General features: G+C 38.6%; 3 protein-coding genes across 6 annotated transcripts in view; 1 reads left to right on the top strand and 2 right to left on the bottom strand.

Moving 5' to 3' along the window:
* The window catches only part of UVSSA (UV stimulated scaffold protein A), a 105,202-nt gene extending 65,165 nt beyond the window's left edge, over positions 1-40,037 (bottom strand). The window contains exons 1-9 of one of the 2 annotated variants that reach the window (XM_027836649.1): positions 39,964-40,037; positions 38,859-39,269; positions 36,661-36,913; positions 32,747-32,854; positions 29,894-30,224; positions 21,927-22,047; positions 18,184-18,702; positions 15,253-15,362; positions 14,322-14,450 (exon numbers count right to left, since the gene is read on the bottom strand). In XM_027836649.1, the coding sequence (XP_027692450.1) occupies positions 14,322-14,450; positions 15,253-15,362; positions 18,184-18,702; positions 21,927-22,047; positions 29,894-30,224; positions 32,747-32,844 (1,308 nt within the window). In that variant the 5' untranslated portion in view covers positions 32,845-32,854; positions 36,661-36,913; positions 38,859-39,269; positions 39,964-40,037. The remainder of the gene's footprint in view (positions 1-14,321; positions 14,451-15,252; positions 15,363-18,183; positions 18,703-21,926; positions 22,048-29,893; positions 30,225-32,746; positions 32,855-36,660; positions 36,914-38,858; positions 39,270-39,963) is intronic. The other variant, XM_027836648.1, reaches the window with a different exon arrangement.
* A 30,393-nt stretch (positions 40,038-70,430) lies between these two features.
* MAEA (macrophage erythroblast attacher) lies at positions 70,431-215,989 on the bottom strand. 2 transcript variants are annotated; one of them, XM_027836475.1, is made up of 10 exons: positions 215,859-215,989; positions 188,395-188,577; positions 183,271-183,474; positions 124,531-124,653; positions 123,655-123,768; positions 119,454-119,530; positions 87,640-87,748; positions 79,771-79,904; positions 71,956-72,151; positions 70,431-71,566 (listed from the first exon to the last, which is right to left on the bottom strand). In XM_027836475.1, exons 1-10 carry the CDS (start codon positions 215,925-215,927, stop codon positions 71,471-71,473), a joined length of 1,305 nt encoding a protein of 434 aa, XP_027692276.1. In that variant the 5' UTR covers positions 215,928-215,989; the 3' UTR covers positions 70,431-71,470. The 2 variants fall into 2 exon arrangements, with proteins under 2 accessions (XP_027692276.1, XP_027692277.1); XM_027836476.1 differs by lacking the exon at positions 123,655-123,768 and having other exon boundaries at positions 215,859-215,986.
* Positions 215,990-220,470: 4,481 nt separating this feature from the next.
* Positions 220,471-288,358, top strand: part of CTBP1 (C-terminal binding protein 1) — a 449,102-nt gene continuing 381,214 nt past the window's right edge. The window contains exon 1 of one of the 2 annotated variants that reach the window (XM_027836130.1): positions 220,471-220,533. The gene's annotated coding sequence lies outside the window, so the exon portion shown is untranslated. Of the gene's footprint in view, positions 220,534-261,270; positions 261,298-288,358 lie in introns of those variants that run through there. The other variant, XM_027836129.1, reaches the window with a different exon arrangement.

Here is a 288,358-nt window from a genome sequence, read left to right as displayed (position 1 = left end):
CTTCAGCCTCCATAGTCTAACAAGCCATTCCTGCAAAGACTACTATCCTTGTATTTCACTAGGATAATCAAAAGAAAGAAAACATTTCCTAAAGAAAATCTGAGAGATGGCTAGTAATAATCTAACACTAGTATTCATTAACTTTAAAATCACGTCAGAATATTCCTAATCTGGAAAACATATACAGGCATTCTCTGAGCTGTGCACACCTGACTTATTAATACTGTATATAGGACCAACTGATTATATGTTGCCTCTCCCTTCTCCTATGCATCCTGAACAATAACCAAGCCATTCTGGCACTTGGTAAATGACATATGGAACCGTATAAGGTAATATCTCTTCCCTACCACCACCTTTCTTCTCTCTTGTCGGCTATCTGAGCAGTAAAGCTCAGAGCAGAATTAAATGATTTCTTGTGCAACTTTTTTCCTGAAGAAAACATACCCCTTTGAACTCCCTTCCCCACCTTCCCACAACCCCACACTGATATCCTGCCTTCGGGAAAATCTCTCTCAGTACTCCATTTGTGAACAAAAACATTAACTTAATCATTATTGATATACATAAGAATAATGCTAGTGACACAAGGAAAAAGATATCACTAAGTTTTAAAGCTAAATAAAACAGGAGCAGCTAGGTGGCGCAGTGGATAGAGCACCAGCCCTGGAGTCAGGAGGACCTGAATTCAAATCTGGTCTCAGACCAGACACCTGACATAGACACTTACTAGCTGCGTGACCCTTGGCAAGTTACTTAACCCCAACTGCCTTGCCCTCTCCCGCAAAAAAAAAAAAAAGCTAAATAAAACAAAATCTAAAAAATAAGTTCCATCAATCCCTACAGCCTTTTAAGGTGCCCAGAATTAGGAATCCTACAGAAATCTCCCTCTCCTTCCTCTTCTTTCTCTAACTAAACCTGCTTATCCTCATATTATAGCATTCAATATAAATACTTTCTTATTCATTTCTATTATTTTCTTATTTTGTTGAATTATGGATATTCCAAATATTGTATTTATTCATTGCAAACATACAGTTTGCAAATGACTCAAAGGTCAATAGAAGGAAGTATGGTAGAAATATAAGTAGGCTGAAGCATATTAAGAGCTTAAGAAGAGATATAAAAGAAACCCCTGGAATATTTGTGACCAGAAAAGGAGGTGGGCAAATCATCTAGAGAAACTAAGGGATAACAAGCCTTGAACTTGTATACATAAATTTTTTCAAGAACAATGGGAAAACCTCTAGTGAATTAGGTAGATCTAGGTTCTTTCTTGCCATCCCTCCGTGGATTATCTCTCATTTCTGCTTTCTGTATCTGGTTTGTACAGAATTGTTTGCATGTCATCTTCCCTAGACTGTGAGCTCCTTGAGGGCAGGAACTGCCTTTTGCCTTTCTTTGTATCCCCAGTACCTAGCTCACTGTCTGACATATAGTAGGTCTTAATAAATGCTTGTTGACTTTCAGAAGAATTTATGAAGAATTTCTGCAAAGACAGATAAAAATTTCCGAGTTTAAGAAGGAACAGACAGTTGGTGATTTACACTGGTAGGAGAAATAACTCACGCTGGGGAGAGCACAGACCCATTAAAGTACTGAAGAATATAATATTCACATGTGTGCAGCACATTAAAGCCTGCAAAATGTTTTGCTCCCAATAACATTGTGAGGTAGGAAGTACAAGAAAAGAACAGGAAATGGGGATCAGAAAGGTTGACTTGCAGAGACTCACAGAGCTAATATATGGAAGACTGAGGATTCGAATCCAGGCCTCCTGTCTCAATCCAGCACTTCTTCCACCATGTCACATTTTAGCAACATCATGGGTTAAATAGCATTTTGTGGACTAGTCTGGGGCATTTTTAACATTTCCCATGGAAATATGTGTTTTCACCTCACAACTACTAACTGTCCAATGAACTTGTGGAAAACAGCCAGTCTGGAAGGGCTGCCTGCACTACACTGCTCACAAGGCATTCAGAAGCAGCATTAGCAGCAAAAGTAGTGATGAAAACAACATGTACTGTACAGCTATTTACATGCAAAATATAATCTGCTCTGATCAGTCTGGTTGACATCAGAGATGGGAATGTTCTGCTACTATCTGTAATTTTTTCTGGCCTCCAAATAGTGAAAACTGGAAGATGTTGGCAAAAGTGGAGATGTGTCCAAACAACTTTAGGCCATGTCACTGAAGTCAAATCATAATTTTGGCTTTGGAATCGATCTGGCAGCCCTAGGTAGACACAGTTCAAGATAAATGATGACATGGATACGTACTAACATCAATTCATTACCTAAGTAAGCTAAACTTACACATTATAAGCAAGTAAGGAGAAAAGTTGTAAGACTTTATTCCCAGAAATGGCTGGTTAAATGACAATGGAAATTTTTCTTTGTCATTAATATATTATAAAAAGATTTAATAATAGAAGAGGGAAACAAAGGATGGGAAGGGAACAAGCATTTATTAAGTACCTACTCTGTGCCAGGCACTAAGTGCTTTACAAACTTTATCTCAATTGAGCCTCCCAATAACCTTGAGAGGCAGGTGCTATTATCATTCCCATTTTATAGCTGAGGAAACTGAGGCAAACAGGAGATAAGTGACTTGCCCAGGGTCATACAGCTAGGGAGTATCTGAGGTTGAATTTGAACCCAGGTCTTCCACAGCACCACCAGCAGCCTCCACGGATAGAGGTGAACTCATGGGCAGGCTGTTTCTATAGAACGGCTGATGGGATGCCTACACAGCTGCCCTCTGATGAGCAGGCATGCCATCCCTGAAAGAAGAGAGCAATGGATAAAATACTGCCAGAGCTGAAGCTCAGGGTCAATAAGGGTGGCATCAAGTTGTAGGGCAGTGGGGAAAGGGCTAGATGTGAATACCCACTTTGCCACATGGGATCTCCAATAATGGGGCATTCACTACCTCAGGAGGCAGAGCATCCTTCTTTGGACAGCTGTGCTTTTCCTCATACTGAGCTGAAATCAGCCTAATAGTAACAGCTGGTCTTCACATAGCACTTTCCCATAGATAAAGTATAATCCATTAATTCATTTGGTCCTCAGAACAGCCCTGTGTCATAGGCAGGGTAGGGCTTATCTCCATTTTAAAAATGATTTAAATGAAGTTCAGAGAGGTTAAGCCACTTAACCATAGTGGCACAGCTAGGGTTAAAAATCAGGTCCTCTGAGTCCAAGCTTGGGGCACATTCATTCATTCAAGCATTTATGAAGCACCTACCATGTGTCAGGGGCTGTGGCTAGGTTCTGGGGACACAGACACAAAAGTAAAGCACTCTCTATGTACACATTACTTACATTCAGATAAATACAAAACAGATAAATACAAAACATATACTGTACAAAGTAAATACCAAATGATTTGGGAAAGGCAAGGTGCCAGCATGTGGGGGATCAGAAGAGGCCTCATGCAGGAGGCCAGCCTGGAGCTAAGCCCAGTAGGAAGCTGGTTATTATTCAAGCTGGTTATTATTCTAGGAGGCTGGGATGAGGAAGGGGCACATTGCTTGTATGGGCAGACAGGACAGCCTGCACAGAAGACATCACAGTGATGCGTGATGGGATGTCTTATAATAATGGGGAACCCAAGTAGGTCAATTTGACTGGGGCACAGAATATGTGAAAAGGAATAGTATGTATTAAGCTGGAGTGAGATTGTAAAGGACTTTAAATGCCAAATGGGGGAGTTTACATTTTATCCCCCGGGGAGCTTCTCTCAAGCACCATCATCTTGACATCCTTCATCTTGCTTAGCACAGGGCCCTGCACACAGCAGGTGCTAAATGCCAGTCTGCTCAAAACTAAGGCTGGTTTCCTAGAGGATTGCCCTGTGAAGTATCTGCGCTCAAAGGATCTTCTGGGTTACATGAGCTTCATCCACATTTCTCCAGCTCTGCCAGAGAAAGCAGGTCATCACCAATAAAGTATCCTTGCTGAGAAATCAAAATGATTGTTCTTATGACTGCTAGGACCTTCTAGAGAAGAGATCCATTCTCATCAGAAAAGTACATTTATTCCCCAAAAAACTTACGCCATTTTGAAAACTTTTTCAAAGGAACAAAACATTTTCTATTTGACTGACTTCTAAAGGCACATCAACTGGGAATTTATCATTGTTGATGGCAAAAGCTTTTTTCAGACTAGCCTCAGTCTTAACTTTCTGAAAGGACTGATGTAGCTGGCCCTCTGGGGTTATTTACAGTGTCATGAAATGGCTTCCAATATAGCCTTACTTCAAAAAACAATATAGAAATCTGAGTTTATTATTCTTATTCTAATTACTAATTATTACTACTACTCTGCCTCATTAGACTAATAGAACCATTCATAACATGTTAAAGCTGGAAGGAGCCTTAGAGTTAACTTAGCCTAGCCTCCTTACTGTACTTCACATATGGGGAAACTGAGGCAAAGAGTAGGTAAGTGATTTGACCAAGGTTACAAAGTTCATTAGCAGCAGAGCTGAGGCTAGAATTCAGGTCTCCTGAATCCCCTTCTATGGTTTCTTCAAGGTCCCCTTATTGAGTTTATAGGGGAACACTTTCAATTTTTAAATGGACCCAGAAGCATACCTTTTCCAACAACGGTAAACAGTGTGCTATCCTGAAATGCACAGTAAAATAACTAGATTTATACCATGTTCTGAAGGTTTGCAAAGCACTCAATACATGTTGGCTCATTTGATCCTCTCAACAATCCTATGAGACAAGTTTGATTGTTGTCCCTATTTTATGAGGGAACTGAAACAGAGAAGGTAAATAACCTGCTGAGGGTTGCACAGCTAATGTCCAAGGCAGGATTTGAAACCAGGCCTTCCTGTCACAAGGCCAGCATTCTATCTACCGTGCCACTGAGGTGTCTAGTAGAAAGAATACTGGATTCAGAGTCAAAGAACTTTCTTCTGAATGGAGGTTCTGCTGCTTACCACCTTTGTGACCTTGCAGTGTATAATTGGCAGCCACAACCTCTCTGGGCCTCGCTCTCCTGAGCTATCAAACAAAATGAAAAGGCTGGACTGGATGATTTCTAAGGTCTTTCTCAGCTTCTCTGGTTTTCCCAAAGTTCAACCCCAAGAGCATAATGGGATTCACAGGAAGAATTAGTAGGGACACGTGGCTAGCTTAAAATCAAGGGCACTTTCGATGGAACTCCCTTCTCATCCTGAAAGATACCTCCGCCCCTTTGGCCTTCTCAGCCCAGAAGGTTTTTCCAACCTCATAGTCCCCTCCTCTCAGAACCTCCATTTTGAGGAAGGGCCCAGGCCAGTCATCTTTCCCTCCTTTCTGCTTCAGATTCTCTGGAGGTCACTACCAGGGTCCACTGTGAGTAACTTCTCCTTCCCCTCTCTGCTTTTCACCTCCCTTTTTAATGTTATCTTCTCCCATTAGAATATAAGGTCCTTGAGGGCAGGCATTATCTTTCTTTTTCCCTGTATGTGTATTCTCAGCACTTAGCACAGTGCCTGGCACACAGTAATCACTTAATAAATGCTTCTTGACTTGGAAATGTTTTTACTTCTTTCAAATTCTTAGAAGAATGTGCAAAATTTAAAAAAAAAATTTTATTTTAAAGCTTTCTTCCAGGCTATCTAAGCATCTTTATCAGTTTATATTTTGTATGAAATTTACTGTTACAAAAATAAATGCACAGTCTCTATTACAAAAAGGCAAAAAGCAAAGGAAGAAAGGTAATAAGCCTAGTACTGCTATGTGCCAGGCACTGTGCTAAATACTTCATAAAAATTATCTCATTTGATCCTCACAACAACCATGAGAGGCAGGTGCTATTATTACCCCCATTTTATAGTTGAGGAAACTGAGGCTAAGTGACTTGTCCAGGGTCACATGGCTAATATCTGAGATAGGCAAAAGAAAAATATTCCACATGTGTCGAGAATAACATTTAACTTCCCAATCTTTAGATATAAAAATGCATCTCAGTCAAACATCACAAAAATATTTCTTCACTGAAAATGCTGAACTCACATTCCGCCATGAAATGGAGTCTTATGAAATTTTAATAAACCCTAGCAGATATATGCTTGTAATATTTTAAAATCATAATCATTAAACAGAGTCCTTAACCAGACTAATTTTTATACAGCAGTTGCAGTCTCAACATTAGGCTATAAATTTCCATGGAAACACTTAAAAAAGGTGTAGATTCCCAACATTTGGAGAAAGCCATGAAGAAAAGGGAACATGCAGTAAGTACTCCCTCTGCTGGCCCTGTTTGCTCATTTTACACACAAGGTAAAAATGATGGAACAGGTTAGAGTAAAACAAATGAAGAATTTAGCTGATTTTTAACATTTGCATCACAACAGAACTTTTTTCTATCAAGACATTTGGAGAAAGTGGAGAAACCCTGTCCCAGACATGAATGAATGACTTACCAGAATCAAATGGGAAATCTCAACTTTGTTGCTTTTATCCTATAAATACATGTGTATGTGTACATTTTTTCCCTTATCAAGCATGAAAAGCTCAAGTTACAACTAGAGGTTGAATTGGGCATTTTGGCAGCACAGTATGTGGAATGAAAGCAAACTTTTAATAAGGAGACCTGGGTTCAAGATTCTCTGTTCCCCCATGGTGCCACAATCAAGAACAAAGGAAGAAAATATTTGGCATTAAGAGCCGATAACAAACGGCACCCACAGCTGCTTCTCTGTCCTGTGACTGAGGTATTAGTTTGATCTCTGAACACTCGATGCCTATTTCTGCTGCTGCTGCTAAAGCTGTTTTGGTTGTCCCTTAAATAAAGGGAGCCTAATTAATTCTCCCATTCCTGAGAAAATCCCCAGGGCCTCCAGGCCTCTGGGCTGGAATCCGTGGACTAGAATATTGGGTTGATTGCTTTGCTTATCTTGAAAAGCCGTATGGCATACTAGTAAGCGTGCTGCCTGCAGAGGCAGAGGTGTGAGGTTTGAATCCCAGTTCTAGCATTTACTAACCCCATGACCCTGGCCAAATTACTTAACCTCTCCAAACCTCAGTTTCCTCATCTGTAAACACGGGGATAATAATAACTTACACCAACCCCCTCAGAGGGTTGTTGTGGTGAACAGGCTTCGAAAACCTGCAGGGTTGTAGCAACGTGAGCTGTCATTTTTCAAACAGCAGCATTCTGATCCTCAGAAATAACAAACTGGTATTTAAAAAATTATTTCCCTCTTTGAAAGATAATCTTTTTGTCTAAATTTAGGATTGAAAAATAGCAAAACTATGTTTGTGGTGAGCACAACATTTGTAAGTGTCCCACCGATTTCCTATCTAGGAATCTTAGAAGGTTAAATGCCACAGCTTTGATGGGGTCCTCCATTTCTTTATTTTGTCATCTTCCTGTTCCCCCTAAAGAAGCATGAAAACAAGGGCAGATTGTCCCCAAAGATCGACAAACTCTGTGTCCAAATGAGCTGAGTATAGGGGAATACAGCAAGCATCCCAAGGCCCTTTCATATACACACATTGAGCCTTCTCCAACAGTCTGGATCAATAGGAGGCAACAGAGTACAGTGGAAAGAGTATTGGCTCTGGAGACAGAGGACCTGAGTTCAAATCCTGTCTCTGAGGTTTATTATGTGTATAACCTTGGGCAAGTCACACTTTCCTTGGGACCTCAATTTCCTCATCCGTAAAAGGGGGGTGGGTTTGGACGGTCGAAGCAGCCTGAGAATCCCTTCCAGCTTGAGGCCTGTGAGCCTTTAAATCCATAATGTGACCCTGGTCACACGACTTCTCAGAGCCTCAGTTTTCTCATTCAGAAAACATGGGTAGTCCTTGTCCTTCTTACATACATATCAGGATCATTCTGAGACAAGTGCTTTACGAATTAGAAGGATTATTGTTTTTGCTATTACGAAATGTAATGGCCTTGTTGATATTACAAGACCTTTAAATACTGAGAAATCCAGCCTTTTCTGTTAGGGTTACTAGTATACCCGTGGTCATCGAAACTCCAAAATATAATGTTCAAAGGCTATATGTGCATTAATGTCATCTCAAGTGCAGTCATTTTCTAGTCTAGATTTAGGAGTATTTCATATTGGCTTTGAATTTGGATGATACATGCACACACACAGACATACACACATATAAATACACACACACACACACACACACACACATACACACACACACACACACACACATATATATCTGAATCCCAGGATTCAGATCTGAGAGGGACTTTAGAGGTCCCTAAATAGTCTAACCCCTTCACTTGACCACTGTGGAAACTTGAGCCCAGAAAGGAGAAATAATTACTACAAGGTTAGTGAGTGGCAGAGCTGAGACTTGAACCCAGGCCTTCTGACTTCAAACCCAATGTTCTTTCCACTGCATTGAGATGAAATGTTCTGTGCTGAGGATGTTCCCTGTAAAGTCCGCGGGCTCAATGCTACTCAGTGACTTGGACTAAGTCTTTCCCCTTTTTTCTCCCCTTTGCTCCCATTCCTCCTTCTGACCACTGGTTCGCATGCTCAGGACAGCTGGCTGGATCAGTTGCAGTGTGTACGGAATTGCCTCTCTCTATGTAAAGCAACACACTCCATTTAGGAATCAAACCCACAATAACATTCTGACTTAAAAAATGAGCCTCTAAGATCTTGGGAAGTGATTCCATACTGGTCAGAGATCTAGCTTGGAGACAGAAAGAAATGATGGGATAAATGGGTGGAAAACCGTAAACTGTGGGGTTCCCCTCCCCAAACAGGATCAGTCTTATTTCACATTTCTGAAAGTTACATAGAAGATAGAGTACACAGTGAAACTTATCTTCCAAGGGGGAGATGCAGTGTCAAGGACCAGAAAACCAGATCATGTAACCCAGTATGCCACTTGGCAAGACAAAAGATAGAATGTGGTACCAACACTGCTGCACACTAAATTGAAGTCTACAGAGAAATGATTGTATCTAACGTCCTAATAAGACAATTTTTAAAAAATGATATGATGACTCATTAGCTTTCCTCAGAAATGTGGCCCTCCTCCTGCCTTCCCTACTTCTCTTAATGATGGGCATCACCATCCCACCAACCACACTACTTGTGACCTCAGAGATCTCTTTGACTTCTCCGATTTCCTATACAAATAATCAATCATCAGGTCCTGTTGACTCTACCCCCCACATCCATTTCCCCTTCCTCCTCTCTACCCATACTGCCACTGCCCTACTTCAGCCTCTCAACACCTCTTACCTTAACAACCTCCTAACTAGTCTGCCTGCCTCTAGACTTTCTCTTCTCCAATTCCTCCTCCAAATTCATCTTTCTAACAAATTTCTCAGATCACGTCACTATCCTGTCCAATCTCTTCAAAGGCTCTCCCTGCCCACCAAAAAAGGCCAAACATCAAAGGTTAACACTGAAGGCCCTCTATAATCAAGCAACACTTTCAATCAATCAGTCAACATTTATTAAGAGTCTACTATGTGTCAGGCATTGTAGTAAGTGCGGGGTATATGAAAGAAAGCAAGAGATAGTTCCTGCTTTCAAGGAGTTCACAATCTAACTATCCTTCTAGTCTTATCTCATGCTACTCCCTTCTTATATAATCTCCTCTATCTCAGACTTTCTTGCCTTTGCACCTATACTGATGCCAGATCCCACTTATAACTCCTCAGCACCTCTAGTCTGCTGAAATCCCAAGGCTAAGAGATAGAAAGTAAACTTGCCCAAGGTCATACAGCCAGTTATGGGCAGCTGTGATGCACACCCAGGTTATCTGGCTCCAAGTATAGTGCTATTTATACTTGGGGTTCACTTTCCCCCAATAATGGGCTTTTTAACAAGTCTGCACATTTTGCCAGCAGGACCTATCAGGGGTAGAATGAATAACAACATTTTCTGCATCTCCTAAAGCTGAGTGAGTATTCGATGCACTTCAGGAATCCATGACTTCATCAACATGAGTCTTATACCATACTGGAGCAACTTCTTGTTATGAGGTGCTATGGCTGAGCCAGCCCGCTGGGGAAAAGCCTTGGCACACTAGCCTGGGCTGGCACTCGGGCACAGCAGGGCCCCTAGTCAAAGGCCTTCCATCTTGGGGGAGAGAGGGCCTAACAGGACCTGCACTCTCCCTGGCATACGAGGCCCATGGTCATCCCCATGACATGAGAAGACATCTGAGAAGTACTTTATTGAAGAGGTTTGACACAACTATCAAAATTACACCACTACACCATGCTGTCATCTTTGAATACAAGAAAATCTACATCTGAAGGCAAAGACTATTCATCTTTGTACCAGGAACAGAATCTCGTATGCTGAAGAGACCTAAAAAATGCCAATCATTGAATCTCTGAGGCCATCTTGTACCATCTTTGCCCGAACAACATCCCTTCCATGCCTATGTCTGAAGACCTTCAACTGAAGGAATCTGAGACCTTCTGAGGCAGCCCACTATACCCATGGCTCTAATTGCTAGGAAGATTTTTTTTTTCTGATATCAAATCTGAATTCGCATCTATGCACCTCCTAGCCCCTGCTTCTAGTTTTGCTCTCCTGGGCCAAGCAGGACAAATGCATCCCCTCTTCTTCATGACAGTCTTTCAGATATTCTCATGTTCATCCTTCTCTTTTCTGGGCTAACCATCCTCAGTTACATTAACCAGTCCTTATGTGGCATAGATTTAAGAGCCTTCATCTTCATCATTACCCTTACCCTGAACACTTTCCAACTTATCATTATCTTTCCCAAAATAGGTTGAGGACTGGGGGAAGGAAGACCTGATCACAATACCTCAAATATGGCAGGATGATCAATTCCTTAATCTTAGACACTACTTCTCTAATATAGCCTATTACAGCACTAGCTTTCCTGGTTGCCCTATCACACTGATGACTCATGTTGATCTGGCAGTTCAATAAGACACTGAGAACTTTTTAGATGAACTGATGTCTAGCCATGCCTCTCCCATCTTATGTGAGTAAAATTAATTATTTTTTTTTTTTAGTGAGGCAATTAGGGTTGGATGACTTGCCCAGAGTCACACAGCTAGTGAATGTTATGTGTCTGAGGCTGGATTTGAACTTAGGTCCTCCTGACTTCAGGGCCAATGCTCTATCCACTGTGCCACCTGGCTGCCCCTAAAATTAATTTTTTTTGAAGCTAGCTGGATAGAATGTTGGACTTGGAATGAGGAAGACCTGAGTTGAAATCCTGTCTCACACATTAACTTAGCTGTGTGACCCTGTGTAAATTACCCAGCCTCACTCAACCTCAGTCTCCTTATCTGCAAAATAAGGATATAAACAGCATCAACATCATAAGTTCTGTTGTGTGGATCAAACAACATAACACATGTAAAGTGCTTTGAGAACCTTCAAGCCCTCTAAAAACATTAGCATTTATTATTTTTATACTTCTCTCTCTTCGATTGCATCTTAGTTGTTTGGGCCTAGTGTTCTATCCTGTCTAGATCTTTTTTAATCATTATTGTTATTCAGTGTGGTGGCTATCCCTCCCAGCTTTGTGTCATCTTGAAATCTGATAAGCATGCCATTATGCCTTTATCCCAATTACTGTTAAAAATGTCAAGTAGTAGCACAAGGCCATCCAGAGATTCCTGAAGCACATAGCTAGAGATCTGGTCCAACTCAGCACTGCTCTTTGGTCCAGTCTCAACCAATTCCAAACCTACCCAAGTGGATTACCATCTGGTCCACATCCCCAAGAACTGCTTGAGGAATCTAAGTAAAGCAGGCACAGCATTCTCCTGGTCTCCCAAAGCCTAGTAACTCTGTCAACAAATTAAATGAAATTAGTCTGACAGGACTTATTATTGACAAAGCTATGCTGGTTCTTTGCAGTCATTGACCCCTTTTCTAGACATTCACCAGCTAACCCTTTGGTGCTGAACTCTATTTGCCAAGAATACAAGTTGAGCTCACCAGCCTAGAGACTGCAAGGACTCCCTTTGTTGGATAAGTCCCTTCCCCAGTCTGGGCTTCAGATTATCCTTCGGTAAAATTTAGAGGCAAGACTAGATGATCAATTCACGTCCCTTTCAGTGCTACTGTTCTCTAAGAAGGTGACGAAAGAGCATACACAAAGAGAATTCACGTCACATGTGTTAGGATAAAAACCAAACTTAAACTAAAGCCCAGAGCCGAAGCAGGGAATCCAGACATCAGGACAGCAGCATGCTCCCTCATTAGGTGAAGTCAGATCTTGTGGATTTGTCACAAGCATCAATTCAAAAAAATCTTGAGGCTGGGAGCGTGGAAATGCAAGAGTAATTCAAATCTACTTGTATAGCCCGTGACTGCTAAATGGATACACAGGTACAGACACAGATACATAGGACAGAGCATAATCCACAACCATCTCATAGTCAGATATATGTGATTAGAAAAGATAACACGCTCCCAAACATTCACATTTCCCATCCTTAAATTCTGTATGAGCTATTCTCACCCTCCCCACCCTTAAAACTGGATCACTGTTTAGACTCAGCCTTGAGCAGTGAAATGAAATTTCCTAAGTTCCTATTATTGTCTGACAAAAGTTACTAAGAGCAGGTCTTCTATTTCTATCTATGCACTCTGAGCAAGTTAGTAGGACTGTTGGCCAAAGGATCACTGGGCCTGTCCTCAAAGCTAAACCAGTTTGGCAGGAGGTACCAGGGTTTGTACTCCCCAGTACTGCTCTCAAAAGCCCAGGGTGCTCTCTATGGCACAACAAAACAACAGAGAAGGAATTCAGAGGAGGAAGGCCAGAAACAATTATTTAAAATGCAGCACCAAAAATATATCAGAATTAGGTATTTTTTAAAAAGAATCAACGAAACATTTTAAAACATACAGAAGCAAACAAAAAAGTTCAGAAAGGGGACAGCAACATTTTGCCACTACTTTGTAGTATATGCTTTTTAAAAAAAAAACTGTATATAATTGAAGTTTGCAGTTTCTTATATAAGTCCTTCTTTATATATTGAAACAGTGGTGTTCATTGATGATTATTAAGTTCCTGATGTAAAAAGAATTTTAAAAATACATCATCTATTTGCCTTGACCTGCAAAGGCAATTTACTCAAGTCAGAAAAGAAACCATGGCCTGACATTCATAAGAACAGCTCAATTTTGAAAGATGCCTAAAAAAAATGCTCGGCTTGTGCTTGAGGCTAAATTAAGGCCCCCAACACTCTAATGCCTGTCACCCTGGGCACAGGTTTCATGGAAGCTTCTTTCCTTTCAATTCAGTAAACATGTCCTGAGTGCCTGCTGAGAACAGGGGTCTGTGCTTGGTGCCTGGTTCCTGGGGGGCCATCAAGTTTACATAAAATGTGATGCCAGCCTATGAGAGGGATACACAAAAATATAACAATATCTACCATATCTGATACTATGTGATAAGTGGATCTGAGCAATATAAACAACAAATACACACTTGGTATAATGAACATAGTAGCTGCCTCATAAATGTTCCTTAAACTGAACTGAACCCCTATTCATCTGCTCCTCCTACTCAAGCACAAAAAATCTTGGAGCTTCTGAAATCAGATGGTTCTGCCCCCAGTGGAAACAAGGGAAAGAAGATTTGGAGTGCAAGTCCTGCGTGACCTTCTGGAGATCGCTTCAGTTTCCTCATCGGTCAAACAAGGGGGTTGGGCTCCTTGCCTGTTAAATCGTCTTCCAGTTCTCCACCTATGCTCCTATGCTCCCATGATAAGGACAGTAAGACAAATGGACACCTCAGTGAAGCAATCTGAGAGTCACAGAATCGAAGGATGCCAGAGACAGAGAGAACCTTAGAGACCATGTAGGCCAACCTACTTTCTTTCATCAGTAAGGAAAGCAGGGAGGAGAAGGAAGAGGAGCTCCCAGGGTCCTCTAGGGAATACTGGAAGCAGAGCTCCTTCACCCACCCCCCCAGTGTTCCGACTGTACAGTCTTCTCTAAATGTAGCCTCATTTGACAAGACCTTAAGGAGGCCTGGGTTCACCACCAAAGCAACAAGTACCTCTTCTCTCTTGGACTGGCCAAACGGGTTACATGTAAAGTCATCGCACTAAAGGCATCAGGTAAAGAGGAAGGCTGAAAGGGAAGTGCCTTGATTCATCAGAACATTATATATTTGTAAGTCTAAATGTCTCCTTGTGTTATCCAAAAAGGAAGAAAAGATGTAAAGTCCTGGTGAAGCATGAGAGAAGGACTTGGAAGGGTTTTCCAGACCTCTTCCAGGGCTGTAATCCTAAAACAATTGTACCTTGAATTAACAAAACAGATGTTCTCCACAGGTCTCAGAACACTTCCCACTTTAGCCACTAAGAACTCGAATACTCACCATTTTCCTTTTTCGTCCTTCAGGTTCAATGTTCATTTCCTTATATTTTCCAACAGCAATTTCTAATTTCTTCTTAAGATCAATGGCACGTTTCAAACGTTCATCATGAATCCCTGCTCGAGTAAACAGCTGTAAGTCAAGAAACACCAATTACTGGGGTTTTAAATCAGCACCAGGCCAAAGCATTTCCAAATGCACTTGCTGCTTCTTCCTTATTGTCTATTTTTCTTTTCTACTGTCTATTTTTCTATCATCTGGTTTGCCACAAAGAAAAGTCCTGATAGAAACAGTTACAGATGGCAGCTTTAGGACCATGCAAACTTCCAGCAGTCTTTTTCTGTCCCAGTAGGTGTTCAAGGATAAGGAAGAAGGAATAATATTTACATTTATGTAATGAATTAAGGTTTATAAAACCCTTTCTTCAATGACCCTGTAAAGTGAGCAGAACAAGTTTTATTACCTTCTCTTTACAGACAGTGGAAACTGAGGCTCTGAAAGGTTTAGTGACATGCCCATAGTCACAGAATGAGTAAGTGAGGCAGAATTCAAATGAGGGTCTTTCAACTTCAAGGCCAGTGCTCAGATCATTGGGCCATACTTTCTTATAACATTCGTTCCATATTTCTATATCATCTTTCAAGTTTCATCATGTTTTCCATTTAGTAATTTTATAGCTTCATTTGAATCTCACAAAACCTCTGTTACTGCCAATGTCTGGACTGCCTTTAGGCCATGGCTATGTAACAACTGACAATCCATGACGCCGTCTGATAAGGCTAAGATTTTATGTCAACCAAGGTTCAAAGTGATTTAAAATACAAGGAAGAAGAGTAATGCACCAGGATGTGGTGTCACCCAGCCCTTATAGCCAGTCAATAAACAGTTAAGAGCCTTACTATGTGCCAGGCTCTGTACTAAACATTATTCCTACCTGAATCCACGAATGAACAGAGGGGAGGAACTTATTCTTAATGAGCTTAAGTCCGTCCATGGCACTGTTGACCACAGCTCTGTTATCTTCATTCTCATGTACTTGCAAATCTGTCAAAAACAAAACATATCAAGAGCAGTAAGCAAGAGTACACAGGCGGCTCTTTAAAATCCTGAAATGGAAGATGGCTGGAGGCATGATTATTTATGCATTAGAGGTAGTTATGGAAGTCCGAGATTTACTCAAAGTAAGGCTGGCTCACCTGAGAAGCACTAGGGAACTCAGAACTAAGCTGGAACTCTCCTAAAGTCCTCTGATAAACAAAATGCACTCATTTGACAGTAACTTTGTAGTGAAAGTGTGAGAGCTGGGGGAAACTCCCAGGCTGGAACTCCACAATTCCTGGCATTTCTCCATGTAAGTCAGAGGACAAAGATGGACAAGCACAAAGGTCAGTTCCCAAAGTAAAAATCCTGGTCATTTTAATCATAACTTGCTGTATTTCTCTTTGAAAAATCCTCTCCACACACTATTCATTTGAACAGTTGTTTTGCTCATGACTGTTGTGGTTTAACTTACAAAAATAATGTTGACCAAGACACACCCCAGTTTATCTAGAATCCCAACAAGAAGAAAGAGGCTCCATAAAGGGAAACTTTCCTTTGAGGCTAAACAATACATACTAATTGATACTCACAATGATGACTGCAAGGCACTACAAGATCCCAGTCAAATAAAAAAAGACTAAGTCATGTCCAGTACAGTTTTAGGGCAAAGTGAATTTTTGGGTATGCCAGTTCTTTGATAACTGATAATTATAGTGTCCCAGCTCTGCTATTTATTAGCTGTGTGACATTGGAGGAGTCATCTGCTTTCCTGGGTATTCAGTTCCCTCCTCTGAAAATTAGAGGCTCAAAAGAACTGGAAACAAAATAGGTGCCCAAAATGAGGGAGAAGATCTTGGTTCAAATCCCACTTCTGAAACTAACAATCTGTATGACCTGATCAAGTCACTTAACTTTTCTGGACCTCAGTTTCCTCATCTGTAAAATACAGGGCTTGGGCTTAATGGCCTCTGTGGCCCCTTCTACCTCCAGATCTACGATCCGAGGAAACTGCAGCATACGACTAAAACGGATTATTTTGCAGTGAGAAACAAGAACTATCAGGAATTCAGAGAAACATGGGAAGACCCGAATAAACTGATGCAGAGTAAAATAAGAACCAGCCTTCCAGAGTTACAGGAAGGATCTGAAGAGATGCCATGGAAGTGCTTTACAAGGATTGGCTTATTATTACTAGGAATGTTGCATTACTGATTGCAGGGAGAAGGCCATTATCAAACCAAAGAAGTTTTAATGGTAGACTTCTGGGCACTGTGCCACCTCAGCAGGGGACAGAGCTGCAGGCAGAGAAGCTCTCCTGCTTCCAGGCATTCATGAAAGTTCTTCTGCTTCTATGATGTGGTAGGAAAGTAATCTCTGTTCTCCTCTCTTTGGGACTTATCAGAAGAGATACACCTTGAACTCTCCCATTGGCCTTGCTGTTCCAGGAGGTCAAAGGCTTTGTAAATGTTTTCTGGATAGCCTTGCAGTCTTATTGTGAGACATGTATGAGATCAGGAATCATCCCAACTTGGTAGATGCAGTGACTTATTCAAGGTGATACAGGCCATTAAAAGGTCCTGCTTGCAGTGAACCCAGATACCCTGGTTTCCAGGCCAGGGCCCTTTCTCTCACCCTATGTGACCTCACAGCGACTGTGGGATACAGGGATGGCTGGGAGTGTTTCCTCTTTTGTTGTGTTTACCATTGCCTCTCATTCCACATGACATTGACAGAGGCCATGTACGGTGGCTCTGCTTTGAGCAATGCTGATGTGTCACAAAGACTCTAGCGAGCATGATGAAATATTAGGCAGAGTGAGTCCTTACACCCTCTGTAGTACGGTAGGTGCATGACAAGAGAACAAGTGATATGGATGACAAGCAGTCCAGAGGACAAATAAAAAGTTTAAAGGAAAACTTGATTGCATCCTACAAATCTTAGCCACAGCATAAATATTAAAGGGAGGTAGGTCTTCAATAGTGAAGGCCCTGAAGCCTGACTTTGACTCATGGTTAACAAAAAATGTAAAGGAGATAATAGGAAACCAAAGGACAGGAATTCAAGGAGAAGCCTGGGCGAGCAAGCTTATAGCCACTGTGAGATAGGAATATCCATTTTCAATAAAGATCATGCTACTCCAGAGCAAAAAAAAATTTATTAAAAAAATTCACAAGCGGTCTCTCCAATAGACTTCAAAGTACAATAAACAACTCATGTTATGGTGGAAAGAAAACTAAACTTGAAATTAGGAAACCCTGCTTCAAATTCTCCCTCTGATACTTAACTAGTCACAGGATCACCAGTAAATTATTTAACCTCCCTGAGCCTCAGTTCAATAAAATTAACAGTGAACATTTATCAAGTGCCTACTATGTGCAAGGTGTTATACTAGGGCCTGAGGAGACAAAGGTAAAAATAAACAGTTGCAGCCTTCTGGCAGCTTAATTTCTACTAAGACAATAAAACATAGACAAAGACAAGGAAACAAAAGGTAATCTGAGGGAAAGGAGAACACTAACAAGTTGGGGGAAGGAGGGGTTTGGGGAGGATTCCTGGACACTTTGCAGGCAGATAAGGATTATGAGAGGCAGAGATGAGGAGGGGCACTTCAGCATGAGGGACAGCTTGTACAAATATACAGAGGCAGGTGATGTAATGCCAAATCTACAGAAAAGCTAATAATAGTCCAGTTTGGCTGGGATGTCATGTATTACAGAATAAACTAAAGATGAACAAGAAATATTCACACTAGCTACTTTGTAAGATTGTTGTTAGGAAAGCACACCATATGCCATAAAGTTGCAGAAATGAGGGCTGTTTTTACCTGTGGGGATTTCCAAGTTCAGAGAGTATTTATGTGAGCCAAGACCATGGCTTCTTATAAAGTCTTCCCGAACCCCATCATCATCAGAGTCATCGTCGTCGTCATCGTCATCATCATTGTAGTCGTCATCGTCATCGTCGTCCTCCTCCTCCTCCTCCTCCTCCTCCTCCTCCTCATCAGAATCATCTTCATCTGCACATTCCCTGTGATCTACCTCCTTTGGCTCTGGAGGTCTCGACCACATTGGCCAATCTCTGTTTCCAACCTCTTTCAGGCAGAGAGCTGGAGGAAGTAAGTCTTTGCTGCAACAAGGCTGCTCCTGGTCATCAGGCCTCAAGCCAGATGCTGGGTATGTGATTGCACCATTCAAGGCCCCCGCCAAGGCTTCTCTGTCTGCCCTAAAAGCCCCAGCTGCCGCCGCTCCTTCCACCATATCTCTCATGGTAAAATCAAAGGGCATTAACAGTCTGAAGCAATTCTCCATCTCTGTTAGGCACATTTCAATTTCTTCAGACATTTCTGCCAAAAGACAGGGGAGGTATTTTTAGTGCTGCTGGATGGGTTAGTAAACACCAAAACCTCAAAAGCAAATCCATACATACAGCCTCAGCCTCCTCCCTTAGGAGGGAGATGGCAAACTCTTCTATATCTGACAAACAATGCTCCTATATCCGCCAGAGGAAAGGTTTACTTTTCAGCACCAAATAAGCTGGGCTGTGATGGGCTGTAAAAGTGTTCTATGTTCACAATCATATTCACATATTCTCTTCTCTCCCTCTGTCTCTACCTCTCTCCCTCTCCCTCTCCCTTAAACAAACACACACACACACACACACACACACACACACACACTCTAAAAACAACCTCTCCCACAGTGTATTCTACTCAAACCCTCAGTGTGTTTATCAATGATGGCTTTTTAATTGCTTAATAAACCATAAAGAACAACAGATGGATCTGCAAGGTTATCCTCAGAGATGACACTGGGTAATGATGCTGCAGTTCCTAAAATGTATGTTGTTCTGGCAGGCCATTGGTCGATCTATGAATACCAAGTGAGATGTCACGGCAGAAATAGCTTTGGTAAAGTTCGCTGTCGGCTTAGAATTATTAAGGGACACTGAATTCCCAATCCCAAGTTGACTTTTTACTTACCTGAGAAAAGAATAAAGGTCCTATGAATTATTCAACACTCTCATCTGCTTCGTTACTAGTTCTCCTTCCTGCCACTTTTCTTTCTGTAATTGGCCAGTTACTTCAAGTGAAGAAATCACTCCCTGGGGGGAAGGGAGAGAGGGAGGGACGCTCTCTGATGCTGTGGGGTTATTAGAACTTTTATCTAGTGCATTGGTTTCTAATTGGCTAAATGATCCTTGGGTCAGTGTTTCTCAAAGTGGGGCCTCTGGGCCACAAGACGCCCCCCCCCCAGGGGTTCTCCAGTTAACTTTCAGACAATCAAAATGCAAGGGCAGATCACACTATTGTCTAGGTGAGGATCTCAAAGAGCATGGAACAAATAGCTCTATTTAGGAAACTCACCAACCAAGCCCATGGTCAACTCAAATAAAATGCTATCTCCAAGTCTTAATTCCGAACCCAAGTCAAAAAAGGAAGAGGACAGTGTGAAAAGGGAGGTCTCACAGAATTGCAGAATTACAAAGGTCTTTAGAGGGCCTCTAAGTCCAAACTCTACCGGAGTAGGTATCCCCTCCACAAATTCCCCAAATGAGTCCTCACTCAGCCTTCACTTGGAGGCCCCTAATGATACAGAATTCACAATCTCCTAAGACAGATCACTCCACTTTTGGACAGTTCTAATTCTTATAAAGTTCATCAGACTGAGCCTAAATCTGCCACCCTGTCCTTTGAAATAAAGAATAACAAGGTCTAGTCCTCATTCAAATACCTAAAAAGTGTTAACAGTTAACTTCTTACACCCAAGTTTTCTCTTCCCTAGTTCCTTCATCCCCAATTCTTCCAACTTATCCCCTCAGTCCATGGTTTCCTGTCCCTTCACTATCTTAGTCATCCTCCTCTTGACCTGCTCCAGGTTTTCAATGCCTTTCCAAAAACACATTACCCAGAGCCAAACACAAGAGTCCAGGTGTGGTCTGATCAGGACAACGGAACAACAGGACTACCATCCCTAACCCCAGTTCTGGGCACTACAGAACACTTTCTTAAAGGAGACAATTGTGATAGTTCCGTCTTGTTCCCTCTCCCTCTTCTCCCCCAGACTCCATTTGCCAACCTCTCAGCACCTGCCTGACATTTTCACGTGAAATGTAAACTCTGTACTGGCCAACAATAAAGCAGACCAAAGGATATTGACCTAGAAGAAAGTCTTTGACAAATAAGAGTGGATGGGATAGATAGCTCAGAAAATCTGGCCATCAATGATACAAAGACCACAATCCAAGGAGCTTAAAGGCTTTTTACTAGAGCAGGGCTTCTTAACCACGGAACCACAGCCCCTACCCCCCACCACCACCCCTTCAAGGTCCATGGATAGATTTCAAGGGTTTCAGGAACTTGAATTGGGAAAAAAAATTACATTTTTATTTTCACTAACCTCTATCTGAAATTTAGCACCTCCTTCAATTACGAATTTTTTTTTTAAATCTTCTGAGAAGGGGCTCATAGGTTTCACTAGCTTGCCAGAGGTGTCTATTACACACGAAAAGATCAAGAACCCCTATCTTAGGACATCTTTCCTTAGGAGCAAGGAAAGGACAAGGGCATGCTAATCTGGCCAAGTCTGAGCAAGGCCACTAGATGGCGGAGGAGAAAAGCATTAAACTATCTTGATACCATTGCTTTCCAAATTTGCTGAACCATCAGCACACAATCTGGCTTTCTTTTAGACTTCATTACAGAATAGTAAATATAAGCACAATAATGTATTTATTATCATTAGTATCATTAAATAATGTATATTTGCAACTCTCAAAGATTTGTTCTGAAAAGCAATGCAAATGTGATTATCAGAAGGGAAGGGAATAAGCATTACTCCAGCACCTACTATGTGCCAGGTACTGTGCCTTATAAGTCCTTTACAAATATTATTTCACTGGATCCTCACAACAACCCCAGGAGAAAGGGCCTGTTATTATTTCTGTTTTACAGTTGAGGAAAATGAAGTAAACAGGAGTGACTTGGCCAAGGTCACACAGCTAGTATCTGAGGCTGAATTTGAAGTCAGGTCTTCCTGCCCCAAGGGCCCATGCTCCATTGACTAAGCCACCTAGCTGCCTCTATCAGGAGCAACCTCTCCCTCTCAGAACTCCCAGAAACACACTTTCCCTTACCTATCCTAGGCCAGGTCCAATATCCTGCCTTTGGTTGAAATTAGTGCTATTTATATCAGGAACCAGCTTGGAGTCCTCAAAGCAAAGACCCAAGCTCTACAAGGGTAAACAGTGGCACTGGGGGGAATACCACACTCTGTGCTAATATCATCAGTTAACTTCACTTACACTTGAAGGAGCCAACCACTAGATAACCCAGCTAATGCACATCCAGTGCCTCACTCGATGACCCAATAAAGAAGCCAAGCTTAAGAACTGATCTCCTTATCTAACAGACAAGGAAACCGAGGGTCAGAGATGATCAGAGACAAGCCCGAGGTCACACAGTCAGTGAGGGACTTCATTCCATGCTGTAATAGGCACATCATGGGCACTTTATAAATAGACACTTTTTGGACATTTTTCTCTTAATGAACATGGCTTTCAGCAACTTGCCTTGCATTTCTTTTTCTGTTCTTTTGGCCCTTTCCTTATAAATGCTTTCTAATCGTTTTTGCTTCTCCTCGTCCCTTTTTCTTTCAGCCAAAGTCCTGGCGCTAACATCTTGGAAATCCACCTAGAGAAATTAAAAATAAGTATTAGGCTTGTCTGTGAGAAATGTCAAAGAGTTTCAAATATAAAAAAAAAAGTTATTTGCTGAAAAGAAGCTTAGATATCAAAAACAAAAATGTGCATTTAGATACAGCCCTTTATGTTAGCTATCTAGTAGCACGTCCACACTCATTGCCTTTCGATCTTCACAACAGCCCTGGGAGGTGGAGTACTACTCAAGTACTATTCATCCCATTACACAGATGGGAAAAATGAGGCTTTGATTTGCCTGGGCTGACATGACTAACAAGTAGCAGAGACAACCATTAAACTTAGGATTCTTTCCCCTCTCCCACACTGTCTCGAATGTCTGTAGTTTCGAATTTAAGATCAATACATTATAAATCTATTAGAAATATACAATAATTCTAGGGCTTTACTACTGATAACAAAGTGTGCAGCTACTTTAAAAAAGAAAAAATTAAAAGGTTCCAAGCACCAAAAATGAGAAAGCTAATGGCACTGGGATAGGCATAGTCTCCTCGACAACGATTTGGGAAATAAGAGGTTGCCTAAGAGGACAGAAAGGGTTGAAGAATGTAGGCTGGCATGGCTCAGATGAGAGGCTCTTCCCCCCGAAGAAGAATCAAAGGTGCCGCTCTTAAAGGAGGCAAGCACCTTATGAAGGGAAGAGCACCAGATCTGGACTCCAAAGCCCCAAGTTCAAGTTTGTGCTTGGGTCACATAACCAGATCTGTGGCCTAGACCTCAAACATCAAGGCCTGAAACACGAGATTTTTCCCATGGACACACAAAACTAAGAGAAGCAGACAGAGAAAGCCACCTGGTTTGAGGGTAAAGTCCCTTCCCTAAGCTTCATGGCTTAGCCTAGCTGAGGCTTTGCATGGCTCTCCTACCTGCCCTCCTTCCAACACAGCCCCTTCTACAGTTACAATGTCAGGACCAGCTTCAGAAGCACCAGGCCAGAGGTATAGGCTGGTATATATGGTGGATACAGAGGGGGGAAACCGGTTGGTACCCTCACTAGAATACCTGGGGCTGTGGCTGCTGCCTTCCTACTCACACAATTCAACTTTCTACTTTCTTCACACGGTAGTAATGCATGCCACAGCATGATTTAAAATAGATCAAGGAATTTTTGATTGAGACTAAAGAAAAGACTCCCATAGAATGTCAGCCTTCCGATTACTTTGTTTTAGAATTACCTTCACATAGTATACAAGACTAGGGGCTCCCCATGTCTTCTCATGGATCCCAAAGAGTTGACTATCTGCTGTACCCTAAGGAGTACTGGGCCTTTCTAACTCACCTATAGCTGAAACTTCCTCTCCCCCAGTGTCTCCGCCTACCAGAGTATGAGCTCCCTGAGGTCAGGGGCTGTCTTGAGTTTCTATTTTTAATCAAGAGCTTAGCCCAGTGTTTTACACAGAGTTACCACTTAATAAACGCTTTTTCATTCAGTCAGTCATTAAGACTGTTTTTTAATCCAAGCTTTGACCAGAAGGAGCCATTTAACTTAATTTCACTAACAAATACAAGAAGTTCCAGGTGGGTGGTAGGAGCTGCCACTGATCTATGATGCCATAAACTGCTTTCTGTGGTTCCCCCCTAGAGAATTATCCCACAATAAGCTTGTGGTTCCTTCAGGCCACAAAAGTGACTTCAGCTTACACAATAAGCTAGTCAAACCCCTAACCTTCAAGAGGCCAATGTCACTGTAAGAATGGCAAAGAGAGCACATGATCCAAAGCACATTCTCTCAGCAGTAAGTGCCCAGAACACTCAATCCAACAGTGAAAAATATTTACTAACATCATGGTGACTTCATGGTACAGTGGACTGAATGGAGGACTTAGAGTAGGGAAGGCATGTCTGTTTTTTTTTTCATGAATTCAGATTATTATTAACAATAATAATAATTAGCATTTATGCAGTGCAAACTATGTGCTGTGCACTGTGCTAAACATTTTTTTACAAATATCATTTCACTTGTTCCTCACAACAACCCTGAGGGGCAGGTGCTATTATTATCCCCATTTTATAGATGAGAAAACTGAGGCAAAAAAAACCCCATTAAGTCACTTGCCCAGGGTCACACAGCTACTAAGTATCTAAAGCTGGATTTGAACTCAGGACTTCCTGATTCCAGGCCCAGTCTCAGTTTGGGTTAAATTCGAGCTTTGTTTCTGAAAGGCTGTCAAGCAGCATGCTAGAAGGAAAATGGTATTTTAGGACAACTAGGGTTTTTGTTAAGCCCAGATGCTTTGAACATTATAATTATGTTGCTTAAGCTACAATAACAATCTTCCATTCCTCCCTAAGATGGAAAGTTCCTGGTTTTTTCATGTTATAAAATTCAACAAACCCGCCTAACCTATTATCTTCTTTTCCCTTCCTTAATGGGATCTAGCATAGAAGATCGAGGTCTCTAACTACTTCTGAAAGCTGAGGATGATCGACTTAAATGCTGATAAATGTTTAATGGCTCCATTACATTTTTCACAATAACTTGGATGAAAGGATAGGTGTCACAAGTACATCAAATCTGCGGATGACACAAAGCTGGGGGGGATAGCAAACACATCAGATAGCAGAATCAGGGTCCAAAAAGATCTTGACAGGCTAGTTATAAAGAAAAATTCCTCTGGATTAGAGTTATCCAAAGAGGTATGGACTGTCTCAATAGGTAATGAGTTCCATGTCACTCAAGGTATTTGAGAGCAAGATGGATGACTACTCTCCAGGGGTCTTGTAAAGAGATTCCCATTTAACTACAGGCTGTACTAGATTGCCTTCTGGGATCCCTTCCAGCTCTAAGATTCTAGATTATAAGAAGCAGCTTGCTGCAGCAGAAACAACTTGGAGTCAGGAGATCTGGGTGCCAGTCTTGCCTCTGTCACCTAACAGCACAAGTGACCAAGGGACAAATCACTTCATCTGACTGCAACCCCTAACTGGTCTCTATGCCTCCAAGCAGACCTGAAAGTGATTGTTCCCTCCTGAAATCTTCCTAAGATTATTTTGTCTGGCCCTCTCCTCTATCCTATCTCACAGGACAGAAGTGAGGCTCACTGAGCTATTGTTTGTTTGAAAGTACTATGTAAATGTCAATTATTACTATTATTAAGCTCAGTTCTTATGTACATGTGCCAACCAGGTTTCATGTTGTTTAAGGGTAGGGAATATTTAATTTTCCATCTTTGTCTCCCCAGGGCTTTGCCCATGGTAGATGCTCATTAATAAGTATTTGTTGAATTAAATTGAACAAAAATATTCCCAGACAACAAGCAGTCTACAAAACTCAAGATGGCACGTGCTAGGAGAAAACAGCATTGATTCAATTTAGCTTGTCTGGAAACAAGTCAAATGCCTCCCCCTCCCCCACTCTTGCCTACATTCCAAGTTCTCTTAGTAAATCAAATAGTAACATTTTCTAATTCACAACACTTGGAAATGAATAACTGCCCTGGTGGTACAAAAAAGAGTCCAGTCATTGGTCAAGTGCTGACCCAGCCATGAAGGTTCCAGGGTGTGAATAATTCTAAGAGCACAGGCACAAGGTGTTACTGCATATTATTGAATAAGTCCCTTTTATAATGTTTTCAGTTCAGATTATTCATCTCTATTTACCTGTAAAATGGGCTAATAATGTTTCCCTACTACCCAGAAGTATAGTAAAACTTGAATAATTGAGCCTTGTAAAATATGTGATGAAGTATGTGATTCTCCTGGTGAGAGTAGTAAAGAATTGCAAATATGTCACCTCTCTTAAATCATCAGGTGATAAAAATACTTGTTGCTTTGTCGGGAGAAAATCAAACAGGAAAGGCTATGGCCTCAACCTCAAAATCACACTTCTCTGCTTAATAACATATGTGGTCATTTAAGCCAATAGAAGGCGTCTCTTCCAGACTCACTCAAGGTGTGTTTGGGTAAAAATTTTATTCCAACCTCTTACAAACACCAAACTGAAAACTGCTTCATTTATCATCTAGACAGTGGACTCTGTCATCGTTTGTTTAAGTGGTTCACTACAGGCTTTAAAAGAGACTGATCTGAAGTTTGAAGTTAAACAATAACAACAACAACAAAGAAAATTAAATGGAGATTTTAAAAATGTTCATTCAAAAGACAGGAGAAAGAGAAGTGCTCATTGGGATATGACCTTCAGGATTCATTATAAAATATTTATAACGTACATATGGCCCCCAGGTGCCATAAGGGTCATGGAAAAAGATTCATTTATTCAAGCTATCCCATCCTCTTACGATGATAATCATCTTATTTCTTGTTATCCTTGCTCATGTCTAGCCTAATATAAGGAATGGAGAATTCATATGAAGCTGCCTGATCCTGGGATTTAGACTTGGAAGAGAACCCAGAGATTATCTAGTCTAATCTCTCCATTTTACAGATGAGTAAACAGGTCCAGAGACACATAGTCACAAAGGTTCAGAGACAGGACAAGAGTACATGTCCTGGGCCTCCAAATTCAGTGCTTTTTCCAGCACGAAACAATTTCATACGCACCATTCTACTACCTGAAATTTTGAGAGGTTCCAAAAGGTATGCCAAGCAACTATCTTCACTATAAACCACATCATAGGAATAAATCCCATGCTTTAAAGAAAATATTCTATTACGCCACACTCTAGCATGGCCAATAAGTAACAATAGAAACATCCACTAAATGGCAAAGAATTGGACATTGAGGGGATGCCCATCAACTGGGGAATAGTTAAACAAGTTGTGGTATATGATTGCGATGGAATACTATTGGACTGTAAGAAATGACAAGCAGGATGCTTTCAGAAAAACCTGGAAAGACTTACATGAACTGATGCAAAGTGAAGTGAGCAGAACCAGGAGAACACTGTACACTGTAACAGCAATACTGTACGATGATCAACTGTGAATGACTTAGCTATTCTCAGCAATACAATGATCTAAGACAATTCCAAAGGACTTATGATGAAAAATGCTATCCACCTCCAGAGAAAGAAATGGTGGAGTCTGAATGCAGATCGAAGCACACTTTTTTTAAAACTTTCTTTATTTTTCTTGTGGTTTTTTAATCTGTGTTTTCTTTCACAACATGACTAATAAGGAAATATGTTTTGCATGACTGCACATGAATAACCTAAAAAAGAAAGAAAGAAAAGAATATATTGTACAGGAGTGATGCTTAAGAATATTTTATGAGTGCTTGGTTTCATATTTCTTGATTATAAATCAGATTTCCCAGCATAAAAAAAAAAAAGAAATATCCACTAAAGTCCTCCTCTGATGTCTCATCATGACGTGGAAGTAATCTGGAGCTAGAGGAGACTATCAATGAAGCACATCTACCAAATGGGTCTGGAAACACATAGAAGCTCCTGCAAGGGCTAGCCTTGCTAAGTGTAGAAAGACTCATCATTGGACAGATGGATAGGGGATAGATTTTGAGGATCACAGGAAATCATTAAAACCCACACTAAGGCACGAAGGGGCAATAACCGAGAAGCGGTATCAACACTGATGACATCATAAGCATTTGAAATATTGAAGTATAAATGGCCACAAATGCTATATGGCTTGGTGGCAAAAATGGACCCTCATTTCTTTGTGATTTTATGTTTCGTTTTCATCTCTGCTCTGAGACTCTGATCTCAAATTAAATACTGAATCTTGTTAGAGTCAATGTGATGATAGCTACTATAGCAAATCGCTGGTTTGCTCATTCTTTAAATTCTGAGTACTGCTTGTATGAATTACAACATATATATTCTGACTCTCACTGACATAAAGTCTTCCAGAGTTTCAAATGTTTAACGTTCTACAGTTCCAGCCAAAGTCTTTGATGGAGGAGATTGCACCTTTCTGCCTCTACTCATTCTCATTGGTCTTGAATGGATTTTGGTCACCATCTACTTAAATCTGTCTCTCCATTTCATTTTAGGTGCCACTTTCTCTCCCTTCATCCAATTTTCTTCAAATTTTCTTACAGCCTTGTGTATGTCTCCACTTTGCATCAAATTTGTGGACATACTATAATCCTTCTATTAGACTATAAGCTCTAGGAGGGCAGGCAGTATGTCATTTTTCATCTTGGCATCCCCAAACCAAGAACCATGCTTTGCACCTATCAGACTCTTAAAAGTTGTTGAATTGAAGTAACTTTCCACTCTATTTTGTCTTTCAGATTAAAAAAAAAACTACCTAGGAAATTAAGAGCAAAATAACCCTACCGTACTCATCTTTCTCTACCCTCCTTAGTATTTTTATGCCTGGCTGGAGGAGAGCATGCCAGGGAGATAAGAGTTAAATGACCATCTTTTACTGTAAGATGCACAACCTGAAAAAAATTCTAAAGTAACCAGCTTGAAGAGAGAAAACAATAAACAGGAAGCACCACAGCAATTATCTTACTCCATTAGACATCCGAGTAGTTTGCTATCAACAGACCTCTGTCTTGTGGGACACAGGCTAAGGACCATCCCTGGAGTTTCCAAGAAAGAAAAATCATACTGTGTCTTCCATCCCAAACCCCTCTGTTTTATACAGGTGAAATAATGTTAAAACCAACAGCCCAGGTAGCCGGGAAGGGGGAAAGTAACAGAAGTGGAGCACGAGATTGGGGAGGAGTTGAAGGTCAAGGGGACTGCAGGGTTTCCAAGGTGGCTGTATGTGGACCGTGGGGCTTTTCTGTTCCCTCTGCCCCTTTCCAGCTACCTCCCTGAGTCACTGCCTAACTGTCAGTTAGATGAGGTTCAAGTGGGGTGCAAGACCATACTGGCTGTGACTAGGAAATACCCTTTCTGAACCCTTCAGAGTAAATCAAATAACAAGAATTCCTACCCAAAACTACAGAATCCAAGATTATGTGGAAAGGCTAGTTAACTATATTTTTCTACTACATTCACAGGCAGCTCCATTACACATAGAACATTTACACAACAGATATATCTGCAAGCAAGCCCTGCCGCCTCGCCAGAGACCTGCCCCGGGGGCTGCTGTGTGGCTTCCACAGGCTCCAGAAGCAAACCTGGAGGGGAGAAGGAAGGAGGCACATCCTCCTTCTCTACCTCACAGAAGAGTACTCTAACAGTTCTTCCAGCTGCTCTATGTTATTAATTGTGACAACACCTCGGTGCAGAAAAGGCAGAAAACATCGTTCTCTTTTTATAACTGAGGAAATTTAAGGTAAGTCATGAACTGCCCCTATATTTTGCATATTTCCATGGTAGGAAACATTACAGCAACAGAATACACAATTGACAGTGTTATCTCTATGATTTTATTGAAAATTTCTTTAGATTTATACTCTAATAATTATGAGCTATAAATGATAAAATAAGTTGATCACATTTTCAGCCTACTGATGTTATAATGCTCTACACATAGATTTAAAATAAGTTACAAAAAAGTTAATAAAACATACATGACTGCTAGGAAGAAACCTACTCTCTACTACATCCCACTGCCTTTCCAAACAAGAAATGGGTCCAGAACGGGGGTACCACTGCCCCAGGGCTAATGTAAACCCTGCAGAATTCAGGAACTGACTACTCTTCTGCAGAAACCTTTTTGGGATACACTGATGTTTACAAATGAGGCCAAAAAGCATTTGTTGAAAATAAACAGTAATTCCACGGAACAGAGAACAATCTCCTCAGGCATGGGAAAGTGCAATGAATACTTGCAAATAATGAAAATTATTGAAAATTTCATCACAATATCAAGTTTTTTGCTTATAAAGGAAAAAACTGAAGAAGTTCTAGTTCAGAGTTGTGAAACAAACTATTTTGTAAATCACAAAACATTAGAGAAACATGAAATGCTATGATGACAAAGATGATGCAAAATACCTTTTTGTTATGTTTTAAGAAATGATATCCAAGAGAAAGCTTCTTGTAGGCATCTCCATATTTCTCATTCCATTCTGTAACAGATTTGAGGGCAGCTTTCTTCAGTTTCTGGGCTACTTCTTTTGGGGGTGGGAGAGGCTGCTCACAGTCTGTTTCCACTGTGAGTTCCAGGAATTCTTGGAAGTTGGAAATAATTAATGTCCGAAATTGATGTGACCTGGTAAAGAGCTCATCCACAATCTGAAAAGCTGAGAAACGTATCTCAGCATGTTCTTGATTCAATTGAGTCATGAGTAAATGGTAAGCATGACTGATATGCTCCTCTGAAGATCTGTTGAAATATTAACAATCCTTAGCCAACAACACAAAGCCTGAGAAACAAATTGATTTAGCATTTTCCCCTAATTTTAAGTAAGCCTTCTTTATATATAAATAGTATATAACTTTAAGCTAAACAACTCAAGATAAGTACCCACATCAATCAATAAGTTTTTAGCTCTTAGATGTTTTTAACGAGATTCCTAGGCTGAAAACTGTGTTTTCTTCACACATTCCTAATATTTCTAAGGAAAGTAATTTTCTTTAAATTATGAGAAAATTATCATTCTTTGAAACCTCAGGCGTGGAGCAGGAAGGGACTCCACAGTTACATATTAGACATATTAACCACAATGCCAGAGAAAGTAGGGTAACCAATCCTTTTAAAGGGTGATCCAACAGGTACTTAAATTCATCTGGAAATAAAGATCTTAAAGAAAAAAGAACAGCAAAATCTCAGAAGAAACAAAATTTCAAGTAACCCAAAGGTTAATGGAAGCATGCACAGAGGGTATAAGTAAGCCACAGCATATTACCAAGAACATGCATGTGAGAAATGAAGTCAAAGCAAACAAGAACATGTATGTCTGGGGAAAGATGAATTAACCGTGCATTATGAATGACAGCCAACAGACAGAGGACACTGGGTACGCTCCATATGTTAAAAGAACCAGAGGAATGCCTTCAGCATCCTGGGTGATTCTTCTGTGAAAGATTTACAGAAACATATGGTTAAGTATCACCCAATATGCAAAGGATTGGAAAAATTGTGATCAGTGGAAGGAAAACTAAGTAAGTAAAGAAGTTCCCCATAAAGAGAAAGTCCAAAAGAAACCCAGCATTTTATTAACAACATTAGGACACTAATACCTCACAAAAAGAATTTGGTTTCACTTCCCACCCCACCTTCTTTCTTTCTTCCTAATTTTTGGCCCAGCAGTGAGATGAAGATCAGAAGTGGCTATGTGGAAAAAAGAAGAGAAGACAGATGGAGATATGTGTGGTTGGAAGTAGGGCATAAATGGAATGGGAGATGGCTGTCTAAGGGTGCAGCCACGGATGACAGATTTTCTCATTGCTGCACAAATGACCCCATTCCTTCCTGTCTTCTCTGGCACATTGTCCCCTCTATCATTCCTACTCTTTCACTTATCTTCAGTCTCTCCCTGTCTATTGTTTTATCTACTACTGCCTACAAACATGCCCATGTCTCCCCCATCCTCAAAAATCCCTCACTTGATCCATCCATCCCTGCTAACTATTGTCACACATCTCTCCTCCCCTTTGAGGCTAAAGTCCTTGAAAAGGCTTCCACTTCTTTTCCTCTCACCTTCTTCTTAACTCCTTGCTGTTTGGCTTCCAACTTCATCATTCCACTGAAACCGCTCTTTCTAAAGTTACTGGTGATCTCTTACTGTCAAATCCAAAGGTCTTTTCTCAGTCCTCATTCTCCCTGACCTCTCTGCAGCCTCTGACACTGTTGATCACCCTCTTCTCCCTAGGTTTTTGTCACAGTGCTCTCTCCCGGTCCTCCTCCTACCTGTCTGACTCCCTCCCCCCCGCCCCAGTCTCCTTGCTGGATCCAAGGCATGCCTGCTAATGGTAGGGAGTCCCCAGGGCTCTGTGCTGGGCCCTCTTCTCTTCTTCCTCTATACTATTTTGCTTGGTGATCTTGTCAATTCCCATGGATTCAATGATCATCTCTATGCTAATGATTCTCAGACCTATTTATACAACCCTAACCTTTTTCCTAATCCTCAGACTAGCATCTCCAACTGCCTACTGGCTAGGCTGATCTAGATGTCCTCTAGAAATCTTGAACTCAACATGTCCAAAACTGAGCTTATTATCTTTCCTCCCAAACTTGCCTATTACTATTGAGGGCACCACCATCTTCCCAGTCACCCAGGTTCACAACCTATATTTCACTCTCAGATCTTCAATCTCTCACCACCACCCCCCACCACCACCACCCCCATACCAATTTGTTACCAGGCCTGTTGATTTTACATTTCTAACATCTCTCTTTCATGCCTCCACTTCAGGGGCTCCCTATAACCTACAGGATCAAATATAAAAAACTTCGTTTGGCATTCTAACGTCTTCACGCCTTGGCCCCCTTCTGCCTTTCCAGTCTTCCCACATACTGTGAGATCCAGTAACGTTGGCCTCCTTGCTGTTCCATGCACAAGACACTCTACTCCCTACTCCAGGTATTTTCAATGACTGTCTCCCGTACCTAGAACACTCTCTTTCTTTATCTCTACCTCCTGGATTCTCTGACTCATTCAAGTTTCAGCTAAAATTCAACCTTCTCTAAGAAGCCTTTCTTGATCTCCCTCAATGCTGTTGATTGTTTCCAATCAATCCTGTCTAAGTCTTATTCGTTACATAGCTATTTTCATGTTGTCTCCCCATTAGACTGGGAGTCCCTCAATAGCAGCGACTGTCTCTTATCTCTCTTTGTATCCTTAGTGCTTAGCACAGTGCCTGGCCATCCCATCCATCCCATAACTCCCTAACCATAGGACATACTTGCAGATTTTCTTCACTTCCTTCAATTTTTCAGGATCCAGCTGTGGTTCTCCTGAAGTGGTGAGGTCCTCTACTAACTGAGAAAGCTTTTGATCCATATCTGGAAAGCTGCAACAGGAGACACTAAATCGTGACATGGTTCTTTTAAAAACAATTTAAAATTCTTCTGGGAGTCTGCTCTGTGGAAAAGTATGAAAGTCCAGGGTTTTCAGTGGTTAGAGACTCATCTGAAGTATTTACCCTTTTCAGAACAATTGATGGAAGCCCAGAGTTTGAGAACAGGAAAAACTAGATTTCAATTTTGACTTGGAGACTGCCTCTGATTTAAGCTATTTGCCCAGTTCTATATGTGACTCTTAAATCCCTCCAGCTGTGAAACAAAGCTGTACCCAAATCCCAAGGGTGCTATAAGTATTAATGCTTGCAAAGAATTCTGAAGGTACAAAGTACTTAACTATTATTCTGTTCTCAGAACACCCATTTTATCTGTTCGGAAAACAAGCACATACTGGAAAAACCTATAAAGGAAAAAATAATAAAAAACCCCTAACAAACAGGTTTTTATTAGCTGCTAGTGATATCCTATATTCCCCGAGGCATAGTGCAAGATGGTCCACATACAACTGGAGAAGCAATTTTAGAAAGGAATATACAACACCGTACATCTCTCTAGACACCCCTTAGGAGATGGCGGACCATTTCTGATAAACAGTGATATCCCATTGCCTTCTACAGTTTTTGTCTCGTGCCAGTTACATTATGAACTGGTAACACCGAATTTAACAATGACTTTGAGCTGCTGGGTAGGTGCAAAAAAAGTCATGTTAACAAAAAAAAAAATGGAAACAGCCTACATGACTAATGACTGGGAAATGACTAAATGAACTGTGGCATATCAATGCAAAGGATTATTATTGCGCCATAAAAGGACAAATATGAAGACTATAAATGAATATGGAAAGACATCTGAAGTGATACAGAGAGAAGAAAGCATTCAGAACAAACATACTGTCTATATAAAAAGTAACAGCAACAAAATCTGAAAAGTACACACACACTAAAGAGACTAGAAGCAAATAAGATGAAGGGAATTGTTATTATTGTGATCATTTTTCCCAGATGAGATTCTTAATGGGAACAAGAGCCAATACAAGTTATTACTGTGAATCAGCGCCCACCCCTCCCTGCCAAAAAAGAAAAAGAAGAAGAATCCAGTCTGACTGCCTAGAATAAAAGGGGTTAGGAGTCTCCAATGGAAGCTCACGATAGGTTACTAGGGTTGTGGAGGGACAGGAAGCACAATCCTGAGCTGCCAGCATGTATGCAGCATACATTTAGGTCTTTTTTTCCTACAACAAAGCAGATTTGAACCAAAGGAGTTATTTATAATTTTATATTGAGTTTGATTTACTGAAGAACTGGTATCTGATTTTGTGTATAGATTCTCAACCAGGGCTGCTGTTTTGGGAAGTGCCTATGAATTGTTATGAGGGTACCACTGAAAAGATTTTAAACAATGCTACAGATTCTTAGGAGTTAAATGGCTTGTGAAGCAATAGGATTAAGGTATTCAGAAAGGAAGATGATGTCACTGATGTCTTTTACTGCCTGATATCTTGTAGTCTTCCCAGATCCTCAAAGAGGTACCTGGAAAGGCAGCTGCTTGAGTATTAGCCATTAAACATTTTCTAAGCAGGATTTATAGACTAACATAATGTCCTTCATAGAGAAAGCAGGGTGAAGAGTAGATCACATGTGAAAAATATTGGACAGTATCCCAACGCCAGAGAGGCAGGAGTTCAACCCAGGGAAGAGACTGTCCTTCAAATGTCCTAAGGAGGCCACTAGATAATAATGTCATTTTCAGGAGGACATGACCATGAACTGGTTAGAACATGTGACAGTATATAGTAGTAGTGAGGGACTACAGCTAAGAACAGCCTGATATACACTCTGATGATATAGTGTCTTGAAGTTATGGTGCTTAAGTGTTGGCTAATTCTGTTTAGCCAATTTAGTGGCACTGAGAGTGCAGACAACTCAAATGTGACATTATTAACTGCCTTGCAAAAGGAGGGATAGAAACCGTCCAACTCCGTCATAAGTTTGGAAAACTATCACAGAACCCATGATCACAAAGTGTACTGATCCACCTAGCAGAATGGCCAACATGACAAAAAAGGAAAATGATAAATGTTGGAGAAGATGTGGGAAAACTGAAACACTGATGCATTGGTGATGGAGTTGTGAAATGATTCAACCATTTTGGAGAGCAATTTGGAACTATGCCCAAAGGGCTATTAAAATGTGCATAGCCTTTGACCCCGCAATAGTACTTCTAGGGCTACATCCTAAAGAGATAACACAAACAGGAAAAGGACTGACATGTACAAAAATATTCATAGCAGCTCTTTTTGTGGTGGCAAAGAATTGGAAATGGAGAGGATGCCCATCAATTGGGGAATGGCTGAGCAAGTTGTAGTATATGAATGTGATGGAATACTATTGTGCTATAAGAAATGATAAACAGGCGGACTTCAGAAAAACCTGGAAAGACTTGTATGGTCTGATGCTGAGTGAAGTGAGCAGAACCAAGAGAACGTTGTACACAATAACAGCCACGTTGTGTGATGACTAATATTGAAACTTAACCCTTCCTGGCAATACAAGGACCTAAGACATCTCCAAAGCCTTGTGATGGAAAATGCTATCCACATCCAAAGAAAGAACTATGGAAGTTGAATTGCTATTTTTTTTTCTCTTCTGTTGAGTTTTGTTTCCTTTTTCCAATGGTTCCTCCTATTGGTTTTAATTTTTACTTACAACCTCACCAATGTGAAAATATGTTTAATATGATTGTAAATGTATAGCCTATATCAGATAGTGTGCCGTCTTGGGGAGGGTGGTTGGGAGGAAGGGGGAGAAAAATTTTAAACTCAAAAGTATATGGAGGTGATTATTGATAAATCAAAATAAATTAATAAAAAAAATAAATAAAAAACAAAAAAAAGTGTAGTGATCCCCAGAAAGTAGGTGAACTACAAAAGGATTAACTCAAGTGCCCAAGGGGCATTAAAACTCAAAAATAAACATTAGACTTGACCTGCTCCCTGCCGCCCAGGCTCCTGTGTGCAGCCCTTTCTTGTAGCTAGTCATGACACATCAGAACTTTATCAAAAAAATGTTTGGACTCCACCGAAGCCCTACTGTACTCAGGTTTCCAGGAGATATGGATAGGATGGGTAGATAGAGGTACAATGTTTACAAAATCAGAAACAAACAAAAAAAAAGGTTCAGGTTCAGCTACTTATGCTTGCAAGCATCATTAATTAGCTTTACCTCTGGTTATACAGAAAATGAAACATCAGTCTGGTTGTAAACTGGGGTATTTGACAATAGAATACATGGATTTCCCATGTTAACTTTTAGACATTTACCATACTATGAAATAAAGTAGTATGTAAAATGTAATTATTAATGTGTTCCAATTCAATTGAAATACCTTGTTTTTGTGTTTTTCAGGTTCTCACAACTTTGATCTATGTGGCAAATCCAGCATTTGCTTTATAATGCATCTGGTGGATTAACTGTAATTACCTCTAATATAAAATGCTCAAAAATTTATGGAACTATCAAATATTTGTAAGTCTAGGGGAACTGAGTGGTATCAATAAATATCTTGACTTGCTTAAAAACATTAACAGGAGGCTCTTGAATGGAGGGGATACTGTAAATAAACTGCTATTGGTGCACCGACAGTTACATGAGTGCTTTCAGCTGCGAAGAAATTATCCAGTTGACCAAAGTAGAGGCAGACCATAAGGCAAAGTACTCAGCAGTGATGAAAACAGGCCTTTTATGAATCAAAACTACCCAATCAGGTGCAGATCACCGAGATTAGAGCTAGGTCTCACCAAAATGCTTCAGCCAATTCTGCTGGAAACTGGACTGATACACAATCTCAGAGATGAGGAGGTTCAGGACGAGGAGACAAGGCTGCACACTTCAGGGATGGCACCTAAAGAATCTGACCAATGAACTATTCTGCTACAGCCTTGAACAAGATGGGCACAGGGAAGGTGAGTGCTCTCGAGAAGAAAATCTGGCTGTGGTCATCCAGAAACTGAAGTCCACCAGACTGACATCAGGAAATAGAGATGGGGGCTGCTGTAAGTCATAAAAAAAAAAAAAAGATTAATCCCTGCTCCACTAGCTTTGTCCAGATTCTTTGTTAAATTTTATATATTTATATAAACTTTACACACACATATATAGTTAAACTACAAATAATCTGGCATTTATATATTTATGCATTTATTCCTTATTTTGCTTGTTTTGTTGCAATTGTTAAGTTTATCATAAAAATTAAAAAGTCATGCCAATACTCACATTCTTAGACACAAAGTAATCAAACAATATTTTTTCAACTCACAAGTTATGTAGTACGGCTTTAACTGAGTATCAACAAAATACCAGACCTTAAAAGTCTCAACTTTTTCACCAGAAGAATGAGATTGGTCTAGACCTCTGAGGTCATTTCTAGCTCTAAAGTTCTCTGAATCTATGATTCGATGAAATTAGGCAAGTCCTTTCCCTTCCCTGGGCCCAAGTATCACCAACTGGAAGAGAAGGTAACTGAACTAAATTATCTGGTCCCTCCCAACTCTGACAATCTATGATTAGATGAGATACAACATTCCCATACATAAGAATGGCTGTCAACACAAGAAATCCTTTCTCATTATAGTAAGGTGATGTATTCTCAGAGTCTCCAGCGGCAACTCAAAACCCAGGTTTACAAAGAAACAATATTACTAATGGTGGTTACTTAAGTTCCCAAGCTATGTTCTATGTTTGCAATAGTATCACTGTTCTAGTTCTGTGTGTGTATGTATATACATATACACACGTGTACATATGTAAAACATGTTATACATACATACATATGCATATGTGTATGTGTATACACACACACACTCTGCACATATACTGGCTCTGGCATATGTTGGCTTTGCAATCCTAAGCAAGTCACTTAATTTCTAGGCAACTTTCTAAGTTAGTATGTATTAAGCCTCTCCTATCTGTCAAGTGGGGGCAGCTAAGTGGCACATTAGATAGAGCATGGGGCTTGCAGTCAGGAAAGCTTATCTTCCCAAGTTCATATTTGACTTTAGATACTGACTAGCTGTGTGCCTGGGCAAGCTACTTAATCCTTTTTGCCTCAGTTTCCTCTTCTGTAAAATGAGCTGGAGAAGGAAATTGAAAACCACTTCAGTATCTTTGCCAAGAAAACCCCAAATGGGGTCACGAAGAGTTGGATACAACTGAAATGACTGAACAACAACTATGCCAAGCACTGTGCCTTTAAGCAAAACACTAGGATACAAGAATTGCAAAAAGGCAGTCCCTTCCCTCAAGGAAGTCAGTCAATAAGTATTTTTTAATCACCTACTACGTGCAAGGCACTATGCTAAGAACTAGGGATACAAAAAAGAGGCAAAAGCAGTCCCTCTCAAGGAGCTCACAATCCCACGGGAGAGACAACAGGCAAACAAATGTGTACAAACATAAGGCTCTAAGTTGCAGAGAAGGTGCCCAACTTTCATTGGTAGAGGGAGTTTCCTCACTGGCAATTTTCTATAGCAATTAAAACACAGGTCTAAACCCCAACCTTATCCCCATCTCCTTCTTGTAACCCATATTATCCAGAGTTCGGAACCCCAGGACGTTATAAGAAGAGTGTGATATATTTCAAGAGGTTGGAAGATATAAGAATGTCACACAAAGGACAAATAGGAAAAAAAATTAGAACTGAAAACAAAACATGAAGCTTTTCTAAAACAAGAGGGAGCTGGAGAGTTTGAAAATATGGTTACTTGTGCAGCAAAGAATGATAATAGGTATACACAGTCATCCACAGCTGGAATTGAAGAGAGAAGGCATGAAGGGTGCTAGAAAGTGCCCAGAGGAGTGCAAACAGGATGGTGAGGGGGCTTGAGTCCACATCATATGAGGACTGGAGTTAGGGATAGTTAGCTTTTCAAAAGAGAAACCTGTGATAGCTAGGCCATGGAGAAAGAACCAGGTAGAAGTTGGAAAGAGGCAAATTTACCCTTTGGGTCAGGAAAAACTTCCTAACAATTTGAGCTGTCCAGAAATGGAACTGAGCTGCCACAAAAGGGAATGGTTTCGCTTTCTTTAAAGGGCTTCAAGAAGAGACAGGATGTGATCGCTTGCCGAGTATGTTACAGTAGACATTCATTCTAGTATGAGTGGGACTAGATGGCTGCTGGACCCTAGACTGATGTGCAGCTTTCTCACACACAAGGAGGTTCAGGATTAGCAGACAAGGCTGCCCACTTTAGGGATGGCACCTAAAGACTCTGACCGATGATAAAACGATAAAAACCAATGTTCAAAGTCCTCTGCAGCTTTAAAACTTTACGAGTGTGTGATGTGTCAGTGGGAAGATTCAAACTCGGGTCTGCCCGGCTCCCCTTTCAACGGTGTTTCCACGTATGTGCTGACAAAGAGACAGAAAGATAAATAGCAAACAGTTTCTGCTCTAAGAGAGAGGTGACATAACATTACACGAAGCAGAATTAGAAAAGCAGCTAGGAAGGTTTTCTGTGGTCTCACAGAAAGCATTGTCCCTCCTTATATTTCCTTTAATTATACTTATTCAAGACAGCCACCACAGAGGACGCTCTATGGACAGTGAATTCTGGGGGTCCCGGGGCTGCGCCCCCTGGGGATGGGGCAAAGAGGGGTCCTGTGATAACGAGCTCCCCGGGAGGGATCCTCAAAAAGGGGCGAGGCGCTCCTCTGGGGTCACCAGGTTAGCCCACTCTGATCTCCGGGAGAGGTCCCCTCCAGGGTCTCCTGGCGACCCCCAGCCCGGGGTCCTGGGCGCTCTCTGAGTCCGCGTCCCAGACGCTTCGGGGTTGATGGATCCCTTAGAGGCCAGCCCTGCCCCATAGTACAGAGGAGGAAACTGAGGTCAGGAGGCTGGAGGGGGATGGGCCGAGGACAGAGAGAGAGTCTGAGGCTGAGCAAAGTCTGCCCCCGGAGCTCGAGACCCTCAGGCCGCCCGCCTCCTTCCCCGCCCCACCTCTCTACCTACTCTACCCCGGTCAAACGTCAAGGCCAATGGCGCCCCCGCCTCCTCCTCCCGAGAGGCAGCCCAGGCCCGTCACCCCGGCAACTGCAGCACCTACCGGCCGCCAGAAGGGCCGCGAGACCGGCCTCAGGACTACTTCTGCCGCCGCCACTGCCGCCGCCACCAACGCCGCGCCCCCTACTTGGCCACGCCCCCCGGAAGTCGCGTCTATCCGGCCCGCCCCACCCCCTCGAGGGCGCGACCCAGAGCCTGAGCAACCCTTACGTCATGGTTCCCTTCAGGCCTGACCATTGGCTGAGCCCGGGCAGAAGGGGTGGGGTCAGGGTGTAGGAGGGGATGGGCCTGTCTTGGATGGAAGGGGGCAGGAAGGAGGAGACCAGAGAGCGGTGCAGTGACGTAGGCACGCTCTTTGCGTGCTGCGTGGGAGGAGACGCGAGGCGATCAACTAGAAGGTCTGGACAGAATTAAAAAAAAAAACCAGTACGGGCGGACCCACCAAGATCTTAAAGGAACAGTACAATAAACCCTGAACTACAGCCCTGCTTCCTTTCTCCATAGGTTCCCTCCAGTCAAGTCAAGTCAAGTCTATCCAACAAGCGTTAATTCAGCATGTCAAGCATTGTGCTAAGCGCTGGGAATAAAAATACATCTCGCAGGACCTTATTCTAGGGATTTTCCCCAAGAAGAAGAGAAGAGTTATCATAAAGCCTTAATAGCTGCTTGGGAAAACTGAGAGTTTTCTGTGACTTATCAGGGTCACCCAGCCAGAAGGTGTCACAGAATCAGGGCTTGAACCCAGTTCTCCCTGATTCCAAGGTCAGCTTTCTATTTACTATGCCAAGCTGCCTCTACATTCCCACTTTACGGACGAGGAAACTGAGACCTAGAGAGGGGCACTAGCCTGTGATCACACAAATAGTGTCAAGAGTTGGGACTGAAACTCAGGGTTCTGTCTCCCTACTGGAAGGGCGGGGGGGGGGGAGGAGGAAAAGGGGGAGAGAGGAGGAGAAAGAGGAGGAGGAGGAGGAGAAGAAGAAGAAGAAATAAAGAGATACAGAGAAACATACAAAGCAATAGAGAGATACATATACTTAAAAAGAAACAAAGAGATAAAGAAAGATACATATAGAGAGAGAAACAGAGAGGGCAGGAGGGATATCTGTGTGTGCACGTGTGTAGTTTTGCAAACCTTAAATAGCTATTTAATACCAGTTATTTATTACCATTGATGTCAACAAATAACTGCTGTATCCGATATCACTAATAGAAAAGAGAAAAGCCAAGTGCTCTACATGACGACTGATAGGGAGCAAAGGGGCTGGTTTTCTGTAAGAGGTGACTTTTGAGTTGAGCTTTAAAGGATGGTTAAAAAAAAAAAGTGCATTCCAAACATAAGGAACAGTGTGAGCAAGGGAAGGGGAGAGTGTGTTCCAAGGGCAGTAAGTAAGTTTAGTAAGTAATGGAGATTAATGTGAGGTAAGGCTAGACAGGTTATGTGCCACGTGCCTGCAGGGGGCTTTGAATACTAGGCAAAGTTGATGAAAGAGTACTCGGGAGGTAATAGGGAACTTGTGACAGGCCCAAGTCTTCTGACCACACAACCAGTGTACTAAAAATTCAAGCATTTATTCAGATTAAATGGGGCAAAATAGGTATTCCTGAACTAACTAGGTAATTAAGACAAGATTATTTTTGTTCCATTTATCCAGATTTTAGAGGCACGGTGAAGTCTTTATCATTCTTGCTGACTGAAATTACATGCCTTGGGAAAAGAAAAAAGTATAAATTTGGAAAGTGAAAAGCTGATGTAGAATTTGGTATATGAGAAAAGAGCTTAGATTTCTGTACCTTAATTTAAAATGTAGAAATGACGGACTCCTAGCCAGGGGTGGAGAACAACTAATTTAGGGAAGGTAAAAATCACTTTGCCCTGGAAATAGCATCAGACCCCAAACTATGTCATAGAGCAGTCATTGTCAAACTATTTGATACTAATTAAAAGACAGAAAAACAGATCAATGGAGCAGCCTACTAAGTAAGAACAGAAAATAATCAAAAAGAGTAGCCCAGTATTTATTTGATGAACCAAATATTCCTAGGGAAATTCTTGGGGGAGGGTGGGTAAGGTCTCTATTTGACAAGAACTGCTGGGGAAAACTAAAAAGCAGATTGATAGAGATTAGATTTAGAACAAGGTATTATGTAATATTTCAAAATAAATTTAAATTTGATTAAAGATCATATAAGAATTAGAAGAAAAAAAGATCATGCACACTTTATAGTTATGCCTAAGAGGTAAATTCTTAACTAAACAAGGGATAGACATTATTTAAAAAAAGATTTTAAGGTAATTTTGATTAAATGAAATTATCTTTTTAGTCTTTTGTAATATATTTGATGCTAAGATTTTTTATCCCAGTTTCTGCTTCCTTTTTATAGCATTAACTTTGTTCATGAAATTGAAAAACTTTTTCATGAACAAAATTAATACAACAAGAAGTAAAACAGTAACTGTGGGAAAAAAATCTTTGTATCAAATAAATATCTCTGATAAGAGCCTGATATAGACAAGAAAAATATATGACTAAAAACCATTCCCCTTACTAGATAAGTAGACAAAGGATAAAACAAACAGTTGTCAAAAGAAACATTGCAAACTATTAACGATCTTATGAAAAAATACTCTAGTCATTAACAAGCAATTTCACCTCACACCCAGCAAATTGGCAAAGATGGCAAAAGAGGAGAATGCTTTATGTTGGAGAAGTAAAAATACAGGCACACTAATGTATTATTGGTGGAGCTGTAAATTGGTCCAGCCATTCTAGAAAGCAATTTAGAATTGTACAAAGAGAGTGATTAAAAGGCCAATACCCTTTGACCCAGAAATTCTATTACCATACATGTACTACAAGAAGATGAGGGACCCTATATGTATCAAAATATTTATGGCATTATTTTGTGTAGTAGCAAAGAATAAACTGGAAAAAAAAAACAGTTTCCCGTCAATTGGGGAATAGCTAAAAAAAAAAAAAGAAAAAATGAAATGCAATGGAATATTACTGAGCTGCAGAAAATGATGAATACGAAGAAACACATGAAGGCCTTAAGACCTGATTCAGTGACAAATAAGCAGAACCAGAAAACTATATTCACAAGGACTACAATAATATAAATTTAAACAACAGAAACAAAAAATGTTGAAACTGGCTGCTGTGCAATTACAATGAACAATTTATAATGAACCCAAGGAAAAGCTATGAGAAGATACCTCTCTCCTGCTTCTCTGTAGAGATTGGAGGACAATGGATATGGAACACTCCATATGATGCCAGACTGTTTGTTATGTTAGTTAGCTTTATTGAAGTTCCTCACTTCCTTTCCCACCCCCACTAATTTTATATAAAGGATGGCTCTCTGGCAGGAGGGAAATGCATTGGGAAATGCAGGTCATTCAATAAGGAGATCAGTGTTACTGGATCACAAAGCACATTAGAAGGGAGTAAGGTATAAGAAGACTGGAAAAGTACTAAGAGAACAGGTTATAAAGGGCCTTGAATGCCAAAAGATTTTAATTTCATCCTGGAGGTAACAATGAGCCTCAGAATTTTATTGAATGGAAGGGTGATTATCTGATTATCTGGTCTGCATTTTAGGAAGATCAGTTTGACAGCTGAGATGTGGATGGAGTGAAGTAGGTAAAGACTTGAGTCACAGAGACCAAGCAGCAAACTGTTGAAATTGACCAAGCATGAGGCAGGGTCAGGGGAGAAAAGCTAGGGGGAGGGAACATATGAGAAATGTTATAAAGATACAAATAATAGGACTTGACAACTAAATGGATATGGAGGATGAGAGTGAGGTGTTGAGGATAATACCTAGGTGTTGATCCTGGGGGCCTGAGAGAATGATAGCACTCCTTTTTTTTTTCTTCATGGTATTTCATTTTTTCCCAATTATATGTAAAGATAGTTTTCAACATTCATTTTTGTTAAATTTTGAGTTCCAAATTTTTCTCCCTCCCTCTATTCCCTCACCACTCCCCAACATAGCAAGCAACATGATATATGTTATTCATGTACAATCATGCTAAATATATTTCCACATTAGTCATGTTGTGAAAGAAGAATCAGAAGAAAAGGGAAAAAGCACAGGAAGGAAAAAAACAAAAAACAAAAAAAGTGAAAATAGTCTATTTCAATCTGCATTCATACTCCACAGTTCTTTCTCTGGATGTGGTTAGCATTTTCCATCACAAATCTTTTGGAATTGTGTTGGATGAAAATGATAGTATTCTTAACAGTAATAGGGAAGTTGGGGAGGGGGTATTGGAGGCAAAAATATTAAGTTCAGTTTTGGATATGTGGAATTTAAGATGTCTGTGGGGCATTTTAAGTCTCAATAAATCTTAATTACATCTTAATAACAGTTAATTGACTGACATGGCAGTTGGAGATTCAAGACCAGAGGTCAGGAATGAAGTTTGGCCTGGACAAGTAGATCTGAGAGTCATCAGCAAAGAAGATAATTGAATCCTTGTGAGCTGATGACATTCCCAAGCAAAACAGTATAGAGGGAGAAAAGGGCCTATGGCAGAGACTTGGGGGACACCTACAGTTAGTGTGTGTGAGCTGGACAAAGATCCAGCAAAGGAGATACACAAAGATGGGTAGAAAGAGAACAAAAAGAAAGTTTGTCACAAGAACTCAGAGAGAAGAGAGCATCAAGAAGAAGGTGTTTGGTAGTGTCAAAGACTGCAGAGAGGTCAAGAAGGATGAAGTAATGAAAAAACAAAAGATAGCAATTTTATTTTTTTTAATCATGTTTAAAAAAATGGACAAGTATCAGATTATGTACCTTTCACAACTACAGTTAATGGGAGAGTTCTTAACCAAACAAGTAATAGAGGCAATCATAAACAGCAAAATAAATCATTTTAATTGCATAAACTTTTTAGAATCTTTTTCACAAATGAAATCAATTAAGATTTAATAAGAAAAGAAATTGACAAGAGCAAAAATATTTGCATTAAATGTCACTTATAAAAGTCTAACACAAAAAATATATTGGAACTGACACGTATACATAAGACCAAGAGCCAATAACAGAGTACCTAGCATCTAAATGCTTAATAAATGCTTGTTGCCTTGCCTACTAGTCAGCCTTTGCCTAATAAATGAAAAAGAATATGAGCAGTTTTCTTTTTTTCTTTTTTTGAGTTGAGAGGAAGGGTTTGGGTTTTTTAACTGAATTTATTTTTTTGTTACATTTTAAGTTGTGAACTGTCTCCCTCCTTCCCTATCCCACTCTAGAAAAGGCTGCCATTTGATGTACACATATTCACACACACATTTGTAAAATCATACTATGCTTACTTCAATTTATCAGTTCTTTCCTTGGAGATGAATTGCATTTTCTTCCATAGTCCTTTGTAGCTGACCTGAGTATTTATAATACTCAGAATAACTTAGTCATTCACAGTTATTCTTCAAACATTATTTCTGTTACCATATACAACATTCTCTTGGTTCTGCTCATTTCACTCGTCATTATTTCATGTAAGTTTTCCCATTTTTTCTAAAATCAACCTGCTCATTATTTCTTACAGTGCAGTAGTATTCTATCACAGGGAACTATCCCCAGTCATCCTGATCTATATCTGGCCGTTGGACCCACATGGCTCTGGAGGAGAAAGTGAAGCTGGTGCCTTTGCACAGCCCTCCCTCACTTAAATCCAATTCACTTGCAAGTCATGGCATCACCCTCCTCATGTCATGGTCCTCTTCGAGAACAAGGACAAACAATAACAACAACAATTCCATCACAATCATATACCACAACTTGTTTAACCATTCCCCAATAGATGGATATCCCTCAATTTCCAGATCTTTGCCACCACAAAGAGAGCTGCTATAATGAACATAGAAGTTCTTATCCTTTTTCCCTGATCACCTTAGGAAACATACCTAATAGTGGTATTGCTGGGTCAAAGGATATACAAAGTTTTTATAACATTTGGGCATAATTCCAGATTGCTCTCCAAAATGGTTGGATAAGTCCACAGTTCCACCAAAGGTGTACTAGGGTCCCAATTGTTCCACATCTCAGTCAATATTTGTCATTTTTCCCTCCTATTATTTTAGTCAATATGATAGGTATGAGATTATGAGCAGTTTTCAAAAGAAGAATTAAAAATATAAATGACTGTCTGAAAATATGCTCCAAATCAAAGAAAAATGCAAACGAAATCAAACTCACAGTCAATAGATATGTCAGGAAATAGGAAGTTAATATTGAAAGGACTACAGGAAAACAGACACACTAATACACTGTTCGTGGATCTTTGAAATGTTCTAACCATTCTAGAAAACAATTTGTATTTGTGCAAGAAAAATGGTTATTCATGCCCTTTGATATAGTGATCCTAATACTGAGCATTAGTTAAACAAGAAGCAGAGGTTTGCAATATTAATAAACTTAACCCTTCCTGGCAATACAAGGATCTAAGACACCTCCAGAGGCCTTGTGATGGAAAATGCTATCCACACCCGAAGAAAGAACTATGGAAGCCGAATTGTTATTTTTTTTCTCTTCTGTTGAATTTTGTTTCCTCTTTCTGATGGTTCCTCCTATTGGTTTTAATTTCCACTTACAACATCACTAATGTGAAAATATGTTTAATATGAATGTAAATGTATAGCCTATATCAGATTGTTCGCCATCTTGGGGAGGGTGGTGGGGAGGAAGGGGGAGAAAAATTTTAAACTCAAAAGCATAGGGAAGTGATTATTGATAAATCAAAATAAATTAATAAAAAAAGAAAAAAAGAAACAGAGGTTTGATACACAGGATGTCCCAAAAGTGTTAATGAAGAGGGAGAGGGAGAGGGAGAGAGGAAAGAGAGAAAGAGAGAAAGAGAGAAAGAAAGAAAGAAAGAAAGGAAGGAAGGAAGGAAGGAAGGAAGGAAGGAAGGAAGGAAGGAAGGAAGGAAGGAAGCAAGGAAGGAAGGAAGGAAGGAAGGAAGAAGGAAAGAAAGGAAGAAAAAAAGAAAAGAAAAAGAAAGAATTTAAGAAAGCTAAGATTTTGGGGGCCCTTTGTAAATTAGATATTCACAGCAGTTCTTTGTGGTATCAAAAAACTGGAAACAAAGTGGGTGCCTTCATTTCTAAATATATCTTACCCCTCTCCCAGCCAGCTTGTCATCCCTTGTTAACAACAACAACAAAACAGAAATTAAAGAAAAGGAGGAAAATGCAGTTTAGCAAAACCTTCCAACATATCAAAAATGTCTGACAATCTGTGTAATATTACACATTCATAGTCCCCAACTCTACAAAGAATGGAAGGGGATTCATTTTTCCAACTCTTCTCCAGGGTCATGCTTGGTCATTATAATTATACAGTGCTCGATTTAATTTCTTTGTCCTTTTCTCATTTACATGATTACAGTAATTGCATATTGTATTTGGTTCTGCTTACTCTCTGTATCAGTTCATATAAGTCTTCTATTCTTCTCTAAAGAATTCTCTAAATTTTTCCCATTTATCTTTCCTTACAGTACAGCTGGGGTAATATTTTGTTACAATTCATGGACCACAATTTGTTTACCTATTGCCTACTGGATAGGTCAAGAGCATCTGGTTTTTTCATTAGTTCATGAGTACCAGTGCAGCACTCAGGCAATCCACCTGATTTTCCTTACTCTGGCTACATGACCAGTCTACTACCTCCATTTCTACTCAGACATGCGCAGAGCATGGTATGTAATAGGGGCTTAATCTATGCTAGTCGATCGATGAACTGACTCAGACATATCTTCAAAAATATAGGGAGACAAACCTAGTACATAAAAAGAGTGCTGGCTTTTGAGTCAGAAGAACCTGGATTCAAAGCCTGGTTCTGCCACTTATTATCTAAGAAACCTTGGACAAGTCTCTTTACCCCTCATCTGTAAAATGAAGGGGTTTAGAGTAGACAACTTGTAAGATCCCTTCCAGCTCTAAATCTCTGATGTTGTGGGTTTTTTAAAGCCACTTCTCACACATAAATGACAGCTTGTGTACACCCACCATGTGTCTTCTCATTCTTCTTTAAGTGCGGTGTTTCAAGTCACAGCTGCTGCTTCCATTTCTAACAGTATGATGCCAGCAACAGAGGAAAGAAGCCTGTCTCAGAAAGAACATTCATCAAGGCCGTCACCATCCCTCATTAGGAGATGCCTTGTCCCAATCTCCCGATATCAACCTGAAGTGGCAGAGATAAATGCTGCCTCCCAGACAAAACCATGCTGGAACATCACAGTTTTATCGCACATGATAGCAACAAACTTTGGGAACACATTTTTGATTGGATTTGTCAAAGACAGCAGGGGAGAGTCTAATTTTTCAAAGTTTACAGGGCATCATGTGGAAGACCTAGCTGGAGGAGGGCAAATTCCCATGACTTCCAAGATTTGGGGGAGTTATTAAGGAGAAGATTGTGCAGCTGCTTAGTTTGTCTGGCTTTGAATTACCAGCAAAGAATCATGTCATCTAAAGTGCAGATTAAAGCTGACATTGTAGGCTATACAGAAGAAAGCAAATGAAATCTTAACAATGTCCTACAGCATATGTAGCTTTTCCCCCCACGTGGCACAAGAGAACCATTGCTCTTTTAGCACAAGAAGCTACAGGTTAATAATACCATTCCAATTTTCTCTAGTTAGAAGAGAAGAAAAGGAATTAAGCATTTATATAGTGCCTGCTCTGTGCCAGGCACTATACTAAGCACTTTTTTTCAAATGTAATATTTTATTTTTAATTAAATTTTGTCTTTATATCCAGTCAACAAAAATCATTTTTAAAAAATACTCAGAAAAACTAAACAACAAGCTGAATCTGATAATATACACAATCTCCCATGTTATAGTCCCCCACTTCTGAAATGATAGGAGGGAGAAGAAATTTATTATTTTTCTTTGGAGTTAAGATTAGTTATTATAATAACTGATAGTTAGTTTCACTTTTTGTTGATCTTTCAGTTTGTTTTTTATATTGTGAACATTCCTTTTCTGATTATGCTTGTTTCACTTAGTATCAGTTCCCTACCCAGATCGCTACACAGAACCAAATAATAGATAACAGAGTTACCAGATGGCCCTCATTCCTACACCCAGTGCTAGTTCATCTTCCCCTGGCATCTCTTTCTGCACTGTTGTTTCCTGCCCTGGAACTCTATCTGGATTCTCTTTCTTTCCCAGGGCTAAGCACTTTTTACATATGTTATCTCAACAACAACCCTGCAAAGTAGGGTTTTATTTTACATTTAGAATTGAGGAAATTTTATAGTCTTACAGTTGAAGAAACTGAGGCAAACAGAGGTTAAGGGACTTGCCCAGAGTCACTAGGTTAGTAACTGTCTGAGGGCAGATTTGAACTCAGGTCTTCCTGACTCTAGGTCCAGAGCTTGGGCCACTGTGCTCTTTCTTCAAAGCAACCACATGAGGTAGGTAGTAAAAATGTGACCTGTCCATGTTTCTACATCTCACATGCCATTCTGCTGCAGGAAAAATCTGTGACACCAGGGTAGAGGCCTGTTTGGAATCTACACACATGGTAGGAAAAGCAGCCTCAACAGCAGCAGCAGCAGTTTCAGGAGCTCTCAGCCCAGAGACTGTGAGGGGGTCAGACAACTGGTCAGAAACAGATTACAGGGCACCCTTTGCTGGCTAAAGTTTGTCTAAAGCTAAAGCTGCTACTTTACTTACTATATACTGTTACTAAAGTAACTGAAGTGCTAAAGCTGGTGCTGCTTGGCAACTCTATTGCCAATATGCAGTTCTGGGGCAGAAAGGAACACTTGTGATCAGTCAGAAGAAAGCAGGGACCCTGGTCACAGGTTCAAAGCATAGAAGAACACTAGCACTTACAGCTGCGGGAAGCAGGGACCCTTCCTGGGTAAAGACCAGAGTGCAAACCAGGAGAGCAATGACCACACCTCTCCCAGGATCACACCACCTTGGAAGCGCCAAAAACTTACAGACTCCCAAAACTACCTCTGAAAATATCAGCACAAAAAAAATCTGAAGCTTGGGACAGTGCTTCCTCACCCCCAGGTGAGCAGAGCCCACCTTGAACACAAAGTTCAAAGTCAAGAAATAGATTGGAAAAATGTGCAAACAACAGAAAAAGAGTTTGACCATGATGGTGGCAGTGAAGACCAGGACATAAATTTAGAAGAAGACAATAATGTGGAAAGAGCTACAACCAAAGCCTCAGAAATGACTAATTGGACCCAAACCCAGAACGAGTTCCTAGAAGAGCAAAAGAAAGAGATGAGTGGTAGAGGAAATTGGGGAAAGAAATGAGAGTGATACAAGAAAATTATGAAAAAAGAACTAACAACTTGTCAAAAGAGGTACAAAAATTTTCCAAAGAAAACGATACCTGAAAAAAGAGAATTGTTCAAATGGTAAAAGAGACACAAAAATCCACTGGAGAGAACTTCTAAAAAAGCAGAACTGGTCAAGTTGAAAAAGACATATAAAATCTCACTGAAGAAAATAATTTCTTAAAAATTGAAATTGGGCAAGTGGAAGCTAATAACTACATAAGACACCAAGAAACAAGAAAACAATCAAAAGAATGAAAAAATAGAAGAAAAATGTGAAATTTCATTGGAAAAACAACAGACCTTGAAAATAGATTGAGGAGAGATAATTTAAGAGTTATTGGACTACCTGAAAGTCATAATCAAAGAATGAGACTAGATATCATCTTTCAAGAAATTATCAAGGAAAATTGCCCTGATATTCTAGAACCAGAGGGTAAGATAGAAATGGAAAGAATCTACTGATCACCTATTGAAAGAGATCCCAAAATTAAAACTACCAGGAATATTATAGCCAAATTCCAAGGTCAAAGAGAAAATACTTCAAGCAGCCAGAAAGAAAAACTTAAAATATTGTGGAGCCACAATCAGTATCACACATGGCTTCCACATTATAGAAATGGAGGGCTTAGAATGTGATATTCTGGAAGGCAAAGGAGCTATGATTACAACCAGGAATAACCTACCCAGAAAAACTTATTGTAATCCTTCAGGGGGGAAATGGATATTTAATGAAAAAGAGGACTTTTCAAGCATTCCTCATGAAAAGACCAGAGCTAAAAAGAAAATTGGCATTCAGCCACAAGACTCGAGAGAAGCATAGAAAGGTAAACATGAAAGAGTAGTCATAAGGGACTCAATAAAGTTAAACTGTTTACATGCCTATATGGGAAGATGATACATGTAACTCCTATGAACTTTATCTTTATTAGGGCAGATTGAAAAAAAAAGTTTACATAGAGGTATGGGTGTGAGATGATTATGTTGGAATGATCTCCAAAAAAAAAAAAAAAAATGAAAGTGAGAGAAAGAGGAATGTACTGAGAGAAGGGGGAAGGGAGAGGTAGAATGGGGGAAATTTTCTCATATAAAAGAGGCTGCAAGGAAGAGTTTTTATAATAGAGGGGAAAATGGGGGTGGGGTGGTGGGCAATGCTTGAACCTCACTCTCATCAGAATTGGCTCAAAGAGGGAGGAATATGTATGTATGTATGTATGTATATGTATACATATATATGTGTATGTATATACACAGACACACACACTCAGTTGTATACAGAAATGTAACTTACCCAATAGGGAAACAGAATTGGAGAAGGAAAAGGATGAGGGAGATGAAAAGGGGAAGACAGATTAAGGGAAGCAGTGCTTAAAAGTAAAATAGAGTTTTGAGGAGGAATGAGAGAGAGACAGACACACACACACACACACACAAAGACAGAGCAGAATAAACAGAAGAAGATGGAATGTAGGGAAATACACAGTTAATAATCATAACTGTTAATGTGAATGGGATGAGCTCACTCATAAAACATAAGTGGATAGCAGAATGGATTAGAAACCAGAATCTAACAATATGCTGTTTACAAAAGATACTCTTGAGAAAGACACACACACACACACACACACACACACACACAGAGTTAAAATAAAGGGCTGGAGCAGAATCTAATATGAATGAAAGAAGGTAGGAGTAGCAATCATAATCTCAAACAAAGCAAAAGCAAAAATAGACCTAATTAAAAGAAATAATCAGGATAACTATATTATGCTACAATAGATAATGAAATAATATCAAAAAAATTTACAGCAAGTTTCTCTGATAAAAGCATCATTTCTCAAATATATACTGAGGATAGAACTGAGTCAAATTTATAAAAATAAGAACCATTCCCCAGTTGATAAATGGTCAAAGGATAGAAACACGCAGTTTTCAGAAGAAGAAATCAAAGCTCTCTATAGTCATATGAAAAAATGCTCAAAATCACTATTGATAAAAAGAAATGTAAATTGAAACAACTCTGAGGTACCACCTCACACCTATAAGAAATGACAAATGCTGTAGGAGATGAGAGAAAACAGGTACACTAATGAACTGCTGGTGGAGTAGTGAAGGGGTCCAACCATTCTGGAGAAATATCAAGGGAACTAATGAAAAGAAATGCAGGGGGAGGTGGCCTAGCCATTCCAGATCTTAAATTGTATTATGAAGCAGCAATCATCAAAACTGCTTGGTACTGGCTAAGAAATAGAGTGGTGGATCAGTGGAATAGGTTAGGTATGCAAGACACAGTAATCAATGACTATAGTAATCTACTGTTTGATAAACCCAAAGACCCCAGCTTCTGGGATAAGAACTCACTATTTAACAAAAACTGCTGGGAAAATTGGAAAAGAATATGGCAGAAATTAGGCATAGACCAAAATCTCACACCATATACCAAAATAAAGTCAAAATAGGTTCACAATTTAGAAATAAAGGCTGATACTAAAAACAAACTGGGAGACCAACCATTCTGGAGAACAATTTAGAACTAGGCCCAAAGAGCTATAAAACTGTGCGTATCCTTTAACCCAACAATACCACTACTAGGTCTGTATCTCAAAGAGATCAAAGAAAAAGGAAAAGAACCTATACTAAAAACGTATTTATAGCAGCTCCTTTTGTGGTGGCAAATAACTAGACATCAAGGGGAGGTCATTAATTAAGGAATGGCTCAACAAGTTGTGGCATATGATTGTGATGGGGTACTATTGTGCTGTGGGAAATGATGGCGGGGGAGGGGGTTCAGAAAAACATGGCAAGACCTATATGAACTGATGCAAAGTGAAGTGAGAAGAACCAGGAGATCGTTGTACACATTGTGTTGTAATGATGATGAATTGTAAAAGACTTGACTACTCTGATCAATACAATGATCCAAGACAATTCCAAAGTACTCATGATGAAAAAATTCTATCTACCTCCAGAGAGAGAACTGATGAATTCTGAGCACAATTTGAAGTATACTTTTCTTACTTTCATTATTCTTTTCCTTTTTTGAAATATGGCTAATGTGGAAATGTGCTTTGCATGATTTCACATACATAATTGATATCATATTACTTGCCTTCCCTCAGTGGGAAGGAGGGAGAGAATTTGGAACTTGAACTTTAAAAAAAAAAAAGGAATGTTAAAAATAAATGTGTAATAAATTTTTTAATCTAAAAAAAGAAAATTTGTAGTGGAGAGTTACATAAATTGGATTTGATTGCAGCAGATAAAGAAATGTGTTCAGAGAGAACACAGAGAGATTTAAGACTATTAGCTTTTCAGCTCAATTAAAATCAGTTTACAACTCCACTAACAATTCATTAGTGTCCCAATTTTCCCATATCCCCTTCAACATTTATCATTTTTTTCTGTCATATTAACTATTCTGATAGGTGTGAGATGGTACCTCAGAGTTGTTTTAATTTGCATTTCTCTAATCAAGTGATTTAGAGCATTTTTTTACATGACTATGGATAAGTTTGATTTCTTTGTCTAAAAACTGCCTGTTCATATCTTTTGACCATTTATCAATTGGGCAAAACATCTATTTTTAAATGACAAAATTAAATATCCCTAGAATTGTAAGGAAACAACATATGAGAATGTACAATGTAAGAAAAGGACCAGAAAGGTACACAGAAACAAACAGGAATCCAGGGTCACACAGCTAGTAAGTATCTGAGAGAGGTTTTGAACTGAAGTCTAACCACTATAATGCCTAGCTGCCTCTTGTGACTAATGTTATTTTAAAGTCTTTGAAGAATCCCTCTACCTCCTGCTCCCTCCTCCCTCCATATATCATCCTGGACAACAATCATTCAGATTAAACAAACCAACAAACCGCACCAAATTGTGAACCAAGAAGTTAAAGCAAAAGGGCAATGTTTCTAAAATATTATTACAAAAGATTTAATTACATTAAAAGAATCTGGGTACTTCTATTTATTGAACAAACTGAAACTGAAGAACATCTTTAAATGAATAATTCTGCTTTCCATCTGGCTTGCTGGATGTGAAATTTCTTCTATATTCATTGATTTTACCAAATGAAAAACGAGTTACCTATAGGCTATCACAAATGTCAGGTTACAGGTCATGGTGAGAGGGGAGAGAGAGAGAGAGAGGCAGAGAGAGAGAGAGAGAGAGAGAGGGAGAGAGAGAGAGAGAGAGAGAGAGGGAGAGAGAGAGAGAGAGAGAGAGAGAGAGAGAGAGAGTGAAGAAGAGAGGAGAGGAGAGGAGAGGGAGAGAGAGAAGAACTGGTGTTCGGGTAAAGGTAGAGGTGACAGGGAGGCATTAGATGTGAGTAAGGGGAGGAGGAGGAGGAGAAGGAGGAGGAGGAGGAGGAGGGCTGTTTTTTTTTTAATTTTCAGAACTGATTTTATTTGGGTAGGTAACTGACTGAGGGAGTCTCATTCGTAACCAAGATGAAATTCGCAGTATGATGTTACATTCACACTTTAAAAATATATCTGTATGTACAGGAATTTGTAAATAGATGTAAACGTACATTACTTCCCAAGGTCCGATTTTCATTCCCTTGTCTCCCCCCACCAAAAAACAAAGAAACAAACAAACAAAAACAGCCCCAAATTCAGCAAGGCCAACCTGTCCAAAACAATTTTAAAATTAAAGAACTGATAATACCAGTTAAACCAAGAAACTTGACAACAGCATCATGTATCACTGAAGAAAAACAGAGTTTTGGCTTCAGATGATATTGGCTTATTTAAAACTTATTTTTCAGTAAAAGTAGGCACTGATTTTTAAAAGGAAATTTACTCCTTACAGATAACTATTGAGCCAATATGGCTGGTTAACATGTTCACTAATATAAAGTAATCCAGTGCAGTAACAACTGATTTTAAATTAATGAAGTGTATAAAGTTAGATTATAATTGGCTTTGCAATAGCTATACTGTAGAAGGCCCACTAGAGTTCAAGTGCGCCATTCCATTCCCTTTCTGTACTGCAGCTGTGTAACAATATATAAGGTACCCTGCTGTTCAACTATTTTGCCATTTAAATTATATTTCAAAGGTAATAAAAAAATGAAAAAAATTGGTTTTTGACTTAAAAAAAAAAAGGGATGAGGGGAAGAAGAGGAGGAATAAGAGGAGGAGGAGGATGGTGGAGGGGAGGTTCCTGGAAAGGAAAGCAGGGATGCCATGCCTCACTTCTTGGTGGGTTAGGAACCGGTAAGATAAGGAGGGTGGCATGTTGAAACCTTCCTGCAGGTGGCAGTATGGTTTTGTTTACTACATGCTAGCTGAGAAATACTCTGCTAAATATGAAGATCTTCAGTTGGTTTCTCTTCCAGATTCTCCACTGTACAGAATACAGGACGGGGCACATTCTATTGCTTCGGTGCCCCCCAAATGCCCCTGCATGAATGGCAGATTCTATGTCCTAGATTCCTACTTTCTGGCTCTGCATAGCTCAGGTATCTTTAACTGCTGTGGCTTTTGAACATCAGTTATGAATTTCACGTATATAAAGTCTTCATCGTTGGCTGGGATACAGTAGCAATAGAGCATGCAAATGAATGAATTTTATGTACTCAGAGTTAGGAGCTCATGAATTCATATGGTAAAATTATGCCAAATAAGATGGAAAGGAACATTGAACCAAGACCCCAACAGGATTTTTCTTGGTTAGCTGGGGGCAGGGAGGGAGAATGTGTGTGTGGGGTGGCAGGGGAGGATAGGAAAAAACACCAATGTCAGGAGACCTTGTTTCAGGTCCTAGATCTGTCACTAACTAATGTATGGCTCTGGGCGAGTCCCTCTCCCCTCTCTAGGCCTGTTTCCTTATTATTATTATTATTTTTTTAAAATTGAACCATAGGTCAAGTCACCAGTCAATCAATGGACAGCATTTCTTCAATACCTACTCTGTGACAGGTACTGTGCTAGATACTGGGGACACAAATACAAGGAATGAAATAAACCCTATTCTCTCTCTTTTTTTTAAATGATTAATTTACTCATTTATTTTTAATATTCATTTAAAAAATTTTTTTGAGTTCCAAATTCTCTCTCCCTCCAGCCCCTCCCCCCACCCATTGAGAAGGCAAGCAATGTGATACTCTCACTTAAATCAGATCCACTTGCGAGTCATGGCATCACCTTCCTGCTGTCATGATCCTCTTTGAGAACAGAGGACAAATAATAACAACAATATGATACCTATTATACAGGTGAAGTCAAGCAAAACATATACTCTTAATAAGCTTACATTTTAATGGGGAGGCAACAGATAAATACAAATATATAGCATAAGTTAGTAAACACATATGGTTATGTGTGTATCTACATACATGCATATATATACAAAATAGTTAAGTAGTTTGGGACAGTGGGTGGCAGTTGGGGTGGGGATCAAGAAAGAAAGGTTTCATACAGGTGATGCCTGAGCTGTATCTTAAAGGAATCAGAAACAGAGGTAAAGAAGGAAGTCATTCCAGGCATAGGAGACGACCAATGCAGAAGCTTCTTGTTTGAATGAGGAGCATGTGTCTTGGCTCTTTGCTTTGACTCACTTTCTCTATGTGTTTATATTTGTTTGGAGAATGTGTGTGTCCCTCAACCAACTAGATGACACAGGTAGCAGGACCCAAAATTCCAACTTCTGTCTGTTGAGAAGACTAGCCTAAGAGGTTAAGAACAAGTATTTGCTTCTTTCAAAGGAGGGTGCTCTACTTAACTCTTGAATTTGGCATTTAAATCAGGCAGACAGGCACTACTAGATCTCCATCTGCTAGGGTCAGAGTATGGACATAGGGATTCAAAAACTGTGGACATGAGAGAAAGTGGGGCCATTTAATGTAATGTCCTCTGGCTTTATTTAATGTCTTTTACAGATATATTTATATATCAGACTGGCTTGGTATATGAGAGAATACACTGGATGGGGTCTCAAGTCGAAGACATGGATACCTGTTGACTCAAATCAATATCCCCAAACCTGGGAAACAGTGAGGATTCTGAGAGTTAGTAGTGAGGTATGGTGGGGCGGAGGGGAATATTGCTAAGGGGCCTTGCACAACATGTAAAATGTAAAAATGTAAAAAAAAAAATAAACTCATACAGGAGATAGAAGAAAAACACTCTATAGTCAGACATTGCCTCATAGAGGCAATGAGTTAAAGCAGAGAGCAAAACGGATACAGACACAGAGGCAGCAAGAAAGAAGCTTCACGGAGCTTGATCCTGGCAGTGGAGAAGACAGCTGATCATGAATTCAAGGGAGAGCTAGCTCTGGTACATGAGAATATGGGAAAAGGAACAGAAGCCATTAAGCCCATTTGAGGACCCTGCCTGGCAGAGACAATGCACCCAAGGGGGAGCTTTGTGAGAGCTCCATGAGGAAAGGACATTTTGACCTTGCTATACCAGGGGAATGAGTTGCCTTTGCCTCATGCATTCCCTACATGTGTGCTTCACTACCATTATAGTCTTAATTTGTGCCTGCTCTTGCCACGGATGTTGTATAGATTTGTGGGTGAGTGTGTCCCAGGTGGTTGGCAACAATATTTTCTAGCTCTGAGTCTTGCTATGCCTTCTCAGTAAATGCCTTTGCTTTTAGCTAGTTGTGTTTATTGGCTGACTGATATGGAAGAAACTCACTGGTAGGGACTTGTCAGTACTTGTAGTTTTAGGAGTACTGACACACAGATACACCATAGGATCTGGGAGTAGAAGCTGCCTTTTAGGGCAGTCTGTGAGTGCAAGTTAGAGGGAGGTAGGCCCCAAAGGGAATGCCACATATACTTGTGCATATATGTATGTGTATTCTATCCCCTTAATGGGGTATCACATGATATAGTAGTCTAGAGTTAGGTTGGAGTTAAAAGACTCAGATTAAACTACAACTTCAGATACTTACTAGCTGTGTGACATTGGGCACATCACTTTTTTTTTTTGTAAACTTTATTTCTGGGTCTCAGTTTCCTCATCTAATAATGGGAGTGATAATAATACTTGCACTACCTAACTCAAAGGACTATTGTGAGGGAAATGTTTTGTAAGCCTTAGAGCAGGATATGTGTGAATTATAATTATTTGCTCCATATTAAAGCAAAAGTCTGATCAAGGCAGGATGTCTATCCAAACTCTTGATCTTGCCCAGTCCCAAGCACAGTGCTAATAAAGATTTGTTGAACTGAATTGAATGGATGCTCTCTTCTCAACGTGCCTGGATTTTTGTCAAGTGATACAGCACCATGTTCCCACCTCCTCACAAACTCCCCCTCATATTGAACCACAAGCTGCCCAAGGGCCAGCTACGAAAGACCCAATTTAATATCTGTGCTACAATTTGAAACCACCCCCAAAGGCCTATAAAATTGTGCATACCCTTTGACCCAGCAATATCACTTCTAGGTAGGGCTGTATCCCAAAGAGATCATAAAAATGGGAAAAGGACCCACATGTACAAAAATATTTATAGCAGCTCTTTTTGTGGTGGCAAAGAATTGGAAATTGAGAGGATGCCCATCAATTGGGGAATGGCTGAACAAGTTGTAATATATGAATGTAATGGAATACTATTGTACTATAAGAAATGATGAGCAAGCAGACTTCAGAAAAACCTGGAAAGACTTGTATGAACTGATGCTGAGTGAAGTGAGCAGAGCCAGAAGAATATTGCACAGTAACAGCAACATTGTGCGATGATCAACTATGATTGACTTATCTCTTCTCAGCAATACAATGATCCAAGACAATTCCAGAAGACTCATGATGGAGAATGCTATCCACATCCAGAAAAAGAACTATGGAATCTGAATGCAGATCAAAGCATACTATTTTCACTTTTTTTTGTTTTTTATTTTTTTATTTCTCATGGTTTTCCCCTTTGTTTTGAGTCTTCTTTCACATGACTAATGTGGAAATGTGTTTAGCATGATTGTACGCGTATAACCTATATCAAATTGCTTGCTGTCTTGGGGAGGGGGGACAGAAGGGAAGGAGGAAGAAAAATTTGGAACTCAAAATCTTACAAAGATGAATGTAGAAAATTATCTTTACATGTAGTTGGAAAAAATACTATTAAGTAAAAAAAAATCTGTGCTGCAGACTTAAGGGGCTCCCCAAAGGAGCTTCATGGGCGTAGGAGGCTCAACAGTAAATACATGTCCACTTGAGCTGCAGTTTTCTGGTGCATTCCATTCCCAGCACCACTCTCTCTACTACCCACTCTTTGCATAGGAAATAAATCTGCAGAAGGAGCTTCTAGCAGGGATTGCCACAGCTCCCCCATTTGGGTGACCCTGAAGAAAGACTTCTGCTGTCTAGAGCTCGTATCTTCCCTTCCACTCTCTACATCCTGCTCCCCATCTCACAATTTGTTCTCCTCCCAGGACTATGAATACTGAATATAGGCATTCTCATTTGCTTGCTAATGATCATTTGCTATTTAATGTTCTCCTCAAAACCCCGACCTAGAGTTAAAGAGGTTTCTGACATTTATTTATCCCCTGGGCCCTTTGAGAGGAAGGTGGGACCAGAATCTAAGTGCTGTGTGGAGACCTTTAAATGGGTGACATTTAGCATTCTTAATAACAAAAACAAGAGAAGCCAGAGAAAGGGTAAAAGGGAAGGGTGGAGAGAGTAAGGAAGATTATTTCAACACCTCATGAGATCCATGGTTTCAATAGTGTGAGTGTCCTCCACTGATGCTCGCCATGCCTTAGTAGAGGATTTGTTTTTAGAGTAGAAAGAGGAATGGCGGTAGGACCCAGAAGTCCTGAGTTCAAATCCTTTCTCTGTCACTTACTATTCTACCTGTATGACCTCAGTTTTATCATCTGTAAAAAAAAGGTGTTGGACTAGATGGCTTCTGAAGTCTCTTCCAACTTTAAATCTACGAGCCTGTGATATTTTTTGTTTTGACTCAAAGGACACTTTCCTGAAAAGGCCCAAAGAAGCACCCCTACAAAGTACATTACCTGAAAAGTTCAAGAAAGCCACCTAATAGTGTGATTGGGTTGCAGGCCCATCACTTTTCACTATTTTGGTTTATCAATTATTAACAGAAAGGAAGGATGTATATCCCTCTATATGTACATTTTCTCTCCCATTTAGACAACCTTCAGGGTAGGGACTGTTTTCACTTTGGTCTTCATATCCCCGCTGGGTCACACCACACCTGGGATATTGCAGCAAGCAAGATCTGAATGCTGCATTTTAGGAAGAATAAAGATAAGCAAGTGGTAGAAGAAGACAACCAGGATGGTAAGAGGACTGGAGAATGTGCCGCACTGGGACTGGCTGAAAGAACTGGGAATTTTCTCCTGGAGAAGACTTGAGTGGAGAGTGAGGGGTGCAGGAGGAGAGAAGGAGAGCTGTCTTTATGTATTTGAACAGCTTATGGAAGAAAGATAGATTCGTGCTGAAGCTGAACATTTGAAACTTTTCAACCCAAAGAGCACACCTTCCTTCCAGACAGCTTCTAGACCTCAACTTGTCTTTCCTCAGGAATTTGTCTGTTTCTTCTCTGCTAGTGAGCTATTTTGGCTTGGGTTGAGAAGAAAACATAGATCTAACTCAGCTAAGGGACATAAGTTATGGCTGTTAAGGAGAGAGGCCCAGCTAGCAATAAGTGCCCGGTCCTTTATAGCTTGTTGGAAATCGATGAGGGGAAAATCCTATTAGAGCTGAGCAATTATTTGCATAGAAATTATCAAAGGTCATTCAACCAGAGAGAAGTAAAAATAAAGGTGAGTTAACAAGCTGTGTCCTCTCCTCGGGAAGGCCTACATAAACGTTTCCTTGTGCTGAATGTAATTTGGCAAAATGAGAATTTGGGGTTAAAAGAAAATGTGTATGTGACAGGGTCAAGCTTTAGCTAAGGCTCACAGATGGCAGACAATGAGTAGGTCTCTGCAGTGCAGTCATGACATCTCAAACTTAAGAGAATTCTATGGACTATTCTATAGTAAAGAACAAACATTTGTTAGTTTAAATAAGACGCTTGATTTCAGGTGTTAGGATTAGATGGAGGCTGGATCTTGATAGTGACATTCAGCACTTGTGAGATTAAAAACACATTCTACTTACCAGTAGGGGCCACCTCCACTGAATTCCTCTGATGCCCCAGTATGATATGGAGCTGACCCTGAACTCTCAAAGGCTAAGTTAGCAGCTAGCACTAGCAGGTTCTACCAACCTGGAAAGGCTGCAGGTGGCTGGTGGGGCCTGGCAACAAACAGACTGTGTATTTGTCTAGTGGAGTGCCCATCTAGGTGTCAGCAAAAAAATGTGCCAAAGCTTCTTGTGCTATCTTTTGGACCATACGTTGACTTCTGAGTACACGATGGTATGGTTAGGCAGGTTCAGAACTGGCTGAATGGCTAAATCCAAAGAATGGTCATCAATGTGTAAACATCAACTTGGGAGAAGGTCTCTAGTGGAGATCCCCAGGGATCTGTCTTTGGTAGTGTGATTGCTGAGATTTTTATTGATGATTTGTATGGGGCTTTAGGAGATATACCTGCTAAACTTTCAGGTGACACATACCTGGGAAGGCTAGCTGAAACTTTGGGTGGTTCAGTTAGGATCCAGAAAGATCTCAACAGGCTAAAATGATGAATTTTAAAGGGAAAAAATAAAGTTCTACATGTGACTTTAAAAAAAAAATCAGTTGCACAAATATAATGGTACCTGTGGAAAAGATATAGAGGTATCAGTGAAACACAAACTGAACATGAGTAAAAGAAAAGTGATAGAGCAATCAAAGGAGAAAAAAAAGCCACATTATCACAGGTTGCATCAAAAATATGCACACCATCCAGAGAGATAGAGAGGAGATAGCCTCACCGTACTCTGCCTTGGTGACACCACACCTAGGATACTGTATTCAGATGTGAATGCCACGTTTTTGAAAAGATAAAAATAAGCAAGTGGCAGAAGAACACAACCAGGATGGAAAGAGGACTGGAGAATGTACCACAGGGAGACTGGCTGAAAGAACTGGGGATTTTCTCCTGGAGAAGACTGGTGGAGAGCGAGGGGTGGGAAGGAGAGGAGGAGAGCTGTCTTTACGTATTTGAACAGTTTATGGAAGAAAGACAGATTTGTGCTGAGAAGAGAATTGCAGGCCTAACTCAGCTAAGAAACGCATTGAGAAGTGAACAGGCAGTAAGTGCCCGGCTGTGGGTACTCTCTCTCCACCGAAGGTTAGAAGGAGGAGCAGTAATGGGATTTGCAGAGGCTTGACGGAAGAAACAACTTGCTATCAATTAGTATGGTCCAAAAGAGGGAATGGGATGCCTTGGGAAGCAATGGATTGCATCTCACTGGAGGCCTTGAAGAGGAAGCCCAAGGACTACTTGTATGTTGTAGAGGGGATTCTTTGTCACTTATGGGTTGGACTAGATGATCGCTGGGGTCCGTTTCAATTCCTGAATTCTGTGCCTTGCACCTACCCTTTAGAGTTCAAATACCATCTCCTCTAGGAAGCCTCCTGGATTTCTCCATTCCGTAATGACTTTTCCCTCTTTAGACCTCATATAGCTCTTTGCACTTTTACGCACAAGAAACACCTTGATGGAAGGGAATCCAGGAGTCAAAACATGTAAGAGTCAGACCCAGTTCTGCTACTGGCTTGCTTTGTGACTCTAGGCAAGAAATCTAATCTCTCTGTATCTGTTTCCCTGTTTGTACAATAGGAATCACACTCCTTACTTCACAGGGTTTGTAAGTCTTCAAGTACTATAGAAATGTGAGTCATTAGTACAGTATAGGATCACATGTTAAAATAACATGTGTGCATGTATTTTCCTCCTACTAGACTTGTCTTATCTAAGCTGTGCATCTCCCCAGGGCAGGGCTCTGGGCCTGGTAGGTGTTTACTAAAATGTCTTCAGGAAATGGCCAAATAAAACAGGTGAGTTTCTGCCTCTCTCTCCCTCCTTCTTGCCCCATTCAAGTCTTTGGTGATTGTGTTCCCTGAGAAGGCGCTGGCTTAGGAGGCACTAGGTTCAGGACAATTAATCCTTAGACACTCGAGCATGAGCACATTCCTCATCTGTTAGCTGTGGCCCTCCGAACCAGGAAAGCTTCATTATACTCTCTCCTGGGTAGATAGCCTGTGGGTGGAAGCTGAGACAGTGGGAAGAGAGAGGGGGAACTAATGGATCATAGCTTTAGAGCCTCAGGAACCATTTTACAGATGAGAAAACTGAGGTCTGGGAAAGTGAATTGATAACTTCAAAGTCATGGAGTTAATAAGCAACATAATAATACACATACATCCTATATATAATCATGTATTATTATCTATTAATACATAATAATTAACAATAAGGATAACAACATAACAATTAATAAGTGGGGGATTTGAACCAAGTTTGCTCCTGGACCAGCGTTCTTTCTACTATACCATGTTGTTGTTGAGTCATTTCACTTGTGTCTGACCCCATTTGGGGTTTCTTGGCAAAGACGTTGGAGTAGTTTGCCATTTCTTCTCCAGCTCATCTTACAGAAGAGGAAACTGAGGCAGAGTTAAGTGACTTACCCAGGGTCACATAGCTAGTAAGTGTCTGAGGCCAGATCTGAACTTGAGTCTTCCTGACTCCAGGCCTAGAGCTCTTCCCATTGCACCACTAGTTGCCCATGTTTCCCAAATACTTCCACAAAGTAGAAATCACAAAACATCTTTTCTTGTTTTCCACAGACAGGAAATTCTTCAACTTCTGAGAATGTCCTTGGGTGGAGGTGAAGCAGGGAGCAGGGGAGGAAAAGAAGGGCATGTGTAGGGATATGTGACCTGACCCCAAGATAAGAGCACTCGATTAAGGCAGAAAAGCCCACTTAGTCCAACCCTCCCATTTTCCAGATAAGGAATCTGAGGTCCAGGAGGGAAAAGTGATTTGTCTAAGGTCACAGATACAGTGTTAGTGCCAGGATTTGAACCCAGAATCTTAGTGCTCTTATATATTGGTGTTTCATCTCTTCTTACATGATTGTAAACTCAGTGGAGGCAGGGATCAGGTCTTACCTAAACTTTGTGTCTCTCCCTAACCCTAAATCTGTGCTCGGAATACATACTTATAAAATATTTGTTGACTGAAAGATTTACATGAACTGATGCGAAATGAAGTGAGTAGAACCAGGAGGACACTGTACACAGTAATAGCAATACTGTGTGATGATCAACTATGAATGACTTAGCTATTCTCACCAATACAGAGATCTAAGACAATTCTGAAGGATTCATAAGAATGCTATCCACCTCCAGAGAAAGAACTGATAGAATCTGAATGCAGATTGAAGCAGTTTTTTAAAACTTTGTTTTTCTTGTATTTTTTTTGTCTGTTTTCTTTCACAACATGATTAATACAGAAATACATTTTGCATGACTGCACATGTACAACCTATATCAAAGTGCTTGGCTTCTCAATGGGGGGAGGGAGGGAATTTGAAACTCAAAAATTATTTAAAAAATGAGTGTTAAAAATGTTTTTACATGTAATTGAGAAAAAAATAAAAGAAACATTTTAAATAATTTTGTTGAATAGAGTTGGTTACTCAGGACTCTAAGTCCTTCAAGTCCTGGAGGTCAGCGAGGCCAGAACCCTGGCTAAAGACTGAATGGAGATATCTTTGTCAATGCGGATCTGTTTTCTCTGTGCATGGCCCCGTGGTAGAGAGAATGCTCTTGTTACAAAGTTTGAGTAACAAAGCTTCTAGTGCTGTAAGACCCCAGGCAGAGGGGAAGGCTACCTCGAGCTAATGAAGGTGGAGGGTTTCCACATGGACCTTCATGGGGATGACAGTCACAGAGAGAAACTCTAAAGGACCCCCCTGGACCTTTGCCCAGAGTCACCACGGTCACCAGTCAAACAACTGCTGCCCCACACATCAGGGGAAGAACTCCCTGAAAGCTGGATTCACTCAGTGACAGTGAGGGACTCTTAGAGGGGATTAGGGAGTTTCAACATACAATTGGCTGGTTTCTGAGATGCCTAATTATAGCCTTCCATCACTCCCATGTCCTTATTGAGCCAAAGGCAGCTTTGTCTTACTCCTAAGACATGGCAGGGTGATGGTGGGCTCCTGGCAAAACATAAATTTAGAACTACAAATTGTTTCAGAATCACACCTGGAAGGGACAGTATGCAAAGTGTCGGTGTTGGAAGGGACCTTAGAATATAGGATGTCAGAGCTGGCAGGAAGCTTTGAAGTAGAATATCAGAGCTAAGAAGGATCTCAGAATGTAGAATGTCAGAGTAAGAAGAGACCTCAGAATACAGAACACAGCATGTTCAAGCTGCAAGAGACCCGAGAGACTAAATCTATAATCCATCCCACTTTCCCATTTTACAGAGGGGCAAGTTGAGGCCCAGAAAGGGGTATCGACCAAGATTACACAGCAAGCTACTGGCAGAGTCAAGGTTCAAAGACAAATATTTTTATTTGACTCCAAGTTCAGTGCTCTTTTTCACTAACGTTGAAAGTTGGATTGGAGCATTAAGGGGCTCTAGGCTGTGACTTCCTTCCAAATATTTCAGATATTGGTGGGGTGGATGGAGGTCATAGACCATTCTCCTTGGCTAGTTGACATGTGCGCCCATTCCCACCCTGCTTGGAGCGTAGAGGAAAGTACACCACCAAAACCAGGTAGAGGTCCTCCAAGAAATATGCTAGCCTCTGCCTGCATTCACCACCTTGATTGTGTACAAACTGCTTCCATTTCCCGGACTTGTTTCCTCATCTGAAAAATGGGGATGAATATACCTATACTACCTATAGTGTGTACATATATATGTATACACACACACTATACAGTAATGCTGCTTAGAAAATGTTTTGTAAAACTTTAAATGTTATAAAAATGTGTATTTTTATTATTTCCAACCATCTACTCTTTCCTCCCCTCTTGGTTCTCCATCCAATCACAAAGTAAGGAAAAATGATGGTGCACAACATGTGTTTATTTCATCATCTTTTAAACAGATTTAAAGGACGAGGAATTTATTTTGAGGTTGGATTTGAACCCAATTATCTTTAGGGACAAGTCTACCTTGGTATATCAGCTGAGTCTATGATCTGGTCGACTTGTTGATCTTGGGCAGTGGAGGAAGTATTTGATCTGATGGGGGCTCCTGGTGATAGTGGGGTCGGCACTGTGAGAGGTGAGCTCATCACATCTCTCCTGTAATCCGTCTTAGTAGGAGCAAGGATAAGGGTGGCAAATGGGTCAATAGGAATTTGAGGAATCACAGAATGTGAGTGCTGGAAGGAACTTCTGAGGTCATTTAGTTAGTTTATGGGAGACATCTAAGCTTCAACGTGCTAGGAATTTCAATTTCAACAAGCATTCATTACCTGTGTACTGGGCTCAGAGCCAGGGATTCAAAGACACATGCACAGGCTGAGAGAAAAACACAAATAACTATGACACAAAGGAAAATGAGATAAATACAAAGGATAGGTCCAGACAAAGCGTTAAGAGAAATTTGAGGAGGGAGATCACCTTTATCTGGGGGGGTGGGTCTTAGAGGGGAGGGTTTCATGGAAAGAGGCAGCAATTAAATTGGACTTTGAAGCTCAGGGCCCCTGAATTAACATGAATCTGGCAATATTATTCCTGGGTACAATGACCATGCTAACAACACAAATCCGACTTCTTTGCCTGCCACGGGCATTTCTGTGACAGACATATTATCTGGAAGATTTTAATGCTATGTCCAAAACCACATTTCCCTGTGCACACAGATCAGTTATAAGTATGTTCAATCAGGTATAGATTAGGTTAGAAGCCTACCATTTCCAAAAAGGTACCATTCAAAATCCTTTTACTTTTATGACAATCATGCTTTAGAAACTACAAAGCCCACTAATTAACCCCTCTTCCTTTGTTTAATTCCATCCATTCCTGAAAGCTACTTCCTCTAAAAATGGCTAACATTTACACTACAAATCACTCAATATGCATGATCTCATTTGGGCCTCAAACCCACATATAATACTATATAGTATAGATACTCTAAGTGTTGTTACTCCCATTTTACAGATGAGAAAATTAAGTGACATGCCCACGAAGTCCAGTCGTACTATGCCATACTGCCTCTCTAGAAAGCTTCCCTTTTGTTTCTAACAACTTTCCCCTAAGACTTCATACAACATTTTCAACTTCTCTGATGCACTCATTATGTGACTGTGCATGACTCAAAAAGCATTTTTTTTTGAGTACCTACTACGTGCCAGGCACTGTGACAAGTCCTGGGAATACAAAGAAAGGCAAAAAACAAAACAAAACCAAAAAAGCCCTTTCTGCTTTCAAGGATGTCAGTCTGATGGGGGAAGATGACATACAAATAATTATGTACAAGCAAAATAATAGGAAAAATTGGAGATAATGGAAGCAGTAAAGGCTTCTTACAGAAGGTAGCATTTTAGCTGGCACTTGAAGGAAGCCAGGGAAATCAGATGGCAGAGATGAAGAGGAAGAGAGCTCTAGGCCCAAGATCACAGTTACAGGTATTTTGCACCTCATTTCCCCAACCAGGCTGTGAGTTCCTTGTAGGCAGGGACCGAGTTTTGATCTCTCCCAGGGCTCAGTACAGGTTCTGTGCTCACACACAGAAGTTGCCTCACACTTGTTGAATTGGAATTGGTTCTAAGGCAGCAAAGCTGTTTCCGAAGGGCTGAAATTGTAGTTCATTATATCAGCCAGGAGATGGTACTCTAGGAGAAGCTCTCCATTATCTCCAGGCCAGATGAAATGGATGTTGTGTCCTTAGAGAATCACAACAGGATCTCTCATTAGCGTTCATGGGCATCCTTCATTAGGACAAAAGCCCTGACTGCGTTCTCGAGCTCCTTTTGACCGCTCTGGTGCTAATTCTTGGCATAGTAGAGGAAAAAAATCATTAATTGGGACCCTGTGGATTTAGATTAAGTGTTAGTTCAAACAGGCCTTTTGCTGAAGTTCACCTTTGTTTAGCAAACCTCTTCTTTATAGAGTGCAAATTAACAGTATGAACAAGAATGCTAGGGCAAGATGTGAAATTCTTTAGGGAGCTTAAAATACTTTTCATGTACCTCCTCTTGTCCTCTGACCCCAATGTGTAGTCATGTATTCTCAGAGCTGGAAGGCTACTCAAAGGGCCAGCTCAACCCTCATCCAAAAAGCATTAATCTTATCCACAACATTGCCCACAGTCATTGATCTTCTGGTTAAGTTCTTCCAGGGACAGTGAGGCCGTATTGAGGCAGTCTGCTCCATCTTTGGCACCTCCAGAGGTGAGTTCCAACCCTCTTCTTCCCAATGTACTAGGCTTAGTCCTATTTTCTAAGACCCAAGTGGAACATATCTAATCTTTCTTTTACAAAAATACTTAGACTCTTCGGAAGACAAGCAATTAGAATTTGATGTGAAGACCACAGGAATTGGAAGTCCACAGTTGAGACCTGGATCTGCCACTTCCTGGATGACCTTAGACAGATTATGTTCTGTCTCTGGGCCCCCTTTTCCTCAAGGGGGGGTGGACTAAGATGAGTTGTGATACCTCTATAGTCACTTCTCTTTACGGCTAAAATAGCCTACTAATCTAAATATCCTATGGTTGTGTCCTTACTTGTATCCTCAATGCTTACTGCCGTACTTGGCACATATCAAGTGCATGCTTCTCGATTGGACATGATCCAGGTTGTCAATGTCCTTTCCAAAGTTGCTCTCAGAATAAAACATGTTACTAAAAATGAGATCTGATAAGGGCGGTGGGGAGCAGGAATACCACCTCCTCTCCAGCTCTGGACACCAGATTTCAGAGTAGTGTTTAGAATTCTCAAACTCACCCCCCTCATCTCCCGGTACTATTAGCAAAGTCTAGAGTGTGGGGTCCTGACCATTGTTCCTTATAGAATGGGGAAGGGAACGGTACTCACCACTGTACTTCTTTACCTATGAGGAACACCAGGAAACCTTGGTGGAGGTAGTTGGAACAGAGGGAGCAGAGAAGAAAGGGGCATGGTTGGGACAACCAGATTGGAGGCCCACAAGCACATGTAGTTTTCCTTAATCCTAGGATAATCTTCTCTTGACCCTTTCATACCACCCAATTGTTTTCCACATATCTCCAACCTTCCATGACCTAACTTCTTGAAACAAAAGTTATTCCCTCCACATCAATCTTTTACAAAGTCTTCCACTCTCACCATTCAGAAATAGCTTTCAGTTACCAAGGACCTCCTTATTAAATGGCCCTTTTTTTCAGTCATCTTTCCTCCTCTCATGATGATGCACTTCACAGAGCTGACCACTACTCTCCTCCTTGATATTATCTTCTTTTGTTTCCATGACACCATTCCTCCTGAGAAGCAGCCTGGTGGAGGTGAAAGAGTGCTAGGTATGGAGTCCAAGGAGAAGGGGCCCATCTTCCTTATCACCACTAGCAACAACTGCTGACCAACAGCCAGCAACAGGGGGTTAAGCACAGAAGTCGTGACAGTAGGAGTGTCCCCTTGACTGGTAAGGCTGCTTCTAGCCCAGCCCTCAGAGCCTCCAACAGGGGAAGCAACTTGTGAAGAAGGGGCCAGCCATCCCCAACAGCTGCCAACCAATGACCATGCACAGTGCAGGTAAGTCACCAAGATGAGGCAGGAGGAAGCAAGTCAAACCACCATCACTATATTAACCACCCGCTTCCTTCAGACCCTGCTGGGGACAGCCCAGGCCCCCGAAACCAAGAGCACTGGGTATGACAACATTCCATAATGACGTTAAGGAAAAGACATCAACATCAGCCACTGCACCGTAAGAAACATTGGTCTTTTCCATTTGACTTGCAGCTAAAACACCCCATGTGTGTTATCTCCCCATTATAACTGTGGAACATGCTTACGTCTGCATGTATAAGAAGCAGATAAATGGGGGAAGACAACATTGATGGGAAAAACATGAGCTCTTTGAAAGTAGGGACTCCCTTACTTGTATCCTCAATGCTTAGCGCAGTACTTGGCACATATCAGGTGCACGCTTTATTCACTCATTCATTTTACTCAATATTCTGAGCAAAAGAAAAATGGTCAAAAAATGGCTGTTGAAAGCAGAGGATTGTAGTGGAGGGATAGCATAGGAAGATGAATCATGTGGACTGAATCTATATGGGGTCAGAAATACAATGCTTTTGTATAAGTAAGAAATGGAAAACAATTTTTATTAACATGTTTTACATTTACAATTTTTTTATTAGCTAATCAACAACAACATGCAAAAATAAGCGCTAAATACAAACCTCTACAATACGGTTTTGTTTAAGCTACAATGGTTGGTTGGTTTGGAAAAGTCATCAGTAATTGTTGAAGCTGAACTATTAGTTTCTGCAATGAATATATTTAGACCCTAGACTTATGTCACCATCCTGCAAGGCCTCTTCAGAAACTGTCCAACACTAGCTGATTTTCATGTGAATACATTCTCAAAGCAAGAAATAAGGCAGTAGCACTAATGATTTGATATTAACCCCTATGCATATAACTAAGAACTTTAGAAAGACTTTCACACGAGGAGGGCAAACTGGAAGAGTCTCTAAAAACAAGCAATTTGGTTTGCTTGCCATGCTATGTTTTCCTGGTATCCTGGCAGCATCTTTAAGCTTCTGTTTGGAACAAACAACTTCTGCTTGATTCTAGGCTGAAGTCACCATCTCATGATCATCACATCCCTGGAAGTGCAATCTCTTAAACTCAGCACTATTATTGCTTCCCTACAGGATCCACAGCAGAGAACGCAAAAAGCTCTCATGGAGAAACCCCCTTGTTTTTCCATGTATGATCATTAGCAAAAAGGGAGAATAACTGGAAAAACAAATGGGGAAAAGGATTGAGTCACATTTTTAAGTGGGTCTGAAGGTCCCTCAGTGTTTAAGTCATCCTTAAAAGAAAATTATTTTTGAAAGATTAAAGTACTTTTCAGAAGCATCAAATTTGTGACTTATGTTACAAAATCCTACCAATCAAAATGTTGTTTTCAAGTACAAACTTATTAAGTCATACTCCTCTCTTTCTAAGAGTAGTTATTGTTGCTCATTGATCTTTGGTCGCAAGAAACAACATTGCCACCGACAGGTCTGATCCTCAAGATGGCACATTATGCTTCTTCGCCATCAAGGCCGTGCCTAAGGAGGCAGGCCACCCCCTACGCTGTGTCCCATTCCAGCTGGCACTGGCACTCCATCCTGGGGCCATGGGGATCTACATGATGTACACTTTCTCAGCTTGTGAGAAGTTGAAAACTTCTTTGGTTCTTGGGCACACGACTTTGTCATCTTGACGAATGGAAAGCAAGGACTGAAAAACAAGATTAAGACTGAATGAATGCAAGCAAATCAAAATAAGACAGCACTCCACAATTCAGAAATCAGGCTATTAAGGATCAAAATGAACCTGTTTTGTAAAAGTTCTGTAGAAAAGACAAACCTTTCAATGAGAACTCTTATACATTCTTCTCTCTCCCCTCTGAATCTGCCACAAACCATTTACTTCTCTCACCTCAGTGGAACTGAATGTCTAGAATTATTCTTCATAATTTGGTTGAGATATAACTCCAAAAATAAGATTAATGGAAAAACAAAGGAAACCAGAAATCCTGAACTGTATAAACTCTCTTACTGCAGACACAGTGATGCTCCACAGTTTGAAGCAAGAGAACATTGGAAAAGAGCAGAGAACAAACTTACGTTGTAGCCATAGACATATCCATTTGGTAGCATCATGGGTGGATTGTTTTCATTCATGACATCTCCAGAAATCTTGCAGACTAGCCGGGAGTTGGCACAATGGGCCATGGGAAGAGGCTGGGCCAGCTTGTTCAGTGACTTGCTACACACAGGGCAGTCTGGGTTCTTTGAACTTCCGTCTTCTTTGTAACACTGTCTGTTTCACAATGTGTCAAGGAGTCATGGCTTAACAAGGATTGCTATTATTAGAAAAAACAAAGCAACAACATGGTACGGAGGAAAGAGGGTCAGTTTTGGAATTAGGAAGCCTAGGCTTAAAATGCAGGTTCTTTACTTATTACCTGTAAAACCTTAGGCAACTCCGCTGTCCCCATCTGTACAATGAAGGCACTGTACCAGCTGACCTCTAAGTCCTTTATGGTTCTAAATCTCATACTCTTTTACTCTGGGGAAAGGGAACATTTTTTGATGAACTATTTATTGCAATATATAAACCAACTAAACAGTAATTAACTTAAAATTTTTACATTTCTGGTATTCCCTGTCAAGTAGGTCTAACAAGAAAATGTAGTGTACTTTTACTGGAATTGAGACAAAAAAGACACTCCTCCCTCTCCACATACACACTCTCTGATCCAGTGACACTGGCCTCCTGGCTGTTCTGTGAACAAGACACTGAAGCACTCTGATCCAGGCACTGATACTAACTGTCCCCCATGGCAGCAGTGCTTTCCCTCTGCATCTCTGCCTCCTGGCTTCCTCCAAATCCCTGCTAAAATCCCACCTTCTACAGGAAGCTTTCTCAACCCTCCTTCATTCTAGTGCCTTCTCTCCAATTTATCCTGTACATTGCTTGTTATGTACACAGTTGTTTGCATGTCATCTCCCTCATTATACTGAGCTCCTTGAGAGGAAGGAAGGTCTTTTGCCTTTCTTGGAGGCACTAAATAAACATTTATCTGCTGACTGACACTGGTGTGAACAGGTAAAACAAAATTAATTCAAAGCACCTGAAGAAAAAACAACTCTGCTTTTCCCTTTGCCACCTCCTCCCCTTCCCTGCACCCAACTGAAAGCAACATAAATGACTGGCGGTGTGATGATCTGCAAAGGGCTTGACCTGGATTTAGGGATCTGGGTTTGAATTCTGCCTTCAGCATTGATTACCTTTGTGAACTTGGGACAAATAACTTGACCTAAGGTTCAGTCTGCTCCTTTATAAAATGGGGACATTGGTAATCTCTTTTGTTTATAAGGACTGCATGCCCATAAAGCCCTCTACAAACCTAAGAGCACTATAGAAATGTCAGGTGCGATGATGAGGATGACAGAGCCATTTCCCAGAGCCAGATCATGAGGTACTTAAAGGTGACGATGATTAACCATCTCTGGTTATGGAAGTGGCCTTCCATGCCAGTGGAGGCTCAGGCAGGTCCCACCAGGGTGGAAAGTTTTGGAGTACTGACCCAGGGATGCATTTTGTGTATGCCATGTAAGAATCAAGTTAACTGAGCTTGAAAAGTCTCATAACCAGGATGGCTGCAGGACAATGAGTATTTGGGTCAAAGAAATTCTTGAAGATCATCAATTATATCACACTGTAAAACAATTTAACAAGTCCTTTATAAAACTGCATAATAGCTCTGGGAGATAGATGCTATTATCAGCAGGCAGTACAAGTAATATTATCACAGGTCCTACATTATGATTCAGAGCTAGAAGGGTCTTCAGAGGTCATCTGGCCAAACTCCCCCACTTTACGAGGCCCAGCAAGTTAACTCACTTGCCCAAGGTTACAGAGAGAACAGGTCAGAAGCAGAATTAGAACCCATGTATTCTGACTGCACTATGCTGCCTCTTTTATATATGAGAGAAGCTGAGCCTCAGATGGGTTGATAAAGGCCCTGCCCATGGTCATACCCTTCAGAAGTGTGAGTCTTATGAGTTTATGACTTGGGTGTGATCTACAAACAAAAATGGAAGATAGCAAGAGTAAATTACATGGATAATTAAAATGAAAGGAATTTTGTTTCAATTTACCTGGCTATTTTAGGAAAATCTATTTTGGCCTGTATTATCTGAGTGAATGCTTAAAGTCTTAAAGAATTGGCTTTGCAGTCAGAAGACCTGGCCTGACACTTATACTCTGAGGACTATGGGCAAATCATAACCTCTCTGTGTCTGTTTCCTTGTCTTTAAAATGAGGACAGAAACATTATCACTATATCTCACACAGTGACTGTGAAGAAGGTTCTTGGTAAACCGAGTTATAGAAAATGGGCACTAATCATTATTAATTTATATAGTAATAACAATAGTAGCTAGTATTTATGTAGCACTTTAAAGTGCTTTAAAACATTATCTCATTTTATCCTCACACACAATCCCTGTGACGTAGGTGCTATTATTATCCCTACTTATATTTGAGGAAACTGAGGCAGACAGAGGTTCACTGACTTACCACTAGTGAGTGTCTGAGGCAGGATCTGAATTCAGGTTTTACTGACTCCAAGCCTGGTAGTCTCTCCACTCTGCCACCAGCTGCCTCTTAACATATGAAACCTTTTGCCTTTAGGATTCCTTCATCTCTGCTAAATGTAAGGTACATTTCATCATCTGTTCTCTATTTCTCACTTCATCTTTAAAAAGGCCATTTTCACTTCCAATTGTAGTGCATTATGGATAGGAGAAGAATTTATGAATAAACAAGAGATACAGAGCACTGTAGGATGTAAACTGGATAACTGATTACATGTAATTAAAAAGTTTCTGTACAAAAAAACCCAATGGAGATAAGATTAAAAGGAAAGCAGAAAATTGGGAAAAAAATTTTTTTATAGAGTTTCTCAGATAAAGGCCTTATGTCTCAACTATACAGTAAACTGAGTCAAATTTGTAAGAATTTAAGTCATTCTCTTGTTGATAAATGGTCAAAGGATATGAACAAAAGTTTTTGGAAGAAGAACTCAAATTAAAAAATGGTCTAAATCATTATTGATTAGAAAAATGCAAATTAAAATAACTTTGAATACCATATCAAACCTATCAGATTAGCTAAAATGACAGAAAGGGAAAATGACAAATGTTGGTGGGGACGTGGAAAAACTGGGACATTATAACACTGCTGATGGAACTGTGAAATGATCCAACCATTTGGGAGAGCAATTTGGAATTATGTCCAAAGAGTTATAAAACTGTGTATACTCTTTGACCCAGCAATAGCACTCTTAGGTTTGCTTCCCAAAGTTATCAGAGAAAAAGGAGAAGAACCTATATGTTCTAAAATATTTACAGCGGCTCTCTTTGCAGTGGCAAAGAACTGGAAATTGAGGGGAATGGATGGATAAGTTGTGGTAAAGACTGTGATGGAATACTACTGTGCTGTAAGAAATGATGAGTTTGCTGACTTTAGAAAACATGCAAAGACATGCATGAAATAATGAGTACAATGAGCAGAAACAAGAGAACACTGTATATAGTAATGGCAATATTGTTTGAAGAGTAAATGTGAATGACTAGGCTATTGAGTAATATAAATATTCAGATCAACTAAAAAGGACCTGCAAAGGTAGATGCTATCCACCGCCAGAGAAAGAACTGATACTTGGAAATATGTATTATATGGTGCCACATACGTATCTATATCACGGACTTCTCTAATGTGGGGTTGGGAGGGAGGGAGACAACTCGGAACTCAAAATGTAACAAAAGAATAAGTAAAAGAAAATTTAAAAAAAGAAAAAAAATAGAGAGTATTAGTTGTTAAAATGTTATGGTTCCAAATGTGGTGGTTGCAATGTCACTGGCAATGAGAACATGTTGATTGTGCACACTGGCCAATTTTACATTTTTTTTGTCTACTGTACTATTTCTTGTTTTATCTTTAAATGCTGTTGGAATGATTTAGCTTAGTTTGTGTTTCATGACCAGCTTTCCCCCTACATTGCGTTTCGTGTGTAATTTTCCATCATTTTCCTCTGCACTGTTTTCAAAATGAGTTTGCATGTTAAAACTGTGGTTGCTATTATCTGACAAGTTCTTGCCTGGCCACTTCTGGTTTTCCTGCTGTGGCAAATGCTTTAGATCAATTAATTTTTTTTTAAAGAAGTGTCCTTATCTTTATCCATTTCCTATTTTTCAACACCAACAGCTTGCCTGAATAGTTCATGCTGAAGTTGTTACAGCTGCAGTGTTCTTTTCACCTTTATCCGTATAATTTGGTGTTTACTTAATTAACCTTTTATCTAACCTAGCTGGTGTTCTGACCACACATAAACCAGTGATTTGGAGATTATTCTGTTTGTTAAAATTCCCCATTCCCCAATATTCTTGTGGTATATTTTCAGGCATATTTATATGTCTGAAAATCAGGAAATACTCCAAACACTAAAGAATCAAGACTAAGGGTCCACCCAGTGGTACTGGAGATATGTACGGAAGCGCAGTGTGCTAGACTTAGAATCTGGAAGACCTGGATTTGAATCTTGCCTCTGACACTTAGTTGCTGTCTGACTATGGGTCTCTCTTCATCTCTCTGGGCCTCAATTTCCTCATATATAAAATGGGGGTTTTGTTCTAGATGACCTGAGGTCCCTTCCATCTTTAGATCTATGACCTATGGCCTTTACAGTGGGAGCTACAGAAGAATCCAAAAGGTGGTAGGATTACTGTTCAGGAAGGAAGGGATTAAAATAACACATGATGGTTGAGAAGGCTAAACTACTCAACTCTTAATTTTGTTTCTGTTTTTTTATTTAAGGAAAATGTTCTTTAATGCTAGAAAGGATGCACAAAAAAAGTTAGCAGGGAGAAGAAATTCAAGAACGATGGTGAAGACAAATAGCCTCTAGCCATTTTCAGTAAGTTTAAGTCACCAGTTTAGGATGAACTACATCAAAGAATAATAATAATGTTGCTATCATTCAGTGTGTGTGACCCCATCTGGGGTTTTCTTGGCAAAGATACTAGAGTGGTTTATCATTTCCTTCTCCAATTCATTTTAGAGATGAGAAAACTGAGGCAGAGTCACACAACTGGTAAGTATCTGAGGCCTGATTTTAACTTAAGAAGAGGATGCTTCCTAACTCTATCTACTGTACAACTTAGCTATCCTCCATCATCATCGTCATCATCGCAAATTATCATCTCAGTGTTCTTCCTTTTTGACCTCTCTGCAGTATCTGACAATGCTGAACATCCTGCCTCTTTCTGGATGGTATCTTTTCTTCAGGTCTTTGTGATGTTTTCTTTTCCTACCTGTCTAAACATTTCCACAGTCTCCTTTGCTGATTGATTGTCTCTGTTATGTTTCCTAACTATGGGAGATCCTCTAAGGACCTGTCCTGGTCCTTCCTCTCTCTACCGTGGCTCACTTGGTGATATCAATAACTCCCATGGGCTTAATTATCATTGAAATTCAGATAATCCCCAAATCCATCTTCAACTATCTAATGGATGTTTCAAACTGGATGTTCCGTAGGTATCTCAAGCTCAATGTATCCAAAGTAGAACTTATCATCTTTCTCCTCAAAACCACCTCTCCTTCAAAGCTTCCCAATTTTTGTCTAGAGCACCATCATCCCAAGTCTCCCAAGTTTGAAATTTTAGCATCATTCCTGATTGCTCACAAAGTAAATAGAAACAAGGTTTGAACTCAGTTCCTTCGGATCCAAATCCAGAACTCTCATGGCAATAGCTGAGCAGCAGCTCACATGTCTATGACACTTGATGGTTTACAAAGCATTTTCTTCATAAACCTGTGAGGTTCAGATTGCTCCTATCCCTATCACCATTTTAAAGAGGAGGAAATCAAAGCCAGAGAAGGTAAAGTGATTAGTGAGTAAGCAACAGAAGGCAGGATACTTGGCCTTGGGGCACCAAGCTAAGTGTTCTTTCCACTTCATTATCTTGCTGTTCATTGAAAGAGCGCTCTTCCCTATACTAGAGGCTTTTTGTTCAGGGAAGGGTATCTAGATGAACCATACTCGGCCTTCTAACTCTGAGATTTGTTGAGTTTGTGGCTACTCTCACAACATATGAAGGACAACTCAGCGGGAATAACGGTTCAACTGAACAATTAGTTTCATTGTCTAGCTAAAACCTAAAGCAAGGAGTGGTCTAAATCAAACCAGCCAATCTTTCTGAACACAGATGGTACATCGACAGTCGCCTGACTGTACATCCTTAGCATCACTATTTAGGTCTTCCTTGTTTCTTTCTTTTTAGGCAATTGGGGTTAAGTGACTTGCCCAGGGTCACACAGCTAGTAAGTGTCAAGTGTTTGGTCTGAGGCTGGATTTGAACTCAGGTCCTCCTGACTTCAGGGCCAGTGCTCTCTCCACTGTGCCACCTAGCTGCCCCCCTTGTTTCTTTAGATTATAAACAGAACAAACTCGTTGCTAATAAAGGAGCAGCTGCTGGAGAGTGGACACTGGACCAGGAATGAGTGGGCTCCGTCCAGTTAAGAGGCACCCTGGCAAAGTCTCTCCCTTCTCTGCACATCAGTCTTCATCTGTAAAATGAGGGATAAGACTAGAGAATTTCTAGAATTTCTCTAGAGCTAACATTCTATTATTCCAGGCCTGGAGAAGGGTACAACTGCTTTAAAGTCTACTTAGAAAAAAAATCAAGTCATTAAGTCCTTGAGGATATAAGTTCAGTGGGAAAATATCTTTCTACATGAATAATTGGACAACTTTTGGTGTTCACATAAAATCTAAGAGAATTTTCTGATTAATCATTTCTTACATCATTCCTTTAGAAATATGGCCATGAAATACTACCAAATTGGTATGTTCACTGGTTAAATCAAAACTAAGGAGCATCTCTGAAGGGTTTCTTCTTTTAAAGATCACAGATTTAGAGTGGGAAGAGACCTCAGGAGTCCATCTAGTTTCATTTTCTCATCTTGTGCATGAGATACTGAGGCTCAGAAAGGTTTTGTGACTTGCCCTCAGTTACACAGACTTGGTATGCTGGTACTAGGAAGAGCACTCTGGTCCTGTGACTAATTCCAGTGCTCTTTCTACTTTATTACAAAAGACTTAGAGCAGAGGGACATCAGAAACCATCTAGTTCTAACCCATTTTATAGATGGAGAAACTGAGGATGAGAGAGGGGAATGGTCCCCTGAATTTGAGTAGGTTGCACACTATGGTAGGAATATATTCCTCCTGCCCCTTCCTTACCTCTTTTTGTCAAAATCCTTTGTGGAACCTCCCTTGATATTCTCAAGAGGAAAGTGTCATCTTTGCTCATATTTTCCTAGAGCGCTTCAGGTATCTTCTCTGCCCTCATCCCATTCTACCTAGTAGCACACTTACCTGTGCACATGTTTCCTCCTCCTTAGCAGACTGTAAATTCCTTACAGAAGGGACTTAGACAACAACCTAGTGGTTGTTGGCAATCTCTGTATCCTCAGCTCTGAGCACAAGGCCCTGGCCCCGTTTTTTAAACCTTTGTCCAAGATCACGTAACTATCAGGTGCTGGGGCTGGGATTCAGAACCAGGTCTTCTGACTTGAAGGCCCATTGACTCTTTATATCATATAGAACTACCTAATGTGTCCCTCTCAACACACTGACACAAATAATCATAAACCTGTGTTTCTTTAAAAATCAGGCCAGGTTCATCATTCACTTCATCTCTTCTGTCATATAGAAAACCTGCTTATTTACCCAATGACATTCAGGAATTACATGAAAAAATTTTATTCTTGTAAAATAAAATTCACTTTGTTGTTATTTTGGTGTGAACCAAATAAAAACAGGTTTAAGTTTCACATTACGCTCACAATTTGTAGCCAGGAAAGGATACGGTGTTTTTATGGCAGAAAGGCCTGCCTGGAGTGTGATGGTGAAGACTGAGTTATTTCCCAGCTGATGTAGCCTGTAATTATCATACCTAAACTGCTGAATCAGCATCCTCCATCGGGCAGGGTCCAAAAGATCCTGTAATGAAATAAAAGGAAAAAGACTAGAAACGAGATCCCTTTCTAGCTCCAAGATCCTAGATGAGAACTATTTATCCTCTAAGCAAAATTTCACAGAATGCTCCATAATAATTTCTACCCAGACACTCCAATGCCATCAGATAATTAAATAACCTGATCATCATAAAAAGGATTTGTTTTAATAAAAAGGGGTGAGGAGGGGGGCACCAGGAAAAAAAAAATCACCAGATGGCAATTATAAGCATTTCATTGGGAGACAGGAGGAAATGAATTTTAAAATGAAAAATTTTTTTTTCAATGTAGGCATTTACAGTATTGAAGGTCATTATTGAAACTTTGTTATTTGTATGCTTTGATTTAAAACCCACTGATGTGACCTTAATATTCTGTATTTAATTTTCTGGAATGTTGGCTTGGTTATGAAGCGAAATTAATACTTTGGAATGTCAGAGTTTTTCAAGCTACTGGGAATTAAAACACATGACTGAGCAAACTTCTGTCAAAGAAATATAAATGTTTTAAGTCCAGTCAGCTCTGTTGCATTAAGTACCCAACAGGACTCAAGCAACAGAAACAAACAACACCTAACAAAGCCAAACCTCCAAATCTAGTATTGCTAGAGACTTAGGTTCAAGAAGACAGAGGATAGAAGAAGGCTTCATTTTAGAAAAAGGCCTCTGTTATTTCAAAACTGTAACTCAACCTCAGGCTAAGAAAACAGGTTTAATCTAAATTGCATTTAAATCTATGGGATTTTAAGTAGAGGAAAATCCTATTTAAATTAACCCTGTCCTATAGCAAAAATTGGTCTTCTTGGTTGGTTGAGATAGAACAGAGCAAATTTGACCCCCTAATCCTTGGCTGTCCTGGAAGCAGAAATCAGAGTAAGACTGTGGCTCCTATAAACAGTTGGTTAGTTGTTTAAATCTAAATGGGTGCCATAGACATTCTGGTATTTGGGAGGCATGTCTATAAAATCCACACACAACCCAAAGATTTTTTTTTTAATTAATTCTAGTAATGTTTTCTTTCATTTCTCATAAAATGTTTTGTAGGGCACAGTGCAAATGAAATACTAAACATGGCATGTGAGCAGCCTACAGATTCTGGGCCACCACCAAGAGAACTATCTTGATTATGAAAAGGCTCGAGCCTGTGTCTTGGAATGGTATGAATTAATTCACAATATACAAAATGCACATATATAGACTTAATTAAATGCCTGCACTCAACAAAGAGTTCACAGACTTAACAATGTTTGCTCTGAAAAACTGCTTTCTATGCACTCTCTGACATGTGGCTTCTGTAAAGCTAAATATTTTGTGTTTTTAATTGCCTCTGGGAGTTGGTATGTACCCAAATCCCGATTCTACCTCACTGTGGAGCATGGTGAGGAATTTTTTTCTAAAGGTATTTTTTATTTTATTTTTTAATTTAATTTAATTTTTTGGGTTACATTTTAAGTTCTGAACTGTCTCCCTCCCTTCCCCCACCCACTAGAGAAGGCCACTATTTGACACAGATTTATAAACATATTTAAAACTAAACTATGCATACTTCTCTTTATCATCTACAAGTATTCCCAAGAGATGCCTAAACACTGCGGTGCCTTGCCCTAGGGTTTAAGCTTCTCTTGGTTAATGCTGGATAGTGTTCCTGCTGCCTCCACCCTACCATGGGTACTCTCTCTCTGTTGTAAACATTTTCCCAGTACATATGCAAACAACTAGTTCTATTTCATACTTATTGGGGAGGGGGAGGGGACATGAATGGCCTAGAGTTTTCTGGGCTACTCAGGTGCTTTACAGTTAGAAACAAATGGCAACTAGGGAATTGTTATTTAACAACTTAATGGCAATAACACTCAAAGATCTTCATTAAGTTTTCTAAGGGTAATGGGGTGTACACCTACCAATGAAGTAGGTACTAAACCAGACCATCCTCGTGAAGGGATCAGAAGCAAATATGTGCTATGTTATCTTAAAGGGGTGTGTGCTCTTCGCTCTAGCTTATAACATGCTAGGCAATGTTTATGCAAACACCAATAAATACATGTATGTAGAGGTAAGCTTGGAGAGAAAGCTGAGAAAGGTGGTTTAGTGGATCTCATAATTGAGTGAGACAGTGCTATCTCCTACAACAATGAGAAAAGATGCATAGGGGTAGGATTTGGAAGAAGATAAATTCAAAGGCACAAACATCACTTTGTTGGGGGATAATTTTCACATTGATGAATGAATAAAAAAGCATTTATCAAGTACTTACTATGTACTTGACACTGTGCTAAGTGTTTAGGCAAGACAAAAAGCACAATTCCTCCCTTCAAGGAGCTTGCACTTTAATAGGGGAAAACAATACAAATAGAACAGTGGAGGATAGGGAAAGAGTTTTGCTATGGGAAGTTACTGGGATGATGATGAACGGCATCACGGGACAATTTATTAACTTAGTCTTTACAGTGTTGCTTTAATTACTGTTCCTAGAGCTAGACATGAAAAGTAGGACGTGCAGGGTAGTGAATCAGAAGGAAAACATCAGGATTAGGTCAGAGAGAAATGTTGTAATTAGAGGGACTTGGGAGTTAGTCATAGAATGATTTCAACAGAAGCTATAGGAATAGCTGAAGGAGCTTACTGGCAAGAAGGACAGCTCTGTTCTAGAAAAGGCTGCTCTATCATAATTAGAATGATTTTTTTGAATTGGACTGCCAAAGACCAACATTTTTAATCTAGCTTAATTCAAGGAATTAGAAATGTGAAAAATAAATGAAAAATTGTATAAAAGTCCCACCAGTGAGACCTTTAGCTTAATAAAACTAAAGAGAGATGAAAGAACTGACCTAAATATTTATGGCTTTCAAGTAAAATTCCATCTTTGAAAGTTAAAGAATTTTTTCTTATGCAACAGTGAGGCATTAATAAAACAGGGGAAAAAAGAGCTATTTTCCTAACTAGGTTAAAAAAAAAACCCAACCCTGTCAAATAAAATTAACCATCAAACTTGGACTTCTTTATTGGTCTTCATAAGAAAGGGATTTCTCCAGACTGATAAAAATTACAGCCATCTCTCATTTCATAAAAAGCTGATCTGTTAACCATTTTACTCTAGTCTTTTAAAAATCTTGTTGAATGTTTTAAAACTGGTGCCTCTGACACAAGGAAACCATCATCAAAGAATACTTTTATTTTCTTTTACCATGCGAAGTCTCTTCCTAATGAGTTGTTGGAATAATTACATGAGAATGAATTCACCACATATATGCCATGTAACCTACCACAGTTTGTAGTACCTTTGATTGAGAAAACTCACATTCAGCTTAAGACTGTAGCAAAATCATGACATTTAAGCAATCATACATCAATTTTGCACCTATCATGCCATAATAGGCTTGCGTTCACTTGACGTCACATGTCAAATTTCATGTCAAAGTCAGAAATATTTACAATGGGGTGTGGACTGTGTAGTTCCATGTTCTTTCATCCCTATGAACAGGTTAAATAAGACAAGTATATAATTTTTCCCTGTCCAATATTACCCTACCCCCAGACAAAAACCCTATTTAGACAATAAAAGACTCAAAATGCTCAAAAATTTAAAATGAGCAAGATTCATTTTCAAATAAAAACAACTTTATTTTCTTGTTGTTATCATAGGTTTAGAAGGAAGATGATTCGATTATCTTCTAAGTATGATTTTGTGTTTTAGACTGTATTTCACAAGGAGTTACCACCTGCTGGGAGTTTTATCTGACAATCTGTTGGATCCTTTAGTTTTCCTGGATAACTTTCTCAGTTTCTTACCTATTTTGAAAATTTCGAGTTGTGATTGTTTTTTTCTGTCTAAAATACTATTAAATTGCTAACCCGGAAAATTTTATTCCATGTTTAGAATTTCAATGATTAGCCTGATATTTATATGGGAGACTGAATAGTAGGACTTCAACTGTCAAAAAAGTATAACCAAAAAAGTGACTATTCTGAAGAATTTGCTTTGATAAGCATGTATTACTAGGCAAAGCCAAACCCTGAATTGTGACCATCAAGGGAAGAACCATTTAGGTCACATGAACACACTATTAAAACCAAACATTGGTCTCCTTAGGTTACTAAAATCCTTATTGCATAGTAGTAAGATAGTGAAATTCTTTTAGTAGGATCCCAAACTTACAAAACATTCTCACATAATGAAGAAAGTAATCAAAGCTTGAGGTCTTACTTCCACTTCCTGTTTTAGGAAAAATTTTGGTTATTTGAAAATGATTACCTGATTAACTGGAATCCCTAATAACATGACTCAAAGCCTCTGGACTTCCTGCAATATTTGAATTGAAGAGAAAGAAATCTACTAAGTTCTGGCTGACCTTTTACATGATGTGGTCAAATAGAGGCCAGAGAATCATTAAAGGAACGTGCTCATTTCTGGATCCCTCTCTATCTTGTTGTTTCACCTTTGGGTGGGGAGACACCAGGATAATTTTTACATCAGTTTTGTTTCGGAAAGTCCATTTGATTTCTGCTGAGTTAATAATGGCCACTAGGTGACCTCCTGGAGCTCTATGCTAGGAACTAGTACCACATAAAATCAAAACTGTACATACATCTGATTTGGTTTAATTAGAATGCAACCTTAGAAAAACCTTATGACTTAGGGTTTTTTCCCCCCCTATTAGAACTAAAACTTATTTTTTATCCTTTGGTGTCCTGATTGCATGGTACTCTTCCTATTTTTTTTTCCTGGTGCTTCTGTATTTGATTTATATAGTACTATCCATAGATGGGGATTTTAAGCTCCCCCATTTCAAAATCTACAAGTTTTTAGGCTTTAAAAACCCTTATGCTGCTACTTATTTACTACCCACCAAAGGGCTTCATTTAGTTACTTCACAATGTAGTATTGAATATTTTCTAGATTCACTATACTTCTTTATTGCATCGAGGTATGCAATTTTGGATGGCTTTAACAGGCTAGCTGCTAACTATAAACCTGGCTGGGGTATATTTTAGAAGATACAAGGATGCCTGTGCCATAGTTTCCAAGGGCTATTCTGCAGCTTGTTGGTCCAAACTGCACAGGAAATTTCCAATCAAATTTGGAAACTCATTCACACTTCTCATTAGTTCCTTCTTTGACATGTCCTTCCAAAAGTAAAGTTTCTCCCTATCTTGTAAAAACTTTTAATAAATCCTGTTACTTCTTACTACTAGACTATGTCTTTTCCCTTTAAAACCAAGTTTTTCAAAGGACTGTCTTCATTTCCTCACCTCTCATGTCTCCTTTTTCCACTTCAGTTTGCTTCCACATGACTATAACTACACTGAATATTCACCAGTGATCTAATCATCAAATCCAGTGGCCTTCTCTTACTCCTCTCCTTGACTTCTCTGCTATCTTTGGCCCTGCTGAGAGACATCTTGTATCACAATATCGCCATGAAATCTTTCCTTACAACACTGCAGCTAGTGATCTCTTCTAGTCCTGAGCTTCTATGGTTCTTTGTACCTGTGCCCCTCAAGTGGTGGTCAGAATACACCATCTTATGCTGTAGTGTCTGGACAACAAACGGTCACAGCAAGATCTCAGCTATTCGGGCTCAGAACCAGTCACCTTTGAGTCTGCCTCTCCTCTAAACTCCCACGTGGAGCCAGTGACTAAGGCTCATCAATTCCACTCTGTATCTGTTATACTGGTTGCCTTGTTTCTTCCTCCAGGTGCCACCATATTTGAAGCTCTCATTGCCGCTTGCATGGCCGATGACAGTAATCTTCTGCTTGCTCTCCACGCCTTCACTTTAGGCTCACTCCTCTCTAGCCCATCCTGCACAGCGGCCAAAACCATGTTCCTGAAGCCCACACCTGAGCATTTCACTCCCTGCTCAAAAGGCTTCAGAGGCTCACTGCTGCCTCGAGGGAAAAGAAAATCTCCCTAACCCGGCATTTAAGGTCCTCTACAATCTGGCCTTAATCCATCTTCTCCAGCCATATTTCATGTCACTCCCTTTTATACACTATCTTCCAGCCAAGCTGGACAGGATTCTTTCAACCTGATAATTAGTCTCCAGGTTGTGTACTCATGTGATGTCAGGACTGGAATGAGCTCCTTGCACAAAATATTTGCTTAATTAAAGTTTGTTCACCAAGTCTTCCATTCTGCCTGTAAGAATCCTTCTCTTCAGGGCAGGTAGGTAGCGCAGTGGATAGAGCACTGGCCCTGGAGTCAGGAGGACCTGAGTTCAAACCCGGTCTCAGATACTTGACACTTACTAGCTGCGTATCCCTGGGCAAGTCACTTAACCCCATTCCTTCCTACTCGAGCATTTTGTCCAGATATCTGCTTTGTCTTTGTCACTTCCTACTTAATATCAGCATATTCCTAACAGAATGCAACCATCCTGAAAGCAGGGATCACACCATTTTAAATCTACAAATCCCCAATGGCTAGCACAGTTCCATACCTACAACAGGGGTTTAACTGTCTCGTTGTTAATCGCTAAACCTTCACAATGTTTAGCAGACATATGGACTACTAATAACAGCCAATATTTATATATGTCTTTTAGGTTTGCAGAGGATTTAACATATCTTCTCTGATTTGATCCTCATAATCTACTGAGGAAGTACAAAAGGCAAATTTTATAATTAAGTAAACAGATTCAGAGAAGTGATTTTCTCATAATCATAAAACAAGTTACTGTGAAAGGACAGATGGGAAATAGGTCCCTCCTCACTCTAAGTACAGGGTTTTTTGTTTTGCTTTTTGCATTCTATTCCACAGTCTCCCAAGAAGGCTGTCCAATAAACATTTGTGCAAAGACTAACGGAATGAACCTCTCCTGGCACTCAGTGTGTTCCTCACTGTACACTCTTTCATATGGTATCAACAACACCTACATTCATTCTTCTTTTACTAGGCTCTAAGATCCATGAGATCTCCATGTCATTTATTTTCATGATCCTCACAGTAAAGGCCCTTGAAAGAAGTAGAGGGCACCAAGGCCTAGGGAAGAGCTAACCACTAGGAATGTAATAGAAGTATGATGGCACCATAAGAAAAGAGAAGAGGTACTATGGTAGAATGGATCAAAAGCTGTTTTCTGAGTGAGGATGACCTGGGGCCAAATTTCACCTCTGAACCATACTGGCTATGACCCTGGGCAAGTCACTGAACTTCTTGATGCTCTGGGCCAATCTCTAAGATGGCAAGCTGTTGAATGGTGGTCTATCTTGACCTAGCAGAGGGGATTTCCTTACTGGGAATTACCTACATCAATGAAATCAAAAGTTTGGACTTGGAAAAAATAAAGAATCAACTGTTGCAGAGTTAAAAATGCAGAACCAGAAGAAGGCAATGATTTTTTAAAAAGCAGCTATAAGCAGATCAAATGCAGCGACCATATTACTTATTCTCGAGCAGACAGGATGAAACAGAACTCCCTTTAAGTGGTAGTAACTATGGTGAATAAATACTGTCTACTCAGATGGAGGCTGTCTCTTGGTTGACTTTTCTGTGTTACATCAGAGTTTGGGGTTGAGAGTGGATACTGGAAAGTAACTGTGGTATAAAGAATAAAACTTTAAAAAAACACAATAAAAAGTATGATGACACATATAAATAGTGGCACTAAATATATGTCAAAAGAAAACATTTTGTAGTCGTTAGAAAACTACGGATAGCCACAATCCCATGGCATAATGGTTATCTCAGTTATTTGACTATCACACAATTATAAAAGTTACCTTATAAGGAGAGATATGAGTGTCTGAAGGAAAGGCTAACATTCCCATCACTTGTCGAACCTCATCCAACTGACTTCCTTCAGCTTGACTGAAGTGCTTTCTTGCATGTCTAAAAAACAATTTGGAATATTTCAATCTATATTATTCATCTTAATGAATCTGAGATGAAAAATAAAAGCATATGTACAATCTGTATAAAAATGATTAGGAAAAGGAAGACTTAGCTGCAAACTCTTAGAGATTCTAGACACAAAATCACCAGCATAACACGCATACACTAGACATGAAGAGATAAATTATTTTAGTATTAAGAGAATTTATCACATATCTGAAGCTCCAAGCTCAAAAACAGTTAACATCATATTCAATTTATTTTCTCATTTCCATCTATCATAGTAATTCCTATCATTTGATAGAAAACTGATAAAGCAATCAAGAAATCAGATCTCTGTCTATTCTGTTAGACATAACAGTGGACCTTTTCATGCAAGTCCAAAGGTGGCAAAAGTTGTCATTAACTAAATCATTTCATTTACCAAAAAGCAAACCAAGAATGAAATGAAGCAGGTATGTAACACTTCACAGGATATATTAGAGACCAAATTAATCATTAGATACGAACTTGCTCACTCACATTTTACTTTCCAATCATCTGTTTTAAAAATTTTTTTTTATCATGGATTTATATAGCACTTTTATAAAACTATAAGATCCTTCAGTTGCCAAATAGAAACAAAACTTAAAATACACAAATACACTTCAAGACTAGCTATTCTTCACTTGTCCAAATTTTTAGATACAGAAAATGGCAATAGGATGTAGTTGACGGTTTATTAAATTTCTGTCATTTTTTTAAACATTATGATAATTTTCCCCAGTACCCTTCCCCCTCCTTCTCTGAAAGTAATCTTGTATACAAAATAATATTTTAAAAGTTAAAAAAAAAGATGGAAAAAATCAACATAACTGCTCAGAACTTCAACAAAGTCTGAAAATGCATGCAATGGACAATATACTTGTGGGATTCCCACCTCTGCAAAGGGGTGAGGGTAGACATCTTCTCACATTTGTTCTTTCAAGTAATTTTTGTACTTTGAAATTCTGCAGCATTCATTCATTCAATTGTTCTTTCTATTTACTTTCTATTTTCTATTCATTCTATTGTTCTTTCTTCAGTTACTGTGCATACTGTTTCCTTAGCTTTGCTTATTTCGAGATGTATCAAGTTCATGGAGATCTTTCTGTGGTTCTCTATTCATCACACTCATCAATTTTTAGAGCATTACATTCATGTACCAGTTTGTTGTCTGTCATTCCCTAATTGATGGATATCTACTGTTTCTAATTTTTTGTTATCACAAAAAAGCTGCTATAAATTTTTAGTGTACATGGGGACTTTCTTCCAAATAATGTTACCTTTGAGGTTTTATATAATAGTGGAATCTCTGGGTCAAAATGTAGGGACATTTTAGTCACTGTATTTGTATAATACTAAACTACTTTTTAAAATGGTTGTACTGATTGACAGCTCTGCCAATAATGCACTACTGTGCCTCATCTTCCCACAATTCCTCCAACACTGAATACTCCCATTTTTTGGTCATGTTTACCAATTTGTAGGATGTGAGGTGAAACCTCAAGGTTGTTTTGATTTGCATTTCTCTTATTATTAGTCATTTGGAGACTTTTTTTGCATAGGGTTGTTAATAGTTTGTAATTCTTCTTTTGTGAATTGTTGAGTCAAATTCTTTGTATGATCTATTTTGGAAGCTACTACAATTACGTCATTGGAGTGCAAAGTCTAGGAGGTTCCACAAAGCTGGAAAGGTCTCACGTATAGTTCCAGTGGTAGCTTGTGCCTGCTGTCAGAGAACCAGTCTTTTGAAGACAACACGAGTAGCTGGCTCCTAGGTGAGAAATCCTTGGCCAGGGCAAGCCCTGAAACAAGGGAAAATATGAAATGTTTCTCTGACCTGGGCAGTGCTCTTCCACTCCTACAGTGGCAAACTGGTAACAAAACGGGCAGAGGCTACCAAGAATCAATATTTTTATGTGATAAACAGTAATTTAATTGTTGGCACTCTAAATATATGATACTTGTTCAATAACCAACAAGTCTATACACTACTCATGGAGAAATTAAATCACATCCATATTGACATTGTTATATAAATAAAAGCATTACTGAAAAGAAAGTTGCAGATAGATGGGAGGACAATTTACAGGTTCTCTTTGCAGAGGCATATAAAGGAGTGGTGGAGATGATTCTATTGGGCATCCAAAAGCAACAAAAACATCATTTCATGGAATACTTTGTCATTCTACCTCGTGATGCTCAGAATGAGTACAAGGAAAAAGCTACTGTGAAGATAACAGTGCTTTAGATATAGACATCAGCATCAGAGGAAGAAGGTGGAGAAATTCTATGAAGAATCTGGTAAAGTTCTTCAAGTTAAATCAACATACACTTCAAGCTAATGAAAGGTGTATTGAAAAAAAAATATGACTTAAGATCAGGAAACAAAAGAGGCCAAAGTTTTTCAGACAAAACAGATACCTCACATTCATAACTGTGATTACTGTCTTCAAGAAGAGAGTGGAACACCGTCCTTTCTGTTAAAATGGTAAGTAAACTACAAGAGGGCAAAGGATATGGGCTATTAGTTTCAGTTACTCTTTTGAGAGGTCTTGTTTAACTCTTCTTAAAGAGTTACTCTGTGGAGGATTTGTTTCTTTTTTGGGAAGTCTCTGGACGTCAAAACAAAATGAAACTTTTTTTTTTAAAGGCTGAGAAACACTGGCACTGAATGACATCCAAAATATGAAATTGAATACATTGAAAATATCTGTTTACAGATGTGGAAGTCATTTCTAAATCATCTCGTTGTTTACTGTAGAACTAGGGATTTGTTAAAGCAGAGTGAAAAATTGCCAGCAGATAAAAATAAAGGAAAAAGATGAGAAGATATGGCAGGCAAACAAAATATGACCTAAACTCCAATCTGGCATGCTGAAATAAGCCATTAATGTTGAAAAATAAGAAATGGATAAAGGAAGAAACAGCACCACACACTACAACCATTTCATACACACACACACACACACACACACACACACACACACACATTTAACAAATACAAAGCAACTAGTATAATAAAGGGTTCAAAGATCCAAGAACCACTTCAGCTAGTAAACACTTGATCTCCTGGCCAAGCAGAAGGATGTGACAGCCAGTGCACCATCAAGTTAGAACATAAAGTCATTTTGAAAACTTCAAGAAGAGACTGGAGAAAAATTATTAACAGTTTGCTCATAAAACAATGGAGAACAATGGAAAAGGAAAGTAAGGTTGCCAAAAGATGGCCCAATTAAATCAGATCATTCTAAGAGCATTTAAAGATAAAATTGGAAGGAGATGGACAAAAACTGGAAATAATCTGTTGACATTTTTATAACAAACTATTTTCTTTTGCAAATATCATTGGAGTCACCAAATTTGGCTCCTAACAACCCAGCCCATGACATGCTACAATAAGTAATAAAAAGAGAACTAAAGAGGACAAAGTTGGAATAACAGCTGGATCTAAACATACACAGAGATGCGTGTTGAAACTAAAGCAATTTTGGGGGCCTTTAAAAAAGCAATATTAAAGAATATTATTCCTTCCCAAAAAGATTATATGAGATGATATCAATAACTGCTAACCTGCAGGTCTACTACCTTGTTTCTATGATATTTTATACATGTGTCAAGGGTATCCTTGATGAAAAAAAATCAAAAGGGACCATGTAGGCTTTTCCAAATAACATTCTCCAGTGAACCACAACTATAAACTCAGGACTGACAGAAAAGTACAGAGAATACAAAAGCTCAGTGTTTGTTGACTGTATAAAAAGCGCTTAATTCAGTAAGCTCTCCTCCAACAAAATAGCTCCCACATGTCAAAACTATACAAAATTCCTTGATAGATGCACTAACTGAGAGACCTTCATTGACGACTCTTTGATAAATACCATCATGAGGTGTGAAACGGAGGAAATGTATGCATGAGAGATGATATTATGCTTACTACATCAAGTTTTAGAACACTAGAGAGCTTCCTAAAAGAGATTCACTATCACTGAAAAGTTCAGCTAAGTCATACACAGAGGGAAAACCAAATGGATAACAAATAAATACTTTCTAGATTATGGCATATGGTTGAAAGGGCAGTCACTTGAATGTATCTATCAGTACATCTATCTTGGACAGATATGACAGATGGCTTGAGAAATGAATAGGAAGAAGACAGTAGGCTGGACTGCATTTGGGTACTGCAATCAATGATGCTGACAAGCATCCTGAAACAAGTACTCATCATTTTTAACACTAACATATTCTCAATGATAGGGACAAATAACAAAGAATCAAAATTGTGGGTCACTAAAAGACTAATGAAGAGATGCAAGATGGGTATGAAGTGGGTGCTGCCTATCTCTAATGATAAATTTGGTGTAAAAAGTGGGGTAAAAGATATCACAGAGATCTGCAAGTAGTTTTTTTGTTGAAAAAGTAATTGGGTTAGCAAAAGTAAGGAATAAGAAACAGATTGTCCACAATGACGTAATCACATATCAACTGAAGAAGGGGCAAATAAATACATTGTACTTACAGTTTCAGTGTTTAGGGGAGACTCAGGAGCTGTAAGGATAAGCTAGAAGCTTGTTAGATTGAGTTGATACAATGGTGAATTAGGTGCCAATCATCAGGAAAATCCAATAACCCATTTTCCAGTATCTCTTCTGCTCCTCATTATTGAACGATGCATCTATGACCACATTTGCAAGCTCCTTTACTACTCTATAAGGCAAACTGTCTAGGCCTGAAGACTTGAATATTTCAATTAGCTCTTATTTACTATTCTCTAGAGGCAGCTAGGTGGTACAGGGGATAAAACATTGGATCTGGAATCAGGACACCAAGCTGAAAAATGGCGTCAGACATTTACTGTGTGTCCCTGAGCAAGTCACTTAACTGCTGTCTACCAGTTTCCCCATCTGTAAAATGCAGATAATAATAGCACCTACCTGCCCCCAGAGTTCTGGTGAGCATAAAATGAGGTATCTGTAAAGCACTTTGGAAACCTGTGCTACACAGTTTGCTACACAGATGTGATTATGATTATTGTTATGATTATTCTCTTTTCTTGAATTAATTCGATTTTCTCTTAAGGATGTCAATCCTCCTCTTCACATTTTAAAGCTTGTTCTACTTGACTGAGAAGACAGGAAAAAAATAGGAATGGAATTATTTTGCTTTCTGACTTCATTGAACATGCTACATTCCTCAAACTGAAAACTTTTCTTCTTTGTACATATTCTTATTCAGAATTTATCTGGAAAAAAAAATCTCACCTCATTCTGAGTTTTGGCCTTCTTGACATTACTTATTGCTATTTCTTTGTATACACACACATATTTTCTTGGTTCTAAGTTCCTTTTGTACATGGTCTTTTAAAATGGAAGGATTATATATCAAAATCATATCAGATGCAAGAATGCATTTAAATAGGAATATAAAATCTTTCTCTAATCCAAGGAGCTATGTTAAACTGAATGAGAAATTATGCAATTTCAAATGTCAGATGGCCTTTGTAAAGAGACTGATATGACTTGATAAGAGGCCTGAGGCTGACATCCAGGGGAAGAGAATATTCTAAAGCTTAGGGGCTCTGGAATGAGAAAGCCCTCACTCTTGAGCCAGCCAAGATTTGGAAGTCTTTTTTTGAATTAAATTGATCATAATTAAGAGAAGAAGAACCGAATGTTAGGTGTCCTTGATCTTTTCAAGAATAAATTCTTCCAAAGTCTTTGAAGATAAGGATCAAAGTTTTTGAAATGTTTGTCATTTTAACTGTCAAAGTTTTCTATGTTAATGTTACGCCAGCATTTCATAACACATTTCTATAAAAGGCAGACTGATATTTGTTGATAAATTTTGTAAAGGACATACTTCTTTTATATAATAATTCACCCATTTATGCCCAATAATTCAATCATAGGTCTGTCATTTGACTCAGAAAAGTTAATTCACAAGGAATTTGACCCATATTGACTAAACTTAGGTCAAATACTACCAAAAACTCCAGGAAGTTAATACTAGATAGGCCAAAGGAACAACTTGTAATCTCAAAGTTTGTACCAAGGATACTGGCCAAGCCTGGATCACTGGAAGGCCTGGGGGAAATTAATTTTGATCCTCACAGTTCAGAAGACTACCAGGCACATAGATAAGCTGTGAAGCTCCTCTGCTATGCGAATCTGTCTCTGTGTGTTTGTAGGGAGGGAGTCATTAAAGCTAGACTGTCAGGATTCTCCTTCTCTGCAGGCCTTTCTGGCTTCCTTCATTCTTCTTATACTTTATTCTTCCAGAATTATTTCACTTCTCCATGGGATGAATCTGGAGTCAACATTGTTCTCTGAAGGACTGCCATGACAGTAATAATAGTTCATATTTTTATAATACTTTATGGTTTACAAGACATTTTCTTTACAACAATGTGGTAGGGAGGCAGGTAATACAAGGATTATCTTCATTTTAAGTACAAATAAATCAGGACACAAAGAGCTAGGGAGTAACTGAGCTAGAAGCTGGACCATTCCAGTGCTCTTGCCACTATGCCAGGCTGCCTTTCTACAGGCTCCCACTAAGTGCTTCAGTTCCAATACCCAATACCCAATGGGAGACATTCCCGAGGGTCAGGCTGCTTAACTTCTTCTCACTGACTAGAAACACAGTGGCCTTTATATTGGCTGTGAAGAGATACACGAATGACTCATCAGCCGGGTCCCATATTGCTGCTGAGAAAAGAGGATCATCAAGTAACCTCAAAGAGATGCCAAAAGGTCAGTTCTTCAAGTTTGCAGCAGTTTTATACCCCCAAAGTAAACCCAAACTAGCAACTTCACCAAGAGTTATCGATTTTAGTCCTTGCTTAACCTAATTTCAAAACCTAGAAAGAGCCACGCCAAGAATATGAAAATCCCTGTAACAGAAAGGAAGATTCCTAAAGAAGTAGGGTAACTGGATAACACAAGACCTGGCAGACTCTACTAAAAAGAGGAGATCTTGGAATATAATTTTCTCAGTAGTCAAAGAGGCCTAAAACCAAGAACACCATCTCCGACAAAGCCGTGTATAATTCTACAGGTACAAAATTGGATCTTCAATGGAACAGAGGACTTTGAAAAGCATTCTTGATGAAAAGATCAGAGTGGAATAAGAATCCTGAAATACGAACACAAGACAAGAGAAACTTAGAGAAATTTATATGAGAAACTGAAGGGGTTGTATAATTTAAAGGGCTAACACTCTAGTAAGAAAAGAAACAAGTGTTGCTTTAAAACCATAATGTATTCAAAGGATACTAAGAGAGTTAATTAAGAAAAACAGAGAACCTGAGGGTCTCTATTTTGAGTGTTTTTTAAATGGGGAAAGGAAAGAGGTGAAAGGAACACATTAACTTAGTAAGGAGAAAGAAAGGGGTTAGAACTTACTATTTCTCATGACTGGGGTGCGTAAAAAGGGCATATAAGCACAGAGAATGCGGTGGGGGAAATGGGCATCAAACGAGCCTCATTCCTCTCTGAATGAGACAAAAGAGGATTAAACATCACTTATACACAGAAATATAACCATCTAAATGGGGACACAGGCAGGGATAGGAAGTGAGGGTTTAGGGGGAGGATAATACAGGGGACAGAATAGTTTCAATCAAAACAAACTTCCTGACCCCAAAGGGGTAACTTAAAGGGGAGAAGAAGGAAAAAACTGGAAACTAAAGGGTACTCATCAACTGAGGAAGATCAAATAAATTGAAGTATTTTAATATAATGGAATATTATTGTATATATTGGAAATGTATTATAAGAAATAATGAAAGAGACAATCCTAGAGAATTATACTGTGTGGGAAGTATGAGCAGAATTAAGTTAGCAGAAATAACACTAAAAGAAAAACAAAAGACTTAAGATCTCTGATCAAAGCAATTTCCAACTATATCCCTAAAGGATCTATGGTGAAGCATATTAGTCACCTGCTAAAAGGTGCACTTAAGGTGAAGAAAACATACATTTTGGATATGGGACTAAATGGATTGGTTTTTCTCGGTGATACTTACTACCAGGTTTTTTTCTTCTTCTTCTTTTAAATGGGGGAAAGAAGTGTGTTAATAATGATAGCAAAAAAAAGAAAAGAAAAAAGAGGTTTATTGAAACACTTAAATGAGTGCATAGGATTCCAGGAAGAAGACCAATCAGAATAGTTCTGAAACTACAAGTTGTTATAAACATCTTAAAAGCAAATACTATGTAGTACAGATTCAAGGTTTCATATGTAATTCTCTTTTGAGGACTAGTTTGCATATGGAAATACTAATTTTTTAATATCACTAAATTTTTAGTATTTCCACATATATCAGAACATCACTCTCCCTTGTTCTCCAATCAGATTGCTCCTTCTTAGTCTCCTTTGCTGAATCCTCATCTAGGTCCCTTCTTCTCACTATAGATGTCCCTCAGAGTTCAGTCCTGGGTCTTCTTCTCTTCTCCCTGTATCCTACTCCACTTGGTGATCTCATCGGCTCCCATGGATTTAATTACCATCTTAATGGTATGACTCTCAAATATACCTACTTAGGCCTAACTTCTTTGCTGATTTCCAATCTCAAATCTCCAGCTGCCTTTCAGACATCTCAAACTGGATGCCCAAGCAGGCATCTTAAACTCAACATGTCCAAAACTGAACTCATTATCTCTCCCCTCAAATCCTCCCTTCTTCTAAACTTCCCTAGATGATCGAGGGCAATGCCATCCTTCCAGTCCCTCCAACTTGCAGCTGGGTGTCACCCATAACTCCTCGCTATCTTTCACCTTCTACATCCAATTTTTGTCAGGGCCTACTGATTTCACCTTTGAAACATCTCGACTCTGCCCTCTTCTCTTCTTTGATACTGCCCCTACTCTAACGCAGGCCCTCGTCACAAGTACTGCAACAATCTGCCTGCCTCAAGTCTCCTAAGTGATTTTCCTAAGCTTCAGGTCTTACCATATCAATCTACCCTCGGTTCAATGAACAGCAGTGACCAGTGGCTCCATACTGCCTCCCGGATCAAATACAAAATGTCCCATTTGACACTCAAAGCCCTTCATAACCTAGTCCCCTTTAATGTTTCAGTCTTCTTATACCTTACTCCTTACCATGTACTTTTTGATCCAGTGACACTGGCCTCCTTACTGTTCCTTGAACTAGACAATCCATCTCTTAAGCTCTGGGCATTTTCTCTGGCTGTACTCCGTACCTGGAATGCTCTCCCTCCTCATCTCCACCCACCTCTCTACCCCGGCTTACTTGAAGTCCCAACTAAAATCCTATTTTCTACTGGAAGCATCTCCCAACTTCTCTTAATTCTAGTGTCTTCCCTCTCCTAATTACTTCCTATTTATCCTGTACATAGCTTCTTTGTATATAATTCTCTTCTTTGTTGTCTCTCCCATTAGATTGTGAGCTCACTGAAGGCAGGGATGTCTTTAGCCTCTTTTTGGTATCTCCAGCATTTAACACAGTTCTTGGCACATAGCAGACACTTAAATGTTATTCTGGCTATTTTTGTTAACTTTAGAATATATGTAAAATTAACGCAGGCTCTCCTCCCCCCATTCTATTTCAGTTGCCCTCTCTAGACTTCCCTCCCTCCCTATTCCAGTCACACTGGCCTCCTTGCTTTCTCCTCCCTCTGGGCCTTTGCACAGGCTGGAAGGCAACACTTTTCATCTCTGTCTCTTAAAACCCCTAGCTTCCATTAAGGCTCAGCTCAAGTGCTAAGTCCTACAGAAAGTCTTTTTTTGGGTACCCACATTCACTAGTGCCTTCTCAACCCAAAATTACTTCATATTTATTTAGTGGCGTAAATGTTGTTTTCTCCCAGTGGAATATAAGTCCCTTGAGGATAGGGGCTGTTATTATTATTATTTTTTTTGTCTCTAAGTTTTTTCTTTCTTTTTTATTGTTTTTTTTGGGGGGGGTAATTGGGGTTAAGTGACTTGCCCAGGGTCACACAGCTAGTAAGTGTCAAGTGTTTGGTTTGAGGTCGGATTTGAACTCAGGTACTCCTGACTTCAGGGCTGGTGCTCTATCTACTTTCTTTTTTATTGTTATACTAAGGCAACAAATACTGTGTTTATTAGTTCTTTAAATTTATAGAGTATTCCAATATATTAACTCATAATGAACTAAATAAAACCAATTACAGAATACAGTAATATTGGTCACCAAAAATGAGGAAGGATTTTTAAAAAACAATTATGAGAACAATGCTCTCATCAAGGCAATACTGACATCACCAATTTTGATATCTTTTTAAGTGCCTTTGTGGAACTCTGGAATGCTCACTGTGGAAAAATACGTACTAAATCTTTACTGATTGATTGCTATGGAGAAGACTGGCATACTTGGGGTTGAAGATGATGGTTAATTCAGCATGATAAGAGTTGAAGACAGACTAAAGTGGAGAATCAGTGAAGAAGAAGCTGTAGTAGTGTAGGTGCCACATTATTAAATATAAATCGTAGCTGGAGTGATAAAAAGTTGTAAAAAGGAAAAAAGTAGTAAGATTTTGCATCAAAGCAAAATGAATGAGAGTGTGCTTACTTTGGAGAGTTATCCTTTTACTTTTAAACCAGTAATATGGATTTAGGTAGGGGGTGTGAAGATGAACAGTTTGACTGTCATATTTAAGGAGCAAGTCTGTTTTTTCATATTTAAATCTGAGCTGATGAAAGATTAGGTTTAAACTATCTTATAGTTATGTTGGAACCAGTTAGTTTGCCTGATTAGAGAATGGTACTAAAGAAGGCAAGACTACATTCTTAATCTCCACATAGGCCAACTGCTTCATAAAATAAAAACAAAGCTGTTATATGAACACAGACTGCAACCCAAAGCCTAACTAGCTATCACAAACGTATGCTGTTAGTCATAATGGGAAGGAGGAAGTTATCAGCTACCTTTAGTAAAAACAGCCCATCATCTGCAGACAGATGGAAAGGGAACTCAATGACCAGAAACAAACTTAGGCATTATGTCTATAGGGACTGAGACGCATGAGACCGGCAGGGGACTTGGTGCACCTCAAGAAGAGTGGGAGAGAGGGCTCCTGGGACATTCACTGCCAGGAGGATCTAGGCTGTGGGAGGAAACATAAATTACAGATTAGACAGTCATAAAATTTAACGCTGAAAGAGTGCTCTCGTTTTATAGAGAAGGAAACTAGTGCCTAGATAGGACGAGTGACTTACTTATTAGTAAGTAGCTGGACTGAGATTTGAACCGCAGCATAACCAAGAGCAGTGGGTGAAAGTGCAAAGGAGAAAATTTTGGCTGGATGCAAAGAAGATTTTCCTAACAATCAGAGATGACCAAAAGTAGGAGATGCTTAGAGAGGTGGTTAGTTCCCTTTCACTGAAGGCCTTTAAGCAGAGGCTGGATAATCACCTGTCTTGGGTAGAGGAGATTCTGCAAAGATCCCTTACAAGTCTAAATCCTGTGAATCCATGTCTTCTGACTCAAAGTCCAAGGTCCTTTCCATTACACCACATGGCAGTGGTGAATCTAGATGGGACCACATTATGAAAGGCAAGGTCAGAGGGGGTTGCAAGGAGTGAGGCAGTGTTTAAGATTCTCTGTAGAATGGTTAAAAAAAGAGAAATATTCTTCAATTTTGGCACAAGCTCAAAAGGATGAAGGGAGCTGAAGGTTATCACTATTGATTTGTTTCTAAAACTTTGAGGACTTGGTTTAAATCTAACTAAGAAATAGCATAAACAAAAGAAATACCACCACAGATTTAAGGCATGGATCACAGTGTTATACTGATTTTTTTTTCCTAGAGCAGTCATAGGAAGAAAATGATGCAAAATAAATTTAAATCCCACCCCTAACATATCTCCTTGCTTAAGCCATCTAAAACTAAGCACTCTCTACTGTTAACAAGTTTCTCTGACCTCCCACTTTGCTTGCTAAGAAGGCAATCAACCAAAGAGAACTCCTTAAAAATCAAAATTGACCAAATGGAAAAAGAGGCACAAAAATTCGCTGAAGAAAAGAACTCCTTAAAAAAATAGAATTGCCCAAATGGAAAAGGAGGTACAAAAGCTCACTGAAGAAAATAATTCCTTAAAAATTAGAATTGAGCAAGAAGAAGTTAAACACTTTATGACAAAACCAAAAGAATGAAAAAACAGAAGAAAATGTGAAATACCTCATTGGAAAAACAACTGACCTGGAAATAGATCCAAGAGAGATAATTTAAAAATTACTCGACCACCTGAAAACTATGATCAAAAAAAGAACCTAGGCATCATCCTTCAAGAAATTATCATGGAAAACTACCCTGATATTCTGGAACTAGAATGGAAATATAATTTTAGAAACTAAAATAAAAATTGAAAGAATCCACTGATCACCTCCTGAAAGAGATCTCCAAATGAAAACTCCCAGGAATATTACAGCCAAATTCCAGAGCTCCCAGTTCAAGGAGAAAATATTGCAGGCAGCCAGAAAGAAGCAAGTCAAGTATCACGGAGCCACGGTCAGGATAACACAAGATTTAGCAGCTTCCACATTAAAGGATCAGAGGCCTTGGAATGTGATATTCTAGAAGGCAAAGGAGCGAGGGTTACAACCTAGAATCACCTACCCAGCAAAACTGAGTATAATCCCTCAGGGGGAAAAAATGGATACTCAATGAAATAGAGGACTTTCAAACTTTCCTGATAAAAACACCAGAGTTGAATAACAAATATGACTTTCAACTACAAGACTCAAGAGAAGCATAAAAAGGTAAACAGGAAAGGGAAATCATAAAGGGCTTCATAAGATTAAACTGTTTACATAGCCACATGGGAAAATGATACTTATAATTCATAAGAACTTTCTCATTATTAGGTCAGTGAGAAGGAGTATATATAGGTAGAGGGCACAGGTATGAGTTGAGTATGTTATCTAAAAAATTAAATTAAATTAAAGGGCGGGAAAGAGGAATGCACTGGGAAAAAGGGAAAGGGAAAGGCAGAAAGGGGTTTAAAAAAAAGAGGCAAGAAAAAGCTTTTACAGTGGAAGGGAAGATGAAGGAGGTGAATATTTCTTTATACTCATAGACCATAATCTGTTCAGCCATTCCCTAATTGATGGGCACTGATAGTTTCCAGTTCTTTGCCAAATTTAAAAAAATAGTAATAAAAGTGCTATAAACAGTTTGGCATATGTAGGTCCCTTTCTTTTTAATTCGATCTTTTTGCTCGATAGTGTCACTGAACCAAAAGGCACATACTGGTTAGTAATGTGTGGCATGGTTTCATATTACTCTCCAGAATGGCTAGGCCCTCTTACAGCTTCTTTATGAAGCTGCCTCTCTTTCCTAACACCCTCTAAAATATTTTACTTTCCTCTTTACACATCTGATGGATATGAGGGGAACCTAAGAGCTGCTTTATCTTCAAAACTGCAAAGTGCTGTCAGCTTATTATTACTACCATTATATAATTCTTTTCTACTCTGGCTTTCATTCCTACTACTTGACTGAAACTGCTCTCTTTAATTCACCAAGATCTTTCTTCCTAAATCCAGTGATTCTCTTCCTACCTGACTGACCCACCTTTTTAGTCTCCTTTGAAGGTTAATCATTCATTTCAGTCTCTGCATAGGGGTGTCGCCCACGGCTCTGTCCCAGGTCCTTTCCTTTTCTCTCCCTATACTCCTCAGTGAGCTCATCAATTCTCATGGATTCAACTCTCATTTCTATGCAGATAACTTCCAATTCTATTATTTCCAACCCAAGTTTGCCAAATTTATATGTTCATCTCCAACTGACTGTCTGTCATCTCCAATGGGATGTCCCACAGTATCTCAAAGTTAGCATATCCAAAACAGAATCCATTCTCATTCTCCACCCTTTTTACCCTTTGCCCAAACGTCTCTATTTCTTGCAAGGATACCACCTTCCAGTCTCTCAAGTCCATAACCTCGGAGTTATCCTTCAATCCTCATTCTCCCATATCCCACATAACCAATCAATTGCTAAACCATAGATTTCTTCCTCTACAACATTTCTCACCTTTGTCTGTCCTCTTCCTTCTTACTTAGGCTCTTCTCACCTCTCACATGGGCTATTAAAACAGCTTTCTAATTTGTCTTCCTGCACCCACCTTCTCAATTGTCCTAAAGCACAAATCTGCCCATCTAAGCCCCCTGCTCAAGAAGCAGCAGTGACCTCCCTATTCCCTCTAGGATGAAACACAAACCCCTCTACTTATTTAAACTGCCTCACGCTCTGGCTCAAACATCTCTTTTCCAGGCTGATTGCTTGTACTCTACATTACAGCCAATTGATCTCCTTGCTGTTTTCCGTACACAACAAATAATTTCTTATCTTCAAGCTCCTGGGCTTAGGCAGCTCTCCTTCCTCATCCTGGTTTCTCAGAACCTGTAACTCCCTTTAAAGCACAGCTTAAGCTCCATCTCATCCCACCCCCAGGTTATTATGCAGACTCCATTCTCTGAAATTGTGTTGTGTTTGGTTCTTTGTATATATTTTATTTTTATTTATTTGTGAAGGCAAGCTTCTTTAGGGCAGGGACTATTTTCTTTTTGTCATTGTATCTGTAGCACCAGACAGTGCTTGACACATAATGAACATTTAGCTAATGCTTGTTGAATTGCATTATTATTATCAACACAACCGTGTCTAGGATGGTTATCACCGCATGCCTGGGTTTTCTGTCCCTTATTTCTTCTCTTGCAAGTTTATACTATAGATAGCCTCAAGAGAATTCTAAATACAGTTTGCACCATCTGTCACTCTTTTCAACAATCTTGGTGGTTTGTTATCGAATATGTCAAGTCCAAACCTATTAGTTCAGCTTTCAATAACCTCCAGAACCAGGTACCTCTTATCTTATTTGTCTCTTCCCCATTTCCTCCCTGTATAGACAAGCATTCCCTCTGTGCTTCTCCAAAGGCTACAAATGTTAAGTCTTTATTTCTTTACCCAGAGGTAGATTTAGATCTTCCTTGATTATAAAAATTATACACCAATATGCTTTCTTTTCATGACCAGTTTCTGTCCCTAACCTCCTTCAAAAAGGTTCAAACAAGTTGTGATATATGATTATACTGGAATATTACTGTGCTATAAGAAACATTAATTAAGTAGGATGATTTCAGAAAAACCTGGAAACACTTACATGGACCAATATGAAGTAAAGTGAGCAAAACCAGGAGAACATTGTACACAGAAACAGCAATATTGTATAATGAACAACTATGAATGACTTAGCTATTCTCAGCAATACAATATAATGATCCAATATAAATCCAACTCATGATGAAAAATGCTCTCTGTCTCCAGAGAAAGAACTGATGTTGTCTGAATACAGACTGAAGCCCTTTCTTTCTTTCTTCTTGCACAAAATGACTAATATGGGAATGTTTTACATGACTGCACATGTAACATCTGATTGCTTACAGTCTCAGGGAGGGAAGAGAAAGGAGGAAGGGATAGAGCTTGGAATGTAAAACTTAAAAAAAACCCACAACAAATGTTAAAAATCATTTTTATATGTAATTGGAGGAAAAATATAATATTATTTTAAAAAACAAGTTAAAAATTCTGTTTCTTTAAGAAGACTATGGTACCTTATTTTCCCCCAGTAACTTTTCTGCTTATTAGTGTCTAATACCACATATTGTATACTTTCATATTCTCTCAGAAAATGAGAACTTAAATAGAACAAAACTCTGCAAGATCATTTAGCCCAACCCCCCATTTTATAAAAGATGCCAGGGACAACATAACTTCAGAAAAGCTGTCCTACTGATAACTGGAGTTTTTCTAAAGATGGAAAAGTATCCCTGTCAGTTATGCAAATTTGGTCATGATATAGGTGGACTTCAGAAAGTAAAGACAGTTAATAACTACTATAGGATTGCCAGACTACCTCTCAGAGAGATCCTTGATATCAAGAAGAAACATATCACTAGCTGCATGAAATGACCTGAAAGTACTCTGACAAAGATTGTAATGGGCTGTGGTGTTACTTGATGTAAATGTCAGGTAAGCTGAACTGCACAAGTGAGAGTCTGCTAGTGGGCAGCAGATGAACGTCTCTGCCTAAAGAAAAGGATCGTTGGGTGAAGTTTGAGTGACTTGGCCTCGAGGTCTAGTAGGGAGAAAGTGAGCTACTGCAGAGAAAGAGCCATGTATCCTATCATTTCCCATTTTGGGAGGCAGTCTTTCTGGAGGTGGCACTGAAGGCAGTCAGAAAGATCCCGAGGGCAGAGGCAGACTGATATCTGTTTTGGCCTTTTTGTGATGATTCACCAGGAGGGTCCTGAGGTCTTACCCTATTTATCTCTTTGGGTAAGAAGGTAGGATGGTTCCTGAATTCAGGGAGGAGGGAAAGACATACCTCATAGAAAGTACATGGATTGCTGAGGCCTGGAAAGTGCTGCACGATCACTTTCCACAAAAGGCAGCATGATATAGTGGAAAGAACAATGCAACTGGAATCACATGACCTAGATCCAAATTCCAGATAAACCATTTCTAGCTCTGTGACTGAAGGCAAATCATTTAACCTCTTTGAGTCTCTGTTTCTTCATCTATAACATGGTGTTTCTATAACAAACTAACTACACGTTTCTGGGCTGCTAGGACTAAAATGTTTTGTAAACTTTTAAGTGTTATATAAATGTGAATTCTTTCACTAAAATCCTATCTCCAAACCTTATTCTGGGGTGGAGATAACTCTGGAGTAATGACGCTCTATATAAAATATAAAGGCTTTGAGTATATGTTGGATGATAAAAGGTGGTCCAAGGAGCAGACTGGCTAAGTTTGGGGAGGCTTGTCATCTTGAGGTTGGCCACACAAATGAAAGGTGATGGATGTTTTAGCAGTAACACTGAAAGATCACGTATAGAAAAAAGAATTGCAATCTGGGCCAGTGAAGAGAACACTCAAATCCAAAAAAATTATAGATCTTTGGTGAAGAAGAGTGAGAAGCTATTATTGAAAAGGGCATCTTAACCAGAATTAGGGTAGCTTATAGTAGTTGTGTAACTGGGAAAGCTGATCTTTGCTGTTCCTCATTTCTGGGAGATGATGGCTCTCAGATATTTGGGGGATGCACACTAATCTGTAGGAATTCATAAGTTAGGTGGCTCTAGAAATCTGCCAGCCTCTTCTATGCCTATTCGTTGTTACTTCAATGTATCAATCTAAGAAACATTGCTCTGTACTCAAAATCAGACATCAATGGCCTTGGGGGCAGGGGAGGAGGAAAAGTGAATGTTCCCTTTCTTCTTAATGTAATGGGAGGCCACCTGATTGTCTGATACACTGAGACTCTTTCAATCTGTCTAATTCTGAGGGCCCTTAGGGACAGTGTGAAGGCTCTACTTTTAATATGTAAACATGGTCAGGCTTTTTCTTGACAAGATCAAGTAATCTGGGTCTCCAAATAACTGGTATATCTGTTTGTAAATGTGTCTCTAAGCAATGCAACAACCGTTGGTAGGCTGGTGAGGGAGGCCTCTTTCTGAGGTACACTTAGATCATTAAAACATAGTTAATTACACCTGAAAGTTAAGGAGAAGTGGGGTGGGGTGAGAAATGGTATTAGAAGGCATGAAAAGATTTTGTTGCCTATTTCAGGATATGTCAGTGAGTCTTGACAGAAGAGGGAATGAATTGCCTAGAAAAAACAAAACAGAAATCTGATAAAGTTGAAAAAGCCCTAGACTTGGGAATTAGAGACCCTGAGTTCCAAATCCAGGTCTCTTATGCATTCCCTAGAGGGCCTTGGGCAAGAAACTTTATCTCCAAGGCTCAGTTTCTCTGACTGTAAAATTAGGTGGTTAGATGCTATGATCCTGTAAATCTTCTCATCAAATATTTGTTTAAAATGGATAGGGGCTGGAGAAAGGGACCCTACCAAGTGCGAATCTTTCCTCGTTATACTGCTCCACTTTGATCAATGAATTAATAAGCATTTATTAAATGCCTACTATATACCAGGCACTGCACAAAGTGCTGGGGATAAAGTACAAAGAATGAAACAATCTCTAATTGGAAGAGGATCTATGGGGGAGACAAAGACACATAAAACTATATAAAGCATAAATATAAATTTAATAAATACAAATACATACAAAGAAGTTTGGGAGGGAGGACGCTGGCTTGTGGGGAGATCAGGAAAGGCTTCCTTAGAAGATGGTGCCTGAGCTGCCATCTTAAAGGAAGAGAGGGCTTCTATGAAGTAGAGATAAGGAGGGAGTGAATCCCAGGCATGGGGAAATGTGCAAAGGCACAGAGATGAGAGTGTCACAAGTGAGTGTGGCTGGATTGTAGAGTGTGGAGGAGGAAATAATGTCCAATGAGGCTGGAAAGACAGGCTGGGACCAGGGAAGGTGAGATATATATCATATAGATTGTGTACCTGGATGATTTGCTTTGGTTTGGGAAGTTACAAGGAGAAATAGTTATTGAGAAATGACAGTCACCTTAGGTGATCTTGGGCAAATTACTGTCTCTTGCTGTAAAATGGGGGGGGGGGGGGGGGTTGGAGTAGACAGGCTTTAGGGCCCTTTCTACATCTAAGATTCCAACTTTGATTCTGTGAGAGTGTCTTTGCTCTCCCCACCCTTTTGTCTCAGGCAATTTGGGTACTCTCAGTTATCCGAGAAATAAAGGCCAAGAGTAGGTAGACACCCTACCTACCCTACTCTCCAGTGACTCCAAGTGACTGGGAATGGCCAGAAAGGTTAAAACCTTCTAAAGATTCTCATCAGCATGGCTGTGGTCAACTAACGGAAGAGCTGACCTTTCTATGTCTTAAAAAAGAAACTTCTTCAATGACAAAATAAGTTGTTGATGGTACATCATATGAATGTTACAGACTTCTACACACATATGTTTAATAAATGAAAAAGCCCTCAATGTTCTTTTTATATTTTTATTTCTTAAACTTTGACAACTATTTTATTCAAGGAAGATATAACAATCTACCTACGGGGGAAAAAAAAGATATACATATTAAAGACATCATTGCCAAGAAAAGTCCAAAATATAGGAAACATTACCTAGTTATTCCATACACATAAAATTGAGTTATCCAGGATTCAATAACTTGGTAAAGTCCAGATGACTTGTTAGAAATAGGTTAAAAGTTCTTTCCTTTACTTTATATAGAATGCTGGCTATTTGTCCAAGGCAAAATGATGAATATAAATTACTTTGGCCATGATGACTTGGTCAATGTCCTATCTTTGAGCATTATTAGTTACATACAATACTCAGAAAACTACAAAGGAGAGGTGTTTAATACTAATGAAAGTTTAAAAGCATGGTGATGGTGGGGAAAGACAGACTACTAACCTGACAAAAATGAAATATCAACAATGACATTCTGTCGAGTTCAGTTAAACTGGTCAAATATTATTTATTAAATGACTACTTTGTGCAAGGTACTATACTGGGTACTAGGGATACAAAGACAAAATTTAGATTCTTACCTTCAAATAGCTTATACTCTATTTGGGAAAAGGCAGAAAATATGTACACAGAAAAAGAGATAAAAATAATTATTGGAAAGAGAGACTACCAACTATTTTGGGGGATGGGGGTTGGACAAGTGGAGATTAGGAAAGGCTTCACCTAGAAGAGACATCCGAGCTGAGCATCAAGGAAGGTGAGCATTCTAAGAGGGAGAGAAGAAGAGGGAGTACATTCTGGGCACAGGGGGACAGTCTGCACAAAGGCAAAAGAAAGGGCCAGAGATGGAATGTTGAGTTTTAGGAATGGTGAGTAGGTCAATCTGGCTAGGTCGTAAAGTCTAAAAAGGAGAATAGGAAATCAGGCTGGAAAGGTATTTAGGTGGAAGTCTACTGTGGGGGGCTTTAAATACCACAATGAGGAATTCGAGGCAATAAAGAGTCACTGAGAATTTATGACTAGAGAAGTGACATGTTTGGAACTGGGTTTTAAGAATAGCAATTTGGCAGCTGTGTGAAAGTAGAAAGGGAAGAGACCAGAAGCAGGAAGACCACTTAGGAAGGAACTGCAATAGTTCAGGTAAGAGATGAGGAGCCTAAACTAGGGTAGAAGGGTGTGAGTGGAGAGAGCAGGAGACAGACAGCACTGATATGTTGCTTTAAAACAGGCAAATGCTTCACATATACTGTCTCACTGGAGAGGTTGTTGAGATAGAATTGACAACTGGTAAATGACTGTATGCTGGAGGTTGGGGTGGGGACAGGTAGAAAAGAAGACGGAGTCAAGTAGGACTTCAAGGGCTTGAACCTGGGTGCTTAAACACATGGTTCTATCTTCAACTAGTTGAATTTGAGTTGCTGATGGGGGAAACCAAGGTGGAATATCAATCACACAGTTGGTAATGTGGGAGCTCAGTAGAAAAACTAGGGTTGCACAGAGCTTTTAGAGTCACCTGGGTAAATATAATTGAACCCCAGAAGCAAATGAACTTACCACGAGAAAGAATACAAGAAAGAAGAGATCCCAGAACAGAACCACAGGAAATGAAATGCTTACTGGGAAGGAGAGGGATGATGATCCAGCAAAAAGACTTACTATTTTGCCACTGTTTCCTCCTTTTAAAATGACTGAATGTCAAGGATCTGTGATTCACTGCTGTGTTCATACTCTCCAATGATGGAGGTTTAATCCCTTTATAATCTAAGTAAACTTTCTTTATGAGTTGCTGTGCCCCAAATCATTCATATCCCAGGGACCAACCTTTTGGCAATGGATCTTTGTGGATTCAACTGGGTGAATACTCAGACACAAGATGCACAGTCTATTGCCAATTCTATACCTGAAGTCTTTCCACTTTGGTAGGACCTTCCAGAGCCTAAGCTATATTGACATATCCTGGAAGTCTCCTCCAGACCATAAGGAGACAATTAAAGAGGAGTTGGCTAGAGGTGAATGAATTTGAGGGGAAAGGGGGACATCAGTTTCAACTGAGTTTTCATGTATTTTTTGTTTGTGTCCCAACTTTAACATTAAACACACAATTTCTGTAAACTCTTAAAGCTTGTACTTTCAAAGCTGCCCTTGGAAACTAGTGAGGAGACACTCAATGAGCATACATCACGCTTTTAAAAGCGTCAGGTATTCAAACACTGTTATTAAGTAAGATATATATTTGTAAAGCTCACATCAGTTATAGCCTAAAAGCAGCATGGCACTTTGGAGGTTCTCGGTAGGCAGTAAGCAAAGCTTCAAACTTATTTAAATACCAGCTGCGTTGCCACAAAATGTCAGCTCTCCCAGTTCCACTCATACAGGAAACTACTTGGTAAACAGCCTTTTTCTCTGCTTCCTAATGGATGCCTGACCTATTTACTGCACCATGGACACAGTTCTGAAAGAATCCTGCTTCAGGCACTCAACACAAGCAAGCTAATAAAAACAGAAGAGGAGATCTGGACTGGCTAACAGCACTGGGAAATTTACACACCTAGCCAAAAGACCAAACAACACTCCTTCCTCTTCTCTCTCAGACCTTGATAAACCACAAGCTAATTTTTCAAGCCCTGTGTGGTCATGAAAATATTTTTTAAATATGTAAAATGAGAATATGCTGTTTAACTATGACATGAATCACTGCATTTCTGAAAAGTTATTTCTTTTAGGACAATAAGACTAGTGAAGAAATACTGAAAATAGGCTGTACTTATACAATTAGTGAATCGCTTCTGTCAAAAGCACAAGGTTAGGCAGAAAAAAAAGGGTAGCTTTCAATTTCTTTCAATTTGTGGAAGTAAATGAATTAAGTGTAATATCAATATAGTTAGCACTTGAGGAAATAGAAAGATTTTAATTTTTAGATACTTCTATGAAAACTCCCAGCCACCTACTCAGTTTGGAGACTTTTTAGAAAAGCACACAATGGACGATGGTATCACCAGATTCAACATTCCATTTCAAATCTCCCTTTTAATCAGCCACTGAATGCCCGAAACCAACCCAGACCTGGCTCACCTGTTCTCTTTCCTTCCTGAAATGGTACTGCTCAAGTAATTCTTTGTTTTTGTAACTGGGCCCATATCAGCACTATGTTTCTATCTTTTCCGTTAATATCCCCTTAACAGTACCAACTAATTCAAATCAGGAATTCTGCTCTTCTAATTTGAAACACTTTTATGAATCTCACTCCCATTTACTCAATAGCATCTCTGCTTTCAAAAACTCATGGAATGTCAGAGCTGGAAGGGACCTGAAAGTAACATAACTGAGTTGTGATCAGGAAATTAAGGCACTGGGACATGAAGTGACTTAGCAACAGTTACAGAGAAGAAGTACAAAAGCTGAGGTTTTACTGTTCTCTTTGCTTTTGTTCCATTACTTGGAACTTTCTGATGCTGCTACCATAAATATTATGAAATCATCTCCTTTTTCACAATATCTCTGACTTTATTTGAGAAACTATTACTACAATCTATTTGTGAACATTACTCAGTTTGGGAAAAATCTCTTCCCAAAATTCTGGCACCAATTCACCTGGGATACATCACCTGAAAACCGATATACAGACCAAAACTGAAAGCTACAATGTAGACAAGGGGGGCTGCCTACCTTTCCCTTGTTGTACAGCCCAGTGTAAACTGCCATTCAAATGATAACTTATACATACGATGGAGGGAGATAATGAAAAGCAATGCAGAAAGCTTGAGCACAGGACCTCTTCTTCCTCCCTACCCTCAGAAAAGGCCCTAAGGCCAACGACACCTTCTTTTTGCCCACTATCTGAAAGTAGCACTCTATGAGGCAGGGCCAACTTCAGTCCAGCTCAAGTTATGTTCTTGATGGAAAGCTGGCACTTGGACAACAGTTCCACTTTTCTTTCCTCTTTGGCCTTTCCCACGCTCCTGCTTGTTTCATTCATCACTGGCTTACAGTTCAATCAGGACATAGTAAAACTAGGTTCCTTATTTGTGGCTCCCTTCATATATGTTATCAACAGCACTATGGATGTTCTATCCATGGGCAAAAGTCAGTTACAGCCAGACCTCACTTGTACAGCCACAGAGCTAGAACAAAGCAGAGTGATTCATTGACATGTTCCCCTATTATCCTCCCTGAACTTCCCCTACGATTTCATCTAGCACCCTTAACTGAGGGTATACCTGTCATACTCAAGGCAGTGCAGTGTGGGGAAAAGAACAATGAATTTGGAAGCTAAAGACCTTAATATTATAATAATCTTGGCCTCACTACTTAAACTTGTTATGGTCTTAGTCTTCTGGGACTCAAGTTTTTCCCTTAACACTGAAATAAGGGTGTTGATCTAGCCCTAGATGATTTCAAGTTCCTTTGTACTCTCCCTATAATCTCATGAATTATCTTAATAAAGATCAATTTCAATTTCATGCATTTATTATGTTTATGTATATGTCTGTGTATAGAAATACATTATTTTTGTTCAACAACCTAGTGTATAATGAGGTTAAACTCTTTGATATTAAATAGAATTTAATTTTACAAAATTTTCCTTTGAACATACATTTTTTAAACTTAGGAACTTAAAGACAGAAACTATTCAATTGTATAATGTGCACATATATGTTTACATATAAACACCCACAAATACATTCCTATACTACACATATGTAAACATTCACAGGCACATAACATTCACAGATACTTTGCTCACTGCAAAGGATATATTTTAGCCCTTTGAAGCACTTTTTCTACATTACTTAAAATCTCTTCCCCCACCCTCACTCCCTGCCTAACTCTTCTTTCGTCTTACAGTCCTCTTTCCTAAGCATGGCCTCATACTGCCTTGAGAGAACAGCTAAAGAGAACACACTTATCTTCAGAAGCCAAAAGGAGCAAGGCATTAGAAGACAATGAATCTACACAGCAAAAGAGCATCACTGTCCTCAAAAGATGTTTACAGCATATCCAGAGAACTAAGTACTAAACAGATAAAGATGAAAAGCTTTTTTCATAATATCTGAGAAGCATAGAGCATTTTTTAAGGCATGAGCATGTTACAACTCCTCCCACCCCCAATTCAAGCCAAATGTCACAACAAAAAACCCACTTGGATTCTCTCCTTCCTTTATAAAGACAGTTAAAATCCAAATAGGAACGGCTCTAATATTAAAGACAAAGGTATTATGGATCACATAAAGGTGGTATCTGATGTGTTGATGCAAAATAATGCTGAAAGAGCACAATGAATTAGAGCACATGTTCTGTGAGCTGAAGATGGTGTAAGTGCACTGTTGTCTGAGAAGGAACTCAGAGATGTCATTCTCACCTTTAAGCACCCTTTCAGTCCCAAGATCTTGGAAGCTTCAGAAAACATTTCAGCTAGAATTCTGCTCAAAAGGTAGTGTTTCCTTTAATAGGACTCTCCATTATGATTTCAAACCTACTACTGCACTAAATTTTTCTGATTTCCCACTTTGAGGTATCCGTTTGTAAACACCTCGTACTGGTCAATCCTTATGCCCTTCTCCTCACCACTCTCTAATCCAGTTTCTGCTCTAGTCATTCACTCTTATATTAACTGAGTTAAAGTTCTTATTCAGACTAGATAATAATGTGTTGTGCTCACTTACTGGCCAAGAATTCTCTCTCCTTTACATCAAAAGTGAATACTTTTACATAAGTAGTTTTCAACTACGTGAAAGCCTAATCTTCAGGGTTCTTCACCACTGCAGTTTTCATTTGCTCTCATCTTCTTCTGTCTACCTTCTAGCACTTAGCACAGAGGCTGGCACACAGTAGGTGTCCAATAAGTGTTAACTGAGGAGCAGCTAGGTGGCACAGTGGATAGAGCATCAGCCCTGGATTCAAGACGACCTGAGTTCAAATCTGGCCTCAGACACATAAAACTTACTAGCTGTGTGACCCTGGGCAAGTCACTTAACCCCTTAACCCTACTGCCTAGCCAAAAAAAAAAAAAAAAAAGGGAAGAAAGAAAAAGTATTAACTGATTGTTCTGTTCAGCTTTGCTTCCTTCTCTAGCTCCAGTGAAAGTTTGGCTCAGGTCCTGCCATCTTCAAGAAGCCTTTCCTGTTCTTCTTCCTCATCAATGATTTTTTTCCTCAAGTATCATTTAGCCAGCATTCTAGTGGAGCCTGACTTAGCAGAAATGAAGGAAACACCAATGTTAAATTAAAGGTCTTACAACAACCCAATATCTTCATTTTTCAGAGGAAATTAAGGCCCAAAGAGTGGAAACAACTCACCCAAGATCACAGACAAGAACAGCTAGAATTTCTCTGCCTCTACTTCCACTGGTCTGTGCAGCTAATGCCTGAAATATGATTGCTTTTTGGTGCAAAGAGATCTCTCGTTCTCAAAAGTTACTAAAATTCCTTAAAGCCACTCCCCCCCAACCCCCTCCACAAAGCACCCTCTAATACATCACTAAAACAAGTAAGGCCATGAATACTAACAATTAAAGGGATATGAATTGTAGAAAAATGGAAAAGCTATAATGCATTCATTTGTGCATTATATCCGTTTTTGTGAGCTGATAAGGAGGATGGGCTTGGTATTGTAGGAGGGAGTGATATGATCAAATACCACACTTAATATTATGTAATCAGAATTTAAATGGGTACTAATATCCCTTTATATTGGATTATAATACATTATAGCCCAAATTGTTGGACTGAGGTATTATAGCTGCTAAGCTGCCTACTAATTATCCAAGGCTCCCAACAGTGATACCTAAGATTTTTAGATTTTCCTTTAACTCTTACAGAAAAGAAAATAAAATCTTGAGGGGGGAAAAAAGCACAAAGCATTGTGCCCTTGTCTCTTTCCTTCAACTTGGTCTTTGAACAATTTAGAATAGCACCCTGCTCTGTTTAAGCCTTGGGACAAAGCCTGTCCACTGCTTATAATGACACTGAGGGATGTCTCTTTCCTCTTCAAGCCTCTTTTGCTTGTCCTCAGTATCCAATACAATGCTCCATTTTAAATTTTATTTTCAGCCCCAGAGTCTCTTTCTCTGCCCACTCCTCTCCCATCTGTCTTCAATGCACTCATGTGACACTGTGGGTTACACACCTGCCCTGTCTGTGCACCATCCTGAAGGATGCTCTGCAGAATGTGCAAATGGAACATTCCCTATCCCTGGTGAGATTCTCTAGGAGCCGTTCAAATGGGACACTGTAATGATGGCATCAATATTGGCTGATAACAATGAAAACAAAAATTATTTGATTTGATTGAAGTAAAAAGCATCTCTGAAGGGGCTCCAAAGGCATTTGCATAAGCTGAGATCATCTGGCACCTGGCACAACGCCAGGCCCAAGAAGGCCCCACCAAGGCCTTGTTTGAGGCCAGAGGTCCTTGCCAACTCAGTACAGCAGAAGAAAATGGGCTCTTCAAATCTCAGTGCTCACCAGACATGTCTCCTTCCCTTCTAAGTCAGGAATGAGTGTGGTAGCTAAAATGACACCTAAGAACAAAGTCTTTTTTGATGAGGGGGATCAGAAAAGGCCTCTTGAAGATGGCAGCACCTGAGCTGAACTTCCAATGGAGTTAGAGGTACCAAGAGGAAGTGGTGAAGAGGTACAGTGATAAACCAAGTGGAGGTCTGCATGACTATGGGCATTAATTCCATGGCACTGGACTGCTAGCAAAAAAGGAAGGAAAATATAAGTGGCTTTCCCAAGGGCCATTATCCTAGAAAAATGTTTTAACAGTCTTTCTGAAGTCTTATGCCCCAAATTTGGGCTTGTTAAGTTACATGTGGAGCAGGGACTCTTAGGTCAAGTATGGAAAGGTTAAACAATAAGCCTAAGTGGTAGGTAACAGGAGGGCAAATGGACTTTGAATTCTACTAGTTAACACCTAGAAATATTTGAGTAAGACACATAGGAGTGACTCCTTGGGTCCTTAGTGTTTAACACTGCCTTGGCTCTTCTCTAGGACTTAGGTAAATAACTAGGATCAGATGAAGATGGAGATTAAAAAAAATTTTATTTTCTCCATCCTATCCAATTATGGGATCAGCTTACTGTTCATTTGCTCAAATATTCAATGAAGTCTACGCTGTCACCAATTTGGGAGTCCCAACAATACAGAGTGCAACCCATGCAGGCTCACTTTCTCTCAAAAGTTCTTGAAGATGTCCCACACAGAGGGAATCTTTCCTTGACCCCGATTCTGTGCTGACTCCCTCCATTATACTGGCAAATAGTTCCTGTGAGCATATATTGCTCTCTTTCATGCCTCACTTGGTATTTATTAAGGGCCACTGAATGGATAACATCTTCCGAGAAACCTTGAATGATCTTAATGTATGGACGAGAGACAGCTGGTTGTAAAAGAGTTGGTAAGATGACCTTTCATTCAATCGAATTTTTTTTGTGACCAAACAATAATCGTAATGGGACAATACAGTCTCTAAATTTCACTTAATTGTGAGATGCTAAGGACATTGTCCATTGTTGACTATTGCTTACAAAAGTCTACTTGTCAAGGATGCCTTCATGTATAGATGACTCTCAAAAAACTTTGTATAGCTGGGAAAGCAGGTCTAGTAGGTACTTGTGGATGTTTTCTCGGTCACATTTTTTGGGGGAGGGAGTGGTAGTTAAAAAGGTCTGGGATTTTTCCATGCCTTTGGCAACTTAGCCTAGTTCAAATACCTTGTACCACTGGTCCCTTAGTACCCTAACAGCTACAACATTTCCAGAAAGGATTACATATCTACATACCTATATGTATGTGTATATATGTAAAAAAACAAAGACTAGGCCCCATCTGGTGGCTTTTCCTGTCTTTGTTCTCTCTACTGTAATTTCTACTTCTTCCACAGGCATCCCAGAGCCTGTGCTGTTATGGTCTTAGTGTGATGGTGCCAGTATCCTTAATAGAGGAAAGTTTGTTGAAACTGTTTTTGCAAATCTTTTCCATTTTTCTTTTGTTTCTAGCCTTCCTTCCACTTTCTAGATATTTCAAAATTTATATTCCAGCCATCCTTCCCAACCCTCTCCCACCAGAACGAATTGGCTTTTGCTCTTCAGTCTTTGGGACTGACAGGTGAGCACTGGCCTTATATCTCGCATGAAGCCAGGTCTGTGCATAATTTCCCAGCCATATCCGAAACATAACTCTCCCTCATTTTTTAGCTCTCCATTACACAATGACTTTTTCCTTTAGAATGTAAGCTACTTGAGGACAGGGACTATCTTGCTTGCTTGTGTGCATATCCTCAGAGCTTGGACCACTGCCTGGCACATAGTAAGAGCTTAATAAATGATTAGTTATCATCCTTTTCATTCTCGAATGAATGTCCTTGTTATAATTGTGTTTAGCTGGATATCTTTCCAAGCTTTCTTTCTTTTCCTTCCAATGCTATTCTCTGCTTTCTGACACAAACAATACTGCTCATAATCATCCATTATCCTTTGTAAGATTTTACAGATTATGTTCTAAGCTGGTGTTGTGTTTGGCAATCACCTCTTTCCACGTGGTCAATCAGATGTTTACTGACTAAGATGATTTCTGGGCTTTTTTGATCTCCTTGTAGCATTTAATTTACATTAGTTTAATTTCTTTTATGCCATAAAACCAACATAAATTAAAAAAAAAGTATTCTGAGTCCTGTGTGTGACACAGAAGACAGGCTTATTGAACATGAATCCAAAATGGTAGGAAGTTGGGCAAGTAACTTTCTTATTATGTAGATGGTGCAGTGGATAGAGTGCCAGTCCTGGAGTCAGGAGGAGCCCTGAGTTAAAATCCAGCCTCAGACTGACTAGTTGTGTGATCCTGGGCAAATAGGGTTTTCCTCAGTTTCCTCATCTATAAAATGAACTAGAGAAGGAAATGGCAAACCACTGTAGTATCTTTGCCAAGAAAACCCCAAATAGGGTCATGGAGAGTCAGACCTGACTGAAACAAGTCAATAACAAAAATTCTTCTTGGTAAAAAAAGTATTAGATTCTTAAAACAGATACCAAAAATCAGCAAAATTGGGGAAACATGGCCCAGGTCTTTAAAGAGAAGCTCATGCCATTTAATCTTTGTGAACTTGAGTTTCCTCTTCTGCAAAATGAGGATAAACATATTTGCACTAACTGTTAGGCTTACTGTGAGGAAAATACATTGTAAATCTTAAAGCATCACCAAAATGGAAAATCTGGTGATAGCTGTGATCAGTGCCTTAACATAATTTAGTATTAGACATTAAAATGAAGTTTTCCAAATATTTTACTTTAGGTAGTATGTCTTTAATTTCAGTTTTAATCAGATCCAAAGGTCAGCAATGCAACATGCAACCAAAAGAGCTAAAAACATGATCTTGGGTTACATTAATAAAGGCATGGTCCTGAAAGACGAGGGGGCTAGATCCACTAACCTCTTCTTTGGTTAGATAACACCTGGAGTTCTGCGTTCTGTTGCTGGCACTGCATTTGGGGAAGGACATATCCAGAGAAAGCATCTAGGATGCTAAGAGGACAAATGTTAAGAGGACCATACCGTATGAGGAACTGGAGATGTTCAGTCTTGGGAGGATCAAACTGGGGCTCAAGGGGAAGCAATTAGAAAGAAATTATAGTAAAAATTTTAAGAACTGCCACATCAAAGAGCAATTAGACTCATCGTGATTAATGAGAGGACAGAACTGGGTACAATAGACAAGAGTTGTTGAAAGGCATTTTCAGCTCCATAGGAAAAATATGCTAATGACTGGTTGCAAAAAGCAGAATGGGATATTTTGGAAAGTAGCAAGTTCCATATTACTGGAGGTTTTTAAAAAAGGCTGGATGACTACTTGTTGGGGATGTTACATAAGGGATTCCCTGTTCAGGTACGGTTTAGATTAGATGTCGGCTGAAATTACTTCCAAATCTTAGATGCTGTGAATTTATTTTTGTACAATTATAAGAAAATAAATATGTAAACTTTATGTTATTCTTTCGTTTCGCAGCTATACCTAAGTCAGCATGGAAAAAGATGGCAATTACACACCTAAGCATTCTTTACTCTAGAGTTATTTGGCTCATCTGCCAGGGGACTGGGTACTTAGGTGAACAGGGCTCACATTCTCTCATACAGTGGTCTTCAAATTTCTCTGATCATGCACCCCTATCAGTAAAAAATTGAGTACATATAACTAATATATATGTATACAAATAGGTATAAATGTATCATTATGCATTACTGTCCCAATATGTATTTTAAAATACATTGACTTTTTTTTTCAAAAAGAGATAAAGATGAAGCAAAAAAAAAAATTAAAGATATTTTTGTATTTTATATTATTTGTTGAGAGGTACAAAAACCCCTGGGCTAGAAGATGGCCAAGGCATGCTCCGTTGCTGTGGGGGATTTATGGGTTGGGGAATTACTGCTGCCTGCCTATACAGCAGGTACTTAAAATCTGGCTGACTGATTGCTGCTGCTGCAGTGGGGGTGAGGGAAGGGAGGACAGGGGTGCTGACTTGCAAAGCTGGGCTCAGGACCACTAGGGTATGGCTGCCAACCCACCTGATGAGGAATGGAGGGGGTAGGTCAGACAGCACAGAGCGCAGGCACGAGGAAGAGAGCAGCAGAGGTAGGTGGTTGCTGCAAGGAGCTGAACAGCTGTCCTACCCTCTCCTCAGTTCTAACAGTCCATGTATTTTACTCCCTGGTCCCCCTCCCCGGGGGATGTGCACACCCACCTTTGGAGATCACTCCTGTAAGGCTCCAAATGCCTCCAATTTTCCTTGTCTTTCACAGTTCCTGACAACTGCTACCTGTTATCTAAACCACTGTGGCACCTGGCGAAGGATCCTTGCTATGCCAAGGCATCACTACTGACAATTATTGAGTATATTGCTAAAAAGATGGACATGCAACCAAGAGTCTTCTACACAGTGTGTATATCAACTTCTTATATATATCTTTTATGATAACTGAGATAAACACTATTTAACACTTATAAAGCACTAACTTCATAATAGGAACTGATGAAATAACTCTCCCAAGTACAAGCCAAGTACAAGTATTTTTCCAATACACAAAATGACTTAGAGTATATTAGATTAGTTAATTTGCTTTTATGGGTGAGTTCTATCATAAAAGAATAGTTCACAATAACATGCCTCAAAAAATAGCTTAGCATGTCATTTTTGTACACAATCCATAGTTAACACTTCGGACATTAAGGTTGCATACAGAATTTGCAAGGTCCCAACATTCATCTGAAAGACAGGATCAAACCAGACCATGACCCTATTCTATCTAAAAGAAATTAGCCATTCCTTATCTTTTTTTTTTTCCTATATCTGTAATTATTACTGTTGCTCTTAAAATACTGGCCACATTAAAACTGGCCTTATCACTAAATAGTCTTCTAAGTCTGAAGAAGAGCCTGGTCATCTAGAGACCCTGTCTCTCTACTTTCATAGGACTCAAGATGCTTACACGAGACAACAGGAGGTAGGGGGAGATAAGAGAAGAGACATTAAGGAAAGCAACCATCTTCCTTAGGTCCTCCATAACCCTGGATATCAACAGGACATAAGTGAGGAAAGAAGGGAAGGGCAGCAGTGTCAACGCCATTCTTCGCGCTGCTAAGCATCTCACACAGGGGCTACAGATCGTCAGGAACTTTATTACAGTAAAGAAGCCAGGGAGAATTTTTTTTTTTACAAGTCCCGGCAACAACAATAGTTAAGGATCACAATCTTATTAAGAAAGGTTCTTTTAAGTATCTTAATTCCATACCTCACAGCATCCAGTCTCTTATTCTGTCGAATGAGTTCAATGAACTCCTGAATCCTGAGGCTGAACTCCAGACAGCTCTGAGATTAAAGATAAGACAAGAGCTTACATACTGCATATCATGTGCTTTGATGACAGCCAAACCCCAAATCCACATAAAAGAACACATATATACATCTCCCACAGACATTCACACACTGTCAGCTAAATCTTCTGTATGCAGGAAAGGAAGGCCACTTGTTACCTGAGAATATGAGCTTTTAGAATTCTGGCCAGAAATTCAAGCAAAAATGTCTACTTACTTGTCCTAAAAGTAAGGAATATAGCCTAATGCGGATTAACTATTTGGAGAAATGAATGACTCCATCCTTACAGCAGTAAGAAAGCAGGGTAAGGGTGGGGTGTAGGGAGTGGGTAGAGACAGCTCTGGGTTACAGACGTTCCATTTGTGTAGAAAGGCAATTTATTAATGAGGCCATTAAAGCAGAGGAGCAGGATTCCTTGATGTCTTGAAATGAGAATTGGAGGGAGCAGCTCTAGCTGCTCAGCTATGCTTAGCATGTTCACATGGTCATGTTATCATTAATATGACTAGGAAGTCAAAACAGTGTTTGAATCTGGAGATTTGGATTATTTAACAAGGAATTTTTTTCTCAACTCCAGAAAATGAAAAATAACAGGAAAATTCTCTTCTAACTCCTACAAAAAATAAATTCTAGGAAGCAAACTAAAAATAATAAGGCTTTAATAGATACCCATCCAACCCTCCATAAGAAACCCCCAAGCCTTTTCAGCTTTTAAAGGATTCCCTTTGAGGCTTATATAAACAGGTGTTTCTTTAAAGAAATCCATCATTAGGTCACAAAATGTATGAAATATAACTGGCTGAAAACAAATACCCACGGCAGCAATTTTATATTATAATCCACTATTTTAAAAAAGTCTTGAGAAAATAAAAATAATCTTTGAAGGTTTTCACCACTCATTTAAACATTTTTCTTCTTTCACTTCTTTTCGCTTCACTTCTTTATCTGCATGCTACTTTTGAAGTACCGCAGATGACATCAATAGGAATTTCCAAGAACTTGTGCATTTAAAAAAAGTAATTAAAAACAAGTAAAAACCCTTAACTGTTTGGTTTTAGTAAATCAAGTGACTTAAGTATTACAATGAAAGAATCAAGGCTTATGGACTTGGAAAATAATACATTGATAGGTCATATTCTGTAAAGTCAGGGTAATCTGCCCTTCAACTAATTTGACTTTTGGAGTTCAAATGAGTTAAAATCACAACACAAGAATGTAAAACGGAATTTTTTTCTCAAACCATGTTACTTCTCTAAAGGACTGGGATGCTTAAATTCAATATTCATTAAAAAGTGAGACATCATCCAAAAATTAAAAATAAAGTTTGAACTTGCAGTTGAATATCTTAAAATATTTATCAATAGCATATTATCAATAAGCATACCAATCTTACTCTTTTGAAAAACAGCATATAAATCCCATATTGCAGTTTCAAAAGCCATCGTAAACTGAAAATTTGCTTCTAAATATGACCAGAATTAAGATAGATTCTCTTTGATGCCTTACCATGTCCCTAATAAGTTACCATTAGAATTTTTAGTATTTGAGGAGGGGAGAGGGAAAGGAGTTGGTCATAACAAAATAAAGGCAAATCCTTTATTCTGCATGCCCAAGTTAGAGAAAGTTGATGCTTCAACATTATTTATAAGTTAAATGAATAAAGTTTGCATAAAATTAGGTATTTATTTATTGAATGATTTAATATAGGGGTCTCCAACAGCTTTACTTGAAGCCTCTGGCCCCATACCTGGGACCTTGATAGCGATCTGATCAGTAACTTCTCTATTGGCCCCTATTTGGCCACCAGTCCACTCCTAAGGCTTCAAACCACAAACAGGCTGGGGCTTGGGGAGGAGGGGGGCATGAGTGAACGTGAAATATTCTACATCTCAAGTGTGCGTTGCTGGCCCAGCTACTACAGGCTATGTCAAGCCTGACTACATCTCTGTCTCATATGCTTTTGCACACTGTGACATACAGAATGGCCTACTTTTCTTCAGTGTAATGATTTTAGAATTTCAAGATGCTCAAGGCATTCTATGTCACTCTATGTAGAGTTGGGGTGCTCAGATCAACCGGACCATTTGATTGCTTTTCCACTTTGGCTTTGTGTGCCTATTTCCTGACCTTCTCTGGATCCTACTAGTTTCAATTTTATTTCCAGGGGAAAAAAAGCAGTAAAAACACATATCCATTTTCAAACTATATAAGCCATCAGTATTATTTGTATAGACGGATTTCACCTCAATTTTCCCAAGGTGAGTTCTATCAGTCAGCAGCATTTATAGAGCGCCCACTCTGTACTGAGCACTGGACACCATTCATGGCCTTCAAAAGGAACAATGGAGAAAGCCAAAGGGCCCTCCCTCTTAGGAAAAGAAAAAAATTACGGTCTCTGCTCCACGTCTTTGGGGATCCAAGAGGCCCTGCTACACTTGGGATGTCTCTCTGCTGATACAAACCGCGCCCCCTTCCCCAGACAATGGACTAGGTGCTCATGAAATGATTCCAAGAACAGAATTCTTCTTGTTGTGAGTGATGAGGATCCTCCTCCTTAGAGCTGATTACAAGAGATAATCTTTTCAGTAAAACACAAGCTCACTCCCTCTTCCACCCCAAACCCAGGATAACAGAAGGTGCTGAAAGGTGAGACATTTATTTCAACAAAGGTACAGTCACATTGCTCAATGTGCTCACTCTCATAGGAAGAAGCCTCCATATGTGATTTATACTCTGGCAAGGGAAGGGTCATTTTCATGTTTGGGAAAGGGGAGGTATCTTGTATGTTAGCAGCAGGACTGGGTGGAACTCTCTGCCTGCCTCCTATAAGCACCATGTTCTCTGCTCTGTGTTCCCTTCTATTCTCTCTGGATGTCTCTAGTCACACATACCTAGATTTCCTCGGTGAAGTATGGTGCTACAGCTAATATCTAAAGCTAAAACTGGCACAGGATTGAGCATTATAAAAAAAATGAGAAAGGACAAAAGTTGTGAGGTTTAATAAGACTCATATTTCAAATGATGAACAGGAAATTGCCTTAACTGTAGTTATGATTTTTATCAAAATTTATATGTCAGGGTGTAAATAATTGTTGCCTATTTAAATGCTAACAACTTACCTAATCCTTAAATGAACTAACTTCCACATACGCCCAAAATGCATATGCACTCCTGGGTGTAGAGGGGCCATCGTCTATGGTCACATGACTGAACATGCCAACCTTCTAGTTCTAAAATTCTATGATTATAAGTTCTGCGCAAGGCATTTCTTCACCTACCATCTCATCTGATTCTTCATGAAGCATAACCTTTGCTTCTATGTTTTTCCAGAATTCATATTCAGGTCCAGAAATCATTGGATTAAAGATTTAGAGCTGGAGGGACTGCAGAGGCTGTGTAGTCCAATGCTCCCATTTTACAGATGAGGAAACTGAGGCTCAGGGAGGGGGAGTACTCTGTCCAAAGTCGACCACAGGCAGGATTTGAATGCAAATCCTTTGACTGCAGAACCAGGCTCTACCCATTTTGTTATGCTGTTTTTAAGTATCTTATTAAATTAAAATTACTTTTAAAGTGCAGTTTAGGGCTTTATGAGGTTTCCTTTTACATTAAAAAATTCTATAAATAAAAAATAATTATGTTTTAGAAGAGGTACAAATTTGCAAACCAAAAATTTAGCTTTAACTTGATTTCCATGTTGGCTTACAATTTCCCTGCAGTTTCAAGTACAACTATCTATGTTGGGCATTCATGGAGCTCCTTGGGGTTTTAAAAGCTCAGTTTGAATGAAAAGGGCACAGGTAAATTCTCACAAGCTAAGTAAGCTAAAATTTGCCCAAAGCAGTCAAGTAAGATTCCTCTTCTCCCAACTCTGCTCTTTCAGAGCTTTACTTAATAGATAATTAGGGCTTGCAGAAATAACTTATTTGAGGGAGGGACATTTTCTTTTCTCTTCCAGGTTTTTATATTATAAATTGGAGATGGGAAATGAAAGCCTTGAAAAGTCAGGTTCTTCAGGTATCTGCCATTTCTTATTGTTTGTATATGTTCTAACATGACACAAGGGTTTCTTTTTTCTTTTCTTTAAGCTGTAGAAGGATGCGATAGTATTTACATACCAATTCTGGTTTTCCTTTTAGGGTTTCCATAACAAGATCATCATTCTCTCTAGGGGAATCACTGGCCGATTTACTTTTGCGTCCCGTCTTCGTTTCGCTCTCGTTTTGACGGCCCTGAGTGACAGAGAATGTCACTCTTTCCTTGTCATAAGTGCATTCAGACAATGCTCAGACAATATTGGGGGGAGGAGGGGAGGTTAAAGAAGCACTTAGTTTAAAAAATAAAGAACAAAACCTTTCCAAGGGAGGCAGGGATTTTGGTTAATGTCAGTTAAAAACAGATTTCTGCAAGCCCTAGAATGACAACGTATTTTAAAAAGCAAGTTTAAATATTAGAGTTTAATTGTAAAATGACAAGTGTATCACAGATCTTTATCTTCAGCTATTGGTCTGGAGAAAGTGTAATTTCACTACTACCAGGCTATAGAATTGGTATTCTTGCTTGACAATTATATTTTAAGTCCATTTTCTAATATTTAAGACTACTCAAAAGTCATAGAAAGATGCTATGTATAGCTTGCGTGCTCAGAATACCATTTTTCCACATGTGTTTTGAAAGTCTGCCTTATTTACACACCATACAGCATGTTTGCAACATAATAATAAACACTGTAGACAATGCCTCATGCTCCTAGAAGAAACAGTGCTCTTGAGATTTAGTTAAGCTTTGGTAAAGGGAGGGATAAGATTTTCATGTCATTTGATTATCTGCCAAAAAAAGAAAAAAAAAAAAACTGAACCAAAAGGATATAAACATATTTGGTCCACGTAAATATTGTAACCCTCCTTCTCTAAGTTCAGATGGTATTAGCCACAACATATAGGAGCTAAGGGTATTATTGAAGCCAACAGAAGATATGTAAGGGATCATCATACCTTCATTTTCCTGAGTCTTGATTTGTTATCATGACACCAAGCCAAACAAGTCATGGTCTCCTGTCTTTCCAAAGATTCTTCCACTTCTTTGGCTGTCAAGAACATCTCAATGTTCACCAAGTCCTTAACAGAAAGAAAGAAAGGATTTTCATTAAAATAGTAAGGGGAAAAAAAAAACCAAACACCCAGAAGTAAGAAGAAAACCAAGGTGAAGTTGAGAACATTAAATGGAGTCCATTAATGTACAGTTAGATCTCCTAATAAGCAGTCTTCCCTAGGTAGTAACAAACATCTTTCTTTCAGAATGAACTGAATAGTCTGATGCGGAAAATTATTTTTAGAGTCATGAATCTGTTACATTAATGTTTTAAACACATTTAAGATAGTGTATTGTCTTCTGTTAAAAAAAAAAACAGGTAGCGGGTAAGTATATTTGCGCTTGACAATGAATCAATTTTTTTTCACTTCATTGTTTCACAATAAAACAGAGGTGGGAGGGGCCTTAGATATCACTTCCTTCAATGCCTTCACTTTCCTCACATTTACCCTGTGAAGTGAATAGTGCAAGTATGAACTTTGATAGAAGAGGAACCTGTAAGGAAAGGATAAAGTGACCGACCCATAATGACAAAGAGCAAACTTCTGAGAAGTTGTTTAATCCAGAGTCTTTGGCCTCAGAACTCAGTGCACTCTTCAAGGCACCATTTATTTCCTCTAGACTTGGCAGCTCTTAACTCCCTGTCCAATGCTTTGCTGTATTAATTTAACCTCTGATTATGAAATTTTGTCATGGCCTGAATAATCCTCTTTCTCAGTAGGTCGGATAACTGATGACTTCTGTTTCTGAATAAATAAAAATTTAAGGAATATTGATTAAGTACCTACTACATACCATCTTTGGCACTGTAGCTACAAAGACAATAAATGGGAACCCTTAGCTCAAAGAATTATATTCATGAATTTCTCATTTTGATGAGTCAGCAGATGCTCAATAAATGCTTTTTAATAGCCTAGAATGCAAATATTTTCTTTGGGAATAATGACACATATAACAAATCCAATACATTAGTCTTTTGTTTTTCAGAAAGGAACACATAGAAATAGCAGTTTTTAAGAATTTCAGCCTTTGGGCACTGAAATGTTTCCACTGGATCCTTCTTGCCCAAAGGGCAAACAAGGCCAGTAAATGTAAGCCATGTTTCCATGAGAGAGAGAAACTTTCATGTGGAAAACAGCATGAAAGTTTCTTAAAATGGAGAATAGAGATCTTCTGGGAGACAGCAGCCATAGTCTTCCTAACATGGCATTGGATTGTGTAAAGAATACAGGATTTCTAACCAGAGGACAGGAATTCAAATCCTAGCTCATTTGCTACTTGTCTGATTGAGGCACTCACAAATATCTCTGGGCTTTAATTTCCTCACTTGCAAAATAAGGGTTAGACTAAATAATACTAACTCTAATTTAGTCTAGAGTTAGACTAGCTCTAAATCTGAAGCTCCTATGATCCCAGGTATTACCTGACCCCCAGTCTCCACTCTGCCAGTCTTTCCCAATCATCATTTCTCCTTCTCTCTGACTAGATCCAATTTAGAGATTAAAAGACATGCTGTTGAAGACCAATTCAATTTATGAAAAGAGTGAAATAGGTAAATAAAGTTATAGTAAACCTTATTTGGAGAGGTGGGGCATAGAGGGAGTAGAACTTGGAGGGAACAGGGAAGGATCTGGTTATAGAATAAAAAGACCGAGACCATAATTTTTGGCTGAGACTTTTGCTCTGCATTTTTGTCATTATTGAGATGTAGTTTTCTTTGACTTCAATGTCACAGTTTAAAATCCTGCCAGACATTTGTAATACGTCACATTGCTGGCTAGGATTCATGATAAAGGATGGGAGAAAACGTGCTGGTGTTTTATTTGTAAGGCCATGGTTGGGATACCAAGCAAGATGGCTTCCCTGACATGGCTATTATTCTTATAGCTGTCTATCCAATTAGACACAGGTACCATGCATTAGAGCCAGGATTCTTAATCTGGGGCCTGTGAACTAATTTCAAAAATATTTTGGTAACTGTATTTTAATGTAATTGGTTTTCCTTGTAATCTTATGCATTTTGTTGTATGCATTTAAAAACATTATTTTGAGAAAGAGTACATAGGCTTCTGACTGCCAAAGGTGCCATGACACAAAAAAAGTCAAGAATGCCCAGTATTAAAGAAAACATATTTACAAAAAATTATTTGCAACGCCAACCTGGCTGCTGAACTCTACCAACCAAGGTAAAATTAGAAATGTATTACTGTTACTTAGTTAAAAGCTTGCTAAGGACAAAGTTAAGAAAATGGCTGGTCTTAGGACAGGCTGGGCCATTACTGTTATGTGGGGTTATAATTCTTCCAAGTTTGGTACTACTTAAATGTTGTCTTGTATTGTTATCCACAAATCCACTGTTCACTTCCTCTCTAGTCATTCATACTACAAAATGTATTATTTTTCTACATACATCCACACAATTATGAATTTACATTGTTTTCATTAATGTCCAATAGCTATAATTCATACAGCCCACTTGCCAAGCTTGTTCCCTTGCAAAGCTTGGCCTGTTGATTTTACCTTTGCCATATCCCTAGAACACGCCCCCCCCCGCCCCCTTCTTATACTGAGACCACTCTAATGCTAGCCCTTGTCGCTCGATGCCTGGATTATTGCAACAGCCTGCGGGTGGGTCTGCCTGCCTCAAGTCTCTTCCCCTTCCAATCCATCCTCCATTCAACCAGCAAAAGAATTTTCCTAAAGTGCAGGTCCAACCAAGCCAATTTCTACTCTCCCCCCCCCCCCCCCGACTCAATAAACTCCAGTGGCTCCCTATCACCTCCAAGATCAAATACAAAATACTATTTGACATTCAAAGTTCTTCATAACTTAACCTCCTCTTACCTTTCCAATTTTCTTATACTTACACCGCACCACAACCATCCAGTGGCAATGGGCTCCTAGCTACTCCACAAAGAAGACACTCCATCTCTTGGCTACCAACATTTTCTCTGGCTGACCCCCATGCTTGGAATGCTCTCTCCACTCCATCTACTGACTTCCTTGGCTTCCTTTAAGTCCCAACTAAAATCTCACCATCTACAGGAAGTTTTCCCCAACCCCTCTTACTTATAGTGCTTCTCCTCTGATAATTAGTTCCTATTTATTTTGCATAAAGCTTGTTTGTACATATTTGTTATCTCCCCCACTAGATTGTGAGCTCCTTGAGGGCAGGGACTGTCTTTTCTTCCTTTTGTATCCCCAGTGGGATTTTCTTGAAAAAGATACTGGAATGGTTTGCCATTTCCTGCTCCAACTCATTTTACAGATGAGGAAATGGAGGCAAACAGGATTAAGTGATTTCCCTGGGGTCCATATAGTCAGTAAGTGTCTTGAGGCTAGATTTGAACTTAGGTCTTTCTGACTCCAGGCCTGGCATTCTAACCACTGTGCCACCTAGCTGTCCTTAGGAAACGTTTACTTGATTGACTGACTAATTATAGACAGGGACCATGTGTCTTATGCTTTTGTATAACATTTACTACTCTTAGTCACACATTAAATATGTGTACTCTACAAACACCGAGATTGAATTCTTATTACTCAAGACCTTGTTCAATACCTGGTTTGATGATCCCCAACGCTTGTCTCTCTGCATCCTTCCTCCTAAGTCTTCACTTTGAGCCTATGCCTAGTCCATAAAGCTTCTTCTAAAAAATCTTACGCATTACTAGTTGTGAAATTTTTTTTTTTGGTGAGGCAATTGAGGTTAAGTGACTTGCCCAGAGTCACACAGCTAGTGAGTGTTACTTGTGTGAGGCTGGATTTGAACTCAGGTCTTCTTGACTCCAGGGCCAGTGCTCTATCCTCTGAGCCACCTAGCAGCCCCTTACTTGTGAATTTTTAATAGCAGTAGGATGCAATAATTATGCTTTGCCAGTGAGTATCAATATCTACTATTACTTACAGGTCTGAACATTCTTTCACTCAGAGTTCATATATTCTACAAAACTGTATACAATTTGATACCATTCTATCAATTTCAAAGTTTAAAATCCTTCAACTGTATGCTGGATCATTTCACTTATATGCAACACTGTCAGGTGAAAACTTCAAATTTTCTCATTTCCCCTTAAAGAGTTGCCTATTTCTATTTGAAATGAATAGTACCAACTTCTCTCTTTTATGCTGTCTACATCCAAAAGGTTACCAAACCAACTCAATTCTACAAACACTTGGTGAAATTTATTTATTAAGCATCTACTATATTCAAGGTACCACGCTAAGCGGTAGAGACACAAAGAAAGCAAAAAACAGGTCCTGCTCTCAAGGAACTCACAGTCTAATGGAGGAAAAACATGAAAACAACTATGTACATGCAAGATGTAGAGAGGATAAATTCAAAATAATCTCAGAGGAAAGGCACTAGCATGAAGGGGGATTGGACAAGGCTTTTTGGAGAAGGTGGGATTTTAGCTGCAATTCTCTATGCTGCACTCTGGACTTCTTTGACAATATCCCAACTCTTCACCCTCACTCCAGCAAGCCCTAGAATTCACACACTGTAAGTACAGTCTGCCTCTATGGCTTCTCCTTCTGACTGGATGGCTCCTTCTATAACCTCCATTTAAGGAAGGCATCCAGGACAACTATGTCTCATTCTTTTTAAGGCTGCACTCTGCACTTTCTCAACCATGTCCTTCCCCCATTAGGATAGAAGCTCTTTGAGGGCAGGCACCATCTTTCTTTCTACTTGTATCTGTATTCTGCTAAAAGGTTCCCCAAACGTGTCTTCTGGAGTTGCCATATTTTCTAGAAACACTGGACCCAGAGTATGCAAAAGGCCCTGAATATGTCAATCCCACCCCCACTCCCCATAGCTGACATAGTGTGTTATTTGCATCCCAAACTGGACTCCCAGTGTGTCTGCCTGGGAATCAAGACAGATGCCAGTCAGTCTGCACTAGGCTGAGAAATTGCTTGTGCAGCCGGGACCCTTAGAGATAAGTACACTAACTTATATTCATAGTTTAGCAGTTCCCAAGGGAAAAGAATGTGGCTTTTTTGGCTCTTGCCATCATCTTGCTCCTTCTCTTTGGGAAGGGCTTTGTCCTTTTCCCATTTTTACTGAACCTCCTTTCATGCCACACCTTTTTAGGTGGAGATTTCTATTTTCTCCTCCTTCCTTCCTTTGTCCTTCTGTAGTAAATCTGCAAACTTCTGTACTGATTGTGAACTCTGTGGGTTCCACATGCATGTTCATTTCTCAAACCTAGTTTTCACCTGAGTTTTATGGAGCTATGCTTGCCTGTTGACAATTCCAAGTGCCTGGAACAAAGCAAATATTTAATAAATGCTTGCTGACTCACTGAAGGAAGTGAGGGAGGCCAGAAGTTGGAGACGAAAGAGAATTAGAGGCATGGGGGACAGCCGATGAAAATGCACAGTCAGGAGATGGAATGTCTTGCATAAGGAATAGCAAGGAGGCTGGTATCCATGAATGGCCAGGTATGCAGAGAGGAGTAAGGTGTAAGACGAATGGATGTCAAACAGAAGACTTTATCTTTGATCCTGGAGGGGATAGGGAGCCACTGGAATTCACTGAGTAGGGTGGTGACATAGCCAGACCTATGGTTTAGGAAGATATATTGACAGCAGTGTGGAGGATGGATTGGATTGAGGAAAACTTGAGGAAGAGAGACCAATAGTCTAAGAGTGTGGTGATGGGGGCCTGCACCAGGGCGGTGGCAGTGTCAGAGGGGAGGAGGGGGCATAGAAGAGAAATGTTAGAAAGGCAGAACTGACAAGACTTTGCAACAGACTGAATGTGGAGGATGAGAGAGTGAGGAATTGAGGGTGATGCCGAGTTGTCTTTCGTCATATCTTTTGTATGTTTTTTTTCATTCTTACTGCTACAAATCTTGTCCAGGGCTTTGTCCTCTCACTTCCAGATTGTTACAATGGTCTTCTAACTAGTATCTTTACCGCTAGTTGTTCCCCCTTAAATCCATCCTGCTCATTATCACCAAATTTATCTTCCTAAAATGCTGCTTTGATCATGTCATTCCCTCACTCAAAAATGTTCAAGGACTCCCCACTGACTACAGATGGAAAAAAAGTCCAAAATCTTTTGTCTGATGTTGAACATTCTCTACTCTGTGGCCCTAATTGCCTTTCTAGCCTAAATTCCCCTATGTTCCTACAACACGCTCTGGGCTACCCCCACCCGTTTTGCTCACGTCATCATCCCTCGAAAATTCCCACCTCTCATTTCCATTTCTCTCAGTCCACCCATCTTTAGGAGCCTGTATTTCACACAGGCTTCTGGGAGGGCTTTCCTCAACATCCCAGCCCCATGACCACTGCCTCTGCTGGATGACTTGGCTTGGTCACTGTTGATATCAAACATTTGGTACTCAGAATCATTAATAATTCAGGGCAAAGTATGGTTTTGTTCATTTTGTCCCCATCAAGAGGGTAAACTCTATAAAAGTGTGACATTCCTTGGTATCTCTCACATCACTGAACACAGTCCCTTGTATTAAGGGGATGCTCAAAAAACTGATAAAATTGATATAATGATTACATGTATGGTGGAGAATGAAATTTCTGTATAACGAGGGATCCCTGGACTAGGTTTCAGTATCTGAAAAGTCTTGATCGGCTATGTGCTATTCATCCATCCATTCAATAAATACTCACTGAATACCTACTATTGTGCTTGGTACTGTTCTAGGCACCACGGGGTATATACAAAAAAAATTTAAAGCAATCTTTGACATAGGATCATAGGTTTAGAGCTGGAAGAAGCTTTAGAGGTCACTGAATCTAGTGCCTCTGTTATACATTTGGACATATTGAAGCCTGGAGTGGTTAAGTGACTTGCCCATGGTCACACCAGGGAGGTGAAGGGACTTAACCAAGGTTACACAGGTTTACATAGCAAAGGTGGGCTTGGATTCCAGAGCCAGAGTTCTTTTCCCTGGAACCATCAATAGATGTCACCTCCTTTAAAAACGTACTCTTCGAGGGTGAAGGCCAGTACTTTTTATATCGCTTGCACAACATTTACTTCCCATTTTCTCTAGAAGGGAAGGCTACCACGCAGCCTGAATGTGTCAATACGATGAATAGCTCTGACACCAAATGAGAACTAGCTTTAGCTTAACCAAAGGGAGACAAGGAAAAGCAAGGTGACTATTCCAATAATTTGGCAATAACAGACGAACCCCAGTGACTTTCCTCTTCATTCTTCAGCACATTCAGAAACTGCCCACCGGGAAGCAGGAGGACACTAGGGCCCCAACGAGGCTGTCATCAGCCATATCCTACTCAGTCGTCTCTAGAGAAGGATCCAGTGACAGAACATTAAAATTCTATTGCCGTGAGTGACAATATACACCCCACTGGAAGTGGGAAAGCCTCCCACAAATCCAACCTAACATTGGCTTGCCTGGGGGCAAACATTTAACAGAGCTTATATAGCTTCATATGGTAATTCACTGTGAGCTTTCCATATTCAGAGACAAAGTCAAAATGTGACTGAATATACAACTTTTCAAGACACACAGGAGCAGGTTATTAAAGGATTTCTTCATATACTTGTAGTGAAAAGACTCAGAGAGGTGTTTTCAAACTAAGATGAACTGAATCCATTTTGAACTGGCATCCTCAGAGATTATTCTGAGCTACACAAATGTGTCATGCTGTGACAACTCATACTTAGAAGGGGAAAAACACTCGGTGGGGCACTGCACAATTCAATGTACTGCAAACACAATAATCCAGTGCTAAGAATGTTTGTATTAACATAAAAATGAACTTGTTCCACCAAATTTAAAGTGTATGTATTTTCTAAAGCAGGGTACTGTAAGCCATACAGTTGAAATATGCTGAATATGACAGATATTCAGAATAGCTCCAGAACGAACAAAGATGCTGTCAGAGCAAAAGATGGTATTTCAGCTGTTTAAAGAGAACAGCTGAAAATACCAGGACAATTGAAATCCTAATTTCTGTTGCCTCAAGTGCTATCTAGAGATTTTCTTTTTTCCTTTGGATGGAAAGGAGGGCTGATGAGTAGTGGTCTCAATTTCATTATTATTAATAATGCCCATATAAATGCCAGTTTAATGGCTTGTGAAGTGCTTTATATACATTATATTTATTTGAGCCTAATGCCGACCTGTGAATCAAGTACTCTAGACATTATCCCCACCTTGCAGATGAGGAAATGGGCTTGAAGAGTCTAAGCAACTTCCATGGTTGGTCATACAGTTACTGTCAAAGTTAGGATTTGGACCTAGGTTTTCTGACTTTAATTCCAGTATTCCTTTGACTCCACCACATCATGCTACCTAATTTCATTTAATATACTTAAAAAAAAATTACCACATCAGGTAAAAATTACCATACCAGGTTTTAGGCAAGTAGTGCTAAACTAAAATTGGCTGTTGATACAAGGATTCAAAATAGCAGGGAACTATTTCTTTCTAAGGTATTCTGACTTGTTTTACCACATATACAAGTTTTTCAGGACAGTTTCTTAAGGATATTGGAAGACTATCCTTTTCTGTAGGAAGAGACAGGTTTTTCCTGCAAATAATTCCTTATGGGCTACCTTCTTTTCTCTTGCTTCAAAAGAATAGTGAACTCTATGAAGAGATGGCTTCACCAAGGGCAGACACTGTTACCTAAAAACACAACCAATCACCAGTGCTGTTTGCTGCTCTTTTTTTTTCCTTGATGAAAGAAGTTCATTAATATCCAGGTAACCCAAATGCTTTTCTGGACCACTCAGCATTTTGTAAATCAAATAATTTTATTCCCTGATATCACCAATTATTTCATTAAATAAGACTCCTATTTATTGGTTTAAATATACAGTGTAAATTAATAGGATGATTTAATTTGTACGTTGGGTTGGCTAATTCTACATTTTTTATTTTTGGCATGATAAAGTATGATGATTTCATTATGTACTAATAAAAAAGATGCAGGTTTGTGGTTATTGCATTATGATTTCAAGGTTATTTGATCAAAAATGTCACTAATATCCAGATATTATCAATGTCACTTTTTTTTTCCCTTAGAGAATGCATATTTAACAAGTGAACACTGAAAAATTATATAGAATTCACTAGGTAGCAAGTAGAAATCCATGGAAGAATAAACAAAGTGGTTTACAAGGCCTGGTAAGATACTAGGTGAGTGGCCACCTTTGTAACAACAGCCAAATCCCATTGGAAGGATCATCTAAAACCACTGTGCCTTAAACCTCCAAACTGAGCCAGCTGCAGCAAAAGAGAAAAATGGCCTTGATGGCATAGGGGGACCAAGCAAAAAAGAAGGAAAAGCTGCTGGTTCATCTCTCCCTGTAGCATTTTTTATAGCTAGTAATTAATTAAACCTGACCACAAACGGAGGCTCTATTTCCTTCAAGGAGCACGAGATTACTATTAGAGATTTTAAATTGCCTCGAATTTTCTTAGGTTTCGATTAAAGGCGTCAAAATACAGAGCAAATCCTATTATATGAAATCCAGTAGAAAAAAATGTTGTATAACAAAAAAAGTACCAGAAAAAAAAATTTTCTTAAACAATAAGAGCTATAAGAAAACTCAGTACCACTAGAGAACCTGAGCAATCTCCTGCATTTGTGTGCTTAACTTTATTAAATTCAGGTATTCTGAAAGTCAGTGAGATTTTTTTTTTTGTTTTCTCAAAAATTTTTAATGCTCTGAATCACTACTGTTTAGAGAAATGCAAATCAAAATGACTCTGAAGTACCACATCACACCTATCAGATTGGCCAACATGACAAAACAGGACAATGATCAATGTTGGAGAAAATGTGGGAAAACTGGAACACTAATGAATTGTTGGTGGAGTTGTGAACTGATCCAACCATTCTGGAGAGCAAGTGGGAACTATGTCCAAAGGGCTAAAAAATTATGCATACCCTTTGACCCAGCAATATCACTACTAGGACTGTATCCCAAAGAGATCATAAAAACAGGAAAAGGACCCACATGTACAAAAATATTTATAGCAGCTCTTTTTGTGGTGGCAAAGAATTGGAAATTGAGAGGATGCCCATCAACTGGGGAACGGCTGAACAAGTTGTGGTATATGGATGTAATGGAATATTATTATGCTATAAGAAATGATGAGCAGGTGGACTTCAGAAAAACCTGGAAAGACTTACATGAACTGATGCTGAGTGAAATGAGTAGAACCAGGAGAACGTTGTACACAGTAACAGCCACACTGTGTGATGACTGACTTTGACAGACGTGGCTCTTCTCAGCCATGCAAGGATCTAATACAATTGCAAAAGATTCACGATGGAAAATGCTATCCACATTCAGAGAAAGAACTATTGAGTCTGAATGCAGATAGAAGCATACCGTTTCCTCTCCTTTTCTTTTGATGTTCTGTTTTATTGCTTTATTCTTGTGGGTCTTCCCATCAGTTCTAATTCTTCTTTATATCATGATTAATATGCTTAATATGAATGTATGAGTACAGTCTATGTCAGATTGCACACCATCTTGGGGAGGAGGGAGGAGAGGGAGGGACAGAAAATTTAAAACTCAAAATCTTATGGAAGTGAATGTTGAAAACTAAAAATAAGTAATTTTTTAAAAAAATATTCCATACCCAAAGTTCGCGGTGGGGAGTGGGGCAGGGAGAAGGAAAGGACAAAAGAGGAAGTAGAAATACTATTAACCATTCAGTGAACCTTTGTTAAACCATTATTTTAAAAACTTTCCAGTCAAGTGCAAGGGAAGAGGGGAAGGAGGATACAGTCCAGGGGAGAGTTCAGTTTAGGTAGATCAGCTGTGCTGTTGAGGAGTTCATATTCTACAGAAATACAACTATAATATACAGGATTAGTTGATAAATCCATTTCCTCCCAGATGTGGAGAGGTTTGAAGAAAATGTGAAGCTGCTACCAACTAGGGGATGAGGGATAGACTGGTGGATGAGGTAGCCTTTGAGCTGCTTTTCAAAGAATAGGGAGAATAGAAGAATACAACATTCCAAGCCAAGCCTTAGCTGTACGGAGGAAGGAGAGTGCAGGGCATGTTCAGGGAGCAGAGTTAGTTCCAATATTGGATCCAATATCCAATTATTTCCCAGTCACCCAGGCTTGCAATGTGGGTGCCATCCTTGACTCTTCACTCACTCTAGCCCTTCATTTTCAATCTGTTGCCAAGTCTTTTTTTTTTTAATTAATTTATCAACAATCACTTCCATAAGCTTTTGAGTTTTAAATTTTTCTCCCCCTCCCCCCCAAGATGGAGTGCAATCTGATATACATATACATTCCTTCTAAACATATTTTCACATTAGTGATGTTGTAAGTAAGAATTAGAACCAATAGAAGAAACCACAATAAAGAGAAAACAGAAGAAAACAGAAGAAAAAGTAGCAAATAGAATGCTTCGATCTGCATTCAAACTCCATAGTTCTTTCTTTGGATGCGGATAGCATTTTCCATCATGAGACCTTTGGCAAAGTCTTAGAACCTTGCATTGCTGAGAAGGGCTAAGTCTATCAAAGTCAGTCATTGCACAATGTGGCTGTTACTGTCTGTGTACAATGATCTCCTGGTTCTGCTCATTTCACTCAACATCAGTTCATGTAAGTCTTTCCAGGTTTTTCTGAAGTCCACCTGCTCATCATTTCTTATAATACAATAGTATTCCATTACATTCATATACCACAACTTGTTCAGCCATTCCCCAATTGATGGGCATTCCCTCATTTTCCAATTCTTTGCCACCACAAAAAGAGCTGCTATAAATACTTTTGTACATTTGGGCCCTTTTCTCATTTTTATTCTCTCTTTGGACTACAGTCCTAGTAGTGGTATTGCTGGGTCAAAGGATATGTACATGTTTATAGCCCTCTGGGCTATAAACTGCTCTCCAAAATGGTTGGATCATTTCACAACTCCACCAACAATGCATTAGTGTTCCAATTTTCCCACATCTCCGAGATTTATCATTTTCCTGTTGGCAATCTGATAGGTGTTGTTTTGATTTGCATTTCTCTAATCAATAGTGATTTAGAGCATTTTTTCATCTGACTATAGATGGCTTTAATTTCTTCATCTGAGAACTGCCTGTTCATATCCTTTGACCATTTATCAAGTGGGAAATGAGTTGTATTCTTATAAATTTGACTTAATTCTCTATATAGTTTAGAAATTAGGCCCTTATCAGAGACACTGGTTGTAAAAATTCTTTCCCAATTTTCTACTTTCCTTCTAATCTTGGTTGCATTGGCTTTGTTTGTGCAAAAACTTTTCATTTTAATGTAATCAAAATTATCCATTTTGCATTTCATAATGTTCTCTATCTCCTGTTTGGTCATGAATTCTTCTGGTCTCCATAAATCTGGTAAGTGAACCATTCCTTGCTCTCCCAGTTTGCTTATAGTATCAGCCTTTATATCTAAATCACGAACCCATTTTGACTTTATTTTGGTATACGGTGTGAGATTTTGGTCTATGGATAGTTTCTGTCATACTCTTTTCTAGTTTTCCCAGCAGTTTGTGTCAAATAGTGAGTTCTTATCCCAGAAGCTGGGGTCTTTGGATTTATCAAATAGTAGATTACTATAGTCACTGCCTACTGTTTCTTGCATAGCTAACCTGTTCCACTGATCCACCACTCTATTTCTTAGCCAGTTTCAAGTAGTTTTGATGATTACTGCTTTATAATACAATTTAAGATCTGGAACAGCTAGGCCATCTTCTGCCGCATTTCTTTTCATTAGTTCCTGTGATATTCTGGATCTTTTGTTATTCCAAATGAATCTTGTTATTATTTTTTTCTAGCTCTATAAGATAATTTTTTTGGTAATTTAATTGGTATGGCACTGATTAAGTAAATTAGTTTAGGTAGAATTGTCATTTTTATTATATTACTCGGCCTACCCATGAGCAAATGATGTTTTTCCTATAATTTGGATCTTGTCAATTCTGTCTTTGTGATATCTCTTATCCACCCCCTTCTGTTCTCTGACTCTGCCATCACCCTGGTTCTGGCCCTCATCACTTCATGCCTGGACTGTTACAGTAGCCTTCTGGTAGGTGTCTTTATATCAAGCCTTTTCCCTTAAAAAGTGGTCTGTCTTCCACTATCTGACCATGCCACATCCCCATTCAAATTCCAGTGGCTCCCTATCACCTCTAGGATCAAATATAAAATCCTGTCATTCAAAGCCCTTCATACACAATCTGTCCTCACCTCCCTTCAGTCTTTATACCTTACATCAAACCCCTTCCCCACCACATGTTCTTCTATGACAATAGCTTTCTTGCTGTTCTTCCAACAAGACATTCCATCTTCCAGCTCTGGGCATCTTCTCTGGCTGTCCCCCATGCATGGAATACTTCTCCCTCCTCATTCCTGACTCCTGGCTTCCTTCAAATCCCAGCTAAAATCTCACCTTCTACAGGAAGACCTTTGTGATCCCTTTTAATTCTAGCGCCTTCCCCCTGTTGACTACTTCAAACATCCTACACATAGCTTGTTCTTACAATTATCTACATGTTGATTCCTCAGTAGATCACAAATTACTTGAGAGCAAGGACTTTTACCTTATGCTTAGCACAATGCCTGGCACGTAGATAAATGCTTAATAATGTTTACTGACTGATTAGACTGTCCAGAATGGATGGGCATCACTGAAACAGGGTCAAACTGACCCTTTACAATTTGCTTAAAACAAACAAAGCATAACCAAACCACAAGCTGTAACAGAAATGGCCAGAGTTACAATAGCAAATACAACTAGTTTTCAAAAGAGGAGTAGAATGATTTCCCTGAGTTTGAGGGGTGGAAGGGACTTCAGTGGCTGCTGAGTCCAACTCAAATACCAGGAGGATTCCCTCTATTATGAAACCAACAAGTGGTTGTCTGATATCTGTTTGAGGCTCTCCAAAGGAAAGGAAACATGCATCTCTCCTGGCAGCCCATTCCACTTGAGCACAGCCTGAATTAACGTCTCTGACTTCCACCCACTCCTCCTGGTTCTACTCTCAGGGACTACTTGCAACCTGGCTCTCCAGAATGCACCTCACCTCCTACTCACTCACCACCATGGCCACATTTGAGAGTCTCATTCTCCTGACTAGTTACCCTGTCTACCCGGACCATTATTTTAGGGAGGCCCCAGTACTACTTCACTCTTCTCACTCTTCAGATTTTATCATAAACTTCTGAAATCATCAAGATGGCCAGACTTGGAGTCAGGAAGACTTGAATTCAAATCATGCCTCAAGTCACTTACTAACTGGGTGACCTTGGGCAGGTTCCTTTACCATTCTCAACTTCAGTATCTTCATTTGTAAAACAAGGGTAACAATATCCCCTGCTTATCTGAGCTATATTTAGAATATACAAAAGCTGGATTTAAAATAAGCACAATTCAGAAAGCATTATTTTCTACTTTTATATGCTGAAGAACGTTAAATAACCTGAAACCAAATATCCAAGACCCCCAAATTCACTAAAACAGATGATCGCCCCCAAAGACTTTAAAAAGATTTCCTCCTTTAATATTCACATGAGACTGTCCGTCAGAGAACCCCAAGGGAATGCATGTATTATATTTTTGTCTTATCTATATATTAGACAACTCCATGAGGACAGGTACAGTGACTTATCTAAAACGTGTTATTTTCACAGGACTAACCGAGCCCTGCACTCTGTACACACAGGAGACACTTTACATATGTCTGATGAATTCTAAAGTTTCCCTCTCTTACAAATGCATTTTGAAAAGAAGGTGGGGCCAGGATAAATTAAGCCCAATTTTCTAAATGGCTGGTGAGGAGCAACTTTTTAATTGCAATTATCCCAAGAGCCATGAAAGTTTTATGTCACTGTGGGTCTGACAGGCCCATTAGTCCAAGTTGAGAAAGGCAGTGAAATGTATGAGATTTCTGAGGCAGTCAAGGAGGGAAGTCCCTGGGGACTCCAGTTATAAATGACTGGAATTTATTCATCCTAGATAAACAAAGATTGGATTGCCCCAAATAATACACAAGGAAATACGACAACCAAAACTAGGTATTCTAAGTGCAAAAGACTTTATGGTTAATGCAGTGCAATTTAATTCAACTTAATAAATATTTAGTAAGCTCCTATTACAGGGAGATCTCTGTGCTTAAAAATTGTACAAAGATGAAAAAAATAACACTCTTCTATCCAGAAGGAATTAACAGTCTAGTAAAGGAGGTAAACATGTAATCGTGATACAAAGCAGAATGTGACAGGGAAAAAGAAGAGACTGAAGAAAAAAAATGCTCCAGGATAATCTGATGGCGCCTGAGTTGAAACTTAAAGACAGGAGAAGATTCCAAAAGGTAGGGATTGTGTACATTCCATGCATGGAAGCAATATATTTTGTAGAAAGAATCAAATTATCATAATAATTCAGTTATTTTTCAACCCCAGCTACCTGGAAATCAGACAAAAACCCAGAAAGGAAACAATAGAGGCTCCATAAGAGCCAATATAGACGTCACATAATCTTACAGCAGCACCTGCTCCTATTCTTAAGTAGCACAGGCTTCACTTAGAATTTACTTACTTCTACTTCACACACAATTATAACTGATTTGTACATTCTTCATTCTAAATTCAGAATAGATTAGAGGCAAATTAAAAAGGGAGAGGGGGACAAGGACAATACAGGCAGATACACTGAAAACAGTAAAGAACTGGGAACTGAGTAGTGGAAAAACAATTCTAAAAGCAGACAAAGAAATTCCAAAGAAATAGCTGGGACCATTTAGCGTAGAGATAAATGGCACTACATAACCCTGAGGGTATCATGCTATAATATCACAGTAGAACACAGTTAACTGAAAGTTTTAATAATTTAATTTTAAAGATCAGGGTTCATCATGTTTTAGGTATTTTACTTAGAAAGGCAGAAGACTGTGCAATACTTTAATTTTTTTTCATACTAAATGGTTAAAATAAAGTTTTGGTGATTAAAGGCTCTCTTTGCTCAAACGGATTACTTATATGTTTAGAATTCTTTAATCCTTGATATTGGATAAATGAACCACATTCATTGTAGTTAATTTAAAAAAAAAAGGTTGAACACAGAACCAGATAAAGAAGATAACCTGTTAAGAGTTAAATGGGAGGTATAACTAGAATATCCCTCTGCACCTGTGAAAATCTACAAATTTTTTTCTGCTTCAGAACATGTTTGCCTCTAAAAGAAATGTTGCTTTTTAAAAATTATTTTCTCTTGTAAAACTGCTGCTAATTCTCTGTACTAAGCCCAACAGCTGCAAGAGAGAAAGGGTATTTGAATTAAGAGGACTGTCTTTCAACACAATTAAGCAATGAGACACTCATTTAAATGACATTACTAAAAGACAAATCTATTTTCCATGGTGACTGGACTAGACTTCTAAGAGAGTAATAAAAACATATCAATGAAGGTCAGTTTTTTAAGAGATGAATAAGGTAGATATTGCATTAAACATTACTTACATTTAACTATGAAATTGGGTAATACCTAAAAAACAAGTTAGAAATACAAAGAATAAAAAAAAGTCTTCAATTTAATTTGAAGTGAATTCCTATGGTTTTTGAATAGGCTTCAACTAGCTGCAAAGAAAGGTTTAATAAACCTCTCCAATTCATACTAGGAGACTTTAATAAACATGTTGATGTCCCCTCAAACAAAATGGCCTCCCAATCAATCCATCAACCTCAACTCCCATGATCAATACCATCACTCCTCCTCAACCACACACAGGTACTGGCACATATTCCTTCTCAGCATCACTCAAACATTTGGCCTCCATTTAGAATTCTTCAATCATAACAATCAATGAGCATTTATTAAGTGTCCACTATATGTCTGGTATTTTTCTAAGTGTTAGAGATAAAAAGATAAAAAATAAAACAGTTCCTGCCTTTGGGGTGCCTACATTCTGCAAGGGAGAGAAAATACATACACACAAAGGTATATTTAAAATAAATAGAAGGTGGTGGTGGGGAAACTAGCAGCAAAGGGCAGAGAATGAAGAAAGGCCTCATGTAGGAGGTGGCACACTGAGTTGAGTTTTGAGAAAACAAGGGTCTGGAAGAGGCAGAACTAAGCAAGTCTAACATTCCAGACTTGGGGGCAATCTGGAAAGGCCTCTTCCAGAAAGTGCTGAACCACGAGGCAGAGACGATGAGGAAGGGAATTCCAGACATGGAGAGCATACTCTATTAAAGCACAGAGATGGGAAGGAAAAAAAAAAGTTTGGCTGCATCACAGAGTGGGAAATGAGGAGTAATACATAATAATCTTGGAAAGGTAGGCTGGAGTCATCTCGTGAAGGGCTTTAAATGGCAGAAGAGTTCATATTTTATCACAGTTGTTTTTCATCCTTTGTACTAGAAGAAGACGAGTGACATATTGACTACGGCTTATCAGTCCAAGATGAGCTCAGAAGGTTGTACCACAGGTTAGGCACAAATAATCCATTTGAGCATTTGGGATGGAGATGACTCTAGATTTGTACATCTCACGTCTCCTTTCTGCTATGGCAATCCTGCTTTGCTCACAGAGCAAGGCATCTTCTTTGATACAGCCATGCGGGTGGTCCTGTGCCAGTGTCTCCCCATGTCTCACAACCGATAATAAAATTCTTCAGAGAAACCTTGAGAGTGTCCTTGTGCCACTTCTTCTGACTTCCATGTGAGTGGCTGCCTTGTGGGGGTTTTCTTTTAGGTAAACATATGTTTGGCATTTGGGCTCCATAGCCAGCCCATCAGAGTTGCACTCTCTGCAGCAGACTTTGAATGCCTGGCAGTTCAGCTCCAGAGAGAATCTCAGCGTCTAGTACCTTAATGTGGCAGATAATCTTCAGAATCTTCCTAAGCCAATTCAAATGGAAGCAGTTCAATTTTCTGGTACGGTTCTGGTAGACTGTCCAGGTTTTAGAGGCACAGAACAACGAAGTCAGCACAACGGCTGTGCAGATCTTCAGTTTGATATGCAGGCTGATACTTCTCTCCCACACTTTCTTTTGGAGCCTTCCCAATGCTGAGCTAGCTCTGGTAATGCGTGCAGCAACCTCATCATCTATGTGAAAATGCCTGGAAAGGGAACTTATGCACAGCATTCAAAATTTCTCCATTTGTTGCTGTTGTTGATGGTTCCACGTACGGATGGTGTGGTGCTGGCTGGTAGAGAACCTCTATTCTTTTGGTGTTAATTGTTAGGCCAAAATTAGCACAAGTCGCAGAAAACTGATCCATAATCCGCGCATTTCAGCCTAAAAGGCTGCTTTGAGTGCACAGTCATCTTTGAACAAAAAAGTCAAGCAATTCTCCCTTCAATTTCGTTGTGGCTTGTGGTAGCAGACCAGTATTGGTTTGGCAAAAATGATAGGGGAATTCAGAAGCTGCTAAAGAAAAACAAGAACTACACAGGATGTACCAGCAGGACAGTTTGTCTGTCTCTGAGAAGGCAATGTTTAACTCCATCAAAAGTAAAGAGCAAATGAAGCTTAGAGAGATGCAGGATTCTTGGCTCAGTAAGAAGGCAGATGAGATTCCATTTTATGCCGATAGCAACAATCCAACAAACTTCTATGATGCTCTGAAAACTATGGGTCAGAGACCTCTGCTGCACCTCAACTACTACGCACTGATGGAGTCACACTGATCAGTGATAAGGACATGATCCTCGAGAGATAGGCTGACCACTTTCAAAGTGTTTTTTTAACAGATGTCATCAACAATGCTGAAGCCACTGACTGTATACATCAGGTTGAAGTCAATCCCTCTCAAGCTGAACTTCCAACTGAAAAAGAGGTATTGAATGCCATTAGACTCCTCTTGTGTGGCAAAGTGCCTGGCACTGATTCAATCTCAGCAGAGATCTACAAGGCAAGGCAGGGGATCTACTGCTCATACAAAAGCTGACTGAAACCTCCTGGGTTATATGGCAAGAGGGTATCCCCCAGGAGATCAAGGATGCCTCCACTGTCCATCTCTATAAAGGAAAAGAAAACAGGTTGTCCTGCGACAATCACAGGGGGTTGGTTGGTTGTCTCTCTCTTAAGTCACTGCCAGCAAGATTTTTGCCACAGTCTTCCTTAATTAGTTGATCCTTCACCTAGAAGATGGTTATCTACCTGAGAGCCAAAGCTTCAGAAAGGGTTGAGGAATGGTCAACATCATATCCGCAGCTGGACAACTCCAGGAGAAATGTCAGGAGCAGAAGAAAGCTCTGTATATAACATTCATCAACCTGACCAAGGTCCTTGATACCGTCAGTCACGAGGGCTTGTGAAGGATCATGGTGAAATCTGGCTGCCTGGAAAAGTTCATCAGGATTATACGTCAGTTCCACGATGGCACATTTGCATGGCTTCTGGATGATGGATGATGCCCTTGCAGTTTCCCAGTCACCAATGGAGTGAAGCAGGACTGTGTGCTTACTCTCATACCACCGTTAGCACGATGTTTTCTGAGATGTTGACAGACGACTTCAATGAGGACCCATCGCAGCTTTTTGAGTGAGGAAGACACTTGAATGCTCCTGTTGTGCTTTAGGAATATCACTTTGGCAGCTAACAGAAAAGAAGGATTTGAGAGGGGAGAGACCGGAGGCCAAGATGCCAATTGGGAGTCTACTACAATAACCCAGCCTGAGGTGATAAGGGCCTGAACTAGGGTGGTTGTAAAGTGAGTAGAGAGAAGGGAATGGGTGTGAGTGATGTGAAAGTACAATTCAAAAGACTTGACAGCTGATTCTATGGCTTGCGTTGAGGATTTTGAGATACCTTTAGGACATCTGGTTGGGGAAGAATAAATGTAATCAGACATGGAGGACTGGCGCTCAGAAGATATATACATTTGGAAGTCTTATGCATACAGATGATAGCTGAATCCAAGGGAAGTGATGAGCTGAGAAAGAATGGAGAAAAAAAGAGGAGAAAGAGCCCACAACAAAGCCCTGGGACAACACACACCCTTGAGTTGGCACTTGGATGATAATCCTGTAAAGGAGACAGAAGGAAGGGACCAACAGGCAGGAAGAGAACCATGTAATGGAATTTAGCTACGAAGAGATGGCTAGTTCCTCAGAGAGGTGGTTTCAGTTGAATGCCAGGAATGGAAGTCAGATTTCACAGGACTGTGAAGTCAGAGCAAGATGAGAAAGTGGAAATGAGGAATGGAGATACTCCTCCCCTCCCCTTTTTTAAAAAAGGAACTTGGCTTTGAAAGGGAAGAGTTATAGGATGATAGTTTGAGGGGATGGTATGGAGTTGGGGGGGGTGATTACAATCGATTCTTTTAAGGAAGGGAGAGATTTGGTCATATTTTTAGAGAGCAAGAAAGGAACGGTGGATAAGAGGGGGCAGTGGCAGCTGCTGGTGACAGAGAGCAGATGATCGAAGGGACAAACTCTTAGAGGAGAAAGGAGGGGACTGATTGCAGGGTACAAGTAGAGGGGTTGGCCTTGACAAGGTGATGGGTCACTTTTTTCCCCCAGAGACTGTAGCAAAGGAGAGAATGGGGCATGATGTTGAGGTGATTTCAAGTGTGGAAAAATATAGGGGAGCTCATGATGGATGGATTAATTTTTTTTGGTGAAAAATGAGGCAAAATCCTCTGGAGAGCATGAGGGGGTAAGATGTGGGGTAATTAGTTTGAGGAAAGAAGAAAGACTTTGGAATAGCTATTGTGAAGAGCTGGATAGAAAGTAAATCAGAAAAGAGTAAAAGAACTGGCATGGTAGCACTGAGGGCTCAGGTGAGATTGGTTAAAAAAAATTTAGGTGGACAAAGTCATACAGCTGTATGACTTCCTCTAGAAAGCTCGCTACAGTAGGGTAGGAATAAATATATAGCTGTTTGGAGCCATTTAGTTTTGGGGATACACAGATTCCCTCAATGGGCCCTAAGGACATTTTTGTATTAATGACATGTTACAACCACTGATATTTGAAGTGATGACCCTGATCATCAATTATGTTCATTAATTCAATAATTATGTTCAATATATCCAACTTAAGGAGGTTGCTTGCTCTTATAGAGTAATACTTAGAAATATTTCCATTCATCCGAATAGTTAACATTTTAAAAGTTTTAGGTGCTTAAAATATTCAAGTATTTAGAAAGCTTGATTATTTACTGTGACATATCCCCCAGGAATTCCAGTTAGCCTAACCTTTATGGAACAACAGCTAGCTTTGTATTTCTTTCAATTCCAAATTTATTTATCACATATCAAATACGTATAGGGGATTGTACAAAACATTTCAAGATTTGTGGGGCCTTTGGAAAATCCTTAACCTTTCTGGGTCAGGCTCCTAATTGATGAAATGAAAGGGTTGGACTGTAAGGGATCTCTAAGGTCCCTTACAGATCTATATCTATGATTTTTATTGAGAAAAATGAATATTAAAAAATGGCCCTAAAACCAACATTGTAAAATGCTGGGTAAAAATGTAATAAGAAGGGACTTATGGAAGCTATAGAGCTAAAAAAAAAAGGCAAAAGGAAATTGAATGGATAAGTAAACTCAACTGAAAAAAAATCACCAATCCTTAGGGAAACAAAAAAATTAAATTTCAACCAAAGGTAGTATTTAATAACACTAATCATATTTCTATAGCATCTTTGGGTCTTATACTCTTGAAACCCCATGAAATAGGCAATATAAATATTCTGTGGGTCTGTGAGTTAAGTGACTTAACCATAGTCTCCCAGTCAATCACTGAAGGAAGACAAGCTGCAAAACGGTACAAAGATTCTAAGACAGAAAGGGGCCCAGACAAGTCACAAAATGAACAAATCAAAGTTGACGACACTCAGTTCCTAGCTTGCTAAAATGAAGTTTTACAATTGGCTTTAGCTTTCTAGTGGCAGGTAGTTAGTTTAAAGAATTTGGTTTTGTTAGTTTGTTTCCCATAAGCTCACAGTGATTTAAAAATCATAGTTGGCTGAATCTTTCAATATACAGAATATTTTCAAATCTCTCACTCCACTCTAGGCACAAATGACCATAACTGACAAACCAAAATAAAACAAAACAAAAAAAGCAGCGACCAGGGGAATTTAAAGTTGTAGGGTTGCCAGTATTAAGCTACTAACTGAAATACTGTTTGAATTGGCAACAAACGCAAACTCACTGAAACTGCAAACCAAATTTATCAAAAACCACCTTTCGTCAGCTTGAAAGATCCCTCGAGCTCTAAACTTATGATCCACCTCCCTCCACTGCCTAAACACATCTTTGACTAAGCAGTTGTGTATGTGGGAACATAAGTGGGAGAGCAGGCTTACTTTAGATGAACAGACTTTACTCCCCTTTCTCTGATATCCACTTGTTTGATAAGGAAAAGGACTGGTGGTGGATGGGTATGGGTGTAACAGACATCAAGAGAGAAGTACTTAGAAAAAATTCTAAACCCAGAGCAGCCTCTAGGAGTTAGGAAAACAAATTCCCCAGTTCTATATGAAAATAGAGGCCAAAGAATAGTAGATTCAAAGCTTGAGGGGCTTCAGAAATTATTCTAGTCTAATCTCCTTATTTTACAGATGAGGAAACTGAGGCTTCTGCAAAGTCACATCATCAGTAAGTTTGTACTGTACCACACTGCCTGGATTTAGATATTTGCTTCCACTTGGAAAACACTATTTTAGCTCTGCCATATTAATCCTTGTGTGGTTCTGTACAAAATCATTTCCCCCACGTTGGGCTTTATTTTCCCTATCTATAAAGAGAGGATCAATTAACATAGTTAGTATACAATTTTTAAATATCAGAAAACAAACATCAGCAACCTATTCAAACACGAAATCTTGAAAAGTAGAGAATAAAATTGAAAATAAAAGGACTAGAACTGATAAAGACAAAATAAAAATAAAAACTGTAAAAAGTAATAAAATTTTTAGAAAATCAGCTAATTTGATTAAAAAAAGAATGGAAAATATAATTATCTAGATAAAAAATGAGGAAGGTGAGTTTATAACAAATTGGAAGGAAATACAGCAGTGCCCAACAATTCTTTTCGGTATTACTACAATGGCTACTTAAACGCTTTCTGCTTTCGGTCTCCTTTCTCCACAAACTGATACATTAATTTCTAAAATAAAATTCACTCTACTATAGAATACAATGCTTTTAGTGATTCCCTGATGTCTTTAGGAAAAAATCCAAAATCTCTGCACTACATTGAAAAGGCTCCACAATAAGGCTGAGTGTACCTTTCAGTCATTTCCTGCAGCTCCTCCTCATGGATTCTGTCTCAGCCACACTGATCTGCTGGCAGGTTCCAGTGTCTAGCATTCCATCTCTTGCCTTTTCATGTGAACTCCCAGTCTGAAGTGCACGCCATTCCTCACCTCTCTGCCTTGGAGGATATCTCTAGCTTCTTTCAAAGCAAACCGCAGGTGCTACTTCTACACGAGGCTCTGACTACTGATCTTCCTTGCTGTTAATGCTTTCTCCATATTGAAATGACTTTGTATAATTTTTATACAGCTTTGCATACATTTATCTGTCTACATCTTATTCCTTTTTGCATGAGAGTCAGGGCTGATGTTTTTGTCTCTATATCCCTCCAAAGTGTCTCTCACAGAGTATTCTGTATAAAGTATGCACTTAAGAAATGTTTGTTAACTGAACTGTTGCATCACTGAATCAAAAATTTCTCTCTATATGCCAACAAAAATGAAACTTTGAAGGAGGATGGTTACCAAAATAGAAAATATGCCATTTAATAAAGTAAGAAATGGAGATCTCAAACAATCCTAATCTCAGGGCCATCAAGCAAGTGATAAATGAACAACTAGAGTGGGGAAACAAAGTCATGGTCCAGATGGATGTACAAGTGAATTCCGTTAAATGCTGAGGGAACGATTAATATCTGGGCCACATAAATTGTCCTCAACAACAGAAAAAGAAGGCATTCTATCAAGTGATTTTGAGACAAAAGAATGGTCTTGATACTTCAAGTAGGAGGGGATAAAGCAGAGACTTAAAGATCAATTTCATCAATAAAGATGGATGTAGACATTAAAAAAGAAAGAGCACAGAGAAGGGAAATGCAATACTAAATACAGGTAACAATTTTACTACGAAGGAGTCCATGAGGGCTATTAACAGGGAATATCTGAAAGTGGTCAAAGAAATGAAAACTTTAGTGTTTTAAAATTGGCAATTACACTTTGCTTAATACAAACGTAAAATAGCAATATCTAACAGAACCAATTATTTTTTGAGACATTAAAGTAAGATTCTGGCACACCATGGACCTGTACCTATAAGCTTCAGCTAATTATTGATATTCAAAATAAATCCACAAAATTCACCACCATTGCCATACCATACTAACAAGAAAGTGAAAATCCATAAGAAATAACTCTAGGATACAAAGTATCTGAGAGTTAACCTGCCAAGAGACCTTCGGTACGTATATTAAAATAACTACAAAACACTATAGAAATAAAGAAAAACCTAAAGAGTTGGAAAGATATTGCTTGTGGTGGGATCACAATAATACAATACAATTGACAATACTATCTAAAACAATCTACAGATTTACCAAACTGCCAAAGAATTACTTTAGAGAACCTGGCAAAATAATAAAACAATTAATGTGGAGGAACAAATGGGTAAGACTCTCAAAGGAAATAATGAAAAAAAGTAAGAATGAAGGGGTACTAGAATTATTAGATCTTAAACTACAACATAAAGGAGTAATTATCAAACTATTTGGTACTGGTTCAAAATCAAAAAGTAGACCAGAGGAATAGGACAAGCAAGCAAGATCCAGAAGCAAACTACTCAATAAAACAAATAAAATTTAAATAAACTCAAGAACATAAATTGCTGGGTGAAAAACTCATTATTCAATAAAAACTGGTAGAAAAAACTGAAAAGTAATTTGCCAGGAAGTATGTCTAAACACGAATCTCATACTAGATACCCTCCAAAGCTGCAAATAGATGTTACCCAAAAGTAAAAGAACACACCATAAAATGCCAGAAGAAAATGGAAAAAGTTACTCCTTTTTATAACTAGGGATATGGGCTTAATTTAAAACCCCATAAGGGATAGAGGAAATCACAAAATACACAACACAAAACCTTAATTATGCTTTTGTACAAACATAATAAATGTGATCAGCATAAATGATCAAGTATGAAAACACTACCTCAACCTTTGATAAAATCCATTTAAATTTGTCAATTCCCTCTAAGATCAAGAGCCATTCCCCAATAGGTCAAAGGATATATAAAGTTTTCAAAAGAAAAAAATGCAAACTATTGATAGTCATAGGAAGAAGTGTCAATAAAAAATAACTTTTGAAGTTTCTTTTTTATTAACATTATGGATGTGAGATGATAAAAGAAGGAAACAGTTAATGTTCAAAGTATATTTTGGGAAGACCCACAATGTTGGTGAAGCAGTGAACTTGTCCAACAATTTTAAAAATAACTTTGGATTATGGGAGAAAAGTCAACAAACTACACATATACTTGGAGAAAGCATATACCCAAAGGAGATCAGAGGAGGAAAGAAATTTTGGTCTAGTACATGCCAAAATATTCAGAGCAATGCTTTCTGTAGCAATCAAAAAGTAGACAGAGTGCACATACCCAACAATTGGAGAATATATAGACAAATTGTCTATTAATCTATAAAACAAGCATTCCTCAAGTACCTACTCTGTTACCTGCCAGGTCCTAGGTACTGGGGATACAGAAAGGAAATAGCTCCTGTCCTCAAGGAGCTTACATTCTAATGAGAGAAACAACATGTATAAATGTATACAAAACATGTATATAGGTATATACAAAACAGACATAAATCAGTTATAAAGTTATCTTCTAGAATACATGAGCAGCTGGGGGAACTCACAAAAGCCTCAACTAGATACAGCCACTTGAGCGGAGGCTTCAAGAAAACTAAGAGATGCAAAGGGTGGCGATGAGGCGGAAAGGAGCACATTTCAAGTCTGGAGGGCAGTCAGTGGGAAAGGTAGAAAACAGAATGGAGTATTACCACAAAAAATGATGAAGGGCAACATGGCCCAGTGGCCTGAGAAGAGGCCCTGGAAATGAGGATGACTTGAGCTCATTTTCCACTTGTGACATGCACTGGAAAATCCCTACTTCTCAATGCACCAGGCAACACTCAGATGAAAACCAGAACAACTGCTGAGCTGCATTTGTAGAGGGCATTTCTTACTTCACTGAGAGGACCGTAGATCAACGAAATCACAAGTCTGGACTAGTGCTCCTCCACCAAACAAAACAAAACAAAACAAAACCAAATACGAAAAATATATGGGAACGGTGAAAATCTTGTTTTAAATGATGTAGGACGAAGTGATCAGGGTCATGAGAACAGAAAACAACCCAAGAAGGTGGCTGAACTCAAAATAAATGCAGTGATCCATTCTGGTTCCAGAAGAGAGCTGAAATATACTTCTCTCTTCTTGGTAGGGTGGTGAGACTGTGGAAGGCACACTGGTAAGGACTGCGGTGTACACTGTGGTGTTACTGCTATGTCAAATTGGCTTTGCTGAACACTTTTGGGGAGTGTAAATGAGGACTGTGGGTAGAGGAACGTATTGAGAAGAGACCAAGTATAAAAAATAAAAGACTTCAATAAACCTTCAAAAACCAATAATAAAAGAAAAGTAAAAAATAAATAAAATGAGTGTGTGCGTGTGTGTATGTGCGCATGCCACTTCCAGTTCTAATGTCTTCCCCATGTTAGAAGCAACAGAAAACTAGAAATCAGTGTTTGTCAAGGCAAATGGCAGCCAGGACAAGAGTGAACAAGCCACAGGTATGTCCAAAAATGACAAGATGCTCCCAGTACTTGCCTTGAGGAATATCACAGATTTGTGGAGCTGCTCCCTAAGAGTGAACACCTTCTGGGAGGCCTGTATGAATAAGCTTTATAAACATTTCTTTGAATGTTAAGTAAACCTACTAAATCTGTTCTATGCTTTTAACAAAGTGAACAGGATTTTAACAAATGTCAAATAAAAAGGATCACATTTGTGAGTGGAAAATGCTGATTAAAAGAGGCAAAGGAAGCTATATATTAAAAAAATTGTAAAACGTATGAATATAAAGATTTCAAACTAAGAAATTTCAGCAACTCGTAACATCAAGGGATCTGAAGACCACATCCTGAAAGATTAACTACAACCAGATGTTTAAAAAGAATCTGGTCAAAGGCTTTTTGAAAAATTGAGAAACAAAAGAAAAAACACACGAGATTGGAAAAATTCTAAATAAGCATGTTTTTATTGCTGAAAGACAAATGTAGTAGTGACTTACTATATACAGATATTTAGGACTGAAAAAATTTGTCACTTATTACATTCACTTCAGGTCTTCAGGAAAAGAATGGAAAAGATAGTGACCAATTAACAACACACAACCATCATTTATTAAGTGCCTACTACATATAAAAGTGTTTAATAACATATGGTCAACTCTTAATTTGCTGTAATGAGGGTTGGGACTACATAGATCATAGGATTTGGAATTGGAAGGCACCTCACAGACCATCCATATTTAGATGCATCTAGGGAATCACAGATAGAGGGCTGCAAGGTGCCTCACAGGCTAACCAGGCCAACTGCCTCATTTTACAGATGAGGAAACTGAGGACCAAGAAAGCTTAATTAATAATAATTACTTCCCAGGACTGCTATAAAGAAAAATGTAAGATATTTGCAAAGAGTTTTGCAAAGCTCAAAGTGTTACATACATGCTATCATTATTACTGCAGCAAGAATCCAGCTGAAGGTGGATCACATGAACTTTTAATAAACCTAAGCAGCACTGTTATGTGACTTCCTCTAGCTCTAATTCAGCAGTATTTGAGCAGGCTCAGGAAGGTGGAAAAACCCAGGGCTGGGGTGTTACAAGGAACGAGAGGAGATATGATTAAACATTAAAAAAGATTTGGGAGTTGGTGACGGAATAGAGCTGAATTAGTAAACTATGGGGTCAAGATTGGGAAGGAAGGAAAGTGAAGACAGGAGTAGGAGCAATGGCCTAACAAAGTCTTCCAAGAAGCCATGCTGGCTGTAGACACTGAGTTAAACTTTATGAAACAGGGCCCTGAGTGATGGGCAGATAGTTGCTTGGTGGCTGGAAAGATTAAGTGCCTTGCTCACAACTAATTGTGGTAGAAATGGGACAGGAACACATTTGACTTCTTATTAACCATTTGACTTAGCAAGTCAAATAAATTCTTCAAAACTATCTTTGGACTTGTCCTTTCCTTTCTGTTCCCACTACCCATCACCATAATCCATATTTGGACCGGCCTTTACTGGGCCAAATGCAAAGTCCACCTTCCTTTTGTGAGTACTACCCAGAAGGTACCATACCTTTGCAGGAGGTTGTCAGTGAAATCCTGAGAAACGGAATTGAAGAACAAAAGACTCTGAAACTAAAGAGTACCAAGATGTAGAAGACTAAGTTACAAATAACAAAAACAAATATTCCCAGCCTTTGCTATTTTCTAGATAGAAATCTTCAGGTAAAAAGCTAAAATTTCTATTATTCATATTTAGTAGTGAACTGTAGAGTGTGACATTACACACTTTGACTCCACTACAAGCAAACCTTGTATTAAATACTGAGAGAGAAGAACAGAAGTAGTCAATGTGCTTCTTGTTCTCCAGCTGATCTGTCTAATTAAGGAGGCATGAAAAAACGCCAGAAATGCTTAAAGATGATAAGCAAGTTACAGCTGACATAGACACTCCTAGTTTCCTGACAGATCATTCAATCGCTACTCTCCTCCCATTCAATATGTCCTTCACAGCTGTCAGAATCATCTCATGATGACCTCTGGGCTGATCATGTCACTTTTTTGCTTACAAATCTTCAGCATCTTCTTAGATTTGTTTTGTTTAGGTCTGAACCTGTGACTTCATGGGTGTTGGGGAACTGTGGTGAGAAAAGTCCCTCTACCAACACAGATAATTAACTATTCTGCACCTTATAGTCTTAGAATTGCCTGGAGCACACAGAGGTTAAGGGTTCCTCTTGCCCAAGGTCCTACACAGACAGTACATACCAAGGAGGGAAGGGAGAGTGGTGTTTGGAGCTAGGTCTTTCTAACTATGAGGCCAGGTCAGCTCACTATCCACTATGCTTTGCTGGTTCCTTATTTTCCATAGAATAAAGTCCAAACTCATATGCTGGGCATTTAAGGTTCTCCACAATCTAACTTCAACACTACTTTCTAGGCTTATCTCATTACTCTCCTCCATCTACTACACTTCATCTAAACTGAAGTCCCTAAAAGTATCCTGGATTCTCTTGATGCCACACTTTTATTCTAGGAATGGGATGTTTGCCTTTCTCTCCATTCATCTGCTAACTTCATAACCATTCTATAAAGCCTAAGTAAAAGGCTTCCATGAAGGTTGTGCCAATAGGCAGTAATCAAGGGCCCCCTTGACTCAACATCTTGGCTCTTTAAGGACAGGATTCTTTCTTATCTTCATTTGGTTATCTTCCTGAGCACTGGGCTCTGCACAAAGCAGGTGCTTAATAAATGTCTGGTGGAGGAAGGAAAATGACCTTTAGTGCTATGAACAGAAATCACAGATCCAGAAGGGGTTGGAGGAGCTCAGCATATAGGAGTAAGTGGGTTTAGTGGAAAGAACTCTTTATTTGGCATCAGGAAACTTGAGTTCAAATCCTAGCTCTGCCACTTACCAACTATGTGATTTTGAGTAAGTCACTTTGTAAAAGTCACTTAAAGCCACAGTAGATTAAACTATATAAGCTCTAATTCTTTTTCTCTGCTCTAAATCATATAGGTCTCGAAATGAACAAAACCATTTTTTCACACAAAATAATTCATTTGTAATTTAATCTCCAAGTATTTCTATCTAGGTCTGGGGAATAAAAATATTTTAATTTCCAGGTCCTCTCAATCTTTTTGGATAAGTGGCTTCTATCATTAAAATGCACCTCAAAGAACTGGTTGTTTAAAAAAATGTTTTAAGTATTTTTAATATAATACCTTTGTTAACCTATTATTGTAAAAGGGATGCATAAAGAACTAGGAATAAAGATGGCAAGTTTAATTTTCTTAGGATCCTATTATCCTGGGCTGGAACACCCTTAGTAGTCTTCTAGCTTAGCACTACAATTTTATAGATGAGGAAACTGAGGTCCAGAGAGTGGTACTGCTTTGGCCACAGTTACAAACTCTAGGCACTTAGATTCCGGATCCCAGGATCTCCCTTCTGTGCTGTTCTGTTTTAATGGCTCCAATTTAAGAGAAGCTGCTTAGTTAAAGCCCCACTGTCTACAGAAGTCCTTTCCTGTTCTTTTTCCTCCTAACACTGGCACCGTTTTACTGGATAGGGGGATGGCCTTGGAGGCACAAAGACTTGAGGTCAAGGCCTGATTAAAATTTATCACATACTAGCTGGGGGGCCCTAAGCAAGTCACTTAACCTCTCAGGGCTTTAAGCAACTCTCTAAGACTTGCAGGTGCAGAGAAAGGCCAACCTGCATCAGCAGAAGTCGTTTCCCCATCTAGGAGCTTCCTTACCAATGAAAACCCAGGCCCAGTCCCAATCCCAGCCCAAGATCTGTACAATCACACACATTTTCTGATAGAACAAAGGCTCTTTGAGGGTAGGGTAGAGTCTATCATTTTTGTCTTTGCTGTCCCAGCAGCTAACATAGTAAAGCTAGTATTCTGCAGAATGTGTGTTGATTTACAAACATGCCCTGAACCTGCAGTTCAGGTTTTAGATTGCTCACTTTCATTTAGCTAATTGTATTAAATAATGAAAATCTGGTTCTTCCATTATTGCAATTTCAAGAACACTGCTGATGAAAGGAAAAAGTAGGTTTACATTTTCTGAAGTTAGAAACTACTTGAAAAACAGGTTAAACTGGTAAAGTAACATATTCAACATATTTTCCAGCCCATCAATTGTTGAATTTGTGCATGCTGTTTATTTTCCAATCAAAAATACGACTAAGGGGTTCCCAAGTTTCTACTTTCCCTACGTCAATAATTTACCTACTCAAGAACAAATAAGGACAAAGTTATCTGAATCCTGGGGTAACTGAAAAATTTAAAGAGGTAGTTTAAAAAAAAACCCCACATGAAGGAATAAAGCTTATCTTAATATAAGCACTCCCAAATCACCCAAGATAGGAGACCTACAAGCGGCTCATCAATATCAGGCTAGAAATAACCCTGAGCATTCAAACCTTTCCTCTTGAAACATACTTCATTTCTTATCAGTATGACGTCTATGCATTCAGAAAGAGTTAAAAGGGCATCGACAAGGTTGAATTATGGGTATTGTACTGTATTTAGCTTATTTACTGTTGGTGATACATCCTGCTATTGCTGCGTGTCCTCTTCAGAGTAGGTAGATCAAAGCTAGTACATGGCAAAGTGGCAAGAACCATGGATTTGAAGTTGGAGGACCTGGATTCAAGGCCCAGCTCTGTAAATTACTACCTGACTTTTGGCAAGTCACTTAGCTTCTAAATCCCAACCAGCAGGATGCCCAACAGTGCAGCAAAAGCAGGTGATGATGGGAGCCACACCCACATGCATGCTGACTGCCTCTCCCTCTTAACCCAAAGCCATGCTTCATACTGACTCCCTCTTCCCAACAGTTACTGGTTGAAGATATGGCTGCTTTCACTCCTTAGAAAAGTAGAGTCACCAACTACATTCCTTTTGGTAAAATAGTGGGCCACTGGGCCTTCCTGTCGGTCCTGCCATTACTCCCACTGTGTCGTGCTATCTGCCTTATCAACATGCCCTTTGGATTCCTCCTCCTCCCCTCAAATGCCATATGATCTCCTGTTGTCCTTTATGGATTACTATCTTCCTTGCTGCTGGGGACAAACCAGGGACAACTGGGCCTTTCTATCTACCTGCAGTTTAACCCTCCAATTTGTGTTATCTTCCCTAATGAGAATGGGAGCTCCTTGGGAAAAATGACTGACTTGTTTTTCTTTTTGTTATCTCCAGCACTTGGCTTAATAAGAGCTTAAATCAATGTTTTTTCATTACATTCTCTGCCTCAGTTTCCTCGTCTTTAAAATCAGTTAGACGGGGTGAGGCGAAATTAGCATTTACACAAGCCAGTGTCTACTGAGGGCCAGCACTGTCCAAGCACTTTTATTTTTTCATTTGATCCTCACAACAACCTTGTGAGGGAGGTGTTATTATTCTCCTCATTGAAGAAACTGAGGCAACAGAGATGAAGGGACTTGCCCAGGGCCACATACCTAAGTGTTTAAGGTCAAATTTGAACTCAGGTCTTCCCAACTCTAGGTCCAGCGCTCTATCCACTGCACCACCAGCTGCCTCCAAAGATAAGAGGACTTAGAATGTTCTTTTCATTTCTAAAGCTGCCCTTCTATGCTCCTAATCATTATCCAACCTTGAATGAAGCTGAAAGCCTGGATTGGAATTAAGATAGCATTTTCCCATAAAATTAATGTCAGTTTGGTAACAGGGCCATCAATAGTACCCGGAATAAATTATGGATAAAACTAAATTTTCTAAAGCTGGCCTGGTAACTTAATCACCATTTCTAACATAATTTCTGTGAAAAAAAAAAATTAGTTCCAAATTGTAAAAAACTTCATAGAGTTGGGGATGGCCTATACTGGCAAGACTAACCTGCAAAGGCATCCTAGACAAGATCAGGAAGGCCAAGTAGCAACAATAAGCTGTATCAAGTAAGAGCTGGATGTGAAAATGACTGGGAGAAAATATTCAAGATTACAAAATACTGGTACAGAATTATCATTTTGTTCAAAGGTATGTAAATAGTGTGGAAGGTTTTCTGAAAAATTATTCAGTTCCTGACACTCTCAAAGCAAACTCTGAGCAAGTGGGATGTCTTCATTTCAGAATCAATTACACGTGGAAGTTATTTAAAATTTAAAAATAAGTATACAAGTCTGCTGACAATCTAGCCAAAATACACAAGACAATCATATACACAGGGTGAGACTGGTAAAGCAGAAAGCCTTACTCGGGGAATCAGGAACCCCAAACTAGTTCCAATTCTTCAATTTAACTAGTTATATTATTGTTCTAGGGCAGCCAGATGGCACCATGGATAGAGCCCTGGGCCCAGAGTCAGGAAGACCTGAGTTCAAATGCTGCTCATAATATTGACAGCCACATGATCCTGGGCAAGTCACTTAACCCTGTTTGCCTCAGTTTCCTCATTTGTAAAATGAGCTGGAGAAGGAAATGACAGAGTACTCCAATATCTTTATCAAGAAAACCCCAAATAGGGTCACAAAGAGTTGGACAGGACTGAAAATGACTGAACACCACAACAAGGACTGTTCTGGGTCCACTGAAATTAAAGTCTCGCTCAGATGCCATCTCTTCCATGAAGTAACGCTTGAATCATTTTTCTTTTTCCCTCTCCCATGCTCTTCAAAGCTCAAAGAGACTTTTTCCTTCTTAAATTTCTCACAACCTTTTGTCTAAACTTTTCTTCAAAGTGATGCTATTCTGTCCTTTATCACAGTTATTTCTGTCCATGTCTCATCTCCTTTCCTCCACCCCAACATTCCGAAGTCTAAGACTTGCAGAGAAGGCGTCAAGCTGCATTGGTAGAAGGAGTTTCCTTATGTGGGAGTTCCCTATACCAACTCAATCACCATTCTGCATCTCAATCCTTGAGGTCTGAGGAGGATGGATTTCATTTTTGCTTTCCCAGTACAAGCTGACTGAGACAGGGCCTTACACATAGAAAAGTGCTTCAAAGTTTGGGGAATTTACTTGTAATTGCATTCCATATTATGAAGCTACTTAAATGTTACAACAGATAAAAAAGTTCAGTCCAAGTCATGCTCCTGGTTCCTTTTAAAGATTCAAATGAAAAATTAAAACACATACAAACACACACACACACACACACACACACACACACACCCCTTATTTCTGCATCATCTTCTAATAACAATATGAAGTCCAAACTAAGTAACAATAGAAAAGAAAAACCTGGATTGCTGCCAAAATGCTCTTATTCTCAGAGATAAACAAGAAAATTAGGAAAGCCCAATAGTAAATGTTTTTATTTCATACCATTGCAGAAATGAAAAAATAAACAAAAACACAAGCCCATACACAACTGCCTGTCTTCTCCAAAGCATTTTTATCTTAAGGTAATACGTTACAGGGAAACTAAAATTCAATTGTAATAATTTTTCCAAAGTAACTGACTTCAAAATTTTGAATACTTTAATACAATTTCACTTGTATGAATACTTCCTGCACACTGATAAACTTCACTACCTGCAAGAATGAGCAGACGCTGCAGCCACATGTGGGGAGGGGGTGGAGCATCCTCAAAAGTGACTAGATAGATGCTTGGACCACAGGTACAAAGGCCACAGCTGGGCTTATTAGACTCTAAGTTTGTCTGGCTTTGAGATCTACTGGAGCTCAGACCCCACAGGTAGAGTCATCAAGAGACCAGGGTCATTGCCATACCACAAAGAGGTGAAGAAAGACAAAGTAATTTTTTTTTAAGGCAATTGGGGTTAAGTGACTTGCCCAGGGTCACACAGCTAGTAAGCGTCAAGTGTTTGGTCTGAGGCCGAATTTGAACTCAGGTCCTCCTGACTTCAGGACCGGTGCTCTATCCACTGCGACACCTAGCTGCCCCTACTTCAGTGATTTTACCGGGCACCAATTCATCAGTACGGGGCTCTGTGGTTGCCATGAGCTCTAATGGCACACCTGAGGTCTAGAATGTGAGGCCAAACTGAAGATGGATCAGCTGTTGTGTTTTCTGCTCCCAAAATAACATGCTTCAAAACAGATTAAACATTCACAAGTAAATACAACTTGGATTTGATTATCCTAGTAGCTTCCCCAAGTGATCTGACATAGGACAGTTCTCCAGTTCACTCCTGCAACTCCATAGACACAAATGGACTAAAGAATGTGCCTTTGAACTCTTCTATCCCTCTCCCAATTCCCCCCCCCCCAAAAAGACAAGACTAACTGTGCAGTTGATTCCCACAGAAGGTACCATAGAAAAATTCTCCTGAACTCCAGTCCCACAAGACTAACTGCCACCTAGATACCTCTGCCTGGAAGTCCCATTGGCATTCAACAAATCCAAAACATTCCTCATTATATTATCCCCCAAACTTATCTTACCTTCAAGTTTCCCTGCTGCTATTGAGGGACCCATCGTCCTTCCCACTCATACACATCTATACCTTCAGTCTTCCTCAGCCTCCCAAACTCCTTAGTTACCAAGGCTTGTCATCACTGCCACCACCATTATCTCTCCACTCACAGCTCCTAGGCTCAGGCTCTCATCACTTTTGTACTACAGCAGTTTCCTAATTTGTCTTCGTGCTTCCAGTCTCTCCCCTCTCCAAGAGAGCTGTCATATTGAGACCTCTAAAATAAAGAGGTGAACATATTTCCTTATTCAAAAACTTCAATGGTTTCCCATAGCCTTGAGGATAAAATATAAAATTTTCACACTGTCCCCAAAATCTGCCTCCTGACTCCCTTTTCACTCTGATTTCCTATTACCTACATGTTGTCTGTTTCAGTTTAATTGGCCTAATTAGCTATTCTCTGCACCTGATTTATCTCCCATCGCCATGCCTTTGCAAAGGCTGCCCTTTGTCAGGGCCCCTTCACCCCTGCAGCTCAGAATGAGATGGCAGCATGGTTCTGTCGAAAGGCTGCTAGATTTGGAGTCTGAGGATCTGGGTTCAAATCCCAATTCTAGGTTGATCAGTTGAACAGATTAGGCATATGACATATGAAGTACATGAACCTAGTAACCTAGTATTTGATAAACACAAAGACCTTCAGCTATTGAAGTAAAGAATTACTATTTGACAAAAACTCCTGGGAAAATTAGAAAGCAATCTGGCAGAAATAAGATGCAAAATTAGACCAAAATTTCACACCATATGCTAAGATAAGCTCTAAATGGATGCACAAATTAGATATAAAGGTGATGTCACAGACAAATTAGACAAGCAAGGAATAAATTACCCTTTCAAATCTAGGAAGAGGGGAAGCCAAGGACATAAAAAAAAAATCTCAAAATAAAAAGGACAGCTTTGATTAAATAGCATTTAAAAGTTTTTGTAAAAATAAAAACAATGCAGCTAAGATTACAAGGCAAAGTGTTAACTGGGGAAGAAAAACCTTTCTTGCAAGTTTCTCTGATAAAAGTTATTTCCAGGATACATAAGGAACTGATTCAAATTTATAATAAGAGACATTCCCCTCAATTGACAAATGGTCAAAGGATATGAACAGGCATCTTTCAATAGTCATACAAAAAAAAAAGTATTCCAAATTACTAATAATTTTTAAAAGGCAAATTAAAGCATTTCTAGGGTTCTACTCACAAGCCATTAGGTTGGCAAAGTTGACAAAAATGGTAAATGACAAATGTTGAAGGGGCTAAAAGAAAACAGGAACATTAATTCACTGTTGGTAGACCTGTGGTCTAGCCATTCTAGAAAGCAATTTGGAACTATTCCCCAAAAGTTACTAAATTGTGCGCATTCTTTGACCCAAGGATAACCTTACTAGGTTCAAATGCCAAGGGGAACAAAGAAAACAGAAAAAATACCCATATGTACAAAAATATTCACATTAGCTTTTTTCTGTAGTGGCAAAGAACTGGAAACTAAGGGAGCACCCCTCAGGAGGATGGCTGAACAAATTATTGTACATGAATGTAAAGGAATGCTATTGTACTGTAAAAAATAAATGAGAAGGGATGATTTCAGGGAAACCTGGAGTACTTTTTTGAACTGATGTCGAATGAAAGGAGCAGAACCAGAATGACTTATACTACAGAAATAACATTGGAAAAAACAAACAGCTTTGAAAGACTTAAAAGCTCTGATCAATGTCAACCAACCATAACTCCAGAGGACCAATGATGAAGAGCCCTGAAAGAGAGACAATGGAGTCAAGATGTAAAATGAGATATACACTTGGGCCCAGCCAATGTGGGAAGCGGTTCTGCTTCACTTTGTATATTTGTTGCAACAGCTTTGTTTTTCTTTTCACTTTCTACTTGAAATGGGTGAAGGACAGAGAAAATACATGCTTGTTAATTGAAAAAATGCTAATTTAAAAAATCTATGTGACCTTGGAGAAATCATTCCACTTTTCTAATCCTCTGGTAGTTCATCTGTGAAAAGAAAGGGTTGAGTAGGTAATCTCTGTGACCTTTTTCAGTTCTATTCTATGATTCTATGAGAATTTCTAGCTTCCTCCAAATCTTAGCTCGGATTTTACTTCCTCTGTAAAAACTTTTTTGATCCCCTGCTCTCATCCTCCAGCAATTATTTTGGATTTAATTAAATGTGCACATGCACATGTATACATATATGAGGAGAATGATTTATACTACAGGAACAACATTGTAAAAAACAAGCAACTTTAAAAGACTTAAGAGCTCTGATCAATGTAATGACCAACCACAATCCCACAGGATCAAAGATAAAGTACCCCAAGAGATGATGGATTCAAGATACAACATGAGGTATACGTGTGTGTGCGTGTGCGTGTGCGTGTGTGTGTGTATGCACATCCTCCTTCTAACAGACTGCAAGCTCCTTGACAGCAAGGCCTGTTTTGTTTGTATTTTAGTCTCCAGCACTTCATACACAAAAGGGCTTAATGTTTAACTGCATTAAATATTATTTTAAAAATTATTGTACAAAAATTATAAAAACATGTAGAAGCAGCATACTTGTAAAATAAGATGTAATTCATAATCTAGGAGTACTACGTCTCAAATTACAAAAAGAAAATACACTTCAGACATTTATTAAACCAGGATTCACATCTATCATTGTATGTCATACAAGTATTTACAATTATTATGGGGTGGTGAAAAGAACACAAGATTTGAAATCAAGAGACCTGGATTTAGAATCCGAACCCTCATATTTACTATTTATCTACATGTCACAGGGTGTTTACAAGGATCAAATGAGTGGTAGTTTATTTTAAGCCTCCAAGCATGAAATAAATAAGCCATTTTTACGGCAAGCACGGTGCCTCTCCCAGAGTTGTTACTTAATGTTTGTTGATTTGTCACGGAATTGTTCTATAAAGTAACGTGCTCATGCAGCAAAATAATTCTTCCCTTGTTAAGCACTGGTTTTAATGTAATGAAGGCAGAGATGGCTAAAACTACCAACAGGTTGATCTTACTTCATTTTAAAAATCAATTCCCAAAGTAAGTACAACAGCATATGCAGAAAAATTAATACTTCTATAGTACAGGACAAAACTATAAATCATTTGGATAGCTTTTCACCCTCTAATACTTGCATGTGATGCACGTGCATTTTTTTTTTTTTGGTGTTCCTAAATATAAATAATCTGTTACGTACAGCAACTATTCTCATTCATAAGGAAGCTTACCAATTTCTAAGGCTAATTATACTAGGCATTGCTTTGGACCAATCCCACTTCTTGCCCTGTCCTCCCAACACACACACACACACACACACACACACACACACACACACACATCTATGTGGAGGGGGAGAGAGAGAGAGAGAGAGAGAGAGAGAGAGAGAGAGAGATTAAAAAACCCAAACCCAAAGTCATTATAGGAATTGATCAAAAAGAAACAATTACTTTTCTATAAGAACTGAAAGCTAAACCTTTCAGCAAAAAGAAAAGTCAACAAATATCTTTAAAGAGAATTCTATTATCTACTTGTATGCATGATTATGAACAAAATTAAACACTTATTGATGATCAAAGAGGCTAAGAATTTAACACAACTAAGAGACTAGTGTATTTCTTCTTCAGTTCAAAAGGTGATTCTCTTCGCTCGCCTGAACTAGTAGATGTCTGACACTTTAGTTCTCAAGCCAAGGTAAATCATTTTACTAATGCTTACTGACTCAGTTTCACCATTTATAGTATTACAAATGCTCTTCAATTGTTCTGAGTTTCTGCGGAAAGTCATCTCTGAAACAACCTACTTTTGTTGGCTAAGGAGCCAACTTTAAAACATAATAAGGGGTAGGAAATCTAATTCAAGTTTGGACAAGTTATGTTAACTCCACACCTGTTTCCTTACCTTAAAAAAAAATAGGTATTAGCATTTACATGGAGAGAAGAATGATGAACTGCAAGTATAAAAAAGACATAAAATAAAATAAAGATGTATTTCTTTTCCAGCCAAATCTAACACACTGCCCAAAGAGGCAAGTCTGAGTTAAAGAAATAGTTCTGAGGATAACTGAAGAGTAAATTCTGCTAAGTTAAAAGGCAAATATTGGAGGTGATGAACTAAACTTTCTGGGGATTTCTTTGATAAATGATACTTTTCATTAAATAACTGGAGACTTATAAATGTTTTTTTGTATGAGAGCTAACAATATGTGAAAAAGCATGGCTCAGCAAACTGAACAATGGCCTAGGAATCAGAAAGCACTAAGACCTAATGTCAACTCTGATCCTAACTATGAGGTGAACATGAATAAATCATTATCTTGTCAGGGTTTCAGTTTCTTCGCTTGTAACACAGAGGAAAATACTATATCCCACCTGCTGATGCAGGGGAGGTTGTGGTGACTGAAGGAATCTACATATCAAAGTTCTTTTAATTCAGCATGAAAGACTAGTCCAGTAATTTGGTCCAAAAGCACCAAATAAAGTAAATATCATATATTTATGCTAATAATTCATGAGCAATACAAAGCTGGAGGTATGCTTTAAAATTTAAGTTAAAATGCAATATGATTTTGAATGTGAAAAAGGCTGGAATCAGTAAAATACACAATAATGACAAATAAATGGTTCATGGAGGGATGCTTAATTCAATGCATGAATACAGAGTGGAGGAAATGAAGGTCTAGCAGTAGTATTATAAAAAAGGATGAGACTGTGGTGACTGAAGAATGGAATAACCTTCCAGAGGGGAAGGGGAGATACAATAAATAATAGGACGTAGAATTAGGTTTTTTGGTTCTTATATGAAAACATGACCAATGCTCTGAAGTAGTTATTTTTGCTTGGAACCATCATTATAGATGAAAGGATATTAGCAACATTTAGGCAAAGTAAGGTTTTTTGACTTGTGAAGTATATAAACTGTTTCATCTTTAATATCCAACAATCAACTTGATGATTTGTGTATCCTCTAATACGAAGTACTCTTGGTTTTGAGGGTCATTGTGAAATGCCATCTATTGGGTAATGGAGGGCTTTGGGAACAAGTTTCTGTTGGAATGAAAACAGGTATCGTGGCTGCTCATTACAGACTTCTAGCTGCCCAAGAAGGTTGAATAACTACTGTATAAAACAGGAGGGGATCTAATATTACAGACCTCAACCTTAAAATTTTATGTCAGTTTATTCCTTTGCACAGGGTAGAAAGCAACTACCATTTTCTTTATTCAACAAAAGAAGTTAAAGAACTAAAGTTAACTTGCAGAAGAGTAGGAAAAATGTGGTTGCCCTCTCTACATGGCTCAGACTCCGAGTATGCCAAGTAGCTTGAAGTCCAGAGAAACCACAATGAATAAACACAGAAACAAAATTCGCTTTAAGTCAAATACCAATCTTTCATTAGAGCTTTAATTAAGTATTGAGGGGATGATATCTTTACTGAAAAAAAAAAAAAAAAAAAAAAGACTAAGATAATACATGTATTTTATGTCTACAAACCACAAGGGCAATATGTGTTTCTTTCTGCAGAAATGCCTGCCAGTGATGAGAGATTTTTGATTCAATTGATTCTTTCCTAAATACTTTCACCAAATGGATTTTACTATTGATGAATGACATAAAAATATTATAATATGTAATATAGCAGAACATAGAAATATCAAGTATAAATTAACGGACACCTCTGCCAGCAAGTTGGAGTTGTATATAAATTTGCAAATAAAATGATGAATTTATGATGTGAATTTTGCAGCCCAAGGTCATAACAGAATCAGATAAGATCATTACTCAGTCTAACAAGCTAATGCTGATGAGCTTCATTTATATACCATTACACCAAAATTATTTCTTGAAATCCTACTCATCCCTCCACCTAAACTATGCTTATCACTACCTCATTAGGAAGCCAAAAATATTAACAAATTATCTAAATGAACAACTATAAGTAGTATAGATCACTCACAAGCTATAATGACATATCAGTCCTTGATTATTTTCAGGACATACTTTTCCTATTAACCATCCTTCAGGTTAATCAAAGTAATGAAACTGAACAAAAAGACTTTTAAAAAATGTTATCTGTTACATTTAAACTATCTGAGGCATTGAAAAGAAAATACTAGACTATTCACAACTATTTTAAAGAACAAAAGAGGTCAGTATAGACTAATAAAACAACAAAGGACTTGAACCATTAACTACTGAAAAGACAGAGCTCACTAAAGGAATTCAAATGGCTTCATAGGTTTCTAAACATTATACTAAATCCAGCAAAATTTGTTTTATGTCTCTTTGTAAGAAACTATAACCAAATTCCCAAGCCCCTGAGGTTCAATTCATTTTAGTTTCTCCAAAACGTTTCCAAGTAAACAAAGCCTAAAAAAAGATGAAAGGGAAAGGGGAAGATACACCATGCGATTTCTTCATGGTAAGGTAAAACTTACAGGAGAATCAACAAGAGTATTTGTGAATGAATGTATGTGCAAATAGAGAGTAGGATAGAACCAGAAGGCAAGGAGTAAAGAAAACCTAAAATGATCTTTTGCCTTCTTTGGCCTCCACAGTGTTTCTGTATTCAAATGGGCAGCTTTGGCAGCCAGGTTGCTATGGTGATTCTACACCGCATGCAGAAACTGTCAGAGCATTCTCTGCTAAGACTTTAGTTGCAACTACGCAGGTCAAAACAATCCTGTTGGCTATGTAGAAGCCAAAGAAGAGCTATGAGTTTCCCCCAAAACCATGAGCAAGTGGATAGATGGAAGCTGTTTGCTCTTCCACCTGTAGGCAGCCACAGAGCTGCATAGTCCTTCAGAGGTGAAGGCAACATCAGTTTTGTCAATTTGGAAACTATCCAATTAAGTGGAACAGTTTTTTAAAAGTTATTTATAACATTAGTTTTATTTCAAAGAATCCAGTAAAATGTCTTTTAAAACATCTTCACAATGTTCTATGTTTTGGCACAATTACATAAAACTCTATTCGTTGCAGGATTCACAGTCATAAGACTCAGCCACAAATCCAGAAAAAGCCAGAGTTTCTGACTCCAGTGATGACAATGGATTATTAGAGTAGAGATTTTTAGGGAAAAAATGAATTCATCATGAAGCCATTTACAAACCTAATGTAATATCAAAGTGACAATTTTTAATCGGGTTTGTGCTTGAAATTCTGTTAAAAAACAATATTAACATCAGCTTTAAAAAACCCTTCTGACTTATCAATATGTTTTCCAAAGTAATTTGTGCCGATTAAAATTTTCATAGTGTCTTAACTTTAAAGGTCATTTAGTTCAACTCCCAATTTTGCAAATGAGAAAACTAAGGCCTAGGGAAGTATACTAACAAGTCTAAGGTCATCACATACAGTAAATCCCACAGTAGTATTTGCATACGAGTCCTCAAACTACCCTTCAGGAGCTCTAGCAGCTGCACCGGGGTGTAAATGTGTCTGTAAGGGCACCTTCAAATGAAATATTCTAAACTTCTAAATGGGGGAGGGGCACACCCTCCAAATCTGGAAAGACCAAGCAAAAAGAAGATGACAAGGAGGAAAGGAGGGGTACATGGTGTTCATTGACAATACAAAGGCCATAGAAAATGGAAAGGGAAGACCGACTACGAGTAAGAGGGTGATAAAGCCCAACTTGAGCCTGAGAATCAATAATAAATTCTTTGGGAAAGTAGTGAGTTTATCTTGTCTAGGAGGTCAAGCACCAATGTATCCTTTAATGGAAAGGAACATGTAAACCCAAAGCAAAGTGACAGACATTCTCTAAGAGACCAAGTTGTAAAGTCCCTCCCCCGTTCTTCCCGTCAGTATCCACACTACCCTACATTATGACTGCAGTATCTCCAATTCAGTCCTTCATGTCATAGCAGCTACATCATTATCAACTAGCTTCTGGTAGAAAACCCAAACCCAAAACCAAACCCCAAACCATCCACAATTTAGAATTTTTGTAATGCAGGGAGATAGTGTGGTACGGTGAAAAGAACACTAGAGAGATTCCAAAAGCCTGGACACCTTTCTTTGTATCCCCACTCACACAACCAACAGCCTAAGTCAGGCCCTCTCTACCTTCTCCCCTGGTTACTGAAATAGCTTGGTAATTCACAATGAAAAGAACACCTCCCTCCTTAAGAGCCAGAGGATTTTTTGTGTAGTGCTAAATGTTTTAAGGACTTTCTTCAGACATTTAGCCCAAATGGATTCTTTGCAATTTTTATACTTTACTCCAGGCTCTGTTCATGTGGGTCAAACAGAACACATCTAACCCTGCCTCCACATCATAGTTGTTCAAATACTTGAAGACAACTAGTGTATCCAAATTCCCAACAAATTAAACTTCAGAATTTGGGAATAAGAAATTAGAATTTCTAGGAATTCTCAAAACCATATTTACATGCTTTTAAATAATAAGTGACTAAAATAAAAAGTGAACCATTTTTCTGTGATACGGTTACATTAAAAATTTCAGAGGATGTTTATAAAAAATAGACGTAATAATAAATGCATGGTTTATTAATATAAACCAGTATATTGTGACAGTGATTTAAAACATCTAGCAATGAACTGATTTCCTTTATCTTTTTTTTTGGCTAGGCAATGGGGTTAAGTGACTTGCCCAGGGTCACACAGCTAGTCCTTTATCTTTTAAAAATACTTTCAATATTCCTTATACTCCTTACTTATTATAATGGCTAAGAATTTTGTTTAATAAACAAGAAATATTAAGTTTAATAGTATTTACAGAGAATTGTATTCTATAGAGAATACTTAAAAATCAGAGAACACCATTGAACTTTATTGGGTAGAATTAAAATAAGATAATGCTCAGATCTCCTAGTAAATTTAATAATGCTACACAGAACCACGTGCTGAAATGGCCACTCTAAGGACTTATTTTGCTACCAAAACTTCTTGTTTCTTGGAACACCATTCACAGTTTGTATAAAAAAGTACACTAAATTTATAAACTTATTAATACTTATTTTATTTGCAAGAATGACAACATTCACAACCAACAAACCAATAAACACACTTATAACATGGCAACAATTACAAGCTAGACTGATTAGATCGTGATTGCTTTTCTCTGACATGCTCTAGTCCTGCCTGGAAACGTCGACTTTAACCTTTGACTCTGCAAGTCAGTGCTTCTGCTCCTGCTTTCAGCTTGATATTAGTGGATTTCTTCAAGTTAGCAATATCTCTATGTTAACTACATGTTAGCCTTTAATTCTTATAGGAGAAGCATAATATTCTTTCCCAATTTCTCAACTGATTTTTCTCAGGATTTGGAAAAATATAAATTTCCAGAGAAATGCTAGGAAGAAATTTCCACATGGAAACACCAAAGACAACAATTATGTCTCCCTCTGAATCTTTTCTTCTCTAAGCTTAAACACATCCAGTTCTTTCAACTGGTCTTCCATGAATTCAAGACTTTTCACTATCCTACCTACCCTGCTCTGGGCACTCTCCATCTTATCAATGTCATTCTTAAACTGTGGCTCCCATGACAGTACTCTATGTTTGATGAATACAGAATTTTCATTTTCCTATTCCTGGAAGATATGCCTCTCAATAAAGCCCAAGAAAGAAAGGATTGGCTTTTTTTGGCTGCCTCATTACATTGCTTACTCATGAAGTTGGTGGTCCACTAAAATCCCCAGATCTTTTTCAGAATAATTGCTATCTATGTATCTTCTATCTTAAAGTCGTTGGATTTTTTTTTTTTTTGGTATTCAAGTATAAAACTTGACATTTGTTTCTCCTGAATCCCCTTCTATCTCCAAATCATGTGCTTTCTGCTTTTGCAATGTCTTATTTGAGCTTTCGTCTGTGTTTCTCCCACCATTCTATTCTAGATCCTCACATCACTTTGTTCCTTGATTTCTTCCCCTCTCCTATCTACTTTGTCAGATTAACTTTCAAAAACAAACAAAACCACCTACTCAAGAAAATGCAATAGCTATCCCTCCATGATGTCACCATCTCACCTGTGTGACATTTCTTCCTCCCTCTCAACATTTACTTGTCCATTTGATAAAATTCCTTATTCACTGCTCTTTGCACTACTTTGTAGTATAATTCTATTTCCATTATCTTAGCCTACTTCTCTTTCTGACTTCTAAGATTATTAATCTTTACATTCATTCTTTTGTAATGCATTCAATTATTCATTTAATTATTTGGTATTTGAGAGGCAGTGTAAGATTAGTGGCTAAAGAACCAGCCATGAAGCCAAGGAGATCCTGGATCAAGTCCTGCTTTTGACACATACTAGTCATGTGACCCTGAGCAAGTCACTTACTCTCAATGCTCTAGGTAAGTCTCTAAGATCAAAATGCAGAGAAGTTGCTGACCTACATTAGTAGAGAGAGTTTCCCCACCCAGGACATCCTCATCCTAGTGAAATCACAGATCCAATCCATACCCCTATCTGATACAGGTACATCATCTACTCTCCTAGACAGTAAGGGACTAAGGATTGTATTTTTGAATGCTCCATAGCACTTAGGACAAAGATAGAATAAAAGCAATAAATATTTAGTGAATTCAGATGTAGGCCAATGAAGGAAGAAGAGAATAAGCATTTATGTACGGTGTTTACTCTATGTCACGCACTATATTAAATGCTTTACAAATATTATTTCAATTGACAGTAGATATAGAAATAGGGGTCCTGAAATCCTGGTCTCTGATGTTCTAACATAATTGGTGTAAACCTATTTATGAATAGAATTAACCAATCAAGTGCTATTTCATTTAAAAACAATAAGTTGAAATATACTTCTGCTACAGCTCTCTTCTAATATACATCACTTTCTTCATATTTTTTGAAGCAACAAGATTTCAAATAAATCAATGGAGGTTTTAAAGGACAGACCTAATGAGTCTTGTGCCTGTGTTTCTTCCATTCCCAAACCTCCGTTTTGATACATCCCCAGTTCTGATTTCCACAATTTCCTTCCCATCATTGATCAACTATGGTTGAGATAGGTCTTTGAACACGTTTTAGCGGCTCAGGGAGTTAGAAGTGTTGGAGAAGTCTGTGCCAACTTCCTTCTTCTACCTCTTCCCACACTTACCCTTTCTCTCTCATACCAGTTATAGTGATGTACCAGACATAACACAGTTCTTTTTCTTTATGTATTTTCCCCATCTTTTATTCCCTTTTTTAAAATTCTTAGTTAAGTTTGAAAATCTTCCCATTCTTCCTCCCCTCTAACTTCTTATACGTTTTCTCTTACTGCATCATCTAAGAAGTTTTCTTTTTTTTTTTCCGCATTGTCTTCTTCATTATTTCTCTTGACTTCCAATCTATTCTGAAATTTTATTTTCTGATGTGGACTATGCTCTTATTTAATCTGTGTTCCTCATAGTGGTTAAAACTGCTAAAGGACTGGGTTTGAGCTTGCTCTTCTAACCAATTTCCATATAATTTCTTTTAAAGAATTTGTCCCCTCTTCTCCCCTCCCCCTTTATCTGTGTCCCACTCATAAAAACAGCAATTTGTGAAGGAAATATTTTTGGACAGAAGCTGTGTCTAATGGTCAAAATTACCCCATCCAAAATTAAGGCCCAGTCATACCCCTTGACTGTGAACCCCTTCTTCCTCCAACTATTCTGGGTGACCGCTGATCGTTTACAAATCCTTTCTCTTTGGCCAAGACGTTACCCTATAGAGGCACAACACTCTTTCAGAGAAGGTGGACTCTCAATGAATTAACATTCCCCAGACTAAATCCACCATGGGATTCCCTTCCATTGCAAGGGAATGTAGGATTCCTTTGCTTTATATTTGAAGATCTTTCTTTTGGCCACTTACATTTTTTTGGGGGGGGGGAAATTCCACTTCAAATTATTAATTTTAGCCAGTATGTCTTGGTTTGAAGCAAGGATTCTCTTCAAGCCACTCCCCCACCTCCATCCACCAAGACAATATGTAGATTCTCTCAACTCATGCTTTGTTGTCTATATTCAAAAGTTGTGGGAAGCTTTGCTAAATTATTTCCTGCATTATTCCTGAGTTTTTCAATTCTATAATAAAAACTCTAAGTTCTGACTTATATTCACTAATAACTTCATTTTTCTTTGAACCATTCTAGAGTTTATCACAGTTGCTCCACACTCTCTTGGGAATCTACAGGATTCAGAATTTCCTTAAATATTAGTTTAATTTTTTTTTGTATTATAAAATTTAAGAGAGCTTAGCAGTCTATGAAGATGTCCTAGTCATCCTTTCTTCTGGTTTTGGGATCCTCTTTTTTTTTATGTTTGTGCTCTGGGCTCATTTTATCTGTTTGTGCTCTAGGCTATCAATGAGTCTTGTTTCTTCCCCCTTGAAATCTTCAGGATTTCAGCCTTGTTTCAAATTTTCCTATCATTTACTTTGGGTCCTTCTCCCTTTGTGGTGGGTACTCTCCTCAGGCTGGGCTTCAATACTGCCCAATACTTCAACACATTCTTGTATTAGGAAATAGAGAGTTCACTGGCCTTAATCTCTACTATGAGTAGTGAGGGTAAGGAAGACTAGGACCAGTTGGGATTCAGGCCCCTTTCCTTCAGAGCTGGTGCAAAGTCACCTGCACGGGCATATCTCTTGTGATTTCTCCCTCTGCTCTCTTTCTTTCCTTCTTGCCTGGGCATCTGCCACTTGTTGTAGGATACTGGAAAGATGGAGAAAGGACAACAAAGCAGGTGACCTCCAAGCAGAAGCCTTTCCATTTGCTTGCAATCCTGCTGTGAGCATGCACATAGGCTGGTGGTAGAAAGATTCTCAGTGAGCTCTTTAAGGGACAGAATTCTCTGGTGTTAGTTCATTATGGTTTTTACTTTGGGTTTTGTTTTCTTTCTCTTGTATATTTGGCTGTAATTACTCTATATTTGGCACAATTCCTTTTTTGCAGAGGGTTGCTCGTTGAAGTAGTTCATAGAAAGTAACAAATTTGCAATTCTTTGGTCATGTGATTAGGATATACTATATTACACATGACAATCACATTGAAAAATATGCGTGTGTCTGAATCAATTATATGACTCACAGAATAACCAAAAAATCGGGATTAGATCTCTAAATCTCTGAATTTTTGGAGTTCTAATTTTCCAATGTCACTTCACCTCAAAAAGAAAGGCAATATATTAGTAAGGATTTTCTAACAGCAAACCAAATTAATAAGACAAAAAGAAAACTCTATTTTTCTTCCCTTTATTCATTTACTGCATTTTCTTCCCAAGACACTCTCTTCAGACCCTTTACCAACTCTTCTCTGATTTTTTGTAGGGTGAGCAACTTTCTTGCACCGGACAGTGCCAGTTCCAATGCCTAGGGCAGGGGGCTGTGCCCAGTTAAGAAAGGAAGATCAGTGAGACTGAGATTTCATGAAACTTTTTCTATCTTATAAAGTATACGTGGCAGCAGTAGGCCTTCGATCAAATATTTTATGCCAAAGAGCACTGTGCTAGGATAGATACAAAAACAAATAAGACATGCCCTATGTCCTCAAGGAGTTTAGAGTCTAGACACAAAACAGATAAAATACATCTAAAGATACATAACAACAATTAAAATATGCTGAGTGCATAATGGTGATAAGAAAAAAATACTTCCTTCTTTATGAGGATAAAGTATGAAGTACAAGGGTAACGGGCCTCTTCTGCTATCGTCTTCCCATTGGCTTGTCTTATCTTTTCTCCGTCAGGGCCTCCTGCTGGATAATCTGGAGCTGCCCCCAGTCAGTGACTGTTCTATGTGACACAGTATGTCTGGTCACACTGGGCAGTCTTGTGTTGACCGATAGGCTTCCCATGGAAAGTAGATAAGCCAAGAAAGTGAGTACAACAGAGAAGGAAGGAAAGCCAGTCATTTGAAAACTGCCACAAAATGTTACTGCTATCATGGACATCAAACACATTCATCAAAGTGCTGGCTGATGTCCTGTGAACTCATATAGCCTTTCTCTGAAGTTGTCACTCTGGTATTTCATCACACACTGCCTTGCACAATCACTTACTTGTTGCATTTGTATCAATGAATTTTATCTTACCAACTAGATCATAAGTTTCTGAAAGCAGGTACTTATTTATATAACTGTGATATCATACAAGATGAGATGTAAACAAAGGAAATTAAATATAGCTAGTGTTTTTTAGAACTTGTTATTTTAAAAAACAGAAAGAGAAAGCCTTAAAATAGGACAAGCTAAGACTATGGATTTTTTTTCAATGGTGATTATGATGGAAGTTAGCAAACATATTAGGGGTATATGAAAATAATTTGGTCATTTCTAAAGACATATCTATTAATAAAAGGCTAGTGCCTCACTAATCTAAAAAGGGGCATTCAGCATGTGCTCAGGTGGAGGAGAAGCAGAATATGAAAAGGTATATGGCATTTACACCCCATGCTAAGTCTGTGAGGCAAATGTATTTTTATATAATAAAAACAGACGCTCTAAGTGCCAAGCAGTGATCTGAACATAGTATGTGCTCAACACTTGATTCACTGTTAACAAAATAATTAATAATTGGCAAAAGTATATCTTACTCATTGTACTTCATGTTGCTTAATTATTAGATCACTTAACTAAAGACCTGAATGCCTGCTCCATGATTTAGTCACAACATTTTAGCCTTCAGGTTCCCCATCTGAAAAATGAGAACAATATCTATAGTACGTACCCAATAGTACAGCTATGATGAAAACATTAAAAGAAACACAGGCATCATCTGCTATTTAGATGAACTTATTCCCTTTTATTCAGTTACCTCGATCTGTGAACTTGGCATAATTTGTATTTCCTGCTTGTTTGTTCCAAAGTTTAGGCAATTACAAAAATTATAAAAAAATGTACTAGAGGTACTTTAAAATGTTAGATATGTTCTGATTAGAAATTGTAGTATAATCTGTACATGAAATATCTCCATAAAGTAATATATGGTACGGGCCATATAGAGAAACAACATCTTCCACTCCTTTGCCATCTGAAATAGAAACTTCTTTATACTTAATCAGATTTTTCCTGACACAGCAAAAAACGCAGGGTGTGGCCACACTCGACTATTATAGATTTAAAGCTAAACCTATCTCAGAAACCTAAGTAGCGGTAACTAGAAGTTAACTACAAGAAATGATATATTGAACATAAGTGTTCAAAAAGATTCTCTGGATATTAAAATCACTTCCCAAAAAGAGTTGCAGAGTTATTTTCTGAAGATGGCAATGTTCTGATTAGAATGTAAGCTCCTTGTGGGTAGGGATGGTTTCATTTTTACCTGCTTCCCCTGTGCCTTAGCCCAGAGTCTGGCACACAGGAGGTGCTTAATTAATGCTTGTTGATTGGCTAATATAATAAGATGGAAGCTAAAAAAAATACTGACTTCTTCAGTGGAGGGAAAACAACCATAGACTTAGAGTCTGAGGAAATGAGTTCCATGAAACCCAGCACTAAAGTGATTTAGCTATGGTCACAAAATAACAGTAGTCACAAAAGCCAATGCTGTCTGTTATGAAGGAATCCTGAATAGAGCGCCTTTTCTTCCAAGTCGATATTTATAAAATAACTACTAATCACACATTTTATAATTAAATTCACATGAAACAGGCAAAAGGACTAGTTTCTTCTTCAATTTGTGGTGCTGTCATACTTTTAGCAGTAGATTTCTGATCTTTCATATATATACTTTACAGAAATGAAATGAACCGGGGCAGCTTGGTGGCGAAGTAGATAGAGGACTGCCGCTGGAGTCAGGGGGACCTGAGTTTAAATGTGGCCTCACTAGCTGTGTAACTTTGGGCAAGTCACTTAACCCCAATTGCGTCACCAACAAAAAAAAATGAAATGAAATGAACCTAGGTCCTTCATGGCTATACACATGAAGCCCCAAACTCTAGCAGCTTCTTCCAAAATGGAAGTATAAACTTCAGAGCGATGGCTGAACTACAGGTGGTTAGGCTTGCCCTCAAAGGGCAAAGTCCTGTAGCCAGGTTGTGACCATAGCAACTACTAAAATCTTCTTCCAAGGCTTACAGTTTACACAGATGAAAAGGCGGTAATCTCCCCAGCAGCAGGGCATAGCCCCACCTGTGTAGTCACAGATCTTTTTAAGCACAGGAAAAAATACACAGAGCTAAAAGGTTCAATTCTATTGATGAAATGCTACACACTTCATTAAAAAAGAACATTGGGGGGGTGGATAACATGGAAATTTTGTTGTGTATTTGTAAGGAATAGCAAGTTATGCATAGTAGATTTACAGTTTATGTGCAATCATCTTTTTTATTGTACTATGTTAAGGAAATGCTTGTTTTACACCATAAATTAAAAAGAAAATTGAATAACAAACAAAAAAAGAACAAAGGGAATGAACAAGGAAGTGCCACTTACTTCATGGTTCACATTTAGTCAATAAACATGTATCAAGCAACTCCTAGTGCCAAGCACCAAACTAAGTGCTAGGGATACAAAGGAAGCCAAAAGACAATCTCTGCTCCCAAGAAGCTCTGACTAATTCAGGAGACAACATGAAAACAACTAGGTTGGTACAAAGAAGATACAGCTACAACAAACTTTAGATGGAAGGGACTAGCATTAAGGGGGAGTAGAAAGAACTTGTGTTAGAAAGTGAAATTTTAGTTGGTACTTGAAGGAAATCAGAAGATACAAATGAAGAGGGAAAGAATTCCAGGCCAGGGAGAGAACCAGTGAAAATTTCTGAAGTCTAGAGATAGAGCGGGCTGTTTTTTTTTGGGGGGGGGGGCAGGCAATGGGGTTAAGTGACTTGACCAAGATCACACAGCTAGTAAATGTTAAGTGTCTAAGGCCAGATTTGAACTTGGGTCCTCTTGATTCCAGAGCTAGTGCTCTATCCACTGCGTCACCCACCTGCCCTGAGATGGAGTGTCTTGTAAAAGAAACATGAGGGGAGTAAGATGTAAGAAGACTGGAAAGGAATGAGGGACACAAGTGGTGAAGGGTCTGGAATGCCAAAGAATTCTAACTTTGATCCGGGAGTTAACAGGGAGCAACTATAGCTTACTGAAAGAGAAAGGGGGCTGTGATCAGAGCTGCACTTTAGGAAGATTGATCTGACAGTTGAGTGGAAGATGGACCAGAGAAGAGAGAGACTTCAGGCAGAAAAGCCAATCAACAGGCTACCGCAATAGTCTAGATGCTCAGTGACGTGGGTGTGCACCCAGGTAGCGACAGCATCAGAGGAGAGGAGGTGTATATGTGAGAGATCTTACAGACTGGATATGAGGAGTGCTAGTGTGGAGTCAGAAATGACAGCTAGGTTGGGAACCTGGGTAGCTGGAAAGATAGTGGTGCCTTCCTCAGTAACGAAGTCTGGAGGGGAGATGGTGTCTAGGAAGAAAGATAATGAGTTCAGTTAGTAGCTCCCTAAGGCCTCCAGGCAAAATCCTCTGGCATCCAAAGCCCCTCACACATTTGCAGTCTTCTCACACCTTATACAACACCCCTCTCTCTCCCACCATGTCCTCTTCCATCCAGTGACTCTGGCCTCCTGGCTGTTCCAACAACAAGATACTCCATCTCTTGGCTCCACCCCCCCCCCCCCCCATGCCTGGAATGCCCTCCCTCCTCAATTCTACCTACTGACTTTCCCAGCTTCCTTTAAATCCCAGCTAAAATCCATCTTCCACAGGAAGCTTTCCCCAATCCCTCTTAATTTTGGTTCTCTCTGTTAATTATTTCCCGTTTTTCCTACACAGAGCTTGTTTGCATGCTGTCTTACCTATTAGATTGTGAACTCCTTGACTTTTGCATCTCTTTGTATTCCCAGTGCTGGTGAGTACTAAGTACTTAATAAATGCATATTGACTGACTGATTGGTCCCAACTATCCAGTGGGATAACTGTAAAGTGCTTTGCAAATCTTAAGTAGTTTTACAAATGTTAGCTTTTATTATTGTAATTGTTGTGATCTCAACACTGAACTCTTTATTTTAAACTGTCAGGGAGATATATAACCAAAAAATCTACACAGGTAGAGGAAATGTTTATCCACAATGTTTCCATTACATTCAGAAGCAAATAAATAAATTTTTAAAATAAAATAAAAATAGTGTGCCATCTTTGATGTCTATATTGGTACCATATTATCAAAGTTAAAGGATACATCCTTCCTGTCCCTTAATCACTAGAACATAAAAACAGTGTATGTCACTAGTGGTACAAACCATACTGTTAGTCAGTATTCTTTTAAATAAATTTCTTTGTCAAAATAGCTCTGTGAAGACAGACTTAGTATAGGAAAAAAAATATATCTGCCCTTCTAATTAAAGGACGTGTGTTAGCTGCAGGAGATTTCATAAGACTGTTAGTATGATGAAATGAGATAATATGTGTAAGAGGAAATTCCACTGTGAAATGAAGAGGACTGGCCTTGGTGTCAGAACATAGCATGGCCATTACTAGTTCCAAAACTCCATCTCTTTGAAGCTCAGGTTTCTTATCAGTAAAATGGTGATAATATTTGTAGTACTTGTACCTCAGTTATGAGAGAAATGATTATTTGTCTCTTATTAATAACCAATTATTGAATTAGGACTAACGTTTTTCCTCTTTTCTACTTCCTCATTCAGAAATCAGCCCCTATAGGTTATTCAGGCAGCCTTTGAAGTGTAGGGCTGATATTAAGAGGAAAAATTCAGATCTGTTCAGAAAATAGGGAAATTTTAGTTTAGGTGAATTGATAGATTTTGGCCCATTGTGTTTTACTCAGAACTGGGAAAAAAGTGGATTTTCCCTTTTGTCTAGATTACCCCTAGATAAGGTAATATGGGTATATAGATAAGTCTCTTTGACAAAGACTGAATGATCAGAGTCATGTCCTCCAGCCCCTAACTAGAATAACCCCACCTCTCAATATAATGTTCATTCTTCTCATTAACTATTAACCAATCAGAGTTGATTGCCACCCTCAGGAACGCCCATTCTTCCAAGGGCATAAGTGCTGAGTGGGTCCCATGAGAGGTCTTTGGCATATTAGAGTATCACTGACCCTTTTTAATAATCATTGATTAATAAAATAATTAATTACCCAGAAATCATGTCTCTCGAACTTTTTATACATCACAGTTATCATCAGGTCCAATGAAATATCAAATGTAGTAACATTTATTAAGTGTTACATTCAAATTTTCATTATTTAAATAAGCTACACATGGGCCTTTTGCCACATTTTTTTTTTAATTCAATATTTTAAGTAAGCCTCAGGGAATGAATTGTTTCATGTAGCTCAGTTTAACATTATAAGCACAATTTTCAAAAAGGTTTTTAATAGCTATCTTTTGAAAATGGATTACAAGCTTCCCAGCCATTTTAAACAGAGTACACTGAATACAACTCAACCATTGCTTGATAATTCTGGGCCATGAGCACATTTAATAGAGCTACAGCAGAGCACAACTAAAAGGTTCCAGGCTCTGCTATCCAAGTTTATGTATGATAGGTTCTGTTTTCTTCTTTTCTGACAAGTCACACGTTACGTCTAAGCATCTCTCTCTCTTCTTCTCTCTCGTCACTTTTAATCCCGTATCATTCTTATTACATACATACCTTAATACTCCTTTCTCCCCCATTAGACTGCAAACCTCTTGAAGTCAAGGACTGTTTTAAAACTCTGCAACCCAGTGCCTAGAACAGTACTCTGTACACAGTAGACACCAAACACAAACTGGATCGAAAACGTCAATGTATATTAGATCCTTTTAACCTAATCTAACCAAGCTTGATAGAAGCGTGTGTCAAGTAAGAACAGGTAATATTCTCAGCGAAGTCTAACAAATTTTCGTATGAACAAAGTTACTGAACATAGATTTTGTCACAGCTACTTTGGCTGATTAGGGTCTGGTTCTTAGCTTCCAGTTGATCTTTAGACAAAAGCATTTCAGATAAGTAAAGCATTGTTGTTAGTCTAAGAAGTTTAATTGTGAACTTTCAGAAATTATCAAAATATAGCCTTGTTTTAATTTTACTTCACTGAAATGAAACAGAATTCCCCTCCCTCCACAATGACTTAGAAATTATATAATTAAAAGACAGGAAGTAGTAATCAGATTCTGATTGACTCAAAATATTTTAATCTAAAAATAATTTGTAAACTTGCTGAACAGAATCTATGCAACAACCAGAAGTGGGAAATTATGAAGCTTCACAAAAAAGGTATTTGATTGCACTGCTCTAAACACTGCAAGATCACTCCCATTATCTTCCTAATAATAGATATCTATGTTCATAGAAAAGAAAATCAATGTTAGGCTTTTCAGTTTGATTAAACCTGAACATGAGTTGTTGAAAAGAACAGCTCTCCTCTCTATGTTGGCAGGGTGGGAAGCCACCATCCCTTAGATTTGACCCCCTCCTTCCACCAGCTTCAGTGGAACACATGTTAAAATATGCAGTTTATGGCACAGCTGTCATTGCAAAGCTGCAAAAAAGGCTGTCAGTCCTCAGGGGCAATAGCTTGTAAGCCCACAAGAGAACATTATTGTTCCATTAGTTGTTTTTTTTTTTAAATTCCTTTTTGTGCAGGTGTCACTGTGTGTCTATATGTTTTTCTACTCTCTATTCTACATTTATCCCATTCGTTTATTTTTAATTTTAATTTTTTTTTTTATTTTTAGGTAATTGGGGTTAAGTGACTTGCTCAGGGTCACACAGCTAGTAAGTGTCAAGTGTTTGGTCTGAGGCTGTAGTTGAACTCAGGTCCTCCTGACTTCAGGACCGGTGCTCTATGCACTGCCCCCAATTTATCCCATTCTTAATATTTCTCTTAAATGGCCACCACAGAGAAAGGAAATAAATCAACTATTTGTTTTGTTTCTAAAATGGTTTTATATTATCTCTTTTTAGTTTAAAAGTGTTTGGCTATATATCAACAAATGAAATTGTTTTTACTTCATTCAAGCCTTGAATGATTTTCCTTTGGGGGCATGCATGGTAGATTGGGATCAGATTAACAAAGTAGAAGTCATGAGAAATATGAGAACATGTTGCTGTTTAAAAGAGGAAAGGAAAGCCAGGAAATACGGCTGAATTGTCAATCTCAGTTAATAACCTAAGTAAAACAAGAAGTCTCTATTACTACTATTTTCTCAGAAGGCATAGGCTTTGATTTGCCTCCTTCATTTCTTACCCCTCCCCCCAAACTGATAATAAGAGTTTTACCCTGAAGAAAGGACAAGATGACCTGAGCAAGGTTCCTTTCAATCCAGATTCTAAAAGGGAATATATATAAGCAATTACAATATCTAGCATTTAAATAATGCTATAAAGTTTGCAAAGCACTTTACAGATATTTTCTCATTTTTCTTGTCACAAAGTAAGTGCTATTATTACCCTCATTTTACAAATGAGGGAGCTGAGGAAGACAAAAGTTAAGTGGCTTGCCCAGGATCACACAACTAGTAAGTGTCTTGAGGCTAGATCTGAACTCTGGTTTTCCTGACTCCAGGTCCAGCACTACTTCCACTGTGCCACTTAGCTGTCTTTAATTCTGATAGTCAACGTACAAAAGCAAATTAAGCTACACAGTTATCGAAATTCTTCATTTAGGAGCAAAATAAAGCTCATAGATTATTTAACACAAAAAATTCTTTAAAAGTAATATATTCAAATAACAATATATGAATAAGATAAAATTCCCATTGCACTGTAATAAAATATGCTGTGTATCAAAAATCTATATACTATACATATATTAACCTATGTGTATATATGTACAGATATGTACATGCCTATGTGTATCTACGCACATATACTCTAGTGAATGGAGGACACAGATATAACTGAACACTTGTTCAGTTAATATATGTAACTTTTTATCCCAAAATATGAAAACAGGATTAATGTTAGTGTGGTATAACAGGAAAACCCACATCTGTCTGGGAATCAGTAATACTAGATTCCAGATCTGGCTTTGTAACAGGCTGCATGATCTTGAGCAATCAATTCACCTCCCCTCCTTGGGTCCCAGTTTTCTCACTTGCAAAATGAAAGACTTGAACCAGGTAATCAGTAAAATGGTTTCCAACTCTAAAATTACATGCCTATTAATTCATAGATCAATTGAGGAAGGGTTCTGAAATGGTCATGGGCAGATTCATAATGCAATAATAAAGGAAGCTCATTATCATCATTATTGCTGTCCTGGTGGCGGTGGTGGTGGTGAGCACAGGGCTCATTCCTAATGTTCAGAGGGTATGTGTCACAGAAAGTAATACTGTTCAGAGACAGACAGAAGGCTGCATTGATTGGATCTGCTCCAGCACAGCATGTCTTAAGGTATCTGCTTCTTACATTATGTGGACTATAGAGAAAGGGATGGTGCTCATTCTCACTTTTTGTTATGTTGATGTCATCATAGTTTTAAAAGACAGTTTATCTTCCATCTACAAAAATGGACTCCTTTTCAATTTATTTTTTAAAAAGTCAGACATCAAAACACAGATCATACCTCAATGAATAAAATTACAACAAATCTTTAAAAATTTTAACTGTAACACTATTTTAACCAACTAGCTAGTTCCAAGGGTAAATAAAGAAAAAAATGCAGATGTTGGAATGGGGGAAAAAAAATCTTCCTCTACAATTTCTCTAATCACATACTCTCAATTTTCAAAAAAGCAGGAGAGAAAAGTTCATTGATAAATACACACACCACCTGTACAAAGGATATTCCTTCATTGTTAATTAGTTACAAAGCTACTAATAAGGGAAAAAATTAAAATGTCCAATATGGGGGGAAAACCCACTAAACTTTTAGAGGCATATCTACAAAAAAATACTACATAAGCAAATCAATCAATCAATCAATGCATTCAAGGTAGGATAGAAAACTGAAGAATTTAATTCTTCTACACTTCCGTCAAATTAGTCAATAAAATTCATTTAAATATATTCAGTCTAACCTAAATTAAAATAATCCAACCAGTCAAGAGAAAGACTGGCCAATGAGCCAAGGCAGGGTCAGAAATTTAAATAAATGTCAGCATAATGAAAACTATACAACAATCTAAATTCTACATGTTCTCTCTTTCTGTTCACATAGAACTGAATAACTGTCCTTGTTTATATTTGTTGATATCAAAATGTCCCATTAACAACTCCTCTTCTGTTTATGCTGATGCACCCTATTAAGATCTTGCCTGACACAAACAGAGGCATCCTGACTATTTGGCCCTCTGTCCAGCAGCTGTCTAGGCTCTGTAGGTCCTTTGGAGGGAAGTAAGAAGCAGAGCACTGAGACTGTACCTATTAAGATCTGGCTCTCTTATGGGCTCTAGGAAGGATATAGATCTGAGGAACATTTTCCTTTCCAAGCAATCCAGACACATTAAGTAATGTACTAAACACCACTAATTTGGAGAAATGATACATTTCTCCATTTCTACAAATCCCATTTGGGAAAACGCATACCTACCTCGATGCCACTTTGCCTGGCGAGTTTAACTGCTGTGTTGTAGTAGCCGCAGCGCAAAAGATGTTCCACCATCATGCGATCCATGCGTTTTTTTTTCCACATGTTGGCAGCTGCTGGCTGATCACTGCTGTGCTCTTTAAGGTGTTCAATTCTGCGTTTGCACAACTTTGCACTCTCATCCTCAGCTTGGATCGATTCGACTGCCTAAGATGTTAGAACAAAGAACAGCAGCTAGACTGGGCATCAGAAATGTAGGTGACACATGACACTTACTGCCTGTCATCACAACTATTTAAAGTCAATTAAAAAAAAAAACAATGTGGCAATACTATTCTTCTATATTGTAAAACTCACACAAAATGTCAATATAATAAAGTCTTTCAAAAACAAATGCCAAGGAAAATTAAGTAAAACTTAGATGAATTCACAGATGCAACTGGCAAAAATTCAATGTTTAACTGATACAAAATCTGACTAAATACTGTTGATGGAGCTGTGATTTTGTCCATTCTAGAATGCAGTACGGAATCATGATTAAAAAAAAGTGACTAAAAAGTTCATACTGTTTGACCCAAGGATCATACTCCAATCACAAAACCAATACACACCCCAATATTCATGGCAGCACTTTCTGTGGTTTCTAAGAACTGGAAACAAAGTAGATAACCATCATTTGGCATATTAATGTAATGGACTATTCCTGTGCCCTAAGTTGAAAAGTAATGTAGGGTTAAACTATAAGTATGAAGAATTCTGAGAAGCATGATTAACTATTCTAGGATGAAGTAAGTAAAAAATAGTATACCCAATGATTATAATGTAAATAGAACAAACACAAAAACTAAATTGTAATTATAACGACCAAGAAGGGCTCAGGAAAAATGACATATACATAATACTTTCATACTTTCCAGGACTATGTTTGTGGAATACTGAATATGGTTCCATTAAAAAAAATAATCCTCTCAGAATTACATAATAGTTAAACACAACAACAAGCCTATGAGGGAGGTAGTAGGAATATAATTATTCCCATTTTATAGATGAGAACCCTGAGGTGCAGTCCTCATAACAACTGGCTTTTCTAGGCCCAGACAGCACATAAAATGGCAAGATTTAGAACTGGAAGTACCTTAGACATAACCAAGTCTAATCCTTTTACTTGGGGACAACTTATAACTCCAAATATAGGTTTTTTTTACCCCACCAAAAACAATTAAACAAAAACAGAATATCTTGCTTCCACGACACATTATTGTAGGGGGGAGAAAAGAATAAGGAATTGTTTAGGGTATATACTGTCTTTACAACTGTGTCATTACATTCCTCACTCCACTCTGGAACTTAGGGAACATTTTCTGTAACAGTGGCCCTAAGTGGAGAGCTACTGATCTGGATTATTCACTTTCTCTAAAATTTCTCAACTTAATTCTGCATTAGGTTGAACTTAGATAATAACTCCTGATAATCAGCAGAGCAGATAGATATAGCACTTGCCAAAATCAACATTACTTTGTGAAAACTGTACAGTTCTAGATAAGCTAGGCTGAAAAACTTACTTTAAAAATGCTAGACCTGGAATTTAAATTCAGCAGTTCCCACAAGGCCACCTCATCAAAACTCCTTACTTGGCACACAATTTCTTTTCAACAACATCAGAATAAACTCAGAATTTAATGCAATGCAATGAAACAAATATTACATAGGATATTTCTTATCAAATTTGAGATAACTATCTACATACAGAGAGAACACCAAGGATCAGATACTTATATGTCCTCTCTCGAAACAAAAGCATTTTATAGTGATGTCAGGCCATCAGAAGTAGCCTTCAGGCCCAGAGGAAAAACCTACTAAGACTTTAAAAGCAGGGACTCAAGAGATTGTTGATGCCTAGAATAATACTGGTAGGGGCAGGCAAGGTGAAAGTGGATTTTAGCAGATAGTTAAAGCTGACCTTTCCTTAGAAGAATACAGATAGGGCCCTGTCAATGAAAATGTCATAGAGGCTAAGTAAATAAAGCTCTGACCTGATTTTCAGTTTTATCCATCTTATCAGTTCAACTACTACAAAATGAGTTAGATACAATTTCTGGAAGCGAACAATAGTGGTTCTATACATAGTATTAAACAAAAAGTCATAAAACTAGCTCATCATATGAAATGAGTCAGAAGAGCCATTGACGCATCAAAAGCTCAGATTAAAAACAGGGTTCTTTACAGGGGAAACAAGACAGAAAAGGAAGAAGCAGCCTTTCAAGTGTTCCTCCACACAAAGAGCACAGCAGGCCAGCAAGTGGCCCAAAGTCATGGCCTCTCAGAGTAGTTATCTTACTGATAAAAATGGGAATGTGACTCTTGTATTCCCCAACTGGGAACTTGTGAAAAAAGTGCTACAGCAATGGGAACTCTGTTGCTCCCAATGCCCATGATCAGAAGGGGTGGGCTCTCTTCTTTCCATGGTCAAATGATACTCAATGTCCTTGGCTTCTTTGACCAGGAGTCGAGCAGCGCACAGGAGTGAAGAGTTCTTGCCCTTGGACCCTGAGGAAGGGGTCAGGTTCCTTGTTAACCACAATATTCTCTGGTGTCTACAGGAGAAGCTTTGACTCAAACATTCCAGGTCCTTCTCTTCCAGTCAATCTTTATGTTTCGGTAGGTACTGTGGGGAAGTTTTATGGAAAGATGTTACCTCTTTATTAGGTTTCTGTTGCTGATTCATGATGCAATGGAAAGTGTGATGTATTTAGAGTTAGGGGAGCCCAATTCAAATCCAAGCACTGTCATTCACTGCCCACTCTCCGTGGGAAGTGCCCTGGGGAAGATCACTTTACCTTCATAGACCTCAATATTCTGTCATTCTAACAAATGACATCTGCCTTCCAGCTCTGAGTCTACCAATTTCAACTCTGGAGTTTTATAAAGACTATATAAAAGCATTACACTTTGTTGAAGTAAATGGAACAAGGTTCTGTATGGTTAATAAGGTGCTATTTTTAAAAATCCATAACTGAAAGAGCAATCAATATAACTGTGAACACTGGAAGGAATATTCTAGATGGTAAGATCCTGCTTTCAAGCTTGAAGAATCCTGTCTGACCAGTTTCATTTCATAAATGGTTAACACTCAATAACTGGCAAAATTCCATCAGGTAAAATGTCATAGAGTACTCTATAAACTTGTTGCTTAACTGGCTACTCTACTATTCATTAAAACATACTCATTTCATGTCATGGCATGGACTTAGCACACCTTATAAAATAAAGCAAAATTAAGATGTGTTTTGCAAATAATTTTGTTGTTTGATCATTTCAGTTGTATCTGACTCTTCAGGACCCCATTAGGGGTTTTCTTGGCAGAGATACTGGACTGGTTTGCCATTTCCTTCTCCAGCTCATTTTACAGATGAGGAAACTGAGGCAAACAGGGTTAAGTGACTTGCCCAGGGTCACACAGCTAACAAGTGTCTAAAGCCAGATTTGAACTCAGAAAGTTGAGTCTTCCGATTTCAGGCCTGGCACTCTATCCACTGTGCCATTTAGCTATCTCTATTTTGCAAATAATGACTACTTTTAATTAATTCTGATCAGATCTAACTTGTCTCTAGCTGCCCTTTTTTTTTTGATGAGGCAATTGGGGTTAAGTGACCTGCCCAGGGTCACACAGCTACTGTCATGTATCTGAGGCCGGATTTGAACTCAGGTCCTCCTGACTCCAGGGCCGGTGCTCTATCCAATGCATCACCTAGCTGCCCCACTCTAGCTGCATTTTTAACAGAAACATAGAAATATAGACACACAAAAAGTAATAAAAATGAAATAACAGAACAGAAAAATCATGTTTTGCATGTTCATCAAAAAGAAATCTTTACCAACCATCAATAGATAGTTTTAAAATGACTTATCAATTTTTATAAATCCAAACATAATTTTTGAAATAATTAAGGTGACAATTCCTTTTTTCTATTAGCAAAACCTTGCTTTAAGGCAGGACTAAAAACAAATAAAAATATTTAAAATGCCAAACAGAAGACAGTCTGGTTGCGATATGACAGGGCAGAGAATTTCCTAATGTTTCCATAGTGTTAATTATCTCACCTCTAACAAATACCTTAAAAAACCAAAGGCCTCCCAAACCCCTAAAAAACAGTCAATCTTTTCTCCCATCTTTATGCTCCCCCCCCCCCCCCACATACACACAAACATACATGGGCTCTAATGTGGAAAGGTATCTTGGACAAATTAAATCCTTTGTAGGTTCAAAAACTTCTACCAAAAAAAAAAAAAGCAAAAAACAAGACAAAACAGAAAAACTTCTTAACATTATTGCTATTACACTGTTCATCAGAAACACAGCAAAAGATTACATTTTTAGTATTTCTAGTAATTTATGAAGTACTCTGCTTCTTTCATTAGAAGAAACTTTATGCCATGGTGGCAAGAGCACTGGACTTATACTCATAGAACCTGGGTTCAAGTTCTGACTTTGAGAACCTAGAACCCCTTCATGCCACATTTGGCGTCCTCTAAAGCTACCACACATCCTAGACAAACAGAAAACAACAAAAAATTATTCTCTTAAAGCTATAATTTAAAACTATAGAACATACTGAAATCCATCTGGTTCTTCTATCTTAATAGATACAGATCTGACCTGTCTACTACATGTATGGATACATTAATCATGACATTTTCAGCAGGCTGACAGATGCCTTTAAAAAAATGCACATACAATATACAACTATATGAATTCTTTGGAACTGAGGGTTTTTTTTTTATTGTAAGAGTCCATAAATTAAATCCAAGACTACATAATAGAAGGTGCCACTTCTCTATCATTTCTTCTTGCAAACAAATCCACAAAAAATTGCATGTGGTTCTAGGATACAGAATCCTTCACCCCCAATTATGGCTTATATAAAAGTGGAGCATAGCATATAAACAATGCTGCTGTTGTTTTTTTTTTCCGGTATGTTGCTATGTAAATTCATCCTTTTGAGGAAAACTTATATTAAGGATTCAGCAAATTTTGTTTTTTGGGGGGGAGGGGAGTTGCATAAATTTAGACTTAAATAGTATGTCATGTGAAAATACTCCACCAAAAAATACTGAAACAGCACTTACCTTTCTCTTGAGGACACTTAACTTTTCAACTACTCCGTCAAGGAGACTAACAACTGAATCAACAGCAGGACAACTGCTCAGTGTTTTTTCTAATTCTGCAACTACCATGGTGACGTGACTGGTCTCTCGGTCAATGTTTTTCTGTGCAGCTCGAAATCGCTTGTTCAGTGTTTCATAGGGTACCTAAAAATGTTACACACAATGGTGCATTATAAGCAAATGTGACTGAAGTAAATTTTATGAAACAAGACATCTAGACTACATAAATCTGGCAAAAAACAATACAGAATCTGATTGTTGGAAGGGATCTTAAAGGGCATCTTGTTCAAAATGTGCGTTTACAGGAATCCTTGAGGTATTCTATCTCAATCTGTTCACTCTCACCTCCTTTACTCTCAAATCATATCCCACACCTGGAATGTATTTTTTTTTCCTTTCTTTTTCCTTCTATTTTTTACCTGTTGATCTCAATGGTAGTATTTTATTTTTTCCAATTATATGTAAAGACAATTTTTAGCGTTCACTTTTTACAAGATTCTGAATTCCAAATTTTTCTCTCTCTCTGCCTCTCCTCCTCCCTCCTCCTAAAATGGTAGGCAATTTGATATAGGTTATATATGTGCAATCATGTAAAACATATTTCCATATTAGTCACAGTTATTAAAGAAGGAACAGACCAAAAGGAAAAACCCCACAAAAAAATAAAGTGAAAATAGTGTGCTTTGATTTGCATTCAGAGTCCCATCAGTTTTTTATCTGAATGTGGATAGCATTTTCCATCCTGAGTTTTCTGTAACTGTCTTGAATCACTATATTGCTGAGAAGAGCTAAGTCATTCACAATAGATCATCACACGACGTTGCTATTACCATGTATGAGGTTTTCCTGATTCTGCTCATTTCTCTTTGCATCGCTTCATACATATCTTTCTGGGTTTTTCTGAAATCTGTCTGCTCATTATTTCTTACTGCAAAATAGCATTCCATTACATTCATATACCACAATTTGTTCAGCCATTCCCCAACTGATGGGCATCCCCTCAATTTCCAATATTTTGCCACCACAAAAAGAGCTGCTATAAATATTTTTGTACATGTAGGTCTTTTTCTCTTTTTTATAATCTCTTTAGGATACAGCCCTAGTAATGGTATTGCTGGATCAAAGGGTACGCATAGTTTGATTGCCCTTTAGGCATAGTTCCAAATTGCTCTTCAGGATGGTTGGATTAGTTCACAACTCCACCAATAGTGAGTTAGTATCCCAATTTCCTGGAATGTATTTTCTCCCTTCTTCATTTGAATCTGTTAAAAATCCTATTCCTCCTTCAGGGCTCAACTTGGGTGTTACATCCTCCAAGATTTAGGCCTTCTTTAATCACATTCAGCTGAAAGTATTCTCTTTCTCCTCCAGTTTTCCTAGAGTATTCTGCTGGAATTCTCTGTCTCCCCTAACACACTAGATTATTATATCTCCTTACCACACTCTACTGTCTATCATATTTGTGTACATAGAGAAGTATTATGTCAACTTCAATCCCTCCAAAACATACCTGAGAACCAGATACAAAATATCTAATTTTTTCTTCAAAGTTAACAATACAATTACCTTTTTATTTCCTGGGTTAATGGAGTAAGAGTACAACTAATAAAAGAATCTAAAAACACTCACTTTAGGATTCCAATTTTACTGTTACACTTGAATATGGGTGGGTGTGGCACTGTAAGAACTTATACAACAGCTCCCACACTCAGGCACAAGTTTTTACCCCTCCTCAATCTTAAACCCTGACTGCTGATGGTTCCAGGACTACAGAAAGTCAGAGTTTCCTCTTGTTCCAACACCAAGAGAACAGAAAAGTAAATGGGACTTTCAGATAATAACTCCTACATTTTTGCCTTAAGTTATAAGTAGTTTAAATAACTTTAAAAGAAATAAAAAAGCCTTTAATTGACACAGATGTATGGCGCTTTCACTACTTTACTTCTGCCACCAAGGAACATCCCAGGGCGGCCCTACCACACCCCCATGTCACAGCAGTGACAGCGTTATCTTATGTCCTCTATGAAAGTGCTGCTCTAGCGCCTCAATGTCAACAGTGTCCGAGCTCTGGCAGGTTATACCAGGTGAGGCATGTGGCTTCATGGGCTGTATCTGCTGCCCAAGACAACCTCAAAGTCTGGAGAGAGATTCATCATCTGTTGAGTGGGTGACAATCAGCTGATTCACACTTGAGAGGCAGCTCATCACACAAGGATTAAAGGCCTATTATGTGCCAAGGGCTGTACTAGGCACTAGGATAAGGACACTAATACAAACTGCCTCAGGCCTGTACTTCTACCTTCTGCTTTTGCAGGGATGGTAGTGGAGTGGCAGAGGCCACCCTAACAGGCGACGGTGCTGTCAAGCAACTAAAACAAAAGAACACCTCCCAACTTTCTGTTAGCAATCTATAAAAAACAAAACTTTTAAACGACAAGTATGATCAATCAGAACCACTATTAAGTTGTTTTCCATAACTCTTCGGGGGTAAATGTACTTAACCAACTATTACATTTGGAGGTGGTGTGGGATACTTATTCCAAAGTGTATTCTCAGAAAACACAATTCAGTGAAAATGCACAAAGTCTGAAGATAGAACACCTTGTGCAAAACAGAGCAAGAAGGCCAGTGTCACTGGTTCAGAGGGTACAAAGAGGAGAAAAAAGTGTAAAAAGACTGGAAAGGTAGGAAGGGGTAGGTTGTAAAGAGTTTTAAAAGCCAAACAGAGAATTTCACATTTGGAGTTCATTGAGCAGGGAGGTAACATGGTCAGATCCACAGTTTAGGAAGACCACTTTGGCAGTCGAGTGGAGGATGGACTGGAGTGGAGAGCGACTTGGGACTGGGAGACCAACCAGCAGGCTTCTGTAATAGTCCAGATATGAGGTGATGACTGCTTATACCTGGCCAGTGGCTGCGTCAGAGGAGAGAAGTAGATATATGACAAACGTTTTGAGGAGAGAAGTGAGGACTTAACAACAGACTGGATACGAGAGTGAGTAAGAGTAAGGGAGCAATGATAAGTAGGCTGTGGGCCTAGGTGAATGGGAGGATACTGGCACCTTTGACAATAACACTATTTGGGGGTGGAGAAAGAAAAATAATGAGTTTAGTTTTGGACATGTTGAATTTAAGGTGTCTATGAGACATCTGATTCAAGATGTCCAACAGGCATTTGGAGATGATTAAGGCTTGATAAACAGAATGGAGAAACATCAGCATAGGGATAACAATTGAATCCAAGGGAAAGGAGAAGCCAGAGGAAGTTTGAAGAGACATGAAAAGGTTTGGAAAGGCCACTGTGATGACTGGGAAAATCAACTGATTAGGAAGGTATAATGATTGCCATGCTGCAGTGCAGGTCCACTTAAGAATATATAACATAGATTTGTAGTGGAACCAGTCAGCACAATTTCACAATTTCTCCAACTACATTCAGCAGCCAATGGTCAGAGTATTCCAAAGTTAAGGACTGTTAAGGCATGTCAGGCCAATGGGGCAAGGGATTCATGAATAGATGCTAATGTAGAGTTGGGCTGTTTCACCAAGGGATTAAGACAATGAAAGGAGAGCACAGCTTACGTAGGGACGATGGTCTATGAAAGAACTGAAAAGAGGAGGGACTAAGGTGACCATGAGGATCAGCAACAGGACTAGAGGTCATAAGACCATGGGAAAGATTGAGCATTCAAAGATTATGGTCAGATAAAGGAAACGGAAATGGGACTCTTGTGGGTGATGGGTCAGATCACAGGCATAACCATCTCTGTGGGTACCTGAGGCAGAGAAGGTCATGGGAAATAAGAAAATGGAAAGTTAGGTGTTTGAGGGAGTATGGATATGCAGGCTGAATTGCCCTAGTGTGAGGACAGAAACTGGGGAGGAAAAACTGTGAGCCAGGCACTGACCTCATTGAGAAAGGAGTTTCTTAGTGTTCATTAGAGAACAGCTACCAGACTCTTGACTGGGTGATTAACATGAATTGAATGAACCTCAAAGGAAAAGAGGTTACTACAGAGTGATGGTGGTTAAGTGAGGGTCTGGAAGTATAAGAGGGAGCAAGGAATATTTGGATACCCCCACCACAACCAGCAAGTTGGAAAATATAAAAGGAAGCACAGATGGTATTGGAAAAGGAGGGCAAGGATGCTGTGCCACCAGAAGACAGCCAGGTCTCAGGAAGTACTCCAAGATGGATAGCATAAAACCTTCTAGAAAGCACAGCGGGAGGGGTGAACAAATCTGAAATGTGATGGTAGTAAGAGATAGAGAACAAGGTTTGAATAGCAATAGCCAAGGAACAGAATCACCAGAAGAAAAAAAAAGAAGTTGCAGTCAAATAAAAGGATAGCTTATAAGTTTTCAGCAAGTTAAGTTGGCAGTCTCATCGTGGGCTAAAGTATGATAAAAAACATTTCATGAGACATTTGGTCACCTCAAACAGTGCCCACGAAGCATTAGTTTAAAAAAAAAAAATGTACTACGAAGACAATGATAGTAGCTGATAAACCATCATCTGTTGAAGAGGATGAAGTACAGAAATTCCATGAAGACTGTAACAAGATTCTGCAAATAAATATATACGCTAATACATGGCAACTCCAATCTGGAGTATTGAATCATACAAGTGAGAATGGTGAAAAATGCTGAAAATATGGTTTGGGAGTAAGAAATTAAAGAGGCCAAAAGCTTGTTGACTACTAAGAAGCATCACATCATATATAATGAATACTGTAAGAGGAAAATAAGAAAGAACTGGACATGCAATTACTAAATGATATAAAAAAGAAACACTGCTCCACAGGAAAGGGATGATTATCCATGAGGAAGTCATTTCTGAATTACCTATTTAAGTGTGGTCAAATGACTGAATAATTAGAGCAAAGATAAAAATAATCAAACTAGAAAAAAGGATAAAGACAAGACATTTGTATACTTCTTCAACAAGCCAAAAAATGGGAATAGAAAAATATTGATTCTAATAATCACCATTTCCTACAGAAATTTTACTGACATAAAGCAGTCACTACACACCACCAGAATGAGACAAACAAAAGAGCTCAAAAACACTTCTATCCTTTCCAAGTAGAGAAGACTTGACAGCCAAGGACAATCATGAGACAGAATATAAACTCATTCACAAAACCTTTAAGAGGAGCATGTTGGAAGACTATGAGAAGTATCAAAGAATAGCAAAGTATAGTGGAGGAGAAAAATTTGTCTGCAGAAAGGTAGGTGTTGAGACCTATTTAAGCTAGATTATGCCCAAGAGCATTTGTAGATGAAACTGCAGGGGAAAATATAAATAGATAAAACGGAGTTTTGCTTTGTTTTGTTTTTTAACCATTGAAGAAAATGTAACTACCACATCTGGAATAATACCTTGGGACCAAATTTGTTTTATAAGGAAGTAGAAATGGCACTTAAGAAAAAGCTGAGAGGGGCAGCTAGGTGGCACAGTGGATAAAGCTCTGGCCTTGGAGTCAGGAGGACCTGAGTTCAAAGCCAGTCTCAGACCAGACATTTGACACTTACTAGCTGCGTGACTCTGGGCAAGTCACTTAACCCCAATTGCCTCGCCCAAAAAAAAAAAAAAAAGAAAAGAAAAAGTTGAAAAGAGATACAGATCAAATACACATAGGAGAAGTGATAATTTTGAAAACACACTAATTTTCAGGATACAGAAAGGGGAGATTCTAAATGATTACTCAAATCACAGGTGATATTATTACCAAAAGAGGCTTTTCAAGAAGATATCAGGAACTTCTGATCCATCTTAGATGAAGAGATCTCTTTCATGGCATGTGTATGCATGGTTTTTCATAGGTTTTTCACACTGTCCCTTGGAGTAGACTACCTTTAGTGACATGAATGACTAGATATTAGAGAATATGATATCCTTCTGTTGGTATTGTTTGTTGATTTAAAAAAAAAAACAACAACAAAACATCTCACTTGGTGGAGTAAAATACTGACATAACACTCTCCTTCAATAAGTTGTCTTCTCTGCTTATTGAGATCATAAAAGTGTGAAGAGGTGAGTAGGTGGCCTAAGAATAATGAAGGGCCTGGAAAGGAGGACTGTCATATGAGGGTGAAGGAAACAGAGCTATTTAGCCCAGAGAAGAGAAGACTTGGTGGTGGTGGCGGCGGTGGGTAGGTAAAATGCTAGCTGTCTTCAAGTATCTGAAGGTCTTTCACATGGAAGAGGAATCTTACTTCTTCAATGTGGTCCCAAATGGCAGAACTAGGAGCAACCAGTGGAAGAGGCAGAGACTCTTCCCCTTCCTTTTCTTCTTCTTTCCTCTTTGACCTCCCTCCTTCCCTTCTTCTCTTCCTTCCTTCTTATGAGACTGAATCTCTCCATTTTGTGTCAGCTGGAAGCGCAAGAGCTCCTGAAAGGCCTGATCTCCCTGCTATCAGTCTGGGAGTTCGGACCTGCTCCATTTCTGTCTTGGGATGGTTGGCTCCTCCTTCCTTAATGAAGGAGATTCATAGTTTGTTCTGCCATTTCCTAGTCGATGGGCATCTTTGTTTCCAGTTCTTTGCTACAACAAAAAGTGCTGCTGAAAATATGTATGAGGTTTTCTTCTTATCAATGACCTCTTTGGGACATATGTCTTGTAATGGAATCTCTGGGATTAATAGATGTTTTTTAACAAAATGGGAGGATAATGTAATCAACACAATCTGTCATGGAGTCAGTTTTCCTAGATCTTAATTCAATGACCACATCTTGTCAATTTTATCTCCAAAATATCTCTTACATCTCAATCCCTCCTCCATACTGCCACTTCCACCAACCTAGTTCAGACTTCCCTTTACCTAGACTACTGTGAATAGCCCAACAGATATTTCCAACTCTATCCTCTCCTCCCCAATTCTTCTTTCACAATGTTACCCAAGTAACGTTCCTCTCTGCTTGAAGGCTCACAGTGGCTCTTTACTGTTTAGCAAATATTTACAACCTCCTTATCCTGACGTTCAAAGTCCTCCACAATTTTTTCTAAAATCCTCTTTCAAAGCTTCATTTCATATTGCTCTCCACATAATCTATTTTTAGGGTCAAATTATAATCACATAGCATAGACACCATTTCTTCAACTTGACTTCTCTCTCTAGTCTTCCCATTTGCCTCCTCTGCTAGCTAAAATAAATACTTCTCTTCAAGATCCAAATGAGGTGCCACTTCTTCCATACAGCCTTCCTCTAATGCCCTAGGCTGATAAATACCACCCCCTCTTCAAAATTTTACTGCAATTTGTTTCTACCTTTTCTTGACACTTTCCTCAAATACATACCTTCAAATATACAAACAAAAAAGGAAGGTAAAAAAACTACAATAAAATTGAATTTCTGGCGTTTATAGTATTTAACAAAAAATACAATTAAATGTTAAATTAACATCAAACTTTGTTTACATATCCTCTCTCTTCCTCTTTCTGGGTAATTTCTAGATTTTTAAACTGTTAATATTGCTTAAACATACTGTATATATTCTTTTGGTTCTACTTTTTCCTCCCACTGTGCATCATTTCATGATTCTGTACTCATATTTGTACTTTATTAAGGAATGATAATATTCTATTATATTAATCTACTATAATTCATTCAACCATTACCCAAATGAATAGAAATCTGGGCTGTTTCAATTTGTGCTACTACAAATAATGCTGCTAAAACATTTTGTACAAATAAGAAATAACTCTTTCCCTTTCTCTCAATGACACTGACTGGTCAGTTTAATGGAATAACTGGGTCCAAGGATACAAACACCTCTGTAATGGTTTATGTACTTCCATATTACTTTCCTAAAAGATCATGGCCCTTGAGAACTCCACCAGCAGTCTAATAATGTTTCCCCTACCTATTCTTCTGAGGCACCTTTGCTAAGGCAGCACCTAAGAGTTTTGTTGCAATTCTCTAATTTAAAAGTTTGAAAGCTTCCAGAGATACTGATAACTGGTTAGAGAACTATGAAGAAATTCCCTTTCTTCCACACTTCTCATGCTCTCAGTGATATTCTAGATCAGAGTTAAGAGTCTCCCTCTCCCTTCCCTTCAATGACAAATTCTTTTTTTTTTAAAGGCAATTGGGGTTAAGTGACTTGCCCAGGGTCACACAGCTAGTAAGTGTAAAATGTTTGGTCTGAGGCCGGATTTGAACTCAGGTCCTCTTGACTTCAGCATAGCCGCTCTATCCACGGCACCACCTGGCTACCCCCAATGGTAAATTCTTGAAAGGTGGAGAATGAAGGACAAACAACAACCTGTGAGTAGTACCAGCTGCCCCACTTGGGACCCAACCCACCAGTTCCAGTCGGCCAACACAGTTCCTCATCCTTCTGCCCCTTCCTCCTCTCTTGTTTCTGCCTTCTTCTCCCTCTGTCCATATCCTTACCTGAGGGAGCTCTGCTCAAAGAAATGTAAATTTTGATCACTGAAACCTCAAAAAATATCTTGGGGTTTATGGGCTAGGTTTCTTTCTTAAACAGCATGCCTTAGACCCAGGCGTCCATCTCTAGTCATCCTGATCTGTATCTTGCCACTGGACCCAGATGGCTCCAGAGGAAAAGTGAGGTTGGTGACTCACAGCACAGCCCTCCCTCACTTAAATCTAATTCACTTGCAAGTCAAGGCCATCATCTTCATGATGCCATGGTCCTCTTCTGAGAAGGTAAGGACAAACAACAACAACCTAAAGTACAGGTCTGATGATGTCATCCCATTCAGTAAACTCCAGTGACTCCCTATCATTGCCAGGATCAAATAAAAAATCCTGTTTGACTTTTAAAACCTTTCATAAAACTCTGCCCCTTCCTACCTTTCTCATCTTCTTATTCTCATTCTTCTCCACATATTCTACAAGCCAGTGACACTAGCCTTCTTTCTGTTCTTTGCACAAGATATTCCAGTCTCCACACTTTGGGCATTTTCACTGGCTGCTACCTATGCCTGGAAAGCTCTCCTTCTTAGCTTCCTTCAAATCTCAGCTAAAGTCCCACCTTCTAAAAAGAAGCCTTTTCTAGTCCTTTTTAAAGCTAGAGCCTTTCCTCTGAGACTACCAATTTATCTTGTATATAACATGTTAGTGTGTGTTTGTCTCTCCCATAAGACTGTGAATTCTTTGACAGCAGAGACCAATTTTTGCCTTTCTCTGAATCCTTAGCACTTTGCACAGGGCCTGGCATAAAGTAAGTGCTTAATAAGTGCTACTTGGCTACAACTGACTATGGCAGTTTGCTTGTTACTCAGCCTGGTGGACCAACCTCCCAGAGGACCACCATATTGGTCCTGGACTAAGTGTGGACACCCTGAGCTCAAGAACTCCTGAGCTTGTGATCCACAGGCTTCAGCCTTCCAGTAGCAGGGATCACACGTGTGTGTTACCATGCTCAGTCCTCAATTCAAATAACTCAATTTGTTATAGCAGAAGGCTAGAAATAAAGTCAATACTCAGCAAAGGAGAATGAGAGAACTGTGGTATATGAATGTGATGAAATATTAGCGAACAATAAGAAACAATAAATTTGATGAATTCTAAGAAATGAGATCTATAGAAGTTACACAGAAACAAAAAAAATGTACCAATTGTAGTACATAAAGACAACAGTTTAACAGCAATTAACACATGTTATGAATACACAGCAAAGAAGATGAAAAGGATCATATAAATAAGAATGATATTAACATGTTCAAGATCATAACACTTCTCTTTTGAAATGTTAATCATTAATAGCATAAGTTTATGGACATGGTTTCAATCATTCATAAAATCACTTGGGTGTTTTTGTTTCATCCTGAATGTCTGAATTTTTTTTAACGCTCTTGTTTATAGAGTATAATGCCATACTTGTTAATGAAAATTAAAATAAAAAGAGTTCTGGGTGTCAATTTTGTCACTTGCGTGTAACATGCTCTCTCTGGCCTCAGTTTCTTCATCTGTAAAATGAAGAATGTTGGACTAGATGACTCTTGAAGTCTCCTATAGCTCAGGTTCTATGATAATGAGTTATAAATTCAAATGAATGTTAAGGCTTAATGATGGAGCCATAGCATAGAAACAATTCTTCAAGCAAATGGATTCCTTCTATTGAAATAAGCCATAGATGGATAAGAAAAAAGTCCTCATATACTCCAAAATATTTATAACAACATTTTTTGTGACAGCAAAGAACAAAGTAGATGGTAATCAATTGGGGAACGGCTAAACAAACTGTAGTAAAACAAACTGTGATACATGAATGTAATGGACTTTCCCGTATGGATGTAATTACTTTCCTGTAAGAAATGATGTGTGTGATGAATACAGAGAAGCCTGGAAAGATCTATATGAAGATCTATATGCGGAGTAAAATAGGCAGAGCCAAGAAAACAATAAACACAGTAATTACAACAATGTAAATTGAAAGAACAACACACAATCAAAAAAATCAAAAGTAAATGTAACAAAATAATAAAGTTCAAGCAGGACTCAAATACAGAGAAATGAGAGGATATCCCTAACTTTCCCCTTTGTGGATGGGGGGGCGGGAAGGAGAGGGAGGTCCACAGGTATTGCATATTCCACATGTCTTCAGACTTTTTCTATGTTATTGATCACTTGTGTTGATTTTTTTTCCTCTCTAAAAATAGTGTGATGTGTGAAATGGCTGGGGGAGGGGCAGAAGGGGGAGAATACCTGGGAGATTGTGGTGATGTAAGAAATATAAAATATCAATAAAAACTTATTTAAAAAAGAATAAGCCCTAGAGCATGTTCAGATATAGTAATACAGAGCACAGCACCTTGAACACAGTGGGTGCTTAAAAATGTTTGCTAATAAAGTATTTCAACTTAGTTTTCCCAGATTTTGACAGCATATGTTTGAACTGACTTTATATATTTGTATAGATGCATTCTTTTCCTGTTATCAAGCTCATGTCACTCTTCAGTAAACATTGATTTTAAATAGTTATTCTGTCTCTAAACATATGGTGAAAGCTCCCCACTCCTCTAAACAGGATAGAAAATTGTTAAAGTAGAATATTTGTAACCAGAGCCCTGCCAATTTTTAAATAAATCAAACAATATTGGTAAAAGAGAAGATCCAGTAAATTGATGGGGAAAAAATTCAAGGATCGCTATCTTACTGTTAGATAATATTTCTATACAAACCAGAACCATCTGATGGCATCATTCCTATTTCAAAATAAACACAGCAGGATACCTCACTAACATGTACATAATTAGAGTAGACAAGCTGAATCAGGGAATTATCCATCTTATACAGTATTTAAAAGCATGTTTTACCATATGCAATTCTAATATATCTATCTAGTAGCTTATCAATTGTTGGCATATAAAGGACCTTCAATATTCACATTTATGAATCTAAAATACTTAGAACAGCTTACATTTTATAAACCATTTTACAAACTTTTTATTAACAGATTAATAATTTGCCAAGAAATGATGATGCTTTTGCAGTATTTCTTTAGCAGACTACAGACTTCCTAGTCATCTTGTTTAGAAGATTATTTTGTTTTGTGTCCTTTTCTTCAGAAAAAGAGAGAAGCTAATTCAGTACTTACTAAGAAGTACTCTGCAGTGGCACAGCATAAAGGAAAGTACTCTGTGGTGGCACAGCATAACAAAGAGAGCTGGCCTCAGCCAGGACACCTGGGTTGGAGCCCTGTTTCCAACAAGGGTCCTGGGGAAGTCAGTGTCTCAGTACCCCCAGGTAATCCTCTAGGAAAGGGGTTCTTAATACAGCACAGGAATTTGTTTGCAAAAATAATTTGAAAACTTGTTTCCTTTGTAACATTATGTAAAATGCATTCTGCATCTAAACACCTGATTCTGAGAGCAGGAAGTTCTGATCTAAGACAAAATTGTATCAGTCTTCATCTGTACTTGTAGATTCACTTCCCCCAGCACCTTCCATCCAGCAATACTATGTGACAAGAACTATTTTCATTTTATGATACAAAGTCTAAGATGCAAACCATACCCTTAAGAACCTTAAAATAGAATTGGCAAAAAAGATGCATATTCAAGAAATGTTAATTTTCACATGCTGTACATAGAAAATTTAAAAGGCCAACATGGTGCTTGAACAAGCAGCACAAGTGTTCAAGAAAGAGATCATGGAGCTGTCATGGTAAGGGAAAGCTCAGGAAAAAGAGAGTGATTCAACTGAGTCTTACAAGATGGAGATTGGTGGAAATGGAGGCATGGAGTGGGGAGGAATACTATAAAAAGAACAAAAGCGGAACAGAGAAGGAATGCAATAGAGTAGAGCGAGAGCACCAGTCTTAGAGTCAGAAGACCTGGGCTCACACACCAGCTTTTACTAACATGCTCTGTTTATGAACAAGTGATTTCCTCCCCCAACCATCCTCAAGTTTTCTCATCTGTAAAATGGGTATAATGATACCTGTATTATCAACCTTACTGGATTGTTGTGCGGAAAGTACTTTATAAACCTTAAAGTACTAGGTAAATGCAAGTTACAGTGTTATTTATATGTTCAGGAGACAGTGAAGAGGTAAAACCAGCTGATTAAAAATTGGGCTGGTAAATACAGAAGCAGGGTAGGTGAGGTACAAAATGCACAGGACCTTGAATATCAGGCTGATGAGGAATTTGAACTTGATTCTGCAGGCAGTGAAGAATCAGTTTCTGTTCATGGGAACTGTGGGATTAACCTTGTCCTATCTGGTCCAGGAAGGCAGAATTAAGACTAATGGGGTGAATTTCTTGGGAAGGCAATTTTTGCTGCTAAAAAAAAACAAAAGAAAAAGGAAAAAAGAAAAGAAAAGGAAACTCTTCTTAACAATTAGAGCTTTTCAAAAATGAAGTGGGCAGATTTGTAAAAGGATCTCCCTGTCCCTGGAGGTCTCCAAGGAGGCTGGAAGACCCCTTGTTGTGGATGTAGCAGAATGTTTTAGGAATGGGTTAGACTAAATTGCCTGTGGGATTCTTGACAAACATAGGATTCTGTGATTTCAAATGACAAAATAAAACTGTGTTTCAGGAAGATTAGTCTGGCAGTAGTGTGCAGGATGAATGGAAGGGGGAAAGAGACCAATCAAGTGGTGCTAAACTTCAGCCCAGGCAAATTACATCACAATGCTGAGCTAGTACAGCAGCACAAATGAGACTATGGACATCAAATCAAGGCCGCTTGCTTGCTTATCCTTGCTATCATCATCCTCTCCTAACTAAATCCCATGGAGACTAAATTTTAGTTCTCTTATTGCGTAATTTAAATATAGATAGTGGGGCCCCGTAAAAGGAAAATTAACTAGGAGCCAGACATTCCCAGTTCTAATCCTGGCTCCACCATTTCCAGCTTTGGGATCCTGTGAAAGTCACAAACTTCCCTTGGCCTCAGTTTCTTCATATGTACAAAGGGAATAATTGGTAGGACTAAATGAGAAAGTATGCAAAAATACTTTAAAAATGTAAAATAAGCTATCCTTTTCATGTCAGAGGGCAGGCTGGTTTCCAAAGACCAGTTTCGTTCAACACAGTGAAGATAGCTCCCTCATGAAGAGGCTTCCCACCACAGGATGAATCTGAGTGACAGCAACTCCTGAATCCTAAATCACATAAAAGGACTGCTTCCATGGCTGTTTCATATGAAAGAAATTATAGCTCCATAATGGCTTTAAGTTATTATTCAAGAATCGTGAAGAGTCTTGCTCCCTTCTGCTCCCTAAATCTTTAGTGCCTCTCAGAAATTCTATAGGTTCTGGACGGCCACTTATTTCTTAAGTGACAGAGTAATACTGAATGAATCTTGGAAAAAAGGGATATCTGCATATCTTAAGGATTCAAAAAAATCAGTTTTCCTTGATTACAGGATAGTACAACAGAGACTAGGCACTGAGACTACCACATATGTTGAATGCCTTCAATCTGAGCTTCAAATTAGATTTTGTTCGGGTAAGTTATTTGAAGATTTGTGGGCTGATGAAGACAAAAGGCCTTCTGCCCTTCAGCATATATAGGCCAGCATTACCAACCATTTCCTCCTTCTTAAATAAAGCCTAAGAATGCAAATTTTTTTTGGCTGAATTCCTCACTACTTTAGAGGCCTAATATTTCTTTAACCATGCAGACTGCTGACTGAGGGCTTCCTAAAGTCTCAAGCAAAATAATATCGAGGTTAGGCCAAACATGTGCCATGAGGGACAGGAAGCCTGAAGGCACCTTTTCATTAGCATTCTTTCCATGCAAGAATGAAGAGATTAAGAATCTCTGCCAGTAACACTACCTCAGAGGAAGGTTTTGTGACAAGGATGAACATAATGGGAGGATGAGAAATCCGGAAATATATGAGCCCAGATCCATGGAAGTATGAAAAAAGAGAGGAATGGGAAGAGGAACACGAACACCCAATGAAGTGCCTGGATTTGGAACCACAACAGCATGCCCTGCAGTTTTTGGATTATTAAAACGGGATTTGCATGAATTTTAGGCAATGTCACAGTCAATAAACAGTTTTCCTAAGGTATGAAATTAGAAATAAAATGCTGGTGGGCATTAAAATAGCAGTTCAGAACCTCTGTGGCTTTTTTACATTTGACTTACACAGGAAGCAGTTATGATTCTTCAGTTGCATAAAATAAAATATATAAGATTACAAAAGAAGCCAAATTACATTGAAATGGTTATGAAATTATGTATTAAAAATAAAAACAGGTTTACAGCCCTCAAGTTAAGAAGCCTTGGTCTAAAAGTGTGTCAGAGCTACACAGAAGGGACTTGCCCTGGGTTACACAGAAGGTGGGGGGAGAATGGTTATTTACAAGAAAATAGGGATGCAAGGGGCAGCTAGGCGGCGCAGTCTGGCCCTGGATTCAGGAGGACCCGAGTTCAAATCTGGCCTCAGACACATAGCACTTACTAGCTGTGTGACCTGGGCAAGGCACTTAAACCCATTGCTTAGCCAAAAAAAAGAAAGAAAAAAAGAAAGAAAGAAAGAAAGAAAATAGGGATGCAGAATAAAAAAAAAGTACAGTAGTCCCCATGCTCAAGGAGCTTACATTCTAAGGGCATAATCTGGGGAGAGTGAAAAAATATATAGATAAAGCAATATAGGGGAATTTTTGAATCCTAAAACTTCCCTCTCTGATCTTTAATCTTGCCTTTGGTTTCATACCCCCCTAAACCTATCCCTTTCCATTCCCTAGGCCATCACTCCTCTGGCCTTACTTTTTTCTCTTTGTAATCTTAAACTTTTAATTGACCAGCTCAGTTTTACACACACACACACACACACACACACACACACACATATTCACCACTGATTCCTTTACTTTCTTGTTTTATAGTAGTTCTCTCTTGGTAATCCCCAACTCTGGATCACATGACCAACTCCTTTGACCACTTTACCCCCCCCCAGCTGTACAACAAAGTTGGAAGAAGACCAGCATTTTTGCTGAGGCCACTACAAATTCCTGTTACCTGATTTCAAATGGGTCCTTACTACTTACTGCCTGGCAAAACTTTTCTCTTTCTCTTCTCATCTCAATCCCACATAATTCCCTCTTCCCTTTTAATATATGTTTTTTGTCATATTACAATCATTACTGAATATATCTCTATCATTTCTGAATATATCTTTACCCCATGAGCCTTCCCCTGCAACAAAGACTAAAACAGGATAAAAAAAAAAGTTCAGCAAAATCAACACCCTATTTCTGGCAGCATAAGCAGGGAGAGGTGCATTTTCTCAGGTCACACTTCCTAACCCCTTTTCTAACTTTCTATTTTGCTGAGAGAATTATCAGTTTAGAGATGAAAGGGACCTTAGAGGTCATCTAATCCCCTCATTTTATAGAGGAAGGAACTTGGGCCCAAATATATCCAGTGATTGCTCAAGTTCATACTACAAGAAATTAGCAAAGTGCTATGTTAAATAGAGGTCGAAACTCCACCTTACTATTCTCACACTGCCTCTTAATAGAGGACATTGCTCTTCTCCCTGCCCTCAAAATCCCTATGAAGAGTTTTCATCCTCTTTTCTTTAATCTTGTCTCTAAGATCACTGACTCTGGGCTCAAATCCTGACACTCCTGCTTACTATTTGTGTGACCTTGGACAAGTCACTTAACTTCCCTTAGCTTCAGCTTCCTTACATGTAAAATGAGATTAGACTGGATGAACTCTAGATTTACAGTTCTATCATCTAAGGGGAAAGTACCTCTTCTTCTCCAGGCCAACCTACTTTATTGGTTCCCTCCATCTCATCCTCTCCAATATCCCTAAGGAGCTTGCTTTATCTGTCACCCCCTTTCTCACTATCATCTTCAACTCTTCCCAAGCTCCTGCCTCTTTACAAACATGCTCACAAGTTTATGCTCCTTAAAGCAAAATAAATAAAAACACCCTGATTTGACCCTGACAAGCTTTCAAACTATTGACCTCCCTCCTTCTCTCTTTTTCCTTTCACTCCCAAACTTCCTGAAAGAATTATCAATGTTTGCTGCCACCATTTCCCCATGAGCCACTCCCTTCTCGATTCCTTACAATTTGGCTTTCCACCAAGCACTTCACTGAGTTTTCCAAGGCTACTAGTGACCACTTAATTTCTAAACACAAAGGCTGTTTCTCCATCTTTGATCCTACAATCCGCTCTGCTTCTGGCTTCCGATGCTGCTGACCCCTCGGTCCTCCCTCATCTTTGGAGTCATGGCTCTCTCCTGCTCCTCTTCTATGAAAGGTACCACTAGCTGTCCTGGGTTTAAAACCACAGACTTACCACTCTTTCTCCTCCACTCCCCTTCACTCTTAATCAGCTGCCAGCCAAGCCCCCTCTTCTACCTCCATTGCAGCTCTCCAATCCATCCACTTCCTTAACTTCATCTATGCAGCGATTAGTCCAGTCCATGCCTATATGACCTCTGAAATTGGCTATTTTAAGTCTCCTAACTGGTCTCCCTGCTTCCAATCTTTCTCCTCTCTATCCCTCCCCAAAGCTATCAGAACAGACTTCCTACGGTTCAAGTCTGACCACGCCACTTCCCTACTAAATACCTTCAGTGACTCCCCAAAGCCTCTGGGATAAAATCCAGACTTCTTAGACTGGCATTTAAGGCCCTCTACAATCTGGTTCTACCTATTTTCCTAGCCTTATTTCATACCATTCCCCATGACAAATTCTGCCTTCCAGCCAAACTGGCCTATTGTCTCCTGAACCTAACACTCCCAACTCTGCATTCAGCCAGGTGGACTCCCATGCCTGGGATATATATGCTCCTCCCTTATACCTGCCTCTTAGAATTTGTCTTTCTTCAAAGCTCAGGTAGGTGCCACTGTCCCCCTAAAAACTTTTCTCATCCTTTCGCACCACCCCCAAGAAAATGTAAGCATTTGGAGGATAGAGTCTTTCATTTGTGTCTTCACATCCCCAGGCAGCCCCAAATACAGTTCTTTGCCTATAGGTGAGCACTTAACATTTGGTAAATTGAATCTGAGGGAGAAAGAATACTAAAACTCAGGGGGAGGTCAGAAGGCTTCATGGAGGAGTGGCACTTGAACTGAACCTTGAAAGAAAACAAGGGTTCTGAAAGGAGGAGGGCATTTCAGGCAGCAGTGATGATGAATGTAAATGCAGAGATGTATTGATGAGTTTGGAGAACACTGTACAGGCAGTTCAGTTTGGTGGGAGTTCTCTGAAGTGCCTGAAGGAGTTAGTACAAAATAAGGCTGGAAAGACAGGTTGGAGGCAGGCAGGAGGGTACTTTTATAGCCAGCCTTCAGTGTGCTCCAGCAGACTCTTGAGCAGAGGAATAATGATGATGATGAACATTTATATATCACTTACTACGTGCCAAGCACTATGCTAAGTGCTTTGCAATTATTATTTCATTTTATCCTCACCTCAATCCTGAGGTAGGTTCTAATTACTATTCTCATTTTACAGATGAGGAAACTGAGGCAGACAGCGGCTACGTGACTTGCCCAGTTTCACACAGCTACTAACTGAGGCTGGATTTGAACTCAGTTCTTCCTGATTCCAAGCTCTATCTACCTCCCTAGGAAGGTCACTTTGACAGCTGAGTGCTCTATAGGCAAACTGCTGCTAAATCTTGTCAATTATCCCTCTAGATTAGAACATCTCTCCCATGCCCAATTCCTCCCACTCAAGAAGACCTTCATTCTCAGGCACTCCATCCTAACTCGGGCATCTATCACCATTGTTTCAATAGATCGTAAATGAGTCTTTGCATTTACAATGTTTCTCCACTATGTAACACCATCACTTGATTAGTTGTGATCGTAATACTGCTTCTAGCATGATGAGCGCTTGTTCAGAGAAACCTTAGATGTTTCTCCCACTGGATTCAAAACCTCTTTAAAATTAAAGATCAACCTTCATTTCTAAATTTATCACCCATTACTCCTTTGTTCTGGGTAGGAATCAAGTCAACACCCATATTCCAAACATGTTTTATTTAGCCTCCATGCTTCACATCTTCATACAATGCTTATTATCATTATTATTACTTAAAATCTTCACGTCTTTCTTGCCTCTCTCAATAAGACTATAAGCACCTACGGGGCAAGGACTGTTTTTTTACCTCTCTGTAGAGTAGCTGGTGCCTGGCACAATTCTGCAAAGAAGAAACATTTCATGGAATCCTCTAAGACAGAAAAGTCCTCAGAGACCAGCTAGTGCAATTACCGTCACAATGAATTAATAATAATTCTCAATTATAGCACCCTCATATATTGTCACTCAGCCTTTGCATACGCTGAGCTTAAGTTTGCCTGAAAATAACAAATAAAAACTGAGAAGTCAGGTGGTAACTCAGACTAGAAACCAAGCCATCATCCTTTTCAATGAACATTTTTGGGCCCCTAGTATATGACTAGCGTTGTAGACAAAAACAACAATGAGGACGACAAAAAAACAAAACAAAACCCACCTCAAAAAACCCCCAAAACTAAATAAGACTTGCCCTCTTGTCCTCAAGGAGCTTCCAATCTAGTTGAGGAGACAAAGCAAAAACAAACAAAAAACAAAAACCAAACCAAACCAAACCACAAGACAACACTGATGTTTCAAAGAAAATGGCTTAATGGTATGTTTATTAAATGAATGGATGACATAAAGCTGGGAAGGAATGCTTATATACTATGGGATAGAATCAAGAGCCAAAGAGATCTCAATAGATTGGAGCAATGAGCTGAAACTAAAATAATGATATTTAATAGGAACAAATGCAAAGTCTTCTACTTCAGTTTAAAACAAAATTGTACAGGGTGTCCCAAACATCTTTGTGCAGTTTTAAGCTTTAGTAGCTTTGTTGTTGTTCACTTGTTTTTCAATCATGTCCAACTCTTTGTCACCCCTTTTGGGGTTTTCTTAGAAAAGATACTGGAGTGCTTTGCCATTTCCTTCTTCAGCTAATTTTACAGATGAGGAAATGGAAGCAAACAGAAGAAGTGACTTGCCCAGGGTCATACAGCTAAGTGTCTGAGGCCAGATTTGAACTCAGGAAAACCTCTATATACTGGGCCACCTAGCTGTTCCTAACACCTAAATGCCCCATTAATAGCTCAAAACTGCACAAAGACTTTTGGGACACCCTGTACAAGGAAAGAATGGACATATGACTAAAATGCATTTGAGGGGAAAAAGCTTCATCAGATATATAAAGGATTGCATGAACAGAAGTATGTAGTCTCTGAAACAGGGAAGGCAATAGTCCTATTGCACTCTGGGTCACTCAGAAGAGCTTACAAAATACTGAATACCTACCATGCTAATCATTCAGGAGTCATGAGAAGATACAAGCTGCAGTGTGTTCATATGATGGAGACCAGGATGGAAGGTAATTAATATATCATATGAAGATCAATAGACTCCATTAGAATATAACCTCATCTTATTTATTGTCTTCAAGGGCAAGAGATTAATAGAAAAAAAGAAAATAATATGGTTCCCCTCCCCCCAAGTTCTTTCTCCCATCATAACCTCTTATATAATTCCATATCTTTAATATGTAGAACTACATGGGCTAGTATGTTATGGTGTTGAAAGCTGAATTTTGTAGGTGCTTAATTGGAGTCAATATAGAGTAATGGTAAACACAGGGCTAGAATTCAGAAATTAACCATAGGTGTTTCTTGACTCAGTTTTCATATTTTAAAATGGGGACAAAATTATTCATTTCTAACATGCCTCAGAGTGAGCTAATAGCATAGAGATATGTGTATATATAAAGCACTTGGAGCTCAGAAAAAAAAAAAAGTCCACTAAATATAATCAAGCCATCTCCTAACAGAGCAATGGTATATCATGTTTTTTCTCAGAAGAAGGCTTCCTAAGTAGTTCTGCCACCAGCTTTCTTCACCAAAGCAGTCTCCAACTCATGCTCTATCGTTATACCCCCACTACAAATTAGACTATGTAAAAGACTTGAGATCACATATATTTCCCACACTCTAAGCTACTTGTTAGATTGAAGAGTAGAATCAATCATTCTTCTTTCTGGCATCCAGGTATCATCTTTATAATTCTCAGTTTCTTTGTTCTTGCTACATCTTGCCATTTCCTCCACAGTTTACTTGCTTCGCTAAAATTCATTAGCAGGAAAACATGGGATCTCATTTTCCACATGGTTATTCTAATCACATTCACTCTTTGCTGCTTCTCTTTTCCTCATCATTTAGAATCATGAAAATGTACAATGTCCCCCAGGTCCTAATAATTACTGAGGTACAAAAGCTTCACCTCCAAACTAACTCACTATATCGGACTTGTGATTTTATGGGTAAGGGGCACTCCCTCTCCATCCATGAGAATCACAGTGCTTCTATGACTTAGTAGGTAGCTGTTTGAGGCTCAGAGAGATTAGATGACCCACCCTCTACCACACATAGAGCTAGTGACTGCAGTAGGACTGAACAGAGGTCTTCCAGATTTTTGTATGTCACTCTAACATCTTTTACCATGGTGCCTCTCATTTCAGTTTTTCCAGTTTGGTAAATGTTCAAATCTAATTTGTTTATGTGACAACCACATGAAATGTTTATGCAGATGATTTGAACTCCCAAGTCATGGAGGTTTAAAAAGAAAACAACAAAACCACTTTCCCACTAAATTTGAGTTGTTCTATTAGCATACTAAAATACTTTAAACCTCAATCTTGGGGAGGGGAGGTTTGAGGTTTATATGGGAATTATATTTTTTCTCCATACAATATGAAATTGTGCCAAAAATCATATAAAGGAAATGAATCAGAAGCAAGAAGCTATATTTACTCTTATGAAACTTCTATTTCCTATGTAATTATAAAACCTAATTTGCATGATTTTGCAAAAATATGCATAGAGACATGAGAAATTTAGGTATTTCTGGTCACTATTAAAAGAACATTTGCATAGTGCTTCATTAATGATTAAAAAGATACACCTTTTTTACTGCGAATTTATAAGACATGAGGATTCAAAGTATTTACAGGGTCAATAAAAAATTGCGATTAAAAGGAAATAAATATTGATTTTAATGTTGTCAAAAGATGAGGACATCAAATTAAAAAATCAAAGAATCACTACATTTTATTGCTGCAAAGAACCTTAGTGAATATCAAATCTAATGGTTCTCCAATTTTTTCTGCTCACAGAACAGTATTATTTTTTGCTTTGAGGAATCACGCATATTACTGGAAAATTACAAATGTATAAATTCTATACAACTCCTGGTACACCTAGCCAAAACTAATGTGCCATGGCACACTCTTGGGTAACTATGGATCTAATCTAACATCCTACACTTACAAACCCATTTAAATAGAGTAAAATTAAATTTTTAAACAGACACAATAGTGTCTTCATAGAGACACACCAGATCAGTATGCTCCAGTGGGAAGGATCTGAAAAGTGAGAGGGCTGTCCCTTCTCACTTGATCAAAATCAATTCAACCATGAATGGTATGGGTAGGAAGAGTGCAGACTTGTTCAAATCTCAAAGACTGGCATACAAATTACTGTACAAATTACATCTTCTGCCTTTCCTTCACCATCTCCAACCTCCTTAGGCTTACCTTATAGAGGACAAACACTTATTTCCAAAAAGCATCCCTTGGTGCCACTGGGGAAAAACAGAACACTGGGCTGGTCAGAACATGGGTCTGACTCTTCATGGATTATTTTTTAATTTTATCTGTCAAATAATTTTATTATAAATTAATGGCTGTTTCTGCTTTTTTCTTAGGATTACTCTTTGATCAAGATTCCTTATAAGATTAACTTACTTCAGTATTCATAATCTAGCATCAACATGCTTTTCTAGACTGATTTTACACTATGCCCCCGACACACTCAACACTCCAGTCAGAGAGAAGGAAAGAAATAAGCATTTATATAGGGCATATTATGTGTCAGTGCTAAGTGCTTTACAAAGATATCATTTGATCCTCACAACCCTGGGAGGCAGGTGCTGTTATTATCTCCATTTTACAGTTGAGGAAGCAGGAAAACAGAGATTGAGTGACTTGTCTAACATCACACATTTAGCAGGTATCTGACCCTGGATTTGAACTCAGGTCTTCCTGACTTTAAGCCCTGTCTTCTACTCACTGAGCAACCCAGATGCCTATTTTTGCTGTCCCTGGTACTAAATATTCCATCTCCCTTTGAGGCTTTCACAGAGGTTGTCTTGCCATACATAGATCATTTTTTCCTGTCTCTTAGAATTCATAGCTCCCTTCAAGAGGCTTGCCTCCAGATCACCTCCCATAGAAGGACTTCCCAGATACCCCCAGTTTATAGTGCTCTCCCTTCCTCAAAATGCTTCTGTTAGATTTTGTATGTACTTCTCCGTATACACATTGTTTCTATCTTGTAGAATAAAAACTTAAGGACAGTGACTATTACTTTTTTTTTTAACACCACAACATAGTAAGTGCTTAATAAATCACTACTGAATTAACTAGGAAACTGAGGCCCAGTGACATGAAATGACTTGCCCAAGATGTATTCTTTTGAGCTGGAAGGGCCCTCCCTCAGAAGCATTACACAGCTAGTAAACTGTTGAGCCAGGTCTCAAACACCAAGGAACTTGGTGTTCCTTCCGCAAAACCACATTAATCTCCTTAAATCAATCATTAAATACATGTGTCAAAATTTCTGTGCCAAAAATTATGATTTTAATCTCCTCAAATCACTAAATACCTGTGTCAAAATTTCTGTGCCAAAAGCTATGATTATAAGTTATTAACAATTTTAACTCATGACCTTGAATATTAACAATAGTAACACCACACAAATTCAGTCTTGCAGATATTCACTTTTACCAAAGGCAAATTCCCACCACATGATGTTATCACAAAGTAATAATACATTATACAGATCTCCACTATTTGGTTGCTGTTTCCTTTCCTTGTCTTGGGGAAGCTCTTTATCCTGTCACTGGGGAGGGGACAGGAAAGAGAGCATGAAGACAGCAAAACACAATTCAAACTTTCCACAACCACAACTTCCAGTCATATTCTCTTCTTTAGATTTCTTCTGTGCATCTTATGATCTTATGTAACTGAGAAGCTATAGCCAAGATAGAAATTTCATCCTAAACACTTTATTACTCTTCATATCAAGGCTCAAAGAAACATCTGTTTTTGCAACTCCATTCTATTCTTTGCACTACATCCTGTTCTTTACTTTGCCATTATCAAAAGACTACTACTTCCAAACCAGAGCTCCTTAGAACACCCCACTGATGCTCTGCTTTGACTGTGTCTCATTCCTAAAAGTATTCTAAGAAATGCTAATTCAGAAATGAAATAATCCATCAACAAACATTCATTAAATGCTTACCACATACCATGCACTATCACCTAAGGGTTAAGAAAAAAGAAAGGAACCACATATGACACATATAAAGAATTTGGTAGAAAAAACAGGGGAAGTTCAATTTATCATGATGGCAGATTTTTTTAAATAAACAAAATGAACAAACAAAAATAAGTCTGCACCTGGCAAGCCTACTTTACATGGGATTACAATCCTCTCTTTTAGCTGTCAGTCATTATTTAATCAAAAAATGTTGAATAGATCTTTGATCCAAATGATATATTTTGGATTATTAAGTAACAAATACCTATCAATATGCCTCCTTTTGGGGAAGCTAATTTCCTTTCTGCTTACTTTCCATTAAATTATGCCATGAAAAGAGTTAGAGAAGTTTTTTCTGCATGGCAATTTCTTTATTCAGTAGTTCAAGTGTAGATAGTGCTGCCGTGCCAAAATCTAAGAAATGCTATGATTCCAACCCCATTTATTGTCAGCAAATAAAAAGAGCCACTGAGAATCAAGAAGAATTTAGTGTTCTTCTTCCTCTCTTTCATAACCCTTCCTAGCTTATTTCAAATCTGTCACTAGGTAAAGTCATAGTACTCTCTTTTCTTTTTCTATGATAATCACCTATGATAATTTAGACTAAAAGAGACACTAATCTTCCACATTTGCATCAATTCACCTACAGTGTGAAACATAGATGTGGTTCTATTTCTCATGTAACTCCTTAGTAGATACTCAAATGCTTGTTGTTTATTAGAACCTCATGTATGTGCTATCCTTCCAATACTGACATTATGCAAATAATCCTCTGAATGATTTCCAATAGGGTAGAAAGAGTCACTCTAATTCATAAACACTCTCATTCAGTGGTGCTTGTGACTGGCTTAATGGCTCACCAGGATTAGGGAGTGCAGCCTGTTCTTCTGGAAGGGAACAAAGCTGTGGCCTGCCAGAACTAAATCCATTACTTCTGCTGATTGGTAATTCAGAGCTGCAAGAGATCTTAGAGCATAGCTGGTCCAAACCTTTCATTTTACAGATGAGGAAACTGAGGCCCCAGGGAAAGAGCTTGCTCAAGGTCACACTGGTACGAAGGTGGCGGGGTGGGGATTTAGACCTAGATCTGATGACTCCAGATCTTTCATTCTTTGTGCTATACTAATCTTCAAACTGAAGAGCCATTCAAATATTTTTCTAATAATCTCATGACCTTGAAATTTTATTAAGCGGGATCCAAAAATCTCAGACACTGCACTCTACTTACTAATGATCAAAGATCTGTTATGTATGGGTGGTGCAAACATATTAAGAAATATATTTGTTTCATGTTACTAAGAGAAGTTAAAGTTTGTGATAATGGTATGTGACATAGGTAAGTGATTTATGCAAGGTCACAAAGCTATTCATTGAATAGCGAGTGCCATACAACTATACAGTATATTCAACTGGCCTTGGATTGAAAGGAGAACTATTCTCGGTGTTACCCTGGCAAAATCATCTCCCTCTGGGCTTGAGTTTCCCCATCCGTAAAACAAAGGGGATGGACAAGATGGTCTTTAAAGTTCTTTCTAACTTTAAATCTATTTCATTCAACAAATGTTTATTAAAGGTTCACTAGTATACAAAGATTGAAACAAAAATAGTCCCTGCCCTTAAGCAGTTGACATGCTATTGGAAGAAAGTGGATACAATACGTACAATTTAGCAAATACAGAGTATACACAAAACAATGAAAAATAATTTCAAGACATAGAATGAACTAACAACTGAGCAAAGTCCTCATATGTCAGCGGTAGCACCCAAGTCCTGACTTAGAGGAAATCGGATATTCTAAGAGGCAAGTATGGAAAAAATGTGCATTCCAGATATAGGTGAGTACCAGTACAAAGGCACTAAAGTGGGATATTAAAAGCCACTCACAAAGAATCTCAAGTAATCACAGAAATATTGAAACATAGGTATCTATATTGTAAGACAGACTTTATGGGTATGGTGATGGCTAGCATAATAATATTTGCTCATCACCAGAATGTCTGCATGGTGATGAATTTCTGGTCACAAAAACTCTTGAAGACTTTCTATTAGGTCACAGTGGGGTTGCTATCAGAGGAGATAACATCCATGTAGATGAAATCAGATGTCACTGAAGTATGATTATCTGTGTTTGTGCCTTATCAAATCCTAAGAAACTATAATATGAGAATAAGAACTGTGTCTTATCTACAATTTTTACCTCCTTCAGGGCAGTGCATAGTGCCCTACACACAATACCCAACAAATATTTCTTAAAGGAATGAATGATTTAAACAATGCTTCAACTCAAGGAATCAGTGATCTTATGAGTGACAGGGACTATAATGGACAAAGTCATGAAATTTGTAAAAGACGTCCCTCCCCCGTTTTAGGATTCTTTTCCCATTAGTTTACCCCAAGAACTCAGCTAGAACTCATCACCTTGTCATGTGATGTTTACTTGGAAACAGCTGGGCTCTAAACAACCTCATGAAGACAATCTTTCCTTTACTTTCCAAGTGACTTCCTTCCTCACCTCCCACAAATCCTTCTCAGCCAGGGGTGGTGTAACCTAAAAAGTCCTATATGTGAAGTCAGAAGATCTGGTGAAAATTCCTTGGTCTAATTACAGTATAACCTTGGGTCTCTCCCCCTCTCCCAACCTCAGTTTTCTCATTCGTAGAACGAGGGAGGTGGACGACCTCTAAGGCCCCTTCTAGCTTTAAACCCTCTGATTTATTCTCCCTCAGCACTGGATGAAGCAGCCAAGTACAGTGAGTGGAAATCATGCTAAATTGGGGGGTCCAAGGACCTGGATTCAAATCCCTGCCTTGTAATTTAATACCAGTGTGTGCTATCTATCTGCGTTCCCTCATTTGTAAAATGAGAGTCAGACTAGATGACCTCTAAAATTCCTTCCAAGATCGAAGCAACAGCGTCTATGTCTTGGGTTCAAATCCTACCTCTCGTTGGGTAACTCCCCTCCCCTTCCCGGACCTCAGTTTCCTCGTCAGTAAAAGGGAGGGGATTGGGCTGAATGACCTCTAAGATGCGCTCCGGCTCGACATCTACGATCCCACAAGTCTCTGGTCTGTATTAGCCCTCTAAAGGCTCTGAATTCGGTGACTCTCGCTCCACAGCCCCGTGTCCCCCACCCTACAAGGACCCTTGGGTCGTTATTTCATGTAAAAGGTTGTAAAAAGGCAGGACATTCAGGAGGCAGGTGGGGGACGGTCCAGGCTCATTTCCTCCCCTGGTGACCCTCACCCCATTAACCCTTCCCAGACCAGCTGGGGGCGGGTACGCCCCAGCCGCCCCCTCCCCCCCCCCCCCCATTGGGGGGGGACCCCCCCCCCCCCCCCCGGCCCGGACGCCATCCTCCCAGCCCCTCCCCTGGCTGGAGGGTCCCCCGCCCCAAGCCCGCGCTCGCCGCCCCCACCCCAGCCCGGGCCGCCGGGGGCGTGGACAAACCCCGCGCCCTCCGCTCCAGTGGGGGAGGCGAGTCCCCACCCGCCCTGGGCGGCGGGATGCTGTGGTCCCTGACCAGCCAGTCTCCCACCTGGAGGGGGGTGGCTGGGCCTCCTTTCCCCCCAGGGTGGGCCCCTGGGCACCCACCTTGAGGGTTGGATACTCTTGCACCTTCAGGGTCATGGAAAGCTGAGCAGCTGATTCCTGCACCGCCATTTTGGATTGGCCAAAACATTACAGACCAAAAGGAACCACCTCCGGGGCGCGGTGCATGGCGGGTAACAGACAGCTCTTCTTTCCCTCCCACCTCGCCTCCACCCATTACCGGGAGGGAACAGGCGTTTTAGCCAATCGCTTCCGCCCAACCGCCTGTGGTGGCGGAAGAACGCACAGCTCTGGGCAGGGCTGCGTGAAAGGACGTCAGGGCGGCCCAATCAATTCCTTCCTTTCATGGCGCTCTTCCAATCATAGGGAAGTGTAGGCTATGAAAACGTTTTTTACTGGACCGAAAAGAAGGAAGGAAGGCGTATTTCGTTTTTGAGACGCCAGGGGTGCAGTGATGATTTCCAGTTGGCCCGGTGGGGAGGGGGTCACCCAGGGGCCAATCAGGGACCTAGTTTTCTCCTGACTCTGACGTGATAGGTGGGGCCAACCAGCCAGACTTGATTGACGTTACCAGTTCCCACATATTTAATGGTTAGGGTCCAGGGCCAATAACAAATCTTATTCTGAACATGGAGACCCTGACGAAAGATGCTTCTAGCTCCAAAAACGTGCATGTAAAATTGCTTGGGCTACTGAAGACGCCCTACTCCGAGACTTACATAGTAATGGGGGCCAATCAGGGACGCCCTTATACAGGACCAGTTTTAGGGTGGGAAACCAGGAACTCCCGGAATGTACTGGCAGGCTCCAGGCCCAATAGGGAGAGAAAGCTCTCCTTGATTGACAGCTATCTCGGCAAAACAAACATGTGGGCTATGGCGGAGGCGGGAGCTAGGGCATAGGGGTGGGTAGGAAGAGGGGGCGTGTCCGGAGGGGGTGGGGAGTTTGAGGAGTTTTGCGGTGTTCGGGGAGATAGTAAGTTGCTTGGGTGGGGGGAGGGGCAAAGGGGGGTGTGGAAGCTGGGGTGGGGGGGTGTCCAGGAGGGGAGTGAATTGAACACACGAGAGGCTGCGACGCCGGTGGCGGGAACGGGGTTAATTAACCCTGCCGAGACCCTCTCCTCAGAACCCAGTGAGTGCCCCCTCTCTTGCCCCTATCTCTTCCCCTCCTCTGTGCCTCCCACGCGGAGCTGAAGGCAGCTGCTGAGGGAATCTGCAGAGCAGCCAGGACCCAGGAAGGGAGGCGGGTCTGGGCCCTGAACGTAGGAAGGTGGGAGGGCACGGGGGTGGGCAGGAACCCCCAGTCCCGGCTCCAGAGTGGGCGGCCGGGACCTCTGAGACGTTCCTAACGTTCTAACCGCCTCAACCGCTGCTCGGCTCGGCCCCGCCCCCAGCCCCCCCGCGCGCGCTCCCGCCTTGCGCGCGCCAGTTTCTCTCCCACCCTCCACCCCGTGCGCGCTCTGGTTCTGGCGGAGCGAGCTGCCCTTCGGTTCCCTGCGCCAGAAGGAGGAGGGGGAGGAGGGGGCGGAGGGATCTAGGGATCTAGGGACGGGGGCGGGCCGGGCCGTCCAGGAATGTCCTGTGGATCTCTCGGGGCCGGCACGAGAACTCTCCAAAAAAGTTCGGGGGGCCTAGCGGCTTCCTTCTCTGCCTCCATCCAGCCCCTCCCTCTTTTTAATAAGAATGCGTCTCTGCCTCTCCCCCGGTCCGGGAACAAGCCGAGCGGGTTTCCCGGGCGAAAGCCGGCCCCCAACTGCCCTTCCACCGCACCCGGGCTCTGGCTCTCCCTTCCTCCGGCCCAGCGCCAGCGCCGCTGCCCCGGCTGCCACCTCCGGGGGCGCAGCCGGTGCGGGACGGGCCTCGGGAGGAGGGAGATTCCCCCCAGAATCCAGAGGTGCCAGGGGTGAAATGCTGGCCGAGCCGGCTGCAGAGTCTTCATTTCCCCTTCGCATTAAATGAGACGGGGCGGGGGCGACGGTGCAGTTAACTCTCCAACCTGCATGCGTCTTCGAGGTGGCGGCCCCTTCGTGTTGTCACTCTTAAGTGTATTTCTTGATTCTCTTCGCCAAAATTCCTACTTAATCCCTTTGGACTCCCCCCCCCGTCTGTCAAAAAGCTGCTGTAAACTCCAAGCTTCAGAAATCATGTATGATCGAAACTTTGTACCTACTGCGCTTCAATAAATGTAGCCCATTCATTTTGTGGAAGCTATAAAAGGTACTCTTTTTGGCCTTATTATAGCCCGAGCTGAGTGATTATTAGAAATCTGACCTGGCTAGGGAGATTTTTCTGGTTCCCAACACTTAGGTTTCTGTTGCTTGAGAGACAGGGTTTATTCATTATATGAATTATTATCCATGTGAACTGAAGGCAAGCCTCATCTTCTTGGCACTTTGTTTATATTTGGCGATAAGGATTTGATTGTAAACGATGCAATTTTTGATGTTATGCGGTAAAAATTATAATATTCCGGGTCACCCCCCCCAATAAGGCAATATACACATAGTATAGGGCACAAAGTTAATTTACTTTTAAACTAGAAGATTTGGTGAGAGAATGAGTAGCCAAAGTTTAAAGGGGTTTACTTAATGGAACAGATGGCTGTGGCACTGGCATGTCAGAGAAAACAGCATGCATTCTTAGTTTAACACAAGAGGGAGCATGTCTAATCTTTAACCTTTAAGTATTGCAGCTTCAGAGAGGCAGCTTTAATTGCTGAATGTCAACTGATTTACCCTTCTTGGTAGCATGTATAAATATTTATGTAGTCTGTGCATTGTAAGCATGTCATCGGTTTAAGGTTACAATTGTTGTCTTAGAATGATTTCATGGAAAGCTTCTTAGCTTGAGTTTCTCATCTGAGGTTAGGAAGTCTGATTTCCTATTAAAACGAAGAGAAAAGGACTGAACATTTAAAATTCATTTATAGATAAGATATTTGTTTAATGGTTTTCAAATTTTATCTTTTGGGTAGTTGGCATCCAATGTGAGCTGGTAAATTATTTTCTTTAACTGAGTGTTATGTTGTTAAGATACTGTTATATTGAAGATTAATTGGATATAAAATAAAGAAAAGCAAGTTTTAAGACACCTTGAATTTCAGCTGACTTATCACATTTATGAAAGTGATCATAAGGTTAATTGGGAGCCGAATAAAATATTTCTTTAAAATTTGAGAAAACACGTATCTCATACATTGTCTTAAAAAAAATCTTTGTATACTTCAGTATACTTCAGGTAGCATTAAAGTTATACCATCTAGTAGAGTGGAAAGTGATCTGAAACAAATTTATTAACAGAAACTTTTCCTGATTTATCAAGGGGTTTAGAAAAACACATTCCATAAGTAAGTGATATATTACAGGACTCATATTCAGAATATTTTTTAAAATTTTCTATTAGGAATTGGAGCCTAAATCAAAGACGAGCTAGTGAAAGCCAGCAGACCCCCTTTTGATGTTGAAGTGGTTTCTGGCTTTATACCATACTGAGGCTAATCACCACATTGTAACTAAGACGTGGAATAGCTAGCACTGGTCTTTTACTTCTGTGAAGTTTGTACAAGAGAGACCATGTAGCTTAAAATTTTAGTTTTTAACATTAAGGAATTTGTTTTATATTTGCCCTGCATCTTAAATGAAACACTTCTACTCTTAACTGGGAAGTTCTTTTTCGAGGCAGAGTATAACTTTCCCTTTTGGGGGTAGTATTTTGAGTTTAAGTTTAAAGAGTGGAATACTAGGGACCCATACTGTTTGGTCATCTGCATATTAATCAGGCATGCCAAGTAATGATTTTTCATCTTAAAAAAATCAGTTTACTCATAGCTTTTGGAAGGCTCTGTAGCAAGACCAAGTTTTATAGCATCAAAGACTAATCTGATTCTTCATTCCTAGAAAGATTGATGGAGTAGTGTAGGGGAAAGAAGTTTATGACCTCTAATCTAACTGTTCTGCAGTTCTACTGGGCAAACTACTTAAGCATTCTGAACAATAAACCAATACCTCTTGTGTGAATTTGCTTTAAAGTTTAAGACAATTTTTATTCATGTAGTTTTGAACACTAATAACTCAATTTTTAAAAGACCCTTAGAAGTGGTGTTGTTTAGTTTTTCATTGCAAGTGAGTAGAAAGGATGGTAGAACTTAAATTTTTAAAGAAAATGTTTTATTCATTTGCTAGGGAAACAGTATTATTGGTTGTTAGGAATACTAGAAAGCATGAATACTCTGTTTTCTTTTTTTTTTCTCAAATATCAATTTTTTTAAAGAAAGAATGATTTTTAAAAATGATCTTTAAAATGAAGGGTGTTGCTAGGTATGTGTGTTAGAAGCACATTTTCCTGCAAGCATTATTTCACCCTAAAAATGGGGTATTTGGAGTGAAAGTGCTGACACAGCCTTAACTATACAGCAGCATGAAAGGAACTGCTCTAGTGATCGCCCAGGCTGTGGTTGTTTTCCCTCTTCCCCCCCCCCTTTTTTTTCCTCTCTTCTGCCCCCCCCCCCCCCCCCAAATACCTGCTTTGCTCTTCACTAATTCATTATTTTAACTTTGGGAAAAGTTTGCAGTGAATTTAAAGCTAATGAAGTGCATAGGAAAACCTGAGGAGTCAGGTTGATAGAGTAGCATGGACTTGTTAATCTCAGCCTGATCTTGTCAGTAACAGCAGAGCAGAGGGAGAGAGAGAGGAACTCCGGCTGGGGCAGCGCTCCAAAGGTTTGTCTGTTATTTTTATACCGAAATTACGCTGCAGCAGCAAACTATTCTGTATTCAGAGTGTTCGGGGTAGTCTGTAGATTCTGTCGTTGCGAATAGGTGTGTGTTTATCAGTATTGTTTGTTTGCAAGAGGAAAGATTTGTCTGTGTGGATGGTAGAGAGTGAGTGTGTGTTACGATCTGGGAAACGCTGAAGAAGAAACCCTGTTGGTTCTCCATGCAAATGACCGCTTTGGTTGTAACAAAAGCCTTGATGTTGGGCTTGGAAAAATGATCTGACAGTGTAACAACCCCAGGCCACTTTCGCCATGTTTTTGTTTATTCATGTTTCATTCCGTTTTGCGATGCTATTGCACAGATGTTCTCAATTTCGCTATTTTTACAATCTCAATCTGCCTTTTTGGGGGAGTTAACAGTAAAATGTGTGAAAGAATGTTAACAAAACGGAGAGAGGTGTTGCAGATGTTTATACTTTAGTTCTTGCCTAACGCTTGACGGTATTGGCAAAGGGAGCCACAGTACATATGAAGGAACGTAAGAAGCATCTGTTTTAACTACCTAGCCTGTAATTTTCAGATGTGCCTATTGTAACTTGATTGTTCATATAAATAGTCCAAGTGAACGTGCTTCTTCTGTTAAGTTATTTCTGGTCAACCTTTTTGGTGGTGCTGTTGTAATTTATTATTATTAAGAAGGAAAAGAGCTGATGGAAAGGGATGTGTCACATACCATGTATGCTATTAGGTAAACTCCTGCCATCTCAGAGTGCCTTTAATATTTGAACAGCTTCTTTTAAGTCGAAATTGGTTACCCGAAGAAGCAGGAAGTCTTGAGTTAAGCTTTTCTGGAGGTATATGCCTGCAGTTGTTTCAAAATATGACATAAAATAGAATTAATGAGGAAAATACTTTTTATTGAAAATTACTATAAGAAATATAAGCGTCTTAGCACAATTAATGAAACCAGAGAAACAATGAATGAACAGAAGTAGTAGACAGAAGCATATATCATTTTTTTTATGCCATGCATTGAAATTTCATGTCTCTATTAACCACATTCACAACAATCTGTGTTTATACTGCCTTTCTGGTGGTTCTACCAATCAATTTGTACAAACCTAAAGAAAGAAAAAACCCAAAAAATACCTCACCTTAAATCTTAAAAGATGACTCAGTGACCAGAGGTCATAACTGTTTGGAGATGGAAAGTTATTTAACATCCACAAGGCAGGCATATATGAGTTTTTCTTTTTAGATTGATTCAAAGAATCTGAAGAGAAATTGAGGACAAGACCTGTAGGCTTACTCAGTGTGTTGACACTGAACAAACAGACTTGTAGAGGAGGGGCAGAATTGAGACAGAAATTGGCTCCTTACACGGAATGGTTCTTCTTAAAAGGAATCTTCTTTTATAAACAAGGTAGCTTTTTGTAATTACCTCTCCCCTCTAACTGTGACAGTGATGTAATTTGTATTTCCTCCATTAGCACTTTTCTTAAATGTAGTATATGATTTACTAAAAAGCCACCGCTCTATTCCCAAGGTAGACATAAACCTCAGTTTTCCTATTCTATTCTATGACAGAAGTAATCCTTGTCATCCATTTTACGTAATAGCAGCTACTTCTCTACTGTTCTCCCATCTTCCCCCCCCCCAAAAAAAACCCTTTGGGGTGAGGAAAACCACATAAAATATTGTGGTGGTAGTATCCATGTATATCTAAAAAAATTCCTAAAGTGATTTTTTAAAAGTGGACATCTTAAAGTGATGAACAGGTTAATTTTAAGAAAGCCATTTTGTACTAGAACCTTTACAATTGAGTGAAATTTTGGTTCTGGAGTTTGTTAAAATGAATTATTAGCAGTGTGATGAGTGGGTTACTAGCTCATATTTATAGGGTATATGCTCAACTTGTTAGGAGAGCTTAAGAAACACTCCTGCTTTGCTAATCTAGAGAGAGATTTAGAAATGAATATTGTTGGTGAGTTTACTCATTTAGCATTGAGTCATAGTGAGATCTTAGAATCTCAGATTTATGTTTGTTTTTTTTAAAGAAGTAGATTGTTTAGGATGATTTACTTTCATTTTGGGGATGGGCATAGGCAAAATTAGAGTATAGGGTAGGTAAAAAAAGGCGTATCCAGAGACTGGGTAATACCATTTATTTTTAAAGTCCCTGCAGAGTTTTTGAAAATAGGAAGCATCTAAGCAGAAATGATATGTTAATTTCTATTAAAATTAGGGCTCTTGGGCCTTCTTTCTTAATCAAGCCTGTGTGTGATAATGAGTGCAGTAACTGAGGAGGTGGAATATGTAACATATTCTATATATGTGAAGGTAACTTGAAAGAATTACTCTTTCATTAATGCAAATACATGGCAAGCATCATACTGACAAATCTTATGTGGGCATGTGTTTAAAATGAAGTGAATGTTTCTCATTTAAGAATGTATCAGTAGGAAGTGCAATATTATCTTTGGGATTTTATAGGAAGGGAAGATTAGGGTTACCAAAGAAAGACCCTCAGTTAACATTTCTAAACCAAAGCATGTATTGGGCCAGCTTACTGGATTTCTTTGAGGGTCAGATTCTTCATCTCTAAAATGAAGGGCTTGGCCTAATCTAATCTCCAAGGTCTCTTTTAGCTTTGACATTGTATGATTCCCCATGGAATATAAATTATGTTTTAAAGCCTGCTATAATTAAAAATTAAGGAGCAACAGTGTCACATGGGAGCATTTATTTATCAGCCCTAAAAGTAGGCTAGATGATATGAGTGCTTTGGTTACACAGGGTAGTGGTAATGGAGGATTCTTACCAGTATTAACATTTTATAGAAACCTTTTTGAGTCAATGGTAAAGCACTCAGAGTAAAATATCTTTTATGTTGTTTCACTGCATGACCTTTTATATTTTGGTGTCAGAGTAAGACATAAGTTTGCTGTGCATCCAAATGCTATTTGGAATTTTGATATGAATCCACAGTTGGAAAGATTAAAGAAACATTTAAGAAAAAATATAATACTTCAAGGATTTATAATTTTGTCCATATGGTTATTCCCCTAACAATTCAGATCATAACTCCTCTATCACTTAGTAGGACACTTTTTAGAATTAATGTGGTTGAAAATTCATTGTGCAATTTAGTGAAGAGCCTCTGGGGATTTAGCTATACTAGTTGTCAGATGTCAAATATATTGCCTATCAAAACCTTCCAGCTCAATGTAGGGCCTGCCAAAGCTTAAGTTCTATTGACAAAGCCTTTGAGTAGCCATGGTCACATCTGTGCTCTGATGGGACACTTTAAACTTTAGTTAAGGTTAATTGAAATATCTGAAACAATTTCATAAGGAGAGATAACATTTATATAAGCTTTACTTCTGAGTTGATATTTCAAAGGGATCATTTTACCACAGTTACTATAGTTTTGCAAGTTAGGAAATGCCAGCTAAGTGCATATATATATTACTTAAAAATGCGTAATTCCTCAGCCTAAAGAAACGTCAAATAGTTTATATTAAAATTTTTTGGCTATTGAATCAGAAGCTTTTTGAATTTTGTAGAATATTTGTTTTGGAATTAAGAAAATGTGATTTTTAAATTTTCAGTTTTTTTTTTTTAAAGCTGGTTTTGGATAGTCACCTGGAGATTTAATGAAAAGATTGTTCTGATAGTCATCTTTAAACCTATATCCTGTAGTAGTGTCCAAGGGTTAGTATGACTCTCCTGTTCTATTAAGAAGTATAAAAGGTAAAACTTAAAGGAACAAAATAGGAATTAGATCTTATTTTCCCCATGAGGCATAGTCTTGACTTTATTGATGGCAGAGAGCCCAGTTCTCTTTAGATCTTTCTCTCCTTCGAAGTTTGGGAAATGAGGACTGTGTATCATTCAACAAGTGTAAGGAAGGAAATTTGGGATGGAGGTTCCCTTGCAATGGAAATGGGAATTAGATTTGTATAAAACTATATTATTCCAAGCTCTCAGCGTAGGCATTTTTAGCCTAAACCATAATTATGTACCAAGTTACCTACACTGCATGTATTCATGTATTACATGATTAGTTAGGATCGATTGGTATATAGTCAATATACCTTTTGAATGACAGCAGTGGAACATTGAAATTAAACAGAAGTTTGAAAATGATAGTGTAAAATTGGTTTCCTGATTTGATTTTTTTACTTTGCCTTTAACCTGATGGCTCCCTGCTATAACTTTTAAAAAAAAATACATTCATGTGCTTACTTGAAATCCCAGAGGCATTCAGTTTCTGTTTGAGTTTACCTTTTTAATGGATATAATTTAACTGGACACCTTAGGAGCACTTTTATTTGTCATTTTAAACTCCATAATTTATTCAAAATATAAACTTGCTACTTAGTTTTCCATTTATAATGTCTTTTATTCACCATTGTTGACCTTTTCCAGAATCAGAGAATGTTAGAGCTGAAAGGAACCTTGGGCAAACCTCTTCACTCTCTGGGCCTAAGTTTCCTCATCTGTAAAAATTAGAGTTAGTCAAGGCAATGTGTAACGTTCCTCTCAGCTTTCAGTCCTAGGACAGAGTCAGGTCCTTTCATATTCTAGGTAAGCAAACTCAAGCCAGAGGGCTGCCAGGACTTTGTCAAAGTTGTAGAGTGGCCCCGTCTGTTCTTTCCATTACCCTCATGCTGCCTTTGTAAAGAGGGGCAGCTGTTTCATTGCTGTTTGTCATTTTTAAAGCAGATTAGTCTAAACAACAACAACAACAACAACAACATGTTCATCCTATTTTGTGAAATTGATTGAAACATCAATCAGCCAGCAAATATTAAGGGCCTATTGTGAGCACTGATTAGGATGCTGGGGTTACATAGACAAAAAATGAAACAATCCTTGCCTCAAGGAACTAATATCCTGTTAAGGGACATATTTATACATAAAAGTATTTATAAAATAGATACACAACGTAAATACAAGGTAATCTTTTGAGAGAGGCACTAATAGCTGAGGTGTCATATGGAAGATGGTGTTTGAGCTGCTGGGCTTTGAAGGAAACTAGGAATTTTAGAGGTGGAAGTGGAGGAGAGAGTGCCTTCTGAGCATGGACTGGCAACCTGTAATCCCTCACTCTCCCTTTCCCCCATATCCATTCAATTACTAAGTCTTGTTTCTACTTCCACAATATCTCTCATGTCTAGCCGCTTCTCATATCTCACACAGCCACCTCTGAGGTCTATATCACTTCTCACCTGGATTATTGCAATGGCTTCCTAACTGGTCTCTCTACTTCAGGTTTCTTCGCTGTTCTAATCTATCTTCCGCATAGCTGTCAAAGTTATTTTCCTGAAGTGCCAGTCTGATCATGTCATACCTCTACTCAATAAATTCCAGTGCCTCTCTGTTATCTTCTAGGATCAAAATTAAAATCCTCTGACATTTAAAATCATTCACAGCCTGCCTTTCCAACCTTCTTATACCTTTCACTCTCATATCTGTACCAGCCAAACTGAACTTCTTGTTCTTATGTGATGTCCATCTTCTGTCCCAATGCCTTTGCACAGGCCATCCCCCATGCCTGAAATGTGCACCTTCTTCATATATGCCTCTTTGAATCCCTTGTTTTTCAAGGCTTAACTCAAGCATCACTGATTTACATAAAGTCTTTCTTGTTTCCCTGAAGCTGTTCATACCTTAAGGCCAAAATTATTGCGTCTTATTTTGTATATACCTATGTATGTATGTGTTGCCTACTCCCTGAGGACTGTGGGATTCTCCAGGGCAGGGATTATTTCATTCTTCTTTCTGTATTCTCAGCTCCTAGCTCTGTGTCTGGCTCATAATATGCATTTAATAAATGCTTGTCAATTAATTAATGGGGGATAGTTTGAATGAAAGACAGAAGATGAAATGTGTCAGTAATATCAATCAGTCCAATTTTGGCTGGACTGAAGAGTATATGAAGGGAAATAATGTATAATAAGGATGGGAAAGTAGGTTGAAGTCAAATTGGGAATGATTTTTGATGCCAAATAGAGTTTTGTATTTGATTTTAGAGGTAATAAGGACCACTGGAACTTCTTGAGCAGGGGAGGAATAGAGTCAGATGTACTTTAGGAATGTCACTTTGTGAAGGATGGATTTGAGTAGTGAGAGTCTTAAGGCGGGGATATTAATTGGGAAATATTGGAATAGTCCATGTGATAGATGGTGGCCTGAACTAGAGTTGTGAGGGGGAGAAAAGGGGCTTTATGTGAGAGATGTAAAGGAACAATTTATAAGATTTAGCAAGTGATTAGATATATTGGAGGCTGAGAGGGAGTGAAGGATTGAAGTTGCAAACCTGAGTGGCTGGAAGTATAGTGGTCTCCTCAGTAAAAATAAGGAAGTTTGAAAGATTGAGTTTGGGGAGAAGATAACAAGTTCTGATGTGGCCATCCTGAGTGTTTAAGATGCTTATCAGTTGCAGATGTCCAGTAGGCAGTTGATAATGTAAGACAGGAATTCAGGAGAGATACCAGGATTCAATATCTAGATGTGGGAATCATCTATATAGAGATCATTTGTGATACAGTTACTAAGAGAGATCACAGAGGCCAAGTAAGTAGCCTTTATATTCTTTTAGATTTATATGACATACATGATGAACCACCAAAAGTGACTTAGGAGTAGTCAGATAAAAGAGCCAGGAAACAGTGGTGGCATTAAAACATAGAGAGCAGGGGTGATGAAGGTGGTTAAATGCTACAGAGAGGGCAAGAAAGAGGACAATTAAGATAATGTCACTTAATTATGCATTGTCATGAAATTTCTGGTTCTACTAAGAACCATTCTACTGAGCATGCCAACCATATCTTTGTCCAAATCATTGATAAAAATGTTAACACCACAGATTCCAGGGGCATTCCTTTGGTTACCTACTAAGACATTCATATTTTTATTTGTCCTCACTTTTTTCCATCTATATGTATGTGTATATATATATATATATATATAGTACATAAAACCATTTAATTTTTTTAAGGTTTTTTATTTAATGTTGTCTTATGTAAGTGAAATGCTGATAAGAATGGTTTGTTCCCTACATTGAAATACTAGTGTAAACTATTGTCTGGATGAGAAGAGTAGACCAGGAAATAATTTGTTGTCATTAAGTATTGTCCTAGTATCCACAGACTGCTTTTAGAGTCATATCAACAAGCATTTATTAGGTGCCTACTATGTGCCAGGCACTGTAAGGTACAACATTAAAGAGCAATGTGAATATACATAGGGGATTCTAGGACAATGTGAGTGTACATAAGGGATTCTAGGTACAAAAAAAAAAAAAAGCAGTGGGATACCAGCAATACCAATGAGATGTGTAGTGGTGATGTTATTCATAAATGTTTGTGTAATTAGAATTAATCACCACCTCACTTCTACTTAATATTTTCTGCAGGAGGTGGGGATTCTATGGAGATATATACATATCTAAATTTTTTTAAACTTTCTTTTCTATGCCCCTCATTTACATAGCCCTCTTTCACCTACTCCTCAGGTGCCCAGTGCTCTCATACTGGCTTTGGCTGCCTGCAGTGCCCCACAGAGACCTGGTCTCTCACAAAGTGCCTCATTCTCTTTCCTTTATTTTTTCCATTCCCATCCTCTGTGTAGGTCATTTCAGCTAGGTGTTCAGAGAAAGGCTTCTGAATAAATGGTGCGTGCTAAAGCCACACTGACTTATATTCCCCCTATAAAAAGGAGGGGAGGGGGAGACTGTTTTCTTTTTTATTAACTTTTTTCTGTTCAACAAATGTTAAGTGCTTTCTATGTGCAGTATAATGTATCAAATTTTTTTCTGGAATTCTAACCGCAAAGCATTGTTCATAAAAAAATATTCAATAAGGATGCTTTAAACATGAGTAGACTTTTTCTTAGTAGGGGAAATATTTGTGGTTACTAGGGTATGGAATCATACAGTTGGAAGGGAATTCATATATTGTTAAATTAGAAGGGACCGGGGCAGCTAGGTGGCACAGTGGATAGAGCGCTGGCCCTGGATTCAGGAGGACCTCAGTTCAAATCCGGCATCAGACACATAATACTTACTAGCTATGTGACCCTGGGCAAGTCACTTAACCCCATTGCCTAACTGAAAAAAAAAATTAGAAGGGACCTCAGAAGCTATCTTTGTTGTTGTTAAGTTATTTCAGTCCTGTCCTATTCTTTGTAACCCCCCTTTTTTGGGAGTGGTTCTTGGCAAAGACACTGAACTGGTTTGCCATTTCCTCCTCTAGCTCATTTTACAGATGAGGAAATTGAGACAAACAGGTGACTTGCCCAGGTTCACATAGCTAGTGTGGATTTGAGGCTGGATTTGAACTCAGGTCTTCCTGAATTCAGACTTGGTACTCTGTGCAACTGTACTATCTAGCGACCCCCAGAAGCTATCTATTCCAATACATACCTTAAAAACATTTCCCTCTATAACATACCTGACAAATAGTCAGTAATCCAGCCTTTGCTTTAAAACCTTAAATGACGTAGGGGGCACCCCTACCTCTCATGGTAGTCCATTCCATTTTTGGATAGCTTTAATTGTTTCAAAGTTTTTCCTTTCATTAAGTCTAAATTTGTCTCTTGTAACTTCCACCTCTTTCTCCTGATTCTATCCTCTAGGGCCAATGGGACAAATTTAATCTTTTTCAGGTGACAGCTTTTCAGATACTTGTAGACAGTCGTCATGTCTTCCCACTTCTAGTTCCTTCAGTTGTTACTCATGCAATTGGAGTAGTATATTGTACAAACTAGTTTTTCTTCCCTGGATACTTTGTAATGTTATGTCCTTCCTTAAATGTAGCACGTAGAACTCAACACAATAACCTTGATATAGTCTGACCAGGATAGTATAAAGCAGGAGTATTATTGCCTTCTTATTCCTGAATGTTATTCATCTCGTAATTCAGCCTGAGATCAAATTGGCTTTCTTGATTTCGAGATCACATTTGAGACTCCTATTGCACTGGCAGTCCCCTAAAACCCACATTCTTTTTTCAGACTCACCACTCTCTAGCCATGTCTCCTTTAGCTTTTACTGATGACATTTATTTTTTGAACCCAAGTGTTTGCCTTTACCTTTATCTTAAATTTTATCCTATTAGATTTGGTACAATAGTCTAGCCTATTCATCGTTTTAAATATTGACACCATCATCCGGTATAGTAGTTATCCCCTCCAGTTTTGTATAATGTAAATTTGATAAGCAAACACACTAGGTAAAATGCACAAATGGGTAACAATATAAGAATAAGACAAGATCTCTTTGTTTTCAACTTGGAAGGTGGTCATCAATGGAATGTCTCTGGGATCTGTGATGTTAACATTTTTATCAATGATTGGGACAAAGATATGGTTGGCATGCTTATCAAAATCGCAAATGCCATAAAGCTGGGAGGGATAGTTAACATCTTGACATTTAGAGTTTAAAATGTCTGGAAAGACTGTAACATTGGGCTGAATCAAGTAATATTAAGCTGAGAAGGGATAAATGTAAAGCCTTACTCTTATGAAAAAAAAAAATCAACTTCAAAAATGTAAGATAGGAAGATATATCTAGAAAGCAGCTCACCTGAAAAAAGATCAGTGAATTTTAGTGAGCTACAACACTGAATAGGAAATAACAATATGATTTAGCATCTGTGAATGCTAATATAATCTTAAATTGTATTAAGAGAAGACTGGTGTTCAGAAATGAAAAAGTGGTATTAAAGAAAACATGTTAATTATAGTTTCTTGGGACACTCCATTAGAGACTCCTTTCCAGACGTTGATCTAAAATCATGGGTAATAGCCAAAATGGCAGAGTTGGAGGAAGCAGTACAGTCCAGCTGCCCCTCACATCTATTCATAAAGATCTAGAAAGTGAACCAGACCAAGTCCTGATTGGGAGATCCAGGAAAAATTGCAGTGAGTCAGTTTTTCAGCTCAGGTTGACAGAGAGACACATAGAGGTCTTCAGACATTGTGTCTAGCTAAGAGTATGGCACTGAGCATTCCAATGTGTGGAAAGTGGACCAAGGGCTGTGGCTATGTACCAGGATAAGAGAGTTCCTGAATCTATTACATAGAGGCCTAATGTTATGCAGGGATCAGAAACAGGTGTCAGTTGGTTCTGTTGCTCATGCCCCAGAACTGGGACTCGGATCCAATGAGAAGTAAGAAGAGGGACTATGCCTTGAGGTTTTCAGAGCAAAGTAAGAAACTGCTCTAAGGCTATATACTGGGCAAGGAACAGATAGCATCTGTGTGGCCTTGTCCCCAGGAGTGAAGTATGGTGTCAGATCCATCTGATCTGCCAGATCAGCCCTGTCTGAGGCCTGGAGCTGAATAACCAAGACAGAGAGCTCAGACCGAAGAAAAGTCTTCAATTCTGTTGCTCTGATCCTGCAGAACCTTCTAGTTGGCTAACTATGATTAAGTCCAACAGCAGTCTTCTGGAGCTCCATCCAGGGACAGGCACCCGGTTGTGTTATTCAGACCTATACCCTACTTAGAAGCTTGCACAATTCAAACCGGGAGAGCAGCAATCAGATTTTGCCCATGACCTGACCCCTATATGTCTCCTGAAAGCTGGCAGGTACACAGCCTGAGTTGTCTTGAAATCCTTGAAGAATACAACATTCAATACCCTGAGGAAGTAGCAGCAAGATCTAAGAGAATATAAAACAGGACCAATCAAGGCTCAGACATTCACTCAAGCAGTACATAGAACATGACCCAATACAAAGTTCAAATTGGGGAAGTAAGGCTGCAAATATGAGTAAAGTCAACAACAACCATAAATAGCTATTTTAGTGAAAAGGATGTCCAAGATATAAACTCAGAGGAAGAGAATGACCCCAAAATATCTAAAGTGGAACTTCAAAGAAAAATACAGCTTGGGCACAAGTTCAACTAGAATTATTAAAATAAGTGAAGCAAAAATGTGTTGTTTTTGTTGTTTTTAAAGAGCTATATATCAAAAAAAATAAAACCCAAGTAACATGGAAGATAGATCAAGGAAAGAGAATTTGAGAATCACTGGGTTATCTGAATGCCATGACCAAACAACAACAACAATAAAAACACCTAGATATCATATTTCAAGAAATCATAAGAGAAGGACAGAGTAGAAATGAAAGATCTCACAAGTCAACTTATGAAAGAAATTACATAATTAAAACTCCCAGGAATCCAATAGCCAAAACTCAGAGTTCCCAGGTCAAAGAAAAAGTACAGCAAGCAGCTAGAAAGGAAGAATACAAATAATGAGGAGTCACAGTCAAGCTCACATGGCCATTTCTATAAAAGAGTGGAAAAGTTGGTATATAATATTCCAAAAGGCAAAAGAAATTGCTTCATAACCAAGAATAACTTCCTGAAGTGTCCATACCATTTGGTCCAGAGAGTCTACTACCAGTCATTATGCCCCAAGGAAGTAATTTATAAGAAGAGAGTAACCACATACACCAAAATATTTATAGTAACACTTTTTGTGATAGCAAACAAAATAAATGCCCATCAATTTGGGATTAGCTAAACAAATTATAGTATATGAATGTAATGGAATATCACTGTCCTGTAAGAAGTGATGAAAGTGATGAATGCTGTGAAGCATGCAAAGATCTACATAAATTGGTACAGAGTGAAGTAATCAGAGCCCAGAAAATAATAGACACAATGACTACAACAATATAAATAGAACAACCCCCAAAAATAAAAAGTGAAAGTTGCAAAATTACAAAGAATAAAAATGGCTCCAAAGAAGTGATAAGACACTTTTATCCTAACCCATGCAGAGATGAGAGGTCTACAATTATGGTACATTGCACATATTTTCAGAGTTTTATGATGTATTGATTAGTTTTGCTCATTTTCCCTCTTTTTGCTTTTTTTGTCTTTAAAAATATTTGTTACATGGTATAGCTCTCTGGGAGGGGAAGAGGAAAGGATATTGGGGAAATTTTGATGATTTGAAAAAAGAAAAGACATCAATAAAACTTATTTTTAAACAGGTAAGTGTTGAGTGAGAAGTCATAAAATGACTTAACAATGATGGTATTTTTATTCTAATGGGGGAGATCTTGTAGCCTTAGTATCATTAGGGGTCATAGAGGAAATCAAGATAGAGGGTCCTGGAGTAGATTTTATTATGTTTTAATAGACCTTAAAAGGAGAAAAGTAAGGGCAAAGTAGAGCGGATAAAAAGGGAGAGGAAGGGTGAGGAAAACTTTCACATAATTGACGTTCATAAATGGAAGACTACACAAGCAAAAAGAGAAAAGGTGGAGAGAAAGGGAGATGTTTGAATTCTGCTATCATCTGAACTCTTGAAAGGAGGTGAAAAGTAAACATGTTAGATTCAGAAATACATTTTACTTGACAAGGCAACAGGAGGGAAAAATGAGAGGATGAAGTAAGGGTAGATTCAGTGAGATATTAGTTCTAAGCAGCACAAATTCTATCTAGTGTAGATAGATAGGGGTATAAAAGGAAAGAAAGGGTAAGAAATGTGATTGGGCTCTGGACAAGGTAAAGAGAAGAGGGACAGGGAAGCAGAAATAAATTGCATCAAACGTAGAGCCCCAGTGCTATGTACACACTTCCTTACTCACCACCCTACTACTCTGTATGAAGAGAAGGTAGGAAACAGTTAATAAATATTAATTCAGCCTTACTCTTTGTCAGGAGCCTTTCTAAGTTCTTAGGATGCAAAGAAAGACAAAAGACTGCTTGGTCTCAAGGAGAGGGAAAAGTATAATAGCTAACGTTTATATAGTGCAGACTGTGTTAGGCACTGTGCTAAATGCTTTACAATTATTACCATATTTGATCTTTGCAATTATCCTGGGAGGTATGTGCTACTGTTATCCCCATTTTATAGATGAGTAAACTGAGGCAAATAAGGTTAAGTGACTTGCCCAGGGTCACACAGATAGAAAGCGACACTGGATTTGAACTCAGATCTTCATGACTCTGGGTCTGGTGCTCTGACCACTGTACTACCTCACTGAGAACTGGATGGAAGAGAATAGGAAGAAAGCAAATAGGCAATGATCATAACTGTGGGATAAACTTACACTCTAAATGGAAGAGGATAGAAAAATGGGTTAGAAAGTAGAATGCAAGAACCAGGAGAACGTTGTACACAATAACAGCCACTTTGTTCAATGACTAATATTGATAGACAACCCTTTTCAGTAATACAGGGACCTAAGACATCTCCAAAGGCCTCATGATGGAAAATGCTGTCCACATCCAAAGAAAGCTCTATGGAGTTTGAATGCAGATCGAAGCATACTATTAGCTATTTTTTTTTCTTCTGTTGTGTTTTGTTTCCTCTTTCTGGTGGTTCCTCCTATTGATTCTAATTCTTACCTCCATCATCACTAATGTGAAAATATGTTTAATAGGAATATATATGTATAGCCTATATCAGATTGCACACCGTCTTGCAGAGGGAGGTGAGGAGGGAGGGAAAGAAAAATTTAAAACTCAAATGCTTATGGAAGTCATGTTGATAATTCAAAATAAATTAATTAAAAAAAAAGAAAGTAGAATACAACAATATGTTGTTCAAAGAAAATACTGGAAACAAAGATTCACATAGTTAAAATAAGGTGCTATAGCAAAAATCCATTAGACTTCACCTGGCAGAAAAAGGCAAAAGTAGCCATCATGATTACAGATAAGGATACAACAAAAATAGACTTAATTTTAAAAGATACACCAGGAAACTGCATTTTTCTGAAATGTGACATAGACAGTGAATATTAATACAAAATATATTTACATGAATTTCATAACATCAAAATAAAAGTTAAATGAGTTTCAGGGAAAAAAGAGTAAAACTATAATAGTAGAAGATCTCATTGTACTATTTGCAGACCTAGACAAATATGTCCAAAAAACAAAAACAAGAAGTTAAGGACACAAATAGAATTTGAGAAAAGTTAGATATAATAGACCTTTGGTGTGAATAGAAAGGAACTTAAATATCTAAGTTGTGCATAAAATTTTTTCAGAAATTGACCATGTCTTAGGGTATAAAAACCTTATAAATAAATGCAAAAAAGCAGAAATACTGAGATATGTTTTACTGATCATTATGCAAATATATATGTATATATATATGTTTCATAAAGAGCCTTTGAAAAAATTAAAATTATGAATTAAATATCAATCATAATAGGTTGGAGGTTTAAAAAATAAATCCTAGAAACAACAATTTCATTAAAGAAAATGACATCGAGACAGCTTACCAAAATATTTTCGATGAAGCCAAAGCATACCATAGGGGAAATTTATATCCCTGAACACTTTTATCAAAAGAGAAAAGGTGTAAATCAGTGAATTGAGCATGCAAATAATAAATTTAAAAACCTAGAAAACCAACAATTTAAAAATCCCCAATCAGACATCAGAATGGAAATCCTGCAAAATCAAAGAAATAGACCAATCAAACTACCAAAGGATTAATTTTTAGAGCTGGAAAAAATAATAAAATTCATCTAGAAGAGTTAAAGGTAAAGGGTCTCAAGGAAATTGATGGGAAAAAAAAGGGTGGGAAAGAAGAGGCCCTGGCAGAATCAGATTTCAGACCAAGCAATAATCAACATTTTTTGCTACTATTTTAAGACATAGGTTGATCAGAAGAAGTGATTAGGTGTACAACATGTAGAATCAAATGGACACAGTAACTTCACGTTTTATAAACCCAAAGACCCCAGCTACTGAGAGTTGTTTGTTTTTTTTTTTCCTTGACAAAAACTGCTAGAAAAACTAGAAGGCAGTCTGGCAGAAACTAGGTCTAGACCAATACCTCACATATACCAAGATAAGCTCTAGGTGAACATATGACTTAGATATAAAGATGACATAAACTCAGAGGAGAACGGAAAGAATTACCTGTCAGATCTAGGCATAAGATAAAATTTATTGACCCAAAAAAGTATGGAAAGGAGTACAGAAAATGGACAATTTTCATTACATAAAATTTAAAAGAATTTGCAGAAACAAAGCTAATGCAAATAAAATTAGAAGAGAAACATAAGTAGGGAAAATATTTGCATTAAGTTACTATAATAAGGTAAGAAACTAATTAAAATTTATGAGAATTAAGAGCCATTCCACAACATATAAATGGTCCAAGGATGTGAACAGGTAGTTCTGTAAGGAAGAAATCCAAGCTATCTGCAGCTATCTGAAAAATTTCTCCAAATCACTAATAATTAGAAAAATCAAATTAAAGTGGCTTTGAAGTTCTACCCCATACTTACAGATTAGCAGAGTTGACAAAAATGGAAAGTGACATGTTAGAGAGTCTGCAGGAAAGTGGGGCACGTTAATGCACAGATACTGGAGCTTTGAACTAGTCCAGTCATTCTGGAAAACAATTTGGAAGTGGAGGGGAGAGAGGAGGGAAGAAAATTTATGTAGCACCAACTTTGTGTCAGGTATTATGCTAAGCACTTTACAAATATTTGATCTTTGTAACAACCCTGCAAGGTAGGTGCTATTATTATACCCATTTTACAAATGAGGAAACAGGTAAACAATTTAAGTGCCTTGCCCAGGGTCACATAGCTGATAAGTGTCTGAGGTGGGATTTGAACTCAGTTCTTCCTGACTGTAGGCCCAGTGCTCTATTCAGAGTGACACTTAGTATGCCCCCAGATTTACTAAACTGTGACACTGATATTGCTACTAGGTCTATAGCCCAAAGAGATTAAAGACAGAGAAAAATGACCCCTAGTTACAAAAACATAGCAACTTTTTGCATAGGTGGAAAAAACTAAAAATGAAGGGTTTACCCATCAGTTGGGGTGTGACTGATAAGTTGTGTTATGTGAATGCGATGGAATACTTTTGTAAGAAATGACAAAATGGACAGTTTCAGAGAAACCTGGGGCAATGCAGAGTGAAGTGAGCTGAACAAAGAGAAGAATTTATATAGCAACAACATTGTAAATACAACTTTGAAGGACCTGAAGAACTTTGATAAAGACAATGACCATGATTCTAGGGAACTCATAATGAAGCATGCTGTGTACCTCTTGACAGAGATGATGGTCTCAGGTTACACAGGGAGGTAGCTTTTTGGATATTGCCAATGTGGGAATTTGTTTTGCTTGCCTATGTATATTTGTTTAAAGGGTTTTGTTTTTGTTTTTATTTTCTCCAATGGGGAAGAGGAAGTGAACAGGAGAGAAAATAGATTTTTGTTAGTTGAAAAAAAAAGTAAAACAAAAGTCAAAAGCTAGAACTAACAGCTTAGAAACATAAATATATGTTATATTTAACTTGATATACTAATGAAATGAGAAGGGGTGTGGCATAGTAGATAGAGCATCAGACTTGAAATCATGGAGATCTGTATTTAATTTCTGCTTCAGACCCTTATTTATGTAACTGTGTAAATCATGCAAATCAATCTCTTCCCCCATCTGTATAATGGAAATAATAATAGCACTTGCCTCACAATGTTGTTGTGGAGATTAAAATAAAGTATTTAGAGTGCTTTGTTAATTTTAAAGAGCGATATAATTGTCAACTATTATTAAACGTATCAGATTGGTATAGGCATGTACAGTGTTTGAAGAAAACCAGTAAAGGTGGAAAAATTATAATTGCCTGGATTTCATATTTCATCAGCCACACTTTAATGTATTTCTTTACTTCAGCTCTGATCAAAATTTGGCAAATATGACAAATCTGAGGATATTTTGAAACATTAATAAACTACCTTAGCTGAAATTTTCTTTATATGATATCTTTGGCAAGTGGTCCCTTAAGTCTGACCTAGAAGATCTTCTGTGCCTCTGATGGAAAGGGATTCACCACTTATTTAGGCTTCTCATTTTACTTTTGTACTGTTAGTAAGTTTTAGCTTACAGGCACACCTCCTTTGATTGCACTTCACTTTATTGTGTTTTGCAAATAATTGCATTTTTTACAAATTGAATATTTATGGCAGTCCTGTGTTGAGCAAGTCTAACCATGCCATTTTTCCAATAGCATGCACTCAATAATGTCTCTTTGTCACAGTTTGGTAATTCTTATAATATTTTCATCTTTTTCATTATTATTTCTATTGTGGTAATCGATGATCTATGATCTTTGATGTTACTATCATAACTGTTTTGGGGCATCATGAATAGTGCCCATGTAAGACTGAGAACTCAATTGATAGATGTGTGTTCTGACTGCTCCACTAATTGGCTCTCTCCCTCTTCTCAGGCCTCCCTATGCCCTGAGATACAATAATATTGAAATCAGGCCAATTAATAATCCTACAATGACCTCTTAAGTGTTCAGGTGAAAGGAAGAGTCAATCTGTGTGGCAAACTTCATCATTGTCTTGTTTTAAGAAATTGCCACAGCCACCCCAACCTTCAGCAACCACCACCCTGGTCAGTCAGCAGCCATCAACATTGAGACGAGACCCTCCACCAGCCAAAAAGGTTAGAACTCACTGAAGACTCAGATGATGGTTAACATTTTTTAACAGTAAAGTATTTTTAAATTAAAATATATACATTTTTAAAAGACATAATACTGTTGTACATGTAATAAGGTACAGTATAATGTAAACATAACTATATGCACTGGGAAACCAAAAAAATTCGTGTGACTCACCTTTGTTGCACTGTTCACTTTATTGTAGTAGTCTGGACTGAACACACAGTATCTCTGAACTATGCCTGTACTGAGGTGAAGTCTTCTAGAGGCAGTTAGCTGGCAGAGTGAATTGAGCCTTGGGCCCAGAGTCAGGAAGACTTGAGTTCAAGTGCTACCTCAGACAATAGCCGTGTGACACTGGGCAAGTCACTTAACCTCTGTCTACCTCAGTTTCCTCAACTGTAAATGGGGATAATAACACCTACCTCAAAGAATTGTTAGGAGGATAATATGTGATAATATTTGTAAAAAGTGCTCAGTACAATGCTTGGCACAAAATAGGTGATTAATAGATACTGATTCCTTCCTTGCTTTCTCTTTCCTTCTATGAAACTTTTATCAGTTGCTTTTAGTACTGCCCTCTAGGGCTAAGCAAAACAAGCATTAGCCATTTTTCATGACACCCTTTTAAATTATTATGAATCAGCTATATTCCTCACAGAGAATGTTCTTGTCCAGACTAAATGTCTTCAGTTTCTTTAGTTAATTTTTGTTTAGCATTTCCAGGCTTGTCACGCAGATCCTGAATGGACTTTGAGAATCATCTAGGACAACCATCACATTTTTTTAAGCCAGGAAAATAAGGCCTAGAGAAATTTAGAGACTTGCCCAAAGGTCATATAGGTAGAAAATGGCAAAATCAGCATTTAAGATGAAGTCTTCTGATTGCAAATCCAGGCCCTTCACGCCCAATGTGTCCTTTTCCCATTGAGCACTCTCTGTCTCATCTGTGGGTGGCCTTTCCAAAAATCAGTTCCTAGAACTGACTAAAAAATTATGGATAACATCTAACCAGAGGAACATCACTACCTTCCTCTGGGCATTATGCTTCCTTTTATTAATACAGACTCAAATTAGATTTGCAGTTTGGGGCAGCTGTGGCATGCTCTTGAGTCACTTAGCTTATAAGCCACTAAAATTCCAAGGTTCCAAATCACAGTCGTAGAATTAGAAACCTCTTGGAAGCTGTCTGGCCCAGCCCTACCTGACCAAGACTCTGCTCTACAACATACTCGACAAGTTGTCATTTAGCCCTCTTGAAGGTCTCTAGTCAGGAGGATCCCACTGCATCCCAAGGAAGTTAAATGAATTTTGGGACAGCCCTCATTGTTTGGAACTTTTCCTTCTATCTTAGCTAATTCATCTTAGCTCTCTTTCAACTTCCATGTATTGCTTCTAGTTTCTGTCCTCTTACAGTTCATCATTCCAGTTATTTTCCCCTGGACATCCTCCAGCTTATTAATGTCATTCCTAAAGTGGGCTGCTCAGAACCGAATGCAATTCTTCAGATAAGATTGGCGGAGGGGAGAATATAGCAGGATTAACCACCCCTCCAGTCTTGATCACTGTGCTTCCTTTAATGCAGCCTAAGATCATAACAGGGTTTTTGGCTGCTACATTACATTCTTAACTGACATGGAGTCCCCTAAAATCACAACACTTTTCCATTAAATGCAAAAATATTTTGTTGAAACATCTAAGTATACATATTAGTCAATATCACTAGTCATATTTAAAGAGATATAAAATTAAAATAAGTTTTAAAGACATGGCAAAATTTAGTACTTGTCTTTACATTCTCCCCCATTTTATGAATGCCTTTTGTTTTTATATCACATTTATTCCCAAATATCCCCATACTCTTATAAAAGTGAATTTCTGTCTAACTACACCTCTCATATCTTCTCATATTAGGAAAACAAATTCAGAGAGGACAAATGATCTGATAGTGGTCACAAACCAAGTGTCAAAGACTACCTTAGAGGTTTTTTTTTTTTTTTTAAAGATTCATTAATTTATTTTTAGTTTTCAACATTCACATCCACCAGATTTTGATTTCCAGATTTTCTCCCCATCTTATTCCTCCCCCAACCCCAAGATGGCATGCATTCTGAATATCCTTTTCCCTAATCTACCCTCCTTTCTGTCTCCCCCCACCTTATCCCCTTCCTCTTCTATTTTCCTGTAGGACAGGATAGATTTCTATACCCCATTGCCTGTATATCTTATTTCCCAGTTACATGTGAAAACAATTTTTTAACATTTGTTTTTAAAACTTTGGATTTCAAATTTTCTCCCCTCTTCCCTCCCCACTCACCCTCATTGAGAAGGCAGGCAACTCGATGCAGGTTATACTTGTGTAGTCACGCAAAACACTTTCATAGCAGTCATGCTGTGGAAAATTTAATTATATTTTCATTCATCCTATCCCTCCTCCCGTTTATTCTATTCTCTCTTTTGGCCCTGTCCCTCCTCAGAAGTGTTTGCTTCTGATTATCCCCTCCCACAATCTGCCCTCCCCTCTATCATCCCTCTGCTCTCTTATCCCCTTCCCCCCTATTTTCCTGTAGGGTAAAATAGCTTTCCATACCCAATTGAGTGTGTATGCTATTCGTTCCTTAAGCCAAATCTGATGAGAATAAGATTCACTCATTCCCTTTCACCTTCCCCCACTTCCCCCCACTGTAAAAGCCTATCCTTGTCTGTTTTATGTGACATAATTTACCCCATTCTACCTCTTCCTTTCTCCTCCCAGAATAATCCTCTCTCACCCCTTAATTTTGTTCTCACCCCTTCATCTTCAACTCACCCTGTGCCCTCTATCAATCTATCTATACATATAATGTCCAATAATGTCCAACTACCCTAATATTGACAAAGGTCTCATGAGTTACAAATATCATCTTTCCATGTAGGAATGTAAATAGTTCAACCTTAATAAGTCCCTTATGATTTCTCTTTCCTATTTACCTCTTCATGCTTTTTTTGAATCTTGTATTTGAAAGTCAGATTTTCTGTTCAGCTCTAGTCTTTTCATCAGGAATGCTTGAAAGTCCTCTAGGTCACTCAATGACCATTTTTCCCCCTGAAGGATTATACTTAGTGTTGCTGGATAGGTGATTCTTGGCTGTAATCCTGTCTCCTTTGCCCTCTGGAATATCATATTCCAAGCCCTGTGGTCCCTTAATGTAAAAGCTGCTAAATCCTGTGTTATCCTGATTGTGTTTCCACAATACTTGAATTGTTTCTTTCTGGCTGCTTATAATCGTTTCTCCTTGACCCGGAACTCTGGAATTTGGTTGCAATATTCCTAGGAATTTTCCTTTGGGGATCTCTTTTAGGAGGTGATCAGTGGATTCTTTCCATTTTCATTTTGCCCTCTGGTTCTAGAATATCAGGGCAGTTTTCCTTGATAATTTCTTGAAAGATGATGTCTAGGCTCTTTTTTTGATCATGGCTTTCAGATAGTGGATGAATTTTTAAATTATCTCTCCTGGATCTATTTTTCAGGTCAGTTGTTTTTCCTTTTTTTTTGCTTTTTGGTGAGGCAGTTGAGGTTAATGACTTGCCCAGGGTCACACAGCTAGTAAGTGTCAAATGTCTGAGGCTGGATTTGAACTCAGGTCCTCTTGACTCCAAGGCCAAATTTCTATCCACTGCATCACCTACCTGCCTCCAGTTGTTTTTCCAGTGAGATATTTCATATTGTCTTCTATTTTTTCATTCTTTTGGGGTTTTTTTTTTTTACAATGTTTTGATTTCTCATAAAGTCACTAGCTTCCAATTGCTCCATTCTAATTTTTAAGGAAGTATTTTCTTCAGCGAGTTTTTAGACTTCCTTTTCCATTTGGCCAGTTCTGCTTTTTAAGGCATTATTCTCCCCATTGGCTTTTTGGACCTCTTTTGACATTTGGGTTAGGCTATTTTTTAAGGTGTTATTTTCTTCAGTTATTTTAAGGTGGGTCTCCTTTAGCAAGCTATTGACTAGTTTTTCATGATTTTCTTGCATCACTCTCATTTCTCTTCCCAGTTTTTCCTCTACTTCTCTTACTTGCTTCTCAAAATCCTTTTTCAGCTCTTACATGGCCTGGGACTGATTCATATTTTTCTTGGAGGCTTTGGATGTAGGAGTTTTGACTTTGTTGTCTTCTTCTGGTTGTTATGTTTTGATCATCTTTGTCTCCAAAGAAAGATTCTATGGTCTGACTTTTTTTGCACAGTTTGCTCATGATCCCAGCCAATTATTTGCATTTTAAACTCTTTGTTAAGGTAAGGGTCTGCTTCTAGTGTGGAGAATGTACTGTCCCAAGTTTCGGGGGTTTTATGCAGCTGTTTTCAGAGATACTTCTAGGAACCTGTAAGTTTTCTCCTTTCCTGGCCTGTGCTGTGGTCTGTGAGTGACCACAAGCACTCTTTTCTGCCTTGGAACTGTGAGGAGAATTCCCTCTCCACTACCACTACAAGCTCTGCCACTCCAGCATTTCTCCTTGCCCCAGGACCGCCACCCAGAACTGTGACCCAGATCTAAGCACAGACAAAGCAAGAGAAACCTGCCTCAGCACCAGCAAAGAGATCCCTGCAATCCTGCTCTAATCAGCCACTGGATTCCCCCTCAGTCTGTGGGCCGGAAGCTCCGGAAGCAGCTGCCACCCTGGGACTGTGGAGTGGAACTGGGATGGAGCTTCTGTCTCACAGTGGTCACATACTTTTCCTAATGACCTTCTAAGTTGTCTTTGGCATTTGTGGGTTGAGAAGTCTAGAAGCCGCCACAGCTGCCTGTGATTCAGTCCTCTGAGGCCTGCTCCAGGTTCGCTGAAGCTTTTTTTTGCCTACATACCCACACTGAACTGTGTTTCTCTCCCAGCCTGGCACGATAGACCTTTCTAAGCAACCATCCAGGTTGTCTTGGGCTGGAAATTTGTTTCACTCTGTCTTTTTGTGAGTTCTGCTGCTCTAGAATTTGTTTAGAGACATTTTTTACAGGTATTTGGAAGGGTTTGGGGAAGAACTCAAGCAAGCAAGCTTTTACTCCACCATCTTGGCTCCACCTAGAGTTTTTTCCTTTTGTGATTGTAGTCTAACTTGCTTTTCACCACTCTTAGAGTCAAAGAATTTTAGAATTGGAATTGACCTCAGTGGACATCTAGTGCAACCCATACCTGAGGAAGAATCCCTTCTTTAGTGTATTTCACAAGTGATCATCCAACCTTTGTTGGAAGTCCTTGTGGGGGATGTGGGGAGGAAGACTGTCTACCTCCTCAGGCAGCTTATTGCACTTTTAGATAGCTTGATTATGAAGTTTTTCCATGTACTAAACCTAAATTTATCTCTTTGTAAGATCCAGTCCTTGCTCCTAGTTCTACCCTTTAAGGCCAACCTAATAAATTTAATTCCTTTTCCCAATGATTTTCCCTTCAATATTTGTAAACAGCAATGATATTCCCCTTCAGTTTCCTCATTTCCAGTCTTCCTATTCTGATTTCCTTTAGCTGATCCTGATATAACATGAACTCAGAGGAGAAGTACTACTTTTCCTCTGTAGTAGTGGCGGTGGTGGTGGTGGTTGTGGTAGTAGTAATAGCAACAGTACTAATAGCTTGTATTTAAATAGCACCTACTATGAATCTGACACTGTTCTAAGCACTCCACAAATATTATCTCATTTGATCCTTACAATAACCCTGTGAGGTATTATTATCCCCATTTTACAGGTGAGGATACTGAGGCAAACAAAGGTTAAGTGACTTGCCCAAGATCACACAACTTACTAGTTAGTTAAGTGTCTGAGTCTGCATTTGAACTTGGACCTTATGACTCCAAGCCCAGCAATGTATCCTTCACTATACTAGATTTCCTTCTGAATGTTATCTGGCTTATTAATATCTTTCCTAAAAACTTTGTGGCCAGAATGGAACATAATATCCCCGATGTATTCTGACCAAAGCAGAGTTCAGCAGGATTATCACCTCTTTATTCCTGCAAGCTGTACCTCTCTTAATGCAGCCCAAGATCACATTATTTTTTTTGGCTGTGGTACCAAACTCCTTCAGCTTGCTATCTTTTTTGCTTTAATGGTTGGTTGTCCACACTTCCATCATCCTGAACTTATATCCTTGACTTTTTTTCAATCAAATTGTGAGATTTTATATCTATACTTACTGTATTTTATATGAATAAATTCAGCTTTTTTTTTTTTTTTTACCTTGTTGGCCTTTTTGGATCCTTGTTTATCATGCATCACATTTGTCTTTTCTAGCTCAGTTATTTGAGGATTTCTAGGTGTGCCATCTACTCTTTCCTGTGAGACATTGATTAAAATGTTGAACATAATAAAACTACACATAGATGCCTTGTGATTCAAACTTTAGACTTCCCTATGGATTATTATCCTTAACTGCTTTTTTCTTTGTCCACTTCTGATAAATTAGCATAATTATACTGTTATCCATCCCACATTTCTCTAACTTGTCCATGAGGATATATCATGGGGAAACTTAAAAGGTCCTTGCTGTATTTCAGATATACTGTGTCTCCTGATCTTTTAGCCCTGTCTCCATGAATCTGTGCTTACTTTTAATGATTACCTATTATTAAGAAGCCAGTCTTTTGCCATGCTTAATTCAATTCAACATATGTGTTTGGCACAACTCCTGAACCAGAAAAAAAAAAAGAGTAAAACTATAAAGAAAAGTCTATAAGCATCTAGAAAAGATCCAGAAAACTTTTGTGCAAAGACTGAATTGAGGGTGACTTGATATTAGAAGACAAACTAGAGAAAATTGAAATCAGCTGAAATAAAAAATATAATTAGACAGTGAAGAGAGCATTGGGGTATTGATGAGCAGACATTGTAATCAATGAAAGAGAGAAAATGAAATAGCCTAGCAGTTGAGGGAATAGATGGGGTAATCTATCTATGTTGCAATAGTTCTTGAAGGCCTGGACATCAGTGCTGTGTGTTTGATCCACAGGGATAAATGAAAGGTTGAGTGGCACAGAACACTACCTGAAATTCAGTTGCTCCCCTAAAGTCCTCATTGTGCTCTGCTGAAGTCATGCCAGTCACTACATTTCGGTAATTAGGAAGCATCCAGAAGTATCTGTCTACCTGTGTGTCTGCTTGGTGTCCCAGAATCAACAGTTCCAAAATGGAAAGCATCATCCTTTCCCCAAAACCATGCTTGCTTCATATTTCCTGATTTTTCCTTATGGAACCACCATCCTTACAATCAGCCAGGATTAAACCTTGAGGTCTGACTTTCTCAGCAGCAGCATTCAGTTAATTGTCCATCCCCTGTCAGTTCTACCTCTGCACAGTCCTTTCCTTCCCACTGTTTCTACAACCTTCTCAGTTCAGTACCTCATTACTTCTTGTATGGGCCACTGTAATGATGTCCAGGTCTTCTAACCAAATTGGACAACTCGCCACTGCCTTTGTGTGTCCTCTTTCTTGCCTTTTCTCAAACAGTACCCTATGCTAAAATGGACTTCATACTCTCTCCCATCTTTGAAATGCTTTCATTTCTTTAAGGCTCATGAATGTAAAGTGTTGTTTTTTTTTTTTAATTTAAAAGAAACTTTTTATTTAGTATTTTATTTTTCCTCAATTGCATGTAAAAACTGTTTCTAACATTTGTTTTGAAAACTTTGAGTTCCAAATTCTCTCCCTTCCTCCCTTTCCACCCTCCTCATTGTCCATGAAGTGTTTCATGCATATCTTATAGCCATGTAACACTTTGTGACTAAAAAGAACTTTCACATACAGTCTCCTTTGGGCCTTGTAATCATTTAGTGAGATACAGAGCATATATTCCTATGTTTAATATCTGAGGGATGAATGAGTAACTTCTTACCTCCTCATATCTAAGCCCAGTCCATTCTGGGTTTACTCCCTGACTGAGGGGAGGTGGACTTGCCTGGAATGTGCCATCTTCTGCCTCCCCCTTAGGATGCCTTGCTGTGTTAGCTAGGCTGACTCTCCTGTTCTATAGTGTTGTCTTTTCTAGTGTGTGGCCTTAATACATACTGATTGCATTATTTCCTATTCTTTTCCTTCTTTTGCTTTTTTATGGAGTTTTTATAGTAGTACTAGAAAGCATTTTTATAGTATTGTAGTATTATAGTAATAGATTTTAGTATATTTAGTATATATATATATATTTAGTATGTATAGTTTGATATGGTATATATAATTTAGTACATATAGTAGTATATTTTATAGTTGTATCAGAAGGCATTTCCTTGTTTAATTTCAATCTTGAACTTCAGTACAAAGATATGTTTAGTAGGTTTTGTTTATATTTTGTGTCCTTAATGCTTCTTATCAGTCTTTGCCTAGCACACAGTAGTAGTAATAGTAATAAAAATAATAGCCAACCTTAATATAGTACCTAAAAGGTTTGTAAAGTGTTATGCAAAATGAGGATAATAACTAGCATTGTTTTGGACTGGACATACGATTTCATTGGTAATGGAAATTTAGGAAGAGGAAACTTCCTCTACCAATGCAAATTGGCATCTGTCCTGTAGTTTAGGGGATTTGTTCTGTAAAACTTGGACTCAGTCAAAAGGCTGCACCCAAGGACCTAGAAGGCCACATGTGACCTTGAGGCCACAGGTTCCCCACCCCTGGGTTAGAGTATTTGAGAGTTGCCTGGGATCTCTGAGAGGTTCGGTGCCTTGCCCCGGGTAGCTTAAAGGCAGTCTCAGGCAGTATCTAGACAACTGACCTTGGAGTCAAGAATACCAGCATTATTGTTACCATTTTATAGGTGAAGAAAGTAAGACTCAGAAAGTTTAAGTGTTACACACTTGGATATATCAGAAGTGGAATTTGAACCCAAATCTTCTCAACTCTAGGTACAGCACATGAGTCATGCTGTTTCATTTGAACCTCATAACAATTTTGAGATAGATACTCATGAAGGTATGTAAGAAATGTTGGTTACAATGTTAAAATATACTGTCAACTTCTAGCCTGAAGCTCCCAGTCAGTTTTGATGAAGGGTTTGCTAAATGTGGCATCTGGAGCCTTTTACTTCATGCTGTGGAAGGTTTGTTTTGGTTTTTTTTGATATAGTTTCAATAAAGTTATGGTATCTGTGGGGTTTATAGCTTCTAGCAATATTAACCCTGCTGGTATTACCATATGCTTCAGGATCATTGTCAAAAGTTGATTTTTAAAATTTTATGGGCAATTTGATATGGAGGACCTAAGACTTAGGATGATCTCCTATGATAAAGATCTCTTCGTTCATAGTTGGTGGACTGCAGTCACTCATTCACTGTGATGGTGCCCATCCCCCAACTACCTATAAAAAGAAGAAGCATTGTACATTGGTGAATGTAGTGGAATTCTTCCTAAGGTAAAATAATGCTTTTTGAAGTGAGCGGTTTTAGTTTTTGATACATTACATTCTCAATCTCAATGAGTGTATTAGTAAAATGCACAAAAAAACTTAGTGATTTAAATCAATTTTGCAAATTTTAAGATGCCAGCCACCTCATTTTGCAATAGAAATAGAGGAGAGAATAGATCTTAATCCAAATTCATGTTCATTTATCTGATTTTAGTTTCCATTTGGTGAAGGGAGAAGCTGGCTGCACAAGTTCATGCCTTGTTGCCTGATAGTGCAGGAGATTACTACTTGATAGAAAGACTAAATACAAGTTTCAAAAACAAACAAAAAAAAGGGGAAGATACTCTCTTCTGTACAGTCAGCAACCACCTTTATGTGACTGAAGTTCTCGGTACTTGCTGTTTTGGCAGAAGAGAAAATATATTTATTTCCATTAAATTCACATATGAAAGTCTTGTATAGTGTCTAGGAAGCAAGTCTCAGAATTAGGAAGGCGTGGCTTCAAATCCAGCCTCTGATAACTACTGACTCTAGGCACTCTTAACTTGTCAGTGTCCCCAGTCCTCTCTCTGAGACTTTATGTTGCAGATCAGTGTTGATGGAAAGGGAATTTCTTTATTTTTAATTTGTTTATACCAATGAAATCACAAGTCTAGATCCTGTACCTCTCCTCAAATGGTTAAATCTTCCCTTATTCCCAACCCCCAAATACAAAATCACATTTGCTGCCTGAAAGTGCCCAGGCTTTCTGTAATCTGATCATTTCCAGATGTTCCAACACTTAATTTTTTTTTTTTATAAAATTTGTGCTTTTTATTTTTATTTCACTCTCATTTCTAGATATATTACTCCCTCCACCTACTGTACCTTCCCTTGTAACAGAGATGAAAAGAAAGACAAAAATGATTTTAAACAATGAAAATATTAACCTTGTTTGATAGTGTATTTAATATTCTACACCCATATCCTCATCCCATCCCATCCCCACCCCGACACACAAACAAGAAAGAGAAAGACAAGCATTTTCTCAATTGTTCTGGGAACCACAATTAGTCATTATAATTTTTTTTCTGTTTATGTTGTCGTAGTACTGTATATTGTTTTCCTTGTTCTACTTTATGCTGCGTCAGTTCGTATCATTCTTCCTGTGTTTCCCTGAATTCTTTATACTTGTTATTTCTCAAAGCTTAACAGTATTTCATTATGTCCATTCCATGTACCACAATTTGTTTAACCACTCACCATTTCCCAATCAATGGGTTCCAGTTTTTTGTTATCAGTTTTATAGCTACAAAAAGTCTGTATCTACTTGCTATTCCTTGGACACATGTACTCTGTGTGTCATCACTGTGTCTTTTTTGTATTGACTGCCCCCTATGTCTGCAGTGCCTTCCTTCCTCACTTCCACTTCTTAGAATCCCTGACTTTCTTCAAGATTCAGCTCTAATGCCATTTTCTGGAGGAGTCTCTTCACAGAGCCTTCCTTTTGGTTATTTACCTTGCATCTTCTCTGTATGTGTTTTATATGTTCCCATTTATTTATATGTAGTCTTCCCAATTAGACTATAAACTCCTTGACAATGGGGACTGTTTTTGTTATTCCTTGTATCCCCAACACTTAGCACAGTGCCTAGTACGATGTAAGAGTTTGATAAATACTTTTTTATTAATTTAATATCTTAGAATATATGGAGCAACTCTTTTTGTCTTTGACCTCCTTGGGGATAAACTAATGGGCTGTCTCGGTGAAAGTGCTTGAACGTTTTATTTGCTTTTTAAATTTAATGCCAAATCTCTTTCCAGAATAGTCTGACTAACTCATGGATGCATTAATAGTGTATTATTGTGGCTGTTCACTGCCCCTCCAACACTGACTCTTGCTGTCTCTGCCAATTTGCTAATAAGTGTGAGGGAAAACATCCGCATTATTTTAGTTTTAATTTTTCTTGTTATTAATGATTTGGAGCAGTCTTTTATATGAGTGTCATTAGGTTAAAATTCTCTTGAAAACTTTTTGTTCCTGACCTTTGACTAACATTTATGCATTGGGGAATAGCCCTCAGTCATTTATTTTTGTATTATGTAGCCACCTCCATATCGATATCAATATTTATATCTATATCTTTATATCTATCTGGACTATTAGACTCTTATCAGAAATTTTTGATACATTCTTCCCCTTAAATAACACTTTTTATCCTATCTGCATTGATTTTGTTCCTGCAAAAGCTTTTCAATTTCATAATAATTGACATCTGTTTAGTCTTTTGATATCTCCTTTAATCCCTTATTTTGTTATGAATTCTTCTTCTAACCAAAAAAGGCATTCCATCCATTTTTCTCTGATATTTTATGATGTGATTTTAATATTTGTTGAATATCCATTTACAATTTATTGTGGCATATGGTGTAAGATGCTAGTCTAAACCTATTTTTTTGTCCAGCTGCTTTTCAGTTTTACCAGAAGTTATTGTCAAATTCCAGCAATTATTTTCAAACACCAAAACTTCTGCTCATCATTTTCAGTCTAGTACATTGGTTGACTGTTTCTATAGGATTTTTTTTAATGTCCCAAATAGAACATTGTGGGAAAAAGAATGGAGTATATGACATTTCCATTTATGAAATCTTTTTAAAGGAATATTTCTATTTTATTAATCAAGGGAACTAACATGGATTTTGCTTCTTTTCCTTCTAAGTAATTCCTGGGAATATTCATACAAATTTCTGTCTCTGAATCTTCTCATTCCTACTTCAGGGCTTTCTGATTTTTGCAGATTTGCATTATTTTGGAATCATTCATTTATATAAAACTATCAATTTTGATATAGATGTAGATCTTTAGATGCTGTTTCTTTCAAGAAATCTTGTATAATTTTGACAAGGATGGGAGGTACCTTGTTAGAAAAGATCGTTCAAGTAGGCATTTTGTTTTAGTAAGTCAATTTAAAAAAAAAAAACTGCTAACAATAAGCATGAATCTTATATTCCATACCTTTTTCATGCAATTAATTTATGGTAAAGTTGTGGTCTTCTGTTCTCATGAAATTGTGGTCTGCTACAGAATATTACTGCAAAAGCCTGCCTTTTCCATGCTAATGATGCCATTGCTGTGTGTGTGTGTATTATTCTTATAAAAATTTCATACAATTGGAAAGACAAGCTTATAAGTTAGTACTAGTTCTTTTTTTCTTTAGGTGTCAAGGATTTTCTCCTTTAGGTTTTTGTAAAGATTTACATGATTACTGTTAGATCTCAGTAATTAAGATTAATGGACATATGTGATCATCTGAATCTGTGGAAAATAGAGAATTATATACTTTTTAAGTATATTAGCTGAGGATAGCATTTGAAGGTAAGAATTTTGTCATAGTTATAGGTAGATAGAACTCATTTTAAATTTTTGTGTAAATAATTCCTGTACTAAACTATTTAAGTAGCTTTTTCTTTCAGTTAGGTTGAACCAATTCTTTATGAATTTGCTTAGTTAACCCTTTTTACATCAATAGTATAATTATAAAGTTTACACTAGATTAAAATAAAATTCTTAATTCCAGAAGAGTGTTATCTTTGGTGTTTGAGGACCATATGCAATGTGACATGGCAGAACAAAAACTAATGTTATTTCTGGCTGGATTACAAGAGGCCTACTGTCTACAACAGAAGAGACATTAGCCCTATTCTCCCCTATCCCAGTTAGATCATGACTGTAGGATTCTTGTCACTTCTGGTGTCACATTTTAGGAAGGTCATTGATGACCTGACTAACATCTAGAGGAGGGTGAACAGGATCAGGATGGTAGGGGACTGGAGATCATTTTTTTAAAAAGTTATTGAATTATTTTATTCCCCAGAATTTTGAACCAACAGGCAAATTACATCCTTTGGGGGCCAAGGAAAGTTACCATTGGGGAATTATCTTGAAGTTTGCATTGTAGAGTGAAAATATTAATTATATTCATGGGCTGAGCAGCTGTTCCTCAGCTCTAAAAGAGCTTTGTCCCCTCCCAAATAAACCATCCTGAGTAGTATTCATGGTGTCTATTCTTCTATGAGCTTCATGAGAGGAGGCTCAGGAGCAGCAACTCCCTCCTTACACATTAATTTTCAGAGGACAGATGGTCATGGATTGTCCCTTGTTCTAGGTGGCCAAGCAAAAAAGTAGGCCTGAGAGGCTCCAAAAAATGTAGAGAAGGGGAAGGAAATATGATAGTGCTTTTGAGAACACTGTAAAAAGGAGCATTTGAGAATCACAGTTGAAAAACACTCCTAGCTGGTGCACAGGCATCTTCACTTGCTGCCTTAAAAATGGAAAACAGGTCAAAATATGAGAAGCATTTGCTCCCTGATAACAGCTAAGCAAGAGTATTTCTTGAGGGAACATTTGTTTTTCTATGGTCATTATTCCTCCTTTTCAGGGATTTCTTACAGATACCCATAGCCCACCCAGATTACTAGTCTCCTTCACAATTTATTGACAGAACTAGAAATGTTTAGCTTGGAGAATAGATTTTGGTGTGATGTGATAACTGTCTTTGGGTATTTGAAGGGCTGTCAGGAGGAAGAGGGATGATACTTCTTCACCTTGGCTCTAGAGGACAGTTGTAAGAACAATGGGTAGAAGTTATAGAGATAAATTTCAGATTCAGTTAAGGAAGAACTTCCTGACAATTAGAGCTTTTCTAAAATAGAATCTGTTGATTTGGGTGGCAGTGGGTTCCCTTTCCTTGGACCTTTTTAAGAGGCTGGAGGATCACTTGTTGGTGATGTTGTTGATGGGTAGAAGGGTCAGGTAAGTAACTCTTGAGAGTGATCTCTGAGGTCCCTACCTGCTTTGAAATTCTGTGATTCTCTAAAAGCATGTTGAGGTTTCCCCAAGTTTTATCAGATCTTTTAGCCACCCCTACTTAATTATGGGCCCAAGTCAGATAGTCTTTGTATAGAATGTACATATTTTTAAACCAAGTCAGCAGGCTTTTATCTAACAGCATGCCATAACCTGCCTGGGTAATATATGTTTTCATCTAGTTTTTTTTTTTTTAATTACAAATGACTCAATCTCTTTGCCATTTCTGTAGATTTTATGAAAGAAGCATAGTGCTTCAGGGCTCATTTTAGTAACATCTGGTGAAAAGCATAATAGATTTGATTAGAAGACTTTGCTTTGAGTCCTAGTTCTGCTAGGCAAGTCATTATATTTCTCTGGGCCTCAGTTTCCTCCTTTATGAAGTTAGAAGGTTGAACTAGATCTCCTTGTATGATTTTTTAAAAAAATCAGTTAATAAACTTCAATTAAACACCTAGTCTGCCAGGCACTTTACTAGACATGGGGGTTACAAAAACTAAAGTGAAACTTTCAAGGATCCTCGATACTATTGGGGAACAACAGACACATACAAGTAAATACTCAGTGTTAACAGGAGATTGATTTTTCACGGGGCACAGTGTTGTGAGCCGGGGGTGTCCAGAAAGGTCTTGTTTAGGACATGGTGCTCAAATTGAGCTCTGAAGGAAGTGATGGATTCCAAGAGACAGAGAAGTGAAGGAGGGAGTGCATTCCAGCCTGTGCAAAGTCACAGGAATAGGAAATGGAATGTCACATGTGGAGGACCCAATTGGACAGAACTAGAGAGTATGTGAAAGGTAGTAATGTATAATAACTCTGAAAAGTTCATGTGGAGCCAGGTGGTAAAAGGTGTTAAATACCCAGTTGAGCCATTTCTACTTTATTCTACAGGCAGTAAGGAGTTGTTGGAGCTTTTTGAATAGGGGAATGACATGTCATCAAAGCTATGCTTTAGCAGTATCATTTCTGCAGTTGTGTCAGTTGCTTAACAAGCATTTATAGCCCTTACTATTGGAGAATGAAGAAACTGAAGGCAGAGAGACCAATTAGAAGAGTTTTGCAGTAGTTCAGGCAAGAGGTGATGAGGACCTGAACTAAGCATCCAAGTGATCATAGAGAAGGGGATGAGTGTGAGGGAGGTTGTGTGGATAGAATGGACAATACTTTCCATAGTGTAATTGGTGCTTAATTAATGCTTATTGACTTGATTGTTCATGTAGGTGATAAGAGAGGAAAGTCAGAGATGACTCCACTGTTATGAACCCTAGTGACTGAAATGATGGTAGCTCTCTTGATAGAAATAGGGAAGTTCTGGAGACAGTGAATTTGGGGGAAGGATAGTGAGTTCTCTTTTGGATATCTTAAGTTTGAGGTGTCCTACGGAACTAAAATGTCTAATAAAAGAATTGTTGATGTAGGACTGAAGCTCAGGGGAAATAGCAGGGTTGTATATATAGATCAAAAAATCTTTTGTATAGAGGTGATCCATTGGCATCTATAAATAGCATTGAGAACCCTTGCTATCAATAGTGAGTTCTTTTATTTGAACTTTATATAGAACGTCTTCCAAATTTGATCTCTTTATACAAGATGTTGACACTGAAAAATGGGGAAAACATGTTGTCTCTGTCACCATTTATGAGAGAAATTTGTCAAAGGTGAAACAGTTGCCATAATGAAGAGGCTAAAAGAAGCCAGAAACTGCCTATAGCACCACATTTTCAGTTTCCTTTTCAACAGCCACTAGAATAAAGGGCAGCTCTGATTGAAACTAAGAAGAAGATACAAGCTATAAGCAGGGTTATCTCTTGAAACAGTTGAGGAGAAAAATGAGCCTGCAGTTTATAAAAAAGAAATCTGGCTCACCCAGATTATTTAGAGTATATTTTTACATGAAACCATGAGGAAAATAAGAAGCAAAGTGTGAAATGGAACTGATATGTTAGTGTTGAATAAATGATTTTTTTATGTCAGCTGATCAGATTTTACCATCTTCATACTATACTGTGTAAGACGTTGTCCATGGGTTAATGGCCAGTTATGTAGTTTAAATGTATGATTTGTCATCAGTCTGTTCTACACATTTCGATAGGTGGCAATCTCTAGTCCACGGACTAAACATTGTACTCCCACCCTAAAACTCCCCTCCAAGGAAGTCTGCCCTCCTAGAGAATGCCTTGCTTTGAAATATTTGTTCTTATGGTTTGCCACTAATTACATCTCTCTACTTTTTTGGCTCTCCTGTAGAGTTTGTATTTCAACTTGGCATGTGAATTTTCTTGGTCTCCTTAGGCATTCTTCTCCAACCCATTTGGTAGACTTAACTAGGCATTGATCTTGTTTTGCTTCCTTCTGGCTTGCCTTCACTGTACCATCTCCTGACCTCACTGCTCAGAGGTATTTGCTGGTATTTCTCCTTTACTGTCACATCTTTCAACCCTTTCCCACTGTCCTGAGTTAGTAGCTGCTCTTTGGGCACATTGGTTCCATACATATCAAATGAATACATTCTACCCATTTCTTTGCAATTCTTTGAGCTTACATGGCAGTGGAATGATATTGTTGATTTCTCTTCTGATTAATTTTAACAGTCCTGTTACCTTTACTTCCTGATTTATAATTTATTGATGTGGGACTAGTAAGTAGTTTCACAGGATATTTTTTAAAACTTTATGTAAATGTCTGCCATCATGAATGTGAAACTGTTAATGGTATTGATGATTAATAATCCTTTAACTTCAAAATATTTTTTAAAATAGTAACAACTCATATCCTAATATGCTTTCAATGTAAATAAATTGTAATATAGTGCTTTGGCTTTTGGGAGTTTAGTTGCCTTAAGATCCTAAGCTACTCCACAAACTCTTTAATCAGTTTTGTAGTGCCCTAAAATTTCCATTTTGCAGTGTTGTTGTGTCTGGCTACTTGACAGAATTATCTGTGTTAATTAGAATATAGCAGCTGCCACTACTTTTTTATGATAGAAGCTAGAGCGAGTTGATGGTTTTCATTGATGATTCAATTGTATTATAATTATATTATAGTTTTATATATAATTACGGTGAATCATCAGTGAGAGAGGAACTACCATATTTAGACTTAACACCTCAGTCCCTGAAGTGCTATAGGAAGAATTTTAAAAAAAAAGGAATTTAGGAATATAGAATGCCAGCTGGACCAGACCAAGGACACTGAAAGGAAATCCCTACTGGAAACAACATATAATCTGGAAAGCACTGAAGCTTAGCATCTCAAGTTGGGAAATACCAAAAGAATGGAAAAATCATGAACTATGTAAATGCTCCCAAAATATTGCTGATCTTTACAAAATCTTTATTTTAAATAGATTTTTGATATCTTTTGTTGTTATGTCACCTAGATTCTGTTTCCCTTCTTTCCAACTACCCAGAATCCCATCCCTTATAAGAAATAATTTAAAAAAATAAATAAATAAACAGAGGAGAGGGAAAAAAATCAGTAAAACTATTCAACATATTTTAAAAAATCTGACATTATATGCAGTACACTACAACTGTGGACCCTGATGTCTGCAGAGGAACAGGAGATTTCTTTCCTATGTCCTCTTCTGGGCCAAGCTTGTTCTTTAGAAGCATGCCACATTTAGTTTCAATTATTGTGTGGTTGTTGTTCTTTACATTTACATTGTTATAGTTTATATTATTATACAATATTGCTATGTTGTTTTTTTGTGGTTATATTTTAATGTGTTTTCTTCTTCTGCTTGTTTAACTTTGTATCATCAGTTCATATGCGTCCTGCCATACATGCTCTTCATTTCTTACAGAACAACATATTCCATTAGATTTATGTGCCACAGTTTGCTTAGCCATTCCCCAATAGAGTGACATCTACACTGTTTTCACTTCTTTGTGTAAGGATTAAATGAGTCAATTAATCCTAGTTATCTGTTTTATCCTAGTTAGCCCTGATACCTTTATCAGGTGATAATACCTCCATTAAGTCAAAGTTAATACCTAAGTGTGAACACAGCCTAGACATTCCTATTCAGTCAGTCAAAGTTTTTATTGTAGGTGAGAAAAAAATGGAATGACATTAGGCAGGAAATATATTTGAATTAGTTGAAGAGACTTAATTCCAAATTGCTTTCCATACTACTTATATTGATTTACAATTCTACCAACAATGCATTAGTGAGTCTGTCTTTCCTCAACCTTTCCAACATGGTCTCTTTTTGGTTTTTATCATCTTTGCCAATTTGCTGAGTATGAGGTGAAATTTCAGGGTTATTTTGACTTGCATTTCTCTTATTATTGGTGATATGGAATATTCTTTCATATTAGCTGTTAATATTAATTTTATTTGTGCAAAAGCTTTTCCATTTCATGCAATAAAATTTTCTATTTTCTTTTTAATTGCTTCTTTTCTTTGTTGGTTAATAATTCATTCCCTGCCCATCGCTGCAAGAGGCATATGATCAACTTCTCTTCTAATTTTTTTTTTTTGCTTTAAACTTTAATATGCAGGGTGTATGTCCATATTGTATTTATTGGGCAAAATGGTGTGAGATGTTGGTCTGTGCCTAATTTCTGCCAGACTGCTTTACAGTTTTCCTAGCAGCTCCTACCAACTAGGTAATTATTTCCTAGGGTTTTGGGGTTTATAATTATTTTGGGGTTTATAAACACTAGGCTATTGATTCTTCTTCTTGTAGTTTTTATAAAATCCTAATAAGAATGATCTGCATGTCTATGGAGAAGATCCTCAAAAATATGAACAGGTAACAGACAGCTCTTCACAAATGATTCTGAATAGCACTTCATGTCATTATAGTCACATAGTTAATTGAAAGGTATGGAAAGTACCCTATGTCCCTAATGTTAATGATTAAGGAGAAGCATCTGACTCAGCAGAACAGAACAAAGCCTCAAAACCTTTTCTATTGGACCTCAGTCTTTCATTCATATGTTAACCTCATACAAGATTCCTTGGTGAATATAGCCACAGAGATAACTGTCCAATGACCTTCCATTTATTCATATTAAACAGGACATGAAACCAGGAAAAATATGCTTACAATATGTGTTTGCCAAGACCATGGAGAATGGGCTCATACAGGGTTCAAATGAAAGAGGGATTCTGTTATGGTAAAATCAAGTCAAGTCAAGAAACGTGTTTTAAGTGCCTACTGGGTGCTAAGTGCTTGGGATACAAAGAAAGGCAAAAGATACTTAAGAGGATTTCAGTTTAGTGAGACTTGTAAATACTTTTGTTTGTGCAAATTATATCACTCCCCACTATATTACAGAGTATCTTCAATAAGATGCAATATTTCTCCAAACAGATCATCAACCCAGGAATCCATATAGGGAAAGTTAAATGGATTTTTAAAAAATGCTTATTATCTACATTTAGGACATATAGTTAGAAAGCTGATCCATATTATTGGTATGTAAATAAACACATTTCAGACAGACATTGCAGGTATTCAGTGAGCTGGGTCCAAAATTGATTAGGAATGAGTAGGGGCAGATTACATTTGGGAAATTGCGCAATTATTCAGTTGTATACAACTCTTCATGACCCCATTTGGGGTTTTCTTGGCAAGATACTGGAGGGGTTTGCCATTCTTTCTCCAGCTCATTTTATAGATGAAGAAACTAAGGCAAACAAGATTAAGTGATTTACCCAGGGTCATACACCTAGTAAGTGTCAGAAGCCAGATTTGAACTCAGGAAGATGAGTCTTTCTGACTCCAGGCCCAGCACTCTATCCATTGAGCACCTAACTGCCCCAATATATTCCTTAGCAAGGGCCCAGTGCTCTACTTTGTAGATAGGCCTAGGCACCCTGTCAACTTTAAAAACCTTTATAATAAACAGTGTACCAATATTTTATTTAAGGTGTATATTAATTGATTTAACTGGGGTAATGAAATAACTCCATCCAATTAAATTTTATTTATCCTAAGAGATTCTCCATAGGGAAGAGTGGCTATTATGCAAGATATGAATAAGCTATTGCATACTAGAAAGCTAAGGAGCCAGAGAGGGTCTTTTCTGCTAGACTAGGTCAGATAATATAATGAATGCCTCAGTGATATAGTTTGTATTCTGCCTACTGTCTGTGCAAAAAATATGGGCTTAGTTAAACTGTTAAGTGTGAATCCTTCATTCAAGCCTTTGTTAAGCATCTATTGTATGTCAGTCACTGTGTAACCATTCAGACTGCACAGATATACTGATAATGCCCTTGCCTTTAAAGAGTGCATATTTCACTGGGGGAGTAATGTATGACACACACAAAGATCAGTCAATACCAAGTTATTGCTGAAAGAGAGGATATTAGCAGCTTGGGGGGAATTGAGGTAGACTTTATGTGGGAAATGGCACTTCCTCTAAGCCTTGAAGGATGCTTGGGGTTCCAAGAGGCAGAAGTGAAAAGAGTGACTATTCCAAAAGATATGGAGATGGGAGTGAAAAGGCATGGAGATGGGAGATAGCCTGTCATCTCCGGGGAGCAGCAAGCAAGCCAATTTGCCTAGGCTAAAGAGTGTGTCAAGGAGAGTGATCTGCAGTAAGCCTGGAAGATAGTCTCAGTGATAGACTATGAATGGCTTTAAAACAGACATGCAAAATGGTCACCAGAAAAGTTTGTATTTTATCCTAGAGCTTCTTGAGGAGAGTGACATGCTGGACCTTTGCTTTGTAACAATCAGTTTGTTAGTTATGTGGAACATGGTGTAGAGAGAAGCAGATTATGGAAGTGGGGACAGGAGGGAGCTGCATCTAAGATTGTCACATATGCTCAAGTTATTCCAAGCTGAAAAGTAGTGACAGTTTGCTATCTAACCCTATGGCTAGGCTGGAAGACCTGCCAGTAGGAGATGCTTTCCCTTAAGCCCTCCTCTTTCACCCCACCCAACCTTGTCCAGATCCCATCAGGCTGGTGGGCAAGAGTGACATGGCTACTTTTACCTACTGGATAAATTGGGAGTCATCCATCCTTCTGGTGAGATGGAAGATCACCAGTCCTTCCTGCCAGGGGGGGTGAGGCCCTGTGGTCTTTGCCACTTGCTTTAAGCTCGTCCCCCAGGCAGTGCTATCTGACTTCCTGTTACATACTGAAGACCCCAGGTCTTGTTACCCTCCCAGCGGCTGAATTCTCTTATATGTGTTGCATAGTAATTATTAATAAATACCTGTTCAGTCATTCATCCCAAGTTTATAAGGTGGTAGGGGGTAGATAATTACCTTCTGGTTTTGTGTTATTTCATATTTTATAGTTGCCTTTTACTTGTCTTCACTTTATTTTTCTAATAGTTTTATAAGTTAGGCAGAGTTGATATTATAACTTTTTGTCAGTGAGGAAACAGGCGTAGAGAATTTAATTTGTGTGTCCCCTAAGGGATAAAGCTGAATTTCTAATTCTGTTTTCCTGACTTCTCTGGGAAACTTCTGATGAGGGCTTCAGCACCTCAACTCAGTTGCGACTCCCCTGTGATTGGAAAGTGGAACATTCAGCTTCTCCCAGACTCTTCCTTGTATAGAGGACTCCCACCCTTCCGGGCAGGGACTAGCTCCCTTTTCCTTATTTGTTTCTCCTACTCTTGTTACAGTGCCTGACACATAGTAGTCACTTTTAAAATGTTTATTGAATTAAATTGAATTGAATATGTCAGGTTGTCCCTCCCAAATTAACTCGGTCCTATCTGTGTTAAGCTTTTTGTAAATTAACGACTTAAATATTTCTTCCTACATTATTCACCTTCCCTTTTAACTTCCCAGGATCTTCATTTACTAGAATTGAACTAGATAACCTTGGAATTTCCTTCTGGAATCCAGTCCTATGATCTTCTTTTCCTTGTTTCTCAGTTCTTCATCATTGGTGCCCCCATGTCCCCATTTCTTCCCCTTCTAAACTCACATGTCAGCCTCCAGATTTTAAAGAGTAACACTTATTCAGCTGGTTGCTCTTAACATAATATTTTAGTGCATGCTCTTTCTCTTTGAAGAGTATAAACATTCAGCCATAACTAACATTTAAATGCCTATTATATGAAGAGTAGTAGGATTAGTAGAGGACAAGATTTTTATAAAGATACATCCCTTGCCCTTAAGAAGCTTTCAGTTTAGTAAGAGTATGTGTAATTCATATACATAGCCTTACTTCATACTGTTATTGACTGTAGGTGCATTGGTGGAGGGGAAGGAGACTACCTTAGAGGAGATTTCAAGTCAGGGTTTTTTAGAATAGGAATTCGGTAAGATATAAAGAAGAGAAGGATTCATTCTGTGCCTAAGTAAAGTTGTCCACAAAGGCCCAGGTATTTGAGAGAGCAGGAAATGTTGGGATAGGCGTGGGGAGCTGTGCCAGTCTTATGTGGCTAGAAAGTAGAGTGTATGTAGAGGAATTATATGAAAAAGTTGCCTGGATAAAGGAGCATTAGATTGTAGAAAGCCTAGAATGCTAGGCAGATGAGTTTCAACATTACTCATTAGACAAAGGAGAGTCATTGAATTTTTTTGAGTGGATAGATGGCATGACTAGATAAGTAAGAGAAGTTATTTCAGCTGTGGAATGAATGATGGTGGTAGGAAGAACTGTAGAGAGGCTATTGCAGCAGTGCAGGTAATGAGAATTTGTATGGGGCGGGTTGGGAGTTGGGGTGGGGGAGTGGTGAGGGGTGGCAGCCATCACAATCAAGAGCAAAGGAGAGGTGGTAAGAGATATTGCAGAGATGGGATCTGTAGGGTCTGGTCATTTTGCTTAGGAGAATTGTGGGGAGAGGAGAGAATCAAAGATAAGCTTAAGGCCATGAACGTGGAAGATTGCATGAATAGGGGTACCACATATGGTAATTAAAGTCAGACAGAAATAGTGCCATTACACTTTGCTAAACATTATTAATTAACCTTTGTATGAAGGGGCAGAATAATACGACATACTTCTTTGAAAAGGATGCATGTAGGATTCAAAAATGGTAAAAAAAAATTTCAATTCAGATAGAAATCCTTAAAAATTATAAGCATTTAGATTAGCACTAATTTCTTTTCCAATATGCTTATCAACAGGACAGAGTGGAGTGCTTGTGATTCCAGTCCTATCAAGACCAGTGAAGGTCAGTATTACACATTTGTGTTAACAGTGCTGCTGGTCTTTTTGTGTTATACAAAAAGGTGAACATAAATGGCCACTGGAGAAGCTTATATGCTAGGCAGTGATCCATAAGACCATCAGTCACGAGAAGATAAGACTTCACTAAATGTGATGGGACCAAGCAGCACTAAGTGGTACAAAGGACCATTGACTGAGAAGCTTCAAAGTACAGTCATGTTTATTCTTATAGAAGCCAGGGCAGCTTTGCCTTACGTATATCCTTCATGTATTACAGGACTGCTTACTGTGATTAGTACTTGAAGCATTTCATAGCAAATGTGAAAATTATTTCTCTAAATTTTAAAGGAGCAATACTTTTTATAAAAGATTTTGAGAGATAGATGAGCTTTAGGGATTACGTGGCTACTAGATAGGTCTGTTTTCATGAAATCCCCTAATTTTCATGCCAGTGTGAGAGGTGATCAATTTAAGTAAAGTGGGGGAAGGATGACCAAAGCCAAGTATCTCTTGCATAGTAGATCAAATGCTCCACTTGGAGTCTAGAAGACCTATTTCAGATGCTTCCTCACATAGTTCCTAGCTGTAGGACTCTAGGCAAGTCACTGCTTGTCTCTCTCTCTCTCTCTCTCTCTCTCTTTTTTTTTAATTACAGAGGTAAATTAGAATTCGTTTTAATAGTAATTTTTAGGTTGAATGTGGTAGAGTATGTTTTTTCACTAATCTGAGTTCTTAGTTTTTAAAAAATAGCTCTTAAGGGTTGCTCTAAAGACTAAATGTTAATGCCCTCTGATGATATTTTTTTTTTGTCTAATGGAAAAGTGGCAATTATTGCCTTTAAAATAGTAAGATTTTTGGAAAAATACATGATAGAAAATAATTTAGGATGCAATGATGTTACTCTTTTTCTTGGTAAGGGAGTGCTTGAATGAATTGTGATGACTTAAAAAACCAGAGTAGCTCTTGGAGAGTCTGCATCATCAGGCAATAAGCGATTTGGGTAGTGAAGTATAGTGGCTATCTGTCAGTGAAAGGAAGGCTTTTCCATTAAGTGCTTCACAGGAAAATTGTGAAACTAAGGGAGAAGTTCCACCTCTTTTCTGAAGAGTGGTACTCACCTTGCCAAAGTTGTCTTCTAATGGCTTTTTGTGGTTTGGACGCAGTGTCGGATTCTCAGTTTCCACTGGTACTTTGAGTTGAGGTAGGTAGATTAGAAAGGCTTCTGATATTGGGAAGTGACAGACGGTAGGTCTGCCATCCAAAGACTAAACTACCTACTTCTGGAGAGTATCATTGAGGATTGGCTCTAGCAACTCATGAAACAGTATACTTTGGATTACAGGAGGGGAACTCCGGTTAGCTTAGATCAGGGGTTCTTAACCATTTTTGTGTCGTAGACTTTTTTCTGACAACCTGGCAAAGTCTGGGGACTCCTCCGAATACTATTTTTAAGTGCTTAAAATGAAATACATAAAATTTTAAAGGAAACCAATTATACTGAAGTACAGTTATTGAAATATTTTGAATAATAAGGTCATGGGCCTCAGCTTCAGACCCCCCTGGTCTACATGGAGTCCATGATGAAATCACAGATCTGTGATGTTTTGAAGTGTAATTTATGTGAAAGTGTTTGGAAGGATTGTTGAGGTCTTTGAAATAGATGTTCTAAATCAGGGTTGGGGAACCTGCAGCCTCAGGACTGCTCTAGGTCCTCAAGCTTGGCCCTTTGAGTGAATCCAAACTTCACAGAACAAATCCCCTTAATAAAAGGATTTGTTAGGGGCACCTTGGTGGCACAGTGGGTAGAGCTCCGGCCCTGAAATCAGGAGGACTTGAATTCAAATCCGACCTCACACACTTGACAGTAACTAGCTGTGTGACCCTTGGCAAGTCACTTAGCTCCAATTGCCTCATCAAAAATAAAATAAAAAATTAAAATTAAAAAAAAAAAAGGATTTGTTCTGTAAACCTTAGACTCAGGCAAAAGGCTGCACCCAGGGACCTAGAAGGTCACATGTGGTCTCGAGGCCACAGGTTTCCCCCCCCCTTTTCTGGATAAATCCAAGCAAATAATTATTTTTGTTAGTTTTCATTATTATTATCTGACATCAGAAGTTCACAAGCTGTTACTGTTCACAAGCTGAAGACTCTTCATTGAATATAATAGTACTAGGATATGAGAATGTGTTCCTTTCACAGAGTTCAAAGAAATTTGACATTACATGTATCATTTTTTTTTTCAATCCTTGTGAAATAGGTATTCCTCTTCATGGATAGATAGGGTCTCCATTTTGCACTTTTCCAATTTATGTAAAATAAACCACCTTTTTGTAAAGTTGGATCCCAATTTTTGTGGGAAAGGATGATGAATAGCTTATATTGGTGATGATGTCCCCTATTAGTATTTAAAAAATAGTTTTTAAGGCTTACTCTAAAGAGTATTTGACAAGTAGTGGCAAATATGTGTATTTAAGTTCTGAGAAAGTTTTTAGAAATACCAGTTATAGGTAAATATTAGCATTTTGAGGGGTTAGGGGCTAATATATTTCCCAGTGGAAGCTATTATAGTAATGATATTTAAGTAGCATAGATCATTTGTCATTAAATAAGAGTAAAAAAAAAACCCTACTGTTTTCACGTTTTCTTTTTTAAAACATTGGAAATCTGTAGTTGCTAAAGCAGAGTGAGGAAAAGGCAAGACCATGTATTATGAGAAATTTAGTGGGCTGAGGAAGAATATTCCGTTACCAAAAAAAAAAGAAAGAAAGTGAATTTGTATATAGTAAACAACCTCAGAATTTACCTAAAGTTTTGAGCAGTAGCTTTATTTTGGAGGTAAATACGTAACTTCGAAAGGTGAGTACTTTGAAGGACAATAGTTGTTTGGATGCATAAGCTTTAGTATGTTTGTGTTTGTGTTTGAGTCTCATTACTTTATAGTCAGATTACCCATTTGAGCTTTAAAAATGGTTGATTAAAAGGAAAAAAGTGTTCTCATGGTGGTACAATGCAGGCCTATAAGCTAATATACAATAATTATGACTGAGATGGTAAGAATTTTTCATAGATTTTGGGCCTGAGTCCTTAGCACTGTGTGCTTTTGAGTTTGGCCGCCATTTAAGCAGATGATCTGAGACTTTGACAGAGTGAAGCTGCAACATGATGACAGAGCAAAGGCTGGAAAATTGAGTTTTACCTTGTGCATTTTAAAGGCAGGTTTTGGATGACAAGAGTGCAAGGTAAAGCTGCCAGTGCTGATGACATGGCAACTTAAGATAGCAGAAAGACTTCCTACTTTATGATTCAGGAAAAAAAAAACCCCAAACCTACCAACAAACCCAGCCATTTGGTCCTTATTACGTCTACCTGCTACAGGAAAAAATGAGTTAACAGGGCAGTAAAACAGACCTTAATTCCACTCTGCCATTGCTTAATACAGGGAGTATAGATCTACCATATGTCAGAATTGATCATTTTGGGATTGTTGATTTTAGGAGTGCCACTAAGTGTTTCGCTTCCCTTTTGTACGTGTGATCCTGTTGGATCCAGGCTGTAAGTCAAATTGTCTATCTTTTCAGCATGACTTGCCCAGCATCTCTTTGCATCATAAACTGCATCGGCTATGTGTGACAGCCGTGACCTTCTGAGGACCCCTTCATTTCTCTCAACTCCATAGTAATCTAAGAATACTGATGTTGGTATTTACAGAACAGAAGCATGGAGTCCTCCAGCATGCCCTGGAAATAATGTTGTGCATAATCTTGCTGCATAATTGCATGCCAAATGAAAAGATGTCCCTGCATCAGTTTTTCAAAAAGCCATCAAGTGACCCTAAGTCTTTTCAAGAAATCTCTTCAAAGACACCTGTCAAAATCTACCCCAGAAAGCATTCTGAGTGCCATGACCCTGATAGGAGTTCTTTCACTTTCTGATTTGTTACAGTAATGATAAGACGAACTTAAAAAAGAAATTCAGCTAACAGCTTTGTGTGGAACACTATGATGCTGTATGTCAAGTGCACTTTTCACGTATTTAGTGACTACTGCATTTTAAAATTATTTGGTATGTACTTTAAAAAGCTTTATATGGGTATTTGCATTAATTTCTGAAAATCCATTCAATTTATTGAACATTAAGTACCTACCAGGTATAAAGCACCATTCTTGGTGCTGGAGAAGATAAAAGGTTCAGATAAAGTATGGTCCCTAACCACAAAACTATTTTTTTTTAAATTGACCATCAAGTCTCAAATTCAGTGTGTTACTTATTATTTTAATGTTGTTTCTTCTGGACAAATGGATTCGATGTAAATAATTTTTACTTAAAATCTCCTTTCTAGGAGCATAAGCTGCTGTCAATGTGAGGACTCCTTGTACTTTTTCAGTTGCAGTTGAATATTACTTGGTATTTTAGTTTTGCTTTTAGTCGATTTCTTCATATGTATGATAAGTTTTTGAGAAGCCATGCTTTCTTCCTTTTCTCAGTGTCTGTATGCCAAGAGAATGATTTACAAGAAAGAAATCCAAATTGTAGTTCTTGGCTTCTCCTCTTGGAGAACCTTAAAATGGACACAAAACCATCTGGGTGATCTGGGGCCACGTGCAAGGGGCTCCGGAAAAGACATTCAAGGAGGCATTTTTTCTGGCGAGCTGAGTTTTCTCTTTACTTGTAGGCACCTTCTTACTTCTCGTGCTCTGTTTGGTGAGTTCACCTCAAACCAAAGCTTGCCTTCTGCACAATACCATGCCAGATTATATTCAACCATATAAAGTGGTGGGGAGAGCACAAAATAAATACCCCTTTGTATCTGCATTTGTGCACCAAAGATAGAATTTATTCACAAGAAAATATCATGTTAAGATGTTATTGCTATCCCTCAAGCTTCCATTTTTTTCCCTTCCTCTGTTCTGGCTCACTTGCATCTTTCTGTCATTATCTCTGACACAGATCCCTTCAGCATAGAGTAGAGAGACTGAGCCAGAGGCAGTCCAGAGGAGGATAATGAAGGTCACGGAGAACCTTGACTGGCTCACTTACTATTTGGAGATGGTGTATTCATGTAGCTCAGAGGTCACCTCGAGCAGTGATTTCAGACCCACTTTGAGCAGACAACATGTTGTTGTTTGTCTCACCATCTTTTTCTTCCATTGCCAAAGTGATTCATAGTATGTGTATGTGTGTGTGTGTGTTTTTTTTTAATTAAAGTGACTTGTGTCATATCAGAAAGTTATTGCATTGAGCCAAAGGCCATTATAAGACTTTCACAGAAGAGATGTAGGTATCTTGTGATGGATTCCTTTCACAAAGATTATGTGTATAGAATGTACAAAGTGTGTTGCTTAGCAGTAGGAGAGATGGAAAGACAAATAAGATATAATTCCTGCCCTCTGGTAGCTTACAATTTAATAGGGGGAGTTAAAACATATACAAGATGGTAAAACAAAATCAACATGACAAGTATTATCTTTTTGACAAATTATACAGAAATAGCTACAACAAAGTTTGTGAATTCAGAGTGCACAAATAGGTAACATTCTAGAAGTAATTTCATAAAAGGAAACTGAGGATTGTGTTTTTAAGAAGAAGGTATACTTTTTTTCCTTCAAAACTCTTTTACATTTCTCTATCTAGAGCCTGGCCTGTTTATCCCTCTTTTCCTAGCTCAGCATGTTTCCTCCTAAAACATGGTGACTCAATTTTTAAAATTACTTTTGGCTGTAGCTATCTAGTGATAATCAAGGGAAACCTGACAAAGCACTTGGCTAATTCTGAACTGCTACCTCTGGTTCCTGAGGGCAGATGGGTCGGTCACACCAGCGCCTATCCAGTCTTCTTCCTGCAGCCGTACTTTCTGTTCCATCATCTCTGGTAGTTCCTCTGGCCTGAGGAAGTCAAGGAGAACAACTTCTGTTTGTCACACCATTGTTATAAGGAACTGGTGTCAACAGTACAGAGAGATTTGCCAAAGTTTTTACCTGTTTGCTATGTAAATTTTTACATGCTTAGAGTTACGTTGTGTGTGTGTGTGTGTGTGTGTGTATGTGTGTGTGTGATTTTCTTGATCATATTACAATAAAACTTTCAAATTCTGATTTTGACAATTTAGAGGTTTGATGATTTGGGCTGGATGTTGTCTTAATAAAGGAAGAAGGAAACTTATTAAGTCAATGAATAGTGTTTTGGTTTCAAAAAAAAACAGCAGACTGACTTTAAACATTTAGAGGTATTTGTTTACTTATAAGTACTTATAAACTGATAACTACTCTACAAATGAGAGCTATTACCATCATCATAACAGAAAATGTTATAAATATTTGCAATATAGTAAAGCCACAATGAGTGCTATAAAGTAATCCCTAAAAAGACTAACTAGAGGAAAGATAAGCCAGGATTAATGAAAAACCTGAATTACAGACTTTTTAAAAAAAATTGTGGCTTTAATAATTTCCAAGTCCGTACGAAGAACAGCAACTAGCCTAAAAAACCTTTTACCTGAGAGAAATATCAATTCAATGAATAGATATGAGTGATTTGTAATGAGCATATCATAAACCTATACTCAGATTGTGTACTTTTCTGACTATATAGGTTTTTACAAATATCTCAGGCTTGATAAGTTTTGTTTTTATTTTTGTTTTGTTTTGTTTTGTTTTTGTTAAATTAAGCCCAAGTCATTGTTAAGACAAGTTCATGGTTGGCTTTAGTTTTATCTCAAGCTTCCATTAAGTGTAGAGGTTGGCTGAATACTTTACTAGACATTTTTCAAAAAAGATTAGTAAAAGATTTACATTTATTCAATAAATAATTATAGAGTACATATTCTGTGTAAGTCATTACTGAATGCAGTAGGCAATATAATAGGTGACACAGTGGATAGAACCCTGTGTCTAAAGGTAGGAAGACCTGAATTCAAATTTAATCTCAGGCACACACTGAGCTGTGTGACCCTGAGCAAGCCACTACATCTCTGTATGTCTCAGTTTCCTTGACTGTAAAAGGTGGGTAATAATGGCATCTACTTTCCAGGGTGGTTATGAGAATCAAATGAGGGGCAGCTAGTTGGCTCAGTAGATAGAGCACCGGCCCTGGAGTCAGGAGGACCTGAGTTCAAATCTGGCCTCAGACCAAACGCTTGGCACTTACTAGCTGTGTGACCCTGGGCAAGTCACTTAACCCCAATTGCCTAAAAATTTAAAAAAAAATTTTTTGAAAAAAAGACTCAAATGAAATGACATTTGTTAAGCACTTAGCACAATGCCTGGCATATAGTAGACACTTGAATGATTGTTTTGTTCCTTCCTTCCACCTGCCCAGTGGTACTATTTTCCAGAAATGTGTATTTTAGTATATAAATCAGCCTTCTAAGAGTTTCTCTGTACACTAATAATGCTCCTACTTTGTCTTTCCTTTAGTAGTAATGCCTTGGGGCAACAGCAATGCCATCATCATTTGCATTGCAGTAATCCTAAAGCCAACAAATCAACAAGCATTTTTTGAGTACCTACTGTGTGATAGGCAGTGTGCTAAACGCTGAGGATACAAAGAAAGCAAAAAAAAATTCCTCTTCTCTCTATATAAAGAGGGAAACAAATACAAACATCTATGTGCAGACAAGACATAGGATAAATTGGAGGTGATCTCAGTGGGAAGGTACCAGCATTAAGTATTGAGAAAGGTTTCTTGTAAAAGGTGGGGCTTTAACTGAGACTTGAAGGAAGCCAAGAGACAGAGAGGAAGAGAGAGAGAGGGAGTTCTAGGCTTGGAAGTAAAAATGACCTATACTCTGTTCCAGTAGAGGGTAATTGAGGGAAGGGTTGAAGGTAAGGAGGGTGATGGAATAGAAAGAGAACTAGATTTGGATTCAGGGGACCTGAAAATGCCTGTACCTTTGTGAGCAAAAGTCAGTTCCTCTCTGTGGACCTTGGCTTCCTTATCTGTAAAATGAAAACATTCCACTAAGCTCTCTTCAGTATTTTAAATGTATGATCCTCAAAACAATTTGGTGTTGACTACAAAATAGAGTGGACCAAAGGAATAGAGTAGGTACACAATACAGAATAGTAACTGACCAAAGTTATCCAGTGTTTGATAAAAACAAGGATCCAAACTTTTGGGACAAGAATACACCATTTGACAAAAATTGCTGGGAAAACTGGAAAGCTGTTTGGCAGCAACTAGGTATAGAACAACATCTCACACCATATACCAAGATAAGGTCAAAATGAGTACATGATTTAAACATAAAGGGTGATATAAGCAGATTAGGAGACCATGGAATATTTTCCCTGTCAAATGTATGGATAAGATAAAAATTTATGACAAAATGAGAGATAGAGAGCATTATGGAAAGTAAGATGAATAATTTTGATTACATTAAAAAGTTTTTGCACAAACAAAACCAATGCAGCCAAGATTAGAAGGAAAGCAGAAAACTGGGCGAAGTTGTTTACATCAAGTTTCTCTGATAAGGGCCTCATTTCTCAAATATATAGAGAACTGAGTCAAATCTATAAGGAGACTAGCCATTCTTCAATTGATAAATGGTCAAAGGATATGAAGAGGCAGTTTTCAGAAGAAGAAATCAAAATTATCTAGAGTCATATGAAAAAATGTTCCAAATCACTATTGATTAGATTAGAGAAATGCAGATTAAAACAATTCTGAGGTACTACCTCATACCTATCAGACTGGCTAATATGACAGAAAAGGGAAATGACAAATACTGAAGATGTAGAAAAATTGGGACACTATTATACTGTTGGTGGAGTTGTGAACTGATCCAACCATTCTGGAGAGCAATTTGGAACTATGCCCAAAGGGCTATAAAACTGTCTCTGCCCTTTGACCCAGCAATTTCACTACTAGGTCTATATCCCAAAAAGATTTAAGAAAAAAGGAAAAGGACCTATTTGTACAAAAATATTTTTTGTATTTTTTTGTGGTGGCAAAAAATGGGAGTTTAGGGGATGCCCATCAACTGAGGAATTGCTGAACAAGTTGTGGTATATGATTGTGATGGAATGCTATTGTACTATAAGAAATGATGAGCAGAATGCTCTCAGAAAAACCTGGAAAGACTTACATGAACTGATGCAAAGAGAAGTGAGCAGAACCAGGAGAACACTGCACACAGTAACAGCACTGTTATGTGATGATGAACTGTGAATGACTTAGCTATTCTCAGCAATACAATGATCCAAGACAAATTCTGAAGAACTTAGGTTGAAAAATGCTATCCACTTACAGAGAAAGAACTGATGGAGAATGAAGCATGCTTTTTTAAAACTTCATTTTGTTTCATATTTTTGGTCTGTTTTATTTCACAACATGGCTAATATGGCATATGTTTTGCATGACTGCACATGTATAATCTTTATCAAATTGCTTGCCTTCTCTAGGAGAGAGGAGAAGAGGGGAGGGGAGAGGACCAGAGAATTTGGAACTCATTTTTTAAAAGCATGTCAAAAATAGTTTTTACATGTAATTGAAAAATATATAAATTTTGAAAAATAAAAACATTCTGATAAGGGAAAAATTAAATGTATGATTCTATGTCTTTCTTTTTATAAACTCAATACATACCTATCATGGTCTCTTGAATGCTGTATCCACTTAAGAAACTTATTAAAATGTTAAATTGAATTAAATTGAATTGCTCTGCTATAAAAATAACTTGAGGCCTATGGATCCACACTCAGCCCTTGCCTAAAAGTTTAGATAGGCTATAGACAAACTGGACTCTTAGTTGTTGGTCAGACTTGACATTCCATTTTCAATCTCACTCATAGGTGACCAAATGCATGTGTACAATACATTTGCCAATACTGGAATATATTCCCTTCCCTTTCCTACCTCCTAGTATCTTTCTTTTCCTTTAAAGGCTATCTATCTGGGCCATGACCTCCATGAGTGTTCCCTTCAGTCGTGAGTGCCCTCACTCTTCTCAAATTACGTTGTATCCATGTATATGTAGACTTGTTTCATCCCACCCAATAGCATGTTACTTTATTATACGGGGAAGGCAGTTTTTTTCTTCCCTTTATGCTCTTGGTACCTTATACATAGTAGGTATTAAATGCTTATTGAATTGAATTATTCTTCCTACTTCTGCTACAATAGAAGCAGGCCCAACCCAGAGTATTAGATTACTCAAACTTCCTTGGGGTGGAGGGAGTTCCAGTAGCATCTTAGGGGAGAGGGCTGTTCCCATAATGGAAGACAGAGGAAGACTGAGATGGAATTCAAACTGCTTTATAAAGGAAGAGTTAAGTTGTGATACTTTGCCGTGTAAATTTCTATGCTGATGCATACCATATGTGATTCAAAAAGATGCTTCAATAGCAGTAGGAAAAAATTATCCAGTACTCCGAGGGAATTGTTTCTTTAATTTCAGTAAGCTATTTGTAGTCCAACATTTGCGTTACAACATATGAGTCAATTTAATCTTAATTTGTTCATTTCAAAGTTAATTTATGCAGGATGGCTACAGGACAGAATCTGTTCTAACAATTATATTTATCAAATTTCCCTAAGAAATTTTTCTATTATCTGATGCTCTTTGATATTAAAAAAATCATAGATGATGATGTGATTGCAAAAGCATCTGACTTTAACTGATGGAATGCAAGTTAGAATGTTGGTTGTGACATGATTTCTCCAGCGGCAAGTCATTTTATCTGTTGAAGCCTCAGTCTCTTCATCTATACGTAGAAGATCTTACTGCTTGCACTGTCTGCCTCTCATAGCAAAATTTGTACATATGGAAGTGTTGAAATCACTATAGAAATGTGAATTGTCATTATTTAGTATCTCTTGCAAAGGAAAAGTATAGGACAGCCACCCAAAGGAATCTGCAATATAGTTGGAAGGTCAAACCAACCAACCAACCAACAAAACCCTCTGGGCTGTCAGGAGGGAAGAAGTAGAGCGTTTTTTAAAAATGTAGCTCATGTACAAAAGTAAGGCTCCTGATTGGAAGCTGCTAAGCAAATCATTGCTCCAAGACCTAAGGCCACTACCTGCTGATGCTCCAAAATAATCTCTGTCATTATTTTAAGTGGAGTCACATTATTTAGCCTATTAATACTTTAAAGTCAATTTATATTATACTAAGAAGAGATTAAGCTGATAAAGACTGTGAAATGTCAATTTGGTGTTCTTTATGTGAACCCCAAAATCAAAGTGAATGCTTTATGGCAAGATGTGCTACTTCTTTTCTGGCAGCTATCCCTAGAAAATAATTACTAGCCATGTAAAAGGGAAAAGAGGAGGCGACAGGGCGAAGCTAGTCCAGTATGGAACTGAGGTGAGTCTTATGCTCTTCGTGATGGTCATTTGGGCCATGGTGTATCAGAGCAATCACCTACTATTACTGACCTTTGAGGCACTAATTAGGTCTCCAGAAATTTAGATATGGGCATTTCAAATGGCCTGGTTCTTCTTTGTGGCAAGGACATTGCGCAGGGCTCTTCACAGCCATGTGCACAAAATACGAGGTATGTCAGGAACTTTCAAATAAAAGTCTCAGGAACAGGATTCCTGAAGACCAGTCTGTGTGGAGAGGCTCATCACCAAAAAATGGATAGATTTTATAGTAATGACAACTCACAAAACCATCTCCTAAGACATGAGGTGCTGTCTGCGTCAGTGGAGTGAGAAGTACACACATACATCTGTGTGTCACCTGAATTTAGCACACAATTCCTTGAATATAAGAGACATGTTACAAATACTGATTGAATTATCAGTCAGAACTGAAATGTTTCAAAGAAACCATCCATGTTTGCTAGTACTACACCTACTGTTGCCGCTATTGTTAGTTAGTTCTTTTCCGAATGGTGTTTCCTAACTCCCCCCAACTGCCAGTGCCCTTATTCCTTCAACTTCTTGTTTAGTTGTGTCCGACTCTTTGTGACCCTATTTGGGGTTTTCTTGGCAAAGATACCAGAGTAGTTTGCCATTTCCTTCTCTAGCTCATTTTCTAGATAAGGAAACTGAGGCAAATAGGGTTAAGTGACTTGCCCAGTGTCACACAGCTAGTAAGTGTCTGAGGCCAGATTTGAACTCAGAAAATTAGTCTTCCTGACTCTAGGCCCAGCACTCTATCCACTGCACCACCCAGCTGCCCAGTATGGCCTTCGTGGTCCTCTTTTGGAGAGAAGTATATGAGATCATGTTGCCCTCTAGTGTCTGCCATCCATACTCTTGCATTATTGTCTCAGGACATAGCACAATCAGATGAAACTGAGTTCTCTGATTTTTGTGGTGGAACTGATGAGCAGAAGGCTCTTCAGAGGGAATGTAAGAATCAGCCTGAGAAAGTCCCAGATATAATAGAAAGAGCTCAGGATTTGAACTCAGAAGACGTTGATTTGAATACTTGTTCTGCTTCTTAATATTGGGTTGGCCTTGGGCAAGTCACCTCCTTCTAGACTTCAGATTTTTTTTTTCTTTAAGTTCAGGAAATTGACTAGATGATTCTCTAAGCTTCCATCTTACTTAAGATGCTGTCATCTTACATATGAAGGGATGAGCTAGCCTCCAGATTTGGCTCCTTCCCTCCTAGGTTTCTATTTACCATGTCTATCCTGGCTTCACTCATTTCATTTCTTTGCATTCTAGAACTGGCCTGCTAACGCTGCACCACTGAAGGCATGCTGCCCCCCTATATTTATACCAACCAGTGTGTACAAATTCCTGCTCCTCTTGGTGAATCCACAAGGCACTTGACGGGTTAAATGAGCAATTTTAGTTATAAAACTAAAGGAAAACAGAATGGAAAATGAAAGTACATAGAAGCTCTATTTTAGCTGGATAAAGGTATAGCTATGTTAGAACACTCCTAAGTATAAATTTCTGAACCAATCTGTATGTTAAATAAGATTTTTATTTCTAAGAAAATTAGCATTATTAAGCCCTTCCAAGAACCTAGTTATCAATTTTTACTCTGGGATCAGGTTTGCTAGCTCTTTCCCTTTTGCCCCAGATAACCTGTACTTAGCAGACACTATTGACCACTCTGGGTCTGTCTTGCCCTATTCCCATGAAATAGAGAAAGTTGAGTTTGTTGGTTTTTGTTTTTGTTTTTGTTTTAATTTTTCTACTATCCTAGATATTACTGTGTTTCAGCACTCATCTTGACATCAATTCCTTTGTCTCTTTTGGAAGAATCTAGTTGTAGACTCTGGAAATTACATCTTCATTTCTTACTGATTCCTTTCTGATATTTTTTACTTTGCTTAAAGTATATTCACAAGCTAGCTATTGATAGTTCTGCCTTTCTGTAAAGTGAGGTACCTTGATCTGTTGTTCCCGGCTAGCATCTTATCTAGTCTGTCTGTTATCTATGTGGCCTTTGGTGGCAGACACTATCTTTCACAGATGCATCTAACTGTCTCTTCCTCTTTCAGACCTCTCTTTTATGTTTCTCATTCTCTTGACTGAGAGCCATGTCCAGAACTATACTCATCTGCAAAAGAGATGTTCAAAATGGCCTGAAGTCCCTGAATAGTCCAGCTGCCTCAGTTTATTAGCTCCTCCCAGTTACCTGTGGTGTTTTCTATTTTTTAACTCAATTTTATTTTCAGTTCCAAATTCTCTCCCACCCATTGAGAAGGCAAGAAAAACAAAGCCCATTATAAATGTGTATAGTCACGTAAAACAAATTACAGCATTAACCATTTTTACAATGAAAGCAAGCAATAAAGATAGAAAGAGAAAAAGAAAGCCTCAGCTTGTACTCTGAATCCATCAGTTCTCTATCTGGAGGTAGATAGCTTGTTTCGTCATGAGTCCTTTGGAATTGTGGTTGGTCATTGTTTTGATGAGAGTTAATAAGTTTTTACAGTTGATTATAATATGGTTGTTGGGCCGCTACGTGGCACAGTGGATAGAGTGATGTGCCTGAAGTCAGGAAGACTCATTTTCCTGAGTTCATATCTGGCTTCAGACACTTACTAGCTATATGACTCTGGGCAAGTCACTTAACCCTGTTTGCCTCAGTTTCCTCATCTATAAAATGAACTAGAGAAGGAATTGGCAAACCACTCCAGTGTCTTTGCTAAGAAAATCCCAAATGGGGTCATGAAGAGTCAGATACTACTGAAACAACTGAACAGTATGCCTATTGCGGTGTACAATGTTCTCCTGGTTCTGCGTACTCCTGGTTCTTCTTCACTTTGTATCAGTTCATATAAATTTTCCCAGGTTTTTCAGAAGCTATCCTCTTTATAATTTATAACAGCACAATAATATTCCATCACATTCATATGCCATATCTTGTTCAGCCATTTCCCAATTGATAGGCATTCCCTCAGTTTCCAATTCTTTTGTACCATAAAAAGAGTTCTATAAACATTTTTGCATATATAGGTTCTTTTTCTCTTTCTTTGATCTCTTTGGGGTACAGACCTAGTAGTGGTATTGTTGGATCAAAGGGTATACACAATTTAATAACTTTTGTGGCATAGTCACCTATGGTGTTTCTTGATGGCTTATGGCTCAAGTGTTCTGAGGAGACTGTCTCTAGAAGTCCCTAATTACATGCTCCCAGGACTTGATAGTTTAAACATTAAAACTGTATAACATAATTCCCAACATGAATAACTGCATAGTTTTAATGGTAAATCTGACAGTCATAATTAGATATATAACCTTTACTAGCCATGAATCTTCATTTCAAAAACCAAGCCGTTCAATCAATGTCAGCATAAAGGACAAGAAGTCCCACTAATATATAAAATTAAAGCTGTTTATGATGGCTTTAGTTAAAACAGAATAAACCTTCATGGAAAAAAGACTCTTCCCCCAAATTTTTACACAGGTACAAAGCAGAAAGTTTTCATTTAAAGAAGCTGTCAATTTTAGAGATAGTTCTAGTAGAAGCATAAGAAGCTAGAGGTGGGGTTTTTTTTAAGTATCGATTATTTTTAGCACTTCTGTAATTTCCCAATATTACGCTCTTCCCCCACTAAAACACTTTGGAAACAAAGCAATGCAGTGCAACCAAATAGATAAACCCCTCGATCATATCTGACAGCATATGCTTTATTTCACAACTGTAGCCTTCCACCTCTACTGGCATCACATGAGAGAGGAGGGAGATCTACCCCATTCCCAGTGCTTAGAGTCAAGATGGGTCAACACAGTCTGATGACTTTGTGTTATATTCTATTACATAATTGTGGTCATTGTGTTTATTCTGTTGACTCTGCTTATTTTGTTCTACATCTATACAGGTCTTCCCAAGTTTCTCTGTGTTCTTCATGCTCATTTCTTTATGGTTCAATAATATTTCATTACATTCAGAATATCACAGTTTGTTCAATCAGTCCCCAGTTGATGAACATCTACCTTATTTCTAGTTTTTGCTACCTCAGAAAGTGCTACTGTAAATATTGTTTAGGTTCTATGAGCATCTTTTACTTTTGCTTATGTCTTGAGTAGCCTATTTTCATTAGCGAATACCTCATGTTGACCTCTGATCTACTTTATGATCTACTGGCTTGAGGTGCTAATAATGAACAAATTTCTACCTGTAGAAGTGAAGCTAAGTGGGGAGTTTAGCTAGTGTTGTTGTTGTTGTGTAAAAAAAACTACAAGTGCAACCCTTATTTTGGTAGACTTCTAAGTAGGAAAACTTATGAGCTTACATATTAAGTATGTGATATTGTAATCCTTTCTTGCATGTTGAGTTACTTTTCTTTAAAACATGACTGCTTATAGTTTCAAGTGGGCACACTAAAAGTTCAACAGGTGTTCTCCCCCCTCCCTTGTTTCTTATGTATAAGATTTCCCTACAACCTCCAAAATAAATTCTTCCAAGGTGTAAATAACTGCTTCCAAGATGGTTCTATGGATATTTCCTAGTGTCCAAGCTGCTCATCCTGAGATAACTTCTACTTTACCATGTCATCATCTGTATATCATCTTGAGGTTAATTATAAGAAACAATCCGTCATAAGTTTCCCCTTCAGTGACATCAAGCACCTACATCTGAGTGTCTGCTGCTGAAGTTCTTGAATGTTAACCCAGGTGGAATTGTCTCAGAGACCAGTCTGAGTGCAGAACAGAACAGACTGTCTATGAATTAGCTATATGTACACTGACCAGTTAGTGTTCTTAAACCTTTAAAGAATGAGAATCTTACTGATAGGAAGTAATATCGAAAATAGGCTCCGATCACACTGCTGCTAAAGAATTATCCTGTAACTCTTATATGGATACTATTACTTATATTGGAGTAGAGAAAACTGGAAGTAGAACAGAAGATCTGCAGGCCTGGAGGACCACACATATCATTTGGAAGTGCCTAAGTGACCCTTGGTAACTTTTTTAGTCTTTGAGTTCCATTTTGGTCCAGGGTCTGACTTGCTGTAATTCATGTCCTTCAGTGAAACTTGTTGGAATATCCTTGAGACATGCCTTGAGTTTTGCTTTCAATTTTCAGTAGATCTGGGATAGTGTTTGCCACATAACTCCATTTGGAGGGCATTTACTGCTGAATGTAGAGGAATCACTTTTCCAACTCTTGGAATTAGCCCTGTGAACATAATATAGCCTATTCCCCCAAATTCTTTTTCTTATCTTATTATAGCTAGCCTTTTAGCACTGTGTCAAAAAATAGTAGAGGCAGGGGGCATTCTTGCTTTAGCCCTTTTTTTGTTGGTAAATCTCTAGAAGTGTTTCTAATAAAACCAATGTGAAAAGTTTCAAAACTTGCATTACCGTAATCAAGTTTAAAATATTATTAATAAAAATATAAAGCCCAGATTGGTTCTGTTTCTCTTAGCTAGCAGAATACACCTAGACTGGGGCATTAAATTTCCCCTCATGTCAAAAGTAATGGAAACAATTCTTAAAGCTTAAAATAAGGAATCTAAATACCTTTGAATTGGGAGCATTTTCTCCATAAACTCCTTTTCTACTTCTTACTTGGTTATTTCATCCTATACTTCTGAGCACAGCTGGCATGTTTTCCCCTCCCATAGTCAGGAAATCATAGAATTTCAGAACCATAAGGGACCTCAGAAATTGTAATCAAATAGGAATCTCCACACCCCACCCCTCCATGAGAAGCAGTCATCTGACCTCTGCTTAAAGACCTCCTCAGCTAATCACTTCTCTTTTGGACAGCTCTGAATTGTTTGGAAATGTTTGTTTATATTGAGCTAAAAGCTGACTTCGTGTCTTTCACTTACTGTAAGGAACATTCATAGAATCATAAATTTAGAGATAAGAGGAAACCCTAGTGGTCACCAACGTAGATAATTTTACATATTAGGAAACTCATCCCAGAGTAGTCAAGTGACTTGCTCAGGATGACACAATGACGTATCAAAAGCAGGGTGCAAACCCAGATCTTCTGAATCCAGGTCAATTGCTCTATCCACTATGACACAGCTAGTTTTACCCTCTAGAACCAAGTAGGACAAGTATACTATATAAACCCTCTTCTACACAATAGACTTCCAAAAGGTAGCTTCAGATTGTATCTGAAATTGATTGTTCTTAGAATTTTCTATTTGACTTAGGATAATTACTAGAATCATAGAATTTTAGTTTAGAAATTTAGTCCAGATTAACCTTTTCACTTTGTACATAAGGCTGTGAGAACTAGAGAGGATGAAACATGCCGAAGGTTATATAGCCAAGGAGAGACCTCATCTAGGGTTTTTTCTTAATAATGACACATGTAAATTGCATGTTTCATGAGATGGCTGGTAAATTTAACTCTTAGTTATATACTTACACTCCTTAGTTATATCCTAGGGAGTAAAATATATTGAGTAATGTGATTATTTTTCTAGATGGTAGGATATATACATACACATATATGCTACATGAAAAAATGTTGCACTTTTGAGTCACCTAAGAAGATTGTACATTCTCTGACAATGCTTTTGGTAAAACATTTTTGGTTTGAATGGCCTCTTTTCCAGAAGAAATTCAGCACTGAATTTGGCAAATAAGCTGAATATCCAAACTGGTCAGTACAATTCAAGGTTAAATATAAACATGACCACAATGAAGTGAGAATCATTTTTTTTTGTATGACTTGCAAAGAATGGCTTTGAAACCCAGCCTACCAGTGATCTTGGACAACTGCAATAACCTGACAGGTCTTCCCATTTCCATTCTCTCCTTTTTAATTTATCTGGTAAGAATATCAATTGACTGCCTATTGCCTACCAAGAAAAGATCAGACTCCTTTCTTTGGCATTCAAGGGTCTCCAGAATTTGTTATCAAGTGCCTTTTCCAGGCTAGTCTCCTGTCACCATTCTCTCCACAATCCATATTCCAGTCAAACCAGTTTGCTCTCTTCCTTTGTCTTATTCCTCAAAGCATGTCCTTTAATCTCCCAAATCTACCCCAACATTCTGTAATATTCTGCAGTATAGTTTTCTGTGGTGATCGTAGGTAGTAATCCTTTAAGAATGTAGGTGTTCTAGAGAACAGAAACTATGTCTTAGCCACATCGTCTCCCCCTCAGGCCTTACTTAGCACAAAAATGGGAACTGAGAATGCACAATTAATGAGAACTTCCAAAAAAGTTTTGGATGATGGCAGTTTAGGAATGTGTGTAGCTTCTCCAGATGATACCTCAGTGATACAGTAGACAGAGCTTTCAGCCTGGAGTCAGGAAGTTTGTTCAGTCATGTCAATTGTGTCTGCCTCTTTGTGACCCATTTGGAGTTGTCTTGGCAAAGATATCAGAGTGGTTGTCATTTCCTTCTCCAGCCCGTTTTACAGATGAGGAAACTAAGGCAAACAGGGTTAAGTGACTTGTCCAGGATCACACAGTGAGTAAATGTCTGAGCCCAGATTTCAACTCAGGAAGGTGTGTTCCTGATTCTAGGCCCAGCATTCTATCCACTGCCCCACCTAGCTCCCCAGAGTCAGTACGACCTGAGTTCAAATCTTACTCTCAGAAATTAACCATGTGACCCTGGCCAAGTCGCTTAACCTCTGTCTGCCTCAGTTTCCTCTTCTATAAAATGGAGATAACAATAGCTTCTACCTCCCAGGGTTGTTGTGAGAGGCAGTAAAGCACTTAGCACAGTGTCTGGCACATAGTAAGTGCTATGTAAATGCCTAGCTATTATTATTGATAATAACAATAAAGATTCTTATTGTTGGTATTATTATTATGACTTTTTAAAAAAATACATTGTATTCTTCTGGAATGGTTCATAAATAATTAGTGACATTCCCTCAGGCTTATAGTAGTCCTTATCTGGGTCCCCTTACACCGCTTTATTGGACTCTGAGAAGAACCAACACAAAGAACTTTAACTGCTTCTGAAGCTTTTTGTTTGTTTCTGAAAGTTCCATGCAGGCTCTTCTTCTGAGTCCAGGTGTCAGGTCTTCTGTCTGACACTGACCAGCATCTTACCAAGCCTACTCTGGTACCAGTTATTGGAGGGTCTCCGATTTTTCAGAGGCCTGTTAGCCAGCACAATAGAGTTCATCATACCTCTGTGGGCTATTTGAACAAGCTAGGAAATCACCCAGGCAGGGAGAGCTTAATGGCCTGGTTCACAGACTGATGTTGCCCACACCTCTCTTCCTCACCTAGTATGACTTTCTCTTCTTATCCCTGTCCCTCTTTCTTTGCTCTTTTCTTGTAAATGCTTCTTGTAGTGAACATCCTGACCTGAGATTTCATTCGTTAAGGGCAGGGGTGAGGAGCCTGTGGCTTCGAGGTCACACATGGCTTTCTAGGTCCTTGGGTGCAGCCCTTTGATTAAGGGGATTTGTTCTGTGAAGCTTGGATTCAGTCAAAGGGCCACCCTTGAGGACCTAGAAGGCCACATGTGACCTTGAAGCCACAGGTTCCCCACCCCTGGTTAAGGGGACTTCTAATGAGGAATCCTTCTCACCAATGCTAACAAGAACTGTTCTATAGCTTCTCCTTTTAGAGACTTGCCTGGGGACACTGAGAGGTTAGATGATTTGCTCTGAATCACATAACCAGTACCTATCAGAGACTAGAATTGAATCCAGATCTCCCAGTGTACCTTAAATATCTCTCATTTGAGCAATACAAGTTATTCCATACATTTTTGTGTATAGATTTGTATCTATGCACAAAATCTTATTTCTAGGTTAGCACATATTATTATAGAATTTAAGTCTTTGAACACCTCAAAAAATAATATACATAGTATTTGCAGACAAAATTGATATTTCTACTCTTCCAACTCTCCTCTTTATCAGAGGTAGTAGGAAAAACTTATTCTTGCCATTGGACAATTAGAAATGTTGATTCAGCAGTCATTGCTTAGTTGCCAAAAGATATGAGAGTGATGTTAGGTCCTTCATTCCCCAGTGAATGTTTTTACACAGTTATAATGGTAAGACTTTAATTTCCCTTCATTTCCCATCCCAGATCCTTTTCAACACTGCATCCATGTTACCATTTTGTGAAATGTAATTACATGTGGCCAAATAGGTTTAGTTATTCCATCACCAAGCTTTTATTAAGCACCTGTTGTGTGCCAAGCACTGTGCTAAACCCTGGGGATATAAAGAATGACAGAAGACAGTCCTTATTCTCATGGATCTTATAGACCAACAGGAAGACAACATGCAAACAACTGTGTACAAACAAAATATGTACAGGACGGATTGGACATAACCAACAGAGAGAAGGCACCAGTATTAAAGTGTATGGAGCAAGGTCTCTTTTTTTCTAATTGTTTTAAAAATTATTTTTAGTTTTCAACAATCAGTTCCATAAGCTTTTGAGTTTTAAATTTTCTCTCCCTCCCCAAGATGGCATACAATCTGATATAAGTTCTATATATATTCCTATTAAACCTTTTCATATTAATCATGTTGTAAAGAAGAATTAAAACCAATAGGTGGAAAGAAGAAACAAAACAGAAGAAAAAAAAGAACAAGTAGTATGCTTCAATCTGCATTCAAACTCCATAGTTTTTTCTCTGGATGTGGATAGCATTTTCCATCATGAGACCTTTGGAGATGTCAGATCCTGGCATTACCGAGAAGAGCTAAGTCTATTGAAGTTAGTTATCACCCAACGTGGCTGTTACTGTGTACAATGTTCTGGTTCTGCTCATTTCACTCAGCATCAGTCCGTACAAGTTTTTCCAGGTTTTTCTGAAGTCCACTTGGAGCAAGGTTTCTTGTAGAAGGTGCACTTTTAGCAAGGATTTGAAAGAAGCCAGAAATGTACTTGAGCTAGGCCAACATCAGTTTCCAGTGAGTCAAGGGAACTGATATCATATTGATAGTAGATCTCTGAGGACATCTTATTTAATTCACTGAGTTTAGCCTGTCCAGAGAAAACATCTTTGTATCATATTTAAAATTTCATTCTAAATTGCTTTTATGAAATAGAGCTTTAGCCATGTTCTGTGATCGAAAATTATGCATATTTTTTTTGAACTGAACCTGTGATTTCATTGGTATAGGAACTGCTATGTGAGGAGACTCCCTCCACTATGTAGGTCATTAGCTTATAGTACGACTTATAATCTCATAGAGTTGCTTGTAGACACTGAGAGGTTAAATGATTTGTCCAGGGTTCATCCTGCCAGGATGTGTCAGAGGCTGTATTTAAACCCAGTTCTTCCTGACTAAAGGCTCAATCTGTATTCTCCGTACCACACTCATAATATCAGACATGATTATCATGTCAGGGAAAATTGTTGTCTGTTGCTTATTTGTTTTCCAGTTTGTCATATCACAATTATATCTTATTTTAATGTTCACTTTCTTTTGGTTAGAATACTAAGTATTTAAAATAGTTTTCAGGTTACTAACTCTTTTTTATCTTTCCTGTCAATCAAATGCTATGGTCTTAGGAAGGTACTTAATTGCTTGTTACAACTTTGTATCTTAAGAGAATACTTTCATTTTTGGCTTTTGTGTAGCTTTTAACAGAAATTAGAGTTAGTATCAGAAGAAGAAACTTCTATAGCAGCGAATTCCTTGAACACAGCTAACTTAGGGAAAATCCAATCTATGACTGTATCCTCCAAAGCTATGTCGTATATTATGTGGTGTCTTTCTTTTAGGGATCTTTCAGGTTTAGGGTGTTCGTTTTTGTTTTTTTTTTTAGGAGGATCTGGCTGCCTGCGAGGCAGAAGTTTCCATTTCCTTCTTTTGTCAGAATAAACTGATCCCCTAGACTTTGCTGCTTTCAGTTCAAAGCTCAACATGAAACCAGATTCCTTCCTATCTGCAGAATTGCTGATGCGAAGTTCTTTGTTGAGAGCTCTATGTTTAGGATGCCCAAGGCAAGTCCTGAAGCAGCTGCTAAATGTTCGTGAGTCAGCAGGTGAATATTATTTTGCAGGGACTGGCTATGTTTATCAAGTATTTGAGAAACTTTGCCTCAAAGTGGGTGAGCTTTCTCTCCATTCAGCCTCCCTAGTCCGGGAAGTGCTCTGCTTATTGAGATTTCTGTTTCTTTGCATATAAAGAGAATCCCCCAACACGCTGTAGGTCCTGAGTGTGCCTGTTTTTAAGGCCTCAGGCACCTAAGGACACAGTTATTTGGAGAGCGAAGTATACTCACGAACGTAGGATAAACATTGTAACAGGAGAGGTCAAACAAAAATTTCATACCTGAAGGTATGTTTGGGTAGAAATCCTGTTAACCTTCCCTGGCTCTCTTCTCCTTACAAGAATTTATATGAGACCTTCTTTATGGGGTGAAGTATCTGCACATAAAACTTTCTGTAGAAATCAGGTTTCTGTAATTAATTTTTTTTACATTTATCATCTAGATTTCCCCCTTACTAGAACCCCCTGCCTGTAGAATGCTGGGCTATCCTAGCTGAGTTGTTGCTTTATGGCACTTCCTGCCCACTTGCTCCAACCATGCCACTACCACCTTCAGCCCTCTGTCCTTTTGAGTTATCCTTATATTGCCTTAGAGTTGTCTTAGAATAAGAGGTCCTCGAATGGCAGAACAAGTTGTGTTATATGAATGTAATGGAATACTGCTGTGCTATAAGAAATGATGAGCAGGAGGACTTCAAAAAAACCTGGAAAGACTTGTATGAACTGATGCTGAGTGAAGTGAGCAGAACCAGGAGAACATTGTGCACAGTAACAGGAGCCTTGTATGATGATCAGCTTTGATAGACTTGGCTCTTCTCAGCAATACAATGACGAATTGTATACAAAGACAATTTCAAAAGACTCATGATAGAAAATGCTATCCACATCCAGAGTAGGAACTATGGAGTCTGAAAGCAAATTGAGGCATCCTCTTTTCACCTTTTTTTTTAAAAAAAATTTTTTCTTGTCGCGGTTTTGTCCTTTTGTTCTGATTCTTCTTTCACAACATGACTAATGTGGAAATGTGTTTAATATGATTGTATTGTATAACCTATATCAGATTACTTGCTGTTTTGGAGAGGGGGAAGGGGAAGGAGAAAAAAGATTTGGAACTCAAAAATCTTATAAAAATGAATGCTGAAAAAAAAATAATTAAAAAATTAGAAAAAAAAGAATGAGCCCCTTGAGGGCAGGAACTGCCTTACTTGTTTGCATTTGTATTCTCCAATCCTTAGCACAATGTTTAGCCACTTAGTAAGCCCTTTGTAAGTGTTTGATCTATCTATCTATCCATCTATCAGTTTAGTAGAATAGAATATCTAAAAGAAACAAGACATTCTTGACATCTGTTAACCTATAACCTTTTATTACTAATTCCCTGACCCTTTCCTAGAAGTTTAAAGTGATAACAGCATGTTCTCTTTATATAGTTTAGAAAGTCCTTTCCTCCTAATAGTTCTGTGAGATAAGATAGTGGAGGTGTTAGCCCATTTTACAGTTGAAGAAACCTAGGCTCAGAGGTAGAACATCTCACTAGTACATGACTCCCCTCCCCTTGCAGTGAAGAATTGGGATTGGAGCCCCTGGACTCAGGTCTTCTCTTCCCACTCCTCCCCACTTCTTCTGTGAACAGTGAACCTTAGGGATCAAAGAGGCTGTTGGTTACTCCTCTGCTATGCTCTGCACTGCTAAAAGTACATTGAGCATGTTGTAAAGTTTGGTATGTCATTACAAGGAATATTGACAAACTGGAGGGATAGAGCATGCAATCTCAGTGGGAAGGTGACACTTCGGAGTTCCTGTGCTTGAACAGGAATGCTTTCCACAATAACCACTAAATGGTCCAGGAAGATTTTCGAGTGGATAAAGAAGTGAATTATTGTGTCCTATCTAAGAGAAAACTAGGAACCATAGGCAGAGAGTACAGGGAGGTAGATTTCAGCTTAATATGAGATATGATTTTCAAATGATTAGAGCAATCCAGGAATGGAAAGAACTGACTTGTGAAGTAGTGAGCTCCTTATGACAACAGGGGTTCTGTAGAAGAGATCCCTGCTTTGAGTGGGTGACTGAACTACATTACTTCCTAATTGAAGAATCTGGGTAATATTGCCATATGGCTTCCAAAAAAAACTTTAAAAGTACAAAGAAGAAGAGTGGAGTATAAAAGAAGATTCAGATGCAAGAATCAGAATAGGAAGGTCTGGATGAAAATAGTCTGTCAGTTCATTGATGTTATGTGACAAAAAAGGAGGTACTCAAATTCATTGCTCATTTCATTTATTGGTGTCATTAGACAGTATTTAGAAAGGGACCTAAAGTTGGGAAAATAAACACCTGAGAGTGCTTGAACTACATGTTACATAATCCTATTGAAATGATTGTGTCTCATTTCTTGCTAGTTTTGCTATTTTATTCTTTCACAAGGTAAAGTATTATTAAAAACAACAACAACAACAACAACAAGATGTATTTGAAAAAGCTCTGTGGGTCCTGAATGACAGTTTTGGTGTCTCAGAGTTTAGATTTAAGTTAACAAAATTGTTTTCAATTGAACATTGAACATGTATTCAATTCAATTCAACAAATTTATTAAGCACTCTGGTAGGTACTGGTGGCTGGTAAGTTCCATACATACAGCATTTGGCAGCTTGATGAGTTGAGTGGAACAAAATCATGTGATCCTGAAGCTGCAGATTAATTCCAAGGACTTGCTGAACATAGTCTGTTCTCAAAACAGTTTTCCAGCACTAATGAAACTGCTGTCGTGATGCTTACTCCAGTAAACCAAGTGCTCCCAGTTTTCAGCAGTCTAAGAATGGGGCAGCTGTTGGTCTAAAGGTTCTAAAGTTTCAGTGTCAATAAAAACACAGCCTTTGGTGACTGGAAAATGTTTTTCCTCAAACCAATAGAAGATATTGTACATGATGATGTAAAAGTACAAGCCACTTCAGTCAAGTTTTTTGGTTTTTCTTTACAAAATATGCAGAATCTAGAACCAGAGGACCTGGGTTCAAATCTATTCTGTGGGATTGTAGTACCTGTGGGGCCTTGGTTGTTACTGAATCTCTCTTGACCACGATTACTGCATCTTTAAAATGAAGGGATTAGACTAGATTGCCTCTGTGCCTTTCAACTACAAGTCATTGATTCTGTGACCCTGAATTTAAGGTGATTTAACATATACATTTGCCTCCTTTCCAAGAAAACAGACCAAAAAGAAAACAAAACCTCTAGCTTTTCCTCTTCATTTTTGCAGATCTCAAGCATCAAAACTTTCATGTTATATTCAACTCCCTTCTTACTTTCTATACCTTGTCACTAATACCCATTTAGTTAGTAAAACCTTATTGACTCCTCTCATAATTCTTCTTCCTTGTGGCACAGTGGATAAATGGCCAAACTTGAAGTCAGGAAGACCAGGTTCAAATTCTTTCCCTGACACATACTAGCTTTGTGACAACTGGCAAAATCACTCAATGTTTCAGTGCCTGGACAACTCTTAAATTTACAGAAGAATTGTAGACTGAGTCACTCATATTGAGAGTTTAACAAACTGATGAAATCACAAGTTCATCCAGGAAAAAAAGTCTCCTGGCAATCTTTTCTATTGTAATTTTGGCCCTCATCATCTCCTGACTAGACTATTGCAATAATATCGTAACTGGTCTCTTGGCCTGAAGTCTTCCCACTGTAATCCAGCCTTCACATAGCTGCCAGATTAATTATTCTGAAACATCATTTCTTCTTCCAAGAGCTTTTTTAAAAAAAAATTGATGCCTTTTGTTTTTACATCACATTTATTTCCCAATATATCCAACCTTCTCTCCCCATCCAGCAAGTCAACCATTATGACAATTATTTAAAAATTTTAAAAATACAAAAAAAAAGTTCAGCAAAAACAATGAGTACATTGACTGTCTGACAGTATGTTCAATAGTATATATGTATAGTCCACTCACCTCTGCAACAAAGGAATTGCATTTTTCTCAACTTTTCCCCAAAGAAAAACTTGCTCATTATAATGACAAAGCATAGCATGCCATTTTCATCATGACACTCCTTTGGTTTCTCATGGACTTATGGAATAAAGCCTCTTTGTCTCTGAACCTGTGTTCACAGTCTTCCTCCCATTCAGCTGTTCTCTCTTTTCCTCTGTATTCAACTCTTAGCTCAATCTCAAGGTTTGACTCAATTCTCAGCTCTTTAATAAAACCCTATGTGACCATAGTTATTGATGTCTTGTTCCTATGAACTCCTAGAATTTATTTCAGAGAATTTCAGACTCTTTCTCTGCCAGGAGGTTAATGAGTCTCTCTGTATTCTGAGGCCGTCCTTTCTATTTGTGGGTAATTCTAATTGTTAGGAAGTTTTGTCTTTTATCATGCCTCATCTATCTCTTTGTAACTTTCACCTGTTAATATCAGTCCTGCCTTCTTTTACCAAACAAATCAAATCTAATTCTCATTTCACATGACAGTTTTTCAGATATTTGAAGACACCTATCATCTTTTTCCCTCAGATTAAATATCCCTAGTTCCTTTAACCATATGACATGATCTCGAGACATTTCACCTTATTTGTTGCATTACTCTGGATGTTTTCTAGCCTACTGATATTCTTCTTGAATCCTAATACCCAGAACACACGATGATAATCTGGATGTGTTCCGACCAGGCTGGAGTACATCAGGACTCTTAGCTCCCTGATCTCGAAAGTGTGCTTCTCTAACTGTAACCTAAGGCTGTGC

Source organism: Vombatus ursinus, unplaced genomic scaffold (genome assembly GCF_900497805.2).
Source record: "Vombatus ursinus unplaced genomic scaffold, bare-nosed wombat genome assembly UNPS02014818.1, whole genome shotgun sequence".
Taxonomy (NCBI): domain Eukaryota; kingdom Metazoa; phylum Chordata; class Mammalia; order Diprotodontia; family Vombatidae; genus Vombatus; species Vombatus ursinus.
This window is presented reverse-complemented; position numbering and strand designations above follow the sequence as displayed.

Bases quoted from the DNA above. Each gene is read 5' to 3' on its own strand.
- MAEA (XM_027836475.1), bottom strand. From the start codon at position 215,927: ATGGCGGTGCAGGAATCAGCTGCTCAGCTTTCCATGACCCTGAAGGTG. The intron at 188,578-215,858 runs GTGGGTGCCCAG...TAACATTTTTAG, and splicing joins AAGAGTATCCAACCCTCAAG to GTACCCTATGAAACACTGAA. The intron at 71,567-71,955 runs GTAAGTTTGTTC...CTTGTTTTTCAG, and splicing joins GATATGTCTATGGCTACAAC to TCCTTGCTTTCCATTCGTCA.